Consider the following 288,358-nt stretch of genomic DNA (forward strand, 5'->3'; position numbering starts at 1 on the left):
AGAGTGCTGTCCAGAGCAGTCACAATGGTGCACTGTGGGATAGCTCCCGGAGGCCAATACCTTCGAATTGCATCCACACTAACCCTAATTCGAAACGGCGATGTCGATTTCAGCGCTAATCCCCTCGTTGGGGAGGAGTACAGAAATCGGTTTTAAGACACCTTTATGTCAAAAAAAATGGCTTCGTTGTATGGACGGGTGCAGGGTTAATTTGATGTAACTCTGCTAAATCCGACATAAACTCGTAATGTAGACCAGGCCTTAGAGTGTGTCTAAATTGGGAAAAGTTGAAGTTACATCTTGGTTAGGTTAGCTAACACATGTTGGGTGCCCCTTTCTATTAATCAGGTTTCATTTCTATGGGATCTTTTACTTCATTACATTAGTTTTATGCCATTGTAACTCAATGGATTTCTAACTATTATGATTCTGTAATAAAAGGCTAAATCCTTCTGTTACAAGGCCTCGCTCTTGGAATCAATGTATTTTTTTCCTCAGAATGTTTATCTTCATTTGATGAGACCAAAATATACTAATAACTCCGGAAAATAGACTGACAACATTGTTATTATTTAAACGCTGGTTATTTGGTTTCATTACCGAATGCTACAAAGACATGAGGAAATGAACACTTGAGAAAAAGAAAGTGTGTTTAGGTTTCATTTATTGGGCTGTTCGTAGGAGTTAGGTTTCAAAGACACTACACCTCTACACAATTATGTGTCTAGACTGGACACGTTGGATGTGATTATCATTGAAGGTTCGGAAGGATGGAAAGACACCTTCTTCATCACATTGTGATAACAAGCCCACCACATTAGAGATAGAAATACCTTCTTTGGGATGATTAATTTCCAAAACATGGTATCTATGTTGGATTTGTAATTTTTTATTAACTAATATTGTAAAGGTCTCATTCTTAGATGGGTATAAGGCTTTGCACACATAGTTCAGGCCATGGAATGAGTCAAAATTGTCTTGACAAATTGTAGAACTGGTCTGAATTCAACAAGCTGAAATTCAGTAAAGACAAATGCAAAATACTTCACTTAGGAAGGAAAAATTAAATGCACGTCTACAAAATGGGGAATATCTGGCTATGTCGTAGTATTGCTGAAAAGGGTCTGGGGGTTACAGTAGATCAGAAACTGAACATGAATCAACACGGTGCTGAAGCTGTGAAAAAGGGTAACAGTCTGCATGCATTAATAGGATTGTCGTATGTAAGACATGGGAAGTAATTGTTCAGCTGTACTTTGCACTAGTGAGGCCACAGCTGGAGTACTGTGTCCAGTTCTGGGGACCACACTTTAGGAAAGATGTGGACAAAGTGGAGAGAGCAACAAAAAATGACAAAATGTTTAGAAAAATCTGACCTATGAGTAAAGTTTAAAAAAATGGGCATGTTTAGTCTTGAGAAAAGAAGACTGGGTGGGAGCAGGCGATCTGATAAGTCTTCAAATATATGAAGGGCTGTTATTAAGAAGACAGGGATCAATTAAATCATTGAATGGGGTGGACACTGTCTCTGATATCTGAACATTGGTATCCCCAACCTTCTCTTCTCTGCAGCTTCCACCACTCATCCATGGCTAGAGGTGTGCGGAACTTGGAAAAATCCTCTTGAGAGAGCTGATAAAGTTTATAATCTTTCCTTGACATTGGTTGTCCCGATGCAGGAGAGGACCTGATCAATTTAGCCAGTTGAGAAAGTCCTGCTAAGAGAGGAAGAACAATTCTGCTTCTAGAAGATGAACCCAAGATGTCAAATATAGGCTGGGAAGTCTCCTCCACAGACACCAAGGGTAGCCAAGAGTCTCAGCCATTCTGTCTATTAGCTTAGTCTATTAGCTCATGAAAAGGACTTCTTTCCTTGAAGGGAAAGAAGTAGTTGAAATCCCCCTGCTATCATCTGGGGAAATTTGATTTTCTGATTCCAGAACCAATACATGAGTATGTTCAGTTAACATCAGTTTCTCCTCCTCTGAAAGTGTATCTAGAATGATTGTAGGGGACTGATCTCTACTCTTGTGTTTTGCAAAGGCACCCAAGATCTTTGGATGCCATGGTTCAAAGCTGTCTCACATACCAGGTGGAGAAGGTTTCCTTATGTAAAAGGAGGTTGGGGCTCTTGAAAATGGTCTAAAGAGGGTCAGCACAGCCATCTTACCCAAGTTGAAACCTGCCACTTTGGCCAGAATTACATATGCACACAACAGGGGCTCCCTAGCTCGATGCACAGAACCCATCACAGGCCCTCCTCATACTATTGCCTGGCAGTGTATTTTGCTTTGTGCTGCAGAATCTGTTCATGTTCTGAGTGAGATTGCAGGTCCAATCTTGGTTCCAATCCTGATGGTAAAGGTGATATTGGTGGTCTTGGTTGTAAAATAGGAAAGGATGAGTGTACTTTGTTTGCAGAGCATGACGGAGTCTTAGGCAGAGGAGGAAGTGGAGAGATGCAGACATCAGACACTCTTCTTCTCTTCCAAAGAAGGACTGTCCACTTGTGGAACCAGAACCAACTATCTCATGTACCTTCGTTACTTAAATAGGTCAGATCCAAGCCCAGAGAAGAATGCAAATCTGGGCAATGGATTTAAACCACCATCATAATACAGTAATTCCTCACTTAAAGTCATCCCGGTTAACGTTGTTTCGTTGTTACATTGCGGATCAATTAGGTAACATGCTCGTTTAAAGTTGTGCAATGCTCCCTTATAACGTCGTTTGGCAGCCGCCTGCTTTGTCCACTGTTTGCAAGAAGAGCAGCCCGTTGCAGCTAGCTGGTGGGGACTTGGAACCAGGGTGGACCGGCAGCCCCCATCAGCTCCCCGCTCCCCTAAATTCCCTGTGCAGCAGACGCCCAGCAGGCTATCAACTGCCTGCAGTTCAGCTGTCCCTCCCCCCACTGCCATGTGCTGCTCCTGCCTTCTGCCTTGGAGCTGCTCCCCGAGCCTCCTGCTTGCTGGGGCAGGGGATCTCCCTCCCCCTTGCTCCTGCACCCTGCTTACCCCATCTCCATAGAGCAGGGGGACACACGACAGGGCTCAGGACTGAGGGAGCTTCCTGGCAGCAGCTGTGGTCTCAGTTTGTTGATTAACTTAACAAGGTAGTGTACTTAAGAGTGGGTCAGCGTACTTAAATGGGAAATGCGCATCTCTCTCTTACACACACACACGGTGTGTGTCTCTGTCTGCCATACTGTCTCCCCACCCTCCATTCCTGCTGCCTTGTAGAGTGTGAGGCTACATTAACAATGAGTTAACCCCTTGAGGGCTCAGCCAATTGCTAGTTCACCATTTAGCACGAAGGCATTCCCTGGGAAATATCCCACCCTCTGACTTCACCACCTCAACCAAGCTTCACAATCATCATTGCTGTGTACAGTATTAAATTGTTTGTTTAAAACTTATACTGTGTGTGTATGTGTGTGTGTATATACACACACACACACAGTATAAGTACATATATATATGTATAAAATATAGGTTTCAGAGAAGCAGCCGTGTTAGTCTGTATCCGCAAAAAGAAAAGGAGTACTTGTGGCACCTTAGAGACTAACAAATTTATTTGAGCATAAGCTTTCGTGAGCTACGGGTCACTTCATCAGATGCATGCAGTGGAAAATACAATGGGGAGATTTTATATACACAAAGAACATGAAACAATGGGTGTTACCATACACACTGTAACGAGAGTGATCAGGTAAAGTGAGCTATTACCAGCAGGAGAGAAAAAAAACCTTTTGTAGTGATAATCAAGGTGAGCCATTTCCAGCAGTTGACAAGAACGTGTGAGGAACAATGAGGGTGGGGGGGAGGGGGATAAACATGGGGAAATAGTTTTACTTTGTGTAATGACACATCCACTCCCAGTCTTTATTCAAGCCTAATGTAATGGTGTCCAGTTTGCAAATTAATTCCAATTCAGCAGTCTCTCGTTGGAGTCTGTTTTCAAAGTTTTTTTGTTGTAATATTGCAACTTTTAGGTCTGTAATCGAGTGACCAGAGAGATTGACGTGTTCTCCCACTGGTTTTTGACTGTTATAATTCCTGATGTCTGATTTGTGTCCATTTATTCTTTTACGTAGAGACCGTCCAGTTTGGCCAACGTACATGGCAGAGGGGCATTGCTGGCACATGATGGCATATATCACCTTGGTAGATGTGCAGGTGAATGAGCCTCTGATAGTGTGGCTGATGTGATTAGGCCCTATGATGGTGTCCCCTGAATAGATATGTGACACAGTTGGCAATGGGCTTTGTTGCAAGGATAGGTTCCTGGGTTAGTGTTTTTGGTGTGTGGTGTGTGGTTGCTGGTGAGTATTTGCTTCAGGTTGGGGGGCTGTCTGTAAACAAGGACTGGCCTGTCTCCCAAGATCTGTGAGAGTGATGGGTCGTCCTTCAGGATAGGTTGTAGATCCTTGATGATGTGCTGGAGAGGTTTTAGCTGGGGGCTGAAGGTGATAGCTAATGGCATTCTGTTATTTTCTTTGTTGGGCCTGTCCTGTAGTAGGTGACTTCTGGGTACTCTTCTGGCTCTGTCAATCTGTTTCTTCACTTCAGCAGGTGGGTATTGTAATTGTAAGAATGCTTGATAGAGATCTTGTACGTGTTTGTCTCTGTCTGAGGGGTTGGAGCAAATGCAGTTGTATAGTAGAGCTTGGCTGTAGACAATGGATTGTGTGGTGTGGTCTGGATGAAAGCTGGAGGCATGTAGGTAAGTATAGTGGTCAGCAGGTTTCCAGTACAGGGTGGTGTTTATGTGACCATCGCTTATTTGCACTGTAGTGTCCAGGAAGTGGATCTCTTGTGTGGACTGGTCCAGGCTGAGGTTGATGGTGGGATGAAAATTGTTGAAATCATGGTGGAGTTCCTCAAGGGCTTCTTTTCCATGGGTCCAGATGACGAAGATATCATTATTGTTTACCCATTGGCGATTAATTTTTGACAAGTTTCCCAGAAATGTTTTGTATATTTTACTCCCTGGAAGTGGGGCTGAGAGATGACCAGTCCTAAATTCCCCAGATATGTACGGTCCCTCATGTAAAATCTCAATGTCTGTTAAAGATGGGAACACTAGATATCTTTTCTGTTTGGGAGAATCTCACATCCCCAGTAAATGTGTCATATATAAGTCCTTTTCCAAGAGGATCTTAAAAATCAAAAGAGGCCTGTCTCCAGATGTTTCTACTCAATAGGTCTAGGAGACTGGCTTCAGATTTGGTGTCATGACCCCTCTGTACAAGACCTTCCTGTCTCCAATAGTGCTCCAATCAGCACAGGGTCTGACAGCTCCGGAGCCCCATCAGTTATGGCTCCAGCTGCTTCCTCAGGAAAGTCTGACAAAGAGCTTTCTGAGAAGCTATGTAAAATACACTGGGGAAAATTAGAGGCAGTCCCTGCAGAAGATCTGTTCTAAAAAAAGAATGGTTTCCCTGCACCGTTCACCATCAAGAGACTTCATGGCCCAGTGCGGCTACTGTTGAAGCTTGTAAGGATCCCTGTACCAAGTCTTTGACAGTGATGCAGTATGCCAAATCTATTGCTCCTTCTGTACCGACTCCTGCTACGTCTGCTTCAGCTTCCGTACTAGTGAGCTCTGGTATGGCTCTCTTAGTAACAGTCACTGCTGATGCCATGACTCCAATATCAGATGTATCAGTAGCAACTAAATCAGCACTATTGACTCCACTCTTCGCAACTCTGGCTCCTCTATTGCCCTGCCATACCATTCAGTACTGACAAGATACATGGTACCAGGAGACCTACAGGTGTTGCAAGAGCATGAGTCTCCATTGCTTTCTATGATTATTAAAAGACATCTTCAGTACTGTGACCAGCTTTACCTGCAGTAGTGGGTAAATCCAGGAGCCCAACTGCTCAGACTCTTCTGGGACAACTTCTTGTCCTGTTTTGTCTGCTTCATCACTGAATGTGGAATGCTCTTGTTCATCGTCTTCAGCATCTCAAGACAATGTGAGGGATCTCATATATATTCTCCAAGAGCATCCCTCTTATGAATTGGGCAGAGGCTCCAGATATTCTTCCTGAGTGAGACTTTACAGAAATCATCATTCTGGTAATTCCCTACCTTATAGTCCTCCGGATCTTTTCCTGGGGTAACATGCCTGTGTGGCCATTTTGGAATCGTTGGAGCCTATGTACAGGCTGGAACACCATCATGGGAGATCACCTACCCACGAAAGATCCTCTCCTGTGACAGCTACACAAGCTGCTCCTGTTCAACAACAAGTCTCTACTCAACCCGAGAAACCATATGAGGAGGATCTATCTCACGCTTCTGATTTACTGGGTCCCATGATTGTTTCCTCATCATCTTCAGATGAGGCTGTAGCTCCAGCTATCCCATTGCCTCTGGATGATTTTAAACGTTTTCAGGACCTTCTCAAGAGAGTGTCTGGCTCTGCAAATACCTCTTGAACATGTCCAGGAACCTTCTCACAAGCTCGTATGTATTGTCCGCTAGGGAAAATAACCTTTCCAATCAATGACACTGTAGTGGACCCTGCAAAAATCTTGTGTCAGACTCCTGATACAGCTGCTCCTACCTCTCAGAAGGCAGCTAAGAAATACCATGTCCCTTCCCATCACAGGGTGACACCCTTGAGAACACCTCTGTGTGGCACACTTAGTTTTACAGGCTGGCTGCTCTCTTTCTCTCCCACTTATGGTCTTGTAATGATTTACTTAGACCTGGCAATTGAGAACAAGATGCCCCCCTTTGCAGGGTCTCATTTATTAGCTCATTTTCCAGAGTACAAAGAAAACTCCTCCTCATTAGACCCTCAGGTGCAACCCTTCTTCAGGCCCTGGGCTAATGCTGATAAGGATCCCCTTCCACATTCAGGAGTCTCCAGCCCTACTACTGGAGGTGGGTCATCATCATTCAAAGTGTATTGTTCTCCTTAAGCCAGGAGACTCCCCACCTCTCCTCCTGGAACAGGGTTATGCTTCAGGCCAGATTTAGCCCTCAGTCAGCTTTTTCTCAGCTAGTTCCTTTTTACTCACTCGTTTTACCTGCCAGCTTGGAGAGGTTCACAGGCTGCAGTGCTTCTCCTGTGAGATTCTCAAGGAGCTCCTCTCTCTAGGAGCACCGCCCTACAACTAGGCTCTGACTGCCTTTTATCAGGCCCAGGTGCTCACTATTAAATTAACTGCCTAGATGGGCTCATTCCCTTAAATTAGCTCTGGACCCAGACTCCTCTTAAAGGACCAGCAACCCCATGATCCTTCCCTCATGCAAAATTTAAGACTTGGCCAGAATTGTCTTGGTTGCACCATTGTGGCCAAGACAATTTTGGTTCCCCAAGATCCTGAATCTTTCCATCTGTCCACCAAAGACATTACCTCTCCTTCCAGACATTCTGTTACAGTCCAAAGGGAAGAACTTTCACTCAGGTCTAGAATCTTTCCAGCTCACTGCCTGGCTTCTGGATGGATGTCGGACCTAGAAAAATTCTGTTCTGCAACTGTAGAAGACATATTAGTACATAGCAGAAAAGATTCTAGGAGATGAGCTTACTTGGCTAAATGGACAATGTTTTCCTCTTGATGTTCCTATGCTCAGATTATTGTGGCAATAGTAGAGAGGATGAAAGGGAAACCTATCTCGACTCTACGTCTATCTAAATGCATATCCGACTGTGTGAGAGCCTGTTAGGAGGTGACAAAGTTAGATCCCCCAGTTTCTCTCAGAGTTCATTCCACTAGAGCTCAGGCAGTCTCCTCAGAGCATCTTTGAGGAATATTTCTGTCATAGATATATCTAAAGCAGTCACACATTTGCAAATCACTCTTCCATCACTGAAGCTTCTGTGTTGGATGTTGCTTTTGGCAAGGCTTTGCTTCAGTCTTTATTAATGCTCACTATCTTTAATTGGATCACTGCTTATGAGTCACCACAAGTGGAATATGTATATGGACAAGCACTTGAAGGAGAAAGGAAAGTTACTTACCTTACAGAACTGGAGTTTTTCAAGTTGTATTGTCTATATACATATTCCACCACCTGCTCTCCTTCCCCAGTGTTTCAAAGTCCTATATGCTTCTGATTCTGTGGTGGAGAAGAAACTGAGTGCCGGCTGATCCACTGTCCTACATGCCCTTGGTGCAGGGCATGTGAAGCTGCTAGCCAAAAGACTCCGACCTTGAGTGCTTGGGGCACATACAGACCAGAAATGGAATATGTATATGGATAACACATCCTGGACACTAGGTGGAGGCACCCAGCATAATGAACCCAGGGCTCACTGGTAGGTCGCCAAACCCCTGCAGATGGAGGAATAAGGGGCACTGCCACCCTTGGGTATCGTGGATGCCCCAGGAGTGTGCTTGTGACACGATCACTCCTCGGCTCACAATCAACCACTGTTGTGTCCCCAGGATGGTGCACAAGGCAAAAAGGCCATTATTTGGCTGATACCACCTGCAGCAATCTTAGCCAGCAACAGCAAGCGAGGCACTGGCAGCAAATCACAGGAGCAGTCCTGCGTCCGGCCAATCTGTCCTCAGCGAGCCTCTGATAGGAAACAATCTCTCAAGCAATTCCTGGCCCCAGCCAGATGTCTCTTAAAGAGCGAGAGTTCGACGCCTGCTCTCCCTCCCAGCCTTTCTCCAGCTGGGCTGGGCTCTCCCCTTTCAAGTCCTCCCTCCAAGCCTGACATCTGTTGTGGGTTTAGTAGGGCTGAGCTGATGGAGTCCACAGCAGCTCACTAACCCTTTCCTGGCCAGTGTGGGTTTATGTGCCCCATCACAGGACAACATAAAGATGGCTACAGGATGTAACCTGTCCCCATTTTCCATTATTTGTATGATTGTAGCACACAACTAATTCTTTCCTTCACTTAAAAACGCTACTTCTGGTAGCCTGAGTTCTAGTAAGTTAAGTGATGATACTAGACAAGCCCTCACAGGAGGCGTGTGTCCCCATTCCTTACCTCTGTGAGCCGATGGAATAGGAAAACTTCTAGATCAGTTCCGAAAGGAGTAAAATTTCCCCTGGTATTGAACTGATTTCAATATGCAATACTTCAAATATGGAAGGGAGTAAATTAATGTGTTTGCCCATCACAGAACTGAAGAGCCAAGGAAATCTAAATCCAGTCGGGCACATCAGATCTCCCTGAGTAACCTCAAAGTATACCTACATACAGAGAGAGGGTGGAAAAGAAAGAGGAGGAACAGTCCCTCTGCTTTAATAAGCTGAAGAACATAGAACCCTGTCTATCAGATCTACCGCCCAGGACACAGAATTAAGGGAAACCAGGACTTCTATATCCTGCTTGCAGGTATGCCCTAGGGTAGGCAAACAGCATAGTATGGATGTGAATTCTTCTCCTCTTAACCTCGCATGGGATTATCTACTACTATATCCAGCCTAACATGCCTACAGCTATTTTCAGCAGCTCTTGCTTTCTTGGGTGGATTGTTTTTTATTCTTTTATTTTATGTTTAATAGGCAGTTTCCCTTTTCTTTTTCTGAGATTGGTGGTATGCTCTTTGGGGACAACCTCATGGGAAGGTCTACATGTAGAGATGGATCTGATACTTGTTTCTGAGGGTGGTGAGGCTTACACTCATTCTAAGCTCCGCTGGTAGGGACTTCTGTAATTTATGGCCCAGCACAAAAAAATTTCAGCCACTGACTCCTGATAGTTTCATCCTGGCCCTGAAGGATGCAAAGTCCCCATGATCACAGCTGCTTTGGTAGAGAGATGGTCTCATAGGAACCAATGCCGCATCCTAAGGACCTTCTCAATGAGGTCCAGGAGTGTGAATTGGATCTAGAATTATGATCAGTGGAGGTAGAGATGCTCCAATGTGATGGATCTTCCACCAAAAAAAAGTGTTTTCCACCCAGAAATCTTAAGACCCCTTTTGCTGCAGAGCAGGTGGGGGCCTAGCATGTATCCATATTTAATGCTGAAATGCAATCTTTTATTTAAAAAGGTGTTAGTAAGCCCCTGTCATTTTGCCAAGTGCATTTCCTCTGCTCCTTTGTTCAGCATAGTGTGGCTGCCTAAAGGACTCCAAGGTCTCCAGTGAGCATGATCCCTGGCCTCAGGTTGGGTGTGAGAGTGTCTATTATTATCTATTCGGAGGAGGCAGACTATTATCTGAATCATACAAGATCTCACCAGGCGGAGAATTTTGGACACTAGAAAGGGAGATAAACTATTTCATGCATCTGGTGCCTTGATCCAGACAGACTGGAGACTGTCTTGCACAACCAGAACAATTCCCTCTTTCTGTGGAATTGTGTTATTCACCTCTTTGCTTTTCCCCATTTAATGCAAAGTGGGATGAGACATTGAGTGTTTCATACAACACCTCCCTCTCTGTTTCAGTAAAGATCTCAGTGGAAACTGCTAACATCAGCTTTCAATTTTTTTTCTTTTAAAAACAAAAGGAACACTTCAAAGTAATAATGTTAAAGGTTAAGCTGAAATCCACCAAACAGGAAACATCTTCAGGCTGCTGCCACTATGCCTTCCTTTCCCCCTACTTGAACAATAATTACTGGGAATTCCTTCTAAAGAAGGACATGGACAGCTCAAGCCTCTGAGTCTGAGCCTTGCTCAGTGCAGGGAAGGGTGCGGGGGGAGGGCATCAGGAAGCTGGTGGCTCCCTGATTCTGTGTTGCTCCAGCCCCTGGTGGAGGACTGGTTTAACAGAACTCTGCTCTGCCTAATATCCACTCTTCATGGTATGCCCCCACTGCTGGTGCAAGAGTAGCCTCTGCCACCAGATAATTCCCTTCCAGTGGGGGAATTCACTGCCAGACATTTACAGCCAAAATCTGGCCATTTTGTTCAGCTTGAATAGTGCAAATATAACACCGACAGACCTTGGTTGTTGGTGAGTGGGATCGAACTGTGGACCTTTGCAGCTTAATGTATGAGCCTCCACTGCATGAGCTAAAAGCTACCAGGTGCTTAGCTAAGGCTGTAGCAGACTCATTATTCTCTAGATGGTCTTGGTGCCCCTAGAGGGGGACAGAGCAACACACCAAGCAGGCATGGGTTACACAAAGAGTGCAGATTGTGCTGGCCCAGAAGTGTGCAATGAATGACTTTTAAGGTAATGTAATTTTATTTGTGTCTTAAGTTAACATATGATTCTGTGAATGGTCATGTGGTTTATGTTGCACCACGTCTGTGAGAGGCCCTCAGAGCTGCTGGATGAAGTATGTAGAGCAGATGGTGAAATCTGCCATCACTGCGAAATGAAGGAAGCAAGTGATGAAGAAGGGGGATATGGCCATGCAACCCAAAATAAGTACAGACCTGGGCAAGGGACTTGACAGAGATTCAAATGAGCCACAGAGTGGACCAGCCTCCAGTGCCTTGCACCATGTCTAAACATTGACACCAGTGCAAAGTGTGTGAAGAGCTGGTGTAAAACACACCCAGATCAGAAGGGTAAGATTTCACACCACCTTCCTTTAGGTACAAATGGCTACACAAGGCAGGAGAGAATCAGGCCCTCCCAGTGTAGTGGCTACATTACACAGGGACCTTTCATAACTAAATACCCCATGTGTCAGCTCACAATAAGGAGTGATTTTGAATCAGGCTTTAACACCACTGCTGACAGGTTTGGGACAGGTCAACTTTGTACAATTCAGTTCTCTGGCCAGTTTAGCAAATAAGTCTTGAGGTTTGAAATGGGATACTGATCCACCTCCAACTAGGGGTTTATAGTACATTTATAGGTCTCACAAATTACACTTCCAGTATTTTTGGAATACATACAACTGGTGCCACCCATTGCTGACCTCCAGAAGACAAAATATCTTCCTTGTTTTTGCAGTTCTTCTAGCTGCCTTTCTATTGGTTCCGTGAAGTGTGAGGCCCATGACAAGCCTTAAATACTGAGGGTATGTCTGCACTGCAATGTAAGGCCAGGGTTTGAACTCAGGCTCAACTCTTCTGTCTGTACTCAAATCATGCTAACTGAGGGCTTGGTCTCAGGATACTATGAGGACCTGAGTCAAGCCGGGACCCAGAGTTCAAGCCTTATTGCTTTGCTGTATAGATGAAGCCCTCCTGGACTTAAAGTCCGCTTAATGTATCCCTGAGTCCCACTGGCTGACTTCCTTTGTCCTCTGGACAATCAAGTTTTCCCAAACTCCACCATGAACAAAAGGCTAGAATGGCCACATTTTAGAAGGGCACTAGGAAGCCTGGGATATGGGTGGTTGAACTCAGGCCCACATAATATAGTGTAGATGTTGGAGATCCAGGTTAGGAACTAGGGTTCAACAATTCCTAGCCTGGGATTACAAATAAGTGTAGATGCTCAAGTCCTAGGCTAACAAACCCAGGGTCAGCTAACTTCAGTTCTACTAACCCTGGGTTTACACTGCAGTGTAGACAGACCCTGAGGCTACATGTAGCTTTATCATCACAACTTTTCCTAGCCTCATGAGTATATTAAATATAAATTTATATTTTTCCATAATTTCCCCCACTAGATCCAACAAGTTGTGCATGGAACTGCAGGAAAGTTAACATGTGTACAACCAGTTTTTGCCAGTCTCCGAAGACCCATTTTCTTCATTGACTAGTAACTGTAATAGTAAGCAGTCGCCTTTGTAATGTGCACTGATGAGATGCAGGCACCCAGTTCTTTTAATTCCTGATTACATCTTTTCAAAACTTCATTGGTCTTTACATTGAGGAATTTTTGCCTGTACAGTTTTTCAGAAATCACAGGTAACACATCTTCCCTAACAATTTCCTGTCAAGTCCTATATGTTCTGAACTACATGCAAATCTGAGAACTGGTGTAATTGCCTCCACATGGGAAGGCACAATTTCTGAGGACTCGTCTACACATGAAACTTCAAAGCCCTCTATGAGACTGGTTCAAGTAACTTCAGGGAGCAGCTCAGCCTGTGTGACTGCAACTTCCACTGGAACAACGGAAACTTGTGCCTTTAGCAGTCACCTTTGTTGGAAACTGGCCTAAGGATCTGGGACTTGCTCCTGGAGGAGATCAGCAGGGCCACAAATCTCAACCCCTTCAGAGCAAAATACAAACCCCACCTTTAACCTTGCCTTCCCCTGCTAACACCATGCACTCAGACACAAGGTCCAAAGCCTGCTAACTGGAGAGGTGAGAGACGGAGACTGAGCTAAACACTTTATAACTTTGCGAGGCATTTAGGGCCTGATCGAAAGGCCATTGAATGGGTACTACAGTGATGGGTACCAGATAAGAACCTAGACAGTGAGATAAACATGCAATATTGTAAAAAGTGTTAGGCAACTGTGTTTAATTAGTTTATGGCAATTTGTTCCTGCTGTGCTTAACACATGGGGTGAAATCTAGGCCTGATTAACATCAATGGGAGTTTTGCCATTGATTTCACTAGGACCAGGATTTCATCCCTTGGAAATGAGACAGTGAAGTCAGTGGGAACAGCAGGAGCCCAGCACTTCTGAAAATCAAGTTCAAGATCTGTAGGGCTTGTCTACACGGTGGGGCAATGAGCATTGTGGGGAATGTGATTTCTAAAGGACGCTAATGTGATGTGCATTGTTTGGTCCATGTAGGCCCTGCTGGGGCACACTGAAGGTTCTCTCGTGTGCTTTAGCACAGTACTGATTCCAGCTTTATGTTAAAGTGCACTAGGGAACCTTTAGTTTGCACCAGCAGGGCCTATTCAGACCAATTAAGATGCAACACATTAGTGTGCTTTAGAAATCGCACCCCAGAGCACGCATTGCCGCACTATGTAGTAGAGAAGCCTTTAATCTCCACGATAGGGAGATTATCCCTATCTCCAGTTATATTATCCTTATTTTCCAGTTTTATGCCAGTATTTAGCTCCATTCATTTCAACAGAATTTCACCAGTGTAAAGCTGGTTTAATGGAGTGAAGTATCAGACCCTAGTTCTTTATAGCAAAAGAAAAAAGGTGGTCTATTGTATTCCCAAATTAGGTGTTAAAGGAAAAAAGAACTGAAAGAACAAGTCAGTTAAGAATTAGTCAGTAATGTAGAGTCAGCCGGGGCAGGCTAGATGGCTTTTCTGGCATTAATATCAAGGATTCCAACCAACCAACCAGATCAGAGGTAAACATTTTCAAAAGCACCTAAGTGACTTAGGAGCTGACCTCCCATTTTCAAAACTAATGTAGGCACATAGGAGCCTAAGTCTCATTGAAGGACAGTGAGTCCCTAAGTCGCTTTTGAAAATGGGACTCAGGCTCCTCCTAAAGCACTTGAGGTTTTACAAAATGTTATCTGAGATCCATTGGTCCTTGACATCTCTAATTTGTCAAAAAGTTTCTATAGTTGATTATATGAAATTGAGATAAAAACAAAATAGGGAGGAGTTAGAAGCGATCTGATGGAAAGACTAATAATAATCCGCTATGAGCGAAGCACAGAAAAAAATGACCAGGGTTACGAAAAGAGGCAGTTTATTCAGCCAAAGCAAACAGCCTTACAGGGGTTTTTGTATGCCACAGGGATATTTTCCTGCCAAAGCTGCAGACAAGTGGTCTGGCCTGCCACTCTGCAGGAAAGATATTTTAAACTAACAAGTCTACACCTTCCTGGAGTTTTTTCCCTTCTTGTAAGTCCACCAACAATAGCATTGTTCTGATAAAATTTTCCACTAGGCAGCTTCACAGCTTCTAGCACAAAAGAGGAGGTTTGAGTATATGGACTTGCGAAGTAGGAAGCTCATAAAAAAGGTTAGAAAAAATATAAATGATTTTTTGAAATTTTCTCACTGACTTCAAAGAGTATTGAAGCTCTTCTGGCTGGGTCTATGTCTTTGTATAAATAATAATAAATGATCAGGAAGGTCATACTTAAACTCTTCATTCTTATTAATTTTTGTTATAATACCACTTAGAGATCCCAGATGAGTTCAGAACCCCATTACATTAAGAACTATATACACATAGTGAGAGACAGTTCCCGGCCTGAAGAGCTTACAATTTAAATAGGCAAGACTGGGAAAAAGGAAAGGCTGGGAGAAAGGAAGGATGATTATTCCAATTTATAGATGGGGAACTGGGGCACAGAGAAATTAAGACCCTGATCCAACACTAATTGAGGTCAGTGGGAAGATTCCCATTGATTTCAATGGAACTGATCAAGACTTAAGTGACTTGACCAAGATCACACAGGAGTCGGTTGCAGGACCAGAAATTGAACTCATATTTCCTGAGTCCTAGCCCAGTGCCTTGTAATGGTTGTGGAAAGTCTGATTGTTAAGTGCACATTGTGTACAAGAAATACCTTGTCACCCCAATAATTTTGCTTTGGACATTGAAATAATTTGATGAGGACTGGGATCAGCACAGTCTATATTCTCTGTTGGATCTAAGACTAAGACTAGTTGAGTCTGAATATTTATTTTCTCTCGATATCCTGGAATTGTGCGTTAATCTGAATTAAAATCTATCAGCTGGGACACAGTAAACCCTCATCATGGTGTTGGTGTGTGTCTGGGAGAGGAAAGCATATGACTGTATTTGTGAGTTTTGGCATCAGGGATATACCTTTTCCTGGGGAATTTTTCACTTTCTTATTAGGAAATATCCTCTGAGCCACGTCACTGGAATTTCTAGGAAGTAGGAGCTGATGGAATAAAAAGGCTTCAAGCTGAAGGCAACGGGTACACACTGACTGGCAGCTCTCCACTGAGTCTTAGCATAAGAACCTCTGCAGTGACTTAGCAAAGGAAAACAGCCGCTGAAGACTGCGCTGCAGACTTTACCAGGCTGCTACATAGCACCAGGCATCACAGCCACAATCTGTAAGTATAATAGCCTTTCAAGTAGGTTTGTTGTATTTCATATACATGCTTGGCAGAATTCAGTTTTTATTTTTGTATAATTTTGATGAATAAAAAGTTTAGTTTATTTTTAAGCATTTTAAAGATTTTTTTATTGATTTAAATTTTCACAGTTGTGCAAAATTACGGCTTTTAAGCATTTCCCCCCCCAATTTTTATTAATTTAAATGTTCGCAGTTGTGGGAAATTATGGGGCGTCAGAAATTATGGGGTGTGTGTGTGTCTGTGTGAGTCAGACAATAATTATTTCATGACAGTGGACATTGAGATTCAAAAAGTTAAAGCTTTATAACAGTTAAAACACAAATTGTCAGTATCTTGTGTCACAATATGCAAAATAAATATCCTTAAATCAAACTCTAATAAGTTCTCAAGCAGCATTTTTCTTACTTGAAATCAATGTTTATCGACTTTTACTGATAAAAATTGAATCCTTCCAAATGTATTAATATCTTAGCTGAGACCATTGTCAGTGATCTCAGCTAAGATCCGTCAGATTCAGTCAGATCTGAAGTAACACTACACAAATGGCCTGTACAAGTTACTTTAATTTCCAGTCTGCCTCTCCATTAAGATCTGCTTTAGACAATACACTAGCCCAGTGGAGAGTCTTGCTCTTTAACCCCGTAAAGTGATTTGTGAAATAACATCTAGGAAAGATGCTATAGACAATAACATTGTATTGCATTATTGTATTGCACTAATATCAGTGCTTAAACCATGTGCCATTATTCTGCGTGGTTGTTTTTTGCAGCCATCTCTTCAAAGAGCAAAGTGAAGTCAAGTTCCCCAGAAACATGATTGGCCTGTGGTTCCTCTCTGTTCTCACTTACGGTAAGTGAGTGTGTATCTGAGTGGAAAACAAGTTAGACGGGAAGTAACAGCACTGCTGTTTTCTCGCAGATTCCTTCTGAAGTAAATGGGGGTGCAGTAGCTGGGTTAAGCTTTAGGGCAGATTTGCACAGAAAGCATTAGATGGGATGGCATGCTGCTTCTCTCAACTGCCAAAGCCAAAAGTGGCCCCTATGTGGGGCTTTGCAGCATACCCACCCAGTGTGGGCAATGACTGGACACATCCTTGACAAGCTGGAGACCCTACATTTGATATTGACGTGTCTGATTGGGAGACTATTGTAACGTTGTATAAAGAAAATGCAGCCACTACCTACACAGGCTCAAATACCTGCACATATGCAATATCCACTGAGATCTAGATATATTCTTCTTTAGAAAAAAGCAATAAGGTCTAGGTTGCTGTAGAAGTTATATCCAAAACATAGCATGTAGGTGGGATCCCTAATTCAAAAGCCTTATTTCTGTTAGCTCTTGGAAGAGCATTTTGACACTGACACCTTGAATGTTTGGGCTAAATTTCTGTGCTGTTTTCATTCCTCTCTCTCTGTCTCTCTCTCTCTCTCTCTCTGTAACATTCTGGGATTTTTCTGTACTTTTAAATATCTCTGTGCTATATACTGCAGTTCCAGCTGCTGAAGTTCTTTTTCTGATCAGTTCTCTCAAAGAGATAGATTCTAATTTTTCCTGGAAAAGCTCTTCGTAAAGCAGAATAATATAAAGAGATAAAAATGGCCTTTAATTACAGAAGTGGAAGCGCAGGTAAAAGGGTACCAACTTCTCTGCATCTTCTCTTTCTAGGACTTATGGTGCTTGAGGAGGGCAATTGCTGGACATACCACTATTCAGAAAAAAATATGAACTATAAGCTTGCGGAGGAATGGTGTAGGAAACACTATACAAATATGGTTGCCATTCAGAATAAGGAGGAAATTGTCCATCTGAATGCATTTTTACCCTTCAATCCAAGTTATTACTGGATTGGAATCAGGAAGATTGACAATGAGTGGACCTGGGTTGGAACAAGAAAACGGTTGACAGAAGAGGCTAAAAACTGGGCTAAGGGTGAACCAAACAACAGAAAGAATGACGAGGACTGTGTTGAAATCTACATCAAAAGAGAGAAGGATGCAGGCAAATGGAATGATGAAAGATGCAGCAAAGAGAAGGTTGCCTTGTGCTACGCAGGTACAGAATTCAATCAATCCCAAAGAGCCTATATGATAATAAGAAAATGGACGTTTATTAACTAACCTATATATGTGCATTAAACATTGTTACTATGTTTAACTTTAAGCATGTGAATAGTCCACTGAGGGCTACTCGCTTGCTTCAAGCTAATAATGCAGAACTTAGAGCCTTTATTACATCATGTAAAAGTCTATTGTTCTTTTTGTGATTTAACTTTTGATATAAGTTGAGTCTGTTTCCAGCCACAGCAATACTTTTGTGAGTGGCTAGGTTCAACTGTCTTGGTTTCTGAAATGCTGTGATGCAAAACCAATGTAATTTCAAATGGCATAACCTTCACCCTCTGTTTACTTTGCAAAGTATTTATTATCCAGAGTGTGTTTTCTCCTGGATAAGTAAAGCGCTGCAGTGGTTCTAAACAGATTAACTAGTAAAGGGGGATAGATTTGTTTTATAACCATGCTGAATTTCCTTCTAGCTTCCTGTGACCAGTCTTCCTGCAGTGGCCATGGTGAATGCCTGGAGACCATTAACAATCATACCTGCCTCTGTGATGCTGGATTCTATGGGCCTGAATGCCAGTATGGTAAGATTAATTCTTACTGCCTTCCAAACAGGGAGATGTGCATGTCAGCTAGTTTTCAGTACGTCTAGCTAGTTTATTCATTTGCTGTTGAGAAAGTGGCACTGACTGTAGGCCTCCTTGTGTCCCTTTGTAGTTGTGACTTGCGACCAATTAAAAGAACCCGATCAAGGGACCCTGGAGTGCAGCCATCCACTACAGAACTACAGCTACAACTCATCCTGCGAGGTTCAGTGTGCAGAAGGCTATGAATCAACTGGGTTTGAACCAGTGTGGTGTACCTCTTCCGGGAACTGGTCTTCACCCACTCCAGCATGTACAGGTAAATTCTCAAGGAACTGTAGGCCAGATCTCAACTGGCATAAATCCTTATGGTTCTGTTGACTTCAGTGAAGCTTTGCCCCTTTACAGCAATGGAGGCTGTGGCCCACTATTTTCAAATTAAATTCTTAAAGTGAATTGGGTTCCAGATTGACAGATCTGGAGCCTACAGGCCTCCCTTTGTCCCAGAAGAAGTACAGTTCAGGGAGGGGCATTGCCTTAACCCTACCCTAGATAGCTCTATACTGCTCTGCCCCTGGTCACTTTCTTAACCTGTAGGGAGACAGCTTCGCTCTCTAAAGCCCAGCTCCTGTCAATGTATATTCTATTACCATGCAAAAGAAAAGTTTTTCTCTTACTTTGCTCCAAACTAAGCTCCATGCTATTTCATGTGATTTGCAGTTGTGCAGTGTGATGGCTTAAAGGCTCCAGCTCATGGCTCCCTGACGTGCTCTCCCGCTTCTGGGAACTTTCTGTGGAATTCAAGCTGTGAGTTTGCCTGTGAAGAAGGGTTTGTGTTGAACGGATCAGACAGGCTGCAGTGCGGTGCTTCTGGAGAGTGGGATGGACAGCAGCCAGAATGCGAAGGTACCTTTCTTTATGATTGCCCTTCCCAGTACACAGGGCTCTCACTGCTTGTGTAGAGTGCTCCTGTGGTATCGAAACTAACCGCTGATGTTCTCTCTGTGTGTCTCAGCTGTGACCTGTGAAACAGTGAATGGACCTGAAAATGGCTTTGTGGAATGTACCGGCGGTCATCCAGAATTCAGCCACAACTCGGCCTGTGAGTTCCGTTGTGAGGAGGGCTACAGATTAAGTGGATCACCCACGATTCAGTGCACAGCTCAGGGAGAATGGTCAGAGCCCTTCCCAAAGTGTGAAGGTAGGTCTCTGTCCTTTTTGAAATAATCCATTAATAATAACACAATACCTAGCTCTTAAACAGCACTTCTCATCAGTGGATCTGAAAGCACTTTCCAAAAGAAGTCAGTGTCATTGTCCCCATTTTAGAGATGTGGAAAATGAGGCGCAGACAGGGGAAGTAATGCTTGTGGGCAGCAGACCCCCAAGAAGCATGATAGTATACCGCAAACGTTGTGCATTTAAGATTAAGCAATTCCTATCAAGTGCTTTGAGTGCAGAAGCTCTGCAAATCCAGTCAGCTAGATACAGTGATAATATCAGCTCTTGAAATTCACGCAGCACCTTTTTTCAGAAAGGCTGAACTCTAAAATGCTTCAGAGAAAAATCACTGAAAGATCATTGCTCCCATCAGAGAAATGCAGAAATCTCCAGACTGAAATCTGGTGGACATCTGTCAGTACCAGAAATGGGGCATAATTTAGAACTTTTCTTAGAGATATTTTATACGTCTTACAAGAATATATTTGTATTTTAGTTACATGCTGTGAAATACTGAGACATCCAGAAATCCCATGTCCAGTCCCCTGAGACACCCAGATCCCAGCACTCCTAGTCACTTTCTTAGACTGCAGGGAGATAGCTTTGCGCTCTAACGCTCAGCTCCCATCAATGTATATTCTGTTACCCTGCAGAAAAAAAGTTTTTCTCTTACTTTGCTCCAAACTAAGCTCCATGCTGTTCCATGTGATTTGCAGTTGTGCAGTGTGATGGCTTAAAGGCTCCAGCTCATGGCTCCCTGATGTGCTCTCCCGCTTCTGGGAACTTTCTGTGGAATTCAAGCTGTGAGTTTGCCTGTGAAGAAGGGTTTGTGTTGAAGGGATCAGACAGGCTGCAGTGCGGTGTTTCTGGAGAGTGGGATGGACAGCAGCCGGAATGCGAAGGTACCTTTCTTTATGATTGCCCTTCCCAGTACACAGAGCTCTCACTGCTTGTGTAGAGTGCTCCTGTGGCATCGAAACTAACCGCTGATGTTCTCTCTGTGTATCTCAGCTGTGACCTGTGAAACAGTGAACGGACCTGAAAATGGCTTTGTGGAATGTACCGGCGGTCATCCAGAATTCAGCCACAACTCGGCCTGTGAGTTCCGTTGTGAGGAGGGCTACAGATTAAGTGGATCACCCACGATTCAGTGCACAGCTCAGGGAGAATGGTCAGAGCCCTTCCCAAAGTGTGAAGGTAGGTCTCTGTCCTTTTGGAAATAATCCATTAATAATAACACAATACCTAGCTCTTAAACAGCACTTCTCGTCAGTGGATCTGAAAGCACTTTCCAAAAGAAGTCAGTGTCATTGTCCCCATTTTAGAGATGTGGAAAATGAGGCGCAGACAGGGGAAGTAATGCTTGTGGGCAGCAGACCCCCAAGAAGCATGATTGTATACCGCGAACGTTGTGCATTTAAGATTAAGCAATTCCTATCAAGTGCTTTGAGTGCAGAAGCTCTGCAAATCCAGTCAGCTAGATACAGTGATAATATCAGCTCTTGAAATTCACGCAGCACCTTTTTTCAGAAAGGCTGAACTTTAAAATGCTTCAGAGAAAAATCACTGAAAGATCATTGCTCCCATCAGAGAAATGCAGAAGTCTCCAGAGTGAAATCTGGTGGACATCTGTCAGTACCAGAAATGGGACATAATTTAGAACTTTTCTTAGAGATATTTTATACGTCTTACAAGAATATATTTGTATTTTAGTTACATGCTGTGAAATACTGAGACATCCAGAAATCCCATGTCCAGTCCCCTGAGACACCCAGATCCCAGCACTCCTAGTCACTTTCTTAGACTGCAGGGAGATAGCTTTGCGCTCTAACGCTCAGCTCCCATCAATGTATATTCTGTTACCCTGCAGAAAAAAAGTTTTTCTCTTACTTTGCTCCAAACTAAGCTCCATGCTGTTCCATGTGATTTGCAGTTGTGCAGTGTGATGGCTTAAAGGCTCCAGCTCATGGCTCCCTGATGTGCTCTCCCGCTTCTGGGAACTTTCTGTGGAATTCAACCTGTGAGTTTGCCTGTCAAGAAGGGTTTGTGTTGAAGGGATCAGACAGGCTGCAGTGTGGTGTTTCTGGAGAGTGGGATGGACAGCAGCCGGAATGCGAAGGTACCTTTCTTTATGATTGCCCTTCCCAGTACACAGAGCTCTCACTGCTTGTGTAGAGTGCTCCTGTGGCATCGAAACTAACCGCTGATGTTCTCTCTGTGTGTCTCAGCTGTGACCTGTGAAACAGTGAATGGACCTGAAAATGGCTTTGTGGAATGTACCGGCGGTCATCCAGAATTCAGCCACAACTCGGCCTGTGAGTTCCGTTGTGAGGAGGGCTACAGATTAAGTGGATCACCCACGATTCAGTGCACAGCTCAGGGAGAATGGTCAGAGCCCTTCCCAAAGTGTGAAGGTAGGTCTCTGTCCTTTTGGAAATAATCCATTAATAATAACACAATACCTAGCTCTTAAACAGCACTTCTCGTCAGTGGATCTGAAAGCACTTTCCAAAAGAAGTCAGTGTCATTGTCCCCATTTTAGAGATGTGGAAAATGAGGCGCAGACAGGGGAAGTAATGCTTGTGGGCAGCAGACCCCCAAGAAGCATGATTGTATACCGTGAACGTTGTGCATTTAAGATTAAGCAATTCCTATCAAGTGCTTCAAGTGCAGAAGCTCTGCAAATCCAGTCAGCTAGATACAATGATGATATCAGCTCTTGAAATTCACGCAGCACCTTTTTTCAGAAAGGCCTGAACTCTAAAGTGCTTCAGAGAAAGATCACTGAAAGATCATTTGTCTCAGATCTGAAATGCAGATTGATTTGGAGAGGGGTCTGATGCACACCTGTCAGTACCAGAAATGGGGCATAATTTAGAACCTTTCTTAGAGATATTTTATACGTCTTACAAGAATATATTTGTATTTTAGTTACATGCTGGGAAATACTAAGACATCCAGAAATCCCATGTCCAGTCCCCTGAGACATCCGGATCCCAGCGCTCCTAGTCACTTTCTTAGACTGCAGGGAGATAGCTTTGCTCTCTAACGCCCAGCTCCCATCAATGTATATTCTGTTACCCTGCAGAAGAAAAGTTTTTCTCTTACTGTGCTCCAAACTAAGCTCCATGCTGTTCCATGTGATTTGCAGTTGTGCAGTGTGATGGCTTAAAGGCTCCAGCTCATGGCTCCCTGACGTGCTCTCCCGCTTCTGGGAACTTTCTGTGGAATTCAACCTGTGAGTTTGCCTGTCAAGAAGGGTTTGTGTTGAAGGGATCAGACAGGCTGCAGTGTGGTGTTTCTGGAGAGTGGGATGGACAGCAGCCGGAATGCGAAGGTACCTTTCTTTATGATTGCCCTTCCCAGTACACAGGGCTCTCACTGCTTGTGTAGAGTGCTCCTGTGGCATCGAAACTAACCGCTGATGTTCTCTCTGTGTGTCTCAGCTGTGACCTGTGAAACAGTGAATGGACCTGAAAATGGCTTTGTGGAATGTACCGGCGGTCATCCAGAATTCAGCCACAACTCGGCCTGTGAGTTCCGTTGTGAGGAGGGCTACAGATTAAGTGGATCACCCACGATTCAGTGCACAGCTCAGGGAGAATGGTCAGAGCCCTTCCCAAAGTGTGAAGGTAGGTCTCTGTCCTTTTGGAAATAATCCATTAATAATAACACAATACCTAGCTCTTAAACAGCACTTCTCGTCAGTGGATCTGAAAGCACTTTCCAAAAGAAGTCAGTGTCATTGTCCCCATTTTAGAGATGTGGAAAATGAGGCGCAGACAGGGGAAGTAATGCTTGTGAGCAGCAGACCCCCAAGAAGCATGATTGTATACCGCGAATGATGTGCATTTAAGATTAATCAATTCCTATCAAGTGCTTCAAGTGCAGAAGCTCTGCAAATCCAGTCAGCTAGATACAGTGATAATATCAGCTCTTGAAATTCACGCAGCACCTTTTTTCAGAAAGGCCTGAACTCTAAAGTGCTTCAGAGAAAGATCACTGAAAGATCATTTGTCTCAGATCTGAAATGCAGATTGATTTGGAGAGGGGTCTGATGCACACCTGTCAGTACCAGTAATGGAGCATAATTTAGAACCTTACCTAGAGCTTTTTTATACGTCTTACAAGAATATATTTGTATTTTAGTTACATGCTGGGAAATACTGAGACATCCCGAAATCCCATGTCCAGTCCCCTGAGACTCACGGATCCCAGCGCTCCTAGTCACTTTCTTAGACTGCAGGGAGATAGCTTTGCTCTCTAACGCCCAGCTCCCATCAATGTATATTCTGTTACCCTGCAGAAGAGAAGTTTTTCTCTTACTTTGCTCCAAACTAAGCTCCATGCTATTCCATGTGATTTGCAGTTGTGCAGTGTGATGGCTTAAAGGCTCCAGCTCATGGCTCCCTGATGTGCTCTCCCGCTTCTGGGAACTTTCTGTGGAATTCAACCTGTGAGTTTGCCTGTCAAGAAGGGTTTGTGTTGAAGGGATCAGACAGGCTGCAGTGCGGTGTTTCTGGAGAGTGGGACGGACAGCAGCCGGAATGCGAAGGTACCTTTCTTTATGATTGCCCTTCCCAGTACACAGGGCTCTCACTGCTTGTGTAGAGTGCTCCTGTGGCATCCAAACTAACAGCTGATGTTCTCTCTGTGTGTCTCAGCTGTGACCTGTGAAACAGTGAATGGACCTGAAAATGGCTTTGTGGAATGTACCGGCGGTCATCCAGAATTCAGCCACAACTCGGCCTGTGAGTTCCGTTGTGAGGAGGGCTACAGATTAAGTGGATCACCCACGATTCAGTGCACAGCTCAGGGAGAATGGTCAGAGCCCTTTCCAAAGTGTGAAGGTAGGTCTTTGTCCTTTTGAAATAATCAAGTCAGGCTCAGGAGCCTAGGTATCTGTTACAAGCATGACACCTCAAACCCTGTGTATTGAAGAGTAAGGCCAACTCATGAGCTGGTGCTGATTGGCCTAGCTCCATTGAAATCAACGGAGCTACACCAGTTTGCATGAGCTGAGGATCTGATCTAAAGTGATTGCTTTTGAAGTCTTAAAGTGCAGAACATTTGAAAAAAACAGTTAGCTTGATACAGTAGTAGTACCAGCCCTTTACTTTGCTGAAGTCTAATATATTTTAGGAAAAACTCACTGCAAGGACATTTATCCCAGAAACAAAATGCAGATGGTGAAATATGGTGCACATTTACTAGCACAAATAGTGGGACCCAGTTTTGGACATTTCTTAGAGTCTTCGTTAACCGTTTGTATGTGTTTTTGTATTTCAGTTGCACAGTGTGAAACCCTGATACCGTCTGAGAAGGGCTCCATGAATTGTTCACACCCTTTTGGGGATTTTGCATACAGCACAGTTTGCGAATTTAACTGTACAGGGGGATGGTTGCTTAACGGCTCTAAAGTACTTCAGTGCAGCGCTGCAGGGAACTGGACTGCAAGTCAGCCAACGTGCGAAGGTATTTTGTATGTGTGTTTTTACTTGTGACTAGCGATGCTGAAGAGGCCTGGCCTTGTTATTAGACAAGGATGTAGGGAAGGATGGGATGCAACAAGAGAGACTTTTGTCATTTCTAGCTCTGGTCAGATATATTTTTTCCCACTGAAAATATTTGACTTTTTGTTAAAACCCCTGAAAACTCAGAAATTGACATTTTTTGGTTTTCAGCTGAAAATGTTTCTGAGTTTTTGGCTCTCCATTGAAAAAGTGAAAATTTTCAAGGAAAGCAGACAATTTCTGTGAAACTTTTCATTGAGACAAAAACCCAATTAAAAAAAAAAGCATTTAGACAGAATTTTTTTTGCCAGCTCTAAATACCTCATAACTGACATATTTTCAGGCTACAACCAAATAGCTCACTTCTATAAGTGGTTGTAAATTATGAGTGGGATTTAAAAAAATGTTCCACCTTGGCTTTACTCTGCTCTTATTCAAGTCAATGGGAGTTGCATCACTGATTGCAATAGGAGCAACAATGGGCCACACTGAGCATTTTCAAAAATCCCACCTATCGTCTCTAAGATACCTTTCCTCACATTGTGTCGTACGTTACTCCTTGAGTAAATTCATTGATTTCAGTGGGACTGCTCAAGGAGTCAGACATTACTCAGTGGGAGTAAAGATATCAAAATCTGACCCGAAAGATCCTTTCAAAGTAACAAGGGACCCTGCAGAATTCCATCCTCACTAACCTGCTACCAGTTAGATGGGACTATTTTCAGCATAAAGCTTTCTGGCATTGTTTGGCATATGCAGAGGCTTTCCCTGCCCAGTCCTGCATACAAGCAGGTGCCACCACTCAGTGTGAGAAACCAAAGGAAATAAGCAGCTGTCCTCCTGCTTGCAATAGGACTGAATGGAAATGGAACAAGCAGAAAGCACTTCAGAGACTGTGCATTCCTCCTGATCTCATAGGATCTTCTTTGCCCTCCTAGCTCCCCAAGTGCCTGAAGAACTGCTCAGTTACGTCTCTGTTGGAATAGCAGCCACCGGAGCCTCGCTCCTGTCGACAGCATCATTCCTCATTTGGCTTGTAAAGCGCCTTCGAAGGAAAGGTGAGATACTGTCCCAGGTTCATCTCTTTATTTGCACCCTCTGTAGAAATGGTTGGAAATTTTTCAGAAAGAAAAAAAGTGGAAACTTCAGTGAGAAAATCCCCATTTTTGTTGAAATTTTTCAAATTTCCCTCGAAATATTCCATTTTCAGGTTTTTGACAAAAATCTCCCCAAATTCAACAAAAATGAAGAATTTTCATGTTCCTTGAACACTGTTGCAGAAAATAAAATATGTTTTTCAACCAGTTTTAATCATTAGAAGTTATTGGCAGGAGAACTGACCAGGGATCAGCCAGGAGGACATCAACCAGAAATAACACTGGTGCCTCCAACTGCTATTGCTCAGTATGCCAGATAGGGCATTTGCAGTGTTGTAGCCGTGCTGGTCCCAATATATTAGAGAGACAAGGTGGGTGAAATAATGTCTTTTATTGGACCACCTTGTTTCTAGAGATATGAATAATGACTGTTATAGAAACAGATATCTATAGAAACAATAATGACTGCAGAGCTAAACAAATAATTCAGAGTGAATAATTTATTTGTCAAATGGAGCCTCTCTTTCTTCTCACAAGTAGTGCAAAAGTAGTTTATGCCATTTTTGATTGATCTGTACTTTAAAAATTATTTGCTGAATACTTTCCTGCTCTGCAGTTTGCTCACAAACAGTTTGTTACAAGCATTTGATATTCAAAACATGAGCAATGCTGATTAGTTTTCATTGTACAAATCAGTCACATGGTATCTTTCATTTTCCTGAAATAAAATGAGGTTTCCAATGAAACGACTTACATTTACAAGATGAGAATTTGCTTCCCAGGAATATTCCCTAATATTCACTTAAGACTCATTATTTCTGTTAATTTTCCTGACAATCAACGTGTTTGTTAGACTATGAATGGAACATGAACACATGAGAGATACTAAGGCACCCTAAGAGAATAATACACTGTGTTAGTTATGCAAATATATGTGGAGCGTTCATTGAGATACCTGTTCAGTTCTACTAGTAAGTACTCATTTCTCACAGGGAGCAGAGGGGCTGGTCCTAGAGGCCTAGGTGTAACAAGTTGCTCTGCTCACGGGCTATAACAGTTTGGGGAACAGCTTCCAGGCCTAAGGCCATTACAAGTCAGAAGGGTTATGGAGAAGAGGTGGTGGTAGCTCGGCTCAGTCTATAACATATTTCTGTTGTTAAATCAGTGGGGTAATTCTCCAACAAAACAATGGAATAAATAGCATGCAAGATGGGGATGGTCATCTCCAGAATGCTAATGATATTATTTTTTTCTCTTGCAGCAAAGAAATTTACTCCTGCCAGGTACGTTGTATTTAAAAAACCACATGAGAAGCATTGCAATCATTCTTTGCTATCATCACACTGATGTACAGAACAGTTGTATATAAATCCCTCTCCTCTATATCTTACAGCAGCTGCCAGAGTCTCAATTTAGAACATACCTTCCAAAGCACTGGTCATCTAATCTAACGCCAAGTGACTCCGGTAAGATACGTGAGATGTTTACACTCATAATTTAGTTTCCTTTTTAAAACACAAACAAACATAGAATGCATTGATCTTTAGAATGACCTTTAACTGCTGTGTATTTCCAGCAATAAGATTAACCCCTTACTTACCATGGGACACCTAGCATACATGCTGTGGTGATGAGGCCATAAAAGTACCGAGAGATTGACAGCTTAATCAATTCAGCGATGGCCATTCCTATGACTAAAGGATTATTGTGTTAGGTTCTGTGCCCAGCCTTAGGAAATAGTAGAAACTCCTTTACATTGTGGCTATTGGCCAGATGCAAAAGAGCTTTGGAATAAGGGAATACAAATCTGTGCCTGTATCTTCCTGTTTTAAAAAGGAAATCTGTTATCTCTGCAGAAATTGAAGCTATCTTCACTGATGCCTCAGAGCCTCTCAGGAAATGGAGCTATGGAGTCCTCAACAAGTGGCCAGGTGTTGATACATCTTGCTGACAAGATGATTAGCCTCGGATCTTGCTACTAGATACCAGGCTCAGTCATCTGGTTCTGCCACTGAAGACAAGCAAGCTGTGGGTAAAACCCTAGCCGTTTACCAAGAGACTACATGGGTCCAGTCAATGTACAGCTACAGTGATTGGGAGATCTCTATTCATTCTCTGGATGGGGACAAAATAAGCTGCTGTCTATGGGAGAGGCTGGACTCCTCTGGGGTCAGTCTGTAGGTACCAGGGTGGAGTGAACACTTTGCAATATACACAGCTGGAGTTCTCTCCCATGGAAACACATAGGTTACATTTTTTAAAGCAAAATAGTTAGAATGGGAAATATTTATGGAATTGCCTTACAAACCATTGATTTGGTTCACTGGTAATTGTTGAAGTAAATGTACTGTAACAATATGTCACAGTTAATAAATCTGCCTGTAACACTATGGTCAGGGTGTTTTGCTGCAATTCCTAGCGAGTTTTTATATTGTAACTTTAAACCACTGCTAATGGGAGCACTATCAGAGTTAGTAATTATGCCAGGCACTCTGGTTCGTGAATGCAGCAGGTAGACCTGAAACAATTTCATCCCCATGGGATTAAGTATTGTAATCTATATAAATATATATTTAGTTTCTTGTGTACTTTCTTCTGCATGTAATTCTGTACTGTTTGTAAATCATAGAACTGCTGTAGGATATCAGCCCTAGAGTTCAGGATCATATATGGTCTGCAAAAAGTATGTGACATCTACTCTGTTCAGATAAAATAGCCTGTTGTATAACTCAAAAGGTAGTGACTACAGACCTTCTGTGTACTTATTCCTTTAAACTTATCTGTCATTTAGGGACAGACATGATTAAAGGTCTGTATGTGCATTCATGTGTGTCTGAACATAAGAACATAACATAATACTAGATAGAAGTCAAATACCTTGTATATAAATAAACAATGTACAGACCTTTGGGGTCTGATCCTGGTCTCATTAACACTGATGGCAAAACTCCCGTTAATTTCAACGATTCAGGAAAAGGCCCTTCATAACTTACAAGCTGTTCTTTTTGACACTTTCATGAATATTGCGTTTGGTAACATTGCATACACAATAGTCCAATGGAAAGACCTGAGGTCATATTTTAGTGGCTGATGTTTTTGTAAGAAGCAGTTCTGTGGGACTGAATATTTGGGGGCAGAGCTTCACCTGATATAAATTGTCACAGCTCAGTCAATCAGAGGTACCCTTTTATGGTTTTCATGTCAGTATATTATTTAAATATAAACTGGCAGCTTAAGAAGATCTTTATATATAATGAATATAATCTGCTTAGGTTTTATATTATCAGTATGGTTTTGACTAAGTTATGTATTTAATGTATTTATGATTACACAGTCATGGCTGATTTTAATCTAATATGTGCTGTGCTCTATGTGACTGATTAATAAAATTGTTTGAGATTGCTGCTTACATTCTGGAAATGTGTATTATTAGTCTTTTTTGTATAAGATATGAGGATGTTGTGTCAGTAAAAAGCTCCATTTAAAAAAAAGAGTGTCACAGGTAAAAGGGCTTGGGGCTGTAGGAAGTTGGTTTGCTTACATTGTTTGTTTTCATTCTTTATATTCATAAAATGTCTGAGGTCAGAGAGTAGCCAGAAGATGGCGCTCAATGCCAGCCACTGCATGGCCGCCAAAGCACTATGGTATAAACAGCCCAGAAAAGTATCCAAGGTGCTGAATTGCAAAGAGAACGGCTCGGGTACATGGTACATAAGAGAGGTGCCTGCAGCAGCAATGAGCACTGGAAGAAAGAGAAACATTCTGTTGACTATGCAGCAGGTGGGAGATGAGAACAGATGGAGAAGTAATCAGGTGACATAGGTATATATCAGCTGAGTACCAGAATCCAGAATAGACCCATACACCACATGTGTGTCTAGCATCCCACTCTGCTGGATTTTTAACCATGTACAAGGAAAATATGGGGCTGGAAAGGCTGGTGAGTATGAGTGCTGTCCTGGCAGTCTATGCAATCACACTAGAGGAGGTCTACTTGTGCTAAGCAATAAGGAAACACAATGCCAAGTTATGGAGTCTAGCCACATCACTGGGGTAAAACTGCTCATTTATTGTCAATGTAGAGTTGCATAAATAATCACAGTCAACATCTCGCTCTCTCGCTCTCTCTCTCTCTCTCTCAAACACACACACACACAGAGCGTTCCCTGACCTCCCACAAAATCCACAGATGTTCTGGCTCATTTGTACACAGTCTCATGCAGGCTGACAGTCCTGCCATCACAAACTCGACAGTTCACCGCTTACTTTTTGATGAGAACCAGCAAGCATCCATTTCCATGGCGAGTTATTTTTCATAGCTCTTGCACATAGAAATGGATCTGAAATGGTGCCAACAAATGAAACATATGGTTCCAGTAATGCTGAATGGAGTTTTGGGCTGCATACACGACGGCATCATGTTGTCTAGCAGGGAAGTAAGAGTTCTTTGCTGTGTTTATATGACATGGCCAGTCTTCTAATTGAAGCCTGTCTACACTGGGAAATCATACGTTACAACGTGACCTTGAGGATTTGTCGTAATGAATACAGTGTGGAACATGACCTAGCCCTAAGTATAGACATGTAGTGTCATGTTTAACATTGTGTCAGCTAGTCATGGTTGACCCTAGGGGTAACTACAGACAACTGACATGAGGTTAAATATGACTTAGTTTATACTGTGTGTTTAACGTCATGTTGACTCCTCAAGGCTTTACTCAGGATATAGTTTCCCTCCATGGTTCTAGTGTGACTGTGTCTCTGCCTGTGGCTGGCCCGGGACTGCACCTGGTATGCTGCATTGATTTCCGGGCACCACATTACCAGAAGGATACTGGCAGGTATTCAGAGAACAGAACAAAACTGATTGGGAGATGGGAAGGATCGTTTTATGAGGAAAGCTTAAAATGTAGAGCTTGGCTAAGCGGTGCTAAAGAGGGACATGATAACAGTCTACAGTTAATTCAAGGTGTGATGGGGTGTGTGCCTAACACTGGCAAACAAAGGGTTAATGGATGTGTTAGGCCAATTAGCCCACCAGGTCACACCTGGGGGGCTGGGGGTGGGGGGTGTCACACCCAGATGTGGAGGGTGGCTCTATAAAGCCAGGCCCATACCAAAATGGGAGAAAGGACTCTGGTGTGAGGAGACTGTCAGCATCCTGGAGGAAGCTCCTCAGTAGGAAGACGATGCACAAGGAAATGGCATTCCAGCATGGGAGTAATGGAGGCCGCAGCCCTTTGAGAGATGCTGATGATCAGGGACAAGTAGGAGCAGCAGCCCGCAGACAAGGTGAGGTATTATAAGGAGCTGTGCTTAGCTGCCTAATACAGGGTCCTTGGGCTGGCCATAGAGGGGAACACAAGCCTCTGCAATAAAAGACTGATGAGTCCCTGATGGGGACAGGCCTCATAGAAAGTCTAGTAAACTTCAAGTTTTTTCCCCTGTTTGGACTTTTCTATTACCCCTGGCCGGAGTCTGAACTGAAGGGTGACGGGGCCGGAGGGCTGGGCTCCGGATGCTGCAGACCCCTGCAGACTCACAGCGGCAGACAGTGAGGATGCAGGAGTGGAAGAAGCCCTGCAATGCTGCAGCCTGGCATGAGGGGGCGCTGGGTGGTGAGGGCCCCCTGTTATACAAAGGTGTTAAAAACAGGATGTTGTATGAGAGGGATCTTGTGTTGTGATACGCGGGGTCAGGGTGAGGGATAGCTAGGGGTGGCTGCCTCGTGAGCACCCAAAAGGGTCAGTGGAGAAATGTCTGACATAATGGCAGCCTTGTGCCCCCCAGCCCCGCAACTCTCTTGCTCCACCTCCCGCTTTGACTGTGGCCTCTCATCTCCTGAGCGTTCTCCAGTCCCCACCACTGCAGCACAGCTTCTGCTGCCAGGCCTGCAGGTGCCACATGGATCAAGTCTGCATGCAGCCCTGTCGTTTGGGACCGTCCCTGCGCTCTACTGCAAGTGAGCTGCCTGGTTAGCTTGGGCCATCTAGTGTATATCCAGTGATGGGCTGCCAAAATCTTAACAACAGGTTCCCTCCTCACCCCACCAGGGGGTCGTTGCCCACCCCCGCCCCCCAGGACTCCTGCCCCATCAAACCCCCTGCGTTCCTTGACCCCCCCCCCAGCCCCCAGGACCCCTGCCCTGTCCCCTAACTGCCCCCAGAACTGGGCAGGAGGGTCTCGTGGGCCACCGTAGTGGGTGCCCACCCCACCCCTAAGAGCCAGAGGGACCTGCCGGGGGGTGAGGTGGCGAGTCCTGGAAGGGCTACCTGGGGCGGCTCCCTCTGGCTCCTAGGGGCGGGGGAGCGTAGCTGGGGGGGAGCAGGGGGAGCGGCCGCTCCCCCACTGATCACATCAAAAGTGGCGCGTCCGGCGCTGACTCCCTGGGTGCTCCGGGGCTGGAGCCCCCATGGGGAGAATTTGGTGGGTGCAGAGCACCCACCGGCAGCTCCCCACCCCACGCCCGGCCCCAGCTCACCTCCGCTCTGCCTCAACCTCCTCCCCTGAATGCGCTGCTCCGCTCTGCTTCTCCGCCCCCTCCTCCGGCTTCCCGCTAATCAGCTGTTCGCGTGGGAAGCCGGCGCGGGCTGAGAAGCAGGCGGCGGCTTCCCGCTCAGGCCGAGGGTGGCGGAGGTGAGCTGGGGTGGGGAGCGGTTCCCCTGCGCCCCCCTCCCGGGTTACCTGCTGCGGCGCGGGCGGCCCTCCTCGCTCCCCAGCGCCCCAGCTCACCTCCGCCTCCTTGGGCCTGAGCGGGAAGCTGCGGCCTGCGTCTCACCCCGCCCCGGCTTGCCACGTGAACAACTGAGTCTCGGGAAGCCTGGGGGGGCGGAGAAGCAGAGTGGAGCGGCGCGTTCAGGGGAGGAGGCGGAGCGGAGGTGAGCTAGGGCCGGGGGTGGGGAGCTACCGGTGAGTGCTCTGCACCCACCAAATTTTCCCCTTGGGTGCTCCAGGGCTGGAGCACCCATGGAGTCGGCGCCTAAGGCGCCACTCTTGGCCGGTTAAATTTAGAAGCCCTTTTAGAACCGGTTGTCCCTCACAGAACAACCAGTTCTAAAAGGGCTTCTAAATTTAACAACCGGTCCTAGCGGACCAGTGCAAACCGGCTCCAGCTTACCATTGTGTATATCCTCTCTGCTGGGCTGCAGGGGCTTGGACTGAGGCTTGAGTCTGGGAAAGGAAAGAGGAATTGTAGAACTGGTGTGGAGTCCAGGTGCTTTTCAGGATAACTTCTCCCCGAGCAGCCCAGGCCTCAGACACTGAAAGGTGACAAAGGATCTTGGCTACACAGGGAATTTGCCCAGTGCCAATGATCAATGACCAGCCCCTGGCATCATTGCACCTCTGCAGTGCTCAAGAGTTGACAAGGGAAGCTAAGTTTCATGGTGGGCGAGCTTACCCCTGGGCTGAGAATCGTGGAGTTGTTTGTTCTACACTGGGTGTTAGTCATCATTGCCTGCAACTGGGAGTTGGCTGGAACTGAAACCAGTGGGAGTTAGGCACCGAAATACCTTTGAGGATCAGGGCCTTAGTGACACCTCAGGGCAGCAAATCCAAGCAGGGAATTGGTTAGAACAAGCCGCCCTACACTGCACAGCATTGCAACGGCTCACTACAAACCAATTAACGAGCTGAGAGTGGCTGCTAATGTATCCCCCTTTGACAAGACAGAGCCCGACAGCCTGAGCAGATGTCAAGTGTTAATCCTTCAGGTTCCCCGAGGCTAGGTGTAGATTAGCCCTAAACGCCCTGCTCGAAATCCTGTCCAAAGCTGTTCGAGAGCTAACCCACCATAGTTCTCCACCTTGCCTTTTATCTCCACTGCCTGTATAACCTACTTCTGGGGAGGAAGGGAGTTTTCTCTGGCACTCATCCACTGACATCCAGGGGAGTTTTGCTGTTCATTAAATGGCAGCTGTGACCAGAAAAGGCACCAGAAATTTGCCTCCATCTTACTCCATGTGGCTACCCCTCATGGCTGCCACTCAGCTGACAAATGCAGGGGCTGCACTTAGCCAGGCTTGCTGCTCCACCCCAGTGACAGCTGCAAGGTTGACAGGGCTGGGGCCTAGTTTCCACATTGTCTGCCCCTGCCCAGAGGGCATTTTTACAAGCTCTGGACTTGTTAGGAGCTCTGGACTTGTTAGAAGCCAGGCTTGCTGCTCAAACCCCACAACCAAGATGTTAATGGAGCATCCATCCCCACAATGATTCTCTGACACCCTTCCCAGCCGTTGTAGCAGGATGAGTGGAAGTGAAGAAAGAGGGTCAGACATCAGGAGGAAACTAGGTTGGTGAGACATCAGGGGTTCAAAGTGCAAGCCGGGCCAGGCTGCTACCTTACAGAAACAGTAACAGTGGTCTCTGTGCATGAGCAGTAAAGATCTCTTTCCTACAACTTTGCCTGCCTCGTCACTCATTGATAATGAAGCAGACACTGCTCCCATGGCTGGGTAAGCCAGCACCCTCCTACACAGGCCCTGCCACATGGCAGCTCAGTTACAGACCCAGCAGGCCCAGGCTGGCCATCAGGGATGCCTTTGGAGGGCTAAAACCACATGGTTCAGCCAGCAATGTGGGTAGCATAATATGGGCCTGCTGTGTTCTGCACGAGATTTGTGAAAGGGGGAAGCCTTTACCAGATTGTATATGAAGAGGTAACCACAGGCCTGTCAGCAAGTCAGGAAGAGAAGCTATGGCACCAGAAGCCGAGACCATTATGAATACTGCCTGTGTAACCCGTGGCTGAGTGTGTGTTTTAGGACCCTCTCTGGGCCAGAGCTGCAGAGGAGATGACACTGTTACAGTCTCAGTTAAGGGACCTGGACTCTTTAGTTCAAGTTGTAGTAGCTCAGGTTGTCACTGGGTCAGTCCCTGATGTGGCGGCCAGGACGGCGGCCATCCCCTCTGCACCGGGCATGCGATGCCCACTGGAAATGCTGTGTGCGTGGATCTTGCCAGGGAGGGGATGGAGGCTGCGCAGATGTAATTAAAGGTGAGCATTTTATGCCATCAGCCAGCACCGTTTCCTTGTGGATCTGAGCTCGTACTTTCGTGTGTGTCACAGTTGTGACTGATGACTCGAGGCGAGGGAGGCTCCGGCAGAGTGAAGCAGTGCTTGGTGGGTGTGTTGGCCAGCTGCTATGCACACTGCCTCCACCACCCACCATTCCTGTGAGCGCTACTCCCATGGCTCTGTTGGGAGTGGCCATGAGTGCAGAGGCCGGGGTGGTTGCTTGATCAGCTCCAGAGGAGAGCTGTGCAGGTCAGGGCTGAGGTCCTGGTGTTCTGCGGGCGGATCAATGCTGGAAGCAGAGCGCTGGGGTGAAGCACTTTCTGTCACCAGCATTGCTGGAGGTAGGTGGTCTGCTACACAAGGACCCCAATGGACCTTTTCCAAGTCACCGTCACTAGGAGGTATACTGGGCCAAAGGTGGGGAATGCCTGGGGTTTGCAATGGCAGCATCTGGGGCAGAAGGGGTAGATCCCGTTGCTGTTCTGCATAGGAGGTGCCATTCAAAGGGGGCCTGGTACTCAAAAGATCTAGGTTCAGGTCCTAGCTCTGCCCCTGTGGGGCTTTGAGCAAGTCACTCAATCTGTCCCTCCCTCAGTCCCCCAAGCTGTACAGCGAGGCTAATGATCCTTCTTTCCTTTCCACCCTTTGTTTGTCTTGTCTATTTAGGCTGTAAGTATTTTGGAGCAGGTATTCTCCCTTCTTATCTGTCTGTACAGCGCCTAGCGCGATGGGGCTCCAATCTCGGGGTACTTCTGTAATGCAAATAATAATTTTTAAAACTGGAGCTGCCTCCCTTTCTGTACCACGGTACCCAGATTTATTATTGCTCTGTATCCATCTCTTAGTTAATGTCGGAACCACAATATATGGCTGTGGTAAAATGACCTAAAAGGACTCCATATAAACTAAAATAGTTGTTGTTTATTATCAGATGGCCATGCCCCAATGGGGACATCAGACTCCCTCTGCTGGAGGAAGTGGCATGGATGTGAATTGTTCTATTTCTGTTACAACTTTCCAAAATCTTTCTGGGCTGGCGGCATTTCTGTGGGAGGGATCCGTTATCTGCCAACCATCTCACTGTAGAACTGATGCCCTGCTATGTGCCGTGACCGCTGGACATTGTGAAAGTGACATTAACTGGGAGGCACACATGCCTTTTTGCGGCGCTCTTGCTGTCGAGCTGCAAACAGCCGACGAGGATTTTTGTCGGTCTTTCTCACATAACTTAACACTTTTCCACCTTGCCGAAATTGGCTGAGCTGCCCGGACTGCTCCTGGTGCGTGCCCCTGTAATCAAACAGTAGATGGGAATAAAAAGCCTTCCCACAAAGCCTTCCATGGAGAGATGTTGGGGGCCCTGGTTGTCCCGATGTGCACATAATGCTGCCCGGGGGATGCACACAAAATGTGGCCCTCCCTGATTGACCAGACTCTGTGTTCCTTGGCCTAAAGTTTCAAAAGTGATTAGTGATTTAGGGTGCCCAACATGACACACCTGAAATAGCCCTGGTTTTAGAAAGTGCTGGAGCACCCATGGAAAAAATTAGCAGGTGTTCAGCACCCCTGGCAGCCAGCTTCCCCCTCACCTACAGCGCCTCCTGCCTGCCTGCTGCCCCGTCCAATCAACTCCCTCCCAGCGCCTCCTGCACACCACAATCAGCTGTTTCACAGCGTGCAGGAGGCACTGAGGGAGGGGCAGGAGCGGGGATGGGGTGCACTCAGGGGTGGGGGCGGAACTGGGCAGGAAGAGGCAGGGTAGGGGTGGGGTTTGGGGGAAGGGGTGGGGTGGAGGCAGGGCTGGGGCGGAGCAGGGGCAGGAAGAGGCAGGATGGGGTGGGGGCGGGGCCTGGGGCGGAGTAGGTGGTTGAGCAGCTCCTGGACCTGGGGGAAGCCGGTACCTATGATCTGTACTTCCTTGTATTTAGCTGTGACACTCTGGTTACCTTCTCCCAGACCTGAAGAAGAGCTCTGGGAAGCTCCTAAGCTTGTCCCACTCACCGACAGAAGTTGGTCCAACAAAAGATATTACCTCACCCATCTTCTCTCTCTCATTAAAGTTACTGCATGCTCGGTAGCCAATAGAAACTGTAGTGGGAAAAACAGGGCAACCAGTGGACGCGGTGTTCTGAAGGCCGACATGCTAGCTGAGACCACAGAACAGAAATGCAGCCGTAGATAGCAGAGCTCTTTTATGACGTGCATGAGCTCTCAGCGCAATCTGAGACCGAGCAGGTGCCTGGAAACATCTAGCTCACACCGGCCATGCTCAGAGGTGTAATGCATCACGAGTGTAGTTATTCCCATATTAACCTGACATCATCTCATTTGCATAGTCAGGCCCCTACCTCTCCTGGCATTTAGCCTCTATTCATACCCTCGAGAAATCAGTGGTGGTTGGACAAGTGTAACTGAGGCTTGGATTTGGCCCTGTTTTTTTAAAACCCAGTGGTGCTCATTGGTACAGGAATGCAGCTATGTGAAATCTACAATGAAAGGCAGAGTTAAGGTTAGGCAAGTGGAGTTCATGCATGGCTCCAATATAGCAATGGCATAGAGAAAGCACCTTCCCTGCTGGTTATGGGGAGGTGGCTATGATAGCTCTGTAAAGGGACTAGCCAGGGCAGCGCAGTGATTCTATCTAATAGACACCCTGCCACCTGAAATAGGAAGCAGGCACCTGAAGGCATCTCCACTGCCAGGTTATTCCAACTGCTTTCCTGCTTCAGGGGAAGCTGCTCCTGGAGAATGGCAACAGCCATTTGCATTTTAATGTGGGCAAGCGGCACCTGCCTCCATGTCTCCCATAAGCAGCCATTATGCAATCAACGAGGGAGTGTGAAATGGCCAGTGACTCACTTGCTCCTTGCATTCCTCTGATACTGCCGTGGGGGCACTCTCCTGGCAGTTTACTCATCCGCTGGCACCCAGGACTTTGCAGGCTCGATTTCATCAGCACGCGTGTGTGATTGAGAGTATGCGCCCTTGCACACAGCCTGGCAGAGGGAAACAGGAAATAGCTCAGCAAACGCCAGGTGTAAAAAGACATCTCAGAAGTGCAGGCCTCTAGTCATGGAGATTGTCTTTAGAAGCCTGAGAACTAGGATGCAGTGTGGCATAAACTGAAGGAAACTACAACTACCTGGACTAGAAGAGGCTGTTAGACCCACTAGAGAGTAGGCCCTTCTGTTAAAGAACAAGTTGTATGCAGCAAAGGAAGGATGGGGGAAGCCATTTCTTTCTCATCATTGTCTGGATGGGGCTGGAAGGAGCCAGGTAGTATATGGACTTTGGGGAGAGACTAAGCAAACTTGGTTTCTGCCAGAAGAGTAGCTGTGGCAACACTTAAGATCCTGAGAAAAAAGTCGACCCGAATTTGCTGGAGACAGCCAGTTTAGCCTCTTAAAGTGAACTGTCCAACTGAAGGGCAATTGCGGGACATGGCTGTTGATAGTATGTCAGGACCCAGGTGTATCAGTGCCCGAGGCCCCCCACAAAGTAAGGGAAATGATTAAATGAGATAGACCCAGATAATCCCAGCAAGTGACCTGCACCCACATGCTGCAAAGGAAGGTGAAAACCCCCATGGTCACTGCCAATCTGACCTGGGGGACAATTCCTTCGCGCCCCCACACATGGTGATCAGTTAGACCCTGAACACATGAGCAAGAACCAGCCAGCCAAGATGCTCAGTGCCACTGCAGAGCCCTGGCCTACCCCGCATTATGTCCCATCTCCAGTTGAGGCCAGCCCTGAGGCTTCAGAGGAAAGAGACCAAAAATCCCAACCCAGAATACTTTGGTGGTGGGGAACCCTTCCTGCCCCCTACAGGTGACTGGCTGAAGCCCTGAAGCATGAGCTTTTAGGAACATAAGACAAACTGTAAGGGACCCCCAGGGCTGCTGAGCCCTGCTCCCCTGCCATCACAAGCAACCCCATTGTACAATCCTACTTATAAATCTGTCCAGCTCTCTCTCAAAACTAATTCAGCTATTTGCCCCCCACCCCCTTCTGGTGAGAAACCTTCTTCTAATTCCCAGCCTGAATTTGCTCATGGCCAGTTTATATCCATTTGTTCTTGTGCCAACATTGTCCTTCAGCTTCGATAGCTCTTCACCTCCCTGTGTCTACCCCCAATGTTTTTATAGAACACGATCATCTCCCCCATCAGCCTTGAACTTGACGCGACTCTCGGAGGATGCAAAGGCAAAGTGAATCAAACTGGGACCAAAATAAAGGCTTACATGAGCCCTTAGCAAACACAGCTCTTGAGTCTCGCATTGCTTTAATTTGACAAACCTAATGGACAATGGGCAGACCGCTGCTAGCTGGTGCTGTAAGTAACTGCTGGCTGCAGCTCTCACCCAGATGATTAGGACCTCATCAAGCCTGGCCTATTGAAGCTATCTTGCTCTGTCTCTTTGCCAAGGGCAGATGGATTTTCACCTTGGTGAGAAGTGGCTGGACACTCAAGCTCTCTGGTTACCATGCCAACCAATTTCCTCCCCTTCACCCCCCAAAGTGACCTTTAGGGATGCAGTGCTTTCAGATTCCCCCTCCTCAGATGAAAGCATCATTTTGAAACAGGAGCAGCTTGACATGTGGCGGTTTTTAACATCAGTGCAGCCGCATCTGCCTGCACAGAAACTATTAGGGAACCAGAGGCTGCAACAGGGAGCCGGAACAAAACAAAACAACCTTCAAAGCTGGGATAGGAAATTGCTTCCAAGGCCTGCAGTTATTCAGAACGATGCAAACATTTTTTTTGCAATGAAGTCTGAAGCCAGGTGAGGTTTTTTCATCAGTTCCAAGCCCAGAAGGGACCACTGTGATCATCTAGTCTGCCCTGCATAGCCTGGGCCAGGAGTCTGAGCAGGGCCTTTGTTTTCAACATTAAAATCTCAATCCAGGTGCCTCAAGATGTGCTGATTTTCCAACACCTTTACCAGTCAGGGTGAAGTCCTGGCCCCATTGAATTCAATGGCAAAGTGTCTGTTGATTTCAATGAGGCCGTCTCACGCTTGCCGTCTAAGAGCTTTGGCCCTCTTGCCCATGATCCTTTCCTATCCTCTCCAGGAAGCAGCCAGCAGCTGGTTGTTCTTTCCTGTTCTTGAGGCAGGATTTCCAGTTGTGCGACAGACCTAATTTCCACAGAGCCAGCCCATGTCCTGCTGTCCCAGTTCACAAGGCAAAGGGTCTTTGATTTATTCTGAGCCTCTCAATGTGGCGGTAGCACGAAAGCACATTGGTGCCAAGATGTGATGAAGCAATGTTGTGATGAAGTAGCTCTTTGTTGGAGAACAAGGAGTAAATTGTGGTATCCCTAGCCCCAAACCCACTGCCTTCAGCAACTCTGACTGTCATGCCTACCACCCTCAAAGTGCCGGCAATATCATAGCTAGTGTTTATAGGCAGTATTGACTAGGGTCTTGCGCGCTAACCTGGGACTAAACAGACCTAGGTTCTATTCCTGGCTGTTCTACTGGGTGACCTTTGGCAAAACACATCAACTTTGTGCCTCAGTTTCCCCATCTGTAAAATGGGCTCAGTGATACTGACCTCCTTTGTAAAGTGCTTTAAGATGTTTGTATTATTATTAAAGCACTTGCATATTTGATTCAAATAACAGCCCAAGATTTTGGCTATTATCCCAGCCTTTTGGGTTTGTAAAACTGCAGGAGAACTTCATGTACCAAATCAGGTTGTTGGTGGAGTGGGGAGGTAATTGACCATTGATGAGGGTTGGCTATGAGCATGGGGTGAAGGAGCAATGGTGATTTATACTTGCTGAGGATCTGGTGCAGTCACTGCACCCTCTTGCTCAGTTGGTGACCACCATCCAACTTGTGCACCAAATGAGGCAGGGGGGCTGTGAAAAAAGAGAACATGTGAAAATGTTATTAAAGCCCAGTGGTGACATCCTGGCTCCACGGAAGTCAGTGGTAAAATTCCCATTTCAATGGAACCAGTACTGCACCCTATGGTCTAACTTTCTTACTCCCAGTAAAAACAGAATCTTATCCCAGTGCAGGGAAACAAGGGGGCAATTTTAAGTCTTTCCTGACTTTTGTATGTTTTACTTTAAAACAGTCTTTTAATGGAATATTTTTGGTGCATAGAATTGTATTCTAATCATATTTAATAGTCTGTCATTTGCTTGAAGATGTTGGTCAGAGCCTGTGTGGCTGCATGGAGAAGTCAGGGTTTTACTCGTGGGATCAGTGCACCTTTGACCATTTTGACGTCCTTTTCTCCATCAGCTCTTCTTTTGGGTCCATTTTCGCCCTATTGTATTTGAAGGAGTGGCTGCTTTTTTCCTAGCATTGAGTTTAGTTTGTGTGGAATGTTGTCTTTACTCCAGTTCATGCACCAGGAGAGGAGGGGTGAATACATAAATAAATCCATGTTTTTCCTGCACCACTTTATTAATATAATTACCCAGCTTTTCATGTTTTAAAAATGAATGCACATTTTGAACATACAAAAAAAAATTACCACATTCCAAAAAACTAAAAATGTCTGACTTTTTTTTAAGGCTTCCAGATAACTTTTTCATGAGTTCATTGCAGAGTAGCTATAGTGTCTTGCTCACTGCAGTCAGGTAAATGCTTCAACCACAGATCAAACACAGATCACTCTTTTTCTCAGCCCACAAGCAGCGTTGGTTCAGTCTGGTAGCATTCAGTTCAGAAGGAGCTCTGCTAGAAGATAAGATTGTTTCAGATGCTGCCAGACACACACAAAATCTCTGGATCTCTTAATCTGCTGAGTCATATTAGGGCATGGGCCCTAAACTTTCCCATCCTGGCCAAAATGACAAAAGATAAAGTCTAATTCGAAAGTCCTGAGTCAGATCTACCAGCAGTGAAAATCGGCAGAACCCCATTGACTTCAGTGGTATCACACCAGCTGAGAATCTGTCTCACTGTCAATATGATAAAAATAATACAGTATTTCAAAACAAGGTCTCTCTCTGTGTTATGAACACCTTGTGCTCTGTAAGAACTGAATTCACTTTTTATCTTTTATGTTGTTTACTTGTTGCATTTTGTTTTAGCTGTGATGGTGAACTAAGTTGGTCAGTTTCTTTTGTCTGTGGTCACTTTCCCTTACTGTTTCTCCACACTAGCACAGGGCTGAATTCTGGCTCCCAATTCAGTAAATTGAGAGTGTCCCTTTATAATATTGTCTCTCTGGAGAGCAGGAGCAAGCATCTGGGTCCTTGCAGTGGAGGAGAAATCAGTGACACAGAGTGCGAGTATATTCTATGGGGTAACTTATTTTTTTTCAACACTTGCATCAGTCCTGGAACAGAAATGGTCACAAACAGCACAGAAGCAATCCCTTTTTTCAGGATCTCAGCTCTTCACCAATGTGAAGTTCCAAGGGAACAATTCTGCCTCAGAAACTGACTCCTTTCAGAGACTGAGGCAGAGCGTAAACTATCACGCTGCTTGCAGAGCTCCTGCTACCCCGAATCTTGCATAACAAAATTAACAATGCATAGCGTGTCTCTCTCCAAGCTTGAACATTTTATACTCAGAAAAAGAAGATTGTGTATAATGGAGTATACCTGGCCTTTTGAGGCCCCACTGCTAGAAGGCCTGAGGTCCTACTATACTCCACACCAGGAAGGAGCAGTGAAGGTGGGTCCTCCAGGCCTGCCTAGAAAGGATGTACAGAAGCAGCCAATCAGAGCCCAGCAGGCTCAGATAAAAGGCACAGCAGGGGTTGAGCAGATCAGTGCTGAGCTGTGATCAGGGGGGTGAAGAAGGGGGTTCTGCTCTGGCCTCAGGTACCAGAGTAAAAGGATGGATTTAAAGGCCCCAGAGATGGGGTTGAAGACCCTGGTGAGGGCAGAGAGTTTCGTGAACTCTTTGCTGCTCTGGAAGGGGTCCATTTTGACTGTATAACTTGGCAAGAGAGCTGAGCCACGGAAGACCTGTCTAGCAAGGTTGGCCAATTAGAGAGGGTGCCAGGAGCAGGGAAAAAGCTTGCAGTGCCACACCCAGCTGCTAAGAGGCACTGGGGAAATGAGTGCCACCTGCCAGTCAAAACTTGGTACCTGAAGTGGGATCTATTCAGACTGAAACAAGGAGACACTGGAGAAATTGATAAATCTTCTAGCCCAGCAGCAGCCCAGCTCTGCTGAAACTCAGCAGGTACTGGCTGAGAGGCAACAAGAGGCCTGGCAGGCTACCCAACAATAGTAGGCTGTACTCCTGTTGCAGCAGCAGCGATGACTCCAGGAACACCCATTGCAGACTGGGCAGGGAGCCTGGCAGCCACAAGAGCATCTATGTACCTCTGGAGGGGAAGGGTCAGATGACCCCCCAAGGTGATGCAGGTACTGTGGACAAGAGGGACATGCAAGTTCAATTTCCCCATGGAGTAAGAGAGACAAGGAGGGTTACTGGTAGGTGCAGAGTACTGAGACACTCAAGGAGGGCCAAGTCACAAAGGATGCCTGCACTCAGATGCCAGAGGCTTTTATGGTGGTTAAAAAGACTGATTAAACACAGCCCGGGGCCAAGCAAAGTATTGTCCCACGGGTAATGTGTTTTAAGTGCGGGGAGCTGCAGCACATGAAGACACAGTGCCTGGCAAGGAATGCAAACAGAGGAGAGCATGGCACGGGGGTGTGAGAGGCAGTGTAGCAGGGCAAACCCAGAGTGTAGCAGATGGGGCTGGAACTCCATTTATTAGGGCCATGGTGATCTCCCCTTTAGCCAGAGGGTAGCAGAGCTTCTGAAGTTTGAAGAGCACAATGCAGGAGCCAAAAAAAATCTAATTTTAAAAGGAGAGCCGAACAATTGGGGAGAGTGGGAGAAGAAAGCAAGGGCCGCAGGGTGAGGAAACTCGGAGTCCCAAGGTTCCCAGGATCCTAGGGAATATGTGGGGCAAGAATATTAAGGTGACAGTGGAGCAGATATTCAGTCTGCAGGTACAGTTGGCTAGCTGCTATTGCAGATCCAGGCTAGAGCAGCAGGACCTGTTACAGATCCTGCAGGAAAGAAGCAGCAATGATTACAGGTACTAGGCAGACAAGAGGGATCCAGCGGGCTGAGGCCTGGCCAAGGAGAGGTTCTTGTTGTGGCCAGATGGGACACTTAAAGGCATGCCTTTGAGTGATCGGGGGAACAGAGTTGCTGAGGCAAACTGTGGGAAGAACCACAGAAACCCCGCCAGGGGCTGGGAGATGGATGAGGTGTAATTGCTTTTGTTGTGGGGCGGTGGGTCACATAAAAAGGGTTTGCCCTGTGATGAGATACAGGCCCATATGCAACTGGTCTAAATTTAGAGCAGGCCCAAGGCTTATCTCTCTCACTCCTACCTGAGCCTGATGAAGATCTGAATCCGCTCCCTAAATAGATTTGCGCCACTCCAAAATAGTCACATAATTTTTTAAAAAAAGGTTCATGTCTAATTTTTAACGTGCAGCTCTAATTGTGTGACAGCCTTATCTAGAAAATGATATGGAGATACCTTGTGCAGTGATATGAGGCCCCATGGGATATACCAGCCAGTGTAGGAGTTGGAATACTTGAGAGAGCTACAGTCTGTATCTATCTGGCTAAATAAACCATGGTGTTACCTTTTGGATTCACTCTGGCATTCCTGCCTCTTCCATAGCTCCACAAACAATACAGATGTGCACTATCCTTGCAAATCTGTACAGGAGCTTCCTTGCTACTAGTGAGGTTTCCCTCCCAGCCCCCCAGAATCCAGTGCATCTGTTTGTTTTTATCTGTGGAACATGAGCCACAAGGTTTCATCAAAACAAAAGTAGTCTGGGGACATATGGCCCAAGAGCCTACTAAAATTAGTACTGATCTTTGATCCTATTTGTAAATTGTTCACAGGCATGGTAGCATCTGACACGTGAACTGGATGAAATCTGTTTTTTAAAGTCCCAAGAGAAATCAGTGTGTGTCTGTGTGTGTATTTTTGTTTGAAAAGTGCTTGTAACTGTCTGTCTTATTTATATTTAATTAAACTTAAAGACAGACAAAAAAATCACCTGTCAAAACCAATATTTCAGTGTTAATGTTCAATCTTACAATAACAAACTAGTGTGCACTGTATGATACAGGGAAAGTATGTAGGGCATGATTCAGCCAGGCACATTTGTACAACATCTAGCACAATGTGGTACCGGTCTATGAATAAGGTTCCTAGGTGCAATCAGAAGCATGTTATAGTAAGTCCTGTTTGAAGTCAATAGGACTTAAGCAAGTCCTTAAACTAAGCACTTGCTTAACATTTTGCTAAATCTGGGCCTTAATGAATAAAATTACAATTCCTTTTTCTTCTTCCCATCAGTGTTAATTAACTTAGCTTAATTCCCCCTTATTAGGTATTTAAATCATGAGAAACTGAGTCATTCAAAACTCCAGAATAGAATCAAATCAGACCAGTTGTTTGGAAATGTCTGTATAAAACCGCATCAAAGGTGATGTCAGCAAATAGCTGGGGGGAGGAGGGAATGGTGTATAACCCTTTTTTTACTTCTTTGTTCTCTGTTTAGAAATCCGAATAAAGTGCCCAAGCAAAATCTCTTGTTTAAAATGCAAGCAAATCACAGAGTACAATGAAACTCCCTCTCCCTGCAGTAGAAATCCAGCTGTAATCAAACGATAACACCAGCACCCCATTCTGCCTCAAATGCCAGGAGAAAGGAAATGGGGCTGCCAACATGCCCTGAAGTTCAGTGGTTTCAGGCTATTTCAGATCAAGAGGGGGGGGTGAATTCCTAAACCAAGGGCCCCTCATGGTGAATGCCCTGTGAGCAGTTGCCTCTGTCGCATGTGGTGTATTGAAAACAGTGATCAATCACTAAATTTTCACAGGGTTTCCTGGTCCTGCTTGCAGGCCAGGGCCTTGGTAGGGAAGCATGTGATGAGAGTCAGATCAAAGTGGGGTAAGTTGTGCCTCTCTGTTTTAGGGATCAGCATACTTTGTGTCTCTCTATTCATGGGTTCTTGCTCTGAATGCTAAAGTGATGTTACACTGCAGCCTTCTAGCAACAGTATTTGATGTTTTCATCTAACACTCTGTGTGTGTGTGTAGTGAACAAAACATAAACAGGGGACTGTCACTCAGATGGCCTCCTCTGCTTGCGTGTGCAGCTCTATGGCATGGGGAGAGAGGCAGCCTGTTAAATAGGGTGATACCAGGCCATTTAGAATTTTTTATAGAGCAAAACCAACATTTTAAATTCTACCTGGGAAACTAACTGGCAATCGGAGCGGATTAACAAACTCCCCCATGGTTTTGCATTGTAAAGTTTTATTGCCACCTGGTCTATAAAGGCTTATAGCCTCTCATTTGTTCATAAAAGAATAAAATGATTTCTGTTCTCTATAGGTTCTGACACTGTGCTTGTCACGGCAGTATTTGAGGGTTCCTTAGAAATTTAAGTATTGCTAAATCCTGTGTCTGCCAAACATATTCCAGGGACATCTGGAGTGAATTTTTCATTATTAGATTAAATAGATAGATCATTGCTTCAAATCTACCATCACATGTGATTATTATATCTCATCCTATCTCATTGTCTCTATCCTTTCACACATTGTGTTCCTGGGCTCCTCTCAGAAGGGCAACTGTAAGTCTGATTTGCAGTGAGAAATTAATTCTCTTTAGTAGCTTGTGTCCCATTTTCCCCAGCCATGTTTTTAGAATGGGATCAATAAGTTATACTAAGGAAGCATACATTATAGTTATACAGTTATTGAAATAATTCCCATTGTGACACTGTAAATCTTTACACTCTACAGGAAAACCTTTACAATGGTTCCCCCCGTCCCATATATGAGAAAAGGACAGGGGGCTGCCAACATGTGATGGAGGGTACCAGCCCTGCACTGGGCCTGAAGGGGTTAAGGAGAACCCCTGGGTACAATCCCCCTTGCCTGCTATAACTGCAGTTGGTGTCAAGTCTGGAGGGAGGAGATAAGAGGACAAGCCCAGCTTGGTGAGAGAGAGGAGACCTCTTGAGCTAGCTTTAACTAGAGACTGCCTTGAAGGTGCCTCCAAGGAAGGACCAGCTGGGGCTAGAGCTTAACTGGAGACATCTAATGTGAAAGCTGCCTTGGCCAGGTAGGCCTGGAGCAGGACCTTTTTGTTACTCGTAACTAGTTTGGCTTCCCTTTTTGTTTTGGGCCTGACCGAAGAGTCAGCTGGGGAAGAGTATGAGAGGCGGGGCCACAGGGCACACTGGGAAACAGCCCAAAGGGACAGAGGGGTCAGTATCCCGAACTGACAGCACAACTGTCCATCTCACTTAGTTGGAGCTGACCTAAAGTGAAGAGAGATGAAAGACAAATAACCTATGAGTGCTATTCTCAGGGTATCCTCCTGCTTTCTGGGGCAGGCGGACCAGAAACAGAGAGCTGGCAAACAATGCAACAGTTCTGGGAGGTCCTGAAAGGTGCTGTGAAGAGTCATTTGCATTGTATGCCGCTTGCCACTACGTGTGCTACAATCACACCCCCCAGTTGCAAGGTCGACATACCCAAAGACAGGGCTAGGCCTTCGCTGCCAAAATAAGGCAATAGCACGTGTTAGCTGCAAATCCCAGGGGAGGCAAGGCTCTGTAGTGCTTTACCTTGATGTAGCTAGTCAAGGTCGACTCTGGGTGGAGGTACGGTGTTGATCTCTGGTAGCGATAGCAAGGTGAAAAGTACGTGTGCTTTGTCTGTCCTAGGAATTAACAGCAAGAGATCAAATGTGCATTAGTTAGCTTTCTGTAGAGAGCCAGACAGAGAGAGAGAGGAAGCAGTCAAAAAAGAAGAAATGTGACTGGATAGTTTATGGACCTGTGTTAAAGGTTCAAAGGCCAGCTGTTATCTCGCCGGGGGAAGCTGAGATTGAAGGGGGCTGCAGGCATGGTTAGAAACAGACCCTGCTTTCAAATAGCAAACTGCCCCCCTTGATGACACAGGTTTTAAAACCACTCCTCCCCCCCCCCCCGCCCCCACCCTGGCTGAGAAGATCGCAGCCCTGGCTGGTTTGTCTGGCCATGCTGTTGGCACTGTGTTGCAACACAAAAGAGAGAGAAGCCAAAAAAGCAAACGTGCCCATGCGCAAAAAAAAAAAATAAATAATAAAGCGCCAAAAACCCAGCCCAGGTCAAGGTCTGGGAGGTAAATTTGTAACTCGGGGAAGATTGTCAGGAAGCAGGTTATAATGTGCAAGCAGGCTTCCCACTCCCTCCTCCCCTGAGAATCTCCTTTGTCAGGGTGACCGGAGCACCCTTCCCAGGCTAGTGAGCTGGAGGCCAGGGACACAGCTCAGAGATGCAGGTCCCCCAGTGCACGGCGACGGGCTCCTTTTCTCCTTTCCGTAAGTCCCCGCCTCACCCTTTCTTAAAATGTAAAGCTGAACGGTGCTGACCTGACACTGTCAAGCCGAGCGAGCAGGCCATACGCACTGCCTTGAATCCGACTCTGCCAGGAGAGGGGCTGATGAGACACAAGGGCTGCCTGGAGTCTTTACAAATAGCAACGCTCCATTGTTTTCTCTGGGGCTTTGCAACAGCATGGCTTGTCTCTGTCTTCCTGTAGCAGTCCTGGAAACCTTGCAAGTTGAGGTTTGTCGCAGTGTAACTCGGGTGCCAGCATGCAAGTTTTGGAAAGAAACAAGCTTTTGCAGCATTGGGTTTAAATCTCCCATTGCTCTGGGTTTGATTTATTTCCCCCTGATAAGCCTGGGTTCATAAAAGAACAAATGGGAGGTGAGCCTGGGACACAATGTTCAGTACATGTTTTCCTCTTATAGTGCATGAACAATAACGTGCATCAAAAAGAAGCGGGGAATGGGATGCAATTCTGTAACGGACGCATACAGCTTGGGGCTCGCACTTCGCAAATAAGGGTACATTTATAAAACAGTTTATAAAGGGTTAATGATTCATAGATGTTATAGGAGTGAACAGGTGGTTGTAAGTGTAAACACATGTTTGCATTGCAACATTTAGTGGTGGAAACAAGTGAAGAATCATGGGGAGGAGACGTAGTTTCTTGGTTTTGTTTTGGGGCACTCTGATTTGCCAGGGCTGGCTGGGGTAGTTCTGCTGGACGGGCCAGAATCCTCCACAAATGAGGCATGGTAGTCACTAGGCCTGCTCCTGAGCTGTCTGAAGCTACTTAGGTGATTTCCATTGTGGGCATGTAGCCTGGCAGGACACACTCAGAATTGCTCTCTGATAGAACCAATGGGAACTCACGGGGAAGGGGAGGAGTTTATAAATCGGAAGAGTGGGAGCCAGATTAGAGTGGAAGATTTATGGTGGGAGCAGTACAAGGACCAGATATCTGTACTATAGGGATTGTATTCCAGCAACTTTACCCATTTTGTGGAATTTAGATAGCAGGCTGCTTGCTCCCTCACCCCCCTGCAGAAGCAGACGAAGAGGACTAAAATGGCTGTAGGCTATGCAGATTGCAGACTGGTGTGGCAAAGACTCAGGGGGAGTTTGAAGGAGACTGGGGGACTAGTGCTTGTTTCCCAGCTTTAAGGAGATGGCATGCCCTAGAGAGAGTTTAGGTTCTGTTCCACAGAAACTGAGAAGAGAAGAGCCCCAGGGAAGTGTATGTATGTGCATGATTATACTTTGCATTTGAACTCATGATAGTAACAAATACTAAAACTTGGGGGGGGGGAAGCCCCCTTGAAGGAGTGTAGTCAATATGCAAGAGTTGTTATTGATGATATTCATAATTGTTTCAAGGGTTATAAGCAAACTCTTATGTATGCATAACTTTATATAGATTGAGTATATGTTTCTTTAGTGATTTTGAGCCACTCTCCAGTTACATATTTAATGCTATATTATACATCAGCATGGAAAAATTGATGATATTTTTAAAATCAAATTTTTAATTTAAATCGGACTTTATTTAAATCAGTTTTTAAATTTAAATTTTGTTTAAAAATAAACAATAAAAACCTACTTAATAAAACAATAAAATAAAAATAAACCTACTTAAAATTAAATTTGAAAGTCGGACAGTCTATGTTAAGGTCTAAATTTACAATAATCTATGAATTTCATTTAAGTGAAATAAAAATAATGCTAAGCAGTACTCATTTCCTGCCGAAGTTTTAAAGCAAGTCACAGTACTGAACTGGTGGAAGTCTGGCTAAGCACCTGGAACCAGAGTTTGTTGAAGAAGGATGTTAATAAATTGGCGAGGGTTCAGAGAAGAACCGTGAGAATGATTAAAGGATTAAAAAACCTGCCTGATCATAAAAGACTCAAGTGATAGAGAAGGTTAAGGGGTGACTTGATTACAGATGAGGCGATCCCAAACGATCCCTTCTGGCACTGGAATCTATGGAAAAGTGCTAAACCAGCTTTTGACGGCAGTAATCTTTGCTGCAGGTGCAGAGAGATTATTTTGTTCATTTCAGTTTATTCAATTGGTTCAGTTCAATTCAACGACTAGTTTATTCAAAGTTAAGACACTGATTGAAAGTTGAAAAAGCAGGAAAGCTTGTTTTTTTTCCTTCCCTTTTCTTCCAATCTATGAATACAAACCAGGAATGAGGGATGAGATCTACTAGTTCTAAAATCTCAAAGGGCATGGCAACCAGAGACCATTAGTTAAATTCACTAACTATAGATAATACTTATTTTGTTTACGAAATCAGTTAGTTTTAAATGTAAAACATATTTTGATCACCTCTTTTTTCCTGATGTATCCAGCACATTTATGGTATTTTTTATTTAACTAACTCTTAAAAATGCTGGTTTTGACATTTTTTAAATGAATTCTAATTTCCATCCAAATAAGGCTTGACACAAATCCCAAGTAAAAAATTAACAATCATCTAGTAAATAAGAAATGCATCATTCACCATTTTCTAACATAAAATATAAAAATTATGAATCTGAATAAATGTATGTTAAGTTGTATCATTGCTTAAATAAATGTGTATAGATATATTATAGTGTCCTGGTTAGCAAAAAGTACCAAATGTAGTGTAAAAGCTTTATTTTGTTGCAAATCAATGTTTTTTAATGATTATCAACCAGTGAGTATCGACTTTTCTTTAGGAAAATAATACTAAGTACAAATTAAAACAAGATTAAAATTGATTATTTAAATCATTTTCCTACTTGCTAATTTAAATCATGATTAAAAGCAGTGATTAAAATAGCTTTGATTTAAATCAATCCATCTTGTAATATGTATCAAACTCCTGGTCTGTACCCCAGCAGAGAGGTGAGCTGCGGTACAGGAAAATAGAAAGAAATATTATGCCAAGCATTAGCCTGGTGCTTTTTTCAAGTCTGGTTCCCCAAGTACATCAGTAGGAGGGGGGTATAGATGCTTATAAAAGCAACCTGTTGAGCTGCTGGACTCTAACAATTAGTAACAATTGATCTAACTGCTTATTACACTGTCAATCATTTATTAGGGGAACAGAGTGGTTGAGGTAATGTCTTTTATTGGACCAACTTATGTTGGTGAGAGAGACAATCATTTATTGACCCTTTACTAACTATTTATAAATGCACCCTAAATATATGACCCATCTTGAGTCAGTAAAGGGTTCCAAATCACAGAGCACACATGGATTGAAGCAGCAATTAAACTCACTGCTTCCTTGATAAATCGAGTTCTGTAAACTGATGTTAATGTCAGATTAACAATGATATCAGTGAGCGCATTGAAAGATTCATTGGTTAACAAGAAGTCTGTTATGTAAGCTGATTAATAGTTGTGTGACACAAGATAGTCAACAGAATTTCCTGGTGGATAATATGCAACGTGTACATATTGTTTTCAAATCAGTGTAAATCATTACTTTATACAGTGCAAACTATTGCAGTGAGTAAACTTCATCTGTCATGCAGGGTTGTGGCTGGTCTTTCACAGATGCTAAGACTGATGGGAGCTGGTCATGCAGCAGAGAACCAGGCCCTTTGTCTTGTACCTTGTGTTCTGTTTCCCACCTGCACAAATGGACTGCAAACCGGAGGTCACACTCTAACAAGTTAGATTCCTTCTGTGACCTGGCCCCTTTATGTTGTTCTGGTGCCACAAACGGGCCCCAAAGTCACCAGATCTCATCATGGCGGGGATTCCCTTGGCGTGGAGAGTCAGTAGCTGGTGTGGACTTAGCATAGCTGGCTCCAACACCACCCCTAGCATAGTGGGGTATCATAGAGGCGGGAGAGGGTGTGGCTAAAGCTTTACTGTGCTCCAGCTAGTCTCAGCTGGCCCTTTGGGTCCGTAATCACCCTGCCTGGTTTAGCGTAGCTCTGATGCTGCTCTGAACTAGGCAGATGTTAAGCCCTGTGTAGAACTAGACTCAGAATCAAGTAGCTGCTCCTTTGGATATGCTCTCCACCTTAACTGCACCCTGCGAATACTGATTATAACTACTAGTCTGGCCATGTGATCATAGAAGCATTTTGCAGCCACTTGGCATGGCTGTAAATGGTGACACCAGGCGCAGGGCAGTGGGGAATCAGTACCAGAGGGTTGAACCGGATGCAGAATACTGTACGAAGAGTAGAACTGGGGTGAGCTATTTGTAGGCTATGATTTTTTGACTGAAATTCAGCTGGTTTCTTGTTTGAGAACGGACTGATATTTATGAATTTATGTGCGATCGGTGGTGATTGACTGATTTCTCCGAGCAAACAAATTTCAGCCCACGGATTGCTTACAAGCTGAGCCTGGTGGGTGTATTTCCCCTTTGTTGTTACTGCTGTGTGATTAGTCACCTTAAAGATATAAGTCCAAAATCCAGGGACTCTGCCCCCACCCCATGAAATAGGCTGTGTGCTGGGTAACACTGGAAGGTAGGAGGAGGGGGGAGGAAGTGTGTGTGTGTGTGTGTGGAGGGAGGGAAGGAGAGAGGGAGGGAATCCGTCTGCCAGGCTGCAGAGTCAAGCCACGTTCAGGATTTGTGATTATATCCGTTAGACAAGAGAGGTAATGTGGTCTAGCGGACTAGGCAGTGGAGTGGGAGTCAAGAAACTGGGGTTCAGTCCCTGGCTCTGCAACTGATTTGCTGTGCAAGCCTGGCCAAGTCACTGTGCTTGTTTCCCTGTCTATGTAGACTGTAAGCTCTTGGGCTTGTCCCTCAGCATGTGTGCAGAATACTTAGCAGGATGGGGCCCTGCTCTCAGGGCCTGCAGGTGCTACTCAATGCCAGTAATAACTGTCTAAAAGCCCTCGGTACACGAGGGTGCTAGATAAATTTGTGCACAAACCAGAAAGGTGTCTCTGCATCGCTGAGTTGTTTGAGTTGCTGCAATCCTTTACGGTCGTTGGATAGCCGGAGACAGTGTTTCTGTTGCTCATTCACATTAACGCAGTGGGGTGGTTAACAGTGGAAAACAGTTAAATTCGGGTTGTGGGGATGGGCACAGGAATCAGTAGTATTTTTTGTAGGGGAGGGGGCTGGTGGTGTAAGGTTTGTAGGCCTGCCAGGAAGTTGTGGCCAGCTTTGCCCATGAGAGCTGTGAGGATGGGAGAACACCCCTGACTATGGATGCTTGAGTCAACCTTAGCAGCAGCAAGCTGGTCACTCACTGTGCATGTGTGGAACAGACAGGCATCATGCTGCCAGGAGTAAGATATGTGGCATTCTGAGTGTCAAGGACCGGTGTGTTGCCCTTTTGGCTCGAGTGATTTGCTACAATTCAGGGTCTTGCAGGGTTGTTTCCATTAGGCTGAGAAATCAGTGGTGCGTGTCAGGTATTTTCTTGCAGTTTATTCACAGTCTTCTTTCCCAGAATATAGCTGGAACAAACAATGCCATGCAGTTTCCTTGCTGAGATCCTACTCCAGCAATCTCTGTGCCCAAGAAGCCCTCTGCCTTTGTTTTTTCTCAGGCTCACGCTTGCAACACCACCTCCTGTGTCCATCAAAGGCCTGGTCTACCCTAGAGTTAGAGCGATGCAAGGCAGCTTGCGTCGCCCTAACTATGGAAGTGCTGACATTTAAACGTGGCTCCCGCTGACGTAACTGCCCTGCTACGCTGACTTAATAACTCCACCTCTACGAGAGACACAGAGTCAATGTCAATGTAGTTAGGTCGCCGCAGTGTCAGTGTTGCTTATGTCAACTGTTACTGGCTTTCAGGAGCCATCCCACAGTGCCCCAGACTGACAATACAATAGATACGGGTGCTCCCGGTGAGGACATCCACTACCAACACAAGGAGCAAAGTGTAAACTCGCACAAGCAGTGTAGTTATGATGGCGGCTATATGCCGATGTAAGTTAGATCGACTTAATTTTGTAGTGTAGACATGACCCAAGTACGTACTTGGGCCCTGTCGCCAGAGTGTCTGAGCACCTCACAGTCTTTCATATTCTTGTCCTCACAACATCCTGGTGAGATAGGGCCCTGCTGGTAATCTCATTGTACAGATGGAGAACTGAGTCCTGGGGAGGGTAATGATACAGGAAATGATCAGAGCAGAGACTTCCTGCTCCAACACACACCGCCTGTAAGTGATGATCTAGCCCTGCTTTTGCAACTGGGGAAACCCATCAGTCCGCACAGCTTAGCTCTGACCTGCCACGTGGCCTATTGCTTGCTTTGGGGTAGTCCCCACTGCCCCGGCTGTTTGTACTTGCTCCTTTTGTTGAGCCTGCAGGAGGGTGCTTGTCACCCATTGGCTTAACGAGGTCTGTGATTTGTTTTTTGGATAAGACTTACTAGCCATTAGCACCTTTCAGCATAGGAAGCGATTGACCAATATCTCTCGTGATCCTGGCCTCAGACACTGGTCTAAATGTGAAGAAAGCAAGACATGAAAGCCACGTCCAGTGTTTCATGCCATGCTTCAGTCTAGTCATTTGAGTGTCCAGTGTTCCTGGCATAGGTTGAATGCTCCGTGTCTTTCAGCTAGTCTTTTGTGTCCTGTGTTCTTTCAGGTGACTTATAAACTTCCCTGTCACAATCTGAGGTAGGATGTAGTGGGAGGAATATAGGCTGAAGCCTGGTCTATGCTACAAAGTTAGTTTGTTGTAAGCTGCCTTCCATTGACCTAGTTGTGCATATGTGTATGATTAAGTGGCCCATTATGCTGACATAGTAACGCCACCTCCCTGAGCAGTGTTGAGCCAAGGTTGATGTACAGTAGACACAGCGCAAGTGTAGACAGTGCGTTACTTATGTCGACCCTAACTGTCCTCCAGCAGCTGTCCCATGATCCCAACGATGACCGCTCTGGTCACCATTGTGAACTTCACTGCCCAGGGGTCCTGGAGTCCAGCAGCTACTCTCCCTTTAAAGCCCTGTGAATTTCTCAATTTCCTTTTCCTGATTGCCCGGCTTGGTGAGCACACCTAGCAACTCTTCATTGTTGTGTGCAGCTGCCCAGCCGACCATGCCAACTGGATGGTCCAGCCACGCTCCTGCCTGGAGTAGATTATATAGGATCTCCTGGACCTGTAGGGAGAAGAGGCTATGCACGCACAGCTCTGGACTAGCTACAGAAATGTGGACCTCCATAAGCAGGTTGCTCGGGGGATGCAGGAAAAGGGCTATGACAGGGATCAGCAGCAGAGCCGCGTGAAAGCCAAGGAGCTGCAGTAGGTGTACCAGAAGGTCAGGAGGGCCAACAATTGATCCAGTGACAAGCCACGGACCTGCTGCTTTTACAATGAGCTGCATGCCATTCTCAGCAGAGATCCCACCACCACTCCACACAACACCTTCGGTACCTCCAAGAAGCCTGAGTCATAGGACTTTGTCATGAACTATGAAGTGGATGAGGAAAAGGAGGAGGAGAATGGCAACTGGGGAATCAAGCTGCGCAGCAAGCCAGCCCTGTTTTTGACTCCACCAGTCAAGCACAGTTGAGCCCGATGCAGGGGAAAGAACCACGGGTAGGTGTATACATACATTTTCCATTACCGGGATGCTCCCCTGGCCCCTGAAAATAGCAGGACACAGCTTTTGACTCTTCATTAATTTACTTGTGCTAGAAGAGGGAGTGGCATGACCAAGACAGGTAGAGTTGCTAACTGCTTTTCAGTCACCTCTAGAGTTAGATGCGGGGAGGCGGGATGCAGGGGACCATGCGGAGCAGTTTGTTTACGGACACAGGGATATCCCTTGAATTCTCATGAGAGATCTTAATGAAACTTCCATGGATGTCCTCTGCAATCTTCTCCCAAAGGTTTCTAGGGATGGCAGCTTAATTTCTTCCTCCGTGGTAGGACACTTCTCCATGTCAGTCAGCAAAAACTTCAGCAGGCACCATTGCAGTATAGAAGGTAGCAGCATATGGGTCCAGGTAGCTTCAGGACACGAGCAGCAGCTGTGCTCTCCGTACCTTTGCTACCCTCAGGAGTGAGATCAGCTAAAATCACCACTGCCAATGCCAATATTCGGTGCCATTGCCTTATGGTACTAGTTATAGGCCTCTGAGCAATTCCCTCCTCTTTTCTCTAACTCCTGGTGAGCCGTATTCACCGTGACTGGTGCTGTGCACAAGTAATCCCAAGCAGAATTGTGAATGAGGAGGTAGTGCTTAAAACTTTAGGGGAGCAAGGGGAGTGAGTTCTGCCTCTTAACTTTTGCTTTCTTTCATGACTATAGTGATGATGGTACCTGTGTGTGTTTTATCTGCAGCTGCTGCCAATTGTGGCCGTGAGCCTTCTCCTCCAAACCTGCGGAACACCTGAGCCAGATAAGGGGGAGAAAGAAGAGGACTCGGGATGACTTATTCAGTGAGATCCTGCAAGGCAGGGCTGCATTGGACCATGAGCACAAGACCTGTGGGGTGAACACTGGAGACAGCCTGGAGAAGAAAAGAATGGAGAGGAGAAGCACCAGGACATAATGGGGCTTCTCCAGCAGCAAACACAGATGCTGCAGACTCTGGACTTAGAGGTTCAACAATCCTGGGTTCGCCTCCCTCTGCAGAACTCAATATTGGGACCTCCCTATTCCACCTTCATAGGGGTAGTTTGACTTCTTTATTTTTGCGGGGGAGAGGCAGCTCCAGCAAGGCCAATGGGGCCGTGCATGGGGGGCAAATTCTGTGTTTGCCCGAGGCTTGCCATGTATGTGTAGCTGAAATGGACATGAATGTTCTCTTCCCTTCATAAGTTCTTCACTCTTAATTTATTAAGTTTTAATAAGTTTTAAATACATTTGTTTTAAAATTTCATGGTTGTGGGTTTTTTACTGAATTCTGTTACAAAATACAGCTCTCTTATTTAAAACATAACTCTCATTTATTAGTTTGCAACACCTGTTACCGAATGCTTAGCAGGCCTGAAAGCAACCAATTACTTGTTTCAGAGTAACAGCCGTGTTAGTCTGTATTCGCAAAAAGAAAAGGAGGACTTGTGGCACCTTAGAGACTAACCAATTTATTTGAGCATGAGCTTTCGTGAGCTACAGCTCACTTCATCGGATGCATACTGTGGAAAATACAGAAGATGTTTGTTTTTATACACACAAATCATGAAAAAATGGGTGTTTATCATTACAAAAGGTTTTCTCTCTCCCCCACCCCACTCCCCTGTTGGTAATAGCTTATGTAAAGTGATCACTCTCCTTACAATGTGTATGAAAATCAAGGTAGGTCATTTTGTAGTGATAAACACCCATTTTTTCATGATTTGTGTGTATAAAAACAAACATCTTCTGTATTTTCCACAGTATGCATCCGATGAAGTGAGCTGTAGCTCACGAAAGCTTATGCTCAAATAAATTGGTTAGTCTCTAAGGTGCCACAAGTACTCCTTAACCAATTACTTGTTACTGATAGTGTGCCACAACTCCTAGGATAAGCCACAAACAAAATTAATAGAGGTATTGGCAATGTTGTATTCCTGCACGTACAGCAATCACCACACAATTCCTAACAGGCCACAAAAGAGCAGGGCCACGTAGAGCATGGTGCAGCAAAACACATTACTATGGCTCACTGTTAAAATGCTCTTTCAAAGCCTCCTTGAGCCATATAGCTACTCAGTTAGCTCAGCCAATACAAGAGCTATTAGAAGTTTAAACTCAGCAGACAGCCACTCCAACTCTGCCCTCCACCCTGGCAGAAAGGTTTTCCCCCTTTGCGTCAGATCGTATCCAGGACAAAGCAGGCAGCTATACCCATTGGACCTCAGTGAGAAAAATATCCCACTCTTCTGAGTAAACAAAGCCAACATCCCTTCAATTGACCAAAAGCACGTTCAACTGTCATTCTGCACCTGCTGAGCCAGTAGCTGAATCATACCTTGGGGCTGTCGATGGCCTGTGTATGGGGTTCGTGAGCAAGGGGTAGGCTGGGTTGCCCAGGATCACTACTGACACTTCAACATTCCCAGTGCTAATCCACCAGTCAGGAAAGAAAGTCCCTACTTGTAGCTTTCTGAACGGTCCTGTGTTCCTGAAGATGCGAAGACCATGCATTGTCTCTGACCAACCAACTCTGATGTTGGTGAAGCCTCCCCAGTGATCCCCGGATGCTTGTATAACCGTAGAAAAGTAGCCCTTTCTGTTGATATACTTTATGGCAAGGTGGTCTGGTGCCATAATAGGGATGTGCGTGCTGTCTAGCACTCCACCGCAGCTTGGGAACCCCATTGCTGCAAATCCGTCCACTGTCTTGCACGTTGCCAAGAGTCACAGTTCTGCGTAGCAGGAAGCGATTGATGGCGTTGCACACCTTCATGACAACGGCCCCTGCAGTGGTTTGCCTGACTCCAGACTGATTTCCAGCTGACCGGTAGCAGTCTGGCATTGCAGGTTTCCACAGTGCCACCGCCACTCGCTTCTCCACTGTCAGTGCAGCTCTCATTTGGGTCTCCCTGCACTGAAGGGCTGGGGCAAGTTCGGTGCATAGATCCGGGAACGTGGCCTTGCGCATCGGGGAGTTCTGCAGCTGCTGCTCATCATCCCAATCTTGCATCACGGTGCAATCTCACCAGTCAGTGCTCATTTCGCAGGCCCAGAAGTGGCGCTCCACCATTTGCAGCTGCTCTGTTAATGCCGCCACCCACAACTATCTGTCCTCCAAGAAATCATCGTGTTCCCTGCTGATTGGTGGTTCTTGTGGCTTTGCGAATACTACAGCATTGTGCGTCCTGGGCTTGCAATGCTCATGGCAATAGTGCCGAGATATGTGGGCTCCATGCTTTCGCTGGAGATGGAGAGCGAAGAGGCTCAAATGGGTTTGTGGGATTTTGAAAAAAGGCATGAAAATTGTGATACAGATGTCATTATGGGATGGATCGGAGACTGTTGCACACTGGGAAGTTGACCCCATGCTCCCAGTCACCCCTGCGCAACTCATTTTGGCCTCATTATGCATTGCCACAACATCCCAAAAGACAGAGCACTGGACGGTGGCAGGTTGCACACTGGGATACCTACCTGTGGTGCGCTGCCCTTGCACTGACACAAGCACTCCTGGTGAGTATGCACAAGGAGCCAAGTATGTATGTGCACGAGCGCAGTACAAACTGCGGTGGCCCTTGACATCAGTTTGTAGTGTAGACGTGGCCTTAGTGAGGGGAATTGGTTAGCCTTTAGGTATGTACCACCCTAGGACCTCAAAGGTTTTTGGAACTCATGTTGCTTTTTGAAATACATAATCAATATATATGTTGGTTTTCCTTCAAAAGATCAGGGTCCCTGACTGCATACCAGTTATAGGAGGACTATGGGACAGATCTATGGACTGCCTCTGTCTGGGTCACAGAGTTGTCATCTGTCCTGGGACTCCTCAGGTCTGGACCCCAAACATATGGGGAGGAAATATCTGAACTCCACTGGTTTCTAATTTCATATAATTTATTACCAAAACTAAATAGTTGGAGCAAAAAGCATAAAATAAAATGCATCCAAACGCATCAAATTAACAGAGCGTGAGTTTATATCAAATCCTCAACCGAATCTACTTCTCAGGTTGATTTAAATTTTATCCAATAAACCTACAATTTATAAGCTTTGGCTACTAATTTGGGATGGCAGCAGTTTTGTATAGCTGTCAGCTCCCAAACTCAGGGTATTATTAATCTCTGTGCCACTCAGTTTGTTTATTCCAGCCGAATGGCTGGATAGATGGAGGGTTAGATCACTCTCAGGTTGAAATCAATGTTGAGACTACAGGCTTGATGCCAATTAAGGCAGCCTGCCAAAATTGTGGGTGGGTGGGTGATAGCCAATCTCCTCCCTCCTCTCCCCCCCCCCCAACTTGCATTACATGGAAAATTCCAATACAATTCAAGACTACACAGCTTGCCAGTCACATTCTTGCAAACAAAGCGTATGCATGCAAAGGATCAAAATTCAGTTTCTGATTGGCTGAAACCCTACCATGATTTCTGATGAAAGTAACACTTTTCTATTCAACTGATTTATGAGAAGTAATTAAATTCACATCTTGTCCTGAGGGAGGATATTAAAGGTTTTGATGCCATGTCATTAGTAGGGGACAGTTAAGTAGCTTGTCCTGTGACAGCTCAAAAGTCTTTTTAATGTGCTATAATTAGGGTGGGTTAAGGCAAATAGAAAATGTAAGAAGTCCAATGCATTGAAGCTTTTTCATCTTTTGCCCCTAATATAGAACATCTTTGCCTTATGATTTTTTTTCCTTATAGCTTTGAGTTTTGGATCGAAGAGCAATTCAGTTGCATTAGCTTAATTGTATTATAGCATTTGCCACCACCTATACCTTAGTCTGCAAAGTAGTGTCCATTAGAACTACACATAACTCTCTCTGAAATTTAACTTTGCAGCTATAATCTTGTAGTTAAGACACTGGACTGGGATTCAGGAGACCTGGATTTAAGTCCTCTGCCACAGATTTCTTTTTGTGTGATTTTGGGCAAGTCACTGGCACATGTCACACTACAGAGCCTTTGCTGGAGAGCTAGATATTCTTCTGCCAGTATAGCTACACCACTTCCCTGAATGAGAGTAGCTATGCCAACAGAAGCCCTTAGATGCTTGAGCCTTTCAAGCCAAAATGTGCTTTCTGAATAATTCCCTAGTGAGCAGTAAATCTGCAGCTTTGCGCAGACTTTATTTTAAATCAGGTGTAAAATAAGAAGGATGAACATTTGAAAATGTGTCCCAGCACGTGCACAGTAGGAAAGTCTATTACTTTATAAGTGGGTGTGTTGATCCTGGTTGTGTTGTGCATGTATCTTTAAGGACCTGATCCAGCAAAGTGCTTAAGCACATAATTAATTTTAAGCATTGATGGAACTACTCACATCACTAAAGTTAAGCATGTGGCTAAGTGCTTCGCTGGATTGAGTCTATCTTCACAGCGAAGTGCTTGGTCTAGTGAGGTAATTGTCCAGGCAAATATTTTTGGAAATCCAGGATCAATCCAAATGTGCTTAGCAGGATGATCCCTTCTCTGCTAATGTGCCTCTTTACAGACCAGACTAGCAGTATGGTTAGGAGTAAGGAATTCCTGAGTTCAAGTCCCAAATGTTCACTAACTGTCTTAATAATTAATTACTCCAGTAGTTCCCAATCTGTGGCCTGTGGAGAGCTTTCTAGCAGCAAGGGGCTGGTTTCTCCTCCTTCCTTGCAAATAAGAACCTGGATGCTTGTAAAAGCAGCTGGAAACAAAGAGGTGGAATCAAACCAGGTGGCTTTAAGGGCTGCTGCTACAAAAGAGGAGAGGAAAGAAGAGCTGCCCTCAGGGACTGGAGCTCTGAGTTGAGCGATAGCTGCCGCTATTTGCAAAGAGAGGTATGTTCAGTGAGAGAGGCACCAGGCAGCATTAAGGGGGAGGGGCGGGGGGGCTCGGGGGAAACCGGATCAGGCACCTGGACAGCATGTCCAAGGGTGAAGGGAACCACATGGCAAGGAAACATGTGCAAGGATGGAGGAAGAGGACCAGAAGTCAGACAAATGTGTCAGGAAGCAATGGGGGAAGAGAGGACAGAACAGGTGGGAGGGGAAGATGAAATAAAGAACAAGAATAGACCGTATGATTGGCTTTTTAACAAATGGGCAAAACGTGGCATTAAAGTTTATTGTACGTACATCCCTTATGTCATTCTCCTTCTAAGAAATTGCTGTAGTTGCCACAGGGATATAGTGGGATTGTGAATGGGCAAACGGTGTGGTCTGTTCATTCATGATTCATAGTGCAATGATCATGGGAGGGGAGGTGGTCTGCACAATCACGAATGGGAGAGGAAGTGCTCTGGTCATTCATGCATGGGAGGAGGGGGTATCTTCAGACTCTACGAAGAGAAGTGAATAACACTGTGAAAAAGCTTGAGAACCCCATGAATGCTGCCATCTTAAATTTAGCCACTCCCTACTTTAGTTGGCACCTTCTTACCCCCTCATGTTATTTTACCCGATAAAGCCCATTCTGCCAGCCAGTGGGTAGGGGTGTGTGTGTGTGTGACATCAGCTTAGGGCTTGTCTATACAGGAACGTTTTACCAGTTATACCAGGATCGTTAAACTGATCTAGTTATACCTGTAATATTGCTCATGTGGACACTCTCTCATTCCAGCATCATCCTCTTCTTCCAGCCTTAGTCCCAACTCTCTGGGGCTGGCTCTTCGAATTCTTCTCCATTCCAGCCGGACTTGAAGCAGTTCCTCAGAAACTCTGCAGCCAATCAAATGCTTTTGTTTTGACATCCATCTGTCTAGTTTGGGGTCTTCCAACCCTTCTCTAACTCTCCACTTCTAAGTTTAGGACTCATGTCATGGATTTCTTTGGCAAAGTTTTATGGCTGGTGGCCAGCCTGATGCCAATTCTCCTTTTTTCAGCAGGGCTCAGGACTTTACAGGAGAGTTACTCTTATTCCAGTGTAAGATTGGCCTATTTCTATTTTACTTAAACCTCGTCCAAAGCAACATGAGTTAAACTGAAAAAAGGCTCTCTTGTACCAGAATAAGTTAGTCCACGCAGGGGGTTACACCAGTATAATTGTGTCAGTTTAAATTCACATGCTATCTTATAACAGTTTAGACAAGCCCTTAAACTCTTTAAGGCAGTGGCTCTCAACCTTTCCAGACTACTGTACCCCTTTCCAGAGTCTGATTTGTCAAGTGTACCCCAAGTTTCACCTCACTTAAAAAGTACTTGCTTACAAAATCAGACATAAAAATACAGAAGTGCCACAGCACGCTATTACTGACAAATTGCTGACTTTCTTATTTTTACCATGTAACTATAAAATAAATTGGAATATAAATATTATACTTGCATTTCAGTATATAGAGTAGTATAAACAAGTCATTGTCTGTATGAAATTTTAGTTTGTACTGACTTTGCTAGTGCTTTTTATGTAGCCTGTTGTAAAATGGGACAAATATCTAGATGAGTTGATGTGCCCCCTGGAAGACCTCCGCGTACCCCCTGAGAACCACTTCTCTCAGGCTCAGCAAGTTGGTGGCAGAGGTGATGTGCAAGGCATTCTAAAGTTACGCATTGATAAGTGGGTGAGAGTCTAAATTCGTTAGTGTAACTGACCAGTTGATGGGGTCAGAGGAAAATGTAAATTCACCAGCACAGACTCCTTTAGAATCATCCCTGAATTTGGTCCAATGTCCCTGCTTTGAGGTGATTAGAGACCCTGATCATGCGAGGTGCTGAGTGACTCCTAGGAAGTGCATTGCGCCCTGAGATCCCACAGAAGTTGATGGGAGTTGAGGATACTCATTAGCTTTCATGGGGATTCCGGCCCTGAGCAAAGACGCAATATGGGGAGGTAACAAATGTTAGCGGTTGGGGGAGAGAGGACAAGGGTGTGAGACAATGTGGTTGCTTGGATAAGCTGTGCCTGCATGATAGAGGTTGAGAAGGTGTTTTCTGGGGTTTGGCTTGGCTTTCCATGACACTGGCGCTAAGGGAGGAGGAGTACCCAGGTTTGCAGGCCTCATGAGAGAATGTTGCTTTAAAGAGACGCTTGAAGAAGGCACACAGGATGAAATGCTGTTTTGAAGCTGGGAGCACTGAGGCCAGGCCTACGCTTAAAGTTTTGCTGGCATAGTAATGTTGGGTAGGGATGTGACGTTTGGCTAACATAGCTATGGCAACAAAAGCCCTCATGTCAACGCAGTTACCCTGGGGAAAATGTCCTTCTGCTGGTATAGCTTAGTTCGCACAGGAGAATTGAGATAAGCTATATTGGCAAAAGGACTCTTTTCTCAATATCTATACCTGCTCTATGGCCACACTGGCAAACCATCTCTGCATAGACAAGGCCTCGGGCACCCAAATCCCATTGGCAGCCCTTGGGAGTGGGCACCTCCCTTCCTTAAGGCCCTTTGGAAATCACAGCCCACCTAACCAAATGCATCCTACTGAGGTGCTTGTGTCTGTCAACCAGACCTTCAATATTAACCAAACACCTGAAACTACCATCACTGTATCTTTCAATTCCCAACCCTCTCAACCCTCTGTTCTCTGAGTTCGGGTTAGTACAATCAGCTGACGGAAGTGGTTATAAGCTGTTACATTATCTTCTTTGTGTGGTGGGTTTAAAAATTCCTGTTCTAAGCTTATCTAAGGGGAAGGATGGTTTGCCTAGGATACATGAGTTCAGCTCCTGTGTGGCCTGGGGCAGTCTTGTCTACGTCGTCGTAGCACTGTAGTGAAGACACAACAGTGATGGAAGGGGTCCCCAAGCCCTTGTTGTTCCACCAGTGCTTCTCAACCTATTTACCATTGTGGGCCTCATATGCAGCTCTCTATGTGTTATGTGGGCCGCATCCACGCTATATATAACTATCTGTATGGCCTTGAGGATGTCATATGGGCTACAGCTGTGTGCTGATTGGGGTGCAAGCGGGCTGCGGTTTGAGAACCACAGTTTTAGACTCCTTTCCATAAGGTACTGCTGTGTGATGCGTCATGGAGTGTGGCAAACAGCAGAGAATTAACCTAAAGTCTAGAGTGAGCTGAGAGTGCCCAGGATCAAGTCTCAAAGATTTACAGGTTAATCCGTTCCACTCTGTCTTTGTCAATAAAGCATTCGTCCTTCCCGGCATGACTTTTACCAAGTGACCTTTTACCATGGTTTCAGGTCCTGCCCGCTCTTTCCTTTGACAGCTGTGAAGATTCATGTTGAACAGAGCAGCGGTTATTCATTTAGGGGAGATGGCATGGTTCACTAAAGCTGCATTTCCGGGCCCCAATTAAAGGGAGAGAAGAAAACAATCTCTCCTCTTTCTTTGCGTGTGACAGATGGCTGGATATTGCCAGACCTCCCTGTGATACCTACACACAGCGGAAAAACACATACTTTTCTAAAGAGAGCTCCATGTCCATGGGCTAGAAGACGTGCAGATAGCTCAGAATGTGGCAGCTTTGGGTAGGGCTGGTGGTGACAGTGCCTGGCACTCTTTGGATATTTTCCACTCTGAATCCCTCTCTCATGCTGCTTTGGGGGCAGCCTGTTCCGTGCTGTGGGTGCCCTTGCCATGCACAGGCTGTCGCATTCTCCTTACCTGGTTCGGAGGACCAAGATCAGTTTCCTTCAGCAGTGCGAGTCAGTCATTTCCCCAGGGATCTCAGTCAGCGCCAGTTCAGCTTCCGATGCATCTATTCATCACTTACGCAAGAGAAGAGTGAAGTGAACAGAAAGGCCTGGTTCTCTCCTCCCTGATGTTGGTGCAAAATGGGAACAAATCCATTTACAGCGATGGAGTTACTCCGGTGCTGAGCCAACCTCACAAAGGCCTTCGTCTCAGCTCCAGACCAGCAAGCTAGGGACATTGAGCTGGTGAGTTCACAAAGGCTTGTGCCTTGACATCGAGCGAGCTAGAAGCGTTGAACAGTGCCAGCATAGAGGATTGCCTTGGGACGTTCGATTGGCAAGGAAAAGGGGCTGAGCCAGTCACTTTGCAGGGGCTGCGCCTTCACACCAGCTCTGGGTGCTTGTGTTGCTGACCCACTGAGCTCACAAGACCCTTACGTGGAAATCAGCCCAGCAAGCACAAGGTCTGGCATGAGTCACCTTTCGTGTAAGTCCTGCAAGTTTGAGCAGCTGCAGGCCTGAGCAAGCAGCTGAGCCAAAGACCTGCAGGCTTGAACTTTGACATCAGTTGAGCAAGAGAGGGGTGCTGCACCATAGACCTTGGGGTGGGATGGGGGAAACTGGGCATTTTGCCTAAGCACAGCAAGCTAGGGGTGCCGTTCCAGTGGAACTGGTCACCAGCCCTGCACGCTACAGATGCTGAGCAGGGGTGAAGATAAGGAGCTGTATGTCTCTCCCTGCTCTGTTAAAAAGAGAGGTAGCTTTCCCCCTTCTGGATTTGGGACGCTCCCCCTCCTCACTGGCTTCTGGAGCAGGGACTCCCTAGGTAGGGGGATCTGAGCAGGGAGTAGCAGGAGGACTGAGGACTCTCTGGCGACTGCAAACCTAGAGGAATTGTGAAACTGCAAGAGTCAAGGGAGTGAACTATGAGTAATCGAGAGAGGGTGGGATTGTCAGAGAACTTAAACTCCCTGGGTTTTGGCAAACAGCTGTTTACCGTCAATGCGTAATGAACACCCGGGAGAAAGGATGCCTTTGTGAAAGACTCCTAGAAAGCGTGCGAGCGCACATGTCTGATGCTGGCAAAAAAGTCCTCCAACAAAGCCAGGGGAGAGAACACTTGACGTTCCTGATATTTTGAAGATCAAAAAAACAAGCAGACTTTTAAAAATAAACCTTTTGGGCCCCATTTATCTATCATAAAGAATAATAACCAGACTAAAGGCAGAAACCTAATTATTTAAAAAAATCCCTTTTGTAGGTCATCTCTAACGTGCGTGAAATCCTGTATTTCCAGGATTTAAACTTAATTTAGAGATTGGGAGGAGCAGCCCAGGGGGCAAATGCAACTCAGCTGAGTGGCAACTAAGCTTATCATGGGATAACTGTTTGCTGCCCCTGCATGATCTGAGCTATAAAGAGTCTGGGCGAGACCCTCAGCAGGTTTAAACAGGAGCTGGTGCTGATTTACACTGGCTGAGGATCTGGTCCAGGGTATCTGTCTAAACACACACACGGCTGTGGTGCTTCGTTTGCAGATGGCTACACCATTCCTTCCTGAGTGATGTGGTCCGTCAAAATGCATGAGTTTAATTTTTAAATAATATTAGATCAAATAATTGTTTCCCCTCTCCCTCCCATAAAAGATGAAGCCCAGCCATATCTCTGGATGACTGGCCTGCCCTCCCGGCTTAGCTTTGCCTCCTCGGCTCTCAGCAAGCTTTGGTATGGAGCAAGGAGAATGTTTGTTTTTTTTTCTCTCCTGCGTGCCGGTCGGTCAGTGCAGTGACCCACTTTTAGTCCTCCTCCTCCACAGTCCCGCTGCTTTTGGCAGTAGCACCTGTGGCCCTGAGCAGAGATCTACCTCCCAGCCACACGAGCTGTTTAAACAAGAGATGCTGACACAATCGTACTCTGATCTTTGGGACTGTGTCACTCTGAGCAGCCTGTGCTGTCAGATAGCTGGGGGAGGGAGGTGTATGTGTGAGTGAGTGTGTGGAGAACAGGGGCTGGGAGGGTAGGTCTGGCGGGAGGAGGGTCTAAAATAGAAGGACATTCACAACTCAGTTTGCTTCCTTGATTTTAAAGGGACGCTGCCCCACTCTGGCACTGTTGTGAAGGGCATAGGGCCAAATTCTGCTGTCGTTTGCATGGGTGCGACCCCACTGACTTCAGTGGGAGCAGAATTTGACCCCTAGTATTTATTTAAAGGATTCTTCCCACACTAGTGTGGTCCCAGTATGCTGCAGCGGTAAGGTCTCGGGGCAGTAGAATCCCCTTAGCTGGCCAGGGGAGAATTCCCCCACATGCAGGCCTATGGCTGTCTGATACAGGACCCCTTTCGAGACCTGGGGTGGGAGGAGGCATGGTAAGATGTTGGCTGGGTCTGGGTAGAGGTGTAGTGCCCCATGGAGCAGCTCAGAGCACCATCCTGAAGTGCGTCAGCTGAGAATTCTTATACCCCCTTTGTCCCTCACCAGATCTATGCCCAATGAAGCCAGCCTGCTCCATTTCTCTGTTTCCTGTCCTGGCATTGCTGAGAGCCAAGCCAGTCTGCCTGTGAACTTGTTAACTTCTTCCTCCTAGTGGATTCATTCACAGCCTGGTTCTGCCCCACCCTTGTGCAAACTGAGCTATGCCTGAAACTCTTGGAATGAAGTATTAGGCTCTCCGTGATACAATGGGGAGGAAATGAGGACGAGATGGGCGTGCATAAAAGTGATGCCATAATGAGGAAGAGGGAAAACGGCTCTTGTTAATTAGAAGCACTAAGGTGGTAAGATTATGGAGTGAAATTGGGAAGCGTGGGCAGCAGGTGGAGGAAAGCTCCCGGCAGTAAGATATACTCCCCCGCAACTTCATTGCCTCTTGTGCCTTTCATACTGACTGTCTCTGCAAATGATCAAGAGCCAAACAAGCAGCAACTTACAGCCAGCAGAGGTATCTGAGGGGTTTGTGCCAGTGGACGATTCCCTTCTGCCATGGAAATCCTCCGTTAGCCATTTATGGACGGAATCCAGCCCATTTGAATGGTGTAAAGACACTGGATTGGGCCAGCGAATCTGGCCTGATATGTGATGGTTTATAGAGGCACAGACCAGGACTCCATAGTTAGGATTATGTTCTAAAATGGGGCATAATTTCCTGGTTTTTTTTTTTTTTTTTTTTTTAAGAGGAAAAGTGGCCATCGACTTTTTTTTAAGATGTTGAATTTAGGCTCAGTGTTGTTTACTATTTGCACAGCAGCTGAACATTTGTGTGCTGCACGCACATGACTGATGGGGAGGGAAGGGGCAGTGCACGCAAGCGTGATTAAATGGGACAGGCTGGGTGCACACAGACTTGATTGTGGGGGCTGAGCTTTTGTAAAACCCTCTCAGTCAGCAGCTACACTTTTCCGTCAGATTTTATCCTATGGTAGAAGAGGGCTCATGCGCAGCTTCACTTCTACCCCTCTCCCTCCCTGATCTGCCCCCCATCCCCTCATTGCAATCCCCCTCCAATTAAACCTTTAAAAACACTAGGAAATTAATACATGAAAACTTTGTTATGAAGCAGTAGACAACATACCTGACACAACCCACAAAACCAAGGAAATGACAACTTAAGCTATCTAAGCGTGTATATACCCTCCATCCATAAGCACACACCTTACTAGTACCACAATTACAGAACACCACGGACCATGCACCACAACCTTATCTCTTCCCACTAGGGATGCTAGTCACTTCCTTTAGCCATCTTTTGCACACCCTCCTTTTATTGAATTACTTCCATGGAGTAGTTGATTGCATTGGATGAAACACCCACAGCTCCTGGCACTGTGGAAAAGTGATCCGATAAAAAGATGTGTGACAAAGGGGAGGGGGAATTGTAGTCTATGGTGTACAGTAGTTGTGGTAATGCTGGCGTGCATGTTTGTGAGTGGAGGAGCAGTGGACATGGGCTGTTTGGTGGGTTAATATTTGTGTGGGGTATGGTATGTGTGTAGCACTGCTAACTGCCTCACACTGAAAAGTTTTGTACATTAATAGATTAACTAGGGCTGTCAAGTGATTAAAAGCTTAATTGCACTGTTAATAATAGAATACCATTTAAATAAATATTTTTGGATGTTTTCCACATTTTCAAATATATTGATTTCATTTACAACACAGAATACAAAGTGTACAGTGCTCACTTTATATTTATTTTTATTATAAATATTTGCACTGTACAAATAAAAGAAATAGTATTTTTTCAATTCACCTAATACAAGTATTGTAGTGCAATATCTTTATCACAAAAGTTGAACTTACAAATGTAGAATTATGTACAAAAAATAACTGCATTCAAAAATAAAACAATGTTAAACTTTAGAGCCTACAAGTCCACTCAGACTTACTTCTTGTTCAGCCAATCAAGTTTGTTTACAATTGCAGGAGATAGTGCTGCCCACTTCTTGTTTACAATGTCACCTGAAAGTGAGAATAGGCGTTTGCATGGCACTGTTGTAGCTAGTGTTCCAAGATATTTATGTGCCCGATGCACTGAAGATTCATATGTCCCTTCATGTTTCAACAGTCATTCCAGAGGACATGCATCCGTGCTGATGACGGGTTATGCTTGATAACGATCCAAAACAGTGCGGACTGACACATGTTCATTTTCAAAAAGAAAAGGAGTACTTGTGGTACCTTAGAGACTAACCAATTTATTTGAGCATAAGCTTTCGTGAGCTACAGCTCACTTCATCGGATGCATACTGTGGAAAGTACAGAAGATCTTTTTATACACACAAACCATGAAAAAATGGGTGTTTACCACTACAAAAGGTTTTCTCTCCCCCCACCCCACTCTCCTGCTGGTAATAGCTTATCTAAAGTGATCACTCTCCTTACAGTGTGTATGATAATCAAGGTGGGCCATTTCCAGCCCAAATCCAGGGTTTAACAAGAACGTCTGAGGGGGAGGGGGGTAGGAAAAAACAAGGGGAAATAGGTTACCTTGCAAAATGACTTAGCCACTCCCAGTCTCTATTCAAGCCTAAGTTAATTGTATCCAATTTGCAAATGAATTCCAATTCAACAGTCACTCGCTGGAGTCTGGTTTTGAAGTTTTTCTGTTGTAATATTGCAACTTTCATGTCTGTAATCGTGTGACCAGAGAGATTGAAGTGTTCTCCGACTGGTTTATGAATGTTATAATTCTTGCCATCTGATTTGTGTCCATTTATTCTTTTACATAAAGACTGTTCAGTTTGACCAATGTACATGGCAGAGGGGCATTGCTGGCACATGGTGGCATATATCACATTGGTGGATGTGCAGGTGAACGAGCCTCTGATAGTGTGGTTTATGGGATTAGGCCCTGTGATGGTGTCCCCTGAATAGATATGTGGGCACAGTTGGCAATGGGCTTTGTTGCAACGATAGGTTCCTGGGTTAGTGGTTCTGTTGTGTGGTATGTGGTTGCTGGTGAGTATTTGCTTCAGGTTGGGGGGCTGTCTGTAGGCAAGGACTGGCCTGTCTCCCAAGATTTGTGAGAGTGTTGGGTCATCCTTCAGGATAGGCTGTAGATCCTTAATAATGCGTTGGAGGGGTTTTAGTTGCGGGCTGAAGGTGACGGCTAGTGGCGTTCTGTTATTTTCTTTGTTAGGCCTGTCCTGTAGTAGGTGACTTCTGGGAACTCTTCTGGCTCTATCGATCTGTTTCTTCACTTCCACAGGTGGTTCTTGTTAAACCCTGGATTTGTGCTGGAAATGGCCCACCTTGATTATCATACACATTGTAAGGAGAGTGATCACTTTAGATAAGCTATTGCCAGCAGGAGAGTGGGGTGGGGGGAGAGAAAACCTTTTGTAGTGGTAAACACCCATTTTTTCATGGTTTGTGTGTATAAAAAGATCTTCTGTACTTTCCACAGTATGCATCCGATGAAGTGAGCTGTAGCTCACGAAAGCTTATGCTCAAATAAATTGGTTAGTCTCTAAGGTGCCACAAGTACTCCTTTTCTTTTTGTGAATACAGACTAACACGGCTGTTACTCTGAAACATATTCATTTTCATCATCTGAGTCAGATGCCACCAGCAGAAGGTTGATTTTCTTTTTTTGGTGGTTCAGGTTCTGTAGTTTCCATATCTGAGTGTTGCCCTCTTAAGATTTCTGGAAGCATGCTCCACACCTCGTCCCTCTCAGATTTTGGAAGGCACTTTAGATTCTTAAACCTTGGGTCAAGTGCTGTAGCTATCTTTAGAAATCTCACATTGGTACCTTCTTTGCGTTTTGTCAAATCTGCAATGAAAGTGTTCTTAAAATGAACAACATTCTGGGTCGTTATCTGAGACTGCTATAATATGAAATATGTGGCAGAATGTGGGTAAAACACAGAGCAGGAAACATACAATTCTCCCCCAAGGAGTTCAGTCACAAGTTTAGTTAACACATTATTTTTTTAAGGAGCGTCATCAGCATGGAAGCACGTCCTCTGCAATGGTGGCCGAAGCATGAAGGGGCATACGAATGTTTAGCATATCTGACATGTAAATACTTTGCAATGCTGGCTACAAAATTGCCACGTGAATGTCTGTTCTCACTTTCTGGTGACATTGTAAAGAAGAAGCAGGCAGCATTATCTCCCATAAATGTAAACAAACTTGTTTCTCTTAGAGATTGGCTGAACAAGAAGTAGGACTGACTGGACTTGTAGGCTCTAAAGTTTTTACATTGTTTTGTTTTTAAGCAGTTATGTAACAAAAAAATCTACATTTGTAAGATGTGATTTCACGATAAAGAGATTGCACTGTGGTTCTCATGAGGTGAATTGAAAAATACTATTTCTTTTGTTTATCATTTTTACAGTTGAAATATTTGTAATAAAAATAATATAAAGTGAGCATTGTACACTTTGTAGTCTGTGTTATAATTGAAATCAATACGTATGAAAATGTAGAAAACATCCAAAATATTTAATAAACTGATTTGTTGTTCTATTGTTTAACAGTGCGATTGAAACTGTGATTAATCACGATTATTTTGAGTTAATCACGTGAGTTAACTGAGATTAATCGACAGCCCTGGTATTAATGCATCTGTCATGAGGTTAGTAACAGAGGAAGAGAGGAAATTAATAGGTATGTGCCAGAAGGAAAAGTTTCCTTATAGAAAGTTTTAAAATATAGGAGCCAGATTCTCTTCTGTTTTGACACCAGTGCAATTCTAACCTCAGTGGAATTGCTCCTATTTTATACCAGGCGTTGTGGGCAGAGAATCTCGCTTCAGATGTTTTAATTTTTAACTCTCACTCCATTCCTCGGGCTGAACGAGTGGGCATTTCTAAAGCAGCCTCTGATTTTTGGGTGCTGAGCCGGAGACACTCGGAAAGTGCTGAGCACCCACAACTTGAAGTGAAGGCAGTAGGAGCTGTGAGAGCCCAGCACCTTTGGGAAATCAGGTACCAGACATCTCACTTGAGATCAGAGGCCACTCTGGAAATGTTTGGCCTATGTGTCTTGGGCTGGGGGGGTGGGGATCCAGAAGCAAAACGCAAGTTGTACTGGTCCTCAGCCACTCTGCAGCGTTGCACAGGTGATAAGGAGCTAGGGGAACATTTTGTAGGAGGGTCAAGGTAGCCTTGAAATGCTTCTCTAACAAGATGAGAGGAGGCTTTCTTTGGCGAGTGGCCGTGACTTGCACCTGCAGTGGCAGCAAAAGAGTTAAAGCCTCCGCACTCTGCCCGATCAATCTGGCTCGCCTGCGGTGACCAGTTAAACGGAGGGTAATTGTGTAAACCCATATGTGCCAGTAATTACCAGGGAAATGAATGGATTTCTTCCATTTGAATGGGCGAGGAAGAACATACCCACTCTAACTTGACGGCGTCCCCGATATCCAGCCACACACAGACCCACCTGAAAGGACTCGGTGAAGAGGAAACTGTTAACAGGTCTTCACTGGGGAGAGTGTGACGGAACTCAGTCCAAGGGGAGGCCCAGCGGGGACTGCCTAGTGCTTGTTTAAATAACTCTTTTTGTCTCCTCCTGCTTACTTACTACCACGGGCTCAGGCCCTGGCCTCCTGAGGGCAATTTGCACACAGCCATCTGGATTCTGGGCGGCCGTGTCCTCGGCTTTGCCATTGTCCATTCATTCTCCTCTCCCCTTTATCCCTTGTAGCCCCAATTGCTGCAGAATGTCTCATTTGTTCCCTCTCTCCTTTTGTAGCTCTGTTATTTTAGTGGCCATCAGTAATCCAGCAAACTGTTAAAGGCATATGTGGGGGGTGGGGGAATGACACACAGCAAGGGAAGGGGGCTGTGTATGCGGAGGCCAGAGGTGTAGGTGTATTTAGGCGAGGGATGCAGTTTCCGGTGTGGGGTATGCAATTGGGGAGGGATCTCTCTCTCTCTCTCTCGTGTACACACAGAGCTGAAATGGTTCACTCCTAGGCATCTGAGCAACTCCAGGGTGGCCTGAGGTCTTGGGAGGAGTTGCTGTTGGAAAGGCGTACAGAAGAAGGGTGATTTCAGGAGGGGTTTGAAGGAGAGGAAGATTGCTTGGTGCCAAGGAAAGAGGAAACTGGGCCTGTCTCAAGGATCGGAGTGAAGATGAGAGCAGGAGAAAGATACGAAGAGGAAAGAGGAGGCCTATGTTCTGTGGGGCCTTGGCTCTGAAGCACAAACTTGGGCAAGGGGTCAAAGCTGTAGCAGGCAAGGGACAGGCACTTAGGCTGGGGGGAGGGAAATACACTTGTGCTCAGAGCTGTATACAGTCAGGTTGGCTGACAGATCCACTTAGCTCAGCTGGGGCTCCTGCACTTTTGGAGTGAAAGCCCTCTTGGGGCAAGGATGTGTTACTGTTCTAGATAGGGATGTCCTGCAGAGGAGCTGAGAAAGCAGAGTGTTAAGCTCAGAAAGTTGTCAGGAGGGTGCACGTAGCAGGGACTGGGGACATCTGGAGGTGGCTAGATGGGATACACCCAGACCCAGCTTGGAAAAGCAGATAAAGATCACTTTGCATCTGACTCAAAACAGCACCACCCCCCTTCCCCAAGGTTGCATCCACTCAGAGTTGCTGGAACGGATCTTTGGGCATGGGAGATTCCATGTGCTGTGGCCCAGGGGCCTGCTGGACTAGGGTGGAGTAGCTGGGAGAAGAAACTAGGTCCATAAATCGCTATTAGGGGATGGATCACTTGATGATTACATGTTCTGTTCATTCCCTCTGGGTCATCTGGCATTGGCCGCTGTTGGAAGACAGGATAATGGGCTAGATGGACCATTGGTCTGACCCTGTATGGCCGTTCTTATGTTCCTTTTTAAACATTGAAAGTGAGTAATCCAGGTGGGGTTGGTTTATCCTCGATTCCACAGCTAGTGTCAGATCCGACAAATGTGTCATTTTGTCAGTCTCGTACTTGAATGCTGTAGTGAATGATTCTCGCTGGAGAGCAGTAGAAGGGATAATTGAAGACATCCGTGAGTCCAGGGCCGTCCCTGGCTATTCTGGGGCCCTACGCAGCCCCACTGCCGGGGGTGGGCAGGCCTCTGTGGGCGGGAGCGGGGGGGCTGGCCCCAGGCCTCCGTGGTGGCGGGGGCTTGTCTCAGGCCTCCACAGGGGACGGGGCTAGCTTGTGGGGCATGGGGAACCACACCACAGCACTTACTGGCGGCGTTACTTGGACTGGGTCGCTGCACTTCCCGCCACCGGTGAGTTCAGGCCTGGCCCTGCTGCAGAGCTCAGTGGGGTGGGGGTGGGGCGGAGCAGGGGCGGGAAGAGGTGGGGTGGGGGCGGAGCAGGGACTGGGGTCCTGTAGAAGAGCTGGAGCAGCACGCAGCTGTGCAGGGCATCAGGAAATTTGGTGCCCCAAATTTCCTGGTGCCCTACGCAGCTGCGTACTTTGCGTATGGATAAGGACGGCCCCGCGTGGGTCACACCTGTAGAGCAAAAGGGGAAAGGCTGCCAGAGACCAGACACTGCCCTCCCAAACTCTTATTTTTATAGTTACAGGCATTGTTTTTCCTATTTTACACTGATATAAATCATTGGAGCAGCTCCAGTGAAGCCAAGAGCAGAGGATCTGGCTCACTAGGTTTCATAAGTTGGGCCTCTCCTAATTTGTCTCAACATATTATTGCTATATCAGTTAGGAGCTTACAGGGATGGAGCAGTTCCCAGATATCAGGTAGGAAGGCCTGGAAAATACACCACGCACTGGCCAAGAGAAGAGACAAACAGAGTCCTCCTAAGTCTTATATCAGAGGGGTAGCCGTGTTAGTCTGTATTCACAAAAACAACGAGGAATCTGCTGGCACCTTAAAGACTAACAGATTTATTTGGGCATAAGCTTTTGTGGGTAAAAAAACTCACTTCTTCAGATGCATGGAGTGAAAATTACAGATGCAGACATAAATATACTCACACACGACGAGAAGGGAGTTACCTTTCAGGTAGAGAACCAGTGTTGACAGGGCCAATTCAGTCAGGGTGGATGTGGTCCACTCCCAATAACTGATGAGGAGGTGTCAATACCAAGAGAGGAAAAATTGCTTTTGTAGTGAGCCAGCCACTCCCAGTCCCTATTCAAACCCTATTTAATGGTGTTAAATTTGCAAATGAATTGTAGCTCTGCAGTTTCTCTTTGGAGTCTGTTTTTGATGTTTTTTTGTTGAAGGATGGCCACTTTTAAATCTGTTATAGAATGTCCAGGGAGATGTGCACAGGCTGAAATTGTGAACAAACAGCATCACTTGCCCCATAACCGCAGCTGTACAGAACGCAACACCATTCACAGGCTCAGAAACAGCTCTGACATTATAATCAAAGATGCTGACAAAGGAGGTGTTGTAGTCACAATGAACAGGTCAGATTATGAACACGAGGCTGCCAGGCAACTCTCCAACACCACATACTACAGCCCACTAACCTCCAATCCCACTGAGAAGTACCAAAAGAAACTACACCATCTGCTCAAGAAACTCCCTGCTACAGCACAGGAACAAATCTAAACAGACACACCCTTAGAGTCCTGACCAGGGGTATTCTGTCTGCTACCAAAGATCCATAAACCCAGAAACCCTGGACGCCCCATCATCTCAGGCATTGGCACTCTTACAGCAGGATTAACTGGCTATTTGGACTCTCTCCTCAGACCCTACACTACCAGCACTCCCAGCTATCTTCGAGGCACCACCAACTTCCTGAGGAAACTACAATGCATTGGTGATCTTCCTGAAAACACTATCCTGGCCACCATGGATGTAGAAGCTCTTTACACCAATATTCCACATGAGGATGGACCACATGCTGTCAGGAACAGTATCCCTGATGAGGGCAAGGCACACCTGGTGGCTGAGCTTTGTGACTTTGTCCTCACCCACAACCATTTCAGATTTGGGGTCAACTTACACCTTCAAGTCAGCAGCACTACTATGGGTACCCACGTGGCCCCACAGTATGCCAACATTTTTATGGCTGACTTAGAACAATGCTTCCTCAGCTCTCGTCCCCTAGCGCCCCTTCTCTACTTGCACTACGTTGATGACATGATGGTTCTCTACTTGTAAGGTAACTCCCTTCTCTTCCTGTGTGAGTATATCTATGCCTGCATCTGTAATTTTCACTCCATGCATCTGAAGAAGTGGGTATTTTACCCACAAAAGCTTATGCCCAAATAAATCTGTTAGTCTTTAGGGTGCCATTGGATTCCTTGTTACTTCTAAGTCTTTTCCATCTGTAACCTCTACAGGAACACGTGTCGAACACTAGGTACAACAGAAATGCACCTTCCTCACCCACTAGGGCAGTGTGAGAGTCTGCACTTTCCATTTGTAGGGAACTCTGGATATCTATACTTGTGTAAGTAAAAGTAGGTTCTGAACCATTAGGTGCCTAATTAAGAGAATTTTAGAGGATCTAGCAGAAATTGACCAGTTGAATGCTAAGGAGAGAATACACATACTCCTGAGGAATTAACTTGCCTCACAGTCTGGAAAATGCCAGCACTTAAGTGTTAACTAGCAGTCTCTTTCTGTTCTTGGTTCATGTGGTTTTCACCCTCTGGGCTGTGTTCCAAGTTTTAGAGTCGAATGAACTACAACAGTCAAACCAAACAGACAAAATGGACAAATTTCACCTGGCTTGCATGCTGCAGCATAAAGTGTATCCAGATGCACTCAAGACTCAGTCCAGATTTGCTTAACACAGGAGCAGTGATGGACCAGAAGAGCAAAGGTCATATCAAGACTTACAGCAAAATTGTACCTGGACTTTCCCGAAGTGCAGGCCGAGGTTCAGAACTAGGGTTCTGGTTTAGAACTGTGCTAGAGAAAGGCTGAAGCCACAGAGTTCAGAATGTTCTGTGAACGTTCCCCAAGTTCTGATTTGAGGTCTTGGCTCTGGCCCCTCTCTGAGCAGAAGGCTCCCAAATCTCAGACATGCTTTCAGTAAATCTTGGATGAGTTCTGAGTTTCCAATTTAATACCATGGAAGTCTTGTCCGGCTTTTGTGTAACTGAATGAAAGCTCCATTCAGCTCTACTGCCAACCTGCTGTGGAGACTCTGATTAGCAAGGCAAACTTTAGTTCAGATTGCACTTCAGAGAGCCAAGAAAGCCACATGGTGTTGCTCAGTGATGCCAGTCCTGGTCTATCCTCTTGAGTCCAGTTGGGCTGATTTGGTCCTGCTGCCCAGCTCTCAGAGCGCAATGCAGAAGAGGCCGACTTCCCTCTTGCGACAGAGAGTGAGCTGATGGCAATGTCATTTCTGTCAATACAAGTCTCCTTCACAGCTCTCTAGCGCTGGGCTGTTCCTCACCTGTGTGTTCTTTTAGTCACGGTCCAGCTCACAGCCACTCGTGTATTGATCGAAGCAATTGACCTTTCCTTGCTGATTGCTCTTGACGAAGGTGAAGAACATGGATGCTCAGAGGAGATGTCTGCATGGGGCTTTTGGAGAGAGAGCAAGACTATTAATGAAACGTCCATGCTGTTGCTGTGTAGTGATGAGGAAAAGGAATATTTTAGTGGATGTTTGTCCATGTCAGAAAAGTACTGTAGAACGTGCTACAACTGGCAGTCGGGGCTCGAGAGAGACCTGGGGATGTTGCTGCAGGTCGTGATGGAACTGCCTTGGCAGAGTTGGAGAGAACTGGGACTTGGGAAGCACAGGGGGCTGCAGATCAGGACTTTGGCATGTTGCTAGGACTGGGGCCTGCAGGATGAGACTGGAATACCAAGGTTATTTCAGGTTGAGATTGAGGTGTGTTGGCGGAGCTGTATGTGGGTCTAGGATAAGAATAGAAGCAGATGCTACAGGTTAGGATTGAGGTGCATTGGCAGTTGCGTGAGTCTCAGGACTGGGAAAACAGAGGGTGTTGCAGGCCATGAATTAGTTGAATGGGCAGAACGATCTTTTTGTGATCTCCAGTCAATCCACATCCCTGCTTTCCCTTTGGCTATTAGTTCTCTCCTGCCCGCCTAGTTCCATGGTGTCTACCACCAGTCCCATGCTCTCCTCGAGGCTTGATGGCTCCACCCCCCTTCCCCAATGCTGTGTTCTCCCCACACATCCGCAGCAATGGATCACACCTCAGAGCTACTTCCTCTGCTTACGTTCCATGTCACCGCATGCTCCAGAGCTCCCAGGGAGTGCTGTCTGTCTGTTTCTGCTGCCTCGATTTCCTCAGCTTTTGATTCCTCTCAAATGCCCTGCCCCCTTTATTCCACCAAAGCAACTCTAACCAAAGTCATCAGTGACCACCTGGCTACATTTGAGGGCATCATCTCATTCTCCATCTCCTTTGATCTAGTTACAGTCGATCCCACCATTCTCCTGACATTTCTGCCCTCCCTTGGCTTCCATGACTGTCCTTTCCTTGTTTTCCTCTGATGTTTCTCCAGCATTTCCTTAGAGGCTTTTTCTCCTCTCCACTCCTGTCTCATGTTCTCCTGCAACCTGTGTCCTCAGCCCCCTCCGCTTTTCCCTCTACCCCCGATTCTCAGGTGACTGCTACTTCCTCACATTGCTCCAGCTGTCATCTCTCTGCTGGTGACTCACAAGTGTCCCACCTTCTCTCTCTGTGATGTCCCACTGCCAGCTCAAACCCAGCGTGGCTAACACTGATCTCTTCAGCTTTCCTCCCAAAAACCCACGGCCATCACTTACATAATAATAAGGCACTGCATGTTGGAACTGAGGTTCAGGGAACTGGGGACCCAATTTCAAATCCCGTTTTCACATCAGACAGAGGAAGGAATTGAACCCATGCCTTCCACATCCCAGCTAACTGCCCTAACCACTGGGCTAAAAGTTATAAGGATGCCGCCTCCTCTGGCCATTTGTGAAAGGCATCTAAGTCCCAATTATTTTTCTCCGGGAACTATTTGGTGAATTTGTGTCAAACCTCTTTGTGCCTCAGTTTCTCCATATGTAAATTAGGGCTAATACTACTTACCTACTTTTGTAAAGTGCTTTGAAACCTAAGGCTGAAAAGTGTGAAACAAGTGCTGAGTGTTTATGAGATGGCTGCCATATTATAGTGAAGCAGAAGCTCTACTGGAATTAAGGTTCTCATTTACTGTTTAACAGCCAGCTTTCTAGGTGCTCTAAGATCCACAGGATTATGCAGGTTGTATTGAAAATTACTCTGCCTCATGGGGTTGGGCTAAGGCTATTGGTTCAAATTTGAGGTTGCTTGAGCAAAGTGTCCCCAAGATACAACATCCCTCTGTATATCCTGTGACATCAAAATCTTCCGGTTCTTAGATCTGGTCTGCACACACCTGGGGTTCATTCAGCCCCAAACTGATCTCAGGGTTGAGCTCAGCTAATGTCCAGCATCCAGTTACCCTTGGGGCAAGTGCTGCTGAAAAAGTCATTCAGGGTAAAGCTGGGAACTACACCCTACCTGGAGACAAACTGACAGGCCAAAGAGAGTGAAGTGAGCATGTCCGGCAGGACTCGGGCTCTGTTGTCAAACTTTTTATTTCAGTTTATATTTGTGTGTCACCGTGCCTCAGTGGGTCACAGTTGAGAATACCAGATTCAGGACAAAATGCTGAAACATAGGGCAGACTCACCCCATACTGCTATATATTCTACCATTAGATATACCAAGCCGGTAACAAACGTAAATTTGGGTCTCACCACACTGGCTAACCAAGTCAAAAATGCCATCTCCGTAGGCACCACAGACCTTATTTCACAACCCAGACACTAGACTATATGATGGGTGGTTATTGAAAACAAGTTTTTTAAAAAAGGGTTATTCTGATCTCGAGATCAGCCACACAGCCAGGTCAATATATAACTCTGATCTAACCCAATAATCGCGCTGCTGCCAATCCTTTAGTAGCTAAAATCTAAAGGTTTATTTATAAAGAAAAGAAGAAGAGAGTTAAAATGATTAAGAGATCACCCACATGCAATCATTGCAAAGTTCTTAGAGCAGGTTCGGAGCAGTGATGTTATAGACAGCTGGGTTTGTAAAGTCCTCAAGTAGCTTCCAAAAGATTGGAAGGTCCTCAGTCCAAAATTCAAATATGCGCCTTTTAGTTGTAAGCAGAGGTGAAAGTAAGCTGGTACGCCCGATACAGCATACCGGCAAGAGCCGGTGCACCGTATTGGGGCAGCCCGGCTTTCCCAGGGGGCAATTTAAAGGGCCTGGGGCTCCCAGCAGTGGCTGGAGCCCCGGGCCCTTTAAATTGCCTCCAGAGCCCTGCTGCTGGAGCCCTGCGGCAGCAGCTGCAGGGCTCCGGCGGCTGTTTAAAGGGCCCGGGGCTCCCCTGCTCCTACTGCCCCGGCCCTTTAAATAGCCACCAGAGCCCCGCCGCCGCTACTCCAGGGCTCCGGGGGCTATTTAAAGGACTGAGGCAATAGAGGCAGGGGGGCCGCAGGCCCTTTAAATAGCCCCCGGAGCCCTGGGGTAGCGGGGGTTCAAGGGGCTATTTAAAGGGCCGGGGCTCCAGCTGCTTCTGCCGCCCCGGTCCTTTAATTAGCTGCCGGAGCCCTGGGGAAGCGGCAGGGCTCCAGCAGCTATTTAAAGGACCGGGGCAGTAGAAGCAGGGGAGCCCCGGGCCCTTTAAATAGCCCCGGGCTGCTACTGCTACCCCGGTGGGGAAGGAGAAGGAGGGGGGCACTTACCTTACAGGGTGGGCTGGAGCTGGCTCTGACCCCCTCAGCCTACTCACTCGACTTACTTTCACCCCTGGTTGTAAGTCCAGAGTCCAGACAATCAGGGCAGGAAAGGGGCAACATGGGGATGTTTCAAGGGTCTTTTATACCCTCTGCGATGTCCTTGGAATTTTACTGTCCCAAATCAAAGCTCACAACACAGTTTATAGAAAAAACAACAAGGAGTCCTTGTGGCACCTTAGAGACTAACAAATTTATTTGGGCATAAGCTTTTGTGGGCTAGAACTTACTTCATCAGATGCATGGAGTGGAAAATACAGGAGCAGGTATATATATACATAGAACATGAAAAGATGGGAGTTGCCTTACCAAGTGGGGGGTCAGTCTAACGAGACAATTCAATTAACAGTAGAATACCAAGGGAGGAAAAATCACTTTTGTAGTGGTAAAGAAGGCGGCCCATTTCAACCAATTGACAAGAAGGTGTGAGTAACAGTAGGGGGAAATTAGTATGGTAAATTTAGGTTTTGTAATGACCCATCTGATCCCAGTCTTTATTCAGGCGTAATTTGATGGTGTCCAGTTTGCAAATTAATTCCAGTTCTGCAGTTTCACGTTGGAGTCTGTTTTTAAAGTTTTTTTGTTGAAGGATTGCCACTTTTAAGTCTGTTATTGAGTGACCAGGGTGATTGAAGTGTTCTCCTACTGGTTTTTGAATGTTGTAACTCCTGATGTCAGATTTGTGTCCCTTCATTCTTTTGCGTAGAGACTGTCCGGTTTGGCCAATATACATGGCAGAGGGGCACAGCTGGCACATGATGCCATATATCACATTATAGAAAATACTTGGCACAGGATGCAGTCCAGGGTCACACGAGCAAGTCACCTGCCCTTACATGGCTTGCTGACTCACAGGGGCAGCCATTGGCCAGCTGGAAGCTAAGGTGTCCATAGGAAGAGCCATCTGGGCGGAATGAGTTTCTTCTTACGGCCCATTGTGAGAGTTAATTGCCTTTGATGGGTCATTAACACCTAGCTGCCTGGCTTCAGTGCAGATATTACCTTGTGGGTGTTACCCCAGGAGCAATATAGCCAATATTAATAACTTCAGATACAGTGATAATACATGGATTTAAACAGGATAATCATGTTTAGCGAGTCATAACTCTTCCATTGACGCCTTACATGATATACTTTGTGCAACTTTTGTTCCAATTGTAGACAGGGCTGGATTAACCTTTTGTGGGCCCAGCACCAAACTTATTTGTGGGCCCCCACGGGGGCAATGGAGCATGGCACGGGGACGTCAGTCCCCAGAGTGAGGGGCCAGCCAGAGGCAATGGGGCATGGCATGGCAGGGGCAGCCCGCTCCACTTTATTTACAACCGGCAGTTGCCAGACGCACAGTGGCCCGCCCAGCCCTGTGCTGCCAGCATGCCCCTTCCCCTTGGGGGCGGGCCCATGCCCTGCCACAATTCCCTATGGCCAGAGCTTCCCTGGACCCGCTATGCCCAGCGCCCCCCCGCCACAAATGCATGGTGTGTGCACAACACCAGCCCTGCCCTGCGCCCCCCTGCCCACAGCACCACCACAACTGCCCAGCACCCCACACAGGACCCCCACTCCCTAGTGCCCCAACACACAAAGATCTTCCCTGCTCCCTCACAGCCCAGCAACTCCCCCGCACCCCAGGCCCTCCAGAGACCCACTCCCCCACGCCCTGCCTCCTGGCCGCACTCACCGGCCCTGCTGGGAAGGGACTTTGTCAGCCAGCCTGATCCAGCAGCACAGCCAGAGCTGGTCCCCGGGCCTGGAATCACTCTGGCCCCTCGGGAGTGGTGTGATCAGCCAGGCCAGGGCCTGCCTTGGCTGGGCTATCTGAAGACGCACTTGCCTGCAGGGGCTCAGGCAAGCCCCCCACGTTGTCACCCTCTCCCACCATCCCCCCACCTGGCTGAGACTGGCCAGGCTTCTGCACTAGTCCCAGGCAGCTCAGCTCCGGGGAGACAGGCGGGGCCCCACAGGTGGTGGGAAGCGGAGACTGCCCGGAGGCGGAGAAGTACTGGGGTCCAGCCAGGGGGCAGAGAGAAGCAGCAGGGTGGGGCCAGGGGCGGAGAGGAGCCCTTGACCTGAGGAGCAAGTGATGGGTGGCAGGGAGCGCCACCCAGCCCCGCTTTGCACCTAGCTCTGCTCCCACCCAGCCACAGCCTTGAGCCCTGGCTGTGGCTCCTTGCTACAGTCCTGCTCCCAGTCCCAACCGCGGCCCTGTTCCCAGCCCTAACCTTGCCCCCAGTTGTGTCCGGGCCTCGGCTCCTGGCCCATCTTCTGCCCTAAGTCTGACCACAGCCCCATTCCTGGCCCCAGATGCAGCTCTGGTCCTGACCTTGGCCCCGACCGTGACCCGGCTCCCGACTGTGGCTCCTAGTGGGGTGTGGACAGATCATATTACAGGTGGGAAGGGGCCCCTGCAACATAAAAAGTTTGGGGACCACTGCCTTAACTCCTCATTTCATTCTTTTCAGAGATTTCAGTTTAACCACCAAAAATGGCCACAAAAATAAACAGCCAAACAACTCCCAGAGGCTGGGAGTTCTAGGCTCATCTCTTCCAGTGATTGGTCTTAAATAATACCATGTACTTCACACTGTCCTATCTTGCTCCTAAGGAGGGAGATGACAAGCATTACACTTTTTCAGAAAGGAAAGCTTAGGCCCAGCAAAGTTTCATGACTAGCTCGAGGTCACCTCCCTTATTGGCAAGTACTATAGAATGTGATAAAATGTAATTGTAATTGGGAATCAGATCTTCTCTGTGCAATGATCCAGAAGCCTAAAGAAAGGATTTCCTTTCCTATTCCGATCTAGGGATTTTTAGAGTCATTTTTTTGCTATGCTTTCCATTTACCTTCCAAAATCTCACTTCAGGATTGTGTGGTTCTGCATGAGTTGATGGCAATAAAGCTATTAAGAAAAAGGCAATACCGGGAATGCAGGAAAAGCCTTTCCATTCAGATTTAGGGATGTTATCTTGCTGGATAAACAGACTCTGAGATTTGGTAGAGGAATTGATTTTCCAATATTTTATTTTAAAAATACCCAAGCATTTGTAAGTTTCAAGTCAATTCTGTGGCTGTTGCAGAATCTTAAAATAAATATATATATATACATATATATTAAGAAAAGATTTTTTTGGTTGCTCGCTTCTGTTTGAATTTAAACTGAATGGAAGTCTTAGAAACAATGTTTTGCATTGCTCCAAGTGTAGTGATATATTTAACTAACCGCTTCCCATCTATCAGGTATTGTATCAACAGCAATTGCTACAACAAAAACAGATTGTACAAACACAACCTCGTTGAATGTTAGGCCCCTTTGGGACTGGATTTGATTCAGTTCATCCTTGGGTATGTCTCCTTTCAATGTGTGGGCCTCTGGCACTTAGCGAAAGGGCAGGTCCTCATTGATAAATGGGTTTACAGTTCTTCCACTGTTCTAGTTCGATTGAATGAATGAAGATCTTTTGCAACCTAAAGTCATGGAGGCACAGACTGCAAAGCCCAGGGCAAAACCAGCTTGTTTGTCATTCTAAGACATTGGTACTATCAGTAGGTGAATTTCAAACTGTTCTGCGGTACAGTTGGGTAACATCTAATGGTATGTTTACACTGCAAAAAAGACCCTGGCAGCAAAGTGTCTCAAAGTCAACTGAGGCTCGCTGCGCTCATGCTGCAGGGCTAAAAATAGTAGTGTAGATATTCCTACTCGGGCTGCGGCCCACCCCTGTCGCTGGGTTTCAGAACCATGGGTCCAGCTTCTTTGAGCCTCTTGGGGCTGCTGAGTTGAGTCAGAAAACTCACGAGAATGGTAAAGCCAGCTGACAAACCAGTAAAAAACAATCTTGTGCCGTTTTTTCAAAATGTGATTAAATTGTTCAAAAATTGTAAAACTTCAACCAGCTACAGAGCAGCCTTCGTCATTTCAATAAACGTATCCATTGCCTCTCTTTGGTTGGTTGCTGATTTTTCTGGGCCAACGTTAAAACTTTAGACAAAAAAAGCGTATAGAAAAATAAAAGTTTTTGAAATTTTTGACCAGTTCAAGAACAAGCGTCTTAACCTACCATTCAGATGGTGCAGAGAGGTGCATGGAGGAAAAAAGATAACAAAGCTTCTCACAAACAGGTTGGAGACTCAATCAAAGGTTGGAGCTTAGAGCAATGATTCATGTGGATTCTTGATTTATTTGAGCTGTTTCGGCCATTTTTGATTCTACGTTAAACAGGAGGCAGATCCATTGAAATTATATGTTCAGCAGAAGGTCGGGAATTCAAGATGGGCTCCATTATCACAGACATCGCTCAAGAGTGAGGAAAAGTGCAAATCACAAAACTCCTCCTCAAGCCACTTCTGACATAAAAGAAATCCTGGTAAAGATACTGGCTATGAAGGGGACGGGGTGGCGCTGGGGGTATAAGGGTCACGGTTCAGGCCCCCCCTCCCACTTTTAGGGAGCTTCCACTGCTCTTGATGCTTAGGCTGAGCTTTCTTGTGTTGCTTTTACTTCAGGCACCAATAAAAGACAAACCGCAGCATGGAAGAGGGCTGAGTATGTGCATTAGCCCAGAGCCTGTGGTGTGAGCTAGGAGAAGGGAAGGACTGGGCTAATTCACACATGCATAGAACTGAGAGTAGAGTCTGGCATCTATAAAGGCCGAGAAAAGGTCATGGCTCAGGAAGGTTGCTTTGTCACACCCTGAGCCAGGACCCTTCTTCCTCATTGCCTTCTGCATGGCAGTCTACCTCATTTTGTCCTTTGAAGGGGGCAGTAAAGAAAAGCCACCTTCCCTTTCTCCCAAGGAGAATCTTAAGAGAATGAGGCCTGTTCACCTCACCCCACAAATAACTTCTCGCTCCACCAGGTAACAGCAGGATGGGGAAACCTTTCAGATCAGTGAGATTATTGACTTGACAAGTGCTACAGGTGTTTATCAATTCCAAAGCCAGAAAGGACCACTGCGATCATCTCATCTGACCTCCTGCATAGCACAGACCAGAGATCTTCTCCAAAATAATTCCCAGAGCAGATCTGTTAGAAAACAGCCAATCTTGATTTACAAATTGTCAGTGATGGAGAACCCACCACGACCCTTGGTACGTTGTTCCAATGGGTAATCACTCTCTCTATTAAAACCGTGCCTTTTTTCCAGTCTGAATTTGTCTTGCTTCAACTTCCAGTCACTGGGTCATGTTAGACCTTTCTCTGCTAGATTGAAGAGCCCTTATTAAATATTTGTTCCCCACGTAGGTACTTATCGACTATGGTCAAGTCACCCCTTAACTTTCTCCTTCTTAAGCTAATTAGATAGACTCAAGGAATTCAACCACTATATGTCAGGTTTGCTAATCCTTTAATAATTCTCATGGCTCTTCTCGGAATCCTCTCCAATTTATCACCATCCTTCTTGAATTGTGGGCATCAGAACTGGACACAGTATTCCAGCAGTGGTCACACCAGTGCCCAATGCAGAGGTAAAATAACTTCTGTACTCCTACCCAGTGATCCTTGGCTGTATAAACAGGCAAATCTCATTAGCCCTTTTGGCCACATCATTACACTGGGAGCTCCTGTTCTGCTGATTATCCACCAGGACCCAGAAATCTTTTTCAGAGTCACTGCCTCCCAGGATAGACTCCCCCATCATGTAAGCATGTTGCCAGAGTGTAAGAAATAGACATGATCGTGGGTGTCTGTCAGAGGCAGGTAGGATCTATCCAGGAGAAAGTCACGCACCATGTTTGGGTTTTGATCCCGTATAGTGCTTTACAATAGTTACAATAGTTAGCTAATGGTACAAACAACATTTGGAAAAATCATCAAGTTGTCCGCCAAGACCCTCAGCAATTTTCAAGTGGTCCGCATCAAAAAAACCTTTGAGAATCACTGCTCTAATTGATCAGCAAGGTAACAACAAAACAGCATTAACCGGGATGACTTTAAGTGAGGAATTACTGTATATTGGCTTACAAGGCAGGTGTCGGAGGGCGGACTTGGACCTGTTCTGGGCACCACCAAAAATTATACAAACCTGCTGCCCCTGGGAGGAGTGGAAGGGAGCCTAGAAAAGTTCGTGTGAGAGAGAGACCGAGTGAAAAGAGTGGGGAGGGTAAGCTACTGTCCCCACGGTTGTTTGCATTTTTCTCCTCTGTTTTGAAGAGGAGGTTCTGAAGAAGAGGTGGTCCCAACAGACTTGTGGGCTTTCTCCTCCACACAGCTGCCTCCTGAGCCAAGCACATCAGCACATGATGACAGGTCACACAGATATCTATGGTGTGCTGCCCAGAACCAGAGCTCCCTTCTTGTTTCTAGGAGCTGTAACTTGCCTTTGGTTGTTTCAGACCCTTAGAACCAGGCAGTGCTTCACTGGCTGGCAGGTCTCAACTGCTGTTGGCCGTGACTGAATAATTGACAGCCTGGCAGCAGGGCAGCTACTCCAACTGGCTTTCCTCCACTCTTGGTTCCCTTGAGAGGGAAGCGGTAGCCATTCAAATCATAAATAACTCCTCTTACCTTGAATTCCCATATCCACGCTCATCTATCTGGTATAAATAGAACTTTTGAGGCAGAAGGATGTGATGGGAAATGACAGGTTGTCTCTGGAGTTCTGCACTCTCCGGATTGCAGAGGAAACTAAAAGCAGTGACTGACAGCAGCAAGCAAATGGCTTGCACGTAAACTGGGTGCATCAGGGCCACCAAATGGCATCAGAAGGACTGAAGGCCCAGAGGAGTTTCTGGCAACATTGTAGGATACTGTGCCCTTCAGGTTCCCTTTCTTGCTTTGCACTGAGCCCGAGACTGCTGCACAGTTGTAAATGCAGGGAGAGACCTGCCAAGACATAATTTGCATAGGTCCCGTGAATACTTTTGACTGTACCAAGCCCCCTCACCAACATCAGGAGCTTGGTCTGGTAGACAGGCCCGGAAGTTTTCACAAGAAAATTTCCGGGTTTTGTCAAGCTTTTTTAGGTTCTAACTGAAAGAGTGTTGGTTTTTGACAAAAGGGAAATGCTTGTTTGTTTTTTTTGATGAAAATCTGAAAATTTCCATTAAAACTATTAACAAAAACCAAAACCCTTTCATTGTCTTCAAATTGTTTTTGTGGAAAATTATTTTTCATAAGCTCTAAGGCTTTGTGCATGGATCACTCGCCACTGGAGGAGGATTAAAATGGGACACTGGACCAACCCGCTGACACTCGTGATAGGAACATCTGTTTGCGAAGCGATGTCAGAGGGGTCATAGGCCAATATTTTCTAACTTGGATGGCTAAAGCATCCAAATCCATGCATTAAATGGCCTGATTTTCCAAAGTGCTGAGCGCTCGACCCGAGTTCCTACTGAAGTTGCCACTAGAAACCCAGGCCCCTTTATGGAGATTCCTACGTATGGATTTTGGTGCTTTAGGCACCCAAGTCTGAAAATGCTGGCCTTACTGTATCCTGATTCCAATTCAGGATTTGAGCTTCATGGGTGGCCATGGGCAGTAGGTGCCGACTCCGTGGACGCTCCTACATCCCTACACTACAGAAAAAACGTAGTGCTCAGCACCACCAGAAGCCCACCCCAATTAGCTCTTCTCCCTCTCCCCAGTGCCTCCTGCCCGCTGGTGCATCAGCTGTTCAGCAGTGTGCAGGAGGTGCTGGAGGGGAGGAGGAGAAGCGAGGGCAGTGTGTGCTCACGGGAGGGGACGGAATGGGGCGGGGGTAGGGTGGGGGAAGGAAGAGGCGGGGCAGGTTGGGGGCTTGGGAGAAGGGGTGGAGTGGGGGCGGAGCCTGAGGTGGAGCAGGGATGTTGAACACCCCCTGGCAATTTAGAAGACAGCACCTCTGCCAGGGGCTCTTGGCAAAAGTGTAGTCCAGGCTCTTCTCTGAAAAGCTGTTCTGCATCTTACCTAGCTAAGGTATTTACATGGACCCCCTCACCCTAGTATCTGGGCACCTCTCAGCCTTTTAATGCATTTATCCTCACAACAGGCAGGGAAGTGCATTGCACAGATGGGGAGCCAAGGCACAGGGAAGCTAAGTGACTTGCCCAAACTCACACGGGGAGCCTGTGGCAGAGATGGCTCCCAATTCCTAGGCTAGTGCCCTAATCAGTGAATCATCCTCATGCTCGATCCCAGTGCATTTGGTTTCCTGACTACCCAGCACAGCCTGGTCACTCCAATGCACAGGCTGGGTTCTTTGGCCATATGCCCAGAGCCCCATGCATGGATGCTTGGAAAACCAGAGACATTTTCCACAGTGCCCATGTGGCTATTTTTGATTCACCTTCCCAGGGAACATTTTTTCCCCCTGCATGTTTTCCCATGATGCTTCTGTTGCTGACCTTTCTGCTCTGGCAAAGAGGACTCACCAGAGGAGCACATAGGCTGTGATTCTTCTGCTCTCACAAAGGCTGGGATTGTTGGCAGCTCTGCGCTGGAGAAAGTGTCTGACTCAGATCTCTCTAGCTGGGCTCCAAATGGCTTTTCTGCCTCAGGCTATCTCGGCGTCATAGTAGGCCTGTTGTTTTTGCCCCTCCAGAATATTAAAAAGTGCATTGTTGAAGCAGAACATGAGTCAAAAGGGGTGTGCTGGGGGCCCCCCGGACGAGCCTTGCCACGGAGCTGGGAAACTGAAAGGGCGAGCACGTTAACGGCTGCTTGCTGTAGGGAGAAGAGGAAAACCCTGGTGCGTCAGAGGCCGTTGGAATGATGGTGCATGGGACAGTAGCTCCATGAGTGCCGTCGTTCATTTCAACAGCACACAGAATACCAGCAGACTCAAAGAGCCGCCCCCCTTCACCTAACACGGAATTATTGTGTTAGTGTTTTTTTAAATGAAAATATCTGTTGTTGAATCCTTCTCCTGTCTCCCTCCAAGTCATTTCTTATCATCGACGTTTCACTCTGATCAAAGAGGGTTTACTTGGGAAATGAACCCATCCCTCTTCAGGTTGGTGTGTGTGTGTATGTGGGGGGCTGGGAGTGGGGAATCTCTGGGGCTTTATCTCCACTAACAAGCTTCATCTTGGTAATTCACCACTGGCCTTGGCTGTGACATCGTGGCTGCCACCAGCTGAGTGGCACCTGTGGTGAGTTAGGACTGAAGGCTGCTAAGGGTGGCCCACAACACCTTCTCCCTTCCCTCATTTCCCCTCCCCTGACAGATTAGTTCAGCCGTGCTCCAGCCAAGCCTTCTCCTCTTTAGACTCCTTCCCTTTAGGTTAAATCGAAGTCCAACCAAATTGATGTCCTTATTTATATCCCCACCCCTTTCCCCAGCATTCCTTGCCTGTGATCTTTGGGAACCACAGTTCCCACCACGTCTCCTTCCTTAGCTGCAACCAGACTATTGCAGAGGTGGACTGTGAACCCACGATGTGTAAACTCCCAGTGTGAAGCAGTTGTAGCAAGGAGATAGAGGGTACTGATGATTTCTTTTTTCCCCTCCTGACAGGAGAGCAGAGGAGGGGATGGTTTTGTGGGAGCACTGCACTAAACACCTGCCTGGCAGGCGATAAGTGCGGCATTCCAGAAGAACGCCAGCAGAGCCCACTGTCAGCCTGGTGAAAGTTTGCTGTGGCCTGGTGAAATTGCTAAAAGTGCTAGACCATGAATCACTGAGGTCCCAGGCCAGCTCTGTTTGGAAATCAGGCCACTTTTATTTAGGTGCCTAGAGACAGATTGAAGAGCTGAACCTTAGGCACCCAGGTTTGAAAACTTTGGCCTTGACAGTGCTCTGAAGCAGAGAAACATTAATAGAAATGTTGCTGCTGTGGAAATTGGGACCCAATGTGCCACAGGAATTCTGAGAGAACACAGATTCCTTGGCCTGTGCTTTAACCACAAGACTATCTTGCCTCTCCAGGGGGCTCCTAAACATCACACCCAGGATTTGATGGGACTCTTCTGGCATGAATGTAGTTCACCCCTTCTGAATTTATGAATGATGGGAACGTGAATTCCTCCGGCACTGTTGGGAATTCAAGGTCACGCCATGCCTTAGTGGCAAGGTAATTTCCCTCAGATTTTCAGAAGGCCATGGAGCTGACCTGTTGCCACAGCTTTGTGAGTTATTAATGGTCTCCCGTCTGGAGATGGGCAGGCCAGCAAATGAACAGGTTTTCCTTTTCCCGTAGGTTTGCTAGAGTTTTACTAACTTAGAAGGATAAATGCAATTCACTGATTTCATTCACTGCTCCATCGTAACTTATTTAGACTGACTCTATTGGATGATGACCCCTGCTAGCAGGCAGGGAATCCAGGGCAGGGACCCATATGGCACCAGGGTCCCAATGGGGAGACCTAGCTGGGCTATCCACCCCATCTGCTCATGCTGCACCAGTTCAGTAGCTTGTCTTGCTTGAGAGCCTCCAACCATGCAACACAGTCATAGAGTTGAAGGCCAGAAGGGACCACCAGATCATCTAGTCTGACCTCCTGTGTATCACAGGCCACTAGCACCACTCAGCACCCACACACTAAACCCAACACTCTGAAAGAGACTAAAGTATTCCAGCCCCGTGGAGACTAGACTACTACATGCCCCAGGCAGAGAACAGGCAGGACCAAGGGTGCCAGTGCCCGAGGCATACCGCAATGGCAGAGGAATGACGCAAGGAAACTAGGTTGGTATAACAACATCGCTCAAGAGTGTGAAAAATCCACACTGCCAAGCAACACAGTTAAACTGACCTAACCCCCAGTGTAGACAGCGCTAGGAGAATTCTCCTATTGACCTAGCTACCTTCTCCCAGGAGGTGGATTATTTATGCTGACCCAAGAACCCCTCCCATTGCCATAGGTAGTATCTTCATCCATATGCTACAGCAGCTATGCTGCTGTAGCATTTTAAGTGTAGACAAGCCCTAAGTGCAAGATACCCAGAGCAACCCACACCCACACGCTACAAGGAAAGCGACCCTGCCCTTCCAAGGTCACTGCCAATCTGACCTGGGGGAAAATCCCTTTCCCCACCCCACACATAGCGACCAGTTAGACCCTGAGCATGTGAGCAAGAACCAGCCAGCCAAGCACCCAAGAGAAAGGATGCTTGGTGCCACCTCAGAGCCCCGGCCCTCCCTGCCCCGTGTCTCATTTCTAGCTGTGGCACATCCCTGAGGCTTCAGATGGAGATGTTAAAAAAAACAAACCACAGCTAGGGTGTCCCTTAGCTGAGTGTGTGTCAAAATAACCTCCTACCACCAACTGTGTCTGATTGAGTAGGTAATTCCCTGGCAGCTGGACACACAATGGGTAAAGCTGCTGGAGGTACTTAGGCAGACATAAGAGGATTCAGTGACACCGCTGATTAGTGTCCAGGGCCTCATTATGAAGGGAGGAATTGAAGGTCCCCGATGTTTAAATGGACTTGGAATTATCTCCCCTCAGTGTCTGCTTCTGCCTGCGCAGGCTGGTGTGTTCTGCAAGGTAGGAACTGCCCACACTCTCTCCTGGGCCTTGTTTTTGTTGCAGTGCTTCTAGTGGGTCCGTCGCTCTGCATACTCAGGAGGAGCTTTGTGTCGCAGGATTACCAGCTGAGTGTGGGCTTGCGGTGGAGGCGGACAGGGAGGTGGGTTGAGGGTACTGGGAGGAAGGGGGGGCTTTGTTTGCAGGTGTATTTGTGATGCCGTTGCTTGAACATGTTGTGGTTGGTAATTGTATTAGCTGGTGGGGTTAATTTCATTAGCTTGATGTCAACAGCTCTCTCTCTGAATGAGGCAGTGGTGAGGTAAAGGGCAAGCCGGGGTTGAGGAGCGGGGGGCATGCTGGCTTCCTTTCCTCCCCCATCTTTCTGGGGGCAGTAATTACAGCTTTGGCTTTGATAATTTCCCCTCCCCACTCCCAAGGGTGCAGCAGGGTGAGCTCTGAATTGGAAAGCAACAGAAGAACAAAGAGAGCAAGGTTGAGTGAGGGGAAGGATGGCCCAGTGGTTAGCGCACTGCCTGGGACTTGGATGACTAGGATTCAGTTCCCTGCTCCACCCCAGCTTCCTGTGTGATCTTGAATACGTCACTTACTTGCTGTGTGCCTCAGTTCCCCATTTGTACATTGAGGATCACAGGGGTGTTGGGAGGATAAACCTGTTAAAGATTGTGAGGGGTGATGGGGGGAGGGGTTGCTATAACTGTCTAACATAGAGCCCACTTATAAAAATAAGCAATATGTTCAATGCCACATTTCCTCCCAAAGGCTCTTGTCGTTGGCCAGCTGCCTGGAAGGGTATTTGCATTTATGATGAATCTGGTAGAGCCACTGATGAGATGTGATATTTCTCACAAAGGCACTAGAAAAGCTCCATGAGCTCACACAGGACCACTCTGTCTTTAATGGGATGGGGAGGACAGATTTTTATTTTTTTTCTATTCTTCAGAAACTCCTTAATTAGATTTTGGTTTTGGGAAACCAAACCCAGCTTGGACGGCATACGGATGACACTTTATCTGAATCCCTAGCTTTCAAGGTGGTGGGATCGGACATTTGTCTCTGTTTTTAAAGGTCTTGTCCCAAAGACCCCCCAGCTTGATAAACTTCATGGAACTCATTGGGTCTAATGTTCCACTCAATTACACTGACTTACAGCTGGTAGAGTTGAGTGGAGAATCAGACACACTATATCCGCCTCAAAATGATGGGGCCTTGAGCATCCCCTGGGATTGGAGCTAGACATGGGGTGGAGCTGTGAACTTCAGATCCAGATTTCTTATAGATCCTCAGCTGATGCTAATCAGCATTGCTCCTCTTGAAGTCAGTGGACTCTTGTGGCCACAAGACTGGAACAGCAAGCTGCACTGGCTGCAGTTTGGGATCAGTGTTTTGGTTTTGCTTTTCCTGGATGTTGATGATGGAGCCTGCATCATCCTCCTTACTAAAAAAACCAAACCAATGAACAAAACCGACGCTATTCTGCAGCAATAGATCTTTGTGCTGTTGCTTCAAGAAGTGTCACTATGGTATTTGGGGCTATCTCTGCAGAATATTGGAGTATTTGTTATTTAATGCAGAACAACCAGGTTGGGGAGGTAAGATCTTTTATTGGACCAACTTCTGTTGGGGAGAGAGACAAGCTTTCCAGCTTACTCAGAGCTCTTCTTCAGGTCTGGGAAATGTACTCAGTGGCACAGCTAAACAGCAGGTGGAATAGATTGTTTAGCATAAGTATGGCTGACTTAACATTTGGGAAGCGCACGGAGGGGCAGAGGATGCTGAATGCTCCGAGGTCAGACCCAGGAAGGTGGAAGCTGTGTGAGCCTTGTGTCCTGAAGACAGGCTGCTCACAGAAAGGAGACTTCCCCAGAGTCCTGACTGGCTTCATGGGGAGCAGTTCCAGAGCATTGCCCAGGGACTCCTGGTGGCACTAAAGCGGGGCACAAACCTTTTTATAAGTATGGCTGACATAACATTTTTATGGCTGACTTAGAACAACGCTTCCTCAGCTCTCGTCCCCTAATGCCCCTACTCTACTTGCACTATATTGATGACATCTTCATCATCTGGACCCATGGAAAAGAAGCCCTTGAGGAATTCCACCATGATTTCAACAATTTCCACCCCACCATCAACCTCAGCCTGGACCAGTCCACACAAGAGATCCACTTCCTGGACACTATGGTGCTAATAAGTGATGGTCACATAAACACCACCCTATACCGGAAACCTACTGACCGCTATTCCTAACTGCATGCCTCCAGCTTTCACCCAGACCACACCACAAGATCCATTGTCTACAGCCAAGCTCTACGATACAACTGCATTTGCTCCAATCCCTCAGACAGAGACAAACACCTACAAGATCTCTATCAAGCATTCTTACAACTACAATACCCACCTGCGGAAGTGAAGAAACAGATTGACAGAGCCAGAAGAGTACCCAGAAGTCACCTACTAAAGGACAGGCCCAACAAAGAAAATAACAGAATGCCGTCACCTTCAGCCCCCAACTAAAACCTCTCCAACGCATTATCAAGGATCTACAACCTATCCTGAAGGACGACCCATCACTCTCACAAATCCTGGGAGACAGGCCAGTCCTTGCCTATAGACAGCCCCCAACCTGAAGCAAATACTCACCAGCAACCACATACCACACAACAGAACCACTAACCCAGGAACCTATCCTTGCAACAAAGCCCGTTGCCAACTGTGCCCACATATCTATTCAGGGGACACCATCATAGGGCCTAATCACATCAGCCACACTATCAGAGGCTCATTCACCTGCACATCTACCAATGTGATATATGCCATCATGTGCCAACAATGCCCCTCTGCCATGTACATTGGGCAAACTGGACAGTCTCTACGTAAAAGAATAAATGGACACAAATCAGATGTCAAGAATTATAACATTCATAAACCAGTAGGAGAATACTTCAATCTCTCTGGTCACTCGATTTCTGATCTCAAAGTGACTGTCCTTCAATAAAAAAAACTTCGAAAACAGACTCCAAAGAGAGACTGCTGAATTGGAATTAATTTGCAAATTGGATACAATTAACTTAGGCTTGAACAGAGACTGGGAGTGATTGAGTCATTATACTAAGTAAAACTATTTCCCCTTGTTTATTTATTCCTCCCCCCGCCCCCTTCCTCGGACGTTCTTGTTAACTCCTGGAAATGGCCCACCTTGATTATCACTTCAAAAGGTTTTCTCTCCCCCCATCCCACTCTCCTGCTGGTAATAGCTCATCTTAAGTGATCACTCTCCTTACAATGTGTGTGGTAAACATCCATTTTTGCATGGTCTGTGTGTATATAAATCCCCTCACTATATTTTCCACTTTATGCATCCGATGAAGTGAGCTGTAGCTCACGAAAGCTCATGCTCAAATAAATTGGTTAGTCTCTAAGGTGCCACAAGTACTGCTTTTCTTTTTGCGAATACAGACTAACACGGCTGCTACTCTGAAACCTAGCATAAGTTGTTAACTCATATCTCAATGCACCATTCAAGGTGAAATGGCCTGTTAACATCCCTTTGTCATAGGGGGTAGGAAAAGCAGGGGAAGGCAGCTGGGGTTGTTAGCGGGGTACTTAATGCAGGTCAGGCCAATTTAGATTAGATCACCCACGCTGCTGTTCTCAAAACCTCCACTGACTGATGTAGGCCAGTCTGTTCAAACTTGCTCAAGCACCTAAATAAGTGGCTCGATTATTCCATGGGGCTGATCTTCTGCAGCTTCCATTGAACTAACTGGTACCTAAATATGAACTGACAGGCGGCTTTGAGCCCTAAAGACTGAAAATATTAGCCTTCGTATATAATAATATCTTGAGATGCATTTCCCCTAGCTTTTGTCGGGGGGGGGGGGGGCGGGGCGGAGAATGTGTGTAACTAAGCAGACAGATGCTAACCTAGATCCACTAAAAATCAATAAAGTAATCCACTTACTACTTTGGTCCTTCAGCCTTTTTAAGGAGCTCAGAGTTGTTTTGTTTTCTTCTTTCTCTCCAGACTCTGAGCGAAAGAAAGGCTTGGCTAGATCAGCCTCTTTGCTCATGGCTGGTCAATAATGTAATTCGCCACTAAAGCTTCATTAACTTAAAGTTAAGGTTGCCCAGGTCTCACATAAGCACTAAAAATCAATTTGAGCACTAAAAATCGGCACAGATCTCATGTGACTGCTCCAAAGCAAGGCAACCACGAAAAATCAGCATAGTCAGCTGTTCAAATCCTGTTGAAATCCAACCTTGACTTGCACTGTTCACTGCCTAGACTTGGCAGTAGCCAAGTGCCCTCACATGCTTCCCAGTTTCACAGAATACTCGTTTCCAGTTCTAACACAGAACCAGAACCAATTCTCCCAGTCACAGGCAGATGTACAAAATTAACTTGGACCTTAGCAAGGTTAAATTCTCTCACCGACAGAAGCATGGTGGTGGTATTTGTACAGGAGAAAGCATGAGGTTAGAAGCAGTGGTGCAGCAGGCAGCACATTGGCAGGTGTAGCTAGCTGCACCCCTGCCCATTAGATCGGTTTCATGCAGAGATCAGTAGCTGGAATTGTATGGTCCCTAAATCAGTGGCAATCTAATGTATTTCCTACGGCATGTCAGCTGCAGGCTGCGTTCTGATGACAAACCACAGCAGCTTTGGCAGAGGGAGCCCTGCTTCTAGAGCAGACCCTCAGGTAGAGCTGGTTGGAAAACAGATTGGCTGGTTGTTTTCCCATGGAAAATGTTGACTTTTTTGTTGAAACCTCTCCCCCCTCTCCCCTCCCCGCCAACGAATTTTTCTTTGTTTCTGTTTTCAGCAAGTGAACACCCAAATTTTTTGCTTTTTGGCTGAGAATTGGATGTTCAGGTTCGATGAAAAATGGAAATTTTTCAGAGAGCAGGTGCTTTTCACCCCCCAAAAATAGTTTCAGTTGAAAAACCCAAATTTCTGTGCAAATAAAGTTTTGATGGAAGATTTTCAACCAGCCCCACCTTCAACCGCCATTTCTTTGGCAAATTGGCCTACAACTCTCTCTGTCTCCTTCTACCCACTTCCCCTGGCCTAACCCCTCCTCGTAAGAAAGAGCCATTGAAATAGGCTGGGAGAGGGAAAGAGTTGGAGGCCAAGCTGCCAAAGAAGTAGAACTTGCTGGTCTGCTACGAAGGCTTCCTCTGTACAAGCCTGGACTGGCACTTACCAGACAGAGAATGGGGTCAATGCTCAGCATGGAAAGCGGCGATAAATGCTGAATAACAACCCTGGGGGTGCCTAAGGTTCTTTACTAGGACCAGTGGTGTTTAAGATACTTGTCAATGATGTGGACAAAAGGATGAGCAATAAGGTAGCGAAATTTGCTGATGACTATGGAGACGATTTTTTCATAGTAAAAATAGGCAAAATTCACAGAACAGTCGTGGTAAAAATGTAAAAAAATCGGGGTATGGTTACAGCAGCAAACAAATGTGTAACAATTTAACAAAGTATTCCAGTGTAACGTGGAGCCATTGACACTGACCCACGGGCTGGGTGGCCAATTGAAGTGAGTCAAGGGGTGGAGGTGGCGCTTCCTCCCCGAGCCCCGCCGCTCGGGGCTGAAGCCTGAACTTGCGGACCCGTGTCCTCCATGACAAAGTTGTACCCTCACTGATGACCCAACATCACTTATGTTAGTCAGAACTGGAGAAGATGCAGGGACTCCAAAGGCACTGAACCATGCTAGGAAATAGTGCCTCATGATAGCAGATAAAATTCAGTAGAGACAAGGCAAAGCAGTATGCGCTAAAATGGAATAACGACATATCCATGTTCCTGGGTGCTTTACAAGCTATAGGCATTCAGGAGAAAGACCTTTGTTGAGAGCAGCTTGATGCTGGTCAATGTTAGTTTCTGTTTTGAATGGGATAGAATATAATGCTGTCGTATAAACAGATATGCTCTCATCTGGTATATTGAACATTTACTTGTCTGAATTTTGCACAAGTGGCACTTTGTAGCCCTGATACAGCAAAGCACTTAAGTAGGCCTATACTAGTGTTTCCCCCCCCTGCTGAAAGCTAACCTTATTATATTGTCATTTATGTTGCTACATACATACAATAAAATAAACAGGATGTAAAAGGAGGCCAGGGGATTGCTAATGTATTGTTGAAAATCTTGATTTTTAAAAAATGTTCTCTGTCTGTGTGTGTGTGTGTTTTCTCAGATTTAATGTTGGAATGACATGTTTTTGCATTCAATAGAACCTGTGCAGGATATGATTTTCTGTTCCATAGCATACACTCCACTCGGTTAGAATAGCTTTAGTACGGTTAGTATTCTGCACGGATTCTATCTTCAGCTACACCTTTTGCTCCAAATGCTCGTCTCAGTAGCCCTTTGTTGTTCTGCAACACAGTGGCACACTTGCAAACACAGACACACCTGCACTTCCAGACCCACACAGTTACGTACAGGCATTGGCTGATACCTGCTGAAACGCGCACACAGCCAGATACCCAAAGAGAGACACCAATAGATGCTGCCATGCACAGAGTAGACAGGGCCAGGATGCCAGTGTTTTTTTTAAAAAAGGGTTTCTCTAAACTCTCTCGTTAAGGCTAAAGGAGACACTGGGGCCTGGGGCTGTCTGCGGGCTGTGGAAGAACTAGAACTGTGAAGAGTAACCTTTCCTTCTCCTGCCTGCAGAACGCCTCAGGGCTGACAGCACCAGGTCTTCCCGAGTCTAGCTTGCATATTATTAACTTCTCCCTCACTATTGCTTGCATGTCAAATGTTCCTTCCTCCGCAGTCTCCCTGCACAGCATCTGCAGGGTCAAGCAGCGTAGCTACTAGCTCTCCTGGGCTGAACCCATAGCACTGGACTGTGAGCTGCACCCAGGGCACTCAAGGTTTCCCTTCCCTCCCATTGTTCTCTTCCTCTTTCTGTCCGTCTGGCGACATAACAACCTCTTCTCCAGTCAGCCAGGGCTGTGCCTATCACTGCTGCTTACAGAGCTGGCCAAAGTGTGTCATGTTAGGTGGGGTTCATCTCTTCCTGACTACCAGAAAGCCTCGGGATTCCCTGCCGTTGCAGGGCCTCGGGCCCTGCTGCACCTCAGTCCCTCCTCTTCTCTGGCTGTGACTCACCATAGTTTAGTCTCCTGAGGATTCTAATCCTTTGATCTTCTTCTGGTGGTTGGCTGGGGGTCCCTCCTGGCTTGGAACTCTATGTGACCAAAGATGGGTTTCCCTGATGGGGACAGAGCTGTGTGCTGACCCGCCTGTACTATGCTTGCTTTTAGAAGTAGGTATGTGGGTCCAGATTCATCCTGTCCCTATCAACACTTGCGCTCATCCTATGTTCTGTTCTACTAAAATACCGCGCATGAGTCAGCTTGTCTCAATACCTCAGCCCACCTATAAATCCCCCTGATAGCTAGCATCCTATTACCTCTCTTCCCTTGTCAGGACTTGAACAAAGGCCACCAGTGATCAGAAGCCAGTGCATTAGTCCACTGCACCCCCTTGCCTCCCTCCCTCTGCCAGGGATACCCTCATGGGGATCTCAGCCTTCATATAAGAATTAGATCCGTTCTGCCCATCTCTAGAATCCAAAGAGCGAGAGAAGCCAGGGACTCCTGGAGTGCTGTGCCATTGAAGTCAACGAGCTGAGGAGCTGGCTCCTTGTGTTGCTTTCTATTGTACATGGTTCATTTACTCTCTAGGGAAGGGAAATGTAGACTGATGAGCTGAATATATCTATAACTGTGTTGCAGCCCTAGGGCTGCTGGCAAGTAGCCAGCATGGCCCATGATGCCTGAAAGGTCAAGCAACTTTGATTTAATCCATTTGCTCATTGATTTATCCCACCAGGCTCTGTTCTTGGCCCCCCTTTCTTTCTTTCTTTTCTTTCCATTTCTTGGGTGATCTCATCTGCTTGCGGCTTCAGCTACCATCCTTGTATTGAAACCCTATAAATCTACTTCCCCACCCTCCGTGCAATCCTGCCTCCCAGCCTGTCTTTGACATCTGTTGGATCTCTTGCTAGCAACATGTCCTGAACTGAATTATCCAAAGCCCTCTTCCCTCCCCCACAGTTCCTGCCACTACAGACAACTCTGCCATCACTCAGAGCTATAGCCTGAGAGCCATCTTTGACGCCTCGCTTGACCAAGCTACCTTTAGAGCTTACTGCTGCTTCTTCCATAATAGTCCCAGCATCTGAGCTTTTCCTCATAGCCACATAGTTAAAACACTTGCCCAACCTCTTCTCAACTTCCTCATCATATCCAGCCCTTCTCCCCTCTGGCCTGCTCCTCACCCACCCCACTTCTAGTTCATTCGCACCACAGCTAAGATCCCCTTCCTATCCCATCACTCTGGCCAGTTCACACGCCACCCCTACCCTGTCTTTGAATCCCTCCACTGGCACTTTCCTGTATCATTGCCTCAAATTCCAACTTCCTTCCTTTGCCTTCACAGCCCTCCACAGCTTTATCCCTCCTTACTTATGTCTCCTAACACATCACCCTGGCCAGCTCCACTCTGCCAGCCGTGACTGCTCGCTCATCTGCTGCTTCTACTACCACCTCCTCCAGATCCCGTCTTCAGCACCCTCCACTGGGATGCCTACTAGAAATCGGAAATGGCTAAGCTAAGGGGCAGTTGGGTGTAGCAGATATGGACTTAACACATGCAGTATAATGTGTATAAATAGTGCCCTACCAAATTCACGGCCATGAAAAATGTGTCACGGACTGTGAAATCTGGTCTTTTGTGTACTTTTACCCATACTATACAGATTTCATGGGGGAGACTATCGTTTCTCAAACTGGGGGGGGGGTCCTGACCCAAAAGGGAGTTGTAAGGTTATTTTAGGGGGGTCATGGTATTGCCACCCTTACTTCTGCACTGCCTTCAGAGCTGGGTGGCCAGAGAGCAGTGGCTGGAGAGCAGTGGCTTACCAGCAGCAGCACAGAATTAAAGGTGGCAATACCATACCGTGCCATCCTTACTTCTGAGCTGCTGCTGGCGGTGGCTCTGCCTTCAGAGCTGGGCTCCTGGCCAGCAGCCACCACTCTCCAGCTGCCCAGCTCTGAAGGCAGTGCTGTTGCCAGCAGCAGCGCAGAAGTAAGGGTAGCAGTATCACAACCCCCTCCCCCCCACAACTCCTTTTTGCATCAAGATCCCTACTATTACAACACTGTGAAATTTCAGATTTAAATGGCTGAAATCATGAAATTTCTGATTTTTGAAATCCCGTGACGCTGAAATTGACCCAAATGGACCATGAATTTGGTAGTGCTCTATGTATAAATATTGCACCCCTCACCCTTTCTGTGTTGCTTGGCTTCTTAGATTGTAAGCACGTTGAGGCAGGGTCTGTGAATGGGCAGAGCTTTGCACAGTGTCGGAGCCACTGATTGCAAATAAACAATGCCAGGGTTCTCAAAGGGGCGTAAAGGAGTTACCCACCCAAATTCCATTGAATTTCAGTGGGAGTTGGATTCCTAACCTCGTTAGGCCCTATGAAAACCCCATCCGAAATAAATAGCAATTGCTTTGTAAAACTTGTTTGAAAACCCTTATGGTGCTACCTAAAACCAAATTGTAGCATTCTAGTGTCTAGCGCTTTGAGGCCATTATGATGGGCACCCAATGGATGGATGGACTGTATGAACTTTAATTTCCGATACCATGAGTGTGACCTTTTCCCTGTCACAGTTATAATTCTATATGTATCAAACTGTTTGAAATTTTGGGGGAGGAAATGCATTATTCCCCATCCCCTAACCTGTGTGGGCTTATCTGTACGTCTGTTTGCGGAGTGCAATCTCGTTAAAGCAGGGATTGTTCCTTCCCGAGTGTTCTGAAAGCATCTTCCACACAGCGGGCGCTACTGTAAATAAATAATAATAATAGTAGTTACAATAACCTGCACCACATTTTTATTGGTGCAAAAAACCACAACCCCCCAAACAATTTCCGTCCCCCTCCCCTTGAATTTCTGACCTATACCAGTGCTGTCATACATCGATTGTTCTCTTAGCTGGTAGATTATGCCACCAGGGTAGTGCAGTGTGAATTTGCAGGGAGCTGTAACAGCTGAGTGCGGAAGCCCAGCCCTGAGCTGAATCGGAAAGCAGTAGAACAACAGTATGCCAAATTACAGACGGCAGCTGCTACCGTCTTGAAGATGCTATGAAGTCTCTCATCTGGAGGATCTCTTATAGACCCGAGGAGGCAGCTGCCCCAGCATTGTCAGAGATTCCATGGTATCACAGAGCACTGCCCCAAGCTTGCCAGACCGTGCTGAATATTAAGGATCTTTGAAGTCGGAGGAGAGGCAGTTGTATTAAAAAAAAGAAAGGGATGAACTGAAGATTAAACATGTATGGGAATTATCCTCACTTCATTAAGTTTCCTGCTGGCTTTGGCAGTAAGTATTGCACTTGCACTTGCAATCTTAGCCTTCTGGGTTAGACGGACAGACCGTTTAAATTGCCAGAGTATGTGAATGGGAAGTAGAAAAGCATTTACCTAGCTGCTAGATCGTTGTAACCTTACAACAGTCTCTACATGCTTGAGAGTGAAACTGTCTTCTTATTATAATAAACCCCATCATCTTCACCACAACTGAACTAGTCTGCCTAGAAATTTTGTGTGTTTGATCCAAGCCAGAGAGGAATTTTTCTCTAAAGTTTTGCATAGGTTGGACAAGACATTTGAAAGATGCATGTACTTATTTGTGTGTGCTGTGAATGGTGGATATTAATCAAAACAATAGTATAATATCACATAATTATCTTTCCAACTGGACTTCTTTACCTGTTTGTGTTTTTGGAGGAAACAAATGATTTTAATACAGCAGTTTTTCCTTAAAAAACCCCATAGAGAACATTCTCTTTTCTGTCCAGCACAACTGCCCCCACCCCTTGGACACTGATAAATAACAGTCTGACACTTTGACAAATGTAGCAAAATGGGACTTCAAGCGAAGTAAGGCAGGCGTCTGCAATGGACTTTGGTTATAATTTGTGATGCACCGTGATATGCCGCATGCCAGTGAGAAGCGCTGAGCTGCAGGAATCAGAACTCTTGCAGGGACTATAGGCTTTGAATTTCTTGAGGATGATCATTTTTGTTACTCTTTGAGTGTGAGTGAAGGAGATGAAGGACAGCTTTCAGCTGTAGCCGCTCAGTTTGGCTGCCAAACGTAAGACACAATGGGCCCAATTCATTTTTGCCGTGCAGTTGGTGCAGGCACTTATACTAGTGCAGAGGGGGTATAAAACGCTGCCATATCAGTATATGTGTGTATTACACCTGCTTTGCATTAGAGTAAATGACATACATGGAGCAGAGCAATAATGGATCAGATCCATTGTGACTCAAATTGGGCACTCAAGTGTATGCGTGAATGAATATTTTTGGGGGGTATTTTTGTGACACCCACAAAAATCAGTGGCATCTCAAATTGGGCATGCGCCCAAAAATATTGGGCACTTTTGAAGATATTGTCATTAGTGGGCTGAACGTACTGATATGTTGAACCATGGATTCTCAGCCTGGCATCTGAGTTTCATAGAGACATTGGGAAGAGGTGTCTGAGTTAAATAGGGGAGGTTTCTCAGATAAATGGGAGGTGGTTAGGGGGCCAGGGACCATTGTGTTCAATTATACAAAGCTCTAGAGCAGTTTTCATTTGGCTCTTACAATATTTATATTTAGCATTTCTCACACTTGGCTTTACACTAGCTGATGATGATGTCTCCTTGTTTTCATGCACCCTTAACTTGCCCAAAACATTCCCCTTTCAGTCTGAATTTTTCTATGATTTGGTTTTGGCAGAAAGGGGAAATTTGTTTGGAAAATCAGAATAAAATCCATTTCTGAGTTGTGGGAGGGGGAACCCATACTTTTCCCATTATTTAAAAAAAAAAAAAAAAACCACACCCTTGTTTTTGAACAGGGACACAGCCAAATAAATGAATAAAACAAATGCTGACGTTTAAAGTGGGGTAGGGCCCTACTCCTGAAGTGAGTTCCACCAGAGTATTGGTTTCTGCTCCTAAGAAGTTTGGGGTGATAGTTTGTGACGTTTAGGTATGAATGAAATTTTTTGAGGAAGAAGAGAGATATTTTTGCTCCACCCACAAAGATCAATGCAGCTTTTATTATAATGGTGTTTTTCACCCTACCAACAGCTCAATACTTTAGGGAAAAAGTAACAGTAGCATTGTCTGAAACCAGTTTATCTCATCTGTTTGTCCTCTTTGAGATGCGCCTGTCAATTGAGGCACAATAAACTGTGATGCCAACTCAGCAGTGGTTGAAGGATCAGATAGAAATTGGCCTTTATAACACCTTAATTTAACTCAGTGGGTCCGACAGCACTCAATATCGTTATTAATAATTATTAATTTCTTTGTATTCTAGCACTCTCACAATGTGTTAGGCACGCTGCACTGACACAGAGAGAGACCCACTCAAAAATAAATACTTTTGGGAGTTGGGGATTGAATGGAAAGCTTTATAAGTGACTGCAAATTCATTTTGGAGCATACTCAATGAGCCGTGCATGTTGTTTGACAGCATATTCTCCCTGCCTGTGAGCGGGTGGTTGGGTAGGAGCTTGGATGGCTGCTGGGACAATTTGTGAATGGGAGACTGTGTCTGACTCTGTACTGCCAATCCTGAGCACTCAAAAACTATTAGTCAGGCTCTAGTTCTTCAGAAACAACTATGATCAGTTGAGCTAAGGGACCAAGTTGATTAGCTGGACCAAGCGGCAAACCGCTGTGGATCAGCCGCACAGAGATATAAACACACATGGTCAATGTGTTACATATGGATTGTTTTAGTAAGTTATTATTGTTTATTAAATTCTATCGGTCTTGCACATAATGGTTAACTCTAAACTTTCCTTTAAATTAAGGGGGGGGGCAGTTTGACATGAGAGGTTACTGAATCAATCACGGCCCTTCTTCCCTAGCTAATTTGCATGCTGCATTTCCATTAGTCGTAATGAGTTGGCGTGAGGGGGTCTGTAGATGTCTCAGGGGTTCTTATTGGCAGATTGCTCAACCCCCATTGTTGCAGCTCTTTAAAGGTGCCACCCCACAGTGTCCCCACATGGCTGCTTCCCCGCTCCTCTTGGCTCCCCACAGTGCTGCTTTCTGGTACTGCGGGAGCAAGGAGGGTGTTGTAGGGATGGAGGAAGAATAAAGCAGGTGTGTCGGATGCACTGGGGAGATGGGATGGGGACGCAGGGATGTATGTGAGCCTAGAGGGTAGGGGGGCTCTGATGGGGCACTGGTGTTATGTGAAGTGGGGGCCTAGGGAATCCAGTGCCTAAGTGCCGATGTCTTTGCATTCTGAGGGCTCCTCCAGGAATGTTGTTCTCCCCGCAACACACAACCCTCTTCCCCTCTAGATCTCATGCACGTTTTTGATCTCCACCCATTGCCCTTGGCATTGCTACTAGCCCCTTCCTCTCACTCATATCCCCTACCTGCACTGACACCATGAGGGAGAACGTATGAAAAAACCCCACCCTAATTTATTTTTAAAAATTGGTTTAATCTGGGATCACAAGCACTAAAATGTCGTCCTCATGATTGCACGATATCACTACAAGGCAAAGGTCTAGTGGTTTGGGGGCCCTAATTGGCCATTTCCAGACCTTAACATGGCTGGATTTCTTGTGGCTCTGAATTCCTTGGGTTACTAATGCTTGTTTTGGGGATAATTCCCACCTCCCTGTACTGTTTTTTTTTTTTTAACCCTCTGGTTACTGATATTTACTCTCACCCTTAATATCACCTGTATTCCATTCACACTAGCAAGGCACACATTTTTAACAAGTGTCATTAACCAGTGGAACAGCTGACCCAGCGATGTGATGCATTCTTCATCGCTTGTAATCTTTAACTCAAGATTGGAGGCCTTTCTAAAAGAAAGGGTCTAATTCAACCTGGGGTTGATGCAGGAATCACTGGGTGAAATTGTACAGCCTGTGTTATGCAGGAGGTCAGACTATATTATCACTATATTGTCCCTGCTGGCCTGAAATCTCTTAGTCTTAATGTCATTTTTTACCTACATACATAGGCAAATCAATCAATGTCTTCAAAGGTGAAATGCATTGCAAGTGTGAAATATTATGAATGATTTATTATTAGGTATTTTATTGTGAACATTTTATGTTTAATAATAAAATAGCCACTTACAAACCACTTGTAATCCAGAGTTAGTTAGCACATCTTTTCTCCCAGGCAGCGTACACAATCATTTGGCTGCCATAAGCAGAGTTTTTTCTGGCTAATTGCGAAGTGGCTAAGCAGAAAAAGAAGGTTTCAGAGTAACAGCCGTGTTAGTCTGTATTCGCAAAAAGAAAAGGAGTACTTGTGGCACCTTAGAGATGAACCAATTTATTTGAGCATAAGATTTCGATGAAGTGAGCTGTAGCTCATGAAAGCTTATGCTCAAATAAATTGGTTCGTCTCTAAGGTGCCACAAGTACTCCTTTTCTTTTTGCAGAAAGAGAAGGTAATCCTGATATGTTTAGGGCATGTGTAACTAGGATATCATGGAAATTATGTACTTCTGTTGTCCTCTCCTGAACTTCTGTTTCACTCTTTGCTAAACCCAGGCAGTTCTGTCCTTTCTGAAAAAAATCCATAGCAACACTGTCAAATCGGATCTATTGTTATTAAACCCCAAACTTTAGATCTTATTTGTAGCTGCTGGTCACCCTGACAGTCAGTACCATACAACTGCTCAGCGTACAAATATTTACATTAATATCAAAGATGGAAGGACAATAGTGAGCATGTCCCACAAGGAGCCAGATTTTCAAAACTAACCTGCCGGAAATTGGGACTGTGAAGAGGTGGCTGGATATGTGGATGGACATCTCCATTAATGGCTGATTTCCAGAGGCAGATTGGGCAAGTACATCCAGAGGTAGCTAGTTCAAAAGCTGGCAGGTGAGAGCAATGCAGAGAGGGCTGTGGTGGTCAGAATTGCTGCATCTGATGCTGTTGGATAGAACCCCACAGAGGCTGTCTAATCTACCTCCAATCTGCCTAGAGTGGCAGGAAAAAGACAGAAACAGTGTACAGCATTTACCGATCCCATTTGCACAGATTGTGCAGAATCTGCATACATTATGGAGTAGACGCTTTACTATACAGCCTGCCTCAAATCCGTGAGTTCCTGTCTGCCAAAATCTGCCAATACCCATCTCATCTCTCAGTCCTCTCTTTCAGTCCCTCAACTCCTCTTCCCTGTCCAGACCCCTCACTCTGGGTCAGCTTCTTTGCAGCTTCTGCTACATCAGTAGCCCTGCCAGAGGCTAAGCACTTCCTCCCCCTCCTCTCATTGGAGTAGGGAGAAGGCGCTGAGAGTCAGCAAGGTGCTGGTTGACTAGCAGGCAAGAAAATGGGGTCTCAAAGGCTGGCCACTTCCATGCTAGCCGGTGGCTAAAACCCAGCAACTCCACCTGGCAGACAGGGGAGTCAGGAAGCCAGACGTGTCTGTCTACCCCGTCACTACCAGCGGTAGGTGAGTTGTAGTTGGCCCTCCTTAACCTCCAAGTGACATTGCCCTCAGGAGCAGTGTGTGATGAGTTGAGGGCCCCTAACATCTAGTTTCAGAGTCTCCTGACCAAGACTGAGGAGCAAAAGTGGTAACCCCTTTACTCCCTGCCTGTCTGTCCCCTTCCCACCAGGCTATCCCCTTCTTCTTCAGATCTGCAGGGTGTCTCCTCAGCTCTTGCCTGTCCCGTCTCTCTGAAGCTTAGCTGCCTGCCTGTGAGATGAGGATACTGACACTTGCCTACCAGGGGGTTGGGAGGCTGAATGTGTCGATATTGGTAATGGACGTTGAGATTCTCTGGTAAACTTGCTTTATTCCATGCAGATCCTCGGGCCTTCACCCAGGCCTTCCTTTTTTTGCTGGTTTCTTGCTGCTGTCTTAGACCTTGTCTGTGCTTGTGGTGGCGTGTAGGGTTCATGTAGCTACATGACACAGTGAAAGTCAGATTGCATCCAAACTCACTATGGTGTGTACTTACGTGCGGCAGTAAGAGGTTCTGGTAGTCAGGAGGCAGCAGGACGCTATACTGTTAAAAATAGCACAGAGGTGGGCACTGCTTGGGCAGGTAGAGAGCTGTGTAGAGTATGTACCCGGGGCTTCAGGCCTGTGGGGCCTTCTGCTCTACTCTACTTGCCTAAGCAGTGCCTCACTGTCTATACTGCTCTTTATACCCTGCTATATGGGCATGCCATGTCTGTACCCTACACACCACCGTAAGCATAGACCCACTCGTAGCTTCTTCCCTAGCTAGTTTGATAGGTTTCCTTTCTGTTTCTGTTGTATGTTTCCAAGTTGTTCTGGGTCTACCCTGTCAACTCTTGCTCTGGAGAGCCCAGTCCAACGAGCCTTGTTATATTGTTCGGTTCTTTCCTCCAGGTGTGTCCTAGCCACCACCTTTGTCTTTCCATAATTTCCTGGCCTATCAGTTGGTTTTGTCCTCCTCCAAAGCCCTTAATCTATGATCTTTTTTTTGGCCAGCTGATGTGGAGGATTTGTCTAAGGCAGCGGTTTGTGAAAACTTGCAGTTCAGTTAGTAAAGATACAGGGGGAGGTGTGAAGTCCTTCCTGACCATTGCAGGAGCCAAGACGTGACAGTTGATTGCCCTAATTTCTCTCAACCAAAGATACTGGGGGCTCATTCTTCTCTAAGTGGGAATAACCCACACAGAGGAGAGGAGATGTTCCAATTTGTGGCATTTCCTTGAACTCTGTCTGGGGAGGGACAGATTTCCCTGCCTCAGGGAAGACCTGAGGATTGACTTGGTGGATGCTCTAGGGTTTCACTGTGGAAGCCCAGCTAAAACCCAGAAGAAACATGTCCATTGTTGAGCTTGGTAACAAAACAGTTTTTTTTCTACTTCAGCGACCTGGTACAGCCTCAGGGGCTCTTATCACACTGTTCCCTGCAATATCATGGGAACTTGCCTTATTTGCAAACAACGCCTCAAAGAATCATCAGCCACTTGGGTCGGTCCATTAGCTGTCCCGCTGCAACATGTCCTCCTAGACACAAAGTGTTGTCACATGCAATAAGGATGTTCCGTGGACTCATCCATTCTCGCTGTATAGGCTGGGAGGATCTGAAAAGGTTTTGAAACGTACACGTTTTTATTTGTTAAAAGGATACATGTGATAAAGAATATGGCTCCAGGGGGTGCTGCAGTGGCTGTCTCATTTGCCGCTAATGCTCGTTGGCATACTCGCTCAGAGATTAAAACTATTTGGCTTTGCCACAAAGTCCCCTTTATAAGTACTCATCTAGCTTGGCCTGCAGCCATGCTGCCTCAGGCTGAAATCTTGTCAGCTCTCCCAAGTTAAATAGGGTTAGGCCAGGTCAATCTTTGACTAGGAAAACTCCCAGGAAAACCCAGGCGCCGCAAGCCGCGGTGCTGCGAACGATTCAGAAGGGGGCGCTGTGGTGCTGGAGGTGCCAATAAAAGTCTCTCAAAAAATCAGTGTTTTAACATGGGATTTCCATAGCGTATACCTCCAGTGGCCATAGATATACGTTCAAATGCTACAGCCACAGGAGAGATTCTCTTGTACCTTGTGTGCTAGAGGGTTGTAGTGTTTGGAACAGAAGGACAAGAATTCTCTGGTCTCTGCAGCTTGCAGTGGCGGTGGCCACACACTTGCAACAGGACGGTGGAGGCCTCCTGTATCTAGCAGGCCAGGACATAAGAAGCAGTGGCCGGACAGATTCAGATTGGAAATAAGGAGCAATGGATTAATTAACCATTCAAATGATTTACCCAGGGATGGTAGACTCGCGAGCATGTGTGAAGTCTTTAAATCAAGACTGGAGTTCTTTCTGGAAAAGATGGTCCCACCCAACCAGAAGCTATGGGCCTGTTGCAGGAATTGCTAAGTGAGGTTCTCTGGAAGAGGTCTTACTAAATGATCAGAGCAGTCCCCTCTGGCCTTAAAATCACTGAGTTCCACTTTTTTGCATGGGAAATTGCTGCCCCCATACAGTGCAGTGGTAGCCAAGAGGGCATTCGACCTTGATTGTTTTGCTTTCATTCCCTGAGGATGCAGTTGGTAAGGAACTCCTCTGTCTTGATAAGAACACTGCACCATTAAATATACTGGGTAGAACCTGGGCCCCATTGAAGTCAATGCCCAAACCCCCATTGACTTCCAAAGGGAGCCCCAGCAGAATGGGGGTGGAGGATGGGCATAGCACACGTCATCTGAAAACCGCCGAGGGCAGTGCTCAAAATGTCAGCTCAGGTTCACGCCCTACAGGATGTCACCTTGAGCCACACAGTTACTGACACAACAGACTGCCTGCAAAGCCTCTGGCTTCAAGAGAGCCCAGTCCTGCTGCACAGGAGCATTTCAGTCGTCTAGGTGCATCGGTTCAGCTCGTGCCAACTTGGAGTTACAATCTTTACCCTTTGACTTTTCCAGTATTGCTTTCCCAAAAGAGCAGTGGGTGCCATGCACTGGCTGAGATCAATCCTCAATTGGAATCAAATTCGGGAAAAATTTGCGCCGCTGTTTGTGCCCCTGGTGCATGCAATAAATAAATAAATAAATAGAAAAGCCAGGTGATTTTGTAAACAGCTGATTTGGGGAGAGGGCTGTTTCTTGGGAGCCTGCTGCTTAAATTACCCCAAACTTGGTCTGCTATTCCTACTCTGCACCAACATGAGGCACAGCAAATTTCAAGACCGTCCCAGTAAGAATGTGGACTTTAGAGTGCTTAAAACGGGCGACCTTTACAAAAAGCGATGCTCAACCTGAACTCCAGCAGAGCTGGCACTGCACTATAATTCACAGGCGGGCTCAGCCTCCTCCATTTTTCTGGGACGAAGCCCAAATATGTTACTGCTGCCTGCAGGATTCCTGAATTTTATTCTCCACCCACTTCAGCCAATGAATAAAAGGCAGCTACTGTATAGCGTCAGGGAGAGGAGACCTTTGGGACTGAGGAAACCAGGGAAGGAAGAGAGGAAATCCTTGATTCGCTGATCGTTCTGATTGGCTGCATGGCTGCTTTTGTGGTATAGCCTGCATCATGGCTGGAGATGCTGTGTCCGCACTGCTGGCTTGAGTGATGTTAGCACAACTCCAGCTACCCGTGATGTGAGGTACGCGCCCAGCTGCAGTGTAGACACCCCCAGAGTGCTGGAGAGACGTGGCTGAGCAGGGCAGTTTCTGTGATGCTGCAGAGTGGATCTGAACTTTAGAATGGAATGGGCTGGAGGGGACCAGGTCTTTTTGATGGGACAGTGCGGATCTGAGCCTGGAGAAAGGAACACAATGGTAAATGAGAGGAATTCTGGCCTGAGCAGAGGAAGATGGCAAAATACAGGGGCAACTTAACGAATGGGGTTAGCATGGTTTGAGCTGGGAAACCCAGCAGAGAAGGAGCTGGGAACACATAAGATCTGCTGTGAGCTCCTCTATATTCTTGTCACAATAGTGCACCATGTTTTACTTCTACTAGTGCCAAAAGAGAGTGCAGATATTTCCACAACTCAAACAGGCACGACCACCTGGGGAAACTGTCTTCCTTTCCTCAAGCTTATTTTATTTATTTTTTCTAACCATTGCACGATCTACTCAGATTTCCAGGGTGTGTGTGAAAGAAGGTGCTGTATAACATCGCTTTCCCCCTGCGATGGTCATCTGTCATGGGAAGTATGCGTTATTTATTGAATAGTAGAGCTGATACATAGAGATTGATGCTGCCCTTAGTCCTGTAGGATTGTGTAGAAAACAATAACCTTTCTATAGGATTGTTTTTAAACCATCCTGTAGAATTTAATAGAGAATTTTCTCTCTTCTATAGAATTTTGTTGGATGGCTATAAAAACCTGTAGAAAATGTCTTGTTTTCTGTTCATTTCTCTGGATGAAATCCTGGCCATTTTAAGGCCCATGGCAAAACTCCTCTTGGATTGCAGTTAGCTTTTAGAGTCCTTTCAATAGAACTCTATTAGATTTTGATAGCACCCTATTGGTTTTATCCTGGTTATTTTTTCTCCAAGACTTTCCCATAAGGGTGGATGTCTGTCAAGCAGTAGACTCAGTAGAAGGTTCCCACTCTTCCTGCGTCTGAGAAGCTCCCTCTTATTGTTTTGGCCTTTCCACTATGTTCTTCTGTGCACACCTCCGAGGATTTTCTGAGGATTTTCTGGTCCTTTGAGAATCGGGCACCTACTGTAAATATTTTCTACGTATATGTCTGACAAGGCACAGTTGTCTTGGGAAACAAAGTCTTGGATCTCTTTCTCCATAGAAATTAACTATTTCCAAGATATATTGTCTCTTAAAAGCAACCTAAAAATGATTTTTTAAAAAGAGCTCATGCCCTTTTTGCTTCATTATGATACATAAAGAAAGCCCGAAAAGATCCTTAAATATCAGGACCGGCAAATCTGGTCATCCCTAGACCTACTGGTGGATTTCTAGAGAGTCTCAGAGATTTTTCTTATGGGTTTTTACACCTTAATTGAAGGGACAGTCGAATCTTTAACACAGCCATCCTTTCTCCCAAGAGTACATTAGGTATTGGAGTTAAATAGACATTATCAAAAGCTAACTTGACAACAACAACCTTGACTTAAAAGGCTTGTTTCTCCGCTCAGGTGCTCAGCTTTCATTGACTTGTCACTTTTAGTGCTGTAATTTCCCTAGTTTTCCATTTACTATAGACTCTTCTGGGATAGAGAAGACATACCATCTCCCACTCACACACTGACATGCACTTATAGCGAGACCCTCACACTTACATGTACTTTTGAATCCCTGAGCACACACATGCATATGCCTGTGTATTTGACTGAATCTGTCTCCTTTAGCAGCTTCACTCCTTTGAAGGTGCCTGGGAAGCGATCCCCATTTATGTTTCTGGTCCCTAGACGAGAACAAGGATTAGAATTTACAAACTCAGCGGCTGAGAGGGAGGCATCTGATATTTTTACACATGTCAAGAAGCAGGCAGGTTTGCAAACCTGGCCAGTTTAATCAGTTATAACTCTGGTCCCTGCATTATATGCTTGTTTTGGTGCATGGTGGTTTGATATTTGTGTGAGTGAGTATGCACATGTGACTGCCCTCTGATGGGTGAAACGTGGCTTGTGAATAAGGGCTGCTCTTTTAGCTCACTGAGTTTGGACACCTTTGCTTCTGGGCTTTGTCCATATGGAGGATTACTCACCTGTGTAGCACACCTATGTCACAGCAAACTGCCAGCGTAGAGTGCACTGGTGTAAATTGTGACTTGCACTGGTGCAGCCTAAATCGGTTTCAAACAGTTTACATGGGTGCACCAGCACTACACCAATAGCTAAACCCGCCCCCTCCCTTCCTGACAAAACCTGAGATTCAAAGCTTTTTGTCCTCTTTCTGTGTCTCAGCAGCTGGCTGGTAAACATGGTACCATAGGTCATGATGGCCTTAAGCTGTAATGTCATTAAAATGTTTAAAATCAAGTATTTATTGGCTTTCCTGTCAGGTATTTTTCTGCCAGTAGGGCAGATTTTAGCCATTGCTAATCTCCTCCCCTAGCCCCTCTCTTTTTGCTGTAGCAATGTATTTAATCTACACATGAATTTCAAAACCAACTGTTCCTGTCTGGGGCAGACAAATGTGCTGTAATTGCCAAGACAGGCAAAGCACTCACTCAGCGCTTCCGTTTAACTTCAGCATTTAAACATGTGATCAATGACTGAAAATAAATAAGCAAACAGACCCAGTCCTGAATCTGGAACTTATTGGAGCTGCATTTACAAAGGGTTAGATACTTTTATGCTCGTGCTAACCACATTTGTAGTTATCCATGCTCAGACAGGGTCACCAGACTGCATGCTGCAGAGTGTCAGCTGATCTCTGCAGGAGATGGGAAGAAATTTTGTGCACTATTGCACTGTTGGCTAGGAGGCTGGCTCTCCTTCATCAGGTATCGGCCACTGCCAGAGACAGGATACCAGGATATCCGTGGTCTATTCCAGTATGGCAATACCTGGCTGTGTTCCTGCAGAGTATTCAGATGCTAAAGAGTTAACGTCATTGTATTGCTCTTGTAACTTGTGTCCAGCCATTACTGAGCTAATAAATGCTACAGAAGGATAAGGGCTCAGTTCAGCTCTTTTTGATACTGGTGTGAATCAGGAGGCACCCCACTGAAGTCAGCAGAGTTATACCAGCGTGAAACCAACATGCGCCAGGGAAAATCAGGCCTTGTGTTTGGTGCGTGGCTGCAAATCTAATTTGGAGTCCGGTAAATATGAAAATTGAGCCAGGCTTTCCTGTAGGAGGGTGAGAGCTGGGGCAGGTAGATCTGAGCTCTTTCCCCTCCCTGAAATGGCAGTGGGGCTGGGATTCTTGTTTTGCTCAGTGAACAGCCCGCCCTTCCCCTTCACAATGATACATTGCAGTCGGGAGGAATTTCCAGGATTTACTTGTCATGTTTCATTACCTGACGGACAGACTCTGGGACCGTGGTAGCCTGTTTTAAATGTCGTGTTGTACCAAAGTTGCTGGGAAAGGCTGAGATTTCAATCCCCCCAGGTTGCTGTTGGTGCAGAAGATTTTTTTCCCCTGGATTTAGTGTCCGTTCACCTCCACAATAACATCATAATCTCTACAGCAGGTCATCTTCTTGCTGGGCTACTTGACTCTCCCCGTCCCCTCTAGGCTGAAATTTTCTCCTTGCTAACTGAAGGATAAGAATAATTCTGCTGTCCCTCTGCAGAGCTGTTACAAGTATCAGGCCCTTGTTTCCTGTTGGAGAAATCAGGGGTGTGGAGCCTGAGTACTTTGCTAGTGTAATTTGTTTTATTTACGATACACACACCTGTCCTGGAAGAGGGGTGGTCACAAACTGCACACAGGCCATCCCCTCGTTCAGGATTCTCACCCAAACCCCACTGCTCAGGTCCCAGCAAAGAAATCTGCACCAAAAATTGACTCTAGCAAGAGAGGTTAAAGCTAATGACAAACACTCTTGCTGTTTGCAACAGCTCCCCCAAAGCAACAACATCAGCAAACCAACTACAGTGTTTTGTCAAAGAAAGTACACTGCTTGCCTGCTAACAAAAAGAACGTGTAAAACTATGTGTTACAGTGCCATCTAGTGACTGCCACCATAACAATGCTATACATGCCACACTTGCATAGCAAGATGGTTGGGCTGCGATGCTGGAGACTTAGGTTCAGTTCCTGGTTCTGCCACCCACTTGTTGTGTGATCTTGGGTAAGTCATTTAGTCGCTCTGTGCCTCAGCTCCTTGTTTGTAAAATGGTGGCAATACTGCCTCCTGTGTCTGTTTAGACTTTCAGCTCTTAGGAGCAGGGGCTGTCTCCTACCACGTGTCTGTACAGCCCCTAGCACGGTGAGGCCCTGATCTTGATTGTGGCCTCTAGGCCTTACTGTGATACAAATTATGACATTTTCACTTGAGAATCTTAAAGCACCTTACAGATGCTAAAGCCTAATATCTCAGGAGTGTTGTCTCCATTTTATGGATGAGGAAGCTGAGGCACAGGGAGGTGAAGTGACTTGCCCTGGGTGTCACAGTGAGTCAGCGGCATTGCTGGCACTGGATCTTAGGCATGCCCCTGACTCCTAAGTGTGAGACTACTCTCTTCATTTGTGACTGGGCGAAACTCCCATTGACTTCAGTGGGGTCAGGATCTCATCCCCATGCTTCAGTGTGGTGCCACTGAAGAGGCTAATAGATAGCAGCAGCTTTTGGTTGCTGCTAACCCCATGCTGATGAGAACCAGTGAGTCAGAGGGTCTTGGGTGCCAGGGGTAGTTCCTTGAGCCATCTGTTCTTCAGATTCCTGTAAGTCATTGCGCATTAACAGTAACTCAAACAACACAGCTGGAGTCCAAACAAACCTACCTTTTTGCTGTATGCTCCACAGCAGTTTGTCTGAGCAGCCACAAAGTTCCGTGAAGGGTAGTTCCTTGCTCAGTGTCTAGAGCCCTCTCACGTGTGGTTGACCCCCATCATTTTCCTTTTGACCAACCAGCAGTGATATTCTCTAGCCATGTAGACAACTGGGAGTGCTTGCTTAGTCCAGTTTCCTCACTGACAATGTCTTGCCTGACATAGCCAAACCGTTTGCAGTGTAGTTGTAGCCGTGTCGGTCCCAGGATATGAGAGAGACAAGGCAGGGGCGGTAATATCATTCATTGGACCAACTTCTGTTGGTGAGAGAGTCACGCTTTCCAGCTTACACAGAGCTCTTCTTCGGGAAAATACATGGGGCTCGAACGACTGTTTCATAGTGTCAAACCCTGACACAAACCATCTGCCATATCCGTTCTTGCTCTGTGTTTAACCACAGGGTCATACTTCCGCAAGCGCAATACCATTCTTTGGTCAGCTGGTGGTTTTTGATACTTTTTTTTGTCCATGACTGCTTTAAAAGGCTTGTGCTAAAATTCCACTGTGAATTTTCTCCCCCACACCTACCCCCCGCCCAGCAGACCGCTGTTTCACACTGTTCTTTTCAATCTGTGCACAGTTGTATTTCCATGGATGGGAGAGACTTGGACGTAAATGGAAAGCCAGTGGTGTTTTGCAGTAGTAGCAACCGCCAGTTCTTTCTGTGCCCACCGTAACGATTGCCTCTTTATTTAGATCGTATTACGCCAGTGTGTGTGTGCCTGCATTGGCAATCAGTTTTTTCATCTGGGTCAAGGTAACATCTTGCTGGGTGTCTGATTGAAACACTGACACTTTCAGAAGGAGATCTCAGTGGTGACAAAATGCCTGCAAGGTGCGGTGTGAATGTGGAGAGGTAAAATCAACATCCCTGACAACTTATCTAGCTCTACATGATTCCCTGGTGGCCTCCTCTTTGTGAGTGCTGCTGTGTCTGCAGGGTTGGGCTTGAGAGCCACTGCTGAGGCACGTGACTAATATATTTATCCTCAAAAAGAACAGGAGTCCTTGTGGCACCTTAGAGACTAACACATTTATTAGAGCATAAGCTTTCGGGGGCTACTGCCCACTTCATCGGATGCATAGAATGGAACATATAGTAAGAGAATAGATATGTATGTACAGAGAAATTGGAAGTTACCATAGTTGCTCTGATGATGCATTTGGCTGGATCTAACTTGACCCCCTTTTCTCTCGTTCTCTGAAGGCAGCCACCTATATGGGTGCTCACACACACACACACGGAGACATTTAATGGCATGCCGTATTGCCAACTCATGAGTCAGTCGCCCAACATCATGAGATTTTTAAAACTTTTTTTTTTTTAATTTGCCTTCTGGATTTTGAATCTGTAGGGTTCATATTTTCAAGCTTTTCTCCAGTCAGGAGAGCTAGAAAGTGTTTTTTTTTTTTTTTTTTAAAGCAATGCACGCGGAGATTCTCACATATGAACATGACTCCATGAGCTGGAATTTAAAAAAACAACCCACAAATGTTGTAATAATTTTTTGGGTCTTTCATGAAAGCTGAGATTCCCCCATACCCACAGAACTCTGGGAGACTTAAAAAAAAAAAAAAAAGTGACACCCTTGATAAATTTGTGAGAGGTGGCAACACTGTCTGCAAAATATCTCCTGACCACAGATACACAGTGGGGTCTGTGCTGCTGTTATGCTCTTCTGCAGATAAACGTTACACAAAGCGCATGCTTGAAAAGGTGCACAAAGTACCGGGGGCCGTTCTTCCCTTTTGTCACTCCAGAGCATTTCCTCTGCCACAGCTCTCAGCACCTATGCCTGTCATCCCTAATGGCTGTAGTCCATAGAGCTCAGTGTGTCTTTAGTCCTTTTTCTTTTTGAAACACTTCTTAGGATGAATGAATACTGAGGAATGAGCAGGTGCATCCATACCTCCCTTGTGGGTAGAGATGATCTAAATGGTTTTTGTTTTAAACGTTGTCATTTTTTTAATCGTTTCCATTTCACTGGGTTCAAAAACTAAACTAAGAAATGCTATAAAAACAGTTACTGAAATCCTTATAAATGTTTCTTTTTTATTTTCTGAAAACCATTTTTTTATAAGTGCAAAATTTCAATACCATTTTGGACAAAAATTGTTGCAGAAAATGTTGGGGGAGACCAAAAAATTTAGAAGACGTTAACAATTTTTTCACAATTTTTATTCTTTGGGTGGAAAACACAGCCTTTTTCTATAACAATCGAGCCCATTTACTTTGAACAAGTACAACCAGCTCTACATGTGGAGTATTAACTGTGGTTAGCAGTGAGCTTTTTTTGTCCAGTTTTGTCTGCCGTCCGGCACCCAGGATGCATCAGCCAATTTTGTTACCTTATCAAATGTAATTCTTTTGCTTGACCGCTCTGTTCCGGTCTTGTGGATTTAGGCACTGTCACAGCTCTAATGTGCATTGTTTCTGCATGACCACCAGGAAGTTTATCCCCTTGGTAGGGTCATCTAACTTGACAATTACCCCTAAATTTTCCATCTTCAATTTCTTCAGCCAATAGAGTGCGGTCCACTTTAATCTCGTTTTCCCCAGAAATCCTCCCTGATCCATGAAATACGTATTTGTATTCTGTCTTTTATCTTAGCAGGAGTTAGCGACATTGGACCTGGGATCTTCCCCATTGTCATTTTCAGTTTGATCAATGTCAGATCTAGACATGCTTAGGGACAAGAACAGTGGCAGTGCATCTGTGTTTGCAGTGTAGGATATTAGATATTTTGTCCCCTCGCTGTCCTCAGACCTGGCACATCCCATATCTCACTTACCTAACAAAACAATTTATGGGTGGGCGTTGTGAAGGATGTTCAGAGCTTTACTGTGTATAAACTGATTTGTAAATGTTTTGGATGAAAGGGAGGAAGGTTGGTCTTGTGGTTAAGGCACTGGACTGGCATTTCTGGAGGCCTGGATTCAATTCATGGCTTTCCTAGAGCCTTCCTATGTGATCTTAGGCTTGTCTACATGGGGAAATGGATTGGAATAACCTATGGTAGAATAGATGCTTGTATGACCACTCTATTCCAGAATAGAAGTGATTTTATTCCAAAATAATTACTCCCCTTTGGAAGCACACTAATTATTTTGGAATAAAATGACTTTTATTCAGAAATAGAGAGTCCACAAAGGGAGCTATTCTGGAATAGCTGTTTCAGTCAGTTTCCCTATGTAGACAAGTCATTAGTCGTTTAATCTTCCTGTGCCTCAGTTTGTTATATATGCCTAAGGAACAATAATACTTCTCTAGCTGACAGGAACGTTGTGAAGATAAATTCACTGGTGTTTGCGAGGAGTTCGGATACTGCAATGATGGTGGCTGTATAAGTACCTGGATGGATGGATGGATAGATAGATTTCATGATTTTATCAGACCAATATAATCATTTCCTATAGCAGTGAGACTCTCAATACTTTTAACGCACATTAATGAATTAAGCCTCCCAGTAACCTCGTAAGGCATAGTTAAGCATTATTGTCCCTATCTGCCAGCTGGGGATAACAAGGCCCAGAGAGGTGAAATGAGCTTGCCCAAGGTCACACAGGAAATCTGTAGTAAGGCTTGGGACTGAACTCTTATCTCACAATGTGTGGTCATTTCTTTTCGCCGCACGAGCAGCCTTAGATTTGCTATCTGATTTTCCATCTTTAATGTTTTCTGATCTAGCTGGCCCATCTGTGGTCTGCATTACCTACCATTAACCTTTCAGAGGAGTGGTATTTCTTCTGTTGGTTTCTCAAAGCAGAACCCTCATGCCTAGAGTATTCCACTCTGAATGGAGAGGTGACGGTGCATAGAGAAAAGGTCGTCACAACTGATTGTCCATGGCTGGCATTGTGGTTCTCAACCAGGGGTACATATACCCCTGGGGGTACGCAGAGGTCTTCCAGGGGGTACATCAGCTTATCTAGATATTTGCCTAGTTTTACAACAGGCTACATAAAAACCACTAGCGAAGTCAGTACAAACTAACATTTCATACAATGACTTGTTTATACGGCTTTATATACGATACACTGAAATGTAAATACAGTATTTATATTCCAGTTGATTTATTTTATAATTATATGGTAAAAATGAGAGAGTCAGCAATTTGTCAATGATAGTGTGCTGTGACACTTTTGTATTTTTATGTCTGATTTTGTCAGCAAGTTGTTTTCAAGTAAGGTGAAAAGTGGGGTATGCAAGACAAATCAGCCTCCTGAAAGGGGTACAGTAGTCTGGAAAGGTTGAGAGCCACCGGTGTAGAGTATGACTGTTGGTTTCTATTGGCTTTGCAAGTAAGGCAGCTTTTCTTCTTTTAACATTGCTGCAAAATTGTTTATGTGACAGTGTTTGTTATTTTACCTGAAGTAACAATCAAATCTGATTCAGAGGGAAGTTGCACAATAAAGATGGGAAAAGGTCAGCTTCCTGAATAACATTAAAGACATTTGTCAGAGTCAAGGAGGACTGGATTTTGCCGTTATCAACCCATTTCAGATTTAATTCTGCACAGGGAGGGGAAAAGGTCTTTGTCAATTCTTACTTTTGCTTTTTGGATCAATTTTCCCAGTGGGAAAGGAACACATACCGAAAGGATACAATGACAACAACAGAAGCCTTCAAGGCAAAGAGAGGTGGTCTTGATTAATAGGTAGAGCCAAGGCATGAAAAACAGGATTTGTGTTTTCTCATCTGAGCTCTGCTACCAATGTCCTATGTGACCTTAAGGGAGTCACTTCACTTTTTTCTTGCTCAATCTCCTCACAGGGGGATATAGTGATTCTTCAGCTGGAAGAGAAATTATAAGGAAAATGTCCTGTTTCCTAATGGTTTCCAAGTAAGAACGCTTTCCCCTCAGGAGACAGGCCCTTGACTGTTGTCTAACTCATTCCTTCTGTTCTCCAATCACTCAGCCTCTTCCAAACATGGCACACTTTCTAAAAATGTTCAGCTTAGAGAGATCCATTTATTGTTTTTTGTGTTGTTCAGTTGGATTTAGAGGAACACAGCTGACTTGTTCTAGTTTTAAATGCAGAAAAATGAAAGTACTTTTCAGACTTTCGGTGTATCTCGGTACTGTAAGTACTGTAACTCGAAAACTTACCCAGAATCCATTGCACTGATTTAGCTTGAGTTGTCAACCAAAGAGCTTTTATCAGTACCGCATTCATTCAACAGAAGAGGATATTGATATATAATTTGCAAACTGGTGTGAGTTTTCATTTCTGGATTTTTGTGCACTGATTATCTTAGCATATCTTCCAACACAATAGTCAAAGCAAAGGTTGTATAAGAGCCTGAAATAACTCTTGAAACTGGAGCATTCTGATAACAAACTAAATGGACAAATGACTCAAACAGTATTATAGGAAGCAAGATACAGACTAGATGGGTCAAGGGTCTGATCTATGACAGGAGGTGAGATGCCAGTGATCTGATGTGGAATTGCAGGGGGCAAGATGCTGATTAGAAGGATCAACAATCTGCTCTTGGTTGAGGAGAGGTGAAATGCAAGACTAGATGGGTCAGTGGTGTGATCTGGTATGGTGGGAGGCCAGATGAGATACCAGACAAAATGCCCCAATGGTCTCAACCAGTGCAGCTCCTCCTTCCTTTCTGTATACACAGCCATGGGTGTGTGATGCTGGCAGACCAGGTGCCAGCTCATGCACAGGCCTTATTAAACACTGACAAACGCATAGCTGGAAACCAGTCTGGCTCACCTGTGTGTTAGCGTTTTTAAAATGGGCATTGGCTTTATAGAAATGTGTTTGGTGTTTGGACTTATGAACAGCTTGTGAGTTGCTGCCTGCATTAATCTCACTTGGAATATCAGTATCCCATGCTCTAAGGTAATATTTAAGTGTTTTGCTCTGTAACTACAAAAGTGTTTGCTTTGAAAGTGCAAACACCTCCAGTCAGGAGAGAAGCCTTACCGAGGGTGAGATACTAGCTTACCACAAGAGGTGTCGCCTCCTGCCTAGCAAAAGAAGGCCCATAGACATCAGACAAGTCATCCCGGAACAGTGGACAAAAGACTTTGTTGATTGCTCCTCCAACACCCAAGAAGTGGAGACCTGCACAAACCCTTGTCCCATCAGCTTGAGCTCTGGGGGAAGGGGATAACAATCCCTGGCAAGAAAAATTGCTACCATTATGCTGTTTGGACTCTGAGAGGAAAAGATTCCTGACATAAGCAAAGATCCCTGTGCACTTTGGACTTCTAGGGAGAGGGCAGGACGTCTAAGGAGAAGCAAGGGATCCCCAGCTGTGTAGCTTGGGTCAGCTCTAAAGAACAAAGAGAGCTTGCACATTACAGCAGCTTCTATCAGTGTTTGAAACCTAAGACTGTAACTCATTTGTGAGTATATATTTACCTGCTTTAACCCTTGTAAATAACTGTCTTGTTTCTTTTCTTCAGGCAGGTCGACACTAGAAATTTACAGCTGCAGCGCTGTAGCGCATCTGATGAAGACGCTCTAAGCCGACGGGAGAGAGCTCTCCCATTGGCTTAATAACTCCACCTCTGCAAGAGGTGGTAGTTATGTTGGCAGGAGAAGCTCTCCCACCAACCTAGTGCTGTCTACACGGGTGCTTAGGTCAGTGTAACTGCATCGCTCGAGAGTGGATTATTCACACCCCTGAGCAATGTAGTAATACTGAAGTAATTTTGTAGTGTAGACCAGGGTTTAGTTAATAAATCTTTTGTTAGTTTACTATCGGATTGGCTACTGGTATTGTCTTTGGCATGAGATTTGAGGTAAATTGACCCGGGGTAAGTGACTGATCCTGAATATTTTTGTGATTTTTGGTGTAAGGGTCCATCTATGGCAAAGGCAGGCTCATCTGGGTGGCAAAGCAGATTGGCGTACCCAAGGGGACTGTCTGTGACTCCATTATAAAGGCTGTTAGAGTGCTTGTGGCGTTCACTCTCGATACCTGGTTGGTGAAATCGAAGTATAGAACTCACAACCAATTTGGGGTTTGTGGCCTGGTTTGTAGCAGTCTGCCCTGAGGCTGGCACTCATGCTCATGAGCCACTGCAGACAGTCTGACAGGGTGATCCAGAGTATGACTGACATGGAGAAGATATTGGTCTGTTTTACCTTCCCCTTCCCTTTAAAAACTAAGGTATTTCTCCTGTGCTTTTAGATTCCCCTGTTCACACCAGTTCTATGTCGGTGAGTTCATCATCAAGCTTTTCCCCAGGGAATTCAGTGGATGGCCATCCTAGCTACATGGAGGCTCCAGTGAGTGCCAGAGTTCTTACATCTCCAATGAACACAACAGGGTCGCCTGCGAATGCGCTAGGCTCACCATACAGAGTCATCACTTCGTCCATTGGATCTCATTCCGTTTCCCTGTCTTCAGCTCCCGGCATGAATTTTGTTGCGCACACCAGCCCTCAGGTGGGTACCAGCAACTCTGTCCTTTTGCTATGGCTCATTATATTTCTGGGATGAATGATGAAGTTTGAACACTTAGTTTTCAGCTGTGCATGTTGTTTAGCCATTTACAAGGATCTGACCTAAAGAGGCCCTCTGATTGTTCCTAAATAACTCCCATTAATATGGACAGGTAGAATGGGCCCTTTTCTATTTAATTTAGAGCTGGGTGAATAATTGATTTTTTCAATTTGGTGGCAACTCCAAAAAAATGAAGAGAGGGGAAAAAAAAAGTTTGGGTTGAATCAAATCTGAATTCTTTTGGGAATCAGAAAAGTCTGTTTCAGGTTTGTTCCAGCAGGGGGCTGAGAATGTGGGTCGCCTACACCCCAGCTGAGAGCGCTAACCCCTGGGCTTCTTAGTCACAGAGGAGGGGTAAAAGATTAACAGAATCTTCTCCTCCTCTGGCCATTTTGGGGCTGGCCAAAACTATTTGTGTCAAATTTGCGACTAGTTTTGGGTTGACCAAAACTGCATTTTTTGTTTGATAAACTATTTGTTGGAAAACTTTCGCCCAGCTTTAATTTCCTTACATGCTGCGTACTGCATATGGCTTCAGCTTGTCTTTGAGTTTAATAATACTGTTTAGTGAGTGACAGTCAATTATAGTCACAATTTGCCACACCGATGAAAAATTGTCATAGAAATTTCAAATTCAAATAAAAAAATAGGATTTTTATTTTGCAAAGTTTTTTTTCCAATTTTTTCAACCTGTTTTAGTTATGTGCCTATAATTGGCCCTGGCTGGATCATACCCTACAGCATGCTTGTGATTGCTTTGTTCAGTCCATTGTTAACTAAATGCCCTGGCTAAAACTGGCAGGTGAGAGGCTTAATGGCAGCCATGATGAAGTATGTGGGTGTCGCTGATTTGTTATCATGCTAAGCTTTGTGTGAACCCTATTATTTAAAAACCAATTGTCCATTTCCGGCCTATACTCCTTGATGGCATCCCTGTAACTATGCTGAAATGACAAGAGATGTTTTCTGGTGCGGCCAGGGGCACTTTGTATTGGCTTGGAAGATGTTTCGATGCCAGTGAAGACAGCCCAAGAGTGGACTGAAATACCCCATGTGGTAACTGGGCATCCCAACTTAATTCCAACAATGGTGGGTCTGATTCCCAGTTACACTAAGGCCCCATTAGGCCACTCTGGCAGTATAAAGGGACCATCAACACTCCCCTGAGAAAATCCCGGTGCAGGGGACCTCCCTGGCCTAAGGGCTCCCGATCCTCAGAGCTGGCCTAAGGGCTCCACACCAGCACTGACTCCTGGCCCCTGGCGTAGGGGTAGATTGGTCGTGTAGTGGCAGTGCAGTGCTCTGTGGTTATTCTCTGCTTCCCAGGGCCTATAGGAAGTCATGGGAAACAGTGTAAATTCCAGCAGCCCTGAGGCACCTCTAATTTACACCAGGGATCAAATGCACACATAGGTCCAGAATACGAGGTGGCTCAGAGACCCTCCATCTCTGCCCTAAGTGCAGGAACAGAGTAACTGAGAACTGAATCCAGGGTATTTTGCATAAGTGAAAATGACTGGCTGGAGTTAGCCTGGGGTTAATATTCAGCACCAGGGACAGGTCATGAGGGAGCAATCCCAGAGAACCAGGCACTGCAGAGAGAGAGAAATGCTGCTGAGTGACACAAGTGAGCATTAAATTTACCTGCCGGTTGCACATGCTCCCAGGCAAGCAGCTGCTATGAGGCTTCTGTGCACAAAATATCAGCAGTAGGAAAGGCACAGCTGGGCACAAGTGTCCTTGTACTGGGATATACGCTTAGGTTCCTCTCTTTTTGCCCCCCCATCTCTGGTTCCACTGACTTCAATGGGGCTAAGCACATGCTTAAGTTAAGCACATGCTTAAGTGCTTTGCTGGATTGAGGACTGGGGCGGGAGTGGTGGGGGGAGAGCGAGGACATGGCTTGGGCACAGTTTATGCGTTTTATTAGCCTGTGTTTGGAACGGCCTTGTCACTCACAAGTGGCAAGTTGTGCACGCCATCCTGAAGGAACACCAGTAACACCTCATTCATCTCCACGGCGTCGTGTATCCCCGATAGCTGCAGGGGGGATTCTGCCCTCAGATCAGGGGAAATGAGGATTAACGCTGCTGAAGAGAATGGGCCTCGTTCTCTGAGCACTTCCCCAGTGACACGCTGGTGTTACTCTGTTGATCTTGACGGCATGACATCAGTGTGCTAGAGCAGTGCTGTGGAGAATCAGGCCTAGTGGCCTTACACTAAGGGGGCCGCATCTTTAGCTGATTTGTGCCCCCCACCCCCAATAGCTAGGAGAGAGCAGCTTCTGCCCTCTTTTGCATGCAGAGACTGCAGCTGCTCTTGGCTCTGGGGCCTGGCTCCTTGCCTACCCTCCTTAAGACACACCTGTCCCAGAGCCAAGGACAGTCTAGCACAGAGCAGTCCCCAGAGGGCCCCTGACACCTTGGGGAAGAAATTCGTTAAGCAGCTGGGGTTTTTGATGCATGCACCATTTCCACAGCCCTGTCACCTACAGACCATTTCCATAGCCCCACAGTTCATCACAAGGAAGGTTTAAGTCCTCTGGTGTCTTTCAGTGATATACTTCTTTATCCCTGACTCCAGCCTGTCCTGGGTCACTTTCTGCAGCGCTTTGCCAATGCTGCCAGCTCTCAGTCCCTGTAGTTATGCAGCTGCACCCTGTTCTGTCTCATCAGCCTGGCAAAGGGAGTTTTGTTAAGTTGTTAGTGGAAGGGTGGAGAGGCAGGACTCTTGGGTCACAGTCCTGGTTGGGCCACTGATGCCACTGTGTGACTTTAAGCACTGTCACTGAAACAAGGATCATAACTATAAGCTTCTTCCCAGGGTGTTATCTGAACCCCCACTGCATTCTTGGCTGTATAATCATACCTAGATCCTGCACTGTATTTTTCATCCGTGGATCTCAAAGCACTTGATGAAGGAAGTGGGTATCATTGTCACGATTTTACAGATGGGGAAACTGAGGCCCACAGCAATAAAGTGACATGTGTAAGGTTACTCAGTGGCAGAGCCAGGATTAGAACCCAGGTCTCCAAAGTCTCAGCATCCTAGCCACGAGGCCACAGTAGAATCACATGTAAAAATTGGGAGGGCAGTTGTGTGTCTCACCTCATCCTTGGTGGGACCTCTGTTAGAATATTGTGTGTGTGTGGAACAACTAAAAATAAGGGAGTGGAAAATAATATAAAGATTCAAGAGGCTAAGACTGAGGAAGCTATATTTATATAGTCCAGAAAAGAGAGGACTCTGGGGCCGGACAGGATAACCATGTATAAATAGCTTTTTCCATAAATGGAAAAAGAGAATTATGCTCAGATGATGGCAGGACAAAGGCTAATGGCCTGAAACTAAAAGGGAAGCTTAGGCTGCATATTAGGTAAATGTCTGTAAGTGTAAGAGAAAGCTGGTGGTAGAAAGGGTTCCTGAGGGAGGTGGTACTGGGACTATGACTACAGAGAAGCAAAGACAAGTTGGATGAGATTGTTCTATAGGGTTTTGAGATCCTCAAATGCAAATTACTACTGAAATGCAAAATTTTAAGTGCTTGTAACATGAGCTACTTGGAATCTTTTATGTCAAAACTCTCCCTCCCCTCCCCCAATGAAAAATGGCCATTTTCCAAACCCCAGACTTCAGTTTTATTTTAAAATTCGTTAATCAAAATGTAAAAATTGAAATATATTCTTTCCCCCTTCTCTCCTGCGGAATGCAGCGGGGTGAAATATATCTGGGGTTCTTTTTTCCTTTTGTGGCTCTGTCGCTTTTTCAAAACGGCCTCAATTTGTGAACAGCGACAGAATGGCAAGAGAACAAATGAAAAAGTGGGGAAAAAGAAGCGAACCTGGATATTATTCATTCTATTACAGAGGGGGGAAGGGGGAGGCAAAAAGATGAGGCGAAAGGGAATATTAGGAATTTAGTCCATATTAAAATTTAAAAAAATCAGAAAAATATGAAATTGTTCTGTCAAGCCTGGAAAGGCACCCAATGGTGACATTTCTGCATTTTCCCTTCAGAAAAAAAAACAAAAACCAAAAACTAGCTCTACTCCTAACAGTAGCATCCAAGTGTTAGAATATAAACATCTGGGGCCAGATCCTTGACCCTGCTGAGCCAGCTCGGTGCCATTCCTATTGCAGCAATGCTGATTTAAAGCCGCCAAAGGTTTCCGTACACCTTTGGGATGAGCTGTGGAATGAAGGTCCTGATCGCTTGAGGTTCTTGGAAGTCCCATAGTGCCTTTCAGAAGGGTTGTGGCATCCAGAGATTCTTTCAGACCTACTCTACAGTAGGGGGGAGAATTCCACCCAAGGGGTTTGTTGGCATGAGGCGGGACAGGCAGAGGATGCATCAGAGGGACAGCTAGTGGTGGGGAAAGCTGTCACATCTCCTCTTGAACTTCAGCTCGCTCCAGCTATTGCCAAGGAATGGGGGGAAGTGACTGGACACTGCTTTGGATCTGCACACACAGCTGCCTGCCTGATGCGTGGCCCGGGGCGAGACATGTTGGAAGGGCCAGGAGAGCCATTTTTGACAGTTACCGCCATGAAAGGCCAGACATCCAGCTGGGACTGGAGATGGGGTTGAGGGGAGGGGCAGAGCCATCAAGGACCTCAGGAAAAGCAAGATGGTGGTATGGGTTAAGGTGGACACTTTGTGTGAGTGGAAACCAGTGTGCAGAAATGGGGACACTCCAGACCTATGTTTCCTACTGCTCCACACTTTGAATTTGGAAGCCCATGAAAACATTGTTCCACCCATAAGCATGTTAGCCATAGTGTCTTGGTCGAATTGCATCCAGGTTAATTTCATCCTGCTTGCCTAAATTTCTTCTGTAATTTCAAGTAGAAGTCTTCTTCACTTACTGACCTAAATACTTGTGTAGCCTTGTATTCTTAACCAGCTGCTGGCCTGCACCCCAGATGTGGCTGCATTTCAGTGACAGGTGAATGATTATATTTTACAGTAGGATATTTCAGAATGAAAGTTGCTGCTGTTACTTTACTGGGGCAGAGCTACTGTCAAACTTTATTACACAGGGGGAAAAAGAATGGGAGCTTGAGTCCTTTCCTTCAGCGCCTAGGATAAATCCAGAAGCAGCTTCTCTGATCAGGGCAGCAGATCTAACCTGTCATGTTGAGTTAGCAACTCCGAAGAGCGCACTTCACTTGTGTTCCTGCTAACAGAATGAGACAGCTGGACTTCAGGGATTCAGCAGGCAGGCTGCTAATGGATTTGGGTTCAAGCAGTTGTCCCAAATATCACACATCATTGCACTTAAAATGCAGGAACCAAGCTCCAAAGACATCGATGGCTAAAACCTACCCCCGCCCTTTGCTGCTGTTGTGATCTATGAGTGCAGCCAAAGAGAGAGGAAAAAATCGTGATACCCACCTCCACATAACATTTAAAAACCTAAAGAATTCCTCTCTGTTCAGTGTCCTGGTGGGAGAAAGCAACCAAGGGAGGTTCTCTTGTTCTTTCCACTTTTTGAATGAGGTTAGGGCTCAGCACACTTGGGTTTATTACCGTCCATTCATGGGGGCGAGTCCTCTGTCAGGCAGAATGTTTCTTGGGAACAGGGGTTGTCAAAGAATTTCAGCCAACCTTTTTCCAGTCTTCTCCTTCACTCCTTAAAACAGCAATGTCAGATCGTCAAGTCTAGGTTGGTGATCTAATTGATTGCCTTGGGTGACGTGGATTGGAGGGCAAAAGTATCGCAGGGCTATCACTGCTTGAAACATTGCTTGATGAGGTGTTCAAAAGTTTGCAGTCCATTTCCATAGTCACAAACAGGATTGTGCTTCAGTCCTCATTTATGGTGGGGGCAGGCACATCTGCCAATGCAATGTGCAGTGATGGTTCAAAATTGATCATGGGCATGAAAAGCCCATTTTTTTCAATGAAAAATGACTTTTTCATAACACAGAAATTTTCACGAGGAACATTCCATTTTTAATCATTTTTCGTTTGGTTTTTGTTGGTCTCTGAGGGGGTCAACAAGCATGTGGACCAACGGGATCCAGTGGATATAGTGTACTTAGATTTTCAGAAAGCCTTTGACAAGGTCCCTCACCAAAGGCTCTTAGGCAAAGTAAGCTGCCATGGGATAAGAGGGAAGGTGCTCTCATGGGTTGGTAACTGGTTAAAAGATAGGAAACAAAGGGTAGGTATAAATGGTCAGTTTTCAGAATGGAGAGAGGTAAATAGTGGTGTCCTCCAGGGATCTGTTCTGGGACCAGTCCTAGTTAACATATTCATAAATGATCTGGAAAAAGGGGTAAACAGTGAGGTGGCAAAATTTGCAGGTGATATAAAATTACTAAAGATCGTTAAGACCCAGGCAGACTGTGAAGAGCTACAAAAGAATCTCTCAGAACTGGGTGACTGGGCAACAAAATGGCAGATTAAATTTAATGTTGATAAATGCAAAGTAATACACATTGGAAAGCATAATCCCAACTATATATATAAAATGATGGGGTCTAAATTAGCTGTTACCACTCAAGAAAGAGATCTTGGAGTCACTGTGGATAGTTCTCTGAAAACATCCACTCAATGTGCAGCGGCAGTCAAAAAAGCTAACAGAATGCTGGGAATAATTAAGAAAAGGATAGATAATAGGACAGAAAATATAATGCTTCTATATAAATCCATGGTATGCCCACATCTTGAATACTGTGTGCAGATGTGATCACCCCATCTCAAAAAAGATATATTGGAATTGGCAAAGGTTCAGAAAAGGGCAACAAAAATTATTATGGGTATGGAATGGATTCTGTATGAGCATAGATTAATAAAACTGGGACTTTTCAGCTTAGAAAAGAGACGGCTAAGCGGAGATATGATTGAGCTCTATAAAATCATGACTGATGTAGAGAAAGTAGATAAGGAAGTATTGTTTACTACTTCTCATAACACAAGAACTAGGGGTCACCAAATGAAATTAATAGGCAGCAGGTTTAAAACAAATAAAAGGAAGTATTTCTTCACACAACGCACAGTAAACCTGTGGAACTCCTTGTCAGAGGATGTTGTGAAGGCCAAGACCATAAAAGAGTTCAAGAAAGAACTAGATAAATTCATGGAGGATAGGTCCATCAATGGCCATTAGCCAGGATGGGCAGGAATGGTGTCCCTAGCCTCTGTTTGCCAGAAGCTGGGAATGAGTGATGCGGGATGGATCACTTGATGATTACCTGTTCTGTTCATTCCCTCTGGGGCACCTGGCACTGGCCACTGTCGGAAGAGAGGATATTGGGCTAGATGGACCTTTAGTCTGACTCAGTAGGACCATTCTTATGTTCTTAAAAACCAAAACCCTGGAAAACTTTTGGTTTTCCAAAACTAGGGTAAATTATTTTCAATTTTTCAATGAAAACTGGAAAAACGTTGACAAAACTGAAAAATGTTCTTCATCTTTGAAAACTGGTAAAAAAAAAATTGGGATTTGAAAATGTTTTTGGTTTAAGAAGGGAACTTTCACAGAAAGGGCATTTTATTCACAAATCACCATCATTATGGACTGGAAATCCATCAGCCACTGAGCAATTAATGCTCTGATTGTCTGATGGATAAAATGCTTCAGTGCTAAGCCATTAGCATTTAAAACTGTAAGCAGCAAACGCTTAGCCAGTTTCCTAAATGCTAAGATGCTCTTGGAGTCAGGATTTAAATTCCAGCTACAGAACGGTGTCCATGCTGCTGTCATATGTGTAGTGTTAGAAACAGGGGAATTCTCTTGCCTCTGGTATGTCGGATTATCACTCATGTCTGCTTGCTTGCCTGGAGCTTGCACATGTGCTGATCTGCTCCTGTGGCAGCTTGTCATTTTCCTTCTTGAACCCTGCCTGGAATGTGCACTCTGACCTGCACAAAGGAAAGCTCTCTAGACGCAGCAGGCAGCGCACTCAGAAGAGAGCAGGCCGGCTGCTCCAAGCCCCCTTCGGAAAGCCCTGGAGGGATGCGAGAGACACCTGTGTCTCTGAACAAGTCCTGCAGATATTGCAAGAGGAGGGGTTCATGATTGGAGCGTACACGTCTGCCATTCGCCCGTGCTTGGGTCTCGTGGATACGGAGGCTATGGATGCTTGACACATTTTACACAGATGACCTGCCAGCCCGGGGGGTGCATTCCACAAACTCATCTGCTGCAAGCTGAAGCACTGCCATAGTCACCAATTCAGGTTTAGAGCACAGTGAGAGAACACAGGGACATCACAAGTGACAGAACACATGCTAGAGCTTTATCCTGTGTTAATTCATAGATCCAAAGTGTGCCCATCCACTGAAGGATGTAAACTGGCTGTCATGCTATGTTCTCAGTATGAAAGTGCTATGGCTCTGCAGCCTGGAAAAGGTCTTCCCAACTACTGATGTTTCAAACTGAGCTGAGCCATAACAAGAGGAGGATTCAGACATGCTCAAAGCATTTTCTCTAAAAGAAGAAAAGTCCATTTCAGCAGCTCTAGAGTTCATAGAATCATAGACTCTCAGGGTTGGAAGGGACCTCAGGAGGTCATCGAGTCCAACCCCCTGCTCAAAGCAGGACCAATCCCCAACTAAATCATCCCAGCCAGGGCTTTGTCAAGCCTGACCTTAAAAACCTCAAAGGAAGGAGATTCCACCACCTCCCTAGGTAACCCATTTCAGTGCTTTACCATCCTCCTAGTGAAAAAGTTTTTCCTAATATCCCACCTAAACCTCCCCCACTGCAACTTGAGACCATTACTCCTTGTTCTGTCATCAGCTCCCACTGAGAACAGTCCAGATCCATCCTCTTTGGAACCCCCTTTCAGGTAGTTGAAAGCAGCTATCAAATCCCCCCTCATTCTTCTCTTCCGCAGACTAAACAATCCCAGTTCCCTCAGCCTCTCCTCATAAGTCATGTGTTCCAGTCCCCTAATCATTTTTGTTGCCCTCCACTGGACTCTTTCCAATTTTTCCACATCCTTCTTGTAGTGTGGGGCCCAAAACTGGACACAGTACTCCAGATGAAGCCTCACCAATGTCGAATAGAGGGGAACGATCATGTCCCTCGATCTGCTGACAATGCCCCTACATATACATCCCAAAATGCCATTGGCCTTCTTGGCAACAAGGGCACACTGTTGACTCATATCCAGCTTCTCGTCCACTGTAACCCCTAGGTCCTTTTCTGCAGAACTGCTGCCGAGCCATTTGGTCCCTAGTCTGTAGCGGTGCGTTGGATTCTTCCGTCCTAAGTGCAGGACTCTGCACTTGTCCTTGTTGAACCTCATCAGATTTCTTTTGGCCCAATCCTCTAATTTGTCTAGATCCCTCTGTATCCTATCCCTACCCTTCAGCGTATCTACCTCTCCTCCCAGTTTAGTGTCATCTGCAAACTTGCTGAGGATACAATCCACACCATCCTCCAGATCATTTATGAAGATATTGAACAAAACCGGCCCGAGGACCGACCCTTGGGGCACTCCACTTGATACCGGCTGCCAACTAGACATGGAGCCATTGATCACTACCCATTGAGCCCGACAGTCTAGCCAACTTTCTATCCACCTTATGGTCCATTCATCCAGCCCATACTTCTTTAACTTGCTGGCAAGAATACTGTGGGAGACCATGTCAAAAGCTTTGCTAAAGTCAAGGACAACACGTCCACCACTTTCCCCTCATCCACAGAGCCAGTTATCTCGTCATAGAAGCCAATTAGATTAGTCAGGCATGACTTGCCCTTCGTGAATCCATGCTGACTGTTCCTGATCACTTTCCTCTCCTCTAAGTGCTTCAGAATTGATTCCTTGAGAACCTGCTCCATGATTTTTCCAGGGACCGAGGTGAGGCTGACTGGCCTGTAGTTCCCAGGATCCTCCTCCTTCCCTTTTTTAAAGATGGGCACTACATTAGCCTTTTTCCAGTCGTCCAGGACTTCCCCGGATCGCTGTGAGTTTTCAAAGATAATGGCCAATGGCTCTGCAATCACATCCGCCAACTCCTTTAGCACTCTCGGATGCAGCGTATCCGGCCTCATGGACTTGTGCTCGTCCAGCTTTTCTCAATAGTCCCAAACCACTTCTTTCTCCACAGAGGGCTGGTCACCTCCTCCCCATGCTGTGCTGCCCAGTGCAGTAGTCTGGGAGCTGACCTGAGCTGAGTTAAAAGCAGCCTGACAATAACAAACTTCACAGGAACTGGGGGGAAAATGACTGAGATAGAAAGCAGAGCTGGGCACAATCAGGAATCAAACCTGCACATCCAAACACTCTAGGGGTGTTTGAATTTGGAGCTAAATTTTGCAAATGACCCTTCATCTCTATAATGGACCAAACCAAAACCATGGCTCCAAAGACTCCTGTGCTTTGGAGTTATCCATTGCCTGCATGCTGTTTCAGACTACCTCTGTTCCAGGATTGGTGTATATACGTAAATAAAGCAAGTTACGCTTAAGCTAGGCCTGAATTCCGTTTGCCAATTTCTCCTCCACTGGAAGCTGACCTGCATAACCCCAGACCCTCCACCACTTGGCAGGTGGGACAACACTGACAAGATCATTAACTTCTTAAAGGGGGGTGCATGTGTAAATGTATGTTGTTTTGCTTTTATTTCTTCAAGGTGCAGGCTAGAGTGGGTCAAAAGTTGAACTAATTTCATGAAAAAATTCAGAGGGTTTTTATTTTCAAGCATTGTTCAAAATGGAGCCTTGTTTCAATTTTTTAAAAAAAATATTCTCACTTTTTTAATCAAATATTATTTCAAATCTTTGTATGAGAAAATGGCATTAAAATGGTGTAAAAATTGGTGTATCAAAAACCTTGTTGTTGATGTATGAAGAAGTTGGAAATGTCAATAAAAAGGAGAGCTGGCTGGAACATTTTTGACCCAATTTCATTTGGTTGAAATACACTATTACATTGAAGCTGAAAAAATTCCCTGGCGAGGAATTTGTTTCTGCTAAGTTTTCCTCTGGAAGGTTTTTTGGGTCCAGGGCAATCTGGTGAGTGTGGTCATTTCTGAGTGGAAAGACAGAGGCTATGTCTACACTACCGCGGGATCGACGCTGCTGCGATCGATGCACCAAGGGTTGATTTTAGTGGGTCTAGTGAAGACCCGCTAAATCGACAGCAGAATGCTCTCCGGTCGACTCCAGTACTCCACCAGGAACGAGAAGATGAAGGTAAGGTAATGGGAGAGCATCTCCCGTCGACCTAGTGTGGTGTAGACACGTAGCTGGAGTAACTTAGGTTGACTTATCATGGTAGTGTAGATGTAACCAGAGTCTCACTCTATAACCCAGAGGCTGGGGTATGGGCAGATCAGATTCAGATGTTTGAGTCAGAGTGATCCAGGATGTAGAACTGGGCTCTGAATCAGGCAGAGCAGCGGCTTGGCATGTGGGTCTCCCCCTACCCCATGTCCCAAGCACCTGTTTGTGCTGTGCTGTGATTGGAGCCCTTGACCCCAAAAACTTTCCTGAATTGAAAATATCACGAAGGTTTTGTTTTCGTTCCTCGTGAGGAACAAACGACATTTCGAAACCTTGAAAATTGCTGCCAAATGGAATTGGTGTCCTCCAGACAGCTCTCATCAAAATTCACTAAACTTTTCATGAAAAATTGCAACAATGATCTTTTTCTTTTTAAACGTTTTTATTAAATAAAAGACTGTTTTGTAACAAAAACACTTTTCCAGGAGAGAGGCCAACCAGGTCTAACTGAAAATATGTCCTGAGATGTATCTGGACAGCCCCTAGCACAATGTTTAGATCTTTGGACACTACTGCAATGTGAATCTTAAATAACCATAATACAGGCTTGTCTCTTGTAAATTCCTCTTTTTCTAGCTCAATGTCATGAACAATGTCAGCAGCTCTGAAGACATTAAGCCCCTGCCGGGCCTCCCAGGGATTGGAAACATGAATTATCCCTCCACTAGCCCAGGGTCCCTGGCCAAACACATCTGTGCAATCTGCGGGGACAGATCATCAGGTACATGTTTCCGATTCACTATTTCAGTGGAGCAGCTTTAAGCAAAGCGAGCCTTCCCTGGGCCTTGATGAGAAATTTGCATAAGAAGTAACACTAACGAGGTTTGCTGAGGGATCTTGCTAGAAAATAGTGATGCCATAAATAACACGACCGGATTTATTTTGCAAATTTCCTGCACACAGCTCTGTCAATGCACCTTGCCCCTGAGTAGTAACATTATTGTTTTACCAAGGCACCTCACTACCGAGCCCTCTAGCACACGCTGCTCTTCCTGTTCTGGGCCCCTCGCGGGCATTGTACCAATGCACCTCAATCCTGGTGGGAAGTATCCCAGACCATTTCTGCCCCCAGTCCTGTCTCCCTCCCAACCATCCCTGTCACTGCACCTCAGTCCTGGCCTGCAGCACTCGCTATTTTTCCAGGATGAGACTCTGTACAATTTGTACTAATGCACCTCCACTGCAGTCTGCAATAGCCCAGCTAGTCCAATCCAGGGTCTCTCTTGGCCTCGCTGAACGCTGCCCGTTTCTGTGCTGGTTTTGTGATGTGCACAAACGGGGACTAGGCCGAGACCAGCAAAAAGCATTTCTGCTGCCACTCAAAGTCAGGACGAAAAAGCAAGTCTCCAAAACTGCATCGGTAGAGCCAGTCCAAACTCCTCCCCCATCAGTCTTATTTAAAGGGAACCTCTGACTAAGGGAAAAAGACAGTACGTTGATCTGTGACTTCTTCTCCTCGTGTTCTCAGGGAAGCACTACGGGGTGTACAGCTGTGAAGGCTGTAAAGGGTTCTTCAAGAGGACGATAAGAAAGGACCTTATCTACACATGCCGCGATAACAAAGACTGTCTAATAGACAAGCGTCAGCGCAACCGCTGCCAGTACTGCCGCTATCAGAAGTGCCTGGCTATGGGTATGAAGAGAGAAGGTAGGTAGTAATAGACACCGGGGTGGGTGTATAAATACACATGCTGGGTGTTAGTGTGAGGAAGATGTGGACCCCTCATTACCTTCCAGGACTTGTGGGATTCCAGACAGCGGCAGGTGGTATTTCAGGAGAGCTTCATAGACAGTGTGAGGACCCACCCTTTCCTCAGCCCCTAGCTGCACAGGCACCCAAAGCACAGCCTCCTCTCGGACGTGGAGCCACGGGTCCCAGTTCTGCTCCAAAGGTTCAGGCAGAGCGTCCTCTCATACTGCTCCACGGCTGTGTCAGCCCTTGGCTGGTTCTAATTCTCATAGCAACCCAAGCTCTCTCCTTTCCAGAAAGGTAGACAGTGGCCTCCCAGAGGCATCTAAAATCTATAACAGGGTTCATCACAGCTTCATGCTCTGAGGGATTCCTCTCAGCAGACCCACACACAGTGGAAACCCATCACCGAGGGTTTCCTCCCCTAGTATGTGTCTGCAACAACCATCAGTTTAGTCATTACCAGGGAGCATTAGAGATAAAACAGGAGTCTCTGCAGCTAGTGCTAAAGGACTAAAGCCCAGAGCCTGAAGGTGTTTAGGTGCCTAACTCCCATGGGGGCATCCCTTCAGAGTTAGGTGCCTAAATACCTTTGAGGATCTGGACCTATGGCCACGAGGTGGGAACTGTAGCAAGATGACTCGCATCCTCTGTGGATCAGGCACTGAGCACATGCCACATAAGTTGCGCTGGCTCTGCATGCCCCAGCCATTTCTCAGAGGCCTATGTTAGATCAGCCCTTAGGCTGCTCTACATGTAGAAATTGGCTTGCAGGTAATGAGACTGTGCTAGGCCTTTCCTTTCACACACTGCGCTGATGTCTCAGGTTCAAGCGCCCTGTGACTTTCCCAATGTTCGTCTTGTCCTCCAGCCCTAGTTCTCATTATCAGAGAGGGAGGGAGTGGTGTTTAATGAGGACGAGGACAAGGTCAGGAGGGGCCATTTTAGGGAGGGGGGAAGGTAATCTGTGTGGACGGTCACAGGGTGAGGAGGCAGGGTGCGGTCATTGAGGGAGATGGTGAGGAGGGGAGGGGAAGAGCTAAGTGGTGGGAAAGAATTGGAGTGGGGAAGGAGGGTCCAATGGAGTTCAGATGAGGAGGAGTGGGAAGGGGTTAGAATATCATGTTGGGAGAGAAGCCCACCGTTCTGGGGGTCAACTTGGGATGTGAGAAAAGGTGGGATCATGGCTGGAGACTCCTGCTGCAGGGGTTCGGTAAGTACCAAGGAGCAGGAGATGAAAAGCTCATGGGTGACTGTGATCTCATCTGAGATGGAGTGAGCGCTCCAGAGGGGGCAAGAGGGACGGAGGGAGGGCAGGGACGCGGGTCAGGTTGCCAAGGCAGGCGCCACTGGGGCAGAGGGAAAGCGTGTGAGAGGTGGGAACCGCTGGAGGGGGCAGCTAGGCTGAGTCAGGTGATACTGGAGGTGAAGGAGGGTTTGGAGGTGGGATGGGGAGTGATAGGGAAGGGGAATGAGACGGGGAGATAGGGCCAAAGGGAGGAGTAAAGCTGGGAGGGGGGTGGGAGGAGAAGCGGGCAGTGCAGCAGAGGATGTGAGAGAGTCCAGGGCATTGTGGACATTGCTCAGATTGGTTCATCGCCCTATGACTCAGCACCGATCGCCCAGGTAGAGAAACCATGAAGCGGTGGCTTCCTGTCAACGAAGCAGGCTGAAAATCAGTTATGCAGAATCAGGCAGGCAGGCAGAGCTTCGCTAATGCGGGGCATGATCAACTAAGGAACACATTAATTATGAGGTGGGTGTGTCAAGTAATTAGGCAGGGAATTAATTATGCAAAGACCAGCTCAAATAGGCAGGAAAGGGGAAATGTGCAAAGCAGAAATCCAACTGCCGGGCACTGAGTCAATGGGGCAGGGAGTTACCCGGCCAGGCCGTCTGGGAGATTAGTGAGTGTCCCGTGGCTGACTGGAGCAGTTATGGAGAGAAGCAGGCAGCCAATGGGTGCAGTGATGGTGGCTGTGTCTCAGACAAGCCCTGTAAAGGGAGGTGCAGCTAGGCCAGCCGCACATTTGTGCAGGGGCAGCGTGGCCATTGCTCCACCCCTCCAGGAGGTGTCACATCCCCTCTCCATGTGTGCTGAGCCAGCCCTCCCTTCTCTCCTCCTCAGGGGGAGCCTTGTGCTGCAGGCAGAGCTAGGAGGGAGCAGCCCCTGTGCCCCAAGAAGTGCTGGTACCGCTGGGCTAGGGCGCTGGGCAGAAGCACAAGACAGAGGAGAATTCATGCACCTGCTTCTTCACCCTTGCACGGCCATGCAGGCAGCTGGGCACAATCTGGCCATGAGTCAGGAATGTTAATAGAGGGCTTGTTCCAAAGCCCCTTGAAGTCAGTGCAAAGATTCCCATAGACTTCACTGGGCTTTGGATCAGGCCCTTAGCCAGTTGCAATGCACGCTATGTTGACCTTTCAGCCAGCATTGCAGCCTTGTACAGGTGCACTGTGGGGACAAAGCCCGTACCTGCAAAGCTAGGAGGCCTGTATTTGTGCTCACGGGTACATACGGTTACTCTCCGCTGCATACTCTAAGCAAACAGCGGTTGCAGACTGTTGGGCGTCTGAGCATGGGGCGAAAGGAGCATGCTGCCCTTTCCTGTGTCTGCACACTGCGAGAGCACAAATGTCTGATGACTCTTCATGCTCTATCTACAAAAATAGCTGCTGTCAGAGCACCGAGCTGAGCCGCTTCCAGCTGGAAGGACGCAATGAGCCACACAGCTCAGCCCAGCTGAGATCTGGCCCTGTGAGCACCTGCACTTTGTTCTCCTTGTCCCTTTCCATTGTTTTTGGTGAGAACCCTGTTGCTATAGTTTCAAAGGACTCCCTTTCTTCTCCAGCCCAGAGCCCGTGTCTGGAGATACTTGGGGATGCAAATAGCTCAGGAGTAGCATCCTTCCACTTCAGCAAAGCGACTGAGGCTGTGTGCACTTCCCCAGCTCTGCTGAGCCGCCAGAGCAGAGTTCTGCTCCAGTGACTCTCCTTTCAAAGGTTTCAGAGTAGCAGCCGCGTTAGTCTGTATCTGCAAAAAGAAAAGGAGGACTTGTGGCACCTTAGAGACTAACACATTTATTTGAGCATAAGCTTTCATGAGCTACAGCTCACTTCATCGGATGCATACAGTGGAAAATACAGTGGGGAGGTTTATATACATAGAGAACATGAAACAGTGGGTGTTACCATACACACTGTAACGAGAGCGATCAGGTAAGGTGAGCTATTACCAGCAGGAGAGCGGGGGAAGGGGAGAAACCTTTTGTAGGATAATCAAGGTGGGCCATTTCCAGCAGTTGACAAGAATGTCTGAGGAACAGTGGTGGGGGAGGGAGGGGAATAAACATGGGGAAATAGTTTTACTTTGTGTAATGACCCATCCACTCCCAGTCTTTATTCAAGCCTAAGTTAATTGTATCCAGTTTGCAAATTAATTCCAATTCAGCAGGCTCTCCTTGGAGTCTGTTTCTGAAGTTTTTTTGTTGAAGAATTGCCACTTTTAGGTCTGTAATCTAGTGACCAAAGAGATTGAAGTGTTCTCCGACTGGTTTTTGAATGTTATAATTCTTGACATCTGATTTGTGTCCATTTATTTTTTTACGTAGAGACTGTCCAGTTTGACCAATGTACATGGCAGAGGGGCATTGCTGGCACATGATGGCATATATCACATTGGTAGATGTGCAGGTGAACGAGCCTCTGATCGTGTGGCTTATGGGATTAGGCCCTATGATGGTGTCCCCTGAATAGATATGTGGACACAGTTGGCAACGGGCTTTGTTGCAAGGATAGGTTCCTGGGTTAGTGGTTCTGTTGTGTGGTGTGTGGTTGCTGGTGAGTATTTGCTTCAGGTTGGGGGGCTGTCTGTAGGCAAGGACTGGCCTGTCTCCCAAGATCTGTGAGAGTGATGGGTCGTCCTTCAGGATAGGTTGTAGACACTTGATGATGTGCTGGAGAGGTTTTAGTTGGGGGCTGAAGGTGATGGCTAGTGGCGTTCTGTTATTTTCTTTGTTGGGCCTGTCCTGTAGTAGGTAACTTCTGGGTACTCTTCTGGCTCTGTCAATCTGTTTCTTCACTTCAGCAGGTGGGTATTGTAGTTGTAAGAATGCTTGATAGAGATCTTGAGTGTTCTCCACCCCTACCTTCAGAAGCATATTCCCTTTTAAAGCAGGCATGAACAGCCAGCCAGCTTCACAGGTGTCTCCTGGTGTAGGGAAAAGACAGAGCCAGCTGGTATTTATACAACACCGCACAAATATGTAGATGGGTGCCGTACAACTCTGGCCGTTTCAAACCTGTTGTTACCCTCCCTGGACAGGCAGGGCTGCTCTGTAGTGCCCCCTGCAGGGCCACATGTGATATTGCAGCCGTTCCCCACCTTTGTTGGCAAACTCTGGCCACTGACTTGGGGCAGGGGACGCTTGGCATCAGTCTATGGACAGAAACCGCAATTCACGATTCATCTGTCTGCACCTTTAAACAAAGAGGGAAAAATTATCTTTCAAAATACAAGAGCTTAGCTGCGGTGCTTAGGGCAAGGCCCTAGCCTGGACCTGTGTTCTGGGTTAACTCTGAGGAGCAAATCCTCTCACCCAGTCTCACCCAGCCCTGACACTGCATTCTTATCTGGCCTGTTGGTTCTGGACTGGTCAGTATTTCCTTCTCTGGAAGATTGTGTTGCTGGTCACCTGGTCTGAGTGGATTTTCCTTGGGTGGAGTGTGTCAGGGCACTGATGGCTCCAGCCTGGGGGTGGAGAAGGCCTGATAGACCCTGTGACACTTGCCTCTTCTCTCCCTTTGACTGAGTAGAAGGATAGAGTGATCTTCCACCACTGACCAGCTCTACCACTCTGGTCTCATTTCAGTTGTGGGGTGTAGTGTTCGGGGGCTGGGTGGTGTTGGTGGCCTGTGATATACAGGAGGTCAGAGCACATGATCCGGTCATCCCTTCTGGCCTTAATTGCTGTGACTCTGCGACACTGGTGTCAAGGGTGATTGTGCCTTACAGCATAGCCCGTTTCCTGCTCAGGGCATGACTAGGTATGTTAGAACTGGATACCACTGTAGCAGGGACTTTGCAGGCCTCACAATGGCAGTAATACACTCGCAAAGAGCATGGTTGGTTGGTTAGCGTTATCCTTGCTGCCCTTCAGAGCCCATCGGGGCTGATCCGAAACCAGCCAGTGGGGAGGGGGACACTGATGGGACAACCTACGAGAGACAGGATGCTCCTGCCCTTCTGGGGATGCGTTTGCTGCCACTGCAGTTCTTCCAGCCGCTGTTGTCATGGTAAGTGAGAGGCTCGGGCATGGATGCAGCCTGCGGCGTGTGAGGGCAGGCCCACGCCCCTGACCACCTCCTCTCTTTAGTACCCCCTGTGATTCTTTACACTGGAGGATGCCTGGGCTGAAAATCAGTGTAGCCAGCTGAGCTAGTGCAAGGAACCACACAGAAGAGGACAAGGGGAGGGACAATCTTGGCGAGGTGGCCTTAGAGCCGGTCGGAGGGTAAGGCTGAACTGGAGCTTTGCCCTCTGTCTTTAGGCCACTCCTCTCGTTGCAGGGTGATTAATGATGCTCTGTCTCAGCAGCTTAGTGCAGCCACTGCCAGCAGGAGGTTACACTGCCAGTTGTGAATCAAAACCTAATTCAGAGCACAGCTCTCCGCGCCAGCCAGGTGCCAAGTGATTTCAAGGAGTTAGAAATTGCTGCTGCTTTCTTTTAAAGTAATGATAAAGCTGACAGTAGGCTGCGTGCAGGGGGAATAAACTCCACAGACAGACAGCATGAGAAGGACCCTCCGGAGGATCTATGACAGGGGCGGGCAAACTTTTTGGCCTGAGGGCCACATCAGGTTTCTGAAATTGTATGGAGGGCCGGTTAGGGGAGGCTGTGCCTCCCCAAACAGCCAGGCATGGCTCGGCCCCCACTCCCCATTCCGACCCCCCCTCTTCTCACCACCTGATGGCCCCCCCGGGACTCCTTCCCCATCCAACCCCCCTGTTCCCTGACGGCCCCCCAGGGACCACTGCCCCATCCAGTCCCTCTGCTCTCGGTCCCCTGACTGCTCCCAGACCCTCCGTCCCTAACTGCCCCCCGCCACCCCATCCACCCCCCCCTCCTTCCTGACTGCCCCCTCCAGGACCCCTGCCCCATCCAACCACCCCTACTCACTGACTGCCCCCAGACCCCTTGCCCCTAACTGCCCCCTGCCCCAACTTCCCCCCACCAGCCCATCCACCCCTCCTCTCCTTCCTGAGTGCCCCCCGGGATCCCTGCCCCCATTCAACCCCCCTGTTCCCCTCCCTCTGACCGCCCCGACTCCTATTCACGCCCCTGACCACCCCCCAAACTCCCCTGTCCTCTGTCCAACCCCCCTCTGGAGCTCCGGTGGCTGGCGGCACGGCTGTACCAGGACAGACAGCCGCCCCGCACAGCACAGAGCACCGGGTCAGGCCAGACTCTGCAGCCCTGCCGCCCAGAGCATAGTGCTGCGTGGTGGTGTGGCAGCGGGGGAGGGGCCGGGAGCTAGCCTCCCTGGCCGGGAGCTCAGGGGCCAGGCAGGATGGTCCCGCGGGCTGGATGTGGCCCGTGGGCCATAATTTGCCTATCTCTGATCTATGAGATTTCTGGGGGGATTGCTGGAAGTAGGCACTAGAGCTTCAGACAGGTTCCAGGACCTAGGGGACAGGAAGAAGTTGAATACGGGATCCCGAAGTGCCGGTGTTTGTGGGGCAATGTCAGCTTCCCATGAGACAGAGACAAGTGTTGCTTAGCAGAACTGGAAGCTATTGTTGGGTGAACCTCAGGAAGGTCGGAGTTTGGCCAAGCATCCAAAAGATCAGAAGCTGATCAGAACCTTTCCCAAACTCTCTCAGGAGTCGGGGCCCCGCTGTGCTAGCTGCTGTGTACACACGGCCCCGCTCCAGAGAGTTTACAACCTAGGACCACAGATGGATGGGCCAAGCAAGCCGATGGGAGAAGCACAAGGGAAGAGAGAGACCATTACGACTAAGGTAATAAGCAGCGATCACAGCACATCAGGAGTGAAAGCTTGACCTGAGTGAGGAAGGGTTCCAGGGTTAGAGTTCTGGCCTGGGCAGTTAGACTGTGGTTCCAGTCTTGCTCCACCAGAGCCATTTCCCATTTTCTGCCGGTTTCATTCATAGATTCCAAGGTCAGCAGGGGCCATTGTGATCATCTGGTTGATCTCCTGAGTAACACAGGCCAGAGAACACCCCCACAATAATCCTGGAGCAGATCTTTTAGAAAAACCATCCAATCTTGATTTAAAAATCGCCAGTGATGGAGAATCTACCACAACCCTCAGTGGTAAATTACTCTCAGCGTTAAAAATGTACATCTTATTTCCAATCTGGTCACTAGCAGAGGGTCTCCCTGCATCACACATTTTGGAGCTAAGGCCCCAAATTTCAGGGATGTTCAGTGCAGCTCACTAGAGAGAGAGGCCATGAGCAAAATTTGAACCTGGATCCGCTCTTCTCTAAAGCTCTGGGTTGTTCAGCATTGGGGCTCATCCTTAGCTGTTGTGTAAATCAGTGGGCGATGTAATGGCAGGTGTGGCAATTTAAATCCAGAAAGAGAGACACATAGGCAGGCAGGTTGAATCTGTATTAGCATCAGTGGCTAAATTAAGTGAAAAGTGCTGTGTTGCTTAGCTTATGCTGTCACCTTTACTTAGCAGGTTTGATGAGTGTATTGTTTGCTGAACTGCAGTAAACATTTGTGGGTTGCAGTCTCAATCTGCTTCACTCTCTTGTAGTTCTCCAGGGTCTAGTCAGTGACTAAGTTGCTCTTTGACTGCTAAAGGCTTAGCTGCACTCTTTTAAATGATGAATTCCAAGTGCCTGATGTACTGCAACCAACTGAGGCAGTTGCCCTGACAAACTTTCCTATTGGATCCTTGACATTTGCAAATGCATCCTCTTCTGCTTTTGCTCGATGGAGGGTTGCCGGCTGCTGCTCTCATACTGCCCCGCAGGAATAACAGCGTGTCAATTCTCGAACAATTGCTTCTCCGTGTCTTTTGTGGACTGCTTTTCTAGATGGCCAGCGATGTGAACAGCGATGGCCCCAAGCAAGAATCTCTTAGCTGAACTCTCCCCTATCCTCACGACCCCCAACAACTTTGAGGTTTTAGAAAAAATTGGGACTTTCTTTCAAATCATGCCTGGCTTGGGGTTTGCAAAACCAAATCCGGACATGATGCAGGCTTGCCAAATTAAAACGTCTCCTGGTTCTGTCCACCAAAAGAGCTTGATTGAGCTGTGCCCAGCACATTGCACCGTCATTCTAAACCATTGCAAGGCAGGTGTAACACAGCATCCATGTCAGAATGGTCATATTTTGTGGTCATGTTGCACTGATGTTAACGATGACACAAGGTGCGTGCTAATGATCGATCAGGCCCATAAAGTCTGCTTCCAGTGTTACCATGTCAACAGAACCTTGCATATTGCTGCCCCTGTTTTGTTTCCTATCCTCCTCACCAAGCTCTTCAGTAGTGGACAGGGTTTTATCAAAAGGGATCAATCCCCCTGCTGTTGCTGAGTTAGAAAGATGGGAGGTTTCAGAGTAACAGCCGTGTTAGTCTGTATTCGCAAAAAGAAAAGGAGTACTTGTGGCACCTTAGAGACTAACCAATTTATTTGAGCATGAGTACTCCTTTTCTTTTTGAGAAAGATGGGAAGCGTTCTCAAGCTCCCACATGGTGCAGAGGAATGTTCTTCTGTGTTCTAGCTGTGCAAGAGGAGAGACAGAGAAGCCGAGAGCGCAGCGAGAATGAAGCCGAGTCTACGAGCAATGGCAATGAGGATATGCCTGTGGAGAGGATTTTAGAAGCTGAACTGGCTGTTGAACCAAAGACGGAATCGTACAGCGACGTGAATACTGAGAACTCGGTAAGTGCCTGCTTAAGTCAGGCCTTTGCATGTGGGTCAGGTTCAGTGAAGCCACTTGCAGCTTGTGATGGCAAGGGTCTACCCTGTATTTACAACTGACAGCAGGTAACTGATTGATGGGGCTATATTTCCAGGAAGGGACCACCACTGGGAGTGAGACGGGTGTCTTGTTTGTGGCAACTCCTGATCAAAGTAACGTGATTGTTAACTAATTCTGGGATCTGCAGCAGAGTCACTTTCCAATGGCCATTAGTGAGCTGCTGTGGCTGACAGACTGTTTAGTAGGACTGGCCAAAAATTAGAGTTTCTCAATGGAAGTTTTCATTAAAAATTTGAATTTTAATTAAAAAAAAAAAGGCTGAAATTTTCCAAGAAAGTTCTTACAGAATCATCAACAATCATTGACTGGCTATTTACAAAAAATCACGTGGAAAGAAAGTCACAAAGCACAGGTGTGATTTTTTTTTCCTGTTTTTTCCAACCAACTCGGCGTTTAATAATGAGTAAGGGCGATCTTGAAGTCTACTGTGCTCTGGTGCACCCGTCTGGTCTGGAGCACAGGTGTTCTGTTAAATTGGCACCTGTGAGATGGCAGGTGGAATTTGGATGAAAGGTGTCTGATTTTATTGACTCATTTTTCTGAGTAGAACAGGACTGTTCAGTTTGTTCAGCCACTGGCCAGGATGTGGACGGTATGGTGAGAACTAGACTGAGACTCAGTGTCTTATTTCAAAAAGGACACTGAACAAACAGGGACCAGTTCGTAATCAGCTACTAACTTTGGCTGGATTTGAACTGCACCCTAGAAGTATAGGTAATAAAGAGGCTTGGAAGGATTTGATTTTTATCAATGTCAATAAAGGTCAATTTTGCCTTACGCACACAGAGACTGATGAAAAAATATTTCCATCGATGATGATTGAAATTTCGGATCGGCAAAGGAAGGAAAAAGCTGCTTGAAAACTTTAGAGTTTCATTTAAAGATATTTACGTAGTATATTGTGACGGGTGATGTTGGCAATTTGTATTTTAACAGTTATAAAGCTTTAACTTTTTATATCAGTGTTGACGATATTAAATAATTATTGTCTAACCCCCCCGTTGTCTGATGCCCCATAATTTACTGCAACTGTGAAAATTTAAATAGATAAAAATAATAAAAAATGCTTACAAATAAACATTGACATTATGAGTCAAAATTATAAAAAATAAAAATCGCATTCTGCCAAGTCAAGTAATAAACCAGAATGTTAAATGCACATTATGAATTGTAGCTGGCAAAGGATTTGATGACCTGGATGGTGATTCTGAGTAATATTAACCTGACACAATATTGGCTGCAGGGAACAAAATTATTGTCACTGATTTGCTGAAATTCTCAGTGGCACATTCTCTCTCTTTATAACTTTCCTTCCTTAGATAAATGACCCTGTCACCAATATATGCCATGCAGCGGACAAGCAGCTCTTCACCTTAGTTGAATGGGCTAAGCGAATCCCCCACTTCTCAGAGCTGACACTGGAAGACCAAGTGATTCTTCTGCGGGCAGGTAAAATTCTTTGGTTCCCAGAATCCCCAAATGTTCCTGTTTTTCTGAATCTTGCATTATTCCTTTGTTTTTTCCTACAACATCCTGGAGATGTGTCTGCTGATTTCTTGGCCCCTTGGGGTGCTTTAGTATGTCACAATGTTATCCTCGGGCTGCCACCTAATTGCTTTGTCCTGGGGAACAAAATAATTGTAGTCAGACGCTGCACCAAACACCATGGTGACAGTATCCTCATGTTCTCGTGTCAGTGGCCTCATGTATTGGTGCTACATAGCAATGTTGTAAGGTTCATAATAAAACAGGGGCTCTTTAATTGTGCCATGAGCCAAACTGGCAGAGCTTGGAAAACTGGGCCTTAGCAGGTTTCAGAGTAACAGCCGTGTTAGTCTGTATTCGTAAAAAGAAAAGGAGTACTTGTGGCACCTTAGAGACTAACCAGTTTATTTGAGCATGAGCTTTCGTGAGCTACAGCTCACTTCATCGGATGCATAGCATATCGTGGAAACGATATGCTATGCATCCGATGAAGTGAGCTGTAGCTCACGAAAGCTCATGCTCAAATAAACTGGTTAGTCTCTAAGGTGCCACAAGTACTCCTGGGCCTTAGCAATAAACCACCAGCATTGGGGCTAGTGGTGCAGGCATTGGGAGGTGCTAAAGGGGTGTGCAAAGGGTCTGATCCAAAGCCCATTGGAGTCTTCCCATTGATTTCAAGGGGCTCTGGATCGGGCCCCAGTAACTTACTAATGTCATCAGAGCAAGACTGGCTGGTAACAGAGTATGGCTCAGTCCTTCTCTTTCCTTGTTCATGAAAGCCTGTTTTGTTTGGTTAATGGAGCCATGGAATGTGTCCTTCCCCTGTACGAAAAAACAGCTTCTAGTACAAGGATAAGAGAAAATTGGAGGGACACTAAAAAGCAGATTTTTTTCTAAACATTTTCTGTTGTTGCTTCTCCTGTGTTTTCTGGGCTGTCGGGAAATCTGCCCCTGTCCCCTCCTGGCTGCCCTTTCGCCAGCCATTGGGCTCAGAAATCATGAGTCAGATTCCCCTCCCCACCCCACCCTGTCACCCTGAAAGCCATTGGTTTCACCTGGGTTCTGAGTCATGCGCCTCTCGGGAGATGCCTCCTATCTTCATTTTGTGTGTGATCGTTTCAGGGTCCAGTTCATCCCTACCTGCATGTGCAGAAATGCTGGCTGCTCAGAGGGGGCTCTGCTTGCCCTCCCCTGGCCCAGCATGGGGGAGCTACCATTCTAGTCCTCTTCTAAGCCCTGGGGGTGGAGAATCTCCTTATCAGACTCCTGTCCGTCCCTCCCAACTCTTCTCTGTCAGCCTCCTGGCCTCACATTCCCCATCGGGGATCCCCCACAGTCTCCAGCCCCCTGCAGTCACATGTCCCAGCGTCCTACTCCTCACAGTCCCCCTATCTGCCTGCCCCCCGCCTCCCTTTCAACCCCTTGTTAATAACATGGGAGGGCTGGGATTTCCTAAGATGCCATGGGGCTGAAGACACCTCTCTCATTACATCTCTGCAGAGGGGCTGATGTAATGGAACCTGCACTGGTCTCCGCATGCAGCCCTGATTTAAAGGGACAGTGCCCTGTGTTTCAGTGGGGAGCTGCTGGCATCACACATGCACCTGTCTCTTGCTCTTGCAGGTTGGAATGAGCTGCTCATTGCCTCGTTCTCCCATCGCTCAGTGTCGGTGCAAGATGGCATCCTGCTCGCCACAGGCTTACACGTGCACCGCAGCAGTGCACACAGTGCCGGCGTGGGCTCCATTTTCGACAGGTGTTGCCTCCATTTCTCTGCCATCACCAAGAGTGACATCTTTTCCTCGCCTAAGGGAGACCTGCCACGTATTCCTGCTAACATCTCCCCTTGACACTGGGCCTTTGTCCCCAGGTGTTTCACACGCCATGTACGCAGCATTGCCCCCATGTCATCTCCATAGTCCTCCTCCATAATAAAGATGATAGCAGCTTCCATTCCAAGCTAGATCACCATGTTCCTTAGGCTCCTATTCAGCTGTTGCTTATGCAGACCCTGCAGCTGGGCCGTGCCTGAATGCACCAGCCTAGAGAATGGTTATGCCAATAAATCTGTAATCTCACAAGAGTCATCTGAGTGTTTTGCCAGTGCTGATCTATGGAGCATTCCATCCTAGATCGCCACGGTGTTGCATTTAATGCTAGATGCAGACCTTGCCATCCATACGCTCTCTGTCTGTCTTCTTGTGTCTCCAATGTGCAGAGTTCTGACAGAATTAGTGTCTAAAATGAAAGACATGCAGATGGATAAGTCTGAGCTGGGATGCCTACGAGCCATTGTCCTGTTTAACCCAGGTAAGTCTTGGAAGTAATGGATGCTGCAAGGCTCTTTCAGGTACCACCCTCAAAGGCCACCTCTAATAATTCTTATTGGCATTCAGCAACATCCAGGGGAGATGCTTTCTGGATCATTATGCATCCTCCTATTGTTATGGTCATCCATACTATGCTGTGTCTGTGAGTGTGTGCCACCACAAGGTGTGCGTTCACCATTACCATCTACTAAGAAGAAGGTCAGACTCTCTCAAGAGTGTAGGAATATGTCACCCTCTTGTGGCTAAATATGGTGCATATGCTACTGCTCTGATTTCTTTAGAGAGTGTTGAGAGCACGTTGCCATCTGGCTGCTGCAATCTCCAGGGGATGTAAGCCCTAATATGGCTAGACAAATGTGATTGTTACTGGTCCATGAGAGGACCTTCCCTCTTATCCCATGACTGCGTACTTTGCTTAAGAGGCTTTGGTAAGGAACCTTGGCAAAGGCTGTCTGATCATCCAAGTACGCTATATCCACTGGATCATCCTTGGCCACACGTTTCTTGATCCTCTCTACGAAATCTGATAGATTGGTGAGCAAAGGCTAAAATTTAGTCATGGGTATTTTTAGTAAAAGTCATGGACAGGCGTGACCGGCGTCCCAGGGGAGCGAATTGAGGTCACTCAATTAGGGTGAACTGCAAAGAATGGGGCAGACAATCCCCAGAGCTGGTGGATATTCCAATACTTAGATTTACCAAGCTAGCCACAAAACAGCTTCTATAATACCTCACTGGTTACCCAGAAGCTTACAACACAGTTCCCTTAAAGCAACCCAGGCTTGGGCCTCCACCCAGACACCCAAGTCAGGTATGATGAGGATTACTGAAATTCTTATTCATCATATAAAAAAGTTCTACCAATCCCAAAGGATTGGACACATTACCTCCCAGGTTAATGAATATTTCAGATCTTACCCAAATACATGCTTATAGCGAATTCTTATTAACTAAACTAAAATTTATTAAAAAAGAAAAGAGAGTGAGTATTGGTTAAAAGATCAGTATACATACAGACATGAGTACAATTCACACCCAGCAGGCAATTCACCGTGCGGTTCTCCTGGTCATCACAATCCGAACTATCGATATTTTGAATAATAAAATACCCCCATTACTATTACCTGTATGTTCCTAATAACAGGGGTCCCCGCCCCCAGAGGGGTATACTCAGTGCAAGGGGATACCATGACATCACCTGGAAGGGAGGTCCCAACTATGGGATCATTTCCCTTTGCTCCACCTTTATGTTCTCCTTCCCCAAGACTTTCATCCTCCTCAACAGCACAGAGGCTGTCAGACCGGGGGTGGGTCGGTTCTACTGTGACCCTGAAAGTCTCCTCTGTATAACTATCTGTCTCCCTTAGCTCTCCAGTTCAACCACTCTGGTCTCCAGAGCCTGTACTCGGTCTCTGAGGGCCATGAGCTGCTTGCACCGAATGTGCACACATGCCACCTGCCCACAAGGCAGATTTCATACCTGCTGCATTCAGTGCAGTACACTGGATAGCCCACTCTGCTGCTGGATGTCTCCCTGCATTCTTTGTACTCTTGCAGGGATTTGTTTTGTTTTGGGGGGGTGGGCATTGGCCTGACCTTACAGTATGTTTATTAAGTGTATCTGCCTCTCAAAACCCCCGTTTGTTAGCTACAGTGGTCGCTCAGAAGCTGGCTTTTTAACCCCTGTATTGCAGAGCACACATCGCATGTCACCCTCCCTGCACGTTGCTACCAGTTAGTTCCTTGGACTGCTGACAAAAACAAGCATCTAGTCCTGAAAATTGGGGAAAAATATTGTGTCCTAGGTTACAAGGCGCCTGGAAAGAATATGCTTAAGTCTCAGTATCGATGAATCACTGTAGTAGCCTTATCAGCTACATCCAGCTTCACTGACTCTATAAAGAAAAAGAACTAATCAGTACTGGGTTTACAATGGTGTCAGGGTATCCGGCCCACACTCAGAAGGGGGCCCGGTGCCTGGACCGTGGCCCCACCCTTCTCTGCCTCCTTCCCCCCCCTCCATGTGAGCAGCAGGCGGGGCCTAAGGGGGAAGAGGCCAACCAGGGGTGGGGCCTCAGGGCGGAGTGGGGGGCGGGGCCACGGTCCGGGCAGCGGGGCCCACAAAAGGGTAATCTGACCCTGGAACTAATCATTGACAAAGAGCATGTCCTGGCTCTGGGTGAAACCTGGCTTGTGCCCTACCTCAGTAGTGCATCCAAAGGTTGCTCAGAAAGGAATCTTTCCATGATATCGCACATTCTGTAACTGTGGAAGAGGAGGCCGGATTCCATGCCAGGGTACTGGGAATTCGGTAGGTAGCACTCTTACCTTTCTTTCATGCAATATCTCACCAATTTAGAGTGGGGTCCCACTACACTAGGTGGTGTAGGCGTACACATGGCAGACCCAGATCCATGAGAATCTAGAGAGACAGGAGGAGAAACAGAGAGTTGTCCAAGGTTGCAGATCCAGGTATGGAAGCCACCTCTCAGCACTGTCAGTTCAGTGCTTTCTCCATCAGACCACAGTACCTCCCCTAGTGTGGTGGCCGGGGTACTGTGCTGATGGAATTGTTGCCCTCTGTTCCCTTGGCCATCTCAGTAGCCTGTAACAGAACCAGCTGTGCTACCTGCAGAGACCAGTTACGTCCACTTGCAGGCTCTGTTGGAGCAGCACAAGGCAGCCTGGGGTGGGCTCATCACTTTGGAGATGACAGCCATACTTCAGAGCACATACGTTCCAGAGCAACTGCTATTTTGTGTGGAAAAGAATGGTAGGTTCAATCCCCAAACCTGTTAAGATCATTTCAGTGTGGTGTGGAATAGACAGACAGATATCATCTTTGTGTGTGTGTACAAATATATGTAAATATGCTAAAATCTACATCAAAAGAATATGATTTAGGGTGCAAAAGGGAAATGTTAGGAAATGTCTGATTTACGGTTTTTCACACACAGCCTTGATTCTGTCCCCTGGGGCATCCAGCCTGTGCGTGGAATGAGGCAGTATGAGATCATATCATTAAAGACTGTATCATAATGCACGCTCAGAGACTGTCCCTCACTATGTGTATGTACAGCACCTAGCATCCTGGGAAGCCGTCAGGTGCCACTGTATAATATGACAGATAATGTTGATGAAGAAAGTGTGCCGGAGGGGAGAGACTGCTGCCAGCTCACAGGAGCTATCTCCAGCTCTTTTCTAGTGATTGATCATCTTGTTCAGCTGTGAACCAAACAAAGTCTGAAACGTCAACTCTGCAATGATTTCCTTCTTGCTTTGGGTTTCTCCCTGGTCCAGATGCCAAGGGCTTGTCCAGTCCCTTCGAAGTGGAGTCCCTACGAGAAAAGGTCTATGCCACGCTCGAAGCATATACAAAGCAGAAGTACCCTGAACAACCTGGAAGGTAAATACTGAGTAGCACAGTGCTACACCTCTGCCTCTAGGAGACACCGTGTGGCACGCTCCCTGGGGGGTGTGGAATAGTGAGATTAGCACCAGTCACAGCTCCAAAGCACTTCTTTGTTCCTCCTCTGAGAGGAGTGCAGGAATCTGTGAAGAGCTGGCTAGAAAGTGTTTTTTCCTTGCTGGAAATTTGGATGAACAGTAAACATTGTTCCATTTCACCGCCACTTTCCGTAGAAAAAATTGACTCTGTGTCAGAAAATTGCAGCCCCAAACTGGAGAATTTTTGGCTAACCCCCCGCCGCGCCCCCCCCCCCCAAAAAAACAAAAAAAACAAAACTGTTTCGGGCTGAAATTTGTTGTTTCTCTGATGAAAAATCATAGCTGGTCAAGGAAAGGACATTTCTGTAACCCGCCTGAGCCCATCTCTCGTCCTCTACGCCAGCAGTGTCCTCTTGCCTTTGGCTCTTTGGCCTCATGTAAACCACTACTGGCATGCACTGCAATTTGTTCTCCTGGGTTGTACAACGCTACCCTCTCCTGGCTAGTTTCTAGAAATGCCAGCGCATATAACAGATCATATTGCTGTTTAAGCTGCCTAAGAAGCAAGGTGCTGGCAGCATTGCGATTTTTGGCTACAGATTTGTGTGCTGCAGACAGGAAATGGGACATGGATAAAGGACAGTCAGCTGTAAATGTGGCCACGTTTGGTCCATAATATAAAGGAAGCGGGTGCGCAGAGGAGGTTGATAATAGGCTATGAAGGTTTTTTAGGGACCAACAGAGTTCAACAATGATTTCAATGGTATGTTTTAGGTCTAGATCACTAGTTCAAGCCCTGGCTGGAGGAGACTCCAAACTCTTTTTTGCCTTGGAGGTTTGAAAATGTGGGGTAAAAATTTCTCCCTCTTTTTGTTCTCCAAAGACATGCTGGTTTTTACCAGGCAAGAAAGAAAATCCACCGTCCAGCTGTCCCCATGTGTCCTGCTCAGCTGCTGGAATTTGCCCCAAATGCTCCAAATAAAGAGAGGGGTTTGTATGTGTTGAGTCCCTGGGATTCTGATCTGATTAAACAGAGGAGCAAAGGAACCAGCAGCTGAATTAAGTGACAGGCTCTGCCACTGTGAGATGAAATTATGAAAAGCAAAAAGGTAGGGTAAGCATCAGACAGCTTCCACATGTATTTGGCTTGTGAAATAATCTCCCAAGGGAAATCATAGAAGCTCTGTCTTCTTTAAAACTAGACTGGACAGAACACTAGACCATGTCGTGAAATATTTTTGGTGAGGAGTAGATTGCATTTTTGGGGGCACTGAAACTCCTTGCAAATTCAGGTCAAAATCAGCAAAAAGCTTTGGCTGAAAAAAATGGAAGAAAAATCCAAACGTTTTTGTTTTGACTTTTTGGTTCACAATAGCATTTCATTTTGAAATTTCACTATTTAAAAAAATGGTGAAAAACACCCGAAACAAAAAACCTAAGAACAACAGCAAAATCATTTCAGGTAAAAAAAAAAATGTATTGTTGTTTTGGTCCCCCCACCCCCATTTCCCATTTTGGAGACAGAAACTGAAAACAAAATCCGTTTCTTTGAACCTAACTGAATTTTTCTCCCAGAGTTTTCCGTTCCACCCCTGAAATGGAAAAAAATCAGTTATTTGCTCAGTTCTGTGTAGCAGTGTGGGGAACAATCCTGCATTGACAGGGATGCAGTGATATGGCTGTACAGGTGCATGTAGAAGCGGCAGTGTGATCTAATGGACAGAGCACTGGATTGGGAATCAGGAGACCTGGATTCTGTTCTTGGCTCTGCTACTGACCTTAGGTGAACGGCTTCACCTCTTTGTTTGCTTTCCTTCACATATCTTGTCTGTTTAGATTGTAAGCTGTTCAGGGCAAGCGCTGCCCTTTCTGTGAGTTTGTACCACCCCTCACAATGGTGCCTTGATTGTGGTTACACTCTACGGGAGTAATAATGACAATAGTCCTTCCCCATCTCTAACTTCTGTGATTCCATGGCATATTCTTCCAGATTTGCCAAACTCCTCCTCCGGCTGCCGGCGCTGAGATCCATTGGGCTGAAATGCCTCGAGCACCTCTTCTTCTTCAAGCTGATCGGGGACACGCCCATCGACACCTTTCTCATGGAGATGCTCGAGACCCCACTCCAGATCACCTGACCCTGTCGCTGGGAGGGAGATGGTAGAGGACAGTTTAGGATATCGTGGACCCACATCAGCTCCTGCCCAGTCTCCTTGCCCCTGTCCCGTACTGCGACAGCTTGTAATAAAGAGAGAGGCTTTATAAACCCTCAGATCTTTTTAGGTGGGAATATTTGTACAGAGACTAATTGACTTCTCAGACCCTCTCCTTGCCAGCTGTGGAATCGCTGCAGTTTATCAGAGTGCTAACAAGACCCTTTCCCCTGTACATGTAATCGGTTTAAATTATTTTTTCACTCGCAATAAAAGCAAAAAAATAAAATAATATATAAGATATCGGCCCAGATCAGAGCCGACAGCGTGTTATTCTGTCACACTGGGATGCATTTGGCACAGAGTTTGGGAGAGGGAAGGGGCTGAATAACCCAGGGGCTTAGGTGTGGGCTAGATCTGAAGCAGCACACTGGGAAACAGTTACTGGTGCGGTCCAGTGGATAGCAAACCCGGCTAGGACTCAGGGGATGTAGGTTCTGTTCCTAGCTCAGCTACTGACTTGCTGTAGGACCTTGGCCACCTCCATTTCCCCACCCACCCTTTGTCTAGCTTGTAAGATCTTTGGGATATGTGGAGGGGGCCTAGCCCCAGGAGGTTCTGAGCTTGGTTGGGGGCTCCAGGCATTGCTCGCTGCCATCACAGCTACTCTGTGGGCCATGTGAAATAGCTAGTGAGTCCCAGGTTAGTTCCCAGCAGACGGTGGGGGGTCCCCACCACAAAAGCACTAGCTGCAGGGGTCATCTGAGCAGCTATGCTAAGGATGTTATTGTAGCAGCACCTAGAGACAGCTATGGAGATTGGGGACCAGACAAAAGTCTTATGGGGGGAAACCCCATTTTTACAGGTGGGGAACTGGGGCCCAGAGAGATTCAGTGACTTGCCCAAGGTCACACGGGGCATCTGTGGCAGAGCCAGGAATTGAACTCAGCTCTGTTGAGCCCCAGTGCAGCATTCTGAGTACAAAGCTGTCCTCCCTTTCTTCCAGCATTGGGTCCCTGGAGACTGACCTTCCTCTCCTCCTGAGAAATGGCTTGTTTTGTCAGGTGGGTGTGGGACCCTCATGGGCTGGGGTAGAGGAAGCCTGCGCAGCTGATGCCCCTTCTGCCTACTACCCCCGCCAGGCTTTGCTGCAGGATCCACCAATCCAGAACTTCAACTTGTCTGGTGCCAAATTGCACACGAGCCCGGGAAGGACGCCATCACGTGACCCTACTCTCTGTGCTCAGGTCGCAAAACCCACACAGCTGCACCCTCTCCTCCCCACACAGGCCTGCCACATCCCATGAGCTGCAGCAGGTGAGTGCAAACAGGGCTCGCCTTCAAGTGGCATTCCTTAGCTGGGGGCCTGCTCAAAGCCTGAGCCTTTAAGCCCTCCGCTGTAAAACGCCAGTGCCCGACCCACACCCAGCTGAGTCCCATGGGCCCAGAAGCCATGCCCATGGGCAAAATGGCTGCCACTCGATGGTTCAGCAGCCAGGACAAGATGCAGGGCCTGGGAGGGGCAGCAGAGACACTGGGAAAGGTGAGGAGGGGGGCAGGGCACTGGGAGGAGCAGGAGGCCGATTTAGGCAATGTGAGGGACAGAAGGGAGTGGAAGGATAGTGATGGGGGGAAGGGGTTGGATGGCCATCCCCCCAGCCTGGAGGGGGAAGGGAGCAGGTGGCAAAGAAGAGGCTGGGTGCAGACAGTAACAGGCAATGGACAGCAGCAATTCCTCTATCTCAGGGGAGGATAGGGTATGTGGAGTCAGCAGCTGAGCTGCCAGGGAGATGGCAGGTGCAATGTGCCAAGGAAAGGTGGACTGTGCAACCTGAAATTCTCACCCACGCCCTGGCAGAGGCGTAGCAGGGAGTTCTAATCACTCCCCAGCCAGCCTTGTGTCAGCAGCGCCGTTGTCAACCACAGCGAAACTGGATTGCCAGGGCCCCGGTGAAGATAATTACCCAGCGGAGACTAGCCCTGAGCCCATTCATCACAGACAGCCGAGGGGGCTCCGGCCCGCGGGGTAGGGCTTGCCCCTGTTGTACTCCATTCATAAACATCGCTTGCTCTGGCTGGCCATTGTTAAGCTATTGTAAGTGGCTGAAAAGGGGCTCTGCCTTTCTCAGCTGGAAACTGGTCTGAATTAAAGCACACAATGCAACCAGTTGGCTGCAATGAGGGTGGGTGGACTGGGCGGCCATGGGCTGTGCAGCTGTTTACCTCTTGAGGGGGCTGGTTCAAATCCGTGGCTCAGGCTGCAAGGTGCTGAGTGCCCTGGCTGCCCTAGGCCAGTGTACAGGTGTTGTATGGCAATGTGGGGGGAGGGAGGGAAATGGGCTGACGTTTAGCGCCCAGCGGCTTGCAGGCCCAAGCCCTTACTGTTGCGGGAGCCCTGTTATTCTCTGTGCGGGGTTTGGCCGCAGTGGTCTCTGGAGATGAGCCTTGTTCCTTGGTGATGGATGTTCACAGCGCCCAGGCAGCACTAATGGGCACCTTTGCGGGCATTCCAGGCCCTGGGGCCCGATCTACCCTCTTGCCTGAGTGGGGTCCCTCCATGCTAGGGTCAGGGGGGTATGTGTGGAACGTGCAGGGTTGCTGCCCATGCTGGGCCAGTTCTACGAGTGCTGCTCCAGTGTCCGTGCCTAGCGCTGGCAAACAGCATCTGTCTAATGGCTTTTCACTCAGCCGTAGTGTGTGACCAGGGCTGCCCCAGTCTGGGGCCAGGCTTAACTATCGGAGCCAAAAGCCCCAGCTTCCTATGGCAGGAAGGATACCCAGTGGTTAGGGCACTGACTTGGGAGCTGTGGGTTCGATTCCCTGATTTGCCAAGGTAACCTGGGGCATGTCACTGAGCCTCTCTGTGCCCCAGTGGCCCACTGGTACAGTGGGGAGGTTAGACCTTCCCTGCCTCGCAGGGGGTGTGGGAGGGTAAAGATGATGAGGTGCTCAGACACTAGGGTGATGGGGGCCTGGTGGGTACCCAGAGAGACAGATACTGGGGTGATGCCAAAGAAATAAGAGCTACCTGGGACGTGCAACAGCCTGGTGTTCTGAAAGATGGGCTCTGCCTCCACCAGTGGGTGCTCTGGTTTCTGCAGGTCCAGCCTGAGAGCCCTTGGGCCTGGTTTCAGAGTGTGCAGAGCAGCCCTGGCTCCCAGTGGGGGCAAATAGAGCTGTGTGCTTGGCGGTTTCTAAGCCAGCCAGTCCCCCCAGCCACTCAGCTGTCCGTCCCTTAGCAGTATCCTTAATTGTGACTAAAAATATTGTTGTTAGAGCAATGGCCCCATTCCCCCCACCTTCCCCAACCCAGGAAAAGCTCAGCATGGATCAGAATAATCCGCCTCGCTTTAAATGTGACATGACGTAAGGAGCAAGTGCTGGGAACCGAGTGGCTAATGGGGAGAAATGCAGATGGGCTTGGCTGGCAACCTCCTGGGTACACATAGCAGAGGGCCATGGTGCAAGAAGCCACCAGAGCCCTGGTCCATCGCTGACCATATGCCTCCTACCATCACCAACATGTCATCCTACCAACATGAGCTGGGCTTATGCTTCCCAGACTCCAGGCAGCCGTGCTGCCGAGGGAACAATCAATAAAGGAAAAACCAGTGCGCTGGGACCACCTTGCAGTAACGCTAGGCCATTCATTCACATGGCTATTAGTCGTCCAATAAATGGGCTGATGTTTAGCACTAGGGGACATTTGTTCCCAAGGATCCTAATATTTGTATGACACCTGTACCCACCCCCCTCATCCCAGCATGAGTATTGCCAACCCTCAGAATTCAGAAATCACGAGCCGGGGCCCCAAAGATCATGAGATTGAAACAAAATGTTGAGTTCTCTGTATTTACCTTTGGGGGTCTGGTTTTTAAGCTTTTCTTTGCAACCATGAGGGCTCTTTTAGTTTAAATAGAGGCTGAGAGTCTCACATAATCCCAGGACTCCAGGAGCTGGGGCTTTAAAACACCAAATACTGTGAGACTCACAATAAAATCACTGCAATCCTGACTCAGCCTCCCACCAACCCCTCCTCCACCTGAGGAAACTGAACCAAAGGGCCACAACAGTTAACTCAAACTAGTACACTGGAGTTATTCCACCCAAGGTAGCCTAGCAGAGCCTACTGAGTGACTGGATTAGCTGCTGAGGAGCTACAGCTGCTGCATCCCCATACAGCTTTACTAGCTGGAGCATCGGCAGCAATTAAGGTTCCGTCTGTGGTGTGCCAGCTAGTTTGAACTGAAAGCACCATGGAAATTGAGCTAGCCATTCTGGTGTGTGGCCAGAAGTTAGGTTAGAAGTCCAGCAAACACTGCAATGAAGAAAAGCCCCAAGTTTCTAGCTCTTTTGAAGAAAACCTTCCACAAATGAAGTGGGGGCAGTGACATCTGCCTGTCTGCAACCAGCCTGAACCATGAGCGCTGGGAGAGATGAGAACTGATCTGTTCTAATGTGCTCCTCCTAGTCTAGTAAAGATTATCCCCAGGGAGATCACTGTGCTATTAAAGACTCCGAGCCTGACCTGGGAAGCTTCCTTCATAGAATCATAGAATACTAGGGTTGGAAAAGACCTCAGGAGGCCATCTAGTCCAATCCCCTGCTCAAAGCAGGACCAATCCCCAACTAAATCATCCCAGCCAGGGCTTTGTCAAGCTGGGCCTTAAAAACCTCTAAGGATCGAGGGGATTACAGTGGATGAGAAGCCATTGTGTTAGGTGCAGCACAAACACAGAACAAAAGCTCTTCACAGCCCCTTGTCTCCTTTTGTCACCCTCCTAGTGAAATAGTGTTTCCTAATATCCAACCTAGACCTCCCCGACTGCAACTTGAGACCATTGCTTCTTGTTCTGTCATCTGCCACCACTGAGAACAGCCTAGCTCCATCCTCTTTGCCACCCCCTTCAGGTAGCTGAAGGCTGCTATCAAATCCCCCCTCACTCTTCTCTTCTGCAGATTAAATAACCCCAGTTCCCTCAGCCCCTCCTCGTAAGTCATGTGCCCCAGTTCCCTAATCATTTTCATTGCCCTCTGCTGGACTCTCGAATTTGTCCACATCCCTTCTGCAGTGGGGGGACCAAAACTGGCTGCAATACTCCAGGTGTGGCCTCACCAGTGCCGAATAGAGGGGAATAATCACTTCCCTCGATCTGCTGGCAGTGCTCCTACTAATACAGCCCAATATGCCGTTGACCTTCTTGACAACAAGGGCACACTGCTGACTCCAGCTTCTCGTCTACTGTAATCCCCGGTCCTTTTCTGCAGAACTGCTGCTTAGCCAGTCGGTCCCCAGCCTATAGCAGTGCACGGGATTCTTCCTTCCTTAGTGCAGAACTCTGCATGTGTCCTTGTTGAACCTCATCAGATTTCTTTTGGCCCAATCCTCCAATTTGTCTAGGTCACTCTGGATCCTATCCCTACCCTCCAGTGTACCTACCTCTCCCCCCAGATTAGTGTCATCTGTGAACTTGCTGAGGGTGCAATTAATCCCATCATCCAGATCATTAATAAAGATATTGAACAAAACCGGCCCCGGGACTGACCCCTGGGGCACTCTGCTTGATACCGGCTGCAACTAGACATCGAGACATTGATCACTACCCATTGAGTCTGACAATCTAGCCAGCTTTCTAGCCACCTTATAGTCCATTCATTCAATCCATACTTTTTTAACTTGCTGGCAAGAATACTGTGGGAGACCATATCAAAAGCTTTGCTAAAGTCAAGGCATATCACATCCACCACTTTCCCCATATCCACAGAGCCAGTTATCGCATCATAGAAGGCACTCAGGTTGGTCAGGCACGACTTGCCCTTGGTGAATCCATGTTGACTGTTCCTGATCACCTTCCTCTCCTCCAAGTGCTTCAAAATGGTTTCCTTGAGGACCTGCACCATGATTTTGCTGGGGAATGAAATGAAGCTGTAGTTCCCCGGGTTTTCTTTTTTCCCTTTTTTAAATATGGGCACTATATTTGCCTTCAGTGACATCCAAGATCTGGAAAGGATCCTCAGATTATTTAATCTATTAGTTTTATGACTGTGGGCCTGAGGAGCCCTAGGCAGAAGCCCGGAAGCCACTGTGCAGCACAAACACAGAACAAAAGCTCTACACAGCTCCTTGTCTCCTTTTGCTTCCTCCAGACACACAGTACGTCCTCCCCAGTTTATTGTACTTTGGAGTTATCTGCTCCTGGGAGAACTTCTTACCCATCGAGTAAACGCTGCCAAAGGAAGACAAGAATGTGAGACTTTCCCCTGAGCTTCTGCAATGGTCACTGTGCTCCAAGCTAGACAGGCTTACAAAGAATGGCCCTGAGGTCCCTGTGGGTATGTCTACACTGCACACTAAACCTTGGCTCTGATTCAGGTTTGAGTCCAAGCTTCCCTTCAGTCTGACTCTGGTCAGCAAGCACTCAGGACCCAGATCCTAGGACCCAGCTACAAGGGTGGGTCAGAGCCCAAGTTCAGCAATGACTCACTCCAAGCCCTGTCATTTTTGCAGTGTGGAGGCAGGTGAAGCTGCAGGCCCAAGTCAGAAGGTCTGTGTAGTGCCGTATGGATGCATTGGCACAGCTGTGAGAGCCAGGCCCAGCAGTGTAAACCTGGGCTTGGAAACACAGAGTCCACAAGCATGGGTTTAAGTGTGTGCAGTGTAGACATACCCAACGAGGGAGCTGAGAGACAAATACTGATTGCTAGCTCTTTAGGACAGGGACTGGGTGACTGGAAAGTGGCTAGTATAGTAGGGGTACGTTATTAACTGTCTGTTAATTATTTAATATCAGCCTTAAATGCTGCGCTTTCCTGGCATCAAATAAATTTAAGTTTAAATACTTTCCGTTGTTTTCCACTAGGGGGCTCCCTAGGACACATCTTTCCTCACCAAGCTGGCTACCTTTAACAGAGGCAGGGATCAGCCTTTACTCCTGCTGCACCTGAGTCCCCTAATCCAATGTCTGGCCTTTAGAAGCATTACGAGGCCGTGGAATGGTTGCTGAGGTCTTTCTAATTGCCATTGCCGAGGAGGAGAGCTGAGGGCGAAGCTGAGGTGTTGACCCAACACCTTGCTGAGGTCTTGGGTCAGATTCTTGGCTGGTGTAGATCGGTGTAGGGCTGATGAAGTCTGTTTACACCTGCTCGTGGTCGGGCCCTGTATGGTGGGGGGCACAAGAGATGAGGGAGAGAAAAGCACAAGGAAACTTTCTCCCTTCCCTTGTGCACTAGAACCCAGCACAACCTGATTCTTGGACTCCCCACCTGCAAGGGTGGGAAGAGTCTCGCATGGACAGGATACACTCCAGAAGTGGGCAGGGAAGGGCACCTGGCCCTTTTCTCATTGCACTGACCAGCGGTGCTCGGCTGGTATGGGGGTGGGGGGCAGTGGTACAGTGCTATGGGAAAGGCGGGAGCAAGGCCTGCGCTGGCACCCACTCCCCCAACATTCCCTGGAGCATTGTGACTGGTTCGGACACAGCACCTCCTAGTGGACAAGCGAGATGGAGTTGTTACCCTACCCCCAGTCAGCTGGCAAGATAATGCCCCCTAGTGGAGAGCCGCTCCTTATTTGGTATGGGCCATGGAGTACAGACACTTCTTGACCTTAGTTTTGACTAACATTACCCTAGCTGTAAGTCAAGCATCAGTGATTCTAGTACACAGTATTGCCAGGGCCAACCAATCAAAAACCATCATCATCATTGTTATTATATCATTGCAATAATGCCTGGGAACCCCAGTCATGGACCATGACCCCATTGTGCTAGGTGCTGTACAAACACGGAACAAAGACAGTCTCTGTCCCAAAGAGTTAATAGTCTAATCTAGTCAGCCCCAAAATAGCTCGAGATTGGCTTAAAAATCACAAGTTTTTAAAAACAAATACATTTGGGATTCTTATCCTTTGCCTTCTGGTTCCTGACCCTTTAGGGGTCACATTTTCAAGCTCTTTTTTGCAACCAGGAGGGCTAGAAATGGACCTTTAAAAAAAGATTCTCATAATCCCATGCCTCCAGGAGCTGGGGATTTAAGAAATAAGAAAAAGGCTGAATATTGTGAAACTTGCACTGAGAAAGAGTCTAAGAGAAGCTAATAAATGCCACTTAAAAATTGCACTACCCCCTCCGCAAAGGGGTAGCACTGGGGTTTTCTTTCTAAATGAGTTAATTAGCATAAATGAGTTAAAGAAATGAATTCATTCTCTAAGTGGAGTTTATCCTTGCAGAATAATGGCATGCTAGGAAACCTATAAATCCATACATAGCTTAAATAATAATAAATATATGGATTGGTTAATCATTCCCCCTTTGTAACCTGCCCTGCCCAGAGATCATTGAGAGGCATTGGGGGTCTAGAGATTAGAGCAGGGAGGGAAATGTGACATTTAAAAAATTAAAATATTTCAGCTTTGATGGACCCCCCCCCAAATTTCAAAATAACCAAGAACTTTTCACCAAAATTTTCAGTTTTAAAAAAGACCCCCTTTTTTAAAAATTAAAATTAAATGTTTAGAACAAACTTCTACCAGCTCTACATAAGAGCTATGGCTGAGATTTTGGAATGTTACTTGTCCTCACCAGTAGACAACACAAAGAACGAGCCAGCTGAACTCTTTCTGCATGTGTTCAGAATGGGTGCCAGTTTTGGTTGGATGTATTCCTAGAGGTGTCATCACATGACCTAATCTTTAATTCCTGGAGACTTCAGGGCAATCCTAGACGGCTGGCCATTCATCATTATTGATCAAGACAGCTGTGCTCAACCAGCTCTCTCTTCTGTTGCTCACTGTGACTGGTTTGTTAAACAGGGAAGAGAGAATCATAGACAGGTCATCTAGTCCACTCCCCTGTATTGAGGCAGGACAAGTATTATCTAGACTATCCCTGTCAGGTGTTTGTCAAATCAGTTCTTAAAAACCTCCAGCTCCAGGCTCATCTGTTCTGGCCTTTTCACTTCACGAACCATTGGCTTCCAATGGACTGTCTCCCAAATGTTGAGCTGGTTTTTGATTATGAAGTCCATGTCTTCTGGATGTCTTAAAACCCACCAATAGTGGTTCTGATCCTTCTCCATCTTGATTTCTTAAAGCAAGTAGCATGGCTGTTTTGTAGGCATTATCTATACCTGACTTAGCAAGAGGATGTGGCCACTTCTCAGACACGTGGAAGTCTGCCCTTCCGTAAGCTATCTGTGGATGATGCAATGCTCACCATTTACTGCCCAGTCTCTCTCATACACAAACACATCTGCAGAAGGTGCTTGAGAAGATAATGTACTTGGACTCCAATTGCATCTACGTTTTAGTCAGGGTGTAGGTTTCCCTTGCGGATTATGATCATTGTTGTGTTGGTCATAGGGATCTCTTGCTGGTGTTAAATTGGGGTCAATGGGTTCATATGGCCAAGATTTTCAAAAGCACTTTGGCCCAGGTCCTCAAAGACATTTTGTTGCCTAACTCCCATGTATTTCAATGAGAGCTAAGTGTCTAAATATCTTTAAGGATCTAGACCCTTGTGATGTTGGGTATTCCATGTTTGGGTGTCCAACCTGAATCACTTTAAAGCAGTCTGAATCTCAGAGGTGGGTGCTCCCCATTTCCTGGAAATCAAGACCCTTGGGTGGGTTTCAAGTCAGACACCCAAAATGACCAGTCACTTCTGAAAATCATGGGTTCTTCAAGTGATGGTCCCTATGTGTATTCCACACGTGTGTACACATGAGCGTCAGAATGCAGAATGCCTTCAAAGCAGTGTCCATTGACTCGCACATGCTCAGTTGCTCTCCTCATTCTCCCAACTGAGAGGTCTCCAGTTTCTTCTTACCACATATGGTGTGAGTTGGCATTGTGTCCCACTTCGCTATTGCAGAACCCGTAAAAATGTAATTGTAGCGAGTTTATATCTTAGCACAGGAATTCTAGTTAGTGTATAGTTTAGAAGTAGATTAAAATACCACCCCCAGCAGGAGGGAAACCCTTCTGGTCCCAGGACTAGGCCTAGGGTACTGGGCTTCAAGAACTGAATCGCCTGCCTTGCTCCTTCTCCATCAGCGACAAGCATCACTGGTGCCTGTACTGTCTGGGTGAGGCACGTATCTTTGCTAAGTGCAGTATCTATAAATCGTTCTCACCCAGAACTAGAGAGGCCAATGAGCTCCGTCTGAAAAAGTTCCTGATGGAAGAGGCTTTCTTGGGTTTTGGTCATATGCTAGATTTCCCAGAATCCTCTAATACCAGCTCTTGAAAATACTGATCCCACTGAACATGGATTATTGCTTTGATGCCAAAGGGGCATTGCTAGTTTGCCTGGAACTGCCCCTAGGGTATTCTGCCCTATCTAAAAAACTAGAGTCAGCCAGTGGTAATGAACTACTAACTAGTTGCCATCACCTAGGATTTGGTGTGTGGCATCCCTCTGGGTTTGGCCCTAACTCTCATGTTCTTCACATGATTCTTAGTAAGGCCATTTCTAAACATTGAGTAGGGACACATCCCTTAGGGGAATTCCAAAAGACATGTCTCTTAGCCAAGACTGTGGCAGACTCATCAATCTGTAGCTACCCCTAGAGGGGGACAGAGTGCTATATCAAGCAGGTATGCGTTACACCACCACACCACTTGAGGCATCTGTGTGATGGGGATTCAACTTGAGGTACCTCTGAAAATTAGGTGTTAAGCGACTCAAGTAGGGGCCCCCCTTAACAGGAATGCTGTACATATCGCCACCTTGAAAATGTGGACCTCAAATTTCCTATATAGGTAACTCACTTCTCAGGAAGTTTGGTATCTTAATAATTTTGTCAATGCCCATATACTTATAGATTTGAAAGGCCAGAAGGAGCCATTATGACCCTAGTCTGACCTCCTGTGTAACACAAACTAGTGCATTTCACCCAGTGACTTCTGAAGAGAGACCAGCAACTTGTGCTTGAACTAGAGCATCTCTTTCTGAAAGGCGTCTAATCTTGATTTAAAGACTGCAAGTGAGGGGAAATCTACCACATCCCTTAGCAAGTTGTTCCAGTGGTTAACTACCTTGCCTGTTAAAACCCGTGTACTATTTGCATCTTCATTTAACAGGGTAAACTCATTTTCCTATGCTGACAGCTCCATCTCAACTGTTATTTTAATAATAAGTATGTCCTAAGCTGCTTCTCAGCAAAACACACCTGTAGAGTTGTAACTGTACCCTGTATTCATAGTGCATATTTGAGGTGATCTTGGCTATCTCTTTTAAGGTAGAAGTTGAGCTAAAGTATATTGTTCAGGTGATTTATCCTCAAACTGCAGCTCTAATTCAGTAAAGCACTTAAGAACGTCCTTAAATCCATCCCTATTCAGGAACGCATTTAAGCAGGTGCTGAAGTGCCCTTCTTGAATGAGGGTGCTCATGGCCAGTCTTATTAAAATTCAGGTGTGACTTTCTCTGACTATTCAATACACTTTCTTTAAAATATTACTAAATCATCAGTATGCTCCTATTTCTACTGGCCCGCTGTCTGTTAGCCATATGTATCTATCATGCTTCTTTGTGAATTCTTAACTTTGGGGCTCTTCGCTTGTTTCTTCCTCGTTGCAGTTAGAAGCCCCCTCTCCCACATAGCCTTGAAAGGGGCGGGGCTTCTAGCCACAACTTAAAAGGGGAGGGGTCAGCTCCTAGAAAGAAGTCAGCGGCCCCTCCTAAATCAGAGCTGTAGTTCTAAAATAGCAGTGAGGGAAGGCAGCTGTCTTTCCCCCCTCAGCAACCCAAGAGGCAGGGTTTGCTGTGCACCTGCTAGGAGAGAGGCCCAGGTGCATCCGTCTGAAACCCACAAGTCTTAGGGGAGCTACTAGAATCCAGGGGCATTGGTGCAGTCCCCGTGCTTCTACCCAGCTGCCAGCTGGCTTCTGGCTCCCACTTTGAGAAAATAGCTCTCACGGGGATCCATGCATCTAGGGCTTCTCTGAGCGCCAGCTGCCCCAGGGCCCTCACAGGGGGAGGGCACTGGAAAGGGGTGCTACACAAAGGGGAGAGAATCTGCTAGTGCTTGCGCTCCCTGCCCTGCTCTCTCCCAACCCAGAAATCTTGAACTCCATGTGGGGGCACCGTGTCATCCCCTTTATGCATCGTGGGCACAGGCTACCACCACGCGCAGGGACAAGAGGAGCACAAAGCTGGCTGTTTCTAACTGTCCTTACTTGGGCAGAGCTCTCATTGGCATCAGTGGGAATTTGGCTCGAAGTCTGGATCCAACATATAACAAGGAGAAAACTGCAGCGGGAGACAGCTGCATATGTACTATTAATTGGGTTACAGTGGCCCTGCAAGGCCCTGGGCTGTGATCAGATCCCCGCTGTGTTAGGTGCTGTACAAACACATAGTAAGAGGCAGTCTCTTCCCTGGGAGTTTACACTCTAAATAGGAAAGACAAAGAAAGGCTGGGGAGGGGAAACCAAGGCAGAGAGGAGAAGTGACTTGCCCTGGTCACACAGCTAAATGAGGTATGGGTGTATCTCCCTACACATAAATTACAGGGATCCATCCACTACACTTCTTCTCTCAGGGAAAAGTGTTCAACAGGGTGCTGCGTGCACAGCAAACTGCAGGATCTAGAAGCAATGGTCAGGTGCATGGCACTGATTCAGCAGAGCCCTTATGGGTGCCTTGTGCCCTTTCAGAACATCAAGGAAGCCAGGAAATGAAAAATTAAGGTGGCATTACCCCTGTATAGGGAGAAAATCGTATAACACCACAATACTGGAGAAACAGGACATTCTTAAAGACTGCATTGTAATGCATACCCCCATGTGTAATACCAAATCAATTGAACCTCTACCTTTCTTCACTGTTGTGGCCCTCACAGCAGACACGTAACATTACATTCGGCAGTTTTGCCTTATAAGTAGAGCACTGGCCAGGGGCAAGAGACCTGGGTGCTACTCTTGACTCTGCCATTGGCCTGATCGGGGACCTTGGGCAAGTCACATCATCACTCTGTGCCTCAGTTTCCCCATCTGTAAAGTGGGAGTGAGGATACCAACACCATTTGTAAAGTGCTTTGAGATCCATGGATGAAAAGTGCTGCATTAGACCTAGCTATTGTTACAATTAACATATCATTTTGCATGGACGTTCCCTGATTTTATTTTTTTTAAAGGAAAATAGTTATATTTATCTTTAAAAAGACATCTACAGCACCATCAAAATGTTGCAAAATAAAAAGACGATCATAAACACACCCTATTAAAAGTCATATACATCCAACCAATCCAGAGTTGGGGGTGGGTCCAAGGACAAATGGAAAGGGAAGGTAATAGATATGGCAACAATATGCTCTCCTTTGGCCAAAGAAAAGGAAAGGGGGCCAGAGTCTCAGCTGGCATAACTCAGCACCCCTCCATTGGTATGGTAATTTACAAGCTGCTGAGGAAACAGCCCACAGTGGGTTTTTTTTTTTAAGTGAGGAGGGTTGAACTAGATCGATTTTAGAGGGAAATAGCTTAATCTCTTGGGGACCAGCTACAAACTCAGCCAGTTGCTAAACTACTATGTGATCGTGAGATCAATAAACAAAGGCAATGCGCCCTGAGCTCAAAAACTTATGCACAGCACACTTATGCTGTGGTATCCCACCGTTGAGGAAAAAAACCCTGTCTCACTCGGAACAGACACACTTGGGAGCTATGCCAAGTTCTGCAGTCTGCCTCATGCACCCTCCCGGCAACTTCCCTCCACCGGGCCTGACGCGGCAAGCACCTCCCTCGACCAGGCCTCAGCATGTGTGACACGTTCACTGCGTGAGTTCTTCGGTTGACGTCCGTGCTTGATGTTAAGCCTGACTCGGGGCCTAAGTCTGAAGAGGAAGGGAGAAAGTGCAGTCCGGTAGAGAAAGGACAACAGGGCCTAGTAGACATGATTTATGAACTCCGCTGAGTTCTGACACTGCGGCTGGGTCACAAACTTTCTGCAACACATTCTCCCCATCTGCAAATGTGGAGGTGTTATTCCCTTCCTCAAAAGGAGCTGTGAGGCATAGTTCAGATATTTGGCAGCTGCTGAGAGACTCCAGAATGAAAGGGGATAGAAAGAGGCATAGTATTATGCAAACTTCAAGCAAACTGCAGAATGAAACTCAGCTGGCTTCGATTTCCCTGCCTAGGGATCACTTACATGGAGGAGAATGAGGGTCTGGGGAGGAGTCAGGGTTTGGTCTTACATCTAGAGTAGCTCTGAATTGCAGCCACCTCTGGGGCCCGGGGTGGTCTCTTACCAATGCATAGGCCAGGGGAGTGAAATATTGGCCCATTTCTCTTTCAACCTGCAAAGCACATGCAGTAAGTACCCTTTGTAAAGCACTTTGAGATCCATGGATGATCCAAGTGGCCCATTGCTATGACATGCCACCGATGCTGTACCCAACATCCTGATCCATCCCGTTGGGGTGCAATATCCAAGATCAATGGGATCACGAAAGCCCCAGCACGATTCATACATGCAAAGGAGCAGAGCACAGGGTGAGCTGTTAGCATCAATCCTTCATTTCCTCGCCTCTGAGGGCTTCTCTGCACAGCATCACGGAGGACCACTACAGTAGACTTAATCAGTGCCAGCCTAGCTGAGACGGGGTAAGCAAACACAGGTGTCTTGTCTAAACTAGGGCTCTCACCAGCGGCGTTACAATGGTGGGACTCCAGTGGAGGGAGAGTTCCTGGGAAATGCTAGCAGAGAGCAGGCTTTGGTTTTCTGACTTGGGAGTGTAACTAATAAAGTGGAAGAGGCTGTGACCAGGTCACTGATCTCTCTGGGGAAAGGTGGGAGGTAGGAGATGCAAGAGTGGGGAATCTTTAGAACATTTAAACTTTTTCCTTTCCAGGTGCCTTGAGCCAAGCCATGCCTGAGCCATTGCTGTTAGAGCTCCCCTCCTCACAGCCCCCTAGGAGGGGTACAAAGGAATGTGGGGGGAGCTGCATCTGTGCATCACTACTTGCCCCCCACACACATTTCTTCACCAGGAGGAAGCAGGGAGAAATCTGGGCACCCCTGATCCCCGGCAGCGCTCCCCTGCCAGCCGGGAGCAGTTTCTAACACTACACCTGCAGCGCACACCTCTGTACTGCCACACGGTGGCCCCTTGACCCTGGCATCCGTGGGCAGTCAGCCGCATGGCCCACCCCTAAAGCTGGCCCTGACTGGAAGACACATCCTAATGTCTAGTTCTTAAATATCCAATGGATCTTTTGGAGAACTTTCCATTTGAAATGTTGCGACTGAAAACAAATATTCAAGTCTACTTTTGGAGAAGACCTTGAACCGCCCCCACTTAATGAGATTTACAACAAAAAACTACAACTAACTTTCCTTGAAGCCGTGCATAGCCCCACACAGTTTTTGCACATTGCCAGTGACTGCAGCAGAAGCCGAAAGAAGTTCTAGCAAGCTGGCATTCATCAGAAACTGCAGACCATCTATTCTGTGCCAGTCACCATGCTGTCTTGTCTATTGAATGTGAACTTGCAAAAGAAATTCATTTAGTGAGGTCGTTTGTAATAGTGCAATGAAAAAGGGCAGAAAGGTAAAGTTGTAACGTTGTAAGTCCGATCTATGCCATTTCAGAACTGAGAATTTTCTTTCATTAATTAGTTTGTCTGTGTGGGACGTGCTGGGGGCCCAGATTATGAATTTTCTCTGGGCCCAGCAAAATGTTGTTTGGAGCTTGTATCCCGGCTGAGGTCAGAGAGAGATGCACTGTTGTCCAACCACCGGATGAGGCAGATGCGGTCCGTATAATTGGAGAACAGAGTTCCTTTGCAGGTGGCATGTGTCATAGTTTCTCTCCTTTCTGAGAATGAGAAGATGCTTTCAAATATGCCGGAAAGGACCGATTTTTTAGACAGCACCAGAAAGTGCCACATTTCTCAAGAACGATAGCCAGGTATTCAGATCCCAGAGCCACAGAACTGGCCAAAGAATCCACATCTTGCCAGGCAAATTCAGCTCCAGAATCCCAGCTTTTGGGGTGAGGGTTGGGAGTCTAGCCCTTTTGGTTGGGTTAAAATAACACACCCACTTTGTAACTAATGCAGTCCTGTCTGCCTGAGTCTGCAGTCAGCCGGAAAGGCCGGCTCTGAGAGGGGTGAACGACCCATTCATCTCAAAGGGGTTGAAGTTTGAAACTCAATGATGGCAGTTGCAGTGTCAACACTATTAACTATTTAACTGGTGGTTATTTTAGCAGGCTTATCTAACTAATGTGCTAACCCCAAGCTGCCTGCCACACTTCCCCATGTCAAATGCCAAAACCTCAACTTGCCCCTTAGCCAGCTGCCACTCCCTTCAGCTTCCCGCTGATAGCATCTACACTTATGTATTTTCAACACAATACTCGGCAGCACACTAAAAATTACACATTTGGGGGCAGTATCAAATTAATTACATTTAATATCAAACTAAATATCCCAAGGAGTATTGCACTGTGTATTATTTATTTTCATATTTCAATCAACATCAACCTCTATTTCTTACTTTATCTGAACCTGCCACCAAATTGCCAGTCTGCTGAACAAGAGCACTGCAGAATCCAGGGATTTTGCCACTGAGTTTAGCTCTGACTTGCCACAGGGTATCTAGGGCCTTGGCTATAACTTTGTGTCCAAGAAAGACCCAGCATTAATGCAACGTTAAGGAAAATGGAGAAACCCGCTATTCAAAAGTCTAAAAATACAATGTTGAGGTTGCAAGTTTAAAATGAATCCTGCTTCTTCATTTCATAGTTTTTTAAGGGCAGATGGGATCATTAGCTTATCTAGTCTGATCTTCTGCACAACACAGGCCATTAAACTGCACGCCTAGAATATCAGGGTTGGAAGGGACCTCAGGAGGTCATCTAGTCCAACCCCCTGCTCAGAGCAGGACCAATCCCCCAGTTTTTTGTCCCAGATCCCTAAATGGCCCCCTCAAGGATTGAGCTCATAACCCTGGGTTGAGTTGGCCAATGCTCAAACCACTGAACTATCACTCCTCCTATATTAAGCTGAGCAATTTTAGTTAGACCAAAGCATTTCAGTCCTTAGGAAACTAAACCATATGCCATAGGCAGAGAATGGGAGAGACCCAGGTGCCACTTGCAATGGCCAGTAATTAGTTAGGTGAGAGATGCCCAGATGATGCAAATTGGTGAACCATACCCCATTCTGCAGAGGAAGGTGAAACCCCTCCCCCCCCAAGATCTCTGTCTATCTGACCTGGTGGAAAAATTCCTTCCTGGCCAGTAACATTGGAACAATTTGCGTAGTGGGGGTGCTGAAAGCCATTGAAGCAAACTGTAAACCCTGTATGTGATGGAAACCACTTCAAGCCAGGGGTGCGGCAGCATCCCTAGTTCCAATCCCCTGTTCCTCACCCCGAATCTGGAGACCCTGGACATGTGAACAAGGCACACCAGCCAGGCAAACAAAAAGATTTTTTTGTACCACCTCTTGTTCTTATGTGTTAAATTATTGTGAGAGGTAGCAGGGCTGGGGGAATAACCTGGGGCTCTGGACACCTAGGTTCTCATCTCAGCTCTGCCACTGGACAGCCACTGAACTTGGGCAAGTCATTTCACCTTGCAGTGCCTTAGATTCCCTTCAAACCCATCCTCAGTCTTGTTTGTTTAGCTTTTAAGTTCTTCAGGGTTAGGGTAGCCTGCCTGTTACCGGTACAGCTGGTCAGGAAATGGATTTTCTCTCCTATGACAAATTTGGAGATTTTGAAAAAAAAAGCTGTCCCAAACTGAAACAAAAAGCCAAAAATTCAAAAAGCAGGGCAAAACTAAACAAAAAAATGTTTTTTTGGGGGGGTCAATCAAAATATGTTGTTTCTAGAAATGTGAAATATTTCATTGCGAGGGGGATTTGTTTTTATTTTTATTATATAGATATATTTCTAAAATACAATGCAAGATGAAAAGGCACTTTTCAATGAACCATCAAAACTTTTCAGTTCAAAAATGTCAAAATGGGATGTCCAACATTTTGAAAATTGCTTTTCCATTTTTAAAAACACAATTGTCACCCCAATGCAATTTCATGAAACATCACAAATTAGTTAAAATTTCATTTTCCAGTGGAAAACTGGAGGAACATTTGCTAATCAACTCTACTCTCTACAGGGTCTCAAACAATGGGACCCTGACATCCGTTGGAACGTCTAGGCACTACTGTAACACACCTCGTGGAAATACGCCTCGTCTTTGCACTGTTATAAATGGCTGATCATCAAACTGTGATAATAACGCACATTTAAGATGGCTCTGAGAAGTACTCAAAAGCCAGGAAATGCCGGGGTTAAAGTTGCCTGTGCAAATTTAAATGCCAGTCTTCAGTGTATATAAACAATAGTCTTTAGCTAAGCGATCCCCCATGACGTCTCAAATAATAGATAATGTAACATATTATTAAGGACTGTAAAGTAGGATAACGTTGGATAAACATGTTTAATATCTTGTAATATATTAATATCTTAATTTTTTTCTGAGTTCATTATCTTAATGTTACAGGATATCTGCACTAACTTGGGTTTTTAAAAAAGTTGGTGTTATTTTTATGTATTTATTTGTGTGCAAAGCATGACGTTAAATAATGGTGTGAACACTGTGCATCCAAAATCCAGTGCTTTCCCTCTTTGGATGAAGACACAGTTATGCATGACCAAATAATAACCCTATCAGTCCTGATAATAGCAGTATATATGATAATTTATTAAACTGTATCTTTAATATGAAGAGTTAGTCCAATATTTCTTTCTCAAGTAGCCTACCCCCAAGTTCTTTAGCGAAGTCCAAAATGTTCGGAGTACTTTGCAATACAAAATGAAATGACGATAATATTGCAAAACGGGTTCTTTAATTTCCTGAATCCATCTAACATTGATACTGATAACTTTCGAGGCAGGGTGTATTTCACATTAAGACGGTAATTCTAACCTGTCAAGGTGCAAACGGATTTCATTGTTTCAGTGTCTGACATAAAATGATATGTTTTCCCAAGAACTAATTATTCCATTGTATTAAACAATTATAGTATATTTTCAAGGTATTAAACCTTGCATGTTTTGGGTACAGCTGCCCTTAAAATGAACGGGAGATTTACTTAGCTCCAGATCAGGCAAAACCGGGATTCAGACTTTAAAATTTGGCTCCGCTTTGCTGTCCTGCATCTGAAATACGTTGCCTCAGTACTTTTTCCAGGGTGCTTTCCCTATCGATGATTATCAGGTACTGTTTGTACAGCTGAAGTAGGAAAACAAAATGCTACAGACGTCTAGTTACGGGTTTTTTTGTTTAAATGTAAGATATACAGTATTAGTTGAAGAATAGCGCGACCTCCAAATTAAAGGGTGAAATTCCAGCCCCACTGAAGTTAATGGGAGTTTGCCCTCGATTTCAAGGGAGCTCGGGTTTCCCCAAAAGATTTTATCCTAGTGCATACGCTGGGATGCTAAGATTGCACATTCGACCTTAACTTGAGCATTTCCCGGTTGTGAGTGGTTAGATGTACCACCCTAATATTGCATGGGTGTAGGGCTCCCCCCCCCACTATTAAATATGCATGCGGCGTGGGTGCTTTACACGTCTTTACTGCACCCTGTGTCCCCTCTCTTCATTTCAGAGCTCTGTTTGCAGAGACAGGGAGCAGGCTGGTATGGAGAGAGAGCGGGTGCGGTGAGGCAGGAGAGTTGCCGATGGGGAGGAAACTTAAGAGATGAGACTGGGAGGTACCAGAGTCAGGAAATGAGACCAGCTCCCGCAGCAGGAAGAGAGAGCTAAGCCCCGAGCTCGCTTTGCCACAGGTTAGCGCAGCGCAGGGCCCGAGGAGACCTGCTAGGGGAAGCCTACCGGAGAGAGACGCAGACGTATGCCAGCAACTCCGGGCAACCGCCTCCCGCTCACCTGCAGCTCCCCACCCCGAGGAGCAAACCCGGCTGGCCCGGCCGGGATCGCTTTGCACAGGGAGAGCGGCCCGAGTCGGTCTCGGGGCAGGAGGGCTCTGGGAGCGAGGAGGGGGGCTGCAGCGGCGGCTGCCGGCCCAGGGGAGGAATCGGTCTTTCCTCCAGGGCTCCCCAGGCGCGTCTGCCCGCAGGAACCAGGGCTTCCCCCTTTGCGGCTACTTTGCAACTGTCCCCCGCCGGCCAGGTAAGCGAGCTCCGCGGTGGGGTGGGACTGGGCGCAAAGCGAGGGGGCTTTGCGGGGCTTCCCAGCGGCTTTCTAATTGCCCTGGGCCCGGCTCGGAGCGGCGGTAGAGATGGATCCTCACCTCGCCTGCAAAGAGGGGATGGAGCTGAAGCGGGGTCCGCTGTGAGGGGACCAGCTGGGAAGTTGCAGCCCTGGATCCCCGGAGGTGGAGGCCAGGGGAGTTCTTGCAAAGAGCCAACCGGCCCAGGACAAAATCTGATCGTCTAGCGACCCCCCCCCTCCCGTCCCAGCCCCTCCCCCCCCACCGCCTTGTCCATTTCGGCCCCAGCCCGGCTCTGGGGTGCATCTAAGCGCCGCGTGTCCATTGCTGTTTTGCAGCCGGGCTGACTCCCCTCCCGGTCCCTCACCATGTTAGACGGGTTGAAAATGGAAGAGAATTTGCAGAACGCGCTGGAGACCTCGGCCCCGTTCTCCTCCTTGCTGGGTAAGTTGCAAGAAACTTCCCGTGCTGATCTCGCCCCAGGGCCAGGTTGAGGGGGCCGGGGGGAGACCCCGCATCCCACCCGTTGGACAGAGAAAAGAAAAGGCTGCTAAGTGAGGCGCTGCGCAGCTCCTCTCCCCTTGCTGCCCCGGTAAGAGACCAGAGCTTCGGCTCTCTTTCGTGCGCTCTCTGGGGCAATGGTTGATTTCAAGCCCCTGGTGAAATCTGACGCCCCTCCAGCCCCGCGGATCCAGCTTCCCCCTGAAATCACGATCCAGCCTCAAGCTCCGGAAAAATCGGGCCTTTTCTCCCCTGTCTTTCCCGCACTCCGCTACCGAATGCATGTGTGAACGTGCCTCTCCCAGGCTCGCTTTCTCGGAGCGAGAAGGCAAGAAATCGGATTTAGCCAGAGCCTCAGCAAAAGTTTGCACGATTTCACTCCGGTTAGCACGCGCCCAGGTTCCAGTGACCAAGAATAAACAGCCCAGTTAGGTGCACACATTATCCGTCCCCCCCCTCCCCCCGCCCCGCGCCAGCCCTTAGAACTAATTTCCCACCGGTGAGAAAGTTACAGATAAAATCAAGTGTAGAAGAACCAGGGATTGAAATCCGCAGCCGTTGTGGCGTGGAACAGGCGGGGGATTCTGCTTTTTCCTTCTCCCGGGATTGTCTTTTGTTTTTGTTAACTAGGCCTTGACAAAATCAAAATAAAAACTGTTTGAAAATTGCCTTCCAAAATATCGGGCGGGGATTCAGGAAAACGGGCGATTTTTCACGGAGTCGTTTTTTGTTTTTTAAGTGTCTCCCCCACGCTTAAAAGAAATGCAAAATATCCACCTAGTTTACGATTTTAGGGTTATAAAATGAATGGATTAAAAAAAATGAACCTCTTAGATCTCGCTCTATTGCTTTGATTAGCAACACTAATAAACATAATAATTACAGTGTTGGAAATCACAGATTGGTGCAGAGAGCACTGTGGAATTTATACCGATGGAATGTGTACAAATCTACCAGCTCAGATACCAGTCCTGTTATTCTATAGCGCCTTTCTCTGTATTAGCTATACTAATTTTTGTTTCTACCTATCGATCTATAACTATATATAATGTGTGTGTGTGTATATATATATAGATATAAACATACATATATACTCACATACATACTGTACATATATAAGATATATACACTACATATCTATCCATCTATCTATCTATCTAGATTAGATAGATAATGAGTTTAAGGGGAAAATACGCATATTTCGAAGAACGTTTAGTCCTTGTAAGAAATACCCAATTCCAGAATAAGTGACTCGAAACTAAATTCGTGTTCAAGTACCGCAGTTCAGCTGTTGATAAAAATCTTAACATTCAAACGAGTGAAATTTCTTCTTTTAACGAGCTGAAGTGTTTTCTTTTTTCGTCTTCATTTCACTTCTCTGTTCGGGGGAGGCTCTACTTTTCCCCTTTGATGACATCTGCTCCTGGTTTTTGTTGATTTATGAATTCTCTCCTTATCTCCTGAGTCAAACGGGTTCCTTTATGATTACTTCGACCCCAAACATTTCACTCCTTTAATGCCACTTTTTAAAAAAATGTCATGGGGGGGGGGAATAGCTCCTAAACTGGGGGGGGGGGGGGAAATAGCTCCTAAACTGGGGTGGGGGGCGCTTTCGTGTGCATAAATACGAACTTAATTAAGGAAGGTTAATTCTTCGAAAAACTAACCGCTTGCCATCGAGATGTTTATATCCATTATCCTGCCGATAATCCTTTGCCATCTTTGGGAGGTCGAATATTTTTGTTCTTTTCCTACAAATTCGTTTAGGGGGAAAAAAGACAACGTATTCTTGAGACTCGAGCCTGACTCGCACCCGCTCCGTTGCGGAGGGGATACAGCGGGCAGCGTGTTGTCTCGCGTGTGTCCCCGCGTGGTGTATATTTCTAAGGCGCGTGTATGCAGATCCCACGGGTTTGTGTCAGGGCGGCCTGGCAATTCTCGCCCTGGATCATTACTAGATCAGTTCTCTGCCCGGGAAAAATCCCCCGCAACTGGAACGATCGTTTTGATTTGCCCCCCCCCCCCAGCTCTTCCAAGGAGCGGCACGACAAGCCCAAGGAGCCCCTGGCAGTGGCTTGCGGCTCATTGGAGACCCACAGCCTGGGGTCGCCGGGGAAGGGGGGCCTGGGGAAGGGGCCACTTTGCTGCCCATGGTGCCACCGCTCCCTGTGTTTCTCTGGCCGCAGGCAGAGCCGTGAGCCCCCGGTCGGTGTGCGAGGGCTGCCAGCGGGTGATCTCGGACCGGTTCCTGCTGCGGCTCAATGACAGCCTGTGGCACGAAGGGTGCGTGCAGTGCGCCTCGTGCCAGGAGCCCCTGGAGACCACCTGCTTCTACCGCGACAAGAAGCTCTACTGCAAGCTCGACTACGAGAAGTAAGTTGCGCGCGGTCGCGGGCGGCAGGCCGGGCGGACAGGGGGGCCGGGCGGACAGGGGGGCCGGCCAGCCCCGGCCCCCGGCCGGGCCCTTCCAGCGCGCGATCTCTGCCCGGAGAAAGGCCCTGTGCTGGGGGCCGCAGGTCCGGGCCCGATCCGCCGGGAGAAGCGAGCTGAGAAGCGAGCTGCGGGGCCGGGGGTGCGTGGCAATCGGGTGCCTCGCGTCGCTTTGCGGTGCCCGCCGCTGGAGCCCGAGCCCCCCGGCCAAACGCGCCCGCCCGCGTGCCCGCGGCTGCCGACCCAGCTCTGCCCCCCGCCCGAGCCGGGCGAAGGGGGCTGCCCAGCCGCTGGCCAGGGTGGCCTGGGCTGCACGGGGCTTTTCCCCGCCGTCGCTTCTCACTCAGAAGCGCCCCTCGTGTCCGGGCTGAGGCTCTGTGTTTGGGACAATCTGGGGGCGCAGCCGCACCCCCGGCGGGTGAGATTGGGTCTGTTTCCTGCAGAGGGGAGCCCACCGCCCTGCTAAGGCTAGAGACCGGGGGGGGGGGGAAACAACTGCACGTGCTGCAAGGGCCGAAGTGCCAGGTTCAGAAGGGCCCGGTGCCCTCGGGAGCCCCTGGAAAGCCAGCGGGATTCGGGACGGGTTCCTAAAAGGGCGTCAGTGGCTTTTGCAAATGGGACTGTAATTGCTTGAAAGGCCTTTGTGGCCCTACAGAGGGTGGTTACAGGGCATGGGGATTCCTGGTTTCTTTCACATGATCTCAAAAGCACAAAAAGTATTTATCTAAGGAGCTTACCGGCCCCCCATCACTGCAGTGTCTGAGCACCGCCCAGTCTTCCGTATGTTCACCCTCACAACACCCCTGCGAGGCAGGGCAGTGCTGTTATCCCCATTGCACAGCTGGGGGAACTGAGGCACCCAGAGATTAATGGCGAAATTCTGGCCCCCTTGGGCTCAATGGCAAAACTCCCATTCACTTCAGTGGGGGCAGGATTTCATTCTAGGTGATTTAGCCAAGCTCCCACGGGGAATCGAACCCATATCTCCAGTCTTGGGACTAACCCTGCAGGGCAGGAAACCGCGGGGAGAGTGGGCACCTTCTTGTTAAGACAGAGAGAGGGGCCTTGCTCCTAAAGTCTTCACCCAGGCAAGACTTCTCTTGATTTCAGCAGGAGTTTGACTTGGGTGAGAACCACAGGACATGGCCTTTAGTATATACTGGGGTGGATGAGGGGTGGAAGGGGAGTCCCTCTTGTTCTATTTCCCATTCAAATCCTTCTGCAGTGTTAAACGCAGGGCTGTGGGGATGTTTGGAGAGCAAGGAGCTTTCTCCCCCAGCATAAGGGATGGACACAAGAGTGGCCCAGGAACTGCTACTTTCCCAGAGACACAGCACCCACACAGGCCCACCCTCCCCTCCAGACTGCACCGCCCCAGGGACCTCTTGATGCCAATTGGACAGGGGGGATGCATGGGGGTTTACAGGGATTCCCTGGATTAGATATATGCATAATAATTCACCAAAGGGTGGCAAGTAAGGTCTCTACCGAGAGCCAGTAGCTCACTGGTACCATAATCATTGTGTGATGTATCTACAGAGAATAGTTAAGAAGTTTTGTATCTACTCTGGAAATTATGCTCTTAAAAGCATTGACATTGAGGGCAGGTCAGCAGAAGTAACATTTCCCACTCTCTCCCATTCCCTGCGTTGGGCTCCCTGTGGCTGCTAGGGAGGCCTTGTGATTTCCTGCACAGCTCCTCCAGGCCTGCATGCTGCCTCTTACTATGGGTGCTACCTACATGGCAGAGCTGGACCCCCAGGATGGCTTGCTTCAAAGCCCATTTAAAGCCAATGGAAAGAAACCTACTGCTTTAAAGGGGTTTTGGATCAGGCCTTTGGCAAACCAGGAAAATGGGGCCAGATCCCTCTGCCACCTACGTCAGTAGCAGTTTTGCAGGCTTTTCAGTGTTTAATGCTGGGACTCATTTCCCCAGGATCTGTGAGTTGTTTAGTTTGTGTGTTTGCAGGGGTGTGCTGGTGGGAGGCCTGCCGTTTGTCCCACGTTAAGCCGGACAGTCCTCTTTTTTCCTATGGGTTTGTCCCCTGTGCGGAATCCCGGATGGACAACACCAAAGAACGCACCACTCTGCCCCAGGAGGTGTGACCATGCATGTGAGGTCACGCCAATGGCTCTTCAAAATCTCCTCCTCCGGGTGGTAGGGCGGGGTCACATAGGCGAGGGTGGGCCCACGCCCTTCTCAGAAGTACCAGAATGTCCAGTATGCTAGAGAGGCATCAGTGGCCACCCAAGTTTGTGGGCTAGTGGGCTTGTTTAACAGGGCACTTCCCAGGAGTCAAAAGTTCAGACTTTTATGCATGAGAATAATATACATATTGACAAGCCCCATGATATTCATTCAGGAACATTGGAAATGTATCTGATTTATTAGAAAACTGAGTATACTGGCAAAGTTCTTCTCTCGCCATGTTAATAAGGAGAGTGTATTCTAGGGCAAATCTTATATTTCGCTAAAGCAGCTTCTGTAACTCCCCTTTAAGGACATGAGTTTAATTACTGCAGCTACAAGTAAAGTTTGATGCAGAATTTGTGAGAGTGGAAGCTTGGCATTGTTTTCAAACACTCAGGAAACAAGGAAAGAACTCTCTGAAGCTGAAATGAAAGGAAGAGTTTCAGCTAAAAAAATGAAAACCGGTTGTGTTTTTTTGGTCTCAGGACTTGGTATGTGTGTGTTTTGTTAATCCACTGGTAAAAATATAGCTGCAAGTTTTAGTACTTTGTGGGATTAAAAGCAATATAAGGTGTCTTCTGTTTTAAAAAAAATGAAAATGAGCCTTCAGAACATACTTCTTTGCTATGGTGGTAGTGATGGGAAAATATGATGAAATGTCACAATATAAACACCTGCCTAAGTTGCCGTGGGCTTGGCTTTTGAGGTTGTGCCTTATATATGTCTGTTTTCCTGGCTTCTGAAAGTTTAGCTAGAAAAGGGGCCCAATCCTGCCACCTTTACTCATATGAAACTTCCTTATTGAAATAAGCAGTCACAGTGTAGTCACTGAGCCAGATTTGCAACTGGGGCACATTGCAATAGCTCTGTTGAAATGCACAGAGCAATGCTGATTTCTATCAAGTGGAGGGGATCTGGCTGAGTGGGACTCTTTGCATGAGTAAGAACTACTTGGGAAAATGGTTCCAACCCAGAGATAGATAGATAGATAGATAGATAGATAGATAGATAGATAGATAGATAGATAGATACTCAGAGATGTATACAAATGAAAAGCCAATTTCTTGTGAATATACCCACTTGATCTAATTATTAGATGGTTTCATTTTATTACTAGCTTTTTACTAGAAATAAAAAACCCTTTGACAGTATAATTATAAATTAAATTAGTTGTTACCTAAGTATTAAGGGCTCAGTTCTGCACCATTGAAGTCAGTGGGAGTTTTGCCATTGAATCGTGTAGGAACAAGATTAGACCTTTAAGGAGGTGAAAAATACAGAAGTCAAGGGAATACAACAGAATGAGACAGTATGAGTTACAGTGGGTCTGCAGATTGTTTTCATACAAGATAACCAGACAGCATAGGGAAGAGGGGGAAAACCCCCCAAAGATCTCTATACTCTTTCAGTTTCTTTTAGCTGTATTGAGATTTCCCACACTTGTATGTTTTTAATAACTATTTTCCAAACCTACTAATCCTCCTCTCATTCCGCTTATAGTGTGGTTTCTTCATGTGCCAGATTTAGTGACAATTGCTTAGAGGATATATTCCAGCTGAGATCCACATAGAGATGCACACAAACAGGCCCACCGTCTTGATATGTATGGTATTGGCATTATTAGCACAAAATTAACATGGAGAGAGCAGTTAATGTTGGAAACATCTAATTATTCTAAACTAATCTATGATTCTGTAATGGTTAGTTATTATTGTAGGTGATTTATAAGTTAGTTCTGTTGGCTCAATTTCCAAAGGTAGGCCCCTAAATATTACATCCAAAATCTCACCCAGGGGTACTTAAATAAGAGTTTATGAATGTAAAATAGTTGATTATTGGCCTAGACCTTCTTCCATACAAATCAATGGGAAAGCTCTCATTGACTTCAGTGCCAGCAGGATTGGGCCCCATGGTGAAGTCTTGGTCTGTTGAAGTCAATGGGAGGTTTGCCATTTAACTCAATGGGGCCAGGATTTCACCGATGTGTCTAGATGCTGATTTAAAACAAAATTATCCAGATGAGGGATTTGGACAAACTTTATGGTGGCTTTAAAAAAACATTTTACCTAAGATAAATAGTTACAGTTCCCCGGTATCCGCAGCATTTCTCTCTGCTTGCCATGGGATTAAGATTTCATTCATAAAGAGTTTAGAAAGGGTTAATGAATAAGTATTAGATGGTCTAGTATGTATTTATGGAAGGGTATAAGCACATCAGTAGACAGTGTTACAGATGGTTCTCATAAGAGCAGGTCAGGGATTTTTCAACAAAATATTTTTCACCGAAAAATGCCAATTTGCGAAGCAGCCTTGGGTTCAGTGAAGCATCCGACTTGAAAAATGTTTGGTTTAAAATAAAGTTTCAAGACTGTGTCAAAATCTCCCATTTTGACGCTGTTGAAACAGAAAGTTTCCGTTGCGTTGAGTCGAGGTGACTTTTCCAGACTGTGACTTTTCGGCCCAATTGAAGATGGGGAAAATTTTTCAAAATGTCCAAAATTCGCACAGGGCAGGACAACCTTTTCTTCCCAGCCTGAGTTATGAGCAGCTGGTTTATTGGCCTCTGTAATAATTGATTAACCATTTCTTAAAACATCTATTAATCATTTATTACCCCTTTATAAAGCTTTTATAAATGGCACCTGAACGTAAAGCACGAAGGGGGAGTCCATTAACAATTGCAAATACTGAAGTTGCCTAAATCCAAATACTCACATAAACCCTAATCCTGCTGTCCAGTACACAGCACTAAGCCCTGGGTATCTTGATAGCAGAATCAGGGGGAATAATGAATGAATGATGTTTACTACAGTAGTGCCTACCCACCAACCAAGATAGGGAACCCATTGTGGTAGGGCTGTAAAAACAGAGTACTAGAGACACTTCCTGCTCCGAAGGGGCAGACTGAAGAATGATGGGAAACGTTATGTTAGTTCTATGATTTTTACTTGCGGTCGGGTTTAGTTAGGAGGAGTTGAGCTGGGAACGCTCATCTTCCCCAAACTCTCCATGGCAGGGAATTGTGAAGCCATTAGAAGGCTGTGACTACAGCCCTGAGGCAGTGTGGGGAGGTGGGGGAGTCTTCCCTGGCTCACTTCATAACCTTCTGCACTAAGCAGGACTGATGCAGATACCATTTCCTTGGTGCAGAGGGGCTCCCGTGAGACCACTTTGTCTGTAATACCCCCTGCACTGCCCCTAGGTAAGGCCCCAAGTATTGCTCGCCTCATGGTGCAGCCAAACAAGCCAGTATTTAAATATTCTTACCCCCTCTTCACTTGGCATAGCATCCTCTTTCAAATGCCCTGAATCTCTCAGGAATTTGCAGAATTTATTTTAGTGCCCAAGGAAGATATTTGTGGTGCGTGTGTGTATTTGGCCCAGGTCACCTCTTTTTCTGTCCATGAACAGACCTCAATTTCCTCCAGTTGACCATGTCATTAGAGATTATTTGGCCACTGATTTCTCTGAATAATGCCGGGTCTGCTGATGATTTGCAAGCCGATCATTGCAAGCATTTGAAATTTGAAACTGATGTCCTTTGGATTGGACACAGAGGTCAGCTGGCATTGTTTCTGTTCCCTGAGTGGATGAGGGTGCATCTTGGAATCAGGTTTGCACAGTGCATACTTGTGATTTCAGGGTCAAAATTCACTTTCTGGGTGAAATTTGCCCATGTGCGTAGAGCTGGCCCCAGCTAATTAAGGTTCCATTTATAAACAGCAACTGTGAAGCCTTGTTTTGTGAACTAATAGGGCTTAAATGGTGCACGGCACTTGTGCTGGCCATCGGCACAGGCGTGAATTTCACCCAAAGATGACAAAGTCCTGTGGAGTGCGCCCTGACTTGGAATCCAGGGCCTGCGTCTTTTGAAGTCCAGGGTATTTTTGCTATAGTGGGAGCAGAATCTGGCCTCAGGTTTTCACTGTTCCTTTCATGTGTTTGTGAATCAAGCCGAGACCTTTCCCCCGGCGGGTGAAATTGATCATTACAGAGCAGTTGGGGTCATACGTTTTAGGAACAGTGTGGAATATTGGTGTTGGTATTGAGCATGTACTACCTGTTCTCCTGGTACCCAAACCACAGAGGATAGGAGTCTGTTATAGCCTCTGCCTCAGGGGGTTGGCTCTTTAGCTCAACTGTAGCAGCTCGGGTTTCAGGTCTGGATGTCTCTGCTTCAATCCCCTGTGTGTTGTTGGCCAAGATAGCAACCATGACACTACGATCACCCGCCGTTCACACCAAATCAAACTGTGCGCAGCTCAGTAAATCTCAAGAGACTTTGCAAATCCTTTCCTTGGAAGAAATGACCTTGTTTAGAAAGGGAAGTAGGTCGAGAAAGGGAAGTCTAAATTTCTATATAGCGAATGACTGGCAAAATTATTAAAGGCCTGATCCAAAGCCCATTGATATCAATGCAATATCTCCCGTTGACTTTGGATGAGGCCCTAATCTGGGGCAGGATGCCCGTTGCTACTGGGATGCATAGGTGCCGTCTTTATGAGTTGCTGGGGGATGCTCCACCCCCTGCTCCACCCCAGGCCCCGCCCCCACTCCATCCCTTCCCCCAACCCCCACCCCTGCCCCTGCTCTGCCTGTTCTGCCCCCTCCCCCAAGCACACCCTGCCCTCGCTTCTCCTTCCCCCCCACCGCCTCCTAGACGCCGCTAAACAGCTGATCCGCGGCAGGTGGGAGGCACTGGGAGGGATGGGAGGAGCTGATCCGTGGGGCTGCCAGTGGGTGCTGAGCTCCCACTATTTTTTTTCCCATGGGTGCTCCGGCCTCGGAGCACCCACGAGGTCGGCGCCTATGCTGGGATGTTTTTCAGTATTAAAAACGAAGATCACAATAAACATTCTGGATTTCATCATTGCTTTGGAGTTTGGGTTGGTATTTTATTTATTTTTGGGGTACAAACACATTACTCAGAGATCAAAACTACATCTGTAGTTGCTCATATAAAGCTGTACTTATGAAGCCAGTCACAGCCGTTTGCTTAGGGTTTTTTTTTTTTTTTTGGCACCACGGCTGGTAAAATAAAACAGAGGGAAAAATAACACTCAGAAAAATAAAAACCATACATTGACAAGCATGTTAGTTTCTTGTGGCTCAGGGGCTGAAAATCAGAGCCCTTGAAAGTTTAATGTGTATCTAGGCCCAGCCCAGAATTAAACAATAACTGTAAACATTTCTTTTTCAGAATCCCCGCCTCCCCCCCCCCCCTGCAATTTAATGAGCTGGGATACTGTTTGAGACCCTCCCTTTTTAAATGTAAACAGACTTTACAAGGTAAAAACATGAACATGATTTTATGTGACAACATTAAAACAGCACTCAATGGTATTTATAGTGCAAGAAAATGACGTAGGAGAAAGGACAGGCAACCAAGCAATTGTGGGGCAGATTTTCCATTGACTTTCAGTGGGATTTGTGCTCCTAAATCCCTTAGTGAAATATTTATATTCTCCTTAATGAAAGGAAATGTCTCTTATTTAGTCTCCGGCTGGCTTAGGTGTTTGTTTGTTTTTCTCACCTGCAAGGAATGGAAGCACTGGGGAGAAAAAAGCCACCAGCCCCTTGATGTTTCTCTGTGATATCACTCTGGTTTGCATTTTAAAACTAGTGTAAAGCAGAGCTGGGAGTGCCAGGTTGCCTCCTCCAAAGGGACAGTGTGAAGTGCACGCTGCTCCGACACATCAGGGCTTGTGGAAAGGGGCTGTTCTTCACAAAGCACAATCCCCCCTGCAGCTCCCCATGGGCCACTGCAGGCCGGTGGTTTAATTCAACAAACTGAGCCTTATCTTGTGCTTCCTTTTCTGCATCTGTGCAATTGGGTTAATAATCCCGGTCCTCTTCGTAGGGGTTCTGTTAAGAATAATGTGCCAGATCCTCAGGTTCAATGATTCACCCCAGCTGGGGATCTGGCCTAAAGTTTAGAAAGCTCTACGTATTATTACTGTTGTCATTTTTTCTGGGTACTAAGTAAATGGAAGATACTTCTCCAAAGGAACTCTATTCACAAGCTGTTGCAGGGTACATTGTTGGGTTGCCAACTCTCATAGCATAATCTCGAGTCTCCCAATATTACATAAAAAGAAAAGGAGTACTTGTGGCACCTTAGAGACTAACAAATTTATTTGAGCATAAGCTCACGAAAGCTTATGCTCAAATAAATGTGTTCGTCTCTAAGGTGCCACAAGTACTCCTTTTCTTTTTATGGATGCAGACTAACACGGCTGCTACTCTGAAACCAATATTACATGTTTTATTTGAAGCGGCAGCGCCTGGAGTCATGTGATTGTGCAAGCATCTCAGCTTTTTTTTTTTTTTTTTAAAGTAAGTTTATAGCCTCCTGGTTGCAGAGAAAAGCTCAAAACAGTGACATGAGTGGTCCTAAAGGCTCAGAAGCCGGAAGACAAATAAGAACCTCAATGTATTTGGCTTAAAAATCTTGGGACTTTTAAAAAACAAACAATTCATGAAGTCAGGGGATCTCACTTGTGATTTTTGAGCACTTGGGGTTGACAATACATAGTGAGAGATTTAAGAAGCTCAATCTATTTAGTTTATCCAAGAGAAGCTTAAGAGATGACTTGATTGTGGTCTGAAGGTACCTATAGAAGGAGAGATTTCTGGAAGTAGATGGTTCTTTAATTTAGCAGGAAAAGACATAACAAGATCCAGTTATGAAGCTAGACAAATTCAGACTAGAAATAAGGTGTACGTTTTTAACCGTGAGCATATTTAACCGTGGAACAATCTACCTAAGAGTGTGGTGGATACTCCATCACTTGAAGTCTTCAAATCAAGAGGGGCTGTCTTTCTAAAATGCGTACCGTAGCTCAAACAGAAGTTATGGGCTTGATGCAGAAATGACTGGGTGAGGTTTTAGACCAGGGTTATGCGGGAGATCAGACTGAATGATCACAGTGGTCCCTTCTGGCCTTAACGTCTATGACGCTCTGAATAAATTAAATGAGAATCTGAGGCTGCTGTTGCAGTGGATGAGAGGGGAAGTGGTTTCAACCATCATCACTACTCATCTAATTTGTTACATTGCAGACTTCCCGTGTATAATCAACACACCTAATTGAACAATTAGCTGCAAATCACATAACTGCTCCCTCAGCCTACAACCTTTAGGAAAGGGATTCCACTAATACCTTCCAAAAATGTAATTATCAAGCACAGTCACACCAGTATTAAACAATTAGTTCACAATGACATTTCTTGTCAGGAACTTTATCTCAGCATAAATGGAAAGGAGAATTTGGAGCCTCAGCATGAGCTAACGATGCACTTCTGGTTTTTTAAGGACGAAATCCTAATGCCATTGAAATCAAGGGGGGGTTGCCATTGATGTCAGTGGAACCGGGATTTCACCTTAGTGTTTTGTCTGGTGGTTCTTCTGGTCACATTCTGATGTTTAGAGTGGGCATGTGCTGAAAGCCTGGAGCTGCATCTGAGATCACGAGAGCAAGATCACAGTTTAGAGATTTCTTTATAATGGGCTCAGCTTGATCACTCTGAACCTATTTCAGTCACACAAGTTATGGCTTTGATGCAGAAATTACCCAGGGATGTTCTTTGGTTTGTATTGGCAGGTCATGTGAGATGATCATAATGGTCATGGAAATCGATGAGCAAACTAAGACCTGGGTTTTACCCTCCAAGTTCAGAAGTGTTTTGGTCCAGGATTCTGATTCTGCTCATAATAGATATTCTCCATTGCCCTGCAGCTGTGCAGAATGAGTGCACCATGGATTCAGGGATGCAACTGGTGTTTTCCTAAGGAGGGGGCCCAGAGATCTCCCTCCCCTGTCCTGCATGCAGCCCCAAGTTGTCCTTATGTACTCAGCCCTGAGCTCTCCCCCTGCGGCTCCCCCATACCAGGTCTGAGCTCTCCACACTGCCTCTGCACTCAGCCACATGCTTTCCTCTGTGCACCCAGATCTACACCCCCTCCTCTCCTTTTGCCTCACACCCAACCCCACGCTGTCCTCCGTGCACCCCAGTCTACACCCACTCATCTTCTTCTGCCCCATACTGAGCTCTGCCCCTGAACCCAGCCCTGCAGTCTCCCGCCACCACACCCAGCCCCAAGATCATACCCAACGAGGCAGTCAGGCTAAAGAGCACCATCCCCACCAGGGGTGAGGCAGTTCTGGGAGCCCGAAACCTCCCTCCTCCTTCTGCATCCTTGCTTCCCCAGGCAGCACCAAGAACCTGAATCTGGTTCTCCACCCTGCTGGGGCCTGTGGGTTCCAGACGCCCCCTGCTTCACTTCTCCCTGGGGGTGGGGGGCTGGTACCCAAGGGCACTGGAAGGATTTCAAAAGTGTGGGAGAAGGCAAGCCAGTGCATGGAAGCAATGCTGCTCAATTTTCCATCTGTGGTCAGGGGCCAAGCGGTGGTCTGGGCCCCTTTCCCCCTCCTTCAATTATGCCCTCCAATTAATGTATTTTGTCTAGCGCTCAAAGCCTCTTGCATGGGGCAAAGGGGAGCGTTTAGAAATTTCTGTTTGAACCATCTGCTTGGTTGTTAAAAGAGGGGATGGCCTCTGAGAAAGCAGAGTTTCACCCCCATTTGTAGGGCAGGGTAAGGGTTTTTCTGACAGGGTTTCAATTATCCTTCCTCCTGGAATAAAACCTTGCAGACTCTTTTCAGCAGATCCCAGGGTCCCGCAACACCAGCTCACAGTCATTTCTTTCAGTGTGAATATTTAACAATGAAACAAACCAGCTAAATGTCTGTTAAACACTGGGCCATTAAAAAACAACGCACGTTTGTTGCCATTATCCTTAAGGAGAGGTTATTAAATTAACGAGCGCTAATTATGGGAGGGTTTCATGCTATTTTAGTTTATAGGGAGCATACTCTGGCAACCATATGTTTGTGGGGTCTTTTCCACACCAATGGGAGTGAATAAAATGGGAAGTCGGATGGGAAATGCAGAGGCCCAGATCCTCAAAGGTATTTAGGTGCCTCGGTTGTGGGAGTTAAGTGCCTAAATACCTTTGAGGATCTGAGCCCAAGTTCCCTGAGGGGTTGGACATCAGCGCAATGCAATTCTGAGGCCCAGCCTGGAGAACGTGGGGGGGGGGGGAAGATATGCTAATGTAGGGCAACACTAGGAGGGGTGATTCTATCTTGGAGTCCCTTGGCATGTGCACCTGTGGCTGCACCCCTTTTTTGGGTTCATGTAGCCCCCCAAAGGTTGTGCTGCTCCCTGGGTGACCTTTGATGCCAGTTATTTCATTGGCTAGCTTGCATGCCTATAGATAATTTGCATGTGATACTAGCCATTCCTTTACAAAGCCCTGTGTGGATGTAGTGCTGGCCAGAGGCATGGGCCTGAGGCCGGATTTTGCTCAGGAGGTCCCACCCAGTGGTGGGAGTCAGCGTGAGGAGGCAGGACCTCGTCCCTTGCTCCCCTCAGAAGAGGAGCCAAAGGTGGCTTGTGGTGGGTGGCCAGGGCAGCCACAGAGGGTGTGCAGCCTCTGGGCAGTAGGGAACCTGATGGGGTGCTACTATAGGTTGGCATGAGTCCCATGAACTCACTTTCCCCTTATCTGCCCCTGTTCAGAGCCTGTTCACACTTTCCCACAAGTAGCTCCTGTCACCCCTTCCCCCAGCATTTCCTCTGTACTCCCCACTTTCTCCTCCAGCGATGTCTTTCCCCCATTTTCCACCCTCACCAATCGCTCTTTGTTCTATCTCCTTTCCTCCTAATGGCTGGCATCCCTCCTTATTTCCCCTCACATCTCTTTATTCCCCCACCACAGCCCCTGATCCTTCCTCTTCATCCAGTTTACTTCCACTGTGCCCCAGACCTCCCTGGCCAGCACCACAGTTCTGACTGCTCCTTATGCCCTTCTGGAGCAGTGTGTGTCTCTGGGTGGATGGGCCTGGAGTGTTCCCTGTGTCTCCTGAGCTCAGAGACTGCAGTTCTCATAGAATCATAGAATCATAGAATATCAGGGTTGGAAGGGACCTCAGGAGGTCATCTAGTCCAACCCCCTGCTCAAAGCAGGACCGATCCCCAATTAAATCATCCCAGCGAGGGCTTTGTCAAGCCTGATCTTAAAAACTTCTAAGGAAGGAGATCCACCACCTCCCTAGGTAACCCATTCCAGTGTTTCACCACCCTCCTAGTGAAAAAGTTTTTCCTAATATCCAACCTAAATCTCCCCCACTGCAACTTGAGACCATTACTACTTGTTCTGTCATCTGCTACCACTGAGAAGAGTCTAGAGCCATCCTCTTTGGAATCCCCTTTCAGGTAGTTGAAAGCAGCTATCAAATCCCCCCTCATTCTTCTCTTCCATAGACTAAACATCCCCAGTTCCCTCAGCCTCTCCTCATAAGTCATGTGTTCCAGTCCCCTAATCATTTTTGTTGCCCTCCGCTGGACTCTTTCCAATTTTTCCACATCCTTCTTGTAGTGTGGGGCCCAAAACTGGACACAGTACTCCAGATGAGGCCTCACCAGTGTCGAATAGAGGGGAATGATCACGTCCCTCGATCTGCTGGCAATGCCCCTACTTATACATCCCAAAATGCCATTGGCCTTCTTGGCAACAAGGGCACACTGTTGACTCATATCCAGTTTCTCATCCACTGTAACCCCTAGGTCCTTTTCTGCAGAACTGCTGCCTAGCCATTCGGTCCCTAGTCTGTAGCAGTGCATTGGATTTTTCCGTCCTAAGTGCAGGACTCTGCACTTGTCCTTGTTGAACCTCATCAGATTTCTTTTGGCCCAATCCTCCAATTTGTCTAGGTCCCTCTGTATCCTATCCCTACCCTCCAGCATATCTACCTCTCCTCCCAGTTTAGTGTCATCTGCAAACTTGCTGAGGGTGCAATCCACACCATCCTCCAGATCATTTATGAAGATATTGAACAAAACCGACCCTTGGGGCACTCCACTGATACCAGCTGCCAACTAGACATGGAGCCATTGATCACTGCCCGTTGAGCCCGACAATCTAGCCAGCTTTCTATCCACCTTATAGTCCATAGTTCTGCCAGGTTCTTAGGCAGCGGGAGGTCCAGTGCACCCTTTCCCAGGTGTACCGTCAGGCAGAATTTGGCCCTGAATAAGGAAGAATGCAAAAGGGAGGCCAGTTAATTCTATACTCTGCTGGTCTGTCTCATCTGCCTTTCTTGTTTGCATAATGGGGCAAATTCAGCTCTCAGAGTGAATCCGGATCCAGATTGTGTAGCTGAGAGCTGAATCTGGCCCTGAGCCTGCCAAGGGAGCATTGACAGATACAGCAGTTGTTGTACCAGTTGAGGTACTGGGAATGGTATCTTTAAGTGGTTTAACTTTGCAGACAGGAATTCTGGGGGAGGGCCACGGCAGAAACCCACGTTCTGTTACGCAGGGGCAGCTGGAATTGGGACTTGCCAGATCAAGAAGATCTCTCTCGAGTGTGTTGGGCCTGGAGTGATTGCTGGACGCCATGCCAGCCCAGCCATTGTGTTGGGACAGGCCAGGGTTTGATGTGGCTTCTGTCAGGGTTCCTCTTGTTAGCTGACCATAATGTGACAACAACTAAAAATACAAGGAGTGCTGCTTGCCGTTCCTAGCCTGTAACTCGAACCACATGAAATGGCTCCTCTCATCCAGTGTTCTACTTTAAGTAGTCTATTTTAGAAGGGGAGCAAATAATAGACTTGGATTGTTGCCCCTTCACCCCGCCCTTAATTAGATTTGTGCCTGACAATTAACATTTCATATAAAGGGCTGGGAGTGATGGATACTTGGCAGCCTTAGCACTGGGCATCCTTGCCTGCAAATAAGCCAGATAAATACATCATCTGTTCCTCATTGCCCAGGACATACCTCATCTTGGATCCCTCTTCCTCCAATCCTCAGAGACCTGCTTTCACCTCCTTTTTATCACTGTAGAATTATGGACATGCGATAGGCTGAATTGTGAAACTAAACTGGCGGGGATTGTTATCAGTGCTGGTAAAGTGAGGCTGACATTGATTTAAGCTTCTTGTGCTACTAGCTTTCAACTGCCTCTTATGCTGGGACTGTTTTTTTCATTGTTGTACCCCAACAATTCTCCCCCTTGTCTACTGGTAGGAGGATTTGGGATACATTAGGGCTGGTTCAAAAAAATAAAATGGTGACAATATTTTTTCCATTGAAATTTCAGAGAAGAAACTAAATGAAAACCAAAATTGTAGGGAAAGTTTTAATTAAAAATTCAATTTTCAATCAGCTCTAATGATAGCATTTACTTGTGATATTGACTATCTATCTATCTATCTATCTATCTATCTATCTATGTGTCTGTCTTTCTGCCTTTCTGCTCTTCAGCCACTTTCAAGTTCTACTGGGATATGTCAATTTTTTTAAACAGTATTTTTAACATAACTTCAAGAGTTCAGTTGTGGAGTGAAACGTTTTATAAAAATTATGAGCTTTGCAGCATGTTTGAAAAGTAGCCAGACTCCAGATTACTCTGATCTCCTCTGGTAGCTTACTCTACAGCCAGACCCTTTCAACTGATCAACGTTTTATTTTTGGTTCTCCTATATTCGCCCTGGGCTTTGTAAGAGGCATTATCTCAGAGGAGCTCAGCTGTCATGTTAGGTCATAGATGGAGATGTAGTTGCTGATGCAGAGGTGTCCTCACTCCACTGGTGGCCGTGGAAAGTGAGATCAAGTCCTTGAATTGGACCGAGAGCCAGAGAAGCAACCAGAACATGGATGACATACTTATGGCAGCTTGTCCTGCCCCAGAGGAAGCCTCCACCTAGCTTCCATGTTCAGCTTCAGACACAGTGGATTACAATAAACCAGTAAGGAGGTGATGAATGTGGCCAGAGTTTCATCCAAGAGGAAGAAGTGAAGTCTCCTTATGCAATGAAGACAGAAGATGGCATTTCTTGATGCTGTTGCTACCTGGGCATTCCAGGGTGATGAGTCCAGAAGGACCCCAAGCCTTCATAGAATCATAGAATCGTAGGGTAGGAAGGGTCATCTAGTCCAGCCCCCTGTGCTGAGGCAGTGGCATAGCACTGTGGTGAAAGGGGGTTGATGTCTTTGTTGGGAGTGAGGGTCAGTGTCCTGGCTAATGCTACAAAGCACCTTCCCTTTCTGGCCAGTATCACTTGTGAAGTCTGAGACAGCTTCACTGTTATGGGCATTGAGCCATCTGTGCGGTGTCAATGGCTGTGTGGGCAGCAGATATCACACAATTGGAGCAGAGTCCACTGGTCTCGCAGCCTCTGCAGGTGGTCTCATATAGTTGTTGAAGAGGAGGAGAGGGACAGGTTAAATCCCTCTGGGGCTCCACAATTGAGGGCTTCTGTGGAAGGGAACAAAGCCAAATAGAAGAGGAACAGAAATTAACAGGAGAGATGCAACCTCATTGCTATGTCATGAGAAGAATGCTGGGTATTTTTCTCTTGAAAAACCTCCTTGAAATTTCCCTCGCTCCCTTATTCTGTCACAATGATATTGCTTCTGGATGCAGAGCTACACAGCCTTGTCTAGGGAGACTGTTGACATACTGGCTCTTTTTATTTACTACGGGCCAGATTTTGCAACCCTTACTCACACTGAGTAATGCCTTATTTTCCAAGTAATTCCACGGCAACTAAATGCGGTTACTAGCAGAGTAAGGTACAATTCCATGTGGATCAGGACAGCAAAATCAGGCTCTGAATAAATAACAATTAATTAGAGCTAAAATTAGAAGATGCATATTTATTTGAAAGTGGAGCTGGCTGGAAAATTTCCAGTGAGATGGTTTTCAACCTTTTTGGAACAGAACATTCTGATTTTCTGTTCTGAAAGGACTTGTGGTTACAATTTTTAAAATTTTATATGGTATACTATAAAAATAAAAAAGACACAATGAGAATGAAATGTTTCGATTTCATGCCACGACTTTTTTTAGTTACATTTTATGAGAAATTTCAGGGGGTTTTGTTTGTTTGTTTGTTTGTTTGTTTTTACTTCCTTTTTGGAACAGATTTTTTTGGCATTCCCTACCAATTCCGGTTCTCTCCTAGCTCTGTTTGAAAGTGTAAGCTATAGTTGTCCTTTTTTTGTGGCTGACACTACAGAACTGCAAGTAAATTGATAAATACCCTATGGACAAAACAAGCCAGCCTTCTCCCTAATAATGGTACCACAGTTCTATCCTCATAGGAAACATTTAAAACCAGACTAAACAATTAACTACAAAAGGCAGGGCACAATCTGACTCCCAATGAATGGACCAGAGGCCCAGTCTTTCAAGGGCTCCTGAAGTCAATGGTTGTTCCATTCCATGGGGTTACTAAGATCATCAAACCCTAATTGACCTACAGGGGCTCTTCCATCTCTGACTTTCCTGATTCTCTGAAAAAACGTTAGTTACCAGCCAAATCCTGCAGTTCTGATTCAGGCTTGGTGGCCCAGATCCTCAAATATATATAGGCCCCAAAATGCCACTGACATCATTTAGGAGATGAAATACTTTTGCAGATCTGGGCCAAAGTCAATTGGAGTTTGGAGGGTGTTAGGACTTCAGGATTTGTCCCAGTATCACTAACAATTACTGCACTGTTTTTCACTATCAGCTGGTTCTTCCATGGGCTCTCTCATCATCTGTCTTCTTCAGAATCGCTTGATTAATTAAGGGCTAGATTCTTCAATGTGCTGAGATCCATCAGTGCTCATTGAAGAGCTTGCAGAGTTGGGACCTACTTTCTTTAGCTAGAGTTTGACTAATACAACAATGCTTGTCTACGTAGATCAAAATAAAGGAGATGGAGTCATGTTATATCTAATATAAATGATTCCTTTCCTGATTTTTTTGATCAAATTAAACACGGGACCTTAGTAATCAGTGATGAATGAAAAGTATTCTCTGTCCTTGTGGATCAGATAAAATTCTTGGATTCAAAGGAACTCAGGGTTCAATTCCTGGCTCTGTTGGCACAGACTTTGAGTGACCTTGGGCAAGTTCTTTAACCCCTTCTGTGACTCAGTTTCTCTAACAGTACCATGGAGTTAATATCCCCAAAGGGGTGTTTGAAGGGTTCATTCAGGAGGGACTATATTTTTTGTTCTGTGTTTGTACAGCACCTAACACAATGGGATTCTGGTACAGTAATACCAATAATAAATAATAATACTTCACTACGATTTGAAAGCGTGAGTTGAGCACTACAGATGGAAGGTGCTATATAAGTGCACCCCTATTATTTCTGATTCCCTATTTTTGCAAAGTGACCTAGTTTTAATATGGACAGAAATTTTCCACTCCCACCCAAAATTGCCAGTTAACCTCACCTAACTCACCACTTTGCTCCACCTGAATTTTTAGCCCACCTCCATTTTCATTGACTCCTCCTCACTTTGTCTGGACCTGTTTTTCCCTGCGATCCCGGGTTCTCCTCTAAAACGGTTAGGGAAGCAGCATCCGCCCCAGATCGGAGTTTTATTCTCAATGTTGTTGCCATGAGATGGTTTGCAGCCGGAGAGGACTGGCTCTGTACGCCAGGGACAGCCACAATGCTAACTTGCGGAGTGCTCTGACCTCTCAAGATGCAATGAGCTGAGCGGCAGGGCATTTGTGTGAGTCAGTTTAGTGTCTCTGCTCCTCTCCAGGGCATAAATAGCTAGAGGAGCGTTGCATGTTTGCTGGGTATTCCGCAGACAGTAATTGTACTCTCTGAGCCCATCAGGGCTGCATGTATTGATTCTTCACAGCTGTCTCCCTGTCGCTGCTGTCTGTACATTGTCTCCTTCTCTCCTCCCCTCCTGGGCTTCATTTCCTAATGCCGCTCTTAGGGAGAGCTTTCTGTCGTTGACAGCGGAACAAATCCCTTTTAACACAACCATCACTCCTTTCTCCATTGTCCTCCCCGCTTCTCCTTCACCCCCACTGACACCGTGCAAATCTCCCAGTTGCGAATCTATCTCACGACGGGATGATACGCCGGGGGCAGAACTCAATGAAAGAAAGAAACTTTTCCCCCACCTGAAGAAAGCAAAGTGGGAAGTAAACACAGCGATCAGCATCTTACCCAGGAGGTCATGGAGAAAAGTTTCATTGAATACCATTAAAAGAACAGGAATCCTTGTGGCACCTTAGAGACTAACAAATTTATTTGAGCATAAGCTTTCGTGAGCTATAGCTCACTTCATCGGATGTAATTGTAGCCTGCCTTGCTGGCGCATGTCCCTTTACCTGGGACATTTTTATGACGCGGGGCTATTTGAATGAATCTGGGATTTTGTTTCTCAAGGGAGCCTTCTTCATCCAGCTGAATTCAGAGATGCAAATTATACGTTTCTTTACACTCCATTCAATCCCATCAAAGCCAACCGGGTTGCACCGGGAGAATTACGCCTCGAATCTCCTGTTTGCAACAACAGCTTATTTGAAATGTTTGGAATGAAAAGCCTTTTTGGCAGGAAAAATGGCTTTTTTCCCCAAACGCAGGTTTTCACAAATCAAAGCTGTTGAATTTTTTTTCTCCAAAAAAACCAAAACAAAACCGTGGTGACATTTTGTCATTGATGTTTCTATCCAATTTGGGGTTTGGAAATGTTAATGAAGTTTTTCTTTTACTGGGAAACAGGTTTTTAGTAAATGAAAAATTTCAATAACGTTTTCAATAAAAGTGTTGATTACATTTTTTTGGGGGGGAGAACAAAGGGAAAATGAGTCAGTTTTTTTGAACCCTGCGTATTTGAACTGCAAATTTCAAAATTTCTTGTGAAACTCGATTTTTGTCTGTATTTATGCCTTTGCAAATGTCTCCACAGCAACTCGCTTTGATTTCATAGGTTCACAGATTTTTTTTAAGACTGAAAGGGGGCAATTATCATCACCTAGCCTGAACCTCCTACATAAACAGGCCAGAGAATTCTACCACCCATTCCTGCATTAAGCGCATATCTTGTGGATGAGCTACAGCATGTTTTTCAGAAAGACATCCAATATTTTTCTGCCCCAGTTTCAGAGAGGATTCTGGCTTACAGCTGGGACTAAGCAGCCGAAATAGATTAAACATATGCAGGCGCACCTTCATAAGAAGCAAAACAACCCTTATTAATCATCACAGATACTCATTCTTAGGATTCTAAGCTGAACGGGGAGAGCAGAAAGAACTCAGTTCACCTTTGTCTTCTCACTTCTACATGGTGGGACACTCCCCAAGCTGAAGGCAGGGAGGTAATTTATAGCAAGAAGACAGAGGGAGAGGGGGTTCCAGGTAGCAGAGAGGCAGGACCAATTGTCGCTTGCTGCAGGCATCAAAAACTGCTTCTGACACCCCACGTGTCTTCTCCCCGTTCCGAGGTTTATCTTATGGAAACATAGACAAGAAATGCAAACAGCCCCTGGAAAGCCAGTCACTAAGGCACTTGTGGTCAATCAAAAGGAATCATGCAACTGAGTTTCTGAAGAGTAGTTAGAGAACATGGAGTATAGGATGTATTGTGGGCACCAAATGCTTGTGCTTCCATTAACCCCTGGTGACATGAAGCGCAGTTGTGCCTATCCATAACACATTGCGATTGAGCTGGAATGAGAGTCACATTGTGCCCTACCCACACCCTCTTTCCCCCCCAGCATCTCAGGACAAAGACGCGGATTAGAGGTGCCTGGGCTGGATTGAATTTCTACTTTTCTGATGCATGGTCTGGGCAGCATCATGCATTGCTCACTTTCTCCCTGGTCTTTTCCCATCACGCTCACTGACATTAAATGACCACCCTGCTCTGGAATGTAACAGTACCACACGTTACATGACTATTGTGCTACTGGGATACCTAACCTGTGTAAACATGGGCTCCTTCCCTTTGCTGTGCAGCGCTCCCCAGACTACAAAGGGGCTACTCGTGTGCTAGGAGCTTGAGAGAGAGAGAGAGAGCGAGAGATGAAATATTTAATTATGTATATCTTTTGACTTCTCCGCTGACAGTTAAAGAGCTGGAGCCATATTAAATGTATCCTTTTAAATGGCAACATGGCTGTGGTGCATTGGTAGGAAAGCCATTAGCGGTTGAATCTACTTAATATCTGCTCAGGTAAATGCTGCTCCACCGTTCTGCATCTATAATTATGAAAGGTTTAAAGGGCAACCTCAATGGACCAGCTTAAAAGTTTAATGACACTTAAAGTTTTATGGGTTGGACTATTAAGACCAAGCTTGTTTCAGCTCTGGCCCTGAGAACATTGGTTAACCAGAAAGAAAGAGATTTTTTACTGCACACATTTCCTCTCGGACGTTAAAACCCACACTTATAAAGTTGTATTAGGAGAATGTAATGGGAGAGGACCATTACACACCATAGATCAGACATGGGGTCAGTGTAGGAAAGCAGACCTAAAGGATGTAGACTTCCCTTATGTAGCAGGGAAGAACTCTTCCCATTCTATGGTCTGTGTGATGCCGGAGATTAGACTAGCCTTAGAATCTATGGGTTCAGGAGGGTGGATTACCAGCTCACTGCAGTTTACTGGTCTCTGATGAGGTGATTACCCCACATTGGCAGTGACAGGGTTAAGGGGAGCTGGCAAGCCTAATTAGCCCATTCTGTGGCATTTGGAGGGGAGTCAGGTAATTAACAATTAGACCCAGCTGGGGAGAAGCAGACTGGGTGGTTCCTGTAGAGAAGGGACTGCATAGCAATAGGGAGAGGAGGCGCAGGACAGAGATGATTGGAAGTTTCTTCTCTCTGGGGAAGGAACCACAGAGGGGCCTGTAGGAAGGAGCTTGTACCCTGGGACTCCCTCAAGGGAGAGACAGCTGGGGAAAAGGAGACTTCTAAAGTGGGCCATGAGAAGAGAGACCCAAGGATCAGTGGCTTGAGTGGATCTAGGCCTCCAGGCAGAAAGCCCTGGGATGTAGCCCTCTTTAATAGAGTGAGAAAGATCTCTGCAATGCCTGGGAGAGAGGCCAACAGCTGTAGAGGACTGAGTCCAGGAAAGGTGGTGGAGTTTCTGTTCCTTTGAGTTTGGACATTGTTACCCTAGAAGGGGCAAGACTCTCAGTGAGACGTGGCTGGAAGGCCCAGACCACCAAAGTCTGGAGGAGGAGGGTGAGGCAGTGGGGCTCGCTGGGAGATGCTCCAGGATGGTGAGTCTGTGCAGGGTCATTTACATCTTTGTCTCTGAATTGTCCAATAAAATGTGCACTCCTCTGGGTCAGTCCCTCTCTGCAGTGAGACTGTCCAAGCTGTAAGGGATGCAAATGAGTCCTGACCATTTGGCGGTTCACATGAAATGATTTGGTGGCCTCAGTCCAGTTCCTAGTGGAAACAGCTGTCCATATCATGGAAAGCACCATCAGGGAAGTTCATGAGAACTGCAGGACTGAATCCCTGATTTGCACCTTTGCTGGCAATCTCAGAAACGAGGCCCAGGACAAAATGGACAACGGAGACTGATCTCTCCTCTCACAGCCCAAGAACCAATCCTTTCTTCCATGGCAGGGTGAAGGCACCTTCATAGGACAGCGTGGGGGTTGAGGAGAAGCTGTTTCCTGGTGGACTTATTTAGAATTCTTAATTTGATTGAATTTTCTATTAGTAGCTAAAACTGAATGATGCTTGGATGATGGCAGATTGTGAGGTCATAATGGTTATGGTGATTAAATACTCCCTGGACCTTTTTACAAGGGTCTGGATAATAGACCTGGTATCATGGCTGAACTGCAGCTTAGCTTAGGCAGTATCATTCTTTTCTATAAATTGCCCTTGGAGTTTGAATGAAGACTTGGGCCCAAATTTTCAAATTAGGATGCTTGAAGTCCAGCACCTAAATCCATCATTAGGCACCTCAGTACAATAAAAATGGCCTGATTTTCTGAGGTGCTCAGCACCCAATTCTTCTGCTGACTTTAATAGCTGCTAAGGATGCTCAGCACCAATGAAAAGGAGCCATTTGTTTCTGAGCCCGCCCTAAGACACCTTTGCAGAAAGTACTGAGCACCCACCTTCTGAAAATCAATCCCCTTTAAGGTGTCTCAGAATGGGCAGCAAAACACAGAGGGACTCAAACTGACTTGTCCTTGAAAATCTTGGCCTAAGTGCCCAACTTCAGGTACCTAGTTTTCAAAATCCTGTACTCTCCACTTCCCTTCCCGAAGTGTAGTGTTACTGGTAGAGATTGGCTGCTGTGTTGCACCCCAGAGGTGGCTGCATTTCAGTTGGGGTTGCGGTCATTTCTTCCCTATGGTTCTATGAATGATACTCATACAGCATCTTTCATTGGTGATGGGTGTTGGGCTCTTGCTGGGTGATAGATGCTGCATATAGATATATGCATTTATTATTATTATTATTATTTATTATTCATCTAACTCGAAAACTGTAGAAAAAAATGAGTGACTGCACCGATTATAGATCCTGCATTTTTCCATAAGGATTAGTGTTCAAGAGCTGAGTTTTCTAGCTGACAAGCCTTTGGCACAGAAATAGTTATAAGCTCTTTTTGCTTTGTGTTTGTTAAGCAGTTCTGAATGATTTTATCCCACTGGGCATTTTTTTTTTAAAGTCCACAAAGAAACATGCATTTCCTTGGTGCTCCTGAAAATATGTAAGACTTCTATTGAAACCTTCATGTTTTAACTATAGTTTGTTTTTAAAAAACAGTGCTCCTGACTTGGCATTTCCTGGCTAATGAAGCCTCAGAAATGGATCTTAGAAATTATAGATGAAGATCCTATTGGGTCATAACTAGCCCATCCCTGGAGTCCACTGCACGATTATTCTCTACAGCGTATTCTCTAGTGCTTTTGTTCAATCGCGGATAGAGCTTCAGGTTGTTTGTTCAGATCCACCTACAGTTTTTCATTGTTCATTTGCATGAACTCCTCATTATGCCCTGATACGTCTTTCTAACGAATTGCTCTTCCTCCGTGGTGTTTACAGCATTCAGATATTTGTAGGTGGTTATCGTCCTCACACACGATCACCGACTGGCCAAGTTACATGTTTGACATTGGCACCAAAGCCTATTGAGGTCAATGAAAAGACTCTCATTCAGAGCTGGGTGAAATTTTTCAGATGAAACCATTTTTTTTTTACCAAAAAAATGCAGATTTTGGGTTGAGCGCAACATTTCATGAATTCATGTCAAACTACCGAGTTGTTTTGGCTGAAAAACAAAAAAAATAAGAAAAAACAAATGTTTGGACATTTTCAGAATAAAGCATTTTTTTTTTTTGTTTGTTTCCAAATGACTTTTTTATTTTTAATTTGACTTTAATTTTATTAAAAAAAACCCAACAACTCAAACTCAAAACTGAAACATTTCCTTTCAGGTCAAACGCAACAATATGTTCAACCTGAAACAAAAATTTTCAACTTTTTTGGTTCCCCCTCCCCAAGTTTTGGATCAATCTGCACAAACAGGAGCTATTTCCCCCATTGCCATTGATTTGGATGGAGGCTAGAGTCCTAATTCCCCTTTGTGCCTCTGAAAATCTCGTTCTGAATTTTCAAATTTGAGTGCACAGAGAGAGACATCTGGGCCAAGATTTAAAAAATGGCAACTTAAAGGTTAGTTCATAGCATGGGGGTTTTCAACAGCACCTAAGTGATTAAGGAGCAGAAATCCCGTTAACTTTTAATGGGACTCATGCACTTAAGTAACTTAGTCACTTACAAAAATCCTGCCCGTAAACCTAGACATTCGTTTCTAAATAGGTGCCTTGGTTTTCAAAACAGCTGAGCACCCAGCAGCTCTGCTTGAGCTTTGGAGATTATGGCACTTATTGGGATGTCCAAAGATGAGACTAACCTTAGGCACCTTATCTTGAAAATTAGGCCCTATGTTTGAAAATTTGTCCCCAACTCACTTGCACACTTTGAAACTCAGCTTGAAAGTTCCCTTTCCTCCATATGGAAGGCGCTTTGGGACAGCATCTTTGTAAGATGCTACATAACTCAGAGTTGAGCTCTAACCAAGACCCAAGACCGCTGAACTTCTCAGCTGAGATTTTTCAAAGCCACCTACGAGATGTGGATGGCTAACTCCCTTTAATTTTAATGGGAACTGGGTGTCCAGATGCTGTAGGCAACTTTCAGAATCTCTGCCCAAATAGGTGGATAATAATTCTGTGGCATCGTACTGTGTTGTTGTTTCCCCTGTGACCCTATGTCTAACCCTCAGGGATATTTAGATATTGAAATTGGTGGGAAATAAGGTGTCTAAGTACCTCAGAGGATCAGGGCCCTGCTTCTTATGGGATGCCATGGGAATACTATTGTCCTGTTATTTTTGGCTGTCTTTCTGCATTGCCTGCTGTAGATCAGAAGACCCAACAAGGATCTGGACCAGTTGACCTTGGTCACTGATACCAGTAGAGATTCTGGGGAGGTGAAATGAATGTGCTGGTCAGTTCCCCATGTGGGATTACACTGTTGGAGCCTGGCTAATATTCCTGATGCTTATAGATATCCCTGAGTTATGTGGGAGGGGGAAAGGAGGAGAGCTGCCTGCCTGGAGGGTATTGAGAAATATGGAGTCTTAGAGATGATCATATTGAAATCTGAGCTAGTGGGCTTGCTGCTGACAGCTCAGGCATGACCCAAATCCCCCTCCATCCCTCCCTTTTAATCATTCTGCGTATCCCACCCCCACTGGAAAGGTCTGGGTTTGAGTGAACAGTGTGTAATATAAAAGGGCAGAGCTGGGTCTGGGGGGACCAGGGGCTGCATACATGAGCTGTGTTATTGCTTCCTCTGGCAGGCCAGCGCTGAGGGTCTCCACTGGGATTACTCACACAATATTATTGCCGTCAGTGGGGTGGGGAGGGGAGGGTCCCAGACATGCTCTGATAATAATAACGCTGCTTCCCTCTTTTATTAAGTTGGGGAAGTCTCTGTTCATCATGGTAAATGCCCCAGGCTTGTCTGGGTTCCTCATTCCCAGGCTCTCATGGAGAGAAGGGCGAGGGGCTGGCATTTGAAGTAATTAGAGAGACTCAATTGCAATGAAGCGCGCAGGCCAGAGCCGGGGATTAGCCAGGCGAAGGAGGCGGCTCGCTTGTTTCCCAGCCGTCGCCTCATGGTCAGGGCTGCTGCGATGCTGGGGGCCCAGGGGATGTTCATACCTTTGTTAGATTCCCTCGTGGCGTCCGCTCGCCTCCCTAGCGTTTGAGCAGAGATGTCTTCTTGGATGAGCTCACCAGCCATAGAGCGCTGCCGTTCTGTGCTCACCCCACCTGCTCAGGACCCAGCTCCTGCTCTTCCTCCACCTTGTATTTCTCCACACACACCTGACGGGGTCCTCTCCTCCCCCTCCTTTATTCTCCCTCAGGATCCCTACCCCTCTTTCCCTCTGCTTCTGCCCCAGAGGATTACCCCTCTGCCAGAATCTCTCCCCTTCACTTGGCCTCTCTGACTCCTTCCATCTCTTCAGTCCCTCTCTCCCCCTCCCTCCAGCTTTATCCTTGTTCCATCTTGTGATGCCCCAGGAGAAATGAAGACCCCATGGGAAGGGGACAGAGAGTTGAGCGCTCTGCATAGGAGAGGGGGAGGGTAGTGGGGCCATCTCTCTTGCTGTCTGGTCTCCACCTCATGAGGCCCCCTTTACATTCTCCAACACCCTGGTGAGCCAAAGGGGTGGGGATAGGCACCTGATCCTGTGGCTAGAAAACTCCAGGCCTCCAGCAAGCTACACCTTAGCCTCTTCTCTCAATCTGCGGTGAGACAGGGACAGGCAACCTGGAGGCAGTGGAGCCAGGAGAAGGAAAGGATACTGCCCAGAAGAGCCCTTGCTTTTACTGAGCTCAGGCCTCTGCGCCTTTGGGATATTTGTCAGCTAAGTGTGTCTGTGGTGGCACCGCCAAGCCAAATGTACCATGGAATACGGGGGAGCTGGCAGACCTGTCCTGCTATTGACTCAGGAGTAGGAGGGGCATGGTCAGATCCCAGGTATTCTCCAGCCTGCTGCAATTCCGTATGGATTGCGCTCAGCTGCACGTCTAGACATTTTGAATCCAGCTAAAACTTTTGAGCAGAGCAGGGATTATGCGATCAAGTTTCAGCCCATGTTTAGAACGGGTGTAAAGTTTCTGGCCTGAGGTGAACTGACATTTCATGGGAGATCACAGGGTGTTAAGTGTAGGTTCTTGGAGATAAAAATAGCAGGCTTCCCAAGGGCCTTTTCTGTCTTATCGTTTCTCGGGTCGCGGGTGTGCTCCAGCTCTGTCGCCTCCATATTGGCTCCCCAAATCCGATCTTTCCTTTGTGCCAGAAACTTAGGACAAGCAGTTATATGAGTCACCCCTCCCTCCATGAGGTTGTAGCCAACACTGGCGTCAGAGATTTCATTCCTTTCCTCCTGCCCTAATTTGCCTCCAAATCTCTTGGTCAGACACTTTTTGGCTCTGCCTCCTGGCTGGCTTCTACCTCCCAGCAGTCTTTGCACATCTACGCTTGAGAGGTCTGACCAGAAAGGCTTCTGGAATGCATGCACTAGTCAGTTGCCTGGCATGCCAGTAGGTTTTGCACCCACCAGCTGTGGGTCTGTTGGGTTCGCCAGCATGCCAGGAGCCAGGGAGACTGCCAGATGAAGAGAAGTGAGCAAGATGCAGCCCAGAGCAGAATGTATTGCATCCTGGGGTGGCCAGGAATGCTTCCTGGATTTCTCACATCAGTACAAACCCCACACTCAGCAACAAGGGGTTAAGGAATTACTTTGGATCCAGACAGCCCCGTCCCGCCACACCTGCAGCAAATGCGCCATCTGGTGGAGGACTTAAAAGACAGGGAACCAGCTCGTTTCGGGGCAGACCTGGAAGAGATCAGACCTGCAACCGCAACCCCAGCAGTTCAGAGCAGAGGGAAGGCCGAAATCTCTAAGATAACTGCCCCAAATGGCCCTCCCTGAGGGAAGAGAGGACGCACCCCAGAAACAGTCAGAGAGGAAGCATTGCCTTCTCCCCCGCATATAAACCCTGGACTTTGGTAATCTCTTTTAATTCTCTTGGTTTTGACTACCCCAGCAGAGGAGAGCCTTGGACTGAGCTGGCCCAGAGGGAGAAGATAGAAAGTGGCCCAGGGAGGGCAGCCTAGAGCAGCCTCGATTGCCAAATCACTGCTTGCCCCAGAGGGCCTGGGTTGGAGCTCAGTGGAGTGGGAGGGCCTGGGCTCCCGTACCAGCATCTCCCAGCCAGTCATGGGGTATAGCCCTGACCACTAGGCCATGCTTCCTGACCAACCCCCGAGTGAGGGTGCTCACCAGGAGACATCTCAAAGAGGCCCGATTTTCAGAAAGTGCTGGGCATCCACCCTCTGAAAATCAGGGCCTTTTCATGTGTCTCAAATTTGGCACCCAAAATCTCCAGTCCCATTTGAAACTCCTGCCCCTAATGTTTTAAAATACCGTTTCTTCTCCCTCCCCCTCAGTGGTCCCTTGCATATACAGGGATTGTACTGATATCACCCTTGGCTGCTTTTTTTGTTTCCTGATGGCCAGATTCATCAACATATACACCTCGCCGGGTACCATATGTTTTATTTGTCTCTCTCTAGGAGGTGGGGTGCTGCATATGTGAAGTTGAATTGATTTTGTTGTATCTAGTCTATTACGTTAGTGGGTGACTATTGACTGACTGACGGGAATTCTTCCGGCATGCTCCGGAATACTCTGATGCCCAAAATTTGTCCTCAGGCTTCACACGCAGACCAGCGCAAGCATGGGCTGGGACTGCCCATCCCAGCAGTGGAAGAGCAATATAGGGAAGGAGTTTGTGTCATTAGGGTGCCAGCCTGACAATGAATCCCACCATTCAGTGGGATGTTCAAAGCTTAGCTCCCTGGGATGGTGTGCATTAACCCCACAGAGGTCAGCAAAGGGTTAATGGGAGTCTTAGCCCTGTTAGCCCACCTGGGTTGCACCTGGAGGGCATCAGGCTCAGTTCAGTATCAGACCCCACTGGGGAGGAGCTGGGTGGCTTCAGAGCAGCAGGGGGAGGAGGCCCCAGGGTCAGAAGGTCTTGTGCTCTCTCCTGAGGAGAATGCCATGGGGAGAAGCAGGGGTGGGACTCCTCTACTGGGTGGGGAGGCTGAAGAAGGACCCAGACATAGGGTGTAAGAGAGAAATATGCTATAGAAGCCAGTATTAGCTTGTGTGGGGAGCCCCTAGGTAGGGGGCAGGACTCGAGGGACATGGCTTTGTAGGCTGGTGTCCTGTCAGTGGGATAGAGGACAAAGGAGAATTGAAAGAGAGGCTGAAATCTCAAACCTGCATGGGATGGGAGGGCAGGCGTTGGTGCTATTGTTTTGTTTGACGTCCCTTGGTGAAGAGACTAAAACTCAAGGAAGACCCCAGGTGGTGCCAAAGACTTTTTGGTTTGCTACATGTTGGAGGGACACTAGGATGTTAAGTACACTGATTCCCTGGAAGGGACAGGACTCCAGAGGGACCTGGCCAAGTACCCCACTAGGTGAGACCAATCACAACACCACAAGGAGATAGCCTGGGATGGTAACAACAATGCCATAAGGGGGCACTCTGGGACAGTGAGGTCTAATATTTTCCCACTGAAATTAGCTTGAGTGCTATTGGAAACCCCACTATTAATCTCTCTGTGCCCCAGTTCTCCATCTATAAAATGGGTCTAATAACACTTCCCTGCCTCACAGGGGTTCTGAGAGGCAAAGGACGCTATACACTGTGAGCTGCTCAGATGGCTTGGTAATGAGGGCCATATAAGTACATCAGAGAGGTGGTGAATTCACTGTCTGTGGTTTTCCTTAAGAGCTGACTGCGAGAGAGAGAGATTCAAAGCTAAAAATAATTGCAAGAAAATCAGCATGAAGTTATTAAAAACATGGCTTTGGTCCACACCTCACCTGAGTTTTGCTTTGAGGCAAGGGTTTGACTGAACCCAAAAATTCAAAGTCAAGGAGGTGAAACACAGGGATCTCCCCTGAGATTTGCTCTTTGAGACTGTGAATTTTGCACAGTTTGGATGTGAAGCCATAAATTCAGCCCAGGTTCATTCTAAAGGCCCATGAACCTTAGTGGTCCTTTAGGCGAACTTGCACAGAAGTTATGTCTACAGTGTGCCGTAATGTGGACCCTAGGGGTGTTAATTGCAACGTGCACCAAAGTGCGTCACTGTAACTCCACCGTGTGGCTGCTGCTAACTCGAACTGAAAGGTTCCTAGTTTGCATTAATGTTGCCCTTTTGATACAGGACTATGTGAACACGAGCTAGGTACCTTTCAGTTCGCACCTGCGGCGTTCACACAGGGGAGCTACAGTGCAGCACTGTGGTGCGTGCTTCAAGTCACCCCCACTCCCTGTAGTCCGAATTGTGGGGCTGTGTAGACAAGCCCCGATGGAGTTTGAGTTTGTAACAAAACCTGAAACTAGCAGAGTTCTCCCACTGTGGATCCATGGTCTTACACACCGCTCCAGTCAAAAAGGGTTATAACAGGATCCTTGCTATATTCCTGGTCCTGCACTGGGACATCTGTGCCAATGCAGAGCTCACTGCAGGACTGGGGCCTGTAAAAATGCCCAGGAGCTGTTCAAGGGTGTGGAGGGTTGCCTTTAATTGCAGTGGGGAAGGGTGGCATGAACCACCCTGAGGTACCTGTATTATTTTTTCCTCTTCTACTAGGGAAGCCTCACCACCACATTCCACTAAGGATCCCATTGCTGTATTAACTGGACTAGCTTGCTCGCTTTCCAGTGACCTACCTAACTTTCTAACCACTAAACCTGGCACTTGGCCCTACTCCAGTAGCCATCTGCAACTCCCTTTAGAAGGCTTACAGACTCAGAAATGGTGGGTATTACACATGCTTTGGAACATCCAGGCTTCCAGCACCTGACACTTGCGGATGTCTTTCAAACTTCCTTGTGACGCTACAAATGGCCGAGCCTGCCCATCAGTTTGGGACTGAGTCAGTGGTTGGATCAAAGCTGGTGAATGCTACGTTCTCTCGTTCATAAGGAAAGGTCAGTGGTGGTGGAAGGTGCTGCCTAGGCATCCTTGCAGGCTATACTCCTCTATTCTTGGGAATGGGCGACAGGGGATGGATCACTTGGTGATTACCTGTTCTGTACATTCCCGCTGAAGCACCTGGCATTGGCCACACACAGGATATTGAGCTGGATGGATCATTGGTCTGACGCAGTATGGCCTTTCTTATGTTCATTCACGTGTGCAGCAAGGTCGACAACAACGCATGCTTCCTTCTTCCCCCATAACCTAGCTAAGAAGTTCAGCCTTGGAGAGACTGATTTGGAGGGAACAACTGGGTACCTAGGGGGATATGTCATGGAGGCAGCTAGAAATGCTGGTGGCTGGGGGTAGGAGGGGGACTTAGGGATCGTTAGTGTAGACATGGTTGCTGATGTCACCCTGAGGGGGCATTCAGGGGAGAGCTGGGTGGAATGGACCTCAAAGGATGCGAGGAATAGGGAGGGTAGAGTTTCTTTGAGAAGCAGCAAAGGAGGAGGGGAATGGAGCACACTGGACACCTGTAGAGTCTGCAGGGTTAGTGCTGGAAGGGCGGGAAAGGAGGCCTGGGAAAGAGCACAAGGAGGAGAAGATGGGAATGGAGGATGGGGAGACATCGTTAGAGCAGAGGAGAAAAGGAGGCTTGTGAGAGTGAGGAGAAGTGGGGCAAGGAAGTGGCTTGGGGTTGATAGAAGGCAGCAGAACCCATAGGAGAAAAGGGAGGGGGGATCGAGAAGGCAGGCGGAGAAGCAGTGACAGAAGGAGATTGGCCCCTGGGAGTATCCCTGCTTAGAACTGATTGGCCAGCTAAAGCAGCTGTTCTATACAACTCTATCTTACAGCCTTCTTCTCCCGTTAGACCTTTTGGCAGGCGGCTCCAATTCTAACGACCAGGGCTCTGTGAGAGGACGACAGTGGCCTCCATGTGAATCTCTGAGACCTAGGCCACTGTGGAAGCAGCAGTGCTCTTCGGCCACGCTGCTGTGAGATCTGGATGACCATGAAAAGGCAGCGGGGATGCCAGGGAGTCACTAGAAATCTTTGAGATGGGGGATGATGTGGTCATGCTTTGTGGTGTAAGTGTGTACATGTGTGTTTGTGTGTGTGTACGTGTGAGCGGCCCAAGGCTGCCAGAGAGCTGTGGGGAGGATCAGCATGGGAGTTGCTTCTCCGTCTGGTCTCGCTGCTAAAGGGGAATATGGGGCCAGCTTGTGACTGGGATACAGTACAGGAGCTACAGCCCTGCCGGTCACCTGCATCAGCTGAGTCCTGTGGTAAAGTGTCATGGATCTGTAATCCTGCCGGAGCGCCCCCAACCAATTTATAAACAGTGGAATACAGTCTGCTTATTGCTGGTTTCCAGCAAAGACTTTAGGCTCTGATGAGCTATCCAGTGACTTCACCATTTATTTCTTTCCTCTGACTGTGAACCTCTGAAAGAAAAATAGTACCTTCCCCAAAACAATCGAGAAAGTCTTATCGCATTCTTAATCAATAAATAGGCAGTTTAGGCCTATTACCGTACATAATTCCAAGTACCTTTAGGATGTCTTATTAAATCGGAATTAGTGGGGTTTAAAATATTAATGGACAGTTGGCTCTTGCCAGCTCTCCTGTCACATGAAAATTTCATTTGTAAGTTGGACAAGACTTTTATTTGTAAGTTGGGATGTGCTAGGAGACGCTCGTAGTGCAGCTGTACAGGAGGGATACTGGGTAGTTCTCTCAGCCCAAAAAATAATAGAGGCCAGGGATTATATAGAGATCATTCATAAGGGACTGGGGGTGGGATATGCATGGCCTCTATGCAGTTGGTTCAAGTCTAGCCCGGGATGGTAGTGAATGAATATCACTGCTGTCTGATGGCTGTTTGGTGGCCTGTGTGAACTGAGCTGGTCAGGTGTTTGTGTCATGAAACCAGAGAACTCAACTGGTGTTAGCAGGTGCTCTTGTTAGTGGTTTCAGCAGAAGGGCTGATGTTTTTCAGTGGGACATGGGAACTGAATCGCCTGTCACACTCATAGATGGTCCTTTGCAGTCACAGTTGAGCCATGTGGGTACAGAGTAGAGTAGAAGGAGCTTGCATTGTTGCTATCCATGAGCTGTATCCATTCTGTGGCCAATAAGAGGACTTTGGCCAATATTTTCAAACATGGGATCCTAAAGTTGCCTAACCATTGGCACCCAAGTTCAAATAGGTTGGCCTAGGGCTGTCAGCCTGGCACATTACCAGTCAAGACAGCTACATCATTCTTTTAGAAAGATGCTGGGTTGCCAACTCTACTGATTTTTATTGGGAGACTGGTGATATCAGGTGTATTTCATTTTCAAGCCCTGTCCCCAGAAGACACGTGATTGGGTGAGAATCTCAGCTTTCATTTTGAGAAAAAGGAATTTCTAGCCCTGAGAGCTGTGGAGGAAAGCTGGAAAACGTGACCCAAATGCATCCTAAAGACTCAAAAGACAGAAGATAAGAACATAAGAGCATAAGAATGGCCATACTGGGTCAGACCAAAGGTTCATCCAGCCCAGTATCCTGTCTACCGACAGTGGCATATGCCAGGTGCCCCAGAGGGAGTGAACCTAACAGAAAATGATCAAGTGATCTCTTTCCTGTCATCCATCGTCACCCTCTGACAAACAGAGGCTAGGGACACAATTCCTTACCCATCCTGGCTAATAGCCATTAATGGACTTAACCTCCATGAATTTATCCAGTTCTCTTTTAAACCCTATTATAGTCCTAGCCTTCACAACCTCCTCAGGCAAGGAGTTCCACAGGTTGACAGTGCACTGAGTGAAGAAGAACTTCCTTTTATTTGTTTTAAACCTGCTGCCCATTAATTTCATTTGGTGGGCCCTAGTTCTTATATTATGGGAACAAGTAAATAACTTTTCCTTATTCACTTTCTCCACACCACTCATGATTTTATATACCTCTATCATATCCCCCCTTAGTCTCCTCTTTTCCAAGCTAAAAAGTCCTAGCCTCTTTAATCTCTCTTCATGTGGGACCCGTTCCAAACCCCTAAACATTTTAGTTGCCCTTTTCTGAACCTTTTCTAATGCCAGTATATCTTTTTAAAGATGAGGGAACCACATCTGTACGCAGCATTCAAGATGTGGGCGTACCATGGATTTATATAAGGGCAATAAGATATTCTCCGTCTTATTCTCTATCCCTTTTTTAAATGATTCCTCACATCCCGTTTGCTTTTTTGACTGCCGCTGCACACTGCATGGACGTCTTCAGAGAACTATCCACGATGACTCCAAGATCTTTCTCCTGATTAATTGTAGCTAAATTAGTCCCCATCATATTGTATGCATAGTTGGGGTTATTTTTTCCAATGTGCATTACTTTACATTTATCTACATTAAATTTCATTTGCCATTTTGTTGCCCAGTCACTTAGTTTGGTGAGATCTTTTTGAAGTTCTTCACAGTCTGCTTTGGTCTTAACGATCTTGAGCAGTTTAGTATCATCTGCAAACTTTGCCACCTCACTGTTTACCCCTTTCACCAGATCATTTATTAATAAGTTGAATAGGATTGGTCCTAGGACTGACCCTTGGGGAACACCACTAGTTACCCCTCTCCATTCTGAAAATTTACCATTTATTCCTACCCTTTGTTCCCTGTCTTTTAACCAGTTCTCAATTCATGAAAGGATCTTCCCTCTTATCCCATGACAACTTAATTTACATAAGAGCCTTTGGTGAGGAACCTTGTAAAAGGCTTTCTAGAAATCTAAGTACATTATGTCCACTGGATCCCCCTTGTCCACATGTTTGTTGACCCTCTCAAAGAACTTTAATAGATTAGTAAGACATGATCTCCCTTTACAGAAACCATGTTGACTTTTGTGCAACAATTTATGTTCTTCTGTGTGTCTGACAATTTTATTCTTTACTATTGTTTCAACTAATTTGCCCGGTACCAACGTTAGACTTACCGGTCTGTAATTGCCAGGATCACCTCTAGAGCCCTTCTTAAATATTGGCGTTACATTAGCTATCTTCCAGTCATTGGGTACAGTAGCTGATTTAAAGGCCAGGTTACAAACCATAGTTAATAGTTCTGCAATTTCACGTTTGAGTTCTTTGAGAACTCTTGGGTGCATGCCATCTGGTCCTGGTGACTTGTTACTGCTAAAGTTCTCAATTAATTCCAAAACCTCCTCTAGTGACACTTCAGTCTGTGACAATTCCTCAGATTTGCCACCTACAAAAGACTCCGCCCACCATGGTTCAATAACTGTAGCTTTGGCTTAAAAATCATATTGAAGATGCCAGCTGTTCCCTGAAAGGTTTGACCACCACTTTGTGACTCAAAACTCTCATGAAACCAGAACCAAACTCCTGGTGGTGGTAGTGGGGAAATGCCATCACGTGTAATCATTATGAGGGTTTTCCAAGTGAATTTTGGGCCGATGAAAAGTTTCTGCTTGACAGTCCCACCTCTGATGATTAGGGCTACAATTTTCTCATGGTGGTCATGGAAACCATGAATTTGATTAAAGTTTGTGAAATGCCCCCGAACCCAGTGTTGTTGCGACTTGGCACACAGTGTTGCAGTGCCACACAGGTTTGGCCCATCCACCCCTCTGGCTCAATTGACAGAGGGGTGGAGGTGCCAAGCTTGTGTGGCACTATGACCACATGTGTTAGGTTGCAATGCCTGGACCAGGGAGCTGGGCCCAGGTCCGCAGGACAGGAGCTGCCACTGTGGGGTGAAGTGCAAAGGAACAGTAGCTCATGCTAACACAAAATGGCTCTCTGTCTCCCTGAAGTGACTAGAGCACATACAGAGACTTATGAATCTGCTGCCCCCCCAAGCTAACAGAGCTGGGCCTCTAGTTTAAGCAACCACAGCTCCTGCTTTTACATTTGGAGTTCCCTGGCTCAATCCCTGCAGGCTACTCCTCCAGCTTCCTCCATGCAACTCATCTGAACTTTGACGAGGTGGAACCAGCTCTAGAAATGATACAGAATTTCCACTGTCTACTCAGAAGAGTAGCATAGAGCTGAGACTGTGAACCAGGGTGAAATGGAGCTAGAAGGACAACGGGTCTATTCTAGTGTGGCAGCTCCCGTGTTCATGACGTTCAGTCATTGCAGAGTTGTTATGCTGCCTGAAAATGATTGGAAAGAGAGGCAGGGAGTAGCATTCCCCTGTGATTGCTGACCCACCAGGTCTACCCATCCTCACTTTTGTGACCACTAAATTTAGGGAGATATATGAGTTACCACACTGGGTCAGACCAGTGGTCTGTCTAGTCAGTATTCTGCCTCCCACAGCATCCCATGCCAGCTGGTTCCAAAGGAGTGTACAAGAAACAATGTGGTTGTAGAATAAATCTGCCCAGAGGGAAAGTTCCTGCATAAACCAACCTTTAATTAGTAGGGCTTAAACCCTGATATCTACGGATTTATAACTCTTCCAAACCTCTTGTTATATTTCTAATTATACAAATTAAAAGTGAAAGAAGAAGATAGTGTGCTAGCCTACCAAGCTACTCTAAGATCTCTCTGCTTCTTCTTTGACATGCTTCTTCATTCCGGAAGACCACGGCAATATTCTTCTGTAATACAAGGCGGGGCTGCATGGCCCTCAATCAAGAGAAGCACGTTGCTTTTGTGGCAACTATTAATTGCTTCCTGAATTTGAAAAGCATAAACACAAGAGCTTTCCAGGGAATGAGTTAGCCAGTGAATAAATGCTTTGCCATTAATGCATTGTTGACCCTGAGGATGATGCGAGATCCATGAGAGCTCTTAAGAAATTTACCAGAAACCATTTCAGCAGAGGGCGTGTGTTGTAAATCCTTAACTAACGGGATGAAGGGAATGAGACTAGATCATAGTTTGCACAAACTGGCTGGGCATGAATCTCCATTGAGGACCTTTAGAGCATTATAAATATGACGTTGTGATGCTGGGCTTTCGTGCACTGTTATCCCAGAAACTAACAAGTGCTTTGATACATCCTGAAAAATGAGATGATCCCAGGGGCGTCGAGGGTTTGTTATACACGCTGCAGTAACAAAGACCAGTACATTCCCCTGCTATGGAGCATTGCATCCAAAGCTCTAAAAGCCCGTCACAAATAGTATTGTCATGAATTTCAAATGGTCAGGCACCTGACTGTGTCGCATTATTTTCAGTGGCGATGAGAATCCACTAGCTTACGCTGACTTCCATAGAAGTTGTAGGTGCTTGGTCCCTTTGAGATTTAGATAATAGACCAGGGGTGGCCTAACTTACTGATCCTCTGAGCTGCATATGATAATCTTCAGAAGTTTGAGAGCTAAGCGCACCTGCTCAGGGCTTCTGCCCTGCCGCAGGGTGGTGAGGCTTGGGGCTTCAGCACCATGGAAAGTGCCTGCCAGGGCTCGGGGCTTCAGCAAGAACAGGGCTGAAGCCCCTAGATCCCCTCCCCATGGGGCAGAAGTCCCAAGCCCTACCACCCAATCACAGGGCAGAAGCCCTAAGCTCCCCTCCCCTAGTCTGGTAGGTGGAGAATGGGGGGCTCTGCAAGCCGCACTTTAATTGTAAAAGAGCCACATATGGCTTGTGAGCCGCAGTTTGGCCACCCCTGTTATAGACCCTTGTGAAGCAGTAGCCAAAACTTGGGCTCAGTGAGCCAGGGAGTTTCCTAGATTTTCCCACTGGTACAGTTTCAAAGCACCTCACAACATTCCAATTAGGTGGGGCAGCATCATTATCTGCATATTACCAATGCGGGGACTGAGGTGCAGAGAGACTAACGGCCTTGCCCACGGGGGTACCAAAGGGGGTGTGACCAGAGCTCCTGAGTGATGGCATCCATTGATTCCCAGAACACCTGGGACTTGCTGATACTGAGTACTGTGGGGCAAGAGGACTGAGTGAGATCTGGTCTCTTTGCACTTCCTGAGGGACAAGAAGCAGTTTAAATTGTGAAGGCCTGAAACTCAGGATGGCCTCCCTTTCCTCTTGCCATCTATCTGTCTCTCCTGGCAACTGACAGAAAGTTCCAAAGTCTCTAGCAGGTCCAAGCTGGGCCCCCCATTGCCATCTCTCACCCCTGCCTGGGGATGCTGAGTTATTTCACAAGGGGGTGTTGGCGTGTGGAGAAGTTTGCTGCCTTCACCCCAGAAAGCATCTTCCGTTTGCTTGTTATCTTTGTCGGTTTGCTGCTACCACCCTATGTTGGAAAGGAGAGGGGAATGAGCTGGAAATGCTGAGCATGTGCAAAAGCGGAATGTCCAAATTAGGTATCCACCCAAACAGGAAAGCACTGAGCGAGGGGAATAAGAAAATACTGGAGAGATAGGATGGGTTCCTGGAGTGGTCATGGGGTAGAGGTGAACAGACATGGGATACAGGGCGTTTCATGTCTAAGATGCAAATTGAAATCTAGACCAAGCTGGTGTTGGGTGGGGCCACCCACAGCCAGGTTTTTAAGTGTACAGCTCTCATGCTTGTTGGGAAGTAATTTATTTTCCCCCTCCCCACCCACCCATGAAAAGTTTTCACAAAAATTTTATATGGTCAAAAAATTTCAGTGGCCAAAAACGCACTTTTTAAAAATAGAAACCTGATACATTTCAGCAAAGTTGGTGTGGTTCTTACAGGAAAATTTCCATTTAATCAGAAGGCCATTTTTGATGGAAACTTATTTAGCCCTACTTAGCACCCACATTTGGAGCAGATTTTCCAACATGATTCCATGGCACTGATCTCTTTAGAAAATCTAGCCATGACCATCTGTTCAGTGGCCTTTGAGTTTGGGGAGTCTCATCCGATTTGACTGGATTGGTGCCAACATCAAGTTATAAAGCAACTTACCATGAAACCACCAATCACTGACCCAGGAGCGGCAGTATCACCAGAGAGGCCTAGGGCTGAAAGGGTCACAAAAATCAAACTCCCTTGGTGTCTCTCCAAGGTTAAGGCCTGTTGGTGAATAGTATGGGGCAAGTTGGCAATGCCACAACTTGTGCTTGTACCTGTTTTGTAAATAGAAGACATTGGTCCCCATGGCTGTTAATCCAACACCTTTTATTTGGGGTATATGGTAAACTGTATTAAAATAGTAGAGCTATCACGTTAAATGCTATGGGGTTTCCTGGTCCTGCTTGCAGATTAGTGGGCTCTATAGGGAGCAGCAATCTGGAAAGAAGCAGCCTAGAATAGCATGAGGTAACTTGTTCCTCTCTACCTTTTTGAGCAGCCTGATTTGTCTCTCTCTGTTTTTGGTGACACTGTGATATCGTTCTGGATTCTAGGAATAAAAGTAGAGTTTCTTTGCAACTTTTCAGCATGATAAAAAACAGAAAATACTCTAATTTGTCTGTGTGAAAGCTGAGAGTGTAACATCACTAGTACTAACATGCTCTTTAAAAATGTAAAAGAATGAAGTCTGTATTGTATTAGTGAAATAGTCTGGGGTGGTAATAAACAATGGCACCTACTCATGTAAATTAGGAACTTTACATTCAAGTGTAATTTGCACACATTCACTGATGATTGACTATTGTATTTTACTAGCAGCGTGCGTTGACTTTCCGAACATGTACCCTGCCCCAAAGAGCTTACAGTGTAAGCAGATGGTGTTAGACCAGTTTGGGACATGAGAGAGAAATTCTCCACAGGGGCAAAAACCTTTTCCCAAACCCAATAGCCGTGTAACAGGCAACAACAAAATGGGAATTGTGTCCCAACTTAATGGAGCATGCATAAATGACAGAGTTCTAATTACAGCGTCGCCAATGATGTGCTGTTTGTCACAAGTGTTCAGATCAAAACTGGCAACGGATCTTGGGTACCTTTTGAAAAAACTTCTGGGGAATAGATCTGTGCCTGGTTTGTGCATCTTGGAAATGGGGAGTACTAGGGTCAGGGTAAGGTCCTAGGATCACTCCTCATGGACTAACATTGCTCCACTGACTTCAGTGAGACTTCCCTGTTGAACGCCCACTACACACAGATTTTGTGCCAGGGTAGCTATTCCAGCTGGGCAGAGGGGCTGACTTTCTACCAAAACAGTTAAACTGGCACAACCCCTAGTGTAGATGCACTTTTATCAGTACAAAGTGCCTTATATGGTATAGTTTATTCCCTGTTCTCTCAGGGAATGGATATACAGATATAAGGCATCTTTATACCAGTATAACTGCATCCACACTATGGGAAGGGTGTTGAATCATTTCAACTCCAGCAGTATTGTTAAAGTAGTACCATTGCTATGCAGGGCTTGAGAATTGGGCCTTAACTGGGATTGTTATGCTATGTCTACACTACTGCCAGATTGACGCTCTGGTGATCGATGCACTGGGGATCGATTTAGCGGGTCTAGTGAAGACCCGCCAAATCAATCGCAGATCGCTCTCCAGTCGACCTGGGTACTCCACCGGGAATGAGAAGAGTAAGGCAAATTGCCAGGAAAGCATCTCCCGTCAACCCAGCGCGGTGTAGACACCGCAGTAAGTCATAAGAACATAAGAATGGCCATTCTGGTTCAGACCAAAGGTCCATCCAGCCCAGTATCCTGTCTACCAACAGTGGCCAATGCCAGGTGCCCCAGAGGGACTGAACCTAACCGGTAATGATCAAGTGTTCTCTTCTGCCATCCATCTCCACCCTCTGACAAACATAGAATCATAGACTTTAAGGTCAGAAGGGACCATTATGATTGTCTAGTCTGACCTCCTGCACAACGCAGGCCACAGAATCTCACCCACCCACTCCTGTAACAAACCTCTAACTTATGTCTGAGCTATTGAAGTCCTCAAATCGTGGTTTAAAGACTTCGAGGTGCAGAGAATCTTGCAGCAAATGACCCGTGCCCAGTGATGAGCTGCCAAAATCTTAACAATCGGTTCCCTATAAAAAGTTCTGATTTAAGGGATGTGCCCCAGTATGTATTTTTTGTACCAACAGGGTTACCATACGTCCGTATTTTCCTGGGAGGAATTTAAATCACTTCCCGGATGGCGATTTAAGAACCAAAAAGCCTGACCTGTCCGGGAAAATACGGATGTATGTTAACCCTGCCTAAAGTTCTTTTTTAAAAAGATGGGCCTGAACTAGAAATGAGCTCTGTTTCACATGTGTGGGTCTCTGCCACTCCCTGGGGGTGTGCTAGGGTGATCAGATCAGTTAAACCCTGAGCACGTGGACAAAACTCACCAGCCAGACACCCAGGAAAGAATTCTCTGTAGTAACTCAGATCCCACCTCATCTAACATCCCATCACAGGCCATTGGGCGTATCTACCGCTAATAGTTGAAGATCAATTAATTGCCAAAATTAGGCTATCCCATCATATCATCCCTTCCATAAACTTATCAAGCTTAGTCTTGAAGCCAGATATGTCTTTTGTCCCCCACTGCTTCCCTTGGAAGGCTGTTCCAGAATTTCACTCCTCTCATGGTTAGAAACCTTTGTCTAATTTCAAGTCAAAACTTCCTGATGGCCAGTTTATATCCATTTGTTCTTGTGTCCACATTGGTACTGAGCTTAAATAATTCTTCTCCCTCCGTGGTATTTATCCCTCTGATATATTTATAGAGAGCAATCATATCTCCTCTCAGCCTTCTTTTGGTTAGGCTAAACAAGCCAAGCTCTTTGAGTCTCCTTTCATAAGACAGGTTTTCCACTCCTCAGGTCATCCCAGTAGCCCTTCTCTGTACCTGTTCCAGTTTGAATTCATCTTTCTTAAACATGGGAGACCAGAACTGCACACAGTATTCCAGATGAGGTTTCACCAGTGCCTTGTATAACGGTACTAACACCTCCTTATCTCTACTGGAAATACCTCGCCTGATGCATCCCAAGACCGCATTAGCTTTTTCACGGCCATATCACATTGGTGGCTCATAGTCATCTTGTGATCAACCAATACTCTGAGGTCCTTCTCCTCCTCTGTTACTTCCAAGTGATGCGTCCCCAGTTTATAACAAAAAATCTTGTTATTAATCCCTAAATGCATGACCTTGCACTTTTCACTGTTAAATTTCATCCTATCACTTATTACTCCAGTATACAAGGTCATCCAAATCTTCCTGTATGATATCCCGGTCTTTCTCTGTATTGGCAATACCTCCCAGCTTCGTGTCATCTACAAACTTTATTAGCACATTACCGCATTTTGTGTCTAGGTCAGTAATAAAAAGATTAAATAAGATTGTTCCCCAAACCGATCCCCGAGGAACTCCACTAGTAACCTCCTTCCAGCCTGACAGTTCACCTTTCAGTGTGACCCGTTGTAGTCTCCCCTTTAACCAGTTCCTTATCCACCTTTCAATTTTCATATTGATCCCCATCTTTTCCAATTTAGCTAATAATTCTGCATGTGGAACTACATCAAACGCTTTACTGAAATCAAGGTAAATTAGATCCACTGCATTTCCTTTGTCTAAAAAATCTGTTATCTTCTCAAAGAAGGAGATCAGGTTGGTTTGACACGATCTACCTTTTGTAAAATCATGTTGTATTTTGTCCCAGTTACCATTGACCTCAATGTCCTTAACTACTTTCTCCTTCAAAATTTTTTCCAAGACCTTGCGTACTACAGATGTCAAACTAACAAGCCTATAGTTACCCGGATCACTTTTTTTTCCTTTCTTAAAAATAGGAACTATGTTAGCAATTCTCCCGTCATACGGTACAACCCCTGAGTTTACAGATTCATTAAAAATTTTTGCTAATGGGCTTGCAATTTCATGTGCCAGTTCCTTTAATATTATTGGATGAAGATTATCTGGGCCGCCTGATTTAGTCCCATTAAGCTGTTCAACTTTGGCTTCTACCTCAGATGTGGTAATATCTACCTCCATATCCTCATTCCCATTTGTCATCCTACCATTATCCCTAAGCTCCACATTAGTTTCATTAAAGACTGAGGCAAAGTATTTGTTTAGATATTGGGCCATGCCTAGATTATCTTTAACCTCCACTCCATCCTCAGTGTTTAGCAGTCCCACTTCTTCTTTCTTTGTTTTCTTCTTATTTATATGGCTATAGAACCTTTTACTATTGATTTTAATTCCCTTTGCAAGGTCCAACTCTACATGGCTTTTGGCCTTTCTCACTTTATCCCTACATGTTCTGACCTCGATAAGGTAGCTTCCTTGCTGATCCCTCCCATCTGCCACTCCTTGTAGGCTTTCTGCTTTTTCTTAATCACCTCTCTAAGATGCTTGCTCATCCAGCTTGGTCTACAACTCCTGACTATGAATTTTTTTCCCCTTTCTTGGGATGCAGGCTTCTGATAGTTTCTGCAACTTTGACTTGAAGTAATTCCAGACCTCCTCTGCCTTTAGATCCACAAGTTCTTCAGTCCAATCCACTTCCCTAACTAATTTCCTTAATTTTTTAAAGTTAGCTCTTTTGAAATCAAAAACCCTAGTCACAGATCTATTTTTGTTTATCCTTCCATTTAGTTTGAACTGAATTAGCTCATGATCGCTCGAACCAAGATTGTCCCCTACAACCATTTCTTCTATGAGGTCCTCACTACTCGCCAAAACCAAATCTAAAATGGCATCCCCTCTTGTTGGTTCAGCAACTACTTGGTGAAGGAATCCATCAGCTATCGCATCCAGGAAAATCTGAGCCCTCTTATTATTACTATCACTTGTTGTCCTGGCTATATCTGGGAAGTTAAAGTCTCCCATGATCACACAATTCCCATTAGTATTTACTTCATTAAAAACATTAAAGAGGTCTCTATCCATATCCAGATCGGATCCCAGTGGTCTATAGAACACCCCAAGCACTATCCCAGGGGAGGCTCTAGTAGCTTTCTCCCCCAATGTGATTTTTGCCCAGACAGACTCTGTCTTATCCATTCCATCACTTCTTATTTCTTTACAGTCTACCTCGTCATTGATATACAATGCTACTCCACCACCTTTGCCTTTATTTCTATCTTTCCTAAACAGCACATACCCTTCAATACCTGTAGTCCAGTCATGTCTATTATTCTACCATGTTTCTGTTATCCCTATAATATCTGTTTTCACTTCCTGCACCAGTAGCTGTAGTTCCTCCATGTTGTTACCCAGGCTCCTTACATTAGTGTACAAACATCTTAATTTTTGCTATTTGACCTCGCTCACATTCTTTACCCAATTAGGCACAGACATTCTACCACCAGTATCACCTATTAGACTGGTATGCACACTACCCTTCTTCCTTATGTCCATTCTCCTACCCACGGCTGTATCCTTTCTTACTTCGTTTTCTTCCCTCTCAATGTTAAAATCCGGCATGGAGATTACCTGGACATCTCCCAACCATCTCCCCCAAATTCCTAGTTTAAAGCTCTCTTAAGCAGTTGTGCCATCCTCCATCCTAGAAGTCTATTTCCCTCCTTATTCAGGTGAAGTCCATCCTGAGAGAACAGTCCTCTGTCCATGAATGCTTCCCAGTGGCCATACATCCCAAAGCCCTTCTCATAGCACCAGTGCCTGAGCCATCTGTTGAACATCATAATCTTGTCACCCTTTGTTGCCCTTCTCTAGGAACAGGCAGAATCCCACTGAAGATCACCCGAGCCTCAATTTCCTTAGGCATCTTCCCCAGCCTGGCATAGTCTCCCTTGATACATACATACAATGAGAATCTAGCCGTATCATTTGTTCCCACATGAAGGACAATCAGTGGATTCTTTCCTTCTCCCCTCAGGATCCTCTTCAGCCTCAGGTCCACATCCCATATCTTAGCACCCGGTAGACAGCACACCCTTCTGTTCTCTGGATCAGCTCTTGTTACAGGCCTGTCTATTCTTCTCAATAAGGAGTCCCCAATCGTGTAGACCTGCCTTTTCCTGGCGATGGTGCGATTCTCCAGTCTACCCCCTGTTCCCTCTGGCTTCAAGTCCTCTCAATTCCTGTTGTCCCTTGCAATCCTCTACAACCCATCCTGTATCCTCCTGGGGCTCATATTTGGTGTTATCTCCATGGGCTCTTGCCCTCTTCCTATAGGACTAGCTGCTCTTCTCTTCTTCCTTGCCCTCTCACCTTCAGTGACCACCTGCTGTGCCCCTTCTTCATTTTCCAGCTCCGCAAACCTGTTCCTGAGCTCTGTTTCTCCTTCACTAGCCCGTCTTTTCCTCTGCCTGGTTCTCTAAGGCCTTGTCTACACTATGAAATTAGGTCAAATTTATAGAAGTCGGTTTTGTAGAAAGCGTTTTTATACAGTCGATTGTGTGTGTCCCCACACAAATGCTCTAAGTGCATGTAGTTGGCGGAGTGTGTCCACAGTACCGAGGCAAGTGTCGACTTCCAGAGCGTTGCACTGTGGGTAGCTATCCCACAGATCCCGCAGTCTCCGCCACCCATTTGAATTCTGGGTAGAAATCCCAGTGCCTGATGAGGCTAAAACATTGTCGTGGGTGGTTCTGGGTACATATCGTCAGGCCCCTCCGTGAAAGCAAGGGCAGACAATCGTTTTGCGCCTTTTTTCTTGAGTTACCTGTGCAGACGCCATACCACGGCAAGCATGGAGCCCGCTCACCTAACCGTCACCCTATGTCTCCTGGTTCTGGCAGACATGGTACTGCATTGCTACACAGCAGCAGTTTATTGCCTTTTGGCAGCAGACAGTGCAGTATGACTGGTAGCCATCGTTGACGTAGTCCAGGGTGCTCTTTTAACCTCGATGAGGTCAGGGGCGCCTGGGCAAACATGGGAGTGACTCAGCCAGGTCATTTCCCTTTTAAGTTTTGTCTCATAGAGATTCAGTCCTACTGGCAGTGCACTGTCTTTTAATCTGCAGCCAGCAGAAGACAATGGCCAGCAGTCATACTGCACCATCTTCTGCTGAGCATCCAGGTGATGACGATGGCTAGCGGTCCTACTGCACAGTCTGCTGTCAGCAAGATGTATAAAGATAGATGAAGTGGATCAAAACAAGAAATAGACCAGATTTGTTTTGTATTCATTTTCTCCTTCCTCCTTCCATGAAATCAACGGCCTGCTAAACCCAGTTCTGAGTTGTATCCTTCATGGGGCCATTCTGTTTCTCGCAAAGTCACCCCCTTTGTTGATTTTAAGCCAACCCTGTAAGCCATGTTGTCAGTTGCCCCTCCCTCCGTCAGAGCAACGGCAAACAATCGTTTCACGCCCTTTTCCGTGGATTGCCCGAGCAGGAGCAGACACCATAACTCAGCAAGCATGGAGCCCATTCAGCTCACCACAGCAGTTATGACCATTGTAAACACTTCGCGCATTATTGTGCAGTGTATGCAGAACCAGGACCTGAAAAACCAGGCGAGGAGGCGACGGCAGCGCAGTGATGAGGACATGAACACACTTTTCTCTAAAACCATGTTCCCCCGCAATTTGGAGATTTGGTGTTAATGGGGCAGGCTCATGCCGTGGAATGCCGATTCTGGGCCCGGGAAACAAGCATAGAGTGGTGGGACCGCATAGTGTTGCAGGTCTGGGATGATTCCCAGTGGCTCCGAAACTTTCGCATGCGTAAGGGCACTTTTATGGAACTTTGTGACTTGCTTTCCCCTGCCCTGAAGCACAAGAATACCAAGATGAGAGCAGCCCTCACAGTTCACAAGTGAGTGGTAATAGCCCTGTGGAAGCTTGCAAAGCCAAACAGCTACTGGTCAGTCGTTAATCAATTTGGAGTGGGCAAATCTGCTGTGGGGGTTGCTGTGATGCAAGTAGCCAACGCAATCACTGAGCTGCTGCTATCAAAGGTATTGACTCTGGGAAATGTGCAGGTCATATTAGATGGCTTTGCTGCAATGGGATTCCCTAACTGTGGTGGGGCTATAGACGGAACGCATATCCCTATCTTGGGACCGGACCACTAGGGCAGCCAGTACATAAACCGCAAGGGGTACTTTTCAATGGTGCTGCAAGCACTGGTGGATCACAAGGGACGTTTCACCAACATCAACGTGGGATGGCCAGGAAAGGTTCATGACGCTTGCGTCTTCAGGAACTCTGGTCTGTTTAAACGGCTGCAGGAAGGGATTCACTTCCCAGACCAGAAAATAACTGTTGGGGATGTTGAAATGCCAATAGTTATCTTTGGGGACCCAGCCTACCCCTTGATGCCCTGGCTCATGAAGCTGTACACAGGCACCCAGAACAGTAATCAGGAGCTGTTCAACTATAGGCTGAGCAAGTGCAGAATGGTGGTAGAGTGTGCATTTGGACGTTTAAAGGGTCGCTGGTGCAGTTTATTGACTCGCTCATGCAGTTTATTGACTCGCTCAGACCTCAGCGAAACCAATATTCCCATTGTTATTGCTGCTTGTTGTGTGCTCCACAATCTCTGTGAGAGTAAGGGGGAAATGTTTATGGCAGGGTGGGAGATTGATGCAAATTGCCTGGCTGCTCAATACGCACAGCCAGACACCAGGGCGGTTAGAAGAGCACAGCAGGAAGCGCTGCACATCAGAGAAGCTTTGAAAACCAGTTTCATGACTGGCCAGGGTACTGTGTGACACTTCTGTTTGTTTCTTCTTGATGAAAACCCACCCTCTTGGTTGACTCTAATTCCCTGTAAGCCACCCGCGCTCCCGCCTTCGATCACAGCTTGCTTGCAAAGGAAATAAAGTCACTATCGTTTAAAAAACATGTATTCTTTATTAATTGATTATAAAAATAGGGAGATAACTCACAAGGTAGCCTGGGTGGGGTGTGGGAGGAGGGTAGGAGGGAAGGAAAAGGCCACTTTAAAACTTCTTGAATGACAGCTTTCTGTTGCTTGAGCTGTCCACTGGGGTGGAGTGGTTGGGTGCCTGGAGCCTTCCACCTGGCGTTCTTGGGCGTCTGGGTGAGGAGGCTATGGAACTTGGGGAGGAGGGAGGGCGGTTAAGCAGGGGCTGCAGCCGCAGTCTGTGATCCTGCTGCCGTTCCTGAACCTCCACCAGACGCCGGCGCATGTCCGTTTGATCCTGCAGTATCCTCATGCCTCCTCTGATCTTCCTGCCGCCACCTCTCCTCACGTTCATCGGCCACCGTCCTGTACTCTGCTATTGTGTCCCTCCACACAGCTCTGTCAGTGCTGGACGACTGCATGAGCTTAGAGAACATATCATCGCTCATGCGTTTTTTTCACCGCCTTATCTGAGATAGCCTCTGGGATGGAGGAGGGAGGCTTGAAATATTTGCAGCTGCTGGAGGAAAAAAAGGGAGTGAAGTATTTAAAAAGATACATTTTACAGAACAATGGCTATACTCTTTCACGGTGAACAACACTATTCACATTACATACTACATGTGATTTTGGTACAAGGTTGCATTTTGCATCTTATATTAAGTGCCTGCGGCTTTGGTGTTAGAGATCACACACGCGGGCCGGGCAACAGAATTTGGCTTGCAGGCGGCCATGGTAAGCCATAGTCTTTCGGCTTCTGCTACCTTCATAACAGCAGCCCCCTCCTTTCCCATACCAAGCAAAGCCCGTTGAGTTGGCCATTTACTGCTGCAGTTTTCCTGTTAACGTGCAGCAGCAGAAACCAAACTAACCCCCTCCCACCATCCAATTCTCTGGGATGATCGCTTTTCCCCTCCCCCCACCGCCTGGCTGGTATCAGGGAAGATCCCTGCTTGCCAAATGCGAACAGCTCAGCACCAATGGCCCCCCCTCCCACCACGTGGCTAACTGTGTGGAGGATTTATTTTCAGCCACAGGCAAACAGCCCAGTAAGAACGGCCACCTCTGAATGTCCCCTTAATCAAATTCCCCTATTTCAAGCAGGTTACCATGAATGATATCACTCTCCTGAGGATAACACAGAGAGATAAAGAACGGATGTTGCTTGAATGCCAGCAAACACCGGGACCATACGCTGCCAGGCTTTGTCATGCAATGATACCAGATTACTTGCTACTAACATGGCATGGTAAAGTGTCCTACTGTGGAGGACGGAATAAGGCTGCTCTCCCCAGAAACCTTCTGCAAAGACTTTTAGAGTACCTCCAGGAGAGCTTCCTGGAGATGTACCTGGAAGATTTCCGCTCCATCCCCAGACGCGTCCACAGACTTTTCCAGTAGCAGTACTGGCCATGAATGCATCCCAAGTCCTCAGGGCTACTTAATCATTAAAAAACACTTGCTTTTAGAACATGTATTATATTTAAAAAGGTACACTCACCAGAGGTCCCTTCTCCGGCTTCGTTGGATTGGGAGGGTATTTCAGTCAGGGTGATAAAAAGATCCTGGCTGTCGGGGAAAACGGTGTGCTGTGTGCTCTCCCCAAGCTCATCCTCCTCCTCCTCATCTTCCCCATCTGCAAAATCCTCAGCCATGGCGGAGAGTATCCCATCCTCGGAGTCCACGGACAGGGGTGGGGTAGTGGTGGTGGCCCCCCCTAAAATTGCATGCAGCTCAGCATAGAAGCGGCATGTCTGGGGCTCTGTCCCGGAGCGTCCGTTTGATTCTTTGGTTTTCTGGTACGCTTGTCTGAGCTCTTTAAGTTTCACGCGGCACTGTGTTGCGTCCCTGCTGTAGCCTCTGTCCCTCATGGCCTCTGAGATTTTTTGAAATGTTTTGGCATGTCATCTTTTGGAACGTAGTTCTGATAGCACGGACTCCTCTCCCCAATCTGTGATCAGATCCAGTACCTCCCGTTCGGTCCATGCTGGAGCTCTTTTTCGATTCTGGGACTGCATGGTCACCTGTGTTGATGAGCTCTGCATGGTCACCTGTGCTGAAGAGCTCGCCTGGCCAAACAGGAAATGAGATTCAAAAGTTCCCAGGGCTTTTCCTGTACACCTGGCCAGTGCATCCGAGTTCAGAGTGCTGTCCTGTGCAGTCACAATGGTGCACTGTGGGATAGCTCCCGAAGGCCAATACCTTCGAATTGTGTCCACACTAACCCTAATTCGAAACGGCGATGTCAATTTCAGTGCTAATCCCCTCGTTGGGGAGGAGTACAGAAATCGGTTTTAAGAGCCCTTTATGTCAAAAAAAATAGCTTCGTTGTGCAGATGGGTGCAGAGTTAATTCGGATTTAATGCTGCTAAATCTGACATAAACTCATAGTGTAGACCAGGCCTTAGTCACATGCTTCCACTGTCCACTTTTCTCACCCAGCAATATCTCCTCAGAGTTCTTTGGTCCTGCTTCCATCGCAAGTCTGAGCTTTTTCCCTTCAGCCTCCTCATGTCTTTGCTCCATAATCCACTCAAACCCCCTTCTAAACTCGACCAGAGTTTCCACCTGCATCTCCAATCCTCAGATCTTTTCTTCCATCAGCTCTATCAGGAAGCAGTTCATGCAGACGAAACTCTTTTCAGGTACCTCCTCCAGGATCATGTACATGCCACAGCTTCTACATCCAGTCCTCTTCATTGTGTCTTCCACTGCTTGGGTCACTACCACTGCTTGGGTCACTACCACTGCTGCCTCTGTATCTGTCATAGCCTTCCCACCTAAATCCTGTTAGTCTGGGAAACACAGACCAAACCAAAACACCACCACCTACAGCAATACAAACCCCCAACAAGTACCAAAACACTTCCAGACCACCACCCACTCCCTTCACTAGCCTGTCTGTTCCTTTGCCTGGCTCTCTTAGTCTTCCTCCCAAATTCCCACTCAAACTCCCCTGTTTACAGCTCTGTTTGCTGGCTCCTGTGCCCCTGCAGCTGTCTGTGCCACTGGCTGACTGGCTGGCTACCTTTATACAGAGGCTAGGGACACCATTCCTTGCCCATCCCGGCTAATAGCCATTAATGGACTTAACCTCCATGAATGTATCCAGTTCTCTTTTAAACCCTGTTATAGTCCTAGCCTTCACAACCTCCTCAGGCAAGGAGTTCCACAGGTTGACAGTGCGCTGAGTGAAGAAGAACTTATTCACATAGCTGGAGTAGCATAACTTAGGTCGACTTACTGCAGTAGTGTAGACAAGGCCTTAGGATCCATTGGTCAATGTCTGCACAGGGCTCTGGAGATGTTGAGTGCTATATAAGTGGTAACTGTTATTATCCAAACAAGTAGGAGGAGGCCATCGTATGGTGGGGGGAAGAGGGAGATTTTGCTAAACATCTGGGCCCTGATCCACACTGGTGTAAATCAGCATAACTCCACTGGAGCTGCACTGATTCACCCCAGCTGAGCACCTGGCTCTCCATTCAGCTCCCTGCTGCTCAGCCGGCAGGATTTACCTTTAAATGAAACCTTTCATGTGGAAAACCCCATGGGGCTTGTAATAAAGGAACCTAAACCTGAACAGAACTCCAGGCGAAACAAGATCAAACAAAGAAGGCGTCAGAAGAGCCTTAAACCCCTCCAAGTATTTTGGTGACTCCACCCCGTCCTATCCTCTAACCTGCAATGGCAAAGGAGACTCAAAGAATTCCCGTGAAGGTGGATGTGACAAAAGCAGTGGGTGACTTAAGCTATCTCCAGGAACTGCTGAGGTTTCTAAGGGCTCAGATGGCAGCTTTGACAATCAGCTTCATTTATTTAAACCTCTTGCTCCTGAGATACATATCTCATTTTGCCAAGGGTGCCAGGTGGCAGCAGCCGTATGGTATTACTCCAGCAAGAACTGTAAAACAAGGGCATTCAGGCTAAACCAATGGCATTTCTAGAGCACCTAACTAACCTCCACAGCCCACTTGCAAAGTAGGTAAGCTCCATTTTACAGATGGGAAAACAGGCACAGAGAGCTTAGAATCAACTTTCCCCAGGCCCCATGGTGAATATCTGTCAGAACCAGGACTAGAACCCTACTCCTCTAACAGCTAGACAGGATTCCAGCACTGAGCGCTCACCATTGCTTTTCGCTTTCACACCCTCACTTCACCCTAGATCATAAACTCCTCAGGTCAGAGACTGCCTCCTCCTGTGGGTCTCTCCTGCATCCAGCATGTTCCGAGGCCTCTGTATTATAACTAATAATAAACTTGACAGTGACAAGCCTTTGTAAGATGCGGACTGGGAAATTTCTCCAAGCCAGATGTCCTGGGTGCCTGTTTCAATGGGCCAAGTAGCCTGTTCCACCTTTCTCAGGTGGCATCCTCAAAAGCCTGCCTCCCCTTGCCAGCCATAAACTATTGCAGGGAAAGGAAGAACATGATATGGGTTTGGATCCCATATACAAACCCCAACCTGCTTTTGATCTGTATTAACAGGGATCTCAGTAAACATTCTCAGACACAGGCTGTGCAGTGACTGAGGCCATTTTTGTGTGGGGTCATCCCATCTGCAGCTCCTTTCCACAAGACCTGAATTTAGAGATTCCAAGGCCAGAAGAGACCACTGTGATCATCTCATCTGACCTCTTGCCTAACATAGGCCAGAGACCTTCCCCAAAATAATTCCTAGCACAGATCTGTTAGAAAAACATCCCATCTTGATTTAAAAGTTGTCAGTGATGGAGAATCTACCACAGTAATTGGTCAGTTGTTCCAGTTGTTAATTACTCTCACCGTTAAGTAATTACGCCTTATTTTTAGTCTGAATTTGTCACCATTCATCTTTCTGCCATTTGATTGTATTAGACCTTTCTCTGCTAGATTGAAGAGCCCACTATTAAATATTTGTTCTCCAGGTAGATACTTATAGACTGTGATCAAGTCATCTCTTAACCTCCTTTTTGTTGAGCTAAGTAGATAGACACAAGGAGCTCAGTCACTATAAGGCAGGTTTGCTAATCCTTTAGTCATTCTCATGGATTGTCTCTGAACCCTCTCCAACTTATCACCATCTTTCTTGAATTGTGAGCACCAGAACTGGACACAGTATTCCAGCACCAGTCACACCAGTGCCAAATACAGAGGTAAAACAACCTCTCTCTTCCTACTTGAGAGTCCCCTATTTATACATCCCAGATTTGCATTAGCTCTGCTGGCAACAGAACCACAATGAAAGCTCATCTTCAACTGATTATTCACCATGACCCCAAATCTCCAAACTGTCCTGCTGCCACTCCCTAGTGCCAGAAGTCCTCTCCTGCTGGTCAAGCTGTATCCTGCCATAGCATCCTTAGAGCTAGCACTTCCTTTCGCCTTCCCTTGTACCAAGATCCTTATCTTGCATTCATTGGCATCATCCTTTCCTGCTGCCAACATCTCTCTCCTGCCTACTCTACCTTTGTATGTGCCTATCGCTGGGGTATATAAGCACTGAGGGTGAAATCCCGGCCCTATTGATGGCAATGACACAACTCCCATTGAGTCTCATGGAGTCAGACTGAGAGCAGCTGTTTGGTACGCAACCATTCTTAAAAAAATGGAATAATCCAATCCCTAGTTTTAAGATGTAGGTCCACTAATATGTGCTATTGGACCGTGGGCTCAATCAACCACTGCCCAGCTCCAGTTCTACACCAATGTAATCCCAGTGAAGTAAAATGTGGTGATGAATCAGGCTCTACCCAAATATAGCTACAGACAAATCTGGGTGGGCATTTCAGTCTTGTGCCAGGTCTACACTAGAAACTTTTGCTGGATTAGCAATGTTGGTTTGGTGTGACGGGGGGATATGGCAGTTCTATGCTGGCCAAAACCCCAGTGTAGACACAGTAATACTGGCAAAAAAAAGTGCTTTTGCTGGCATAGCTTATTTTGCTTTGGGGAACCAGTATAAGCTATAATGAGCACTCTTGTGCATCTGCTCTGGGAAGATTTGCTGGTATAGCTGCAAATGCTTTCAAATGCAAACCTGGCCTAACTCATTCCTGAACTCAGTGTGTTAGCTGTTTGCTCCACTCCAGACAAGGTGAGAGCAGGGGACGGTTCACCCCCGCTCTTGGGCGAGTGGAGTAGGCCGGGTTCCCAGCTGCAGCAAGGTGGCAGATGAGGTGCAGGGGAGACTAGGGTAGGGCTAAGGCTGTTGATGTGAGGGTGGCTGGAGCAGAGAGAGCTCTTTACAGGGACAAACTACTTCACAAGTTATTATGAGTTCCAAAGCTAGCATTTATCACTTCAGTCTGTTTGCAGTCATTTGCCATGCCCCTTACTCTGGGCGGGAGGGGGAAATGAACCTTAAGAGACCCAGGCACTGCAAAGGGAAACCTGTGGCGCTGAGTTTCAGAGCCCAGCTCAATTGGCTCGGGCTGAGGGGCTATAAAATTGCAGTGTAGACGCGTGGGCTGGAGTCCAGGCTCTGAGACCCGCCTGAGCCCAAACACTTCCACGGCTACGTTCATCCCTGTGCCCCTGAGTCAACTGACCAGGGCAGTGAGACTCGGTCTTTTATTGCAGTACAGACATAGAGCCTGGACTCTTACCCCTCACACCACTCCTGCCCACACACAAAACCCTCTGTAACAGGCGGGGCTTGCCCATGGGCTGGAGAGCCTGGGGGCTAAGCCAACCTTTGTTACAGGATGAGCCCACCTGAGGGGAAACAGGTATTTCAAACATCAAAGCTGCAGGGGTGGTGGGAGGAGTCAGGGAGAGGGAAAGCAGAGCTAAGCTCTAGCCAGAAAGGGCGGGGAAATGGTAGCTGCAGGTGGAGCACACTGACACAGAAAGAGCCCTGGCCATGGCTTAAGAACCGGAGATAGGTAGGAAGGGTTGAATTGTGGTTTGGGGCTGTATGCTGAGGGCTCATTGAGGGTTGTTTGGATTACTGACTTTGGGGGAACTTTATTTGATATTAAATCTGCCCCAGAAAGAGGGGCTTGAGCCCCAACAGAGATTGTCTGGAAAGCTCAATGGGGCTACCAGGGGCAGGGTGCCTGTCACATGACCCCTGGCCATGAGGGGGTGCTCAATAAGTGGCCACACTTCTGTACCCTCTAACCTGTGTTTCATGGTGCTTTCAAGCTGGGCTAGCTGGCCTGGCTGGGAGTATGCGTAGAGCTCAGGAGATGCTTTTGCTCCAGCTGGTAACCCTGCCACTCTGCAGTGCGGAGGCAGGCTAAATTACTCGTATGTCAGTGGTCCTCCAGTGCCATCCCACAATTCCCCCTGCCCAGAAAGAGAGAAGTTCTCCTGCAGTTCATTGGGAAGGAATCACAGGAATGACTCAGCTTACTGTAGTGCAAAGAATCATGGGAAGTGCCCCCAGAAATCCTAGTGACATGCACAAGGGAGCACAGCACCTGCGAGGACACAATAACTCAGGAAGGGCTTTGCATTGTGATTGTTACACCTGTACAAGGCTAACCAGGGTGTTCAGAGTAGGGTTGCCAACTTTGTATTAGCAGAAAACTGAACACTCTTGCCCTGCCCTCTGCCACACCTCTTCTCTGAGGCCATGCCCCCCCACTCACTCCATCCCCCTTCCCTACATTGCTTGCTCTCCCCTCCTCACTCTCTCATTTTCACCAGTCTGGGGCAGGGTGTGGGCTCTGGCATGGGATGGGGGATGAGGGGTTTGGGGTAAAGGAGGGGGGTCCGGGCTGTGGCAGGGGGTTGGGGTGCAAGAAGGGATGAGGGCTCCAGCTGGCGGTGTGGGCACTGGGATGGGGCCGGGGATGAGGGGTTTGGGGTGCAGAGAGGGCTTCAGGTTCTGGGCTGGGGTTGTGGGCTCTGGGGTGGGGTCAGAAATGAGGGGTTCAGGGTGCAGGAGAGGGATCTGGGCTGAGGCAGGGGATGTTTGGGTTCTGGAGTGGGGCTGGGGGTTGGGGTGCAGACTCTAGGCAGCGCTTACCTCAGGCAGCTCCTGGGGAGCAGCGACATCTTCCTCTGGCTCCTAGGTGGAGGCGCGGCATGGCTCTGTGCACTGCCCATGCCTGCAGGTGCACCCCCTCAGCTCCCATTGGCTGTGGTTCCTGGCCAATAGGAGCTGCTGAACTGGTGCTGGGGGCAGGGGCAGCACACAGAACCCCGATGGCCATCCCTCTGCCTAGGTGTCAGAAGGAGATGTCGCTGCTTCCCGGGAATCACACAGGGCCGGGTAGGGAGCCTGCCTGCACTGCCAACCAGACTTTTAATGGCCCAGTCAGTGGTGCTGACCAGAGCTGCCAGGGTCCATTTTCGACCAGGTGTTCCAGTGGAAAACTGGACACCTGGCAACCCTAAGTTCAGACCCAAGCACCAATGACCAGGGCTAACTCTGCAGTGAAGGCGGCGCCTAAGGGTATATGCCTGCTGGGCAGTGTGCTGTTGAAATAGAAATGTACCACGCTGGTGGGAGGGGAGTACACTTTCCTAATGAGAAGGGAATTAACCAGTTGCATGAGTTTTAAAGCCGTTGAATACCTAGAGCTGTTTTTGAAGTCAAAGGGACCTGTAGGTCATCAATTTTGGAGAGAACAGGTCAGAGGAGAATGATGTTAATAATACTTTGATAGTGCCCTTCATTTTAGGATCCCAAAGCATTTTACAATAGTAGGTATTATTAACCTTGTTTTATAGAAGGAGAAATTGAGGCAGGGAGCTGCTCAGTCTAACAAAGCAAGTCAGGTCTCCTGCCCCTAAGGCCTTTGCTCAAACCAGTGCTGTCTCCGTTCTCTCTACTGGTGAGAAGGGAGTGCATCATGCTTTTGGACCAGTAGTGTGCCATGAAGAGTAGGATTCCCACTCCTGATGGCGGAAGGTAACTGTGGAAAACCAGACAGGGTTTGAAGGATCAGATGGTCAAGAGTTAGGTCTCCTAGTTCAAAACCAAATAGCTCCAATTTTGATACATTAGCCCTGTGTCCCAAGACTAAGATTTGCAAAGATTTAGGTGCACATTTGTAAGTAATGGCAGTGGCAGATGCAGACGCACACACAAATAAGGAGAGGAAGAAGATGAGAGCAGTGAATGAGAGAACAGTTAGATGCAGAGGCTTGAAACATTTCCAGTGTACTTTGTTTAGAAACAGTTGAGCATGTGCATGAATTTGCCATACATATATTTTAGGAAGTGCAAATTTGGATATCTTTGTGAAAAAGCTGATCCAACAAGGGATTTGCCAGAGCAGAAGAAAGACCCAAGAAATGGATCTAACTGTGTCTCAGGGTGAAGAATGGGATTCAAAAAATCCCTCAGGCCTATAGCAAGTTTTTGGTAACACCCAATTTCCCAGTATTATATCATCCAAAAGGGGCTAAATTCTGGCTGGTGAGCTCCAAATTCAGCAGCCAGGTGTTGAAACCAGGTGTCTCAGAGGTGAAAGGTCAATGCTCTGAACCCGCTGCATTCACTAAAATGGACACACTGACTCTTCACCTTGAGCAGATGCAAAGTCCTATTTGGTCCAGTTTGAGTGTTTAGCAATGTCTTGCTGAAATCAATTTGGCGCAGAATCCGTCAAATTCCAGGATGTGGGCACCTGAGTCCAATTTTTTGTCTCAGTTAATGGACACAGGAGCATGATGCAAAGTTTCAGTCCGTTGTGTAAATGTTTAGTAGCCAGACTGCATGGTTCTTCCCCGGTTCCAGGCTGCTGGGTTCATTTCTGGAGCTTTGACTAGGGTTCCTGGCTTCATCTTTTAATCCATAAGAAGCTGCCTAGCTTCAACGTGCACTCCCTCCCCACATACTGCCTGTTTTTTGTTGTTTAACAAGGAGCAATGGGGTTTAAGGCCGTTTTCTAGAAGCTGGAAGATCAGGACTCAGGTTTCACAGCACGTCAGTATTTGGACCAGGATTAGAGGCAACAGTGCATGCTCAGCATCACTGTTTGGGGGTTGCTCCTGCCATACAAAGTAGAGAAATTGCCAGAGCCATCTAGCCCAGTCCCCTGGCTCTGACAGTGACCCACCCCATACTCTTCAGAGGATGGTGAAAGAAACCCCATAACAGAGAACTTTGGAATAACCAGCCTATAGAAGAAATTTATTTCTAACCTCTGTCAGTAAGAAGCTAGTTATTCTGTAGTTCTCTGTGAAGTATGAGAGTTTCTATTCTTTCTCTTCTTCTTGCAGTGTAACAAGGGGATGTTCTCATTACCCTCTAATTTTGTGTTAAACTCCTATTAAGTTCTTGACCCCAATACTATCTTGTGGCAGTGAGTCCCACAAGCCATTAATGCATGTTTTAAAAAGTGTTCCCTGTCCACATTTCCTTCCCCAAAGCTGACCCAGTGGCCAAAAATTTCAAATTTATTGCCTTAAAGTTAGGCACTTAAACTCTATCTTTAAGGACCTGAATAAGGGCTCAAGCACGAGCAGCTCCCTACAAAAATCAGGCTGTAGGTAGGGTATAGGGTACTGTCCCTTTTTATTCTTGGTGAGTCCACTAATGGTACTCACTGTGTTCTGTATCTCAGAACCCAGTCACAGCAGCAGTATGTGTAGGTAGGTTTTGCATGTTTGTGTATTGTTAATAAACAACTGTGCCTGTATGGTTTCTTCATACTGTTTTTGTTGTGTAAAGTGCTGTTTTTAATTTAAGCCCCTGGCTATGGATTTTTGACGGATCACTTTAGGCCTCCACAGTGTGAAAACTTAATATCTCAGTGACTGTCGCCTCATCTGTGAAGTGGAAATAATGCTTCTTTATAAAGCTGCTTGAAAAACAAGGGGGGAAATTCATTCAAAGAAATTGAACAAAAATAATTCCCTGTTGTCTTGATGGCAGTTGGTAATAGTGTTTGGAGGTGGTGGTTGTTTTTTGTTTTCACTCTGGAACGCTTCAACTGGTTTTACTTATTTACCTATTTCACAGAGGCTGTGTCTCCGTTATGAGCCAGCTGAGTTAATTCACTCGAGGTAGAATCCCTGTGAAGAAATAGCGGGCTGGAGTTTCCACACACACTAGCGGGTCATAGTCAAGTCTGCAGGGGAGCCTAGTTAATGTGTGTGGAAAATACAGCCCGCTATTTCTTGACTAGGATTTTTAGTTCAAGCAAATTAGCTCAAGTTAGCTAACCTGAGTGAAGAACACACCTTGATTTCCTAGCAAAGAGAAGGCTAGAGGGGCTTGGACAGGGCCGGCTCTAGGATTTTTGCCGCCCCAAGCAAAAAATTTTTTGGCCGCCCCCGCTTTTTTTTCGTGCCCCCCCCACCGCCCCCGGCTCTGCCTCAACTCTGCCCCTTCCTAACCCCTTCCCCAAATTCCCGGCCCTGCCTCCTCCTTCCCCTGCATTGCTTCCTGCAGGCCCCCCCGCCGCAACTCCCCTTCCCTAGCTCACCTCCGCTCCGCCTGCTCCCCACGCCGCTGCTCCGCTTCTCCCCCCGTCCCTCTCATGCAAGGGAGAGGCAGCGTGTTCAGGGGAGCAGGCGGAGCGGAGGGGAGCGAGGCTGGGGGGGAGCGCAGGAAGTAACGGGGGGGGGGAGAGGAGCTGGTCCCCGCCCCAGCTCACCTCTGCTCTACCGCTGCCGCCTCCCCGGAGTGCGCTACCACTCAGCGTCTCCTCCCTCCCCCCCAGGCTTGCCGGGCCAAAGAAGCTGTTTGGTGCGCAGCAAACCTGGGAGGGAGGAGAAGCGGCGCGGTGACGGCGCGCTTAGCGGAGCAAGCGGAGGCGAGCTGGGGCACATTTCTAGGGGCGGCAGGGCCGGCGCCGGAACGCCGCCCCTAGAAATGTGCCGCCCCAAGCACCTGCTTGTTTTGCTGGTGGCTAGAGCCGGCCCTGGGCTTGGAGGATTGGTCAGTGCTTTGAAAGCTGTAACAGACTGTGGAAAAAGCACTGTGCAGAGGTCAGCCACTCGTGTCAAGTGTTCCCAGGAATAACCCTATGCCAGTCGGGTTACACAACCATAACTCCCTGGAGTCCAGGGCTGGTCTACACTGGATTTTCACATACTGTCTCAGGGGTGTGAAAAATCCACACCTCTGAAAGATGTAGCTCTACCAACCTCAGCCGACAGCGCTAGGTTGATGGAAGAATTTGGCCCTGGACCTAGCTACTGCCTCTCGGAGAGGTGGATTACCTATAGCGATGGGTATCAGTAGCGTCTACATTGAAGCACTACGTCAACTTGGCTGCACCACTGTAGTGTTTGAAGTGTTGACAAGCCCTAAGGGTAGGTCCATCCTGGAGCTGTAGTTTCCAGCTTGGGTAGACATACCCGTGCTAGCTCTGCTCGAGCTAGCCGCTAAAAATACAAGTGTAGCCACCCTGAGTCTGAGCCCATCTGAAACCTGTGCTCGGGCAGCTAGCCCCCTCCCCTCCAGCTTGCCGTGCTGTGGCTACACCAGTATCTTTAGCACTCTAATGTGTTCAGAGCTCCCGTGGGTCTGTCTCTCCAAGCTGGAAATTACATCTCCAGCTGCCATGTAGACATACCCTTCGTCCAATGCTTTCTAAGAAGAACAAGGAAGCAGGAGGCTGTTCATAAGTTGAGAAGCAATTGGAAGGGTTGTCAAGAAGGAAACTTGGCAGATGTGTCTTCCTGCAGAGAGAGAACATGATGAATGGTACAAAGCAAATAAGAGAGAAGGTACATGGATGATCAGAGATTTAGCATGTGTGTTACCATTGCACCGAGGAGCCCTAGTCACAGCCCAGCAGCCCCTTGTGCGTGGCGCTGTTTAAACACAGAACAAAAAGACTCAAAGAGTTTACAATTAGATTAGCTTTTTGCTGCACAGCTCCCTGGTAGGGTACAGCTTCTGCAGCAAATTTTAGGATGGCTTATGGACTACACAGGCTTAGTGGTCAGGTTTGGAATATGTAGTCTTCCTGGAGCCACAGGTTCAAATCAAGGAAGGGTTGGCTCAGGACTTCAACCTCACGGGAGACTCTCCACATCTTTGAAACCGATGGAAGGCATCCACAGAGTAGGGATCTGCATGTGGGGAGAGGGCAAGTTAGGGGTCAGGCCTCAGAAATCGGGCTTGGGGGATTGGTGTGCTGTATGCATCCCGCTTGACAAGCATGGAAAAGGTAACCTATCCCTAGGTTGCCATGGAGACTACACCGGCAATGTACAGGTTCCAAAGGCTGAATCACCAGGCTGCATCCTGTGGATTTTCTTACAAGAGAGGGTAATCTGGCCCCATGTTTCCCAGGCACCAGGAATCTTAAAGACAAGAGGGAGGGTATTTATGGGACTTTGCAACCTTCCCCACCTCAAACACATGAGCTCATAGTTTTCACAGTAAAGCAGAACACTCTCCACCCTCCATTTCTCTCCGGGTTAGCTGGATGGAGAACGTTGCTGAGCTGGGCCGCTCAGAGCATGGGATGTAGGCAGAAGAGCAATCTGACAGCATCCTTGGCTGGCTTGCTTCTGCCGCCATGATCCTTGGCAGCTTGGGGTATCTTGCACCGACAGCTTTGGGTAATTGATCCATGCGTCGGAAACTAGAGGGAAAGCCTTGCAATAAGCATCCAAGCAGGATTCCCAGCCCTCAGCCGCAGTGCATGCCAAAGGCTGTGCCTTGAGCTTACTGCTTATTGTCCCCATTAAACTCTCCACATCAGTCACTTTGTCAAGCTATTTTGGTGCTAATAGTTTCCAAATGGAGTTTGCGGTCACCAGCAACATGAAGAATGTCTTCACTTGGGATCTCTCTTTGGAAAGTGAGGTTTTTTTTTTAAACAACTTATTTTTCCAAATAGGTTTGGGAATAGCATTCAAGATGTCGGTGAGTATCAATTAATGTCACCTCGAATAATAACCATGTCTAACAAACACAAAGATGGGGGTGAAAGGGTTGGGGGGAGCGTGTTTTGTCCAAGCCAAGTTTTAGTGTTGGTTACTAGAGATGGTCCCGACCCCAAGGCCCAAATTCAAACACCTTTAAAACTGGGGAGGGAGGGAGGGATGGAATTTGAACCTTGATCTCAATTTTGCAGCTGGCGCCATCTCTGTGACATGCCATGCCTCCAGATCCAGATGCTCCTGAACTTGAGGGGAAGGAGTAATTAGTGTCTAGCTCTAAATGTTGCAACTCGATGGATTCTCTGATCATCTATATAATAAGATTGCAGGATTGTCAGCCGTCTGTGCATCGCACTGAAGCCTAGAATGGCTCTGGAGTCAGTGTGTGATGGAAACAACCACAAGCCTGGCTGAGAGCTCTTTTGGTTCAGAATAGCACCGGGTTCAATCATCAGTGGATTTTGCTGTCTGTTACCATCCCATTTTTAAGTTCTCAGCCATTTGGGCTTTACAAATTACACCCGGCTGGGGCGCAGCCACAGTAAGGTATGTATTCTATGCCATGCCAAGAGTCCTAGACCATTGGGCTATCAGGTAACTCAATCAATCACCATGCTTACTCTGCAGCTAATTTGCATGCAGCAATTTCATTGGTTGTATGAGGGAGGGGGCACAGATGGTGGTTTACCTGGCCCAGCTGCCACCAGCAGAAATCAACACAAATCTCCCAGCACAATTCCCTAGCCACAAATCAACACAACCCCACGCCCCCAACACAGACACAGACACAAAATAACCCCAAATGTACAGCTTCTCACAGCAGCACACACCAACATTCACCACCTGCACAAATCAACTCAGATCTCCCACCACAAAGCATTCCCCCCCGATACAACCAGCACATCAAACACCACAACCAGCACACACAATATCCCCAAACATCCCTTTGAAACCCAGAAGGTCTGTGGAGTCAGTGTGAAGTGAAGGGATTAGTTACGAAAGTGGCTGAGAGCTCTTTTTGTTCACAATATCACCAGGTCTGATCATCAGTGGGATTTTTGGTCTGTTACCATCCAGTTCTTAATGACAGGTTTCAGAGTAACAGCCGTGTTAGTCTGTATTCGCAAAAAGAAAAGGAGTACTTGTGGCACCTTAGAGACTAACCAATTTATTTGAGCATGAGCTTTCATGAGCTACAGCTGCATACAGTTGCATCCGATGAAGTGAGCTGTAGCTCACGAAAGCTCATGCTCAAATAAATTGGTTAGTCTCTAAGGTGCCACAAGTACTCCTTTTCTTTTATCCAGTTCTTAAGTTCATTTTTGGCTTTTTTTTTCTTTAATACATACAACTTTACAAATTACACCCATGTGGCAGCACGGGCTTTCAGCTACTAGTTAATTAATAACTGACATGCCCTGGCCAGGTGTAGAGACCTATTGATTTATTAGCCCACTAAACTTTTACTGCTTTCTACTTCTACTGGTAGAATAAATCAAATTCCACTTGTGGTAGAAAGGATGGCCTAGTAGATAGGGCACTAGCCTGGTTGCGTTCAGTTCCTAGCTCAGACACAGTATCCATGTGTGACCTTGCTTGAGACACTTAATCTACCCTGTTTTTCAACTGTAATATGAGGGTAACACTTCCCTGCCTCACAGGGATGCTGGGAGGGGAAATCCCTGATTGTGAGATGCTCATGTACAGGTGGCTGCAAGGGACATATTAGATAGAATCGGCCAAAATTATTGTGCTTGTGTAGAGCATAAAATTATCTGCTCCATCTAACAGGACGGTGGGAGAGGGAAAGTTGTACTGCAGCTGCCCTTGTCATCTCTGAGCAGGAGTGTGGAGCCTGAGCTCTGCCAGTTCTGTGCTAGGTAACCTTGCATGTCTCCCTTAGGCTTGAATTTTCAAAATTGGGCACCTTAAGCTCCCAAATCCATGTTTAAACTCCGAATTGAAAGTTGCCTGATTTTTCAGATTTGCCTAGCATCTGCAACTACCATTAAAATGAATGCAGTGGCATCCCATTTACTCCACCCCAGTATAAGCAAAGTTGCTTAAACTAGAGATGGAGAAGAATATTTAGCTAAACCAGTCCAATCCCCCTGCCAGTTTAGGATTGTTCCTTAAGGTACATTTTTTCCCCTAGTGTTTTGTCCAGGCTGGCTATACAGGTTCCGAAGGTTGGGGCTTCCACCACATTCCCTGGGAGATTATCGCACAGATGAATATGTATTCATGTAAAGAAATCATTCATCTCCCCATTTCACACATACTCCCATTGGATATGTGCAAAGAGAGATCATAACTATAAACTTTGCTTAGCTAAGAGATACGCTGTTAGCTTTTTTAATCCTCCTTTGTAAGTCATTTTCCACTTGCTGATCATTTTTGTTGCTCTTCTCCTGAATTCCCTCCCATTTATCATTATATGTGTGTTGCCAAGAGCTGAGTACAATATTCCAGGTGTAGTGACATCAGAGCCATGGAGACAGAGAGCGCTTATTACCTCCCTTCTCCATGGCATAATGCCTGTGCATCTACAGCCCTGAATTGCACTGGCCTTTTTGCAGACATGTCACATTGCAACCTTATGTCTATTTTACTGTCCACTGTCACCTCTGTCTCTTGCAACCTTCCTGTTTCCCAAATTGCCCCTCCTCGTGAGAATCTGGGCTCCAGATTATTTTCCCACAGATGTAATAGCTGCTTTTTCCCAAACTAAATTTCATTTGTGTTCTGTCCATATTTCTAATTTCTCTGGGTCCCTTCAGATAATTTTGCACTCCTGACTGCTGTGATTATCTTCAAATGTTATTAGTGTGCAATTTACACCTTCATAGAGCTGGCTAATGATGTCAGATAAGACTGGTCCTAACTTTGATCCCTGTGGTATCCACTTCCCTCAATTATGCATATTGCCATTTATCACTATTATACCTTTTTTCTGCCGGGCTTTAGCAATTTTCAGTTTACAAATGAATGTTCCTATTGTAATTATCAGTGCAGCCAATACAGTGCCACCTACTGGTGGAGAAAAGGAGTACTTGTGGCACCTTAGAGACTAACCAATTTATTTGAGCATAAGCTTTCGTGAGCTACAGCTCACTTCATCGTGCGCTGTAGCTCACGAAAGCTTGTGCTCAAATAAATTGGTTAGTCTCTAAGGTGCCACAAATACTCCTTTTCTTTTTGCGAATACAGACTAACATGGCTGTTACTCTAAAACCTACTGGTGGAGGTATCTTAGGGTTAAGTTGGTGTTGTCTTTTTCTTTGTCTGGGGTAGCGGGGAAGTGAAGTTCTGCCTGAGTTTGCTGGAGTTGTTAGTTTCAGTGTCACAATGAATTTCCTATGATTTCTATAAGTGAGTATGACAATATCCATCCAATTAGAATTAATCTTTCAGTAAAGATTTAGTGAGGCAGCAACAGCTCTATTAATATCCAAGGGCCATACCATCAGCTGGTATAAATTGGCATAGCTCCATTGCAGAACTATTCTGACTTACACCTGCTGAGTGTCTGGCTCAAAAAACAGATTACATTGCACTTCTTTTGGTCCTTCTGTAAGGACTTGGAAGTGCATTGCCAACATTAATGAATGCTCTCTCACAACTGCCCTGTTAGGTAGGTAGGTAACTCCATTTCACAGATTGAGAAACTGAGGCAGGGTAAGCGGACTTGGCCAAGGTCACACAGCGAGCCTGTGGTACAGCCAGCAATACAATGCATTTCTGTATTGTAAGTATCCTAGTAACAGTAGGGAGATGATCATATGCACTGGCTAATACAGTAAAAAAAGTATTTAAGCATATTGTAGGGTCAGAGGAATTTTCAGACCCGTGGCCCATCTAGCCCAGTGTCCTGTTTCTGACACTGGCCAACGCTATGTGCTTCAGAGGGAGGTGCAACAACAGGCGCAGTTATAGAATAACATTCCTACTGGTGACATTTCTTTCTTATCACAGCCACTTGTTAACAACCTACTTATACCCTATACAAGAATGTTTATATCCCTTCCCAACAGCTTTAAAATGAATCCTACTCCTGCTAACCCCTAATTCTTATGTAGTGCTTTTCATCTGTTGTTCTTGAAATGCTTTACAAAGCAGGGTGGTATCATTATACCCATTTTACAGATGGGGAAACTGAGGAACAAGGCAGGGAAGTGACTAGCTCACAGTCACGGAAACTGTCAATGTCCTCATTATCCATGTAAATGTTCAGTTCTTTTTGTGAGTGATGCTAAATGCTTGGTCTCGATGGTAGTGGTACTGAGTTCCACAGGCTAACTGTATTTTGGGGCAAAAATGTATTTCTTCTTTTTGGTTTTAAATTTCATCCCTTTCAGTTTCATTGTATGGCCTCTTTATTATGAGACCGGTGCTTCTGTTTACCCGACGTACCGTCTCACTATCATATATCACTATATCTTGCATACCTCTGTCTCCTCTCAATACTAAACAGCCCAAATATCTTGCATCTTTCTGCATACAGAAATCCCTCCTTGTCTCTAATTTTTGTCACCTGTTCAAATCGCAGTGACTTTTTTGCGACAGCTCCTCATCATCCAGTCAGGAAGCAGAACAGATATCATGTGACTTATCTAAACACACATCTCAAATAGCAATTTGCTGGTACTGAATATTCAAATCAAACGTGACTTCTGACCAATTGCAGTTAAACTGCAGACTGAAATTTGAGTGATTACAAATAAGTGGGGGTTGGGAAAACAACTGGTAAAATATAAACTCTTTGCAGACCACATGCAAAGAGAATATGGGCTTTAATCCACCCAATAAATTATGCATTTGTGACCTCTTCACTCAGCTGTAGTGATGAACCCTGAACCCACAATGAACTAATAAGCATATGGTTTGAATGTGCTTTAACACATTGGCCTTGAAGTGAGTGCAAGGTTAAATAGATCAGTAACATGGATCGAAAGGCCAATAACTACACCCCAGTGTCTGCTTGGAGAAGGCAGGGGCAGATAGATGCATGTGCTTCCTGAATGGGAAGTTTGCACCACTACTGCCTATGCCCTATGCCATTCATGGATAATAGTATTGCCAAACCCAAGTGTTCACAAATCATGAGTCAGGCCTAAAAAAATATCATGCGATTGACTTAAAAATCATGAGATTTAAATAAACATTTGGGTTCTTTTAATGTGCCTTTAAGGAATCACATTTTTAAGCTTTTCTCTGCAACCACATGGGCTAGAAACCTATTTAAAAAAAAAAAATAGAAAAAGCTGAGATTTTCACCTAATCACTTGCCTCCAGGAGTTGGGGCTTTAAGTAAAATACCAAATATTGCAGGACTCAAGATTAAATCACCAGACTTGGCAACAATGAGGCTCTCATCTTTCACCACCTCAAAACAGACATTTAGAATGAAGTGAAAGCAAGGTAGCGATCATGCTGTCTGACTTAATAAGTCTGTGGGGTGAGTGCACCCTCTTTAAATTGGAGATATGGGCCTGAATCCCAAACGTTCCCAAAGTTTAGAGGGGTATCTGCATTTTGCAACTGTTCCCTCCTTCTATAATGGATAAGGCCTCTATCTGAACAGCCCTGTACTTTGGGAAAGTTCAGAGTCAAGTGTGGTGTCTTTGACCCCCTCTCTGCTTCCAGTGAACTGTGGCACCATTTTGAGTAACAAATCTGGAAACAGACAGGTTTCCCCAGGATTACGCTTTCATGGCCAATGCTGAAGACAGCCCAGACAGGGGGGTGTATGTCTGTAGAAATCAACAAGAGTGATGCCCACTGCACTGCTTCTAGTACAGCCTTTATTATTCTAACTAACAAGTTAATTTCCAGGGATCCATAGCTTGAAAACAAGATCTCCTGAGTCATCATAAACTGCCTTTCCCCCTCTACTTTTGAGGACTAATTTAGCTGTAGATTTCTTTTTCAGTGCATCTTTGGCTTGGGCTGTGAGTTTTGACACTGCTGGTGCATATTTAGCAGTGAGTTCTGATTTCTTTTCTCTTTTTTTTCCTCTTTCTTTTTTTTCATGGCAAGATGTCAGGTTGCAGGGGCCAAAACATGCTGTCACATTTCTCTGAGTGTAGCATGAAACTGGATCATTTCACTGCAAATAACTCAGCATATTGCATAGTTAGACTATCCCTGAAACAACCGTGCAGTCACTGTGCAGTCATTTCATAGTCCTCTGTCACATCAGTTTTCATTTGCTGGTGTAGCAGCACAGTGGCTTGACTGTGAATTCAGAATATAAACCCAAGTGTTAAACTGAGACGTTAGACAGTAGCAGAAGTGCATTCAATTCAGATACGAAATACCCAAAGTGTGGATTCTGAGTATACAAACTGAAAGCAAATTTTATTTCTTAGACTGCTGCATGAATCTCTTTTGCATTTTCACAAGAGCCAGTTGAAAAATGGGGGGTGAGAAATTGTTTATACTTTCAAAGTTGTTTCTGGTTTGCAGGTTCAAAATCGAACAACTTTTTAAAAAAGTAATGACTTATTTATGAAAATTTTTGAACTTCTTCAGCTTTGTGAAAGTTCCCACTTGGCAAAATTATAATGCTCCATTTTTCCTTTTAGAAAAGGAGTACTTGTGGCACCTTAGAGACTAACAAATTTATTTGAGCATAAGCTTTTGTGAGCTACAGCTCACTTCATCGGTTGCATCCGATGAAATGAGCTGTAGCTCACGAAAGCTTATGCTCAAATAAATTTGTTAGTCTCTAAGGTGCCACAAGTACGCCTTTTCTTTTTGCGAATACAGACTAACACGGCTGCTACTCTGAAATTTTTCCTTTTGCCACTTTAACTTTCCTAAAATGGAGACAATTTTTAGAAGTTAAAGACTGGGAAAATGAACAAAGAAAAAGTTAAATAAAAACCCAGATATTGCTCATTTCATGGCAAAAAAAGTCAGAGGGGAAAAATATAAAAGTTTGAAATTAAAAAAAAAAAAAAGGTTTTTGGAAGCCCAAAACTGTACAAAAATTTCAATTAAAAAATCCCCAGAAAACTTTCATTTAATTTTTTTCAGAAATCTTACACTGAAAAATAGAAACAATTAATTTTAAAAAATTGATCTTTTCCTCCAAAAATGATGTTTTTGACAAAATCCCTTTTTCACCTGGAAAAATGAAACCAGTAACAAAAAGTAACCAGCTACATGTTCAGAGGAGAATTTGACTCTGGATGAATATACCTGCTACTTCTTGTTGTATCGGGAGCCAATCCCCAGTGATCTGTAACAAATGGCACAGGAAACTAGTAACCATCCCAAATGGGCAGGGCTGGGGGTAAACTGAGGCACCCAACTCCCATTGAATATTGTTTGGGTGTGTAATTCCTATAGGTACCTTTGAAAATCCAGGTCTTAAATCTTATCCCCAAAACCTTCTGTGTCTGTCACATTATTCCCAGAGTGCTGTGCAATGTTCACAGTGTGATCTACAACCAGACAAGTGCCTGGCTTGGGCTTTCATTACAGAGCTAATTAGGATGTTCAGATTCTTTTTCCAAATAAGAACTTAATAGCTGCCAGACTGACTCAGACCAATGATCCATTTTGCCCATATCCTGTCTCCTACAGTGGCTCATACCAGAGCCTTAGGGGGAGTGTATAGAGTAAGGCAATTATGGAGTGTTCCCCGTCTTCCCATCCTGGCTTCTGGTAGTCAGAGGGTTAGGGTTTCCCTAAGCATGGGGTTGCGTCCTTGACCAGCTTGGCTAATAGCCATTGATGGATCTATCCCCTATGGACTTCTTTTTTGAGCCCAGTTATACTTTTGACTATCACAACATCCCCTGGCAATGAGTTCCACAGGTAAGTTGTGCATTGGGTGGAAAAAACGCTTTCTTTTGTTTGTATTAAACCTGCTGCCTATTAATTTCATCAGGTGAACTCTGGGTTTTGTGTCATGTGAAAGGGTAAATAACACATCTCTATTCACTTTCTCTAAACCATTCGTGATTTTATAGACCTCTATCATATTCTCCTGAGTCATCCCTTTTCTAGGTTGAACAGCCCTATTCTTTTTAGTCTTTCCTCATATGGAAACCATCTCTTACACTTCATTATCCTTGTTCCCCTTTCTTGGAACTTGTTCCAGTTCCACTATATCCTTTTTGAGATGGGATGACCAGAACTGTCATTCACGGTGTGGGCGCACCAGGGATTTCTATAGTGCCATTATAATATTTTCTATAGATATTTGTGCACCTGGGACTGTTGTCCAGGGCTAAGGTCACAGGGGTTATTGCCTGGAAAAGTCAGGGTAGGAAGACAAGCATCCCTGCATACAGCTCTGCCAATGCACCTCCAAACCTGATATTCAGCACTCTCTGCTGTTCCAGTCCTGAGACTGATAGATCTCTGACAATCCTGACCTGCAGCCCTCTTACTCTTTCCTTAGCAGCCAACCAAATGTTAGAGCGGAATCTCTCAAACTAGCAGAGTTCATTTCCCCTCTCTTAAAGGCCAGCCTCTAACATTTCAGTGTCAAAGTGACTGCCACGTACATGCGGCACAAATACACCTGTCTCATCCTTCCAAATATTACTTGTCCATCATGATGACTTGCTCAAAAAATAGCTGAGTCCCGAGCACCTGCATGCTCTGACAAAGGGGACATCTGTCCCTTCCCATGCCATTCATTTTACAATCACCTACGCAAGCACCAGCTCTCTGGAACAATGTAGATCTCATTTCATATGTCAGAGACCCAAGGATGTTACCTTGTGAGGGACAGTGCCTGTTCCGCCTCTGGAGGATGCCCCATCAAATGCTGCACATAGCATGGTCAGCTTGCAGGGCCTGGTGTGCAATAGCCAAGCACCCAGGTATTCTCCAGCAAGCTGGGTTGTGTTTATACAGTGCCGACCACAATGGGGTCCTGGTCCTTGATGAGGACTCCTATGCATTATGGAAATACAAATTAAATAATATTGTAGACCTCCAGCATGGCGAACTTCAAGTATATTCTAAAATGGAAGCTTGCAGTGAATTAAACATGAAACACAGTAACCCAGTCCCTTCAGGATCTCTTAAATTACTTATTTTGAGATTTGCATCAATTTACTCAGCCCCTACAGTTCCAGAATGCTGTGGATCTTTGTACTAACTGGTTTGTAAGGGTTGGCAGAGGGAAAGCTGGAGGTTTTAGCAGCTGCACTAAGGAGAATTGGGGCTTCTCTCATCCGCAGCCAGGTGTCAGGCCTTTGGGGATTATGGAATGGACACATTAACTGGATATTTCTGCTAAAATCTTCTGTGGAGAAACAGCTAACAAAATTGTTGTTGTTAGGCTCCAGAGTTAACACACAATTACTATGCATCAGCCAGTTCACACCTCTCTGACTGATTGTTTCAGGCTCAGAGGGGCAACACAGAATCAGTTTACACTCAACTCACGTTCAGCAGTTTACCAGAAGTATTGGAAATGTACTTTTAAAAAATACTAAGGCCATGTCTACACTAGTGGATTTACAGCGGACAGCTGTACCCATGCAGCTGCGCTACTGTAAGAGCACTTGTGTAGCTTCTCTATGCTGATGGGAGAGAGCTCCCGCATCGACATAATAAAACCACCCCCATGAGCGGCGGTAGCTAGGTCGGCGGGAGAAGCTCTCCATTCAACATAGTGCTGTCCACACCAGTGCTTAGGTTGGTGTAATTTATGTTGCTCAGGGGGGTTGCTTTTTCACACCCCGAGCAACGTAAGTTATACTGACATAAGTGGTAGTGTAGACATAGCCTTAGATTGTGATACCATTTTGCTGCACTGGGTGGATCCTGTGGCAAATGCTGCAGGTGTTGATTGTGGAACCCACAGGGCCTTGGTATTCTCCCTATGTATGGTGCCATCAGGCCTGTATCAGCAAAGGTTTCTAATGGAAGGGTGTTTCTGCGTAGCCCATCAGTCAAGTGGGAAGGCCTTCCTTATATAATTAGAGCTTAATTGTTGCCATTAGGCTATACAGATTTGTAACTCCCAGAGGATCACAGTAGATAGTAAATGCATAAAAGGCAAAGTGGCAGGTTTTTTAGCTAATTAGAGCAGCAGTTGTATTCCATCATTATAGTGTTTGTTCTTTATGACCGTGCTCTGTCAAGGGGTTAGTTTTGTAAGTCATGAAATCACTTTCTTCAGAACCTCTGGTCGTCAGGACCTCTCTGGAACGTGAAAAGGAATGAATTCCTGAAACCTTCTTGGGTGTGATTCTGTGGACGTCAATAGAGGTATACCTTGGACGAATCTGGCCCTGTGTTCTTAGCAAATTATATTTCCATCCCTTGGGGCATATTGGTTTGTTTTTATTGGGTCACCTGAGAGTGCTGGGCTTAACATGCTAGCTTGTTGCTGTCGGGTCTGGAAGCAGAGCCAGCTATAGGTGTCTTCAAAAGACTGGATTTGGATCTTCTTATCAATTGCTTCCTTGTCCCTTCCTCTGGTCTCCTCATCCACTCCCCTCCTTGCACCATTTTCTTCCTTCCTGAGCTGTCTGTAATGAGCACAGTTAGTCCCCAGTCATGTCCCAGAATCCTTTGCCCTAGCTGCAGTAGGGCTTCAAAAGAAGTGAAACTCTGGTCACTGCAAGGGATTCTGGGGGGTGTCAGAACTGAAGGTGCCCCCACCCCGAATACCCAGAGGAGCTGAAACAAGCAGGGCAGAAATACTGTAGCCAGCAAAGAGCAGGTTGGCTATTGGCCTGCTGGAACATGGCTCCAGCAGCCCCAGCACTATGGAGCTATTCCAAAGCCCATTCAAGTCAGTGGAAAGACTCCCATTGACTTCAATAGGTTTTGGATTGGGCCCAATACTGGCAGTGTTTCCCGAGGTGCCACGCCCAAGACATCTGGCTACTTTGCCTGTGCCTAAGATAGCCTTGGGGAGCAAGGCAGTGCTGGCTAGCTCTCCGTTTGCATGCTGGAAATTTGCCCTGCCCCTTGCATGGAGTGGGAGATGCTCAACAACCTTTGGTGGAGCTAGCGGTTAATTGGAACGATCAATATTTGTTTTGTAAATGCAATCGGAGGAAAAGAGGGATTTAGAGAGCCAGAAATTAAATTGACCTGTAAAAATAGATACTGAGTGAAGCGAAACCTTTTCCTGCCAAGCAAATATTTAGAAAGGAGAAGCAATAAAATGAATAAGCATCAATGTAATATCCTGCTGCCAAAGGCTGGCGGGAATAGCTAGTACACTTGATGCACCGATAACCCCGGAGAAACTTGAAACTGGAAATTTTGTTCTGGAAACAGATTCATTTTCCTCTCTCACATGCTGCCTCAGACTAGCTCATGCAGCACTAGCAACTACTGAGCTGGGAATGCTCCTTAGTGGTTATAGACCAGGGCGTGAGATCTGGACTGAGCTGTTATTTATAACTGTAACCTTGAACTAAATCTTATTCTTGGGGCCTGACTTGCAAAGAACTCCAGCACACAGCAGCTCCCATTGCTCTCCGTGATCATGTGGGGGGATTGTCCATTGCTTTGTGTGTTTTGGGGGTGAGCGGGATGTGTGTGTGGTGGGGGGATTATCCATTCCTCTCTGTGCGTGTAAGGAGGAGGAGTGGGCCAGAGAAGCAGATGAAAATTTTCGCTCTGCTCTGCTCACCAGCAATAGACTTTCTCCCAGGAAATTCCAATACTTCAGCATTTGGTTTGGTCCTGAATTGGGATGGAAGGTTGAACTATCAAGTTTAAGTTTTGCAAAATTTCAGTTAGGAAATGGTGAAACGTTTCATGAGACATGTGGTCCACCCAAGGAGCTCAGCCCTTCTGGGGCCTGAGGCATCCAAACTACAACTCCCATGAGGCAATGTGGCACCCAAGGGAGATGCAGTTGAATGTTTAAGTGACTCAAAAGGAAATGTTTCGGTTCAGTTCGACCCAATAAACCGAAATGTTTCGATTCAGGTTGAACCGACCCCAAATAAAATATTTAATTTTGATTTTCCTGATGGGGAAAACTGCGAATTTTAACTTTGTAGAAACTACATTTTCTGCCCTGTACTCTGCTGCAAAAATCTAGTGCTTTGCACTTTTAAGAATCTGGCCTCAATTGTGGGTGCTGAGCCCTTCTGGAAAAGCTGCCCTTAGTCACACCAATGTATGAGCCCTGTCCAAAGTCCGTTGACATCAGTGGAATCTTTCCTTTGGCATCAGGAGTCGTTGGATGAGACTAAATCCAGAGTGACTCCTCTGATATCGGGAATGCCTGGATTTGTACTGTTGTAACCTTTAACTCTGAATTTCTTGGCTTTCAGCTTCTTCCGACTTGTCCATTCCCTAGAACATTCTACTAAGGATTTTCCCCTTCAGTTATTGATACGGAGGCAGTGTGGCCTGGTGGGCAGAGCACTGGACTGGCGCTCAGACCTGGATTCTATTCCCGGCTCTGCCATGTCCTGCTGGGGGACCTTGTGCAAGTCACCTGACCACCCCATGCCTCCGTTTCGCATCTGGATAATGATGCTGAGCTACTTTGTAAAGTGCTCTGAGATCTATGGATGAAAAGTGATCTATAAGTATTTCTAGTTACAGCTTTTTCTGTAGGGGAAGTGTTCTCTCTGGACTGGATGCCTGTTTTCAGGGTATAACTGGCCCTCAGTGCGTCACAAGAAGACATAAAGGCAGTTTTCTCAGGCATTCCAGTTCTTCTATCACCACCAAAAACACTGGATTCAGAGATGAGTGGTTCTTTACAACCAGTCTCATCAAATAAAAGGTTCTTCTTATCCCAAAGGACCAGCCACACACCCAGGTCAATATATAACTTAGATCTTACCCCAAAATCATGCTGATGCCAATCCTTTAGTATCTAAAATCTAAAGGTTTATTCATAAAAAGAAAGAAAGGCCGGTGAGAGTTAAAATTGGTTAAAGGAATCATATACATACAGTAATTGCAAAGTTCTTGGTTCAGGCTTGTAGCAGTGGTGGAATAAACTGCTGGCTTAAGTCAAGTTTCTGGCTGCTTCCAAATCATTGGAAGGTCCTCAGTCCATTGGTTAGAATACTCCCATTAGGATAGTCCAGAGGTTTGGGCAAGAAAGAGGCTGGAGAAGGATAGAGGCAAAATGGAGGGGTTTCCAGGGCCTTTGATAGTTTCTGCCCCGTGGAGGGAAACCCATTGTTTCAAACAAAGCCCTCAGCACAGCTAGTGGAGACTCACAGGTCATCAGATAGTGTTGTCACATGGGCAAGTCACATGTTCATGCCCAATTTCGCTCACTCAGGAAGCCATTACCTATATTCCAGACAGCACATTTACAAGACCGTCCCCTCAGTGTAGCTAGGAGTCAGTTAAATGTCCTTTTGATGGGCCACTCAATTCGAATAGTCCCTTCAAGGTATGCTGGCTAGCTACCTTGTGGGCTGTACCCCGGAAGGAAACATTTGAAATCAAGGTATAGAGCCTATACTTATAACTTCAAATACAATGATACATGCATACAGACAGCATAATCATAACCAGCAAATCATAATCTTTTCATAGATACCTTACCTGATAACCTTTGTATAAGATTTGTTGCAAATATATAACAGTGGTTGCAACAATGATCTATATGCTCATATTTTAATCAGATAACATCACACAGGGTAACTTTGGTTATGTTTACACTGCAAAGAAAAACCTGCGGCGACCTCAGAGCCCAGATCAATTGACTTGGGTTTGTGGGACTCAGGCTGCCAGGCTACAAAGACCAGTGTAGATATTCTCACGTGGGCTAGAGCCTGGGCTCTGAAACCCAGAGAGGAAGGGTCTCAGAGCCCAGGCTCCAGCCTGAGCAAGAACGTCTATGCTGCTATTTGTGGCCCCGCAAGCTAAAATTAATTGACCTGGGCTCAGGGATGACCTGTGCCTGCAGAATGAGGGCAGCCAGCTTCAGCAGTGTTACTTAGCATGCTCAGTCTGTGTCATGTTGCTCAGTACAAGGTAAGCAGCAAATCTCGGGCGGGGGTGTGGGGGAGAAGGACATGACTCTGTATGACCCTCCCCATGCATCACCTCTGCCTGGGCTCTGAGACTCAGCGCTTTGGGTTTTTCTTTGCAATGTAGACGTACCCTTTATGATGCTGGCCTGCCCTGGTTGGTTTGGTATTGTTGGATTGGATAGTCCATGGCAACTGGGTTTGTTGGGTGATGTGTGAAGAATGTGCCATACATGCTAATTTAGTGTACAGTGACTTGTGAACTCCGGACAGCTCACACAGTGTCTCACTTGTGAAAGCTGTGCCCACTGACTTATTATTTTAGGGTTGTGTCTTGCTTTTGTGCCGCTGACATTGCAAAACATCACTGAAGATTTTTGTTTAAAACGTACAGAAAGAATTCCAGAAATATCTTGCAAAATGATAGTAAGGCAGGGAGAAAAGGTGGCTTAAATTCATTTCCATTCATTGACAAGCATGTTCCTCCGGCACTTCTGTGCTTCTCTTTGGCTGAATTTGGGTAACATTGAAACAGGTTAGAGTGCTCTCTAGTGCACAGATCTATGAATGAAGGATGCCTCTTCTGAGATATCTAGATCTGCAGTACAGCTTTGTTTAAGAACCACTTCACTTGGCTTGTAAGTGATACCAGAACAGTTGTTTTTTCCATTTAAAAAAAACCCCTGACTACACATTTCAATTATTTTTATGAAAGAATCAACATTAAATTCCCCCTCCACATACACAGGGTGGAGCTGATATTCATGAAAATGAAAGATTAGATAATGAAGAAATATTCTAACGGGAAATTGACAACTCCATTTTATAAGTCCCTTGCTTATTTCTATAGCCCTTTCCGATGTTTTTAGCTCTTTGTCATGTTTGCTCTAAACAGCTGGCTTGTACATCAGGCTCAGTTTACTCTGTTTAGATTGTATACAACCGAGCGAGTTTTATAGCAGCCAGCTCATAAGGAAGTGACATACCAACGTGACAGGATATTGCCTTTCATATAATTAGAATGCTCTGGATTAACACATCTATAGCCAGCCGGGCCAGCTCTGGCAATGATAATGCATCATAAATTTTAAATGCCTGAGAGAGGTTTGTTTGAGGAGTTGTACTGACAGCGAGCATGTGTGATCCTGTATGCAGATGTTTAGATAGTCCCCCAGGAATATACATCTTCTGCTTTAATGCAGTCCTCGATTGTAACCTTGGAGACATGAGAGCAGTTTGGGATCTGATTCTTTAACCACTTCTTCTTGCTCCCATTCCTCCAGCTCTCTGGTGTCACTGCCACCCAATAAGACTGGTAGGACAGGCACCTGGAGAGCCCCACTTGAAAAGGAACGAGTTGTTGTCATTGCCAGGTTGGCTTGGCTTGGTGTTCCCTGTTTACAGCCTTGCTGACCTGATAGGCAGGTATGTGTGACAGGGGAATCAAAGGCAAACCCTGGATCATCACTGCTAAAGTTTGGAGTTGGTACACAAATTGGGGAGTATTAAATAATTAAGAGGACAGGTCATTGATTCAGAGCGATCTAGATTGCTTGAGCCCAGTTTACCAAGCAAACAGTATGCATTTCAGTAGGGCTAAATGTGAATGAATACACCTAGGAGCAAAGTGCATAGGCCATACTTACAGGATGGTGGACTCTGTCCTGGGGAACTGTGACTCTGGAAAAGATTTGGGGGTCGTGGTGGATACTCAGCTGAACATGAGCTTCCCGTGTGATGCTAGGGCTGAAAGAGCTAATGTGATCCTGGGACGTATAAAAAGACTCTTGAGTAGGGCTAGGTCTACAGTAAAAAGTTTGGTTGACCAAGCTATGTAGCTCAGGGCTGTGTCTACACTGAAGAGCTACAGCGGCGTGGCTGCCGCTGAGCCACTGCAGCAGTTTTAGTGTAGACGTAGCCTTGCTGTAAAGAGGTTATTTTATCTCTGCGTTTGGCACTGGTGCGACCGCTGCTCTGTCCAGTACTGGGGCCTGCCATTCAAGAAGGATGTTCGTAAATTGGAGAGGGCTCAGAGAAGAGGCACGAGAATGATTAAAGGATTCGCAAACCTGCCTTATACTGCCAAGAAGCTCAGTCCATTTAGCTTAACAAAGAGAAGGTTAAGGGGTGACTTGGTCACAGTTTGTAAGTATCCAAGTGTACTGCCTCCCCTAGTTTTAACCCCCAAACAGCAGCTCCTATTTCACGGCATGGACTGTGCTGAAGAAAACTGAGTACCCCTTTGCTGGAAGGTCTGTCTTTTAGATGAGACCATAAACTGCAGTTCCTTCCAATCATTTCTGGACCAGTTAAAGTTTGCCAAGCGCTTTAAAGAGAGAGGGATAACCTAGCCACTGGCCCGATTTTGGTGCTCATGGGAGCTAAGCTTTCCTGAAAACTTAGCCCTGCAGAGGCACACATGTTTACCCAGCTGGTGTGGAAACCATTTTTTTTCCTCGATCGGAAACAGAATGAAAAATCTGCATTCGAAATGTTTTGGTTTTTCCAGGGGAAGCTTCATACCAATTCAAAACGAAAAAGTTCACTTAGAAAAACTGGAATAAAACAACTGAAGCTGAAGCAAAATGAAAATGTTCACTTCAAAATGTTGCTACAAAACAAATGTTTTCATTTTAGAAATTTCCAACGGGGGGGCGGGGGGAAGAGAGAAATTCAGTTTCAATAAAACCATATTTTTCAGCAGGAAAACTTTTGGCATGCACATTTTTGATTTTTCTACTCATAAGCTTTCCTGAAAAGTGGCTTAATTTGGATGTGGCAATGAATTTTGTAATCCAGAAGACCTTAATACTCCTGGTGGATCAGCTTTTGCCTCATATTCACTCCCATTAATCTCAATATAAACAAAAGCTCTGAAGAGGAAAGTTGAAAAGCTCCTGGGGGGTACATTTAAATCAGTCCTTTCTAATAATGTCTGTCGGCCTCTCTTTGGTAGCTGCCGCTCCCGCAGGAGAGGGCATGTGTATGCGGCTCTGTGGCGAAACACGGAAGGGTATAATTAATTCTGACCTCTGGCTCCTGCTTGCTCTTTCCTAATATTAAATTTGACTAGTGATATTCTGGTTTTCAATTATCTTGGCTTTCTTGGGGGGTTTCCTGCTAGTAAATTGAGTTGGTTCAGGCTGTGCCTTCTGCCATGCGGAACCGCAATTAGGGAAGTGACAGGCTGGGGCCAAATCCTTAGATGATGTTAATCAGCAGAGTTCCATAGACTTCAGTTGATGATTGGCCCTGGTGGATTGACAGTGATTTTATACCAGCTGAGGATCTGGTACTAGCACAGGCTTTATATTACTGTAGACCAGATTGTCCTACTTAGTCCCACCCTGATCTGAGTGCTAGGCAGTTCAAGGTGAGAGCTTCAGGTGAGATCCTGCCAGCTTTCTGTGGACATGACAGATCTCATGGTAGGTCCCTCGGAGTAGAGATTTGTTCCAGGCTTTTGCCCTCAGCCAAGGATTTCTCTTTCCTCTGTTGCTCTTGTGCATGTGGTCTGTCTAGCTACTGCTTTCCCACCCCAGAGGCAGTCACATGATCCCTGTGTGCACAATAGAGAGACCCCCAAATCCTGCCCCCACTGAGTTCAATGGGGGTTCTGACAATTTATTTATACAGGAGCGGGCCCAGGGCTTGTAATCTGTTATGGGGCTCTTGGATTAAATACCCTATAAAATATGTGATCATTATTCTTACCCATTATCCTTATCAGTAAACATTAATATTAGAAAACCCTTTGCCATGCCCTGCCTTCAAGGTGATGTGTGCTTCTTTGTGTTATAAACAAGACCTGAAAGTTGTCAGGTTTTTAAGTTTTTTGTCTTTTAACACTGAAATAGGAGAAACATCAGCTGTTCCCTGGTTGTCCTGGGAGTATCATTGGAATGTCTTAGGTTGTTAGCTCTGACACCTTAACCAAAGAATGGAGACAGAGAGGTCCTTTCTCCAACATGTTAATTAGACCTTTAAGTTCAGGAGGATTCAGCAGGAAAAAGTGAGAGCTGTAAATAGCCAGGCACCAAAAAATCCCTCTCTCTGTTGCTCATCTTTTAGCCCTTGGGTTTTGTGCTCTCACCATTTCATGAGTTCTCTAGTCACCATCAACCTCGTTGAAAGCAATCACTGCCGACAAAGGGGTGTCCTCTATGGAGCATTATTGATACAGGAGTAGACAAGGGCAAGTTGTTTCCTGGGTTTGGTTGCTAAACCCTTGCTGAGCACCGTTTGCTGCGAATCTTGCAACTGACCATGAGTATTTTGAGTCATATGTATAAGCCTAGAGAATCTCACATAAACTTCTGAAGTTTGAAAATGTTTAGACACCGTGTTTTTAGATCTATGCTATGCTTATGCACTTTTGAGACCAATCGTCAACTGGTATGCATTGGCGTAGGAGCACCACTGGGTTCAACAGCACTATGCCCAGGGGCAGGTCTGGCTCCTGGGCTCTAGCTCAGGCTAGAACTGGAGACGTTGCTAGCTCTTGAGGGGCTGTGCTTGTGGTATTTTCCTCAGGAAGGAAAAGGGCCAGAATTTGGCAGCGCTTCAGTATTGAAGGCATCACCTCCCTTGTTCAGCAGTTTGGAGACACCCAAAAGCTTCCAGGCGAGCTGGAGTCTGGGTAACTGAGGTGGCAGCTTTGCAGAGTTTGAAGGTTTGAGCTCGGGATCTTGCTCATCCTCAGTGCTGAATTCAAATCCTGAAGCATGGACAGCCCCAGTTATAGAACTGAAGTGCCTTCCTCCTGCTGGCTTAGCCACCTAGTCCTGGGGGAGCTGGCCAGCAGTTTTTATGGCCAAATCCTGGCTCCAAAGGAGATGCTCTGATTTATACCAATGGAGAGAGCCTAGCTCTAAATTCAAGTCTCACTCATCTGAAATATTTTGAAACAGCTGAGGAGTTAGCCCCAAACCCCTGTAAATGCGTAAGCGAGGTTCCATGAACAAGGCCATGTTGTATATTAATCTCTACAGTGCAATGCCATGGGTGTCTGATTTACTGAATTTGGCAGCTCAAGAGGTTTGGGCTGTGCAGATTCAGCCGAGGAAATTTGGGATGATTGCTCAGACCTTATCTGAACTTTGAATCTTTTATGCTTCACCTGCAGTGTAGCAAAGGGCTCAACATTCAGATCAAATGCTCCAGGGTTTGGAGCTGAGATTTTGGTTCACACCCATCTCCACACCAGCAGCTTGTCTGCAACGTTTTAATCCCACCTAGCACCATCGCTCGTTACCCTTTCCAAAGGGAAGATGCCGAATTGCCAGAGCTCTCATGCCATGGCTGTGACATGGGAGAGGCTAAAGTTAATGCACTTGATAAAATAATACGATTTACCCTCGGTTGCTAAGTCCCCTCCAAGCATGAGAGGACGCATTCTGCTGGCAGGAATGAGGAGGAACTGAGACAAGGGAGCAGGGGGGCAGCTAAAAACCGCACCTGCTGCAAAGCAATAGAATTCCCCAATAAACCTGAATCTGCTGAGAATACATTTTACTAACATGCAGCTGAGTTGGCTGCTTTTGTTCTGGGGTTTGTTAAGCATTAGCTAAAGAATGCGATGGTCCAGCCTGCTCGGTGTGAAACCTAATTCTTCCCCTTTCTGGAGCCATGGCATGGAGCGCTCAATTTTTTTCTCTCCATAGGGCTGCAAGCCCTCCGGTACTCCAGCCAAAAACCACTCATATTTTAGCAAGCTTAGCTCCAGCCTGGTTGCCAGGCAGTCAAGTGAAACACTTGTCTGCCCCAGGGGGAGGGGACGCAGACGTCGGGGGCGGGGGGAAGGGTCATGCTAACAGCTTGGAAAAACATCCCTCCTCAAAGCCTTTTTTTTTTTCCAAACACCTTTGCATATTTTTTCCCTATGGAGAGAAAATACAAATAGCAGCAGTTGCTATGGGTTAGAAAGGGTTAAAGTTTTATACCTATTTGAGCTTGCACCAGGGAGGAATCCTCCAGTGAACCCCTTGACTTCACTGGAGCCAGGATTGCATCCTAAATTTCTGTTATCTATCTTCTAGAGACGGGCCACACCTGACCCTTTAACCGCATTTCCCTCACCCCCTTAAGCAGGGGGTGGGATTGGTTAAAATGGGTCAGACTGATTGCTCTTCCTGTGCCTTGATTCTGCAAACAGCCAAACTGGCCAGAAGTTTTGCCAAACCCAATCCACCACCACCTCCTTGGCATAGCTGAACCGTAGAGGAAAGGGGAACGGCCGTGAAAGGTGTTGAGTTATCAGCCCTGAAGACTGATCCCTTCCCCATGCCTCTCCCCCCATCACCACCACAGGTCCCCTCTAATCACCCTGCCAGAGTGCTTTCACTCTGGGTGAGGGGTGCCGCACCCAGAGGGCAGCTCTGTCTCCGTGGCAAGGAGTACTAACAGGCAGGGTGGCTTTGGGGCACAGAGGCTTGTCCACTGGGAGTTGGAGTTAGGCCCATGCAGGCTACCAAAGAGACATTGGAGGATAGTGACTTTCGGGAGGTAGGGTTCGTAGCAGTGACTTGGCCTCTGGCCCTTTTGTGTTACCAATCCCCAAAACAGCTGCATTCCCCCCGCTTCCCCGATAAAATTCTAATGGGAAAACATGCTCCTTTTCTTGCCATGGCTGTGTGTATGTACCTTATGCAGTGGTGTTGTCAAGGTGTCAGTCCCAGAAGATTAGAGAGACAAGGTGGGTGAGGTAATATCTCGTGGGCCTAGTTTTGTTGGTGAGAGAGACAAGCTTTTGAGCTACGCATGAGTAGAACCATAGGGTTAGAAGGGACCGCAAGGGTCAGCTAATCTAACCCGCTGGCAAGATGCAGGATTTGTTGTGTAGTAGCAATCTTCTACACAGAACCTGAAGAAGCACTCTATGTAGCTTGGAAGCTTGTCTCTCTCTCCAACAAAATTTGGTCCAATAAAAGATATTCCCTCACCCACCTTGTCTCTTTGTATGTATCCTACTCCTTTGGCCAGTGTTCTGAGAGACAAAATGGAGGGAGATATGTTTCACTTGGGCCATTTTGATGATTGTTTTTTCTTTTCTGACAGAACCAAACTTTTAAAGGTCCCAGGTTCCATGAAAGGCTCTCGTACAAGCCCTCAAAAGCGGGCTCAGTAGAGGGTTTATGTGACACATTCATTCCCCCTGCATTCCCCTCCCCTAGCAGTCGGACAGAGGTCTGGGATGGTTTGGGAGGTGGAGACATGGCATGATCAGAGTGGAGGGAGTGTGGTGGCTGATGAAGGAGGTTGGCAGCTGGAATTGAGAGAGAGAGAGCACCTGGCATCTCAGAGGAAAGGAGCCAGGGTCTCTGTGTCCTACCTTCTGTCACCACCTTCCCCTTCCCCCCCCCCCCCCCCGAACAAAGAAGTAGAAGGATCCCCAGATTCTTGCTAGGCCAGTGGCTGCTGCACTGTCTCTGCCACTCCCGCATGGCTTGGGGATCGGTCTCTGCTTGGCGTCCCTGCTGGGCAAAAGGTGGACTCAGCACAGTGCTACAGGTGAGGTTGCTCCTGCTGGGTCAGCACGGCATAAGGACAGCTGCAAATCTTGTTCTGTCCCCCAGGCGGCTGAGTGCCTGGATGGTAGCGTTGCCAGTTTTGGTTGGACCTATTCCTGGAGTTTTCATCACATGATATAATCTTTAATTAAAGATTAATCTTTAATTCCTGGAGACTGTGGGGCAATCCTGGAGGGTTGGCAACCCTATTAGAAGGTGATTTGGGGCAGGGGTCGGACATCAGCAACCTGACACAAATTGGAAACCTGATTCCTTTTATCTGCCAAGCCTTCCCTGAGAGCATCGTCACCGGTATATTGTCAATATAATGAAAGCTCTGCACCCGTCTCTCTCCCCCATTCATATGTACCCAGATGCCTGTAGAAATCATGCAGAAAAGAAAACGCACCATAACATCATCACCATCTTCTCCCAGCTCAGGCCAGCATGATCTGGGGGTTCCCTACCTGGAAAGCAGAATCTGGCTGTTTCATTCAATAAAACCCTGTCGTGGGCCAGATCCTCAGCTGATGAAATCTGGGGTTGCTTCATAAATCCGTCGAAATATGCTGATCTACACCAGCTCAGGACCTGGCCCCATGTCCCTGGTTTGGAGCTGTGACGGTGAATGAGAAGGCAACCTGATGCCAAGACAACTCAATCCAACACAATTACCTCCTGCAGAGCAGTTCCGCTAGCTGCCTTCTGCAGTCTCCACCGGCATCTACTCCTGTCCTTTTCGCTCTGTACGTCACTGCCATGCTCGTCCCCAGGGAGATCTCTGCTCTCACCAGCTGCCTTCCCACTCCTCCGTCTTGCATGTATTCAGATCTCTCTCCACAGCACTTAGGCGAACAATACCACATGCATGCTTGTGCGCTGCTTTGAACACACATGCTATCACACCGTGGCGCTTCCACACTCACTCATGTACACACCCATTCACACTAGTGCCTCCATTCACCCAAACACACACATGAGTGAGAATGTCTTGTCATCTCTCACTCATCAGTGGAGAGTTATGCCAGGGCCAGTCCCCTAGGCAAAAGCTGGCCAAAATCCTGCTAGGGAGTGTAGCCCCTGCTTCTTGCCTGTGTGCCCCCACAAGTGCCAGGTGCACAAAAGGAGCAGGCGGCGGGCAGAGCATTCCCCTAGCTGAATTGTCCAGGCACAGATTGGGAGCGCACTGCACCCTCTCCAAGAGTGGTACAGCAGGTACGTGGATGTGCGCTATCTGGGATGCATTCTGGCTGAGTCAGATTAGGGACCCAGCATGCCCCACTTAGCTGCCAGCATGGAGAGCCCCCGGCTGCATCATTGCAAACTGAGCCACAAGTGGCCAGAGAGGCTTGTCGAGAACTCCTGCCAGCCAATGGGTGCCCAAGGTAGTATCTAGCCTTCAGCTTGCCACCTTAGGTGGGTGTGTCTGACATCTGTACTGAAAGGAAGGGAGGGGGCTCACAGCTCACTTATGCATCCTAAACCCCTCATCCCCAGCCCCACCCCAAAGCCTGCACCCCCATCCCAGAGCCCTGACCCCCCTCCTGCACCCCAACCCCTTGCCCCAGCCCAGAGCCCCTTCCCACACTCTGAAACCCTCATTCCCAGCTCCACCCCACAGCCCTCACCTCCACACCCCAACCCTCTGCCCCAGCCCTGAGCTCCCTCCCACACCCCAAATCCCTCATCCCCAGTTCCGTTGGGTCGTGGGCATCAACAATTTTTTTCAACAGTGTCACCAGAAAAAAAGTTTGAAAACCACTGTAAAACTATACCCACTCTTTCCTCTTAAGTAACATGGGCTTACCTTGTGGGAGGTATTTGGAGTACTAATGAGCAAAGCAGGGGCTGCTCTCTAGTCTTTATCATGGGTATTGGCCTGGAGAGGAGGAAGAGAGACTATTTAAATAACTTAGTGTGATTTAAATAACTAAGGGTTTGTGTCTGGAGAGGAAAAACAGAAGAACATGCTTGGCCTTGTTATTCAGGGACACTGTGCATGGAGGATCCATTCACACTATTGCAGCCTTCCTCCAGAACAGCTCCTTGTTCATGTCCACACTGTATGCAAATCTGACAGCTCATGAGCTGGCGTCCCTTTCTGCAGCCTCCCACGTACAGCAGTGGTTATTCTCTCACATAGCATCAGCAGAGCTGTCTGCTGTGCAGAGCTGGCTAATGTTCAACTCTGGGGCTGCAGGGGGAGGGACATGACGGAATCTCTAAGAACTAGCCTGTCGAAACCCCCTTGGTTTTTTTTTCTTCCTTAGGAACTGGCTGCTGGAGAGCCTTTGGCTGGACTCCCTGCACAATAGATGTCTCTGCCCCAGAGATGGGTTAATCAGTGTTTGCTTGGCCTCTGGACTTGTCCTGTGAAGGAAGGAGGGTGGTGCTGAAAAGTCTGGCACCTGCAGGGGAGGAAAAAGCAGAGGGAGGCCAGGCAGGCCTGGGGGAAGAGAAGCAGCCCCTTCTGCTAAGTACTATTGTACTGTTTACTGTCAGAACCAAAAGTCCAGCTTCATCACTGAACAACTCCCCACAGCTCCTTATTCACGACAGTTCAAGAGCAAGGCTTCTGCACCATCACCCGTTTCCTGGGGGAAGAAAATACTTGTGTATAACTCACATTTTTGATTGTTAGGAACAGGCTCGTGAGGTACCATTGTGACCCCAATCTCAACCCGCCCTCCCCGATTCAGCACTGTTTGGGACTGAGGGTGTGGTCAGGCACGTTATGAAAAGAGGCTGTTTGCAAACTGGGCTGTTGGTCGGGGTTTGGATTCTGAACAGCGCCAAAGGCGTCCAGGTTCATGATTCAGATCCATCTCTAACTTAGTGCTGATTGAAGGTACCAGTTGTCAGCCCTGGAGATTGACGTGCTGTATTTTATCCCCAGAAGATGTACAGTCAGGAAGTGTGATTGCAGCAAGTGTGGATCAAAGCTAGCTCCAGTAACACTAGCTATGAAGCCGCGGCTGCTCTAGTATGTAACCGAGGTCCTGAGCAGACGGAACTAATCCTTGCAGCTGCCCATCCTGCCGTGGCTGCATTGCTGTGTTACCCAAGCTAGCTTTGATCTAGCTGTGTCTACATGCGCGGCAATCAGACCTCCTGCTTGCAGTGTAGACATACAGCAAGGGCAAGGATTCCAGCAGTTCCTCACATGTAGTACCAATGAATTCTGAACTCCGGCAGGTCCATCTCTTTGTCCCTTTTGTCTTTTCAGTCCTTGGCCCCACTAGGCATGGGATTGAAATAACTGATTCATTTCCATGTTGCACCAAACACCCATTTCTGATGGGCTGATCTAAAATGACCCATCCTGACCTTTGCCCAAAGCCAAGCTGAGACTTCTTGAGTTACTGGGTTGTTTGACATTATAATGGTTGCATGCCTCTCTGATCCACATTTCTGCCACTGCTCTCTGCAACCAAGTACTGGAAATGTGACAGGAGCAAACCAGGTTAAAATATGCTGTCTTTCTTGGTCCAACTGTAACTGTAGTACACATGTTCACAGTGGTCCCTTCTGGCCTTAAAAGCAATGAATCTATAACAGGGATGAACTTGTTCCCCCCCCTCCTTTTTTTTTAAATAACTTGCTCCAGGTAACTTCAGACAGACAGTTTTGCTCTTCTATCCCAGTGGTTTTCAAACTTCAGGTCACGACCCAGTACTAGGTTGTGGAATGCAAGGCACTGTGTTGCCTTGCTCAGCACTGAGGGACCCTGGCAGCCTGTCAGTAAAAACTAGTAGTCCCTACCTGTTCTGACACCATGCTTTGCCCTGGAAGCAGCCATCAGCAGGTCTGTCTCCTAGGCAGGGGAGGCAACAGGGCTCCGCGTGCTGCCCCCATCCTGAGCACTGGCTCTGCACTCCCATTGGCTGGTTCCTGGCCAATGGGAGCTAGGGGAGAGGGGTGGTGCCTACAGCCGAGAGCCACGCAGAGCTGCTTGCATACCTCTGCCTAGGAGATGGACCAGCTGCTGGCCGCTTCCAGGGTGCAGTGCAGTCAGCAGTGCCCGGACAGGTGGGAAGCCTGCCTCTGCACCCTGGCTGCACCGCTGACCGGGAGCCACAAGAGGTAAGCTCGCGCCCCAACCCTGCGCCCCAATCCCCTGCCCCAGCCCTGAGCCTCCCCAAACCTGGAGCTCACTCCTGCATCCTAAACCCCTCATCCCCAGCCCCACCCCAAAGCCTGCACCCCCATCCCAGAGCCCTGACCCCCCTCCTGCACCCCAACCCCTTGCCCCAGCCCAGAGCCCCTTCCCACACTCTGAAACCCTCATTCCCAGCTCCACCCCACAGCCCTCACCTCCACACCCCAACCCTCTGCCCCAGCCCTGAGCTCCCTCCCACGCCCCAAATCCCTCATCCCCAGCTCCGTTGGGTCGTGGGCATCAACAATTTTTTTCAACAGCGTCACCAGAAAAAAAGTTTGAAAACCACTGTAAAACTATACCCACTCCTTCCTCTTAAGTAACATGGGCTTATTCTCTCCCTTTCCCCATTGCTGGTGCAAGGCTCTTCCCCTCTGCATCCAGTGAATCAGTAACAACTTCCTTGTAGCTTTTCACCTTTCCGGCTCTTCGTTTCCTTTATAGCGTTTGGATAGCTCAAAAGAGTGAAATCAGCTGACGGGATTTTCATCTCTGCATCACCTGCTTTGAATCCTTTGATGCTTTGCATCATGACCAAAAGTTACTACAGACTCAGGTAGAGCTGGTCAAAAAATATAAATTTTTCTTGGCAAGAAAATTCAAAAAGGATTAATTGTTTTCATTGGTGGTGACATTTCCTGTGGAAAATATGTTGGTTTTGCAATGAAATCCCCAATACGAAAACCAAAAACTTCTGGTTTCCCAAAAAAGCATTTTTTTTTGCTAAGAATTTGTTGGGTTTTGGTAAAAATGTTCAGAAACTGAAATCCAAACTGGACTATTCACTGAAAACCAAAAAATTTGACTGAAAAACCTTTTTGTTTCTTTTTTTTCTCAATGAAAAAACTGAAAAAATAATCAAAAAATGGAATGTTTTTGGCAAAAACTTTCTTTTTTGACAAAATAGTCATCTGTCATCGAAATTACCATCAGCAAAGAAGCTTCAGCCAGACCTAGTCTCCCGGCTTCTCATTGTGCTATGCGGCCAGGTGCTTCCACCCCCAAAAAACACAGCTGGGGTTAACCAGTCCCTTTGTCAATGCAGGGAACGAGAACTGCATGGCACATGTAGCCCACAGGACTAGCTTACCTATGTAAGTAAGTATGTATGTAAGTGTAAGGAGGAAGTTTGACCATAACGACACCAGTCAACCACAGAAACATGAGCTAACACCAGCTTTTGGAAAGAACATCCAACCACATGGCAACGAATTGATATATATGATAATAAGTTGAGATCATTTATATACTAACCTATAGAAGGGCACCTCAACGTTAGTAGGGTGAGGAAATACAAATATCAGGTAATCACTTTGATTACCTGTTCTGTCATTCCCTCTGGGGCATCTGGCATTAGCCACTGTCGGAAGACAGGATACTGGGCTAGATGGACCTTCGGTCTGACCCAGTATGGCCATTCTTATGTTCTTAAAGAAGAGGGGAGAAACCCTACTGAATATGCATTAGGCATAGTGGCATCAGCGTAACATATTATAAAAAGTTACATCCCAGCCTGTGGGCAGGAGAAGAGAGAGATGTAGCCCTCGGGAGCTGCCAGGATGATGGCCACTGGTGGTGACGAGGAAGACAATGGCAACAACTTTTCAGGTTGTTCTGCAAGGGATGGCGTGAGTATATGGATGTGCAGATGTATGTGCGTAGTCTCTCTATCTACTTTCCTGAGTTAGAGTGTTTGACTTTGCTAAATGTATTAATAATAGGGCTGTCAAGCGACTAAAACATTAATCACGATTAATTGCATGAATAAAAAAATTAATCGCAAATTAATCACGCCGTTAAACAATAACATAATACCATTTATTTAAATATTTTTGGATGTTTTCTACATTTTCAAATATATTGATTTCAATTACAACACAGAATACAAAGTGTCCAGTGCTCACTTTATTTGTATTTTTATACAAATATTTGCACTATTTGCAAAAGAAATAGTATTTTTCAGTTCACCTAATACAAGTATTGTAGTGCCATCTCTTTGTCATGAAAGTTGAACTTACAAATGTAGAATTATGTACAAAAATAACTGCAATCAAAAACAAAACAATGTAAAACTTTCGAGCGTACAAGTCCACTCAGTCCTACTCCTTGTTCAGCCAATCGCACAGACAAACAAGTTTGTTCACATTTATGGGAGATAATGCTGCCCACTTCTTGTTTGCCTGTTCTCACTTTTAGGTGACATTGTATTCACATGGCATTGTTGTAGCTGGTGTCACAAGATATTTGTATGCCAGATGCGCTAAATATTCGTATGTCCCTTCGTGCTTCAACCACCATTCCAGAGGACATGCATCCATGCTGATGATGGGTTCTGCTCGATAACGATCCAAAGCAGTGTGGACCAACGCATGTCCATTTTCATCATCTGAGTCAGATGCCACCAGAAGAAGGTTGATTTTCTTTTTTTTTTTTTTGGTGGTGGTGGTTCAGGTTCTATAGTTTCTGCACCGGAGTGTTGCTCTTTTAAGACTTCTGAAAGCGTGCTCCACACCTCATCCCTCTCAGATTTTGGTAGGCACTTCAGATTCTTAAACCTTGTTTTGAGTGCTGTAGCTGTCTTTAGAAATCTCACATTGGTACCTTCTTTGCGTTTTGTCAAATCTGCAGTGAAAGTGTTCTTGAAACAAACGTGCTGAGTCATCATCTGAGACTGCTAGAACATGAAATATGTGGCAGAATGCAGGTAACACAGAGTAGGGGACATACAATTCTCCCCCAAGGAGTTCAGTCACAAATTTCATTAACTCATGATTTTTTTAATGAGAATCATCAGCATGGACGCATGTCCTCTGGTATGGTGGTTGAAGCATGAAGAGGCATACGAATGTATAGCATATCTGGCATGTAAATATCTTGCAATGCCTGCTACAGAAGTGCCATGAAGCGGGCAGCATTATCTCCTGTAAATGTAAACAAACTTGTTTGTCTGAGCGATTGGCTGAACAAGAAGTAGGACTGAGTGGACTTGTAGGCTCTAAAGTTTTACATTGTTTTGTTTTTTAATGCAGTTATGTAACAAAAAAAATCTACTTTTTAAAGTTACACTTTCATGATAATGATCTCGCACTTCGATACTTTTATGAGGTGAATTGAAAAATACTATTTCTTTTATCGCTTTTACAGTGCAAATATTTGTAATAAAAATAACAATATAAAGTGAGCACTGTACACTTTGTATTCTGTGTTGTAATTGAAATCGATATATTTGAAAATATAGAAAAAAATACAAAAATATTTAATACATTTCAATTGGTATTCTATTGTTTAACAGTGCGATTAAAAGTGCGATTACTCACAATGTAAAAAATTAATTGAGATTAATTTTTTGGAATTAATCGCATGAGTTAACTGTGATTAATCAACAGCCCTAATTAATAAACAATATGTAAATATAGAAGAGTTCCTACAGTGTGAGTGTAGCAACCATGCACATCGGGGTTCTCAACTATATAGTAACTTTAATAATATTGTACCTGATCTTGGGACAAGAACCTATCAACCCTCTAAAGAGATACCCAGGAATTGTTAAGTAATCAATATCATTAATACATAATCTATAGATCAGGCTACAGATATGGCACCTGGCAGGGCCAGACTTCCCCCTTACTCTCTATTTCCAGTTCCTTAAAACTTAGGGGTGACGGTTAGATCATTTATCTGTGCCAAAATCCATAGGCCTCATGCTAAATTCTTAAGTCAATGGCTTACAGGATACAGGCCTACAGGTTCCTTGCAATACTGCTTAATATAATAAAGGCAAGGCAGTGAATATAATAAAGGCAAGCTAGTCCAAGCTAGGGCTACAAGTATTCAGACCGAGTTTCCTTCTTATCCCAAGCGGTGGTCAGGATTGAAGCACAGCGCCGGGGGACAGGGTGAAGCTGGTGTTTTGCTGTCTGTGCTAGATGTCTTTGATGCAGAATCCTCTGGACTGTCAGCTGCCACCCAAGAAGAGGAGAAATTCCCATCTCAGCTGAGCGTCTCTTTTTCCCGTTGTGTCTGTCTACCTTTTAATTTCTCTCCCTCCACTCCTATTAAATATTTAACTCTGAAAAGCTTCTGGGGTGCAGCTGGTCTGCAAGATAGCTCTGCCAAATAAAGTTGTAATGCATTAGGCATTCAGAACTGAAGCAAGCCTATGAATCTTTTGAGATTTGTCCATCACTATTTAATAATGGAATCCCTGACCCACCACAACCCATGCTAGAAGGCTACAGAGGCCATTATTCATATGCTACGCAGATAGCTAGTGTGCAGGCAAGACAGCAGCCTGGAAGCGCCTGTCAATCACACCCCCTCTTATTGTGTCACATTAAAGTGTTCTCGGAATCTCATTGCAAATGCCTCATCCCTTGTGAGAAACGTTAGCTCGCTCGCCAAACACCATCTTCTCTGCCAGCCCTACTTTACACTTGGTAACGCCACACATTACAATCCCTGCTGAGGACGCCAGCAAGATTTCAGCAGAGGATTTCCCCCTACCCTGGTGGCTTGGACAACCCACCCAATCCATACCTGTGTGTATGGATCCCCTAGAAATCTGATCCTGCTTTATTCCACCTCTTGGGTCTAGTGGCATTCATCAGAGCCTCTGATTTCAGTTTACCAGATGGTGAAAATGGACCAATTGACTTCTCATCCCATCTCCATTGCTGTGCTGTATCAGCATTGATGGAGAATTCGCACACTCTGGGGTTATGTGCATGGTGAGAGAGAGAGACCGTTCCTGTCACTGATAACTCATCAGCTTGGCTGCATGAAGTGAGCCAACAAGGTTGGCTGGTGTTCTGGCTGCTGCAGTAACCAGAACTCGATGGGCTCTTGAAAAATGGAGTTGTCTGCAGGAGCGGTAAATGTTTGCAATTAACTTAAACAAGTGGTGGATTTTGGGTTTGTATGTCTTTCGAACAGGAGAAGAGCCAAATATCTGGCACAAAACGCACTCAGTGTGTGTCATTCACTCGTCCTGATCAAACCACAAGGTTGTCAGAATTCAATGAAAGCTGCCCTCCTGAAACACCACGAAAGCGTATGCTCAAATAAATTTGTTAGTTTCTAAGGTGCCACAAGTACTCCTTTTCACTTAATCAACAGTCGAGATGGTTTCAAAGCCTCCAGATACCGTTCAGTAAATCAGCACCATCTCCATTTCAATGCCATGTCCATTAGAGTATCTGAGGTGTCCCACAGCAGAAGTGGCAAGCGTTTCACCTCTCTCTCTCTCTCTCTTTCCAGTCATGGCAGTTGATCCTTCCTGTGGATGCTGGTAGCTTCTTCCTCAGCTTTGCTCTTTGTCTGGTGCTGCAGTAATTCAGAAATCGTTTATTGTGACTGTTCTCCTGGTTGTATTAAATGTATCCACATAGGTGGAACCTGCTGAATACACCAGATCTTCAGCACTTCACAAATAGTAGTAATAATATAGGTTGGGATGCATCTGAGCATACCAGGGCGGTTCAGGCAAAATCCACTTGCTATGCTGCTAAACGTTCTAGATCCACCCAGGTCACACATCTGCTGTGCTGCTGAATGTTCTAGTCCCACTGCAACAAACCATTGATTTATATGGAATGTGAGTGGACAATTGCAGCTCTGTGAGCGTAGGACGCTCCTGCAGTGGTGGGGCTGAGGTCATATATTTTTGCTGTAGGCAGTAAGTTGGAAGATCGCTGTGACTTACGAGACAAGTGAGGGATGGAGGTTACGAAAGATACTCGGCTGTTGGACTGGCTGGAAAAGAATCATTCCATTTTGTGAAAAATTGTGAGCTTTGGGCATCTGTGTTTGTTCCATAGTAGAAGGAAACTGAGGTCGTTTGAAATTTTTCACAAAATAACCTGAGAGTCCTGCCCCAGAATAGTCAATAGTTTGGTGGTTAGGGCACTCAGCCAGGAATGGTGGGACTGTGGATCAAGTCCCAGCCATGAATCAGGCAGATCAGGGACTTGAACCAATCTATTAGAATTGCTTGAGGGGGTCAACAAGCATGTGGGCAAGGGGGATCCAGTGGATATAGTGGACTTGGACTTTCAGAAAGTCTTTGACAAGGTGTCTTATTAAAGACTCTTAAGCAAAATAATGGGATAAGATGGTAGGTCCTCTCATGGATCTGTAACTGATTAACTGATCTGTAACTGAGTAAAAGGAAACAAAGAGTAGGAATAAATGGTCAGTTTTCACAATGCAGAAGTAAACAGTGGGATCCCCCAAGGATCTTTACTGGGACCTGTGCTATTCAATGTATTCATAAATGATCTGGAAAAGGGGGTGAACAGTGGGACGGTAAAATCTGCAGATGATACAAAATTTCTCAAGATATGTAAGAACATAAGAATGGCCATACTGGGTCAGACCAATGGTCCATTTAGCCCAGTATCCTGTCTTCTGACAGTGGCCAATGCCAGGTGCTTCAGCAGGAATGAACAGAACAGGGCAATTATCAATGGATCCATTCTGTTGTCCACTCCCAGCTTCTGGCAATCAGAGACTTAAGGACTCCCAGAGCATTGGGGTTGCATCCCTGACCATACTGGCTAATAGTCATCGATGGACCTATCCTCCATGAACTTACCTAATTCTTTTTTGAACCCAGTTATACTTTTGGCCTTCACCACACTCCCTGGCAAAGAGTTCCACAGGCTGACTGTGTGTTGTGTGAAGAACTTCCTTTTGTTGGTTTTAAGCCTGCTGCCTATTAATTTCACTGGATGACCCCTCATTCTTGCGTTATGTGCAGGGGTAAATACCAGGGGAAAATAATTCATTTTCTCTGCACCATTCATGATTTTATAGACCTCTATTATATCCCCCCTTAGTCTTCTCTTTTCCAAGCTGAACAGTCCCAGTCTTCTTAATCTCTCCTCACATGGAAGCTGTTCCATACCCTTCACCATTTTTGTTGCCCTTCTCTGTACCTTTTCCAATTCTAATATCCTTTTAGAGATGGGGTGACCACAGCTGCACATGTAATGCCGAGAGACCCAGGACATGGTCAGCTGGGATCAAACCTGTGATCTCTGGAGCTTAATGTATGAGCCTCTACTGCATGAGCTAAAAGACACGTGTCTTTTAGCCAAGGCTGTAAAAGGCTCATCAATCTCTAGCTGGTCTAGCTGCCACTAGAGGGGAACAGAGTGCCACACAAAGCAGGCATGGGTTACACATGCAGTATTCAAGTTGTGGGCATACCATAGATTTATATGGTGGCATTATATTTTGTTTTATTTTCTATCCCTTTCGTAATGGTTCCTAAAATTCTGTTAGCTGTTTTGACTGCTGCTGCGCATTGAGTAGATATGGTTAACAGAGAACTCGCCACAATGATTCCAAGATCTCTCTGGAGTGGTAACAGCTAATTTAGATCCCATCATTTTGTAGGTTTCATTTTAGATCCCATCATTCTGTATGCATTTTTGGGATTATGTTTTCCAATGTGCATTACTTTGCATTTATCAACATTGAATTTCATCCGCCATTTTGTTGCCCAGTCACTCAGTTTTGTGAGATCCCTTTGTCACTCTTCCCAGTCTGCTTTGGACTTAACTATCTTGAGTAATTTTGTATTGTCTGCAAATTTTGCCACCTTACAGCTAAGTCTGACCTAGTATGGCCATTCTTATGCCTTCTGCATCCTGGGCTACTGGCTCTTATGGGGTAGGTTGTTTTCTCTCTCTGACCGGAAATTCCATTCTGGACCTGAGAAACCTAATTGGTACTTCCTGATCAAGAAGGCAGTGGGTAGTTACAAGGGCTGTATAAAAAATGCTGCTATCCGTCCATTGAGAGGTGCAGCTATGGGTAATAATAGAACCTAGCTCCCATTGCTTTTTCTGGATTGCTCTTTAGTGAGCCTGCCCTAAACAGATGGGAAAGATTCCCACTGACTTCAATGGGTTTCGGATCAAGCCCCCCTAGGTTCGCCCTTGCTATGCACTCTGCCACTTTGTGTATTATCATGAGTGCTCCTCGCCCTTCGTCTTGGAGGAACAGAAAGCAGCTGTGCCTGGAGAGACTAAGGGCAGCCTACACTACGCTCCAAGCCAATGGGAGAGAGCTCTCTCGTTGGCTTACTTACACTACCTCCACAAGAGGCAGTAGCTATGTCAACAAGAGACGCTCTCCCATTGACATAGTGCTGTGTACCCGAGGGGCTAGGGTCGGTATAACTACGTCACTCGGGGGTGGATTTTTCACATCTCTGAGCAACATAGTTATACCAGAGTAAGTGTGTAGTGCACCCTGGGCATTCTGCCTTCCACAGAACCCAGAATGTGTGGGGCAGTGGGGTGTCTCTGCATATAAAGGAGGAAATGAAATGGCAGCAGTTGCAGGAAAGTTTGGCAGAAGCGTTTTCTGTAGAGAGAGAAACTAGTTGTTAGCACTCCGCAAATCCTATTAGAACCATTTCCAGGATAGGGAGCATTGTTATAAACCATGTGATCTTCTCAACAACCAATCAGCATCCAAAAATGCCCAGCAGTCTGAAAAGTTCCGAGTTTGCTCTAGGTGGTATCTTCACAAACTCTAAAGACCCTGGTGAATAATATGAACTGTGCAAAATAAATTGATTTATAATAAATTATTTCCTGAAAGCTAGAGTACAGAAGGGCTCTTTGATTCATGATATGGGTGCATCATTAGACAACAAAGGGGAATATTAAGCAATGAATAAGAGGTTGGTGGTATAATGGCATCTTCAAATGTCTGAAGTGAGTAAGCACCAAGGAGAGATAGCTGGGAATGATACGGGTGTAGCTAGGAGAATATGCCTCAATGTCTGTCTGAAAAGTGTTCAGACAGTGAGAACTATTATACTTTGTAATAGTTGCCCAAGGAAAGTTGTGGGTAATCTAAAACTGGATTATAACGTGCTGAAGAACATGCTATAGAGCACTCCTCCATCAGCTGTATTCCAAACAGTCAGTTGAAGTGACTTGCCTGATGTCATGTTGTAGGTCAGTGGGTGAACTGGGATTAGACCCTAAATGACCTGACTTCCACCCAGTCCCTTTAACCATAGGCTGCATCGCCTTTTGAGCAGCAAATAGCCTGAGGGACTGATTACAGGGGATTCATTCAAACCCTTTCCCTGTTGTTCACTTCAAAGAAAAACTCCCCATCTGCATGATAATACCTGAAATGAGATTAGGAGACAGATCCGCTTCGATAAACTGGATCAAAGTATCTGGACATTCTCTTCTTAAGAAAGAAAAGCAGCAAGATGGTTCTGGAGGTTCAGCCACTAGGTGGCACTGTTGGTGAAATACATTATTGCAATGAAACTCCGCAGCAACTAGCAGAGCATTAAAGGATTTTATGATGAACATCTCTGGTGTGGATAAGCAAGCTCTGCGACCAGTCCCTGTCTGGTAGAGGAACATGGTACAGAGTCAGGAGTAAACTAAAAATAGAAACAAAAGGAACATAGCTACAAAGCTTGCAGCATCTCCTCAACATGCGCCTCTTCACTACCACAGAGGATGTCATCTTTGACAAACCTTCACAATGCACAGCCTGGAAGCTGTATTTTTGCAAGATTTCAAATTGCAAACTCCACAGAGAAACTGGAGATATATAGGTATCTTCTTGCTTCCCTGCAGCATAAATTAAAGCAGAGCTTATCTTTAAATCCTCTGACTTTACTGAAGACGGTCACAAAGATGACTATGAAAGGGTTCTGGCTATGTTTGCTGCATACTGTATACCTCAGAGACATGTGGTTTATGACAGAGCATGTTTTCACCGGAGAACTCAAGACTCAGGAGGGAAACGTTGAATGTCTCTATAAGAGCTCTGCCATGCATTGGCTGAAAACTGTTTTTTGGGAATGCAGAACATGAAAATATCAGACAGGCTGGTTATTGGGTTAACAGATAGAAACCTTTCACAGCAACTACAACTGAAGAGAGATTTGATCTTAGACACAGCTGTACAAAAAGCAAAGCAGTGTGAGCTAGTGAAACAGCAATCCTAGAACAACTTGAAAAACCTGCAATGAGCTTAGAAACTGTAAACGGACACTTGAGCGTTGTCATTATCATAAAACCCCTGAAACAAGGAGACAGAACTCCCAGGTTATGAGGAACCAATTCCAGCCTCTGTGCACAAAGCGCAGAAAAAGTTAGATCCTAAGAGATGACGCATGTCCAACACAATGTAATAAATGTATGAAATATGGACATTTTACAGCTGTTTGCCACCTCGAAGGAGTCAGGAAATTGACTTGTCTTATGGACAATGAAGAGCCATTGTTTCTGGGATCTATCACGTGTGACGACATAGAACTGCCTGGAGTGTGAAACTGAATATTCATGGCAAGACAATTGACTTCAAAATTGACTCAGGAGCTGAGGTCACAGTCACCTCAGAAGGGACTTACAATCACCTTCAACCCCTCCCAGAGCTGAAGTCACCTGACACAGCTCTGACTAGCCCTGGAGATTCTGAACTGCATGGGCCAGTTCACCACAGAAACCACTTACACTCTGAATGCAAAACTTTTGTCTTTGTACGTGATCAAAGGACCACAGTCCAACAGCTTTCTCAGCCGCAGCGTGGCAGCCATGATGGGCCTAGTGGGAAGTCTGGAAGAACTCGATGGAATGTTTGGTGATATTCAGGGGTACCATTTAGGGAAGGGGGACACCTGTCCCCCCTGAGTTTCGTGTCACATTTGGGTGAAGTTTGCAGCAGGAGGGAAGATGCTGCCCCACCTCCCCCTGATGCCCTGCTCCACTGCGGTCTGCAGCTGCAGCGCTGTGATGGGGCTGCCACTGACCAAGTTGCTCAGGACCCAGAGCCTGCTTCCTGATCTGCTGCACAGAGTCGGGCAGAGGCTGATGTCAGGGTGTCCCCCTCTCCCTCCCCATCATGTACCCTGTCTCTGCTGAGCTGGGATATGGGGACAGGGAACCTCTCTGTGCCCCTGAGGAGTGGGAGCTGTGGCTGCAGCTGCTGCTGCAAGCATTCAGGCTCTTGAGTGCTCTGCTTAAAGAGAAACATTCCCCCCAACACACACACACACACACACTCTTCCCCCAACACACACTCTCTCTCTCTCTCTCTCTCTCTCTCACACACACACACACACACACACACACACACACACACACACACACACACACACTTATGTTGTAGTTGTTGTTATGACTTGGTACTTCCTGTCAAAATGCTCAATGCACATATATTCTCTGTAATTTTACTCTTTCAAAGATCGTTAAGGATTACAGTGCTGTTATTGTAGTTTTTTGACTGGTCTGCACATTTCATAATTTAATTTCTCTCTTATGCTTAAATTTAATTCTTTTAGTAGTGAGTTCTAAAATGCCTAACCTGTCCTGGCTGGAATAATTATCATTATTACTTTTATTACCATATTGTGCTTTGTCATTCATTATTTAAAGTGGTACAATCAACTAATAGCATCCTTCTAGAATGTAAATTTAGCTTGCACTCACCTTAGCAGTGCCAGTTTTTTTAAAAAAAAATAGCTAAACACATAACTTTAGACACTGGGCAGATGAAGGTCGCTTATTTTCAAATTGTATTTTTAGTTCTATCTGTAAAATAACTTAAAATTTGTATGAAAATAAATGCAGTTCCAAGACATACTAATTGTAATGATGAAATCAAATGTTAGTGAGTCACATACATGATTGTGACTGGTAAATTTAAATGCCAAAATAATTAGCAAAATAAATTCCTTTTCTTAATAAAAGACGAAAAAACCTTAATCGCATATGTTAAAATTTAATAAATGTGCTTTTAATGGAGTGAAAAACAATTGACTAAAATAGAGTAGATAATGGCAGTAATACAGAGTGTGTCTGTTAGAGGAAGTAAGCAGATTTTATTTTTATTTATGTCTACTAAAGATAGTGTACAAAGTATCAAACCTGCGCTTCTGAAATCTGTGTTAAATCTCAGGAATTAATACTTTAAGGCTTGGGATTGGGAATATCTTGCTGTATTATCTCCTGATGGTTCTAAATTTACATATAAACTTAAGATGTGGCTTTAATTGGTGTTTGCATATATTTTTTTCTTTCTTTATATAGGATTAAAGACACAGTGCTTCTGTCAGCTAATTTCTAAGATATCTGCAAAAAAACTAGAGTTCTCAGGTGCCTAAGTAGCCCTTGGAATCACAGTTTAAGTTGTCCCCCCCACCACAAAGAGAATCTGAAATGGCACCCCTGGTGATACTGGATTTTTGAAAGGAGAGGTGGTACAAATCAATTTAAGAGATGATGCTGAACCATATAGGGTACATGCACCTCGCAGCATTCTTCCCCCATTACTACATTAAATAGAAAACTTGTTTGAGACTGGAGCCAATTGGCATAATTGAGAAAATCTCTGAGCCAACAGCATGGTGTACCCCAATGGTACCAGTATAAAGAAATATGGAAACACATGAATGGGTGGATCATAAAAGACTTAAGTTTTGAGAGAAAAATCTATCCTCCCAACACTGGATGACTGCCTCCCCGAAGTGAAAGGAGCTACAGTATTCTCCAGGATGGATGCCGTGAGTGGAAAGGAAGTATTAAACTGACTACATTTATCATACCCTTTGGGAGGATTTGCTTTCAAGGATTACCTTTGGGATTCCCAGTGCACCTGAAATTTTCCAAAGAAAGATGGCAGAATGGTTAATGAGTACAAATGGAGTTGTAGTTTCCCTGGATGACGTTGCGCTGTATGGATTTTCAATAGAAGAACACAGCAAAACCCTCAACGAATGCCTAAGCCTAATCAGTCATTCTGGACTGAAGCAACACAAGGGAAACTGATTTGCGGGTAGGCAGAAAATGCAAGGTTTTGGGACAGACAACAAACAAAGGTGGAATCAGGCCTAGTCCTGAGAAGGTAAAAGCAATTTGAGAATTGAGTGCACCAATGAATGTACCAGAACTGAGATGTATAGGGGGTATGGTAAAATAGCTTGGTCAATTCCTACAAGACCATTCCACAAGTGACAAAACCACAGGATGAACTGTTAAAGTTCAACACATCTTGGCTATGGGGCCCAAATCAAGAAATTGCCTTCAAAAAGAAATGATCTCAGCCCGCTCAAGTTCTGAAGTAATATGATGTGAACAAACCCACGATGGTCAGTGTGTATGCAAGCAGCTATGGCCTAGGACAGGGATCTCAAACTCAGATTATCACGAGGGCCACATGAGGACTAGTACATGGGCCCGAGGGCCGCATCACTAACACCTCCCCGCCACTGCCTGTGGCCTGACCCCACTCCACCCCTTCCATGAGGCCCTGCCCCTGCCCCGCCTCTTCCAACCCCTTCCCCAAAGTCCTCACCCCAACTCCACCCCCTCCCTGCCCTTATTCGAACCCCTTCCCCAAATCCCCACCCCTGCCCCACCTCTTCTCCGCCTCCTCCCCTGAGTGAGTGGCTCCCTGCTCCTCCCCCCTCCCTCCTGGAAAGCGCTAAGTGCCGCCAAACAGCTGTTTGGTGGCGGGAAGCACCTGGAGGTAGGCAGAGGAGCAGGGATGCAGCACGCTGAGGGGGGTGGTGAGTGAAGGGAGCTTGGAGGCCGCAGGAAATAACTCAAGGGGAATATGGGGTGGGGGGGGCAGGGAGCTTGGCAGGCTGCAGCAAATAACTCTGTGGGCCACATGTTTGAGACCCCTGGCCTACGAGATGTATTGTTGCAACGACATGGCTCTGAATGCAAGCTAGTTGCCTTTTGCTCTCACACACTCACAGAATGAAAAGGAGTGCCTGGCAAGCGTATGGGCATGTGAGCGTTTTTACAGGTTTCTGCATGGACTGGACTCATTTACACTGATAACAGACCCTAAACCTCCTGTAACCTTCAACAATGGAAAAGAGCTAGATCAAGCACCACTGAGATACCTATTGCTAAAGGTCTATTGCTAAAGGTTAATGCAATTTAACCCAAGTGCTAAATATGTTTCTGGGAAAAATCTGGTCATCGCAGGCACTCTGTCATGGAGACCAGCATTGCACTCAATTACCCGTGCACTCAAAAACGAGGAAAAAGTGTACGGGGATGCATGCAGACCAGTGTCAGAAAAGAGACTACATGACCAGCTACAAAAAGCAACATCAACAGAGACGTAACTTCAGGAAGTTCTAAGTTACTTTAGGGGCAGCTGGCCAAACTATCATAAGGAAATGAGGAGACTGCTTTCTGAAGCATAGACAATTAAGCAATTCAGATGGACCCATGATTAAAGGCCCTTGCATTGTAATTCCAAGGGAGATGAGAAGAGAAATCCTAAACTTCATCCAGGAAGGAATCAAAGATTAATTAAATGCTGTGAATGGGCTAACCAGTCAGCATGGTGGACAGGTATCAGCAAGGACATAAAGAATAAAGTATCTTCATGTGACGATTGCAGAATTAACAGACCAACACAAAGAACCTTTTTAATAACAACACCTTTACCAGACAGAACTTGGAAGAGAGGAGCTGCAGATTTATGCAAATTCAGAGGATATCATTACCTGGTTGTTGTGGACTATTTTTCCAGGTATATAAAAATATAATGTTCTTGAAAGACATGTTGCACTGTTATCGAGAAAATGAAGTGCACTTTTTCTCATTTTGGTATTCCAGAACTTGTGATAGACCATGGACCACAATTCACTGCTGCAGAATTCTCTCATTCTGAACAAAAAATGATTTTGATCCTATTACTAGCAGCCCACATTACCCACAAGCGAATGGAGAGGCTGAGAGAGCTGTTAAGACAGCCAAGAAAATCCTACAGCATGAAGATCGATTCCTTGCTCTTCTGAGTTACAGATCAACACGAATAGGAGCTCCTGGATATAGTCCAGCACAACTCCTCATGGGAAGACAACTCAGACTCTTTTCCAAAGTTGGAATGGTAGTTCTGTCTCCAAAGTGAAGAGAGGAGCCAAATCAAATAAAAAGGCTAAAAGAGTTTCTGAACGCGTTTACAATGGACATCACACAGAGAACTGCTAGGTCTAAAACCCGGTGATTGTGTTCATCTCAAACTGGATGGAGAAAAAGGATGGACAACTCCAGCTGTCAAAAAGAAGAGGAATTCAGCGCCCAGATCATAAGTCATTTGAGAATGACAGTAAAGAGTTCACCAGAAACCACTGACATCTACAGTTTGTTCCACAGAGAGAACAATCAAAAGAGCAAACTTTACAGGTAGCAGATGCAGAAAAAGAAGACAATAACTCAGGGATTCTGGACCAACCATAGCCAGTTGTTGCAACTAATGGCCAGTCAGATGACCAAGTTGTTACATGTTCAGTCTGCATAATTAGGAAACCAGTACAATTCAGAGACCCTTAACAGACAAATACAAACTGAACTTCAAAGACAGAGGATAGTGTAAATATTGTAAATGGTAGGAATGTCAAAATTAAAGAGGGAGATGGAATGGAATGCTAAACCCTATTATACTGTTCAGCCACTGTGTGTGTGTGTACAAATACCTTATTTAAATGAACCTCAGCCATACCTGGCAGAGCATTAAAGGATCTTAGGCTGAACATAGCTGGAGGGTATACGCAAGCTCTGTGCCCAGGCCAGGTCTGGTACAGGAGCATGACAGTTCCTGTGTCCAAAGTGTCAAGAGCCCAACATTGCCGTGGGATGCTCTGAACGGGTGGTGCAGGTGACTCAGGTAGCTGGCAACGAGCGACAGATGGTTCTCGTGTGGAGATAGCGCATGGAGGGACAGCTCTGCTTCTGAAACCTGAGGTCTTGTGTGTTTCAGTGGGCTGCCACACAGTGACTGAGCGAAGGAAATGAGACAATGAGCATCTCTGGCCACTTGTTCCTTGTTCTTCATTCCACTGTTGCGGAGGAGAGAGAGACCAGACGCTGAATGGGCACCAAGGCTACAATTCTCCCCGTGCTGATGGATTTGAAGGAGTTACATTTGGCTAATAAACTCCAGCCCCTGGGGCCTGATTCTCTTCTGGTTCGATGCTGCTTGAACTCACCCGATCTCGACGGAGCTACTCCCAGTTTTAAACTGCTGAGATCAGAATCTGGCAGCGGGTGGGCTACACCCTCCTGTGTGCGCAGTCTGACGCCTTCGTCAGACATTTGGACAATTCCCTCAACCCCAAACCGCCTTCTGCGGTGGAATGAAGGAACCTGACAACACGTGCTGCTATTTCCTGCGACACTTAGTTCAGCTGTGAAGGATCAGTGTCCAATATCCTCCCACAGCTTGGATATGGCATGTTAACAGCCCCCAGAGGAGCCATAGCTTACCGTGGAGTGTCTGAGAATTGTGTGTGTGGGGGGAGCTGATTTATGCAGGCATTTGTCCCACACGTTCTCTGACAGAGTGCTATCATCAGCATACTTGCAAGGTGACTATTGCTCACCAAGCATTTATCGAGTGAATTCTCTCACTCTCCCATCACAGCTTAGATAATCCTCATGTTCGGGGAGGCACTGAGATCGTTTGGAGCACGTCTAGGGGTTGGGGGCTTTTTCAGTGTGTACTTTCAAGGGGGTAAACCAGGGCCTCGCTACCACACAGTAGGTGGGCCTGGAAAGGGGGACGGCATGTCTGTTGGATCAAGAGTGATGAGCATCAACCGGTTGAACCCTCCCGCTGCAAAGTGGTGACAGAAGCTACTACAGCTTGGAGGAACCCGGTAGGGCAGATCCCATCTATCTATTCCTCCACCGCCAATCACTGCAGAACCCCACTGCTGGGCACCCCCTGTTGAGGGGCTTGGTGCATGGCCCGTCAAATGTGGTTTCCATTGTTTCTGAGGATAGCCTGTGTGCTGCGATGCATCGGCCAGACCCTAAAGCAGTGCCGGTGCTTTACGCCCCCTGGCCGGGGGTTAGCTCTCTGCATTGTAACCTGAAGAGCACAGGATTTGTTCTCTGAGCTTGGATTCTCTTTTTACAGTCCACTTAGTCCCTGACCCTGGTCTCTTTGCTTCTTGTGGCCGCAGGAGAAAGGAGGGATTTGGAGATTCCATGCTCCGCTGCTGGTCCTCCTCTCTCTGGCCTGCAGGTGTCGGAGGGCCACGGACGAAGTATGTCATTTTTCTCTCTTCCCCGGCTGGCCGGCATTGAAAGGTTTGTGTAGGCAGTTTCCCTCATAGGGTATGTCTACATTGGAGTTAGACACCCACAACTGGCCTGTGCCAGCTGGCTGTTTCAATTGCAGTGTAGATGTCCTGGCGGGGCTGCAGCTCCAGGTCTGGGACCCTCCCACCTCGCAGGGTCGTACAGCTCAGGCTCAGTATTGAACCTGAGTGTCTACACTGCAGTGAAACAGCCCCTTAGCCCGAAACCCTGGAGGCTGTCAGCTGGCCTGGGCCAGCCGCAGGTGTCTGATTGCAGTGTAGACACACCCTGTGTCCCAGTTCCAGTCTCCCCAGGGAGGTCAGGGTGGAGAACTCGGTGCAAACAACATGTTCAGCTCCCAGTCTCTCACAAGCAGGGATGGATGGGCTGCAGAGCAAGCACACCCAGCCTCTCTCTGCCCGGGGCCTCTCTCGCCACCTCTCTCTGCCCGGGGCTGGGCAAGTTGAGGAGACAGAGGGCCTGCTTCATCATTGCACCACTCCAGTTTCCCATCAATAGGTCAGATTGACACTGGGGTAGAGCTGGAGCAATACACTGGCCCAGAGTGAGATGGGAAGGAAGCATTTTGCACCATTCTGCAGCGCCCTCTGTGGCTGATCAAGAAACTACATGGATGGGGTTGTGACTGGGAGCCACCCCCTTAGCAAAGCAGGGACGGCAAGGGGGGTGCCGGTGCAGGAGGGAAGGAAGGATGCAGCATTTGTTCTGTGTAAGTAAGAGATGCAGGAGGCTCCCGACTTCAGACGCTTTCTCCTTACCATCCAGCGGGATCACTAACAGGAAGGGAAGCGCAGGCCAAATGTTAATTACGTCGGGAACTTTCTAAAGGGTTTCCCCCCTCTCCCGCCCACGTTGGCAGAAACAGCTGGCAGGTGGCATGTTCAGCCACTGGGTCAGTTGTGGCACCCAGTCAGCTGTGCGCACATCTGGCTCGCATGTGTTTGGTTCTGTACTTTGTAGCTTGGCAGATACTGGGGGATTCTGGGAGGGGGGGTGTCCCCGGTGTTACTTACATATATGGAGAGAGACTGAGGTTAATCATCTTCCCCTCCCTTCTCTGAAGACAGGTTCAGGGCTGATGTGTTGCTTACTCCCCTCCCCTTGCCTGAGTCAACATGATTCTTTGAGAGAAGAGGTTAATGAGATGGGCACAGATGGCACCAGCTGCTGCGGGCTCTGAAGTGCTTGTTGACTCCCCAACAGTGTTTGTCCCAGTCTCTTGACAGTTTATTCAGCTGACATGGGTGGGGTGAGGGCTGGAGCAGGCTGGGCAAAGGGAGGCAGAAGGGAACAATGAACCCTCAGTGTTGCTCATTTAGAGAGCGTTGCTGGCTTGGGCCAGCTGGCAGCAGCGAGCCCAGTGTCCGTGCTCAGCGCATGAGAACTAATAGCAGACTCAGGAGAGGAGAGGCAGGTGGATACGATGCTGCTTGGGAGTCCTGGGTTCAGTTCCCGGCTTCAGCCCAGGTTTTCTATGTGCCAAAGCAAGGCACTTAGGGCCAGATTTTCAAAGGCATTTGGGCAACTAAAGATGTAGGCCGTCGCCTAGTGGAAGAACTCTCCAAGTGTGTGACTCCCACTGATTTCAATCTGTTTAGGTGCTTTTGAAAATACCACCAGGCACATATCTAGGTGCCTAAATACCTGCCCGCTTGTCTCTCTGGCCCAGATCCTCAAAGGTCCTGAAATCTGGGCCCATTGGTTTGCCTGGGCCTCGGTTTCCCCCCTGTGAAGTGGGAATAACAGCACTACCCTATGTCACAGGGGGTTGTGAAGTGAAATACCTGACTGTGTGGTGCTCTGGTGATGGGGGGCTGTGTCTGAGCCTAGGATTGATAGAGTCCAGAGGTGAGGGCGTGGGACTGTCTTTGCAAGAGCTCTCCTCCCCCCCCGAGATGCTCTGTTGCTCCGAGAGGGGCAGCTGAGACATCTCCCCACTTTGGCCGTTCCCCAGGCATATATCTGCATCAATAGCTAGCAGATTATACGCCAGTAGATGGCTCACAAGAATAGGCAGCCTAGCTCCTGGATTTTGTTGGACTAATAAAACACATTGTGTAGTGCAAATGGCTGCCCTCGAGCAGCTCTTTACCTCAGCTCTTAACAGATAAGTCTGGCCTTCAGTCTAGCTGGTGTCTGTGGCCTTGTGGGACATGTATAGCTTGGGAGCTCTCTCAGCTGGATATAACACATAGGTTATATGCATCTGCATATACACCCACCCCTCCCACCTCTTTTTACAGGTGCTTTGTCTCCTGGGAATCCATAATCTCATCTCTAGGATCCCTATCATGTAACTGGGTCTGCACAGACGCTGTGTGGGTGCTGGGGTCCATCCACATGGCTCCAGTTGCCAGGACCATGGCCTAGAAAGATGCAAATTAGCACAATTTCTTTTGTTGTGGTTCCTTTTGTTTGATTTCTTACAGACACCCCAAATTATGCTTGATGCAGAGTGACTAGTTAGAGATTTTAAAATGGGGGGGAGGGGAGGGAAGGATTTCTGTGTATCTCTATGTGAGCCATCTTTACAGTCTAAAACGGATCCAGGTTGTGCTCATTTTCTCTTCAAAAGGGTCTCTGAAGCACTCAAAAAATGGACAGGGCACAGCCTCAGCAGATGTAAGTCAGCCTAGCTGCACTGATTTCAATGATCCTAGGTTGACTTACACCATCTTAGGATCTGGTCCGATATACCTGAGCAACTGTTTTGGCCTCCAAGCTTTCAAGTTAGTAACGAAATCTGAAAATCCCAATAATCCCAGTGGATCTTTCTGCCCTCGGACCCGATTAATCTATTTTCTGGTAGTTTCTGCATTTTGCTGTCAACATTTTGCACACATCTGCTCCTCTCCTTGTTGGAATGAGACTGACTCAAGACAGAGGCATTTCATTTCCTCTGTGTGTGTGGGTTTTTTCAATAGATTTTTTTAAAAAGTACCTACTCTGAGGACCTGATGAGGAATGTTGTTGTCTGGTAAAGTCTGCCAAGCTGTTCATGAGAAACCCAGGAAAATATGAAGTATTCAAGGGAAGTGGCAAATTCATCATTGCTTGAACTCTTTCAATACAGGTTGGAGGCTTTCTAAACATCATGCTGTAGTTCAAGCCCAAGTGATTGGACTTGATTAGTGTCATGTAGTAACAAAGAATAATTCTCTCCACTCCAGGAATCGCTAGGTGTTTATGCAGAAGGTCAGACTAGAGGATCACAATGGTCCCATTTGTCCTCAGTATCTATGAATGTCAGGATCCCAGCTAGGAGATGCGGACGGAGGCCAGAGGGGGTTCAGTAACTAGGTTCTGAGTTCAGTCCAGGGGGTCCAGGCCAGAAGCAGCAGTCCGTACTAGTGTCACGCTGTAGGGCAAAGTCAGGTTTGAGGTCAATGAGCTGCACTGCGTTGGAGCCAAGTAGGTCAGCTGAGGTATGTGAGTGGAACAGAGGCAGGGTGAGAAATCAGGAGTGGAACAGGGGCCAAGAACCACGACTTGGTACCAGGAGCAAGACTAGGAGCGTGCAGTAGGGTCTGTCGCAGCAGCAAGGCTGGGGTCTACCTAGTTTCACAGCCAGCCTGCAGCTGTCTTCCCTAGGCCTTACATAGCATGCCTGGGCCAATCAGGGAATGCGGTAGGCACTGCCAGTCAGGGCCTCTTTGGTAGAACATCCAGTGGTACCTGAGCCCATAGAGTTAACAGGCAGCTGTTCCCCACTCAAACAGACCTTTTTGGGTGGCGGTGCATCCAGGAGCCAGAGAGCTGGGTTCCAGACCCCCGGAGCCTCACAGGGAACTTGTAAAATACTGGTAGGGTGCTGTGAAGATGAACACATTAGCTTACGGTGCCTGTGTTTCATGAACAAAACCAACAGGTAAGTGCAGACCATAGACACTGGTCTCATCCCACACACACAAGTGGTACCAATGTGCTGACACCGCAGTTTGGGAAGCATCTGAATGACACTCCGAACCACACTCCCAAGAACAACCCATCGCCTTCTGTTTTCTACAGTTCTTTTAAACACTTTTCAGTGTGCAGGGAAATGCCAGATTGAAAGCCCAAGAGACTAAACGCCAAATGGGCATATGCCTAAACCGTGCACTGCCGGAACAACCTACCCAGATGCAAAGCTTGTTCTGTCTCCACGACCTCTCTGCCGAGATTAACATCGGTGGCTACAGTTGTGATGTGATCTGTAACTGGACTCTGACCAGCATTTGTATAGGCCCCTTGAAGGTCATCAAATGGTCTGAAGTTGGCTGGCTTTGAACCAGTGATCTACAGGTGAAAGGTGGCCTAGTAGGTGTGAGCACCAACCAACAGCCTAGTCCTGGAAGTATCCCCTACCATGGCACCACCCACACAGATTACCATGGTTCTTGGACAAATGGAGGAAGTTGAAATGCAAAGGCAGGAAGCCGGAGGACACATTCTCCTCAGAATCCAGCCAATGGCAACATAAGGAATTTATACAACCTCAGGCAATGTCTCTGGCCAATTACTCATGGTCCTCTGCTCTACCACAACATCCTCCAAATTCCAGCCTGTGTCCTCTCTATCACAAGCCCAGCCACTGCCTGCTCTGAGCAACTTTCCTTTCCCTTTTCTAACCATATCGAGTGAACTCATCGCAGCCTTCCTGGCCCTGTGATCAATGAACCTGTGCAGAAGGAGACTCACAAACCAGACACTTCATCAGAATCAGGCCCAGTGTTTCAGCTGCTGGAGCTCTGAGTGAATTCTGTGGTACCATTTGGCACCTGGCCCTTGCCTCCAGGGGTGATCAAATCCACCCTGGAATGCCTGGTTCTTCTGCTGACAGAAATGTTTGGATGTTTTTCTAGAAGACCTGCTGTACTTCAAGGAGGAGTTATTTCAGGGAAGTTCTCTGGCCTGTGTTATGCAGGAGGTCAGGCTACACAATCACAGTGGTCCCTTCTGGCCTTGGAATCTATGAGGCAAGACAACCTGGATCCTTCAAAGTCGTCTTCAGGCCATTGTTGTTTGCACTGCTGGACTTCCTCCTCAAGGAGATGGGTTAAGCAGTATCAGCATCTTTGTCTGACTTCTGCCCATCAGCCACTTCTGACACTGATGAAGATTGGGTGGGTGGGCACCCCCTGCTCCCCCAAGTCTCTGCCATCTAGAGTTTCACAAGGCTTGGTCTTGTCACTGCTCCTCTTACATGCCTTAGTACAAACCTTAGTGATAGAGTGAGACAACATAGGCTGTCAACAGTATGCTAAGTATCCTTTCCCTCCAGTGTATCCTCAAATCACCCAGGGCTTCAGGGAGGTTCAAGGCAAAATGGAGAACAGCTGGTTTAATCAGAATCCTGGGAGGTCTGAAGTAATGCTAATTGGGAGAGGTAAATAGTTGGAGGTGTTGGCCAAAGCTATCACCTCTCTGTCGACTGTGCATTATGAGTATGCAGCCTCAGGGTCACGCTGGATTCACCACTAACCCTGGTGCATCAATCAGCAGCAGGCACTAAAGCACCTTCTCTCACCTTTGGCCAACCAGGGATTTTCAAAAGCACTCAGCATTGACCTAACTCTGCTCCCATTGATGTCAATGGACTCTTCACCACCAACTTGGCTGGGAGCAGTTGGGTCAATGGTAACGTCTCCACCCCTCAAATGGAGACCCAGCCGCTGTAATTCATACATGGCTGGGCTCTTGCAGCTCTCAGTCCTCTGCCTAGACGAGACATCCAGAAAGGAGCAACGCATGCTGATCAGTGGAGTGAGCCAAAGAGAACACT

General features: G+C 46.4%; 3 protein-coding genes across 6 annotated transcripts in view; all 3 read left to right on the forward strand.

The window, feature by feature from the left end:
- Window positions 1-15,648: 15,648 nt before the first annotated feature.
- On the forward strand, window positions 15,649-29,714 carry SELE (selectin E). Of its 2 annotated transcripts, XM_037906840.2 has the most exons (20): window positions 15,649-15,806; window positions 16,600-16,679; window positions 17,499-17,885; window positions 18,367-18,474; window positions 18,608-18,793; window positions 19,195-19,380; window positions 19,490-19,675; window positions 20,412-20,597; window positions 20,707-20,892; window positions 21,629-21,814; window positions 21,924-22,109; window positions 22,847-23,032; window positions 23,142-23,327; window positions 24,065-24,250; window positions 24,360-24,545; window positions 24,985-25,170; window positions 26,147-26,266; window positions 27,567-27,588; window positions 27,699-27,771; window positions 28,162-29,714. In XM_037906840.2, exons 2-19 carry the CDS (start codon window positions 16,643-16,645, stop codon window positions 27,754-27,756), a joined length of 2,964 nt encoding a protein of 987 aa, XP_037762768.1. In that variant the 5' UTR covers window positions 15,649-15,806; window positions 16,600-16,642; the 3' UTR covers window positions 27,757-27,771; window positions 28,162-29,714. The 2 variants fall into 2 exon arrangements, with proteins under 2 accessions (XP_037762768.1, XP_037762769.1); XM_037906841.2 differs by lacking the exons at window positions 24,065-24,250; window positions 24,360-24,545.
- A 19,880-nt stretch (window positions 29,715-49,594) lies between these two features.
- RXRG (retinoid X receptor gamma) lies at window positions 49,595-156,505 on the forward strand. 3 transcript variants are annotated; one of them, XM_043521254.1, is made up of 10 exons: window positions 49,595-49,919; window positions 124,515-124,771; window positions 136,647-136,791; window positions 137,539-137,718; window positions 146,526-146,686; window positions 148,106-148,235; window positions 149,895-150,027; window positions 150,490-150,581; window positions 153,902-154,007; window positions 156,039-156,505. In XM_043521254.1, the coding sequence occupies exons 1-10, from the start codon at window positions 49,847-49,849 to the stop codon at window positions 156,184-156,186; spliced, it is 1,425 nt and encodes a 474-aa protein (XP_043377189.1). In that variant the 5' UTR covers window positions 49,595-49,846; the 3' UTR covers window positions 156,187-156,505. The 3 variants fall into 3 exon arrangements, with proteins under 3 accessions (XP_043377189.1, XP_043377191.1, XP_043377190.1); XM_043521256.1 differs by having other exon boundaries at window positions 49,595-49,915; XM_043521255.1 differs by lacking the exon at window positions 49,595-49,919 and adding an exon at window positions 103,454-103,784.
- A 19,476-nt stretch (window positions 156,506-175,981) lies between these two features.
- The window catches only part of LMX1A (LIM homeobox transcription factor 1 alpha), a 144,825-nt gene continuing 32,448 nt past the window's right edge, over window positions 175,982-288,358 (forward strand). Inside the window, exons 1-3 of the mRNA XM_037906975.2 lie at window positions 175,982-176,352; window positions 176,731-176,836; window positions 179,080-179,266. Of these exons, the coding sequence (XP_037762903.1) occupies window positions 176,761-176,836; window positions 179,080-179,266 (263 nt within the window). The 5' untranslated portion in view covers window positions 175,982-176,352; window positions 176,731-176,760. The remainder of the gene's footprint in view (window positions 176,353-176,730; window positions 176,837-179,079; window positions 179,267-288,358) is intronic.

This window comes from Chelonia mydas, chromosome 8, assembly GCF_015237465.2.
Source record: "Chelonia mydas isolate rCheMyd1 chromosome 8, rCheMyd1.pri.v2, whole genome shotgun sequence".
Taxonomy (NCBI): domain Eukaryota; kingdom Metazoa; phylum Chordata; order Testudines; family Cheloniidae; genus Chelonia; species Chelonia mydas.

Coding starts and splice junctions, on each gene's coding strand:
- SELE (XM_037906840.2), top strand. CDS start 16,643: ATGATTGGCCTGTGGTTCCTCTCTGTTCTCACTTACG. Junction 24,251..24,359: donor ACAGCAGCCGGAATGCGAAG/GTACCTTTCTTT, acceptor TGTGTGTCTCAG/CTGTGACCTGTGAAACAGTG. Junction 26,267..27,566: donor AAAGCGCCTTCGAAGGAAAG/GTGAGATACTGT, acceptor TTTCTCTTGCAG/CAAAGAAATTTACTCCTGCC.
- RXRG (XM_043521254.1), top strand. CDS start 49,847: ATGGCATGCCCTAGAGAGAGTTTAGGTTCTGTTCCACAGAAACTGAGA. Junction 137,719..146,525: donor TATGGGTATGAAGAGAGAAG/GTAGGTAGTAAT, acceptor TCTGTGTTCTAG/CTGTGCAAGAGGAGAGACAG. Junction 146,687..148,105: donor ACGTGAATACTGAGAACTCG/GTAAGTGCCTGC, acceptor TTCCTTCCTTAG/ATAAATGACCCTGTCACCAA.